The sequence below is a fragment of the Mustela putorius genome, unplaced genomic scaffold (genome assembly GCF_011764305.1).
Source record: "Mustela putorius furo isolate JIRA1106 unplaced genomic scaffold, ASM1176430v1.1 tig00000281_pilon_pilon_pilon, whole genome shotgun sequence".
Classification (NCBI taxonomy): Eukaryota; Metazoa; Chordata; class Mammalia; order Carnivora; family Mustelidae; genus Mustela; species Mustela putorius.
Genome location: NW_025421343.1, coordinates 28,088,913 through 28,365,780, shown reverse-complemented (window position 1 = coordinate 28,365,780; position 276,868 = coordinate 28,088,913). Strand labels below are relative to the sequence as shown.

The window sequence follows — 276,868 nt, the reverse complement described above, 5'->3', positions numbered from 1 at the left end:
GCTGGACCCCGAGACGTAATTCTCCAGCTTTAGATCCGTGTCAAGTACAGAGCTGCTGCTGAGAGCAGAGACAGGCAGAACGATGAAATCACTGCCTTCGAGAGATCAGTTCATGCCCAGACGATATCTCTTTCTCTTTTCCACACTTAGACTCTTATTGTAAACACCCATCTCTATTCCCCTAAAAGACTTACTTTCTTCAGTACTGGGCAAAGAGGCTCTGACCGCCCCGGAGGTGATGAAACACTGCCCCCTGGCGGTCACAGTGGTGCTGCAGCGCGGAAGCATCCACCTTCCAAAGGCTCTTTCTTTCCCACCAGCCAGCCCGGCTGGAGCAGGGCTCACCTGAGTGAGCTGCCACCTCTGTGACACTGTCCCATCGTCCGTCCGGCTCCATCGTTGTCTGAATCCCGGTCTCCTTTAGGCCTGTTTTGCATCAGGAGTAGATGATGTTGGCAAACAGTCTGAACCAAGGGGAAGGAAACAGAACCCCGGCTGGGACATCCTGCTTTGGTCACTGACATGCCAGGTCATCTTACCTCTTTAAGGGTCTCCAATTCTGTTCAGCCACAAGAAGGGAGTAAGAAAGAGAGAGAGAGAGAAGGAAAGAAAGAAAAGGAAGGAGGGAAAGAGGAAGGAAGGATGGATGGAAGAAAGAGAAAACAGCATCTAGTAAGTGCTCAGTAAATGCTAAAGAGAGTGAGCCTATGTAGAGACAGGGAGCATGGTGGAGGGGACAAGGACTCCAGAATGTAAGACTACCTGTCCGGCCTCCAGCCAGCTGTGTGTGTGTGTGCGTGTGCATGTGTGTGCTTCAAAGAACAGCCTTCTCTTTCTGGGCCCCCTTCTCTAAAATGAAGGGGCTGAAGCTGGAGGTCTCTAAGGCCCCTTCCACACCACAGACTCGAGGAGCCAGTTCCTAAGGATTTCCAATCCACAATCCTCATTCAGGGGCAGCACGTAACCAGGAGAAGGCCCCGGCAGCAGCAGCTCTTCCTGAGATCCACTCTCTGGAGAAATAAACCCAACAGTGCTCTCCTCCGTCAGCCTGAGAGTCGCTGCTCCTCTAACAACTTTGTGAGCGTGGACATTCCAAAGCCCCTTCATTCGCCCTGCATTGGCCATTGGCCTTGGTATCGCCCGGGAGGAGGGCGGTGGGATGGTGACACCTAGTGGCCATCTCCAGGAATCAGCCCTGGTCTGCGTTCTGCACATGCCAAGTCTTCTACTCCCCACCTCTAAATGGGCAGTAGTGACCCCCAGCGTGAGTAGAGCAGTGTTCTGGAACTGTCTCTCCATCTGACTTCAGTCAGGAGTTTGGCCTTTACAACCTTCTTCCAAGTGCTTCGTCCTCTGAGATCCCGAGACCCTGTGGTTTATGGCTTCTAGGCAGGGATCCCAGGCTCTCCTGCAAAGGGCAGGATATCCCCATTGGGAGGGCACAGCCCAGAGTTCACCACTGGAACCGGGGGGCTCCACCCATGTGGTCATGCCCAGTCCTGCCACACACCCACCTCCACCCAGCCATGAGACAGGATGGCACAACCAGGCTGCAGAAGCTGAGGACAGCTCCCTCCTGACGGCCAGCTGCCGAGGTGGGGGAAAGTAACAGAACCAGCCAGAAGGGAAGCTTTGTTGAGCTAACTTTCTGTTGGGGGTTGGGGACAGTTCATCTGGCTTTGCCCACTTTGGGTGCCAAAATCTGGCCCTATTGGTGGGGTCTGTAGGTAGGGGTCATGTGTCCCCAAAGAATGATACAAATGGGTTCTTTTTAACACCTTCCTCCCTACACTTAGTCCACAAACCACAAATAGTGGGAAGCAGGTTGTGTGCAGAGACACCCCACAGGTCATACCATTGGGGCATGATTGTGTCACCCCATTGGGGCATGGCTGAGGACAACGACACTGAGCTCGTTGGGTCCTTCCTGAGTCCCACAACATTTTGGTGCTGGAAGAGATAGGTTCCCTGCCTCCTGAGTCATGGCCTTTATCATCAACTTTTGGTCCTTGGCTTATTCGTTTTTCTCAAAGTATAATCTTCGAGTGGTGCATGATTTCCATGGAAGACTGGTTTTTCTTCTGCTATGCAAACCGCAAAAAAAGCTAGACGATGCTGACCCTTTATTCCTCGTAGCTTCCCCCATGCCGTCCCCAGGAAGTATAACGTGGTAGCACTCTGCCGTCCTTAGAAGAAGGATGTCTTTAGTTCATGTGGGCGATGCAATTTCTTGGGTTGTCACGGCTTCTGGTGGTGTGTGGTAATTTTCCCTTGTCCCGTGAAAATGCTTTGTTGGAGATGGAGAGTTGGCGAACGTCAGTGTACAACACCTACCACTGGACTAGCCAGGGTCCCATCAGGAGACAAGAATCACACCAGCTGTTTGAACAAAGACAACTTAATACAGAGAATTAGTAGCTAGTAGTTAACCACTACTAACAGGGACCACAGAGGACTCTAAGGAAGACAGGTGCCCCCTAAAAGGGCACAGGGACAGTACCTAAAGAAGCAACGAAACAATTGGATGAGATTCAGACCACATCGGAGAGAGTGCAGCCCACTGGGTGGTGGAAAAGTTCACTGGGGCACCAGCAGGGGCAATGTGGAGCGCAGGGGTCCCCCTGCTGGGTGCCGGGAAAGCTCCATGGAGAGTTTTGAGCAAGACTCAGCCCCTCCTGGATCTGTGAGCCCAGATGCCACCTGCAGTCACCCTGGAGGGAGAGGGGTCAGTAGGGGGAGCTCTTGCTCTGTATGCCTTGCAGTGTGCCTCTACCACCCTCTTCTGGCCACACCTGGCATTGCACCAGCTGATCTAGGAGACACCTTTACAGAATCCAGTTACCAAGCAGGGCCAAGATAAGGAGTTCAGCACCTGCTCTGTGCCAGGCCCTCGGGAGTTTCATAGACTCTCAAGCATAGTTCCTTGAAATAGATATTAGCTCTCCTATATTAATGTTGAGAAGGCACTAAGAGCTAGGAGTTATCTGAGAAGGCTAAGCCACTAGCCTCGGGTGGGAGCTGGGGTTTAACCTGATGTGTCGGAGGAGGGTGTGGGGGGGTGCTCTGGAGTCTGTTTCTCCCACACAAACATGGCCTCTTCCTGTAAGGGATAACGGACCGTAAGGTCCTGTTCTCCTCCTCCATGAGCTCACACCACAGCCATTGCTTCTTGGGCTGTCTCCCTAGCGAGGCAGGTGCCCAGTGGACACTCCAAAGCAGAGAACCCCAGACTAGAGACACGGGGAGGGCTGGTGAGGACAGAGCCTCCCGGACCTACCTCTGCACTTTCCAATGTAATAGACTGGGGGACGCCGGACTCTACATCCAACAAACTCCCCGGAGGTCGGATGCGGTCCGAGAGAGGAGCACCGTCTCCACCAGGCGAGACGGGGCAAGGAGGAGTCTCCTGGCCTCTGATGGGGGAGGGGGCCTTCGTTCCAACAAGCTCCTCGCAGCCCCCACACCCCGGGGAGAGGTCACTATTGATACCTGGTTTCTGAAATGAAAATCAAATAGGGCGCCCGAATCTGTGGCCTGGGTGACGCAGTTGTCAACGCTGTAACCCAGACGGAGCGGATTCGTTTGTCAGGTGGATGAATGAAGGCTGGGCTCCGGTCCCCTTTGTCCCCTTTGTCTAGATGGGAGGTGTTTCAGGCCAGAGGTAATCCCCTCTGGCTCAGGAATAGGACCATCCTCTTGGGAGCACCTGTCCCATGCCAGACCCTCTGCACGTCCTTATGCCTGGCCGGGAGGAGTGGTCCTCCAGCTGTCGGCTGAGAAACCGGGGGTCCCGCCCAAGCCCATGTGGACACAAGAGGCAGAGCTGAGAGTCAGCCCCCAGGGTGTCACTCCAGAACCGTGCTCTTTCCCCGGGCCCATGTGGTCTCGGGAGAGGAGGCAGTTCTGGGTCCGGGTGCTGCAGGGGATTGGGGAGCCAGGCCAGTCCTGGAGGGGGGTGAGTGTTTGCTGCCCAGGAGGGCTGGTTCAGCGTCACCTGCAGGAGGCCAGGAAGCGCCCCAGTGGAGAGAAGGGGGTGTACCCAGACATCCTGGTGGTGAGAGATGTGGAGAGGAAGCTGGGACGAGGTTCCTTAGGGAACAGTAACTCAGTTCGGCAGAAGGTGGGGCCCATGGCTGTTACAACATCTGGTCGGTCCTCCCCAGTCACTGTAGAAATGCTCACCTGTCGACTCATCTCCAGGAAGGGGAACAATTCAGACCCATCTCAGGTGCCAGACTGTTGAATCCACAAAAGGGTGAAAACAGCTTAAACGCTTCCACGTCATGCTGCCCCACCAGCGGGATGCAGGGAAGTGGCTATGCACTGACTGAGGCCTGGGACTGCAACTTTGGTGCCTCTGGGGTGCCCCCTCCCCTCTCCCCGTCCTCTCCCCCTCCCCTCTTTTACCCCTTCCCCACCCGCTCAGCCTGCTCAGAAGCTCCCCCTCCCCAGCTGCAGCCCTCGGCAGGAAGCCCTGTGGCCCCGTATGGACCGGACAGCACAGGCCCAGACTCCTGCCACCTCTTGTCTGTGCGGCCGGACCCTCGCTCTCCGGACCCAGCCGCCCTCCTCTGGGAACAGGCACTCACAAGCACCACCTCTGGTCCAAACCCAGAATGTCGGACACAGAGGGGGAACCCTCGAATCAGCCGTGCACCCTGAGAGAGGACAACACGTCAGTGTAGGTTTGTCCACGGAGGGTGGGCTTGCCTGGGGGCAGCGGTGTGTGGGAAGGGAACACTCTGTCCTTTCCCTTCAGTTTTCCTGTGAACCTAAACCTGCTTAAAAAGCTAAAGTCTGTTTGAAGGGGGGTGGGGGGAACTTCCCCTTAAGGCCGTGGTAAGAATGAAGTAAGACAGTGCCGTCGGAGAGCAAGGCCCGCGGGGCCCACAGTGAGGCCCACAGTAGCTGGGTGGGGGGCGGGGGGGCGGCGCCTGAAGCCTGTGCAGGCCAGGCGGACCCTCAGACTCACTTACGTCACCCTCTCATCTCCCTCGGGAGACCTCTGGGGCCTGGGGACGGGTGTAGGAATTGAGACCCAGACTGGGCCAAGTGACCTTGTTAATAAATCAGGAAACAGGACAGCAAGGGCAGCCCAGGGCTAAACATAATAATAGGCCTGGGTCTAGGATTTGTAAGATCAGTTAGTTCCTCCCTCCCTCTCGCCAGAAAAAAAGGTTTTTCATGGCCAAAGGAAAGAACAGGAAAGGACCTGGCAACTTGGTAAAGGCATAGTTCTGGCTGGCAACACCCTTGCTCTAAAGTCTTCACTTGCTCCCTAGTGCCTTTGCCTGGCACACTGGTCTCCCCTCCACCTGCTTGACCCTGTGGCCACTCGGGGTACCATTCGGGGGTGGAAAGAGAACAGGCAGGTGTGGGGAGACCCAAGTCTGAGACCCAGCTCTGGTAGCTCTGTGACCTTGGGAACATCTGTCGTCCTCTCTGTGCCTCAGTTTCCCTGGATTCTTTCCTTCTTTCTTTCAAGGAACACACTACTGAGTGCCGACTCTCATTCAGACAACCTCCAAGGTCTTTTCTTGTGATGTTATTTTCCATACGATGCAGTTCAGATGCTCTGCGAGAGATACCGCACACAGAGAGACAAAGCATAAATGGGAAAATTAAAAGGTTTCCTTAATCACGGTTCGCAGAGATGTGCATTTCCTCCCAGGCTGTGCCTTTGAATCTACATTTCTGTGCCCACCTTTTGTACATGGGACACTTGCTTGGGAAATGCACGGCTGACTTTGAAGATTGTAGGGCTGTGTGACCTCGTGCTCAGTATCTCTCCAGGGCTGATCGAGGACAAAAGGAGATGCTTCCCGACCACAGCTCTTGATCCCCCTGAGTCTCTCTCAGATCCCTACCAGAGCACATAGGGCCCAAACAAACCATGAAACAAACAAACATGAATGGTGCCAGTCCTAGCGCTGCCATTTCCTTGCTGTGTGACCTTGGAAAGTTACTTAACATCTCTGAAAATCACTGCCTTCTCTTTGGTAGAGACACTAAATCTTCACCCGTCAGGATTGTAGTAAGGATTAAGTAAAAGAACATGAGTGATGTCCACAAACAGCAGCGACACTTTATTCGATGTGAGACGTTAGGTGTCTTGTCCTCAGAGGAGATGCTCGTGGAAAGCGTTATAGGACAGTGTGCAGGGGAGAGCCCCACGTCCCACAGCCATCCGCTGCCTCACCCTTTCATCCTCCTGGATCATTGTCATTTCCTTCCCTGTGACCACCAGGGGGCAGCATGGGGTCGTGGAACCTTGGGCTGTCGCTTCTCCGAGTGTGCCGGAGTGTGCCGGGGCAGGCATCCTTGGCACCGGTCACCACAGGGCTGTTGATTGACCTCTTACATGCTGGGTGCATGGAGAGCAGTAGGGACACGTGGGGGGCCATGGCTGTCTGCCTCATGCATAGAAGGGACAGTGGGTGCAGATGGAAGGGTCTGCAGTGGGGGCCGAGCTGGGGGCAAACCCAGTCTCCCCAGCAGCTGCCCGGCCACTGTCCTCTGTGCCAGGGGCCTGCCGGTGTTCCGGGAGCCCACGTGGCAGACTGTGAGAGAGGGAAGGGTGGAGAAGCCGGGGCCCTGACCCCAGAAGCTGCCCTGTGCGCAGAGCTCAGCTTCCTCTCCGTCAAGACCCCCACAGCCCCGAGGCCCAGCCTGGACGCTGTGAGGGATGCTGAGAACCCCGGGAAAGCAGTGTCCTCTCGTCTCTGCCTCATCCAACAGGGCCTCTTCCTATCCCCAAGTAATCTTGGCCCCCGGCCGCCACGAGGGTTTGTGGGAAACTTCCTCCCAATCCTCAGCTAATCCTCCTTTGACTGAAGTCCTTTAGCAATTACATTTGGGCCGAGTGGCCTCTAATCCCTTCATCCCCAAATGTCCCCGGGAAGGCACATGTGCGGACGTGTGTCCCGCTGGGGCCTGGTGGCCAGTGGGTCCGGGCCAGAGCTTGCCTGGGACCACCAGCGTGTCCCCCCCCCCCACGGAGTCTACCTTCTTTCCTCCCTCCTGGGGCCCAGTGAGAGCAGGCCGAGGAGAAGCCCCAGGCATGTACCTGTGGTGTCTGGACAGGCGGCGGGCCAGCTGCCCAGAAGCCGGGCCCCGCCTCCGTGCTGAGCGACCGTCAGAGAGATGCTCTTGTTTGAAGTTAGGCCCTCGGTGTCCTCCTCTCGGGCATGGGACTGGAAATAGTCCTGCCTCTTAGGGATACTTATGAGGATTTACTAAGGTCATTTATGCAATGAGCTTAAAGCAGAGCCTGGAGCCCAACAGACAATCAGAACCAGTTAGCTCCGCTTAACCTGGAGTGCCCGCCTGTCACCCCAAGTCAACACGTGCTTTTAGTACCGTTCCAGGAAGGCCCCCCTGCAAAACTGTGACTAGAGATGGACGAGCTAATGCTAACACTTCTACGGACATGCAGAAGAACTTGCCTAGCCAAACCAGTTTTGAACAAGAAAAGCAAAGTCAGAGAAAACGCACTATCGGTTTCAAGGCTTCCTAGACTTAACCACGAAGCTACGGCGCTGGGAAACAGGATATCCTGTTGAATGCACGGGGAGAAAACAATTGAATATCCATATACGGGGGAAAAAGAGCAAACCTCCAGCCGTATCTCCCCCCCCCCCCGCCACCGTATGCAAAAATCACCTCAAAATGGATCAGAGACCTAAGCATAAAACAGAACTCTAAGACTTCTAGAAGGCACGTACAAGAAAACCTTGTGACTTTGCTCTTGGGAGACAGCACCCGGGACCCATCTGCAGTGTAGCTGCCGCAGCCAGAGCCATGTGTGCGGGCTCCTACCTCCCTGATTAGTTCCTGGCTGTCGGTTATTTGAATTTAAAAGTGAAGGTGTCACCCTGGTACCTGGGCCCCGTTGTGTTTCTCCAGTTTGCCGGGCCATCCTGGTTCCTCCTGAAATTCTCTCCCCCCAGTGCTCGGCTTTGGGTCAGCTGCAAGCGTGGGACTGAAGCCAGAGGGCGAACTGCTCCCTGGGACCTGAATGATCCCACCGGTCCCCAGCCGGGCAGGTGGCTCTCAGGGCCTTCTCTCCTGCCCTTGGCCCATTTCCCACATACTGAGTGAGTGTGCAGTCAAGTTGGAAGAAAAAAATAAATAAAATGAGCAAACCCACAATTTTTTCCACACTTTTCTCTCCATTCCCTCTCTCTACCTTTCTACCTGTCTCTGTCACGCTAGAGACGCATGAGTCGACCACAGAGAGTCCTGGGATAGTAGCTATTAAACCAAGGGTCTGCGTGTCTGTGCACACGTGTGTGTGTGTCTGCGGGTGTGGGTGCACACGTATCTGTGTGTGTTTATACAGAAGAGGTGTGCAAGAAGCAGAGGCAGAGAGAGACGAATGGGAATGAGAAGTTTCTTTTCAAGGGAAAGAGGCAGAAATTATATCCGTTCAAAAATACCCTGCCCCTCTCACCGATAAATATAGCGACGTAAGTAGATGTGTCACCAAATGCAACTTTCAAAACGATCCAGAACGAGCCACTCAAAGAGACTGTCCCTGCTGGCTCTGTCCCCTGGCTCTCCCGGCCCCCGGGCCTTGGGCCCCCGTCCACCCAGGGCTTCCTGGGGGGAGGGACACCTGTGCTTGGCCTCACCGCAGCCTTCTGGCCAAGGGGAGTAGAGGAGCAGTGTGCCCCTTTCCAAAGGGCTGCTGGCCACAGGGGCCGGGCTGTCAGAGGTCTCCCCCACGACAAAGCTCTTGAGAGGCTACTTCTTTCTGTTGCAGGGGAACGGAGGCTCAGAGCAGGGAAGAAGCCCCCAGCGGCCTGGGCACCAGGTTCCGTGACTAGAGCAGGTAATTGGAGCTAAGATCATGTGACTTGGACCCCCGGGTGCCGTCAAGATCATTGGGCCTCCGGTGAAACAGAGGCACCTGTGAGCAAGACGGACTCCCGCACTTGACAAAGGGGAGGTACAAGGCCCACGGAACTGCACCCCAGTGGAGACTCGGCGCCCCTGAGACCCACATGCAAAAGACCCTTCCAGCAGCCCTGGGGTAGGTATTGTCTTCCTGTTTTTCCAATGGGGAAACTGAGAACAGGAGCCACGGAGTGATTTACCCCAGGTCCTGTGGTCGGCCATAGTAGCTGGGCTTTGCTCCTCTGAGGGGGTCAGGGAGGGCCTCCATGCTTTGTGGCTGTCCCACGTGAAAGAAGTCAGAAGCCGGGCTTGTTTCCCTCCAGCCGGCACCTGGGTCTTAATCCCTGTGGCAACACAGAGTCTGGAGTCCTCTAGGAGAAAGGCACTGGAAGCTGTGAGCGTCTCTGGTCTAACCGCGTCTCACCTCCCGGCTTAGCCTGGAGCCCCCTCCAGGGCCCAAACCTCCCTCCTGCCCACCTGGCTATACGCCCTGGCACCTCCCTGACCTAGCCCAGCAAGGGCCCCTGTGGATCCTGGGCTCCAGGCTCCTAGTGAGCATTTCTTAGCGTCTTTGGAACCCCGGGAGACAGACCTGGGTTCAAACGCCACCTCCGCCCCTTCCAGCTCTGTGGCTGGGGACAAGCAGTAAAAAACAAGATTTGTTTTTTACTGCTCCTGAAATGACCACACACTTCGTGCCTTCAATGACACAAGTGGATCACCTTACAGTTCTAGAGGAAAGGTGTCAACATCAGTCTCACTGGGCTAAGATCGGGGTGTCTGCAGGGCTGTGTCCCTCTGGGTCTAGGGGACGGTCCATTTCCGTGTCTTCTCCAGCTTCTAGAGGCTGCCCATGTTCCCTGGTGGCCGGGCACCACTGGGACCTCTGCTTCCCTCCCTGGGCCTCTTCCCCTGACTCTGGCTTCCTGCCTTCCTCTTGTAAAGTTGCTGGGGAGGCCATGGGGTCCATCTGTATAATCCGGGATAATCTGCCCATCCCGAAATCCTTCATCTCGGATGCAAAGCACCTTTTGCTAAGTATGGGAAACCGTTTGCAGGTTTCATGGATTCGGACCTGGACCTCTTTGGTGGGGAGGGAGCATTATTTCATCTTCCGCACCTGTTTCTTCATTTGCAAAACAGGGTGATGATCTGTACCTCGCAGGTCTGCTGAAGGGCCAAAAGTGTTGCCAAGTGGAAAATGAGGCCACAAAAGCGTGGCCTCTGCCCTTCTCGCTGCCTGTGTCTTTCTGTGGGACTTCCAGTGCCTATCCCCAGGCCTGGCTCTCAGTGGGGGCTCAGAGAATCCCTGTTGCAATGAACCAGCCGTCTCGAGGGACGGCTCCAACCTCCCTGGCGCTGGGCAGGGCACCTTGCGGAGGGAAAGGCTTCGGGCAGCCGGAGGAGGAACATGGAACGCGATGTTCAGGGACACCAATTCCAAGTGGTTTCTGTGGGAAGCGGAACTGGAAACCATTCCATCTGCTCTCACGGCGACTGCTGTCCCAGGTTGGCTCGGCTGAGACCCCTTCCGGTCCCCAAGCACCTCTCTCTGGGGGCCGAGTGAGGCTCTCCTTGAGGGAGTGGGCTAGCCCAAGGGCTCTGTCCCCACTCACTGCGCGGGCCCGGGCGGACAATGGCTCCGGGTGACACAGGGTTGCAGACCTTAGAGTGGGGAGGTGTGGCCGGAAGTGGACATAAGGCACCAGACTGAGCCTCGCTCCGGAGGCTGGGGGGAGTTAAGAGAAAGGTCATTTACTCTTTACTCCCAGGTCTCAGGGCAGGGTCTGGAGGAGCGTGGAGAGGGCCAGAGAGATGGCCGGGAGGAGCCTGCCAGGGCAGTTCCAATAAGCAGCTGACTCCGTGTCTCAAGGAGTCACTGAGAGCAGAATTTCAGACATCTGCAGGTGGCCCCAAATGGATGGCTCGAGAAGGAGGTCTTGTGTGAGAGCAATCTGGAGTCAGGGTCAGCATGATCTGCAGGAGGGAGGGGCCCATGCTGGACACCTCTGAACTCTAAAGCACCCCCCTCGGGGTGAGGGGGAGTCACCTTGGGATTCAGCATTTCAGGCTCTGGCTGTGGGTGGCGATGGGACAAGGAGGGAGACCCTCCAGCACCAGCCCCAGAAGAACAGTTGTTCCAGCACGGCCCTGGCGCCTGAGGCAGGGAGAGCTGCCGGCTGGAGATCTCTGGTCCCTTCACTGAGAGGCTCGGGGGCGGGGTGGGGGGGTGCAGAGGGCAGGAGCTATTGCACACCTGAGGGTTCTCGAAGCCCTCATGAGTGGGAGCCACTGGAGGATCAGGCCAGGCCAAGCCAGAGGAGACAGGGTGATTTCTGCCAGTGCTGGCTCTGCCCAAGACGCCCAGGGACCCAGCTTCCAATATCTTCTCTGGTCACCACGGAGCGAGCAGCCCTCTGGGATTCCTTCCAGCTCTGCCATTCTTGACGCCAGCTTCTCCAGGCCCTGCCCGAGCCACAGCCTATCAGAGGGTGGGCCACCCTCCAGGGGGTCCAGCACCCCCATGGGTGTTCCCAGAAGCTGCTAAAAACCTGCAGCTTCCTTCCTGAGAAGTAGGGGAGGCGGGCCAAGCCCTGTTCCCCTACCTCACCAGCCATGGCCCTGGGAAGGAAGCACCACACCGCCCTCCACTCCTGTGGCCTCCATGGCCGGCCTGTGAATGAGTATGAAAAGAAAGAATCAGAGGGAGAGAAAAGCCTGTCAACCCAAAACAGCCCTCTGAAACTCCACCAGCTGTCTAACCCCACACCCCTGCAGCGGGGATGTTCTGGTATTTTGACAGAGCAGAGAGAGCCACCTGATGGCTCCTTCTGGAATCTCCCTCCTGGGGAGAGAGCTTGCATTGTGTGCATGAGGACACAAGGACAGGAGCGAATGTCCTCAGACAGATGGACTGAACACTGCGGACCTCCCAACGCTGTGTTCCCTGGGGAGAGACGGATTAAGGGACAGGCTCAGGGCCTGATCAAGGCGTGAGGATCAGAATCCAGCGAGAAGTTGGAGAAATGCTCCCCCATGCTGGTCACCAGGGTTTCCAGCCCAGCATTAAGCACTACAGGCCCAGCTGGGCCGGAAGAAAATACCAACCTCCCTCCCCACCCTCGTGGGGCCCGTGGGCAGAATTCAAGGATTCGGGGAACTTGGATGGGAAAGGTTTTTGCATCTTTATGTTCACGAGCTCAGCCTCCCTGCTCTTGCGAGGGTTCGCCAGGGACCTCGGGTGTTTTCGCAGGGTCTCTAATTTGTCCACGGTGGAAATCACGGAGGCAGCACGCTTGCTGGAGGTCGCTGAAGGGGCTGTCTCAGCTCCTCCCCTCTCCAGAGTGACCGTGGTTTTTGGACCTGTCACTAGAGCTTGCCGATGTAAGACAAATCTGAGGTTTTTAAAAAATATTTTGATAATTGCATTTCAGTGTAATTGGTTTCCTTTGTAATCTGATGTGTTCTCTTCCATGCATTTAAACATCTGACTCTGGAGATCAATTCATCAACTTCACCAGACCGCCTCAAGAAAGAACGGAAGGACCCACTTCCCCCCGGGGAACCTGGCATAAGCCTCCCACCCAACCAGCCAGTGTGCAGGGCTGGTAGGATGCACATGGGCGTGGGAGTGTTTTGAGGGTGCAGAGCCCTCTGTTCAGACAGGGGAAGCCCAGGCCATCCCTCGAGGGCGGAGCCAGCTGCGCAGGTCGAATTTGGGAGGGAGGTTAGAGAGCTGCCCGAACCTCCCATCCACACCTCCCCAGTCAGGTGCCCTTCCTTTCCTTTCGCCCTTCTAGAAAGCTCCTTGGATGTCCTGAGTTTCCACAGAGCACACCTGCAAACTACTGACCTCATGCAGCCTTTCTCTGGGGGCCAGAAGAACATGATCGAGGTGTCGTCTTGTGGGGGGCGAGCCGACCTCACACTGGCCGGCCCGAGGGAGGTCCTGACTAAAGGCAGGTCTGGACTGCAGTCAGGGGATGTCATTTACGCAAACTCGAGGTGAGGCCTCTGCGTGTGTGTGTGTGTGTGTGTGTGTGTAAGAAACAGGAGAGAGAGGGGATCCTACCACAGGGCGCTCTGTCACTTATAGGTTGTGGGGTTGCAGTTTTCACATGGTAATCAATAAAAATAATCCCACTTTGTTCTTTAAAAAGATTGTATTTATTTATTTATTTGAGAGAGAGAGAGAGAGAGAGCAGGAGCAGGAGAGAGGGAGGAACTCGGCAGGGAGCCCGATGAAGAACTCAAGCCCACAACACTGGGATCATGACTTGAGCCAAAGGCAGACCCTTAACTGCCTGAGCCAGTCAGGTGCCCCGATAACCCCCAGTTTAAAAGGTGGTTTGGGAAATTAAAGGAAGCAATGCATGCTGAGTTGAGCTGGCTCCATAAATTCCCACTGTTATGCTTTCTCTGGGGAAGAGGTCTGTACCTGCCCTGGCCTCCTCCAGCCACGCCACAGCCATGGCCTCCCTCCCGTCCTCTGCCTTTGAGGCAGCTTCCTGACAGCGAGGAGCTTGGAGCTGGTTTTTACCAATCAGACCTGAAACCCTTCATTCTTCCCCTCCTTGCAAGCCTGTCTCTTGGCCTTCCTGGGTGTTTTGGCAGTGGCCAGCCTCAGCCAGACAGCACACACTGGAGTCACTCTCTTATCATCTAATAATTAGCCTGACATGTAGAACAGTCCCCCGGGCTCTGGGATTACGGTGCCTGTTTTCATATGCAAAGATGCTATAATTTTGCATTTGCGCCTGGCAAGGTGCAAACAGAGAGGAAAAGTGACAGAGGCTGTGTGTGCCCTGTGCTCAGCATGTTACGCAGGGGGCAGGTTATTGGGGAGATAACGAAGCATCATCTTCAGGGCCCCTCCATCGCAGTCCCTTGTTTTCCGCGAAATTTGCAAGAGTAGCGCATGCGTGCATGTCCTTCATAAAGACGCGCTTCAAAATTGTATACATGTCAGGCTCCACAAAACCTAACCCACCCCTGGGTGGTCTCCTGGGTCTGCCCTGCCTGGAAGTGGACCCCCTCCTATTGTTGCCCGTTTGGGACAGGCAAATAGATTTGGGGGTGCAAGTCCCAGGCGGCATTGCGCTTTGGGCTAAGGAATCTGATGGTTCATTGAGCGGAAGGGCACGGCCTCCTCAGGGAAGCAGAGCTCCTCCCTCGCTCTGCCTGCTGCGGGCCAGGAGGCTTGGTGCCGCCCCAGAAGCTCCAAGCCTAGGAGTCAGGCTCTGTAGAAGGCAGCTAAGAAGCCTGCCCTGCCCACAGCGGGCGAGATGGGTAGAAAGAGCAACATGTACCTGTTATCTCTCAGTGGGCGGAGGTGTCCATGTCCTTGATGATTGCAGAAACACACAAGACATTGATTGAAGGATGGAAAGGCCAGAGATAAATCCCTCCTCAGTCCCTGACAAATCATGGAACAGGTGCATAGCCTGTGCGTGCCTCACTTGACTAAGAAATAAAATGGGGAAATGTGTCATAGGTCCCTCGCCGTTACTAGCAGTGATCTCCTGTTTCTGCAGCCTCAGACCTCCTGGAGTAGCGCCTGGAACAGATGACCGGGGAAGAGCATGTGGGCTCAGGTAAGGACATGGAGGTGAGAGGTAAGAAGGGAACGACAGCTCCTGCAGCCACAAGGCTGGGCTCTGTCAGTACTTCTGTCCGCAGCCCAACATCCCATCTGGGCTCAGACCCCACAGCCCCCTGACACCTTCCCTTCTTTGTTTCCTTTTGTTCTCCACACCTAATCAGCTGTCAAAATCTAAATTCCCTACCCTCGATCTGCGCTGTGTGGTCCCCTTCTCGCTAATCCTACAGGCCACCATTCATGTTTTATCTGGACAAGAGCTCTAAGGATCTAATGCAGGGCTTCCATACAAACGGGCCATGGGTGTGCTGAGAGTTCCATCTCCTCAGCCCTCGGGGTGCCCGACCATGCTGGGGGAGACCAGACCCTCCAGACCAGTACTTTGTAGCCGTGGGAAATCTCACTTGTTAATCTCACCGTGCAATTCGAATGTCGTCATTTTTTTGTATGTTGCTTCCATGGGGGAAGCGTCCATCTCCCAGGGGCTCCCTTCTGCCTACTCAGACCCATGGTAGGCCCTGTGGTCAGAGTCAATGCCATGGGGTCCCACTTCAACAGCGCAGCTTGCCTTCAGCACGGCCAACAAGATTGTGAACCATATGAAAGTGACTGAAAGCTACAGGGCGGGCAAGAAGACCCAAGCCCAGCTTGAAGAGATCAGTGGAGAAAGGCAACCTGGAAGGACTTCCGGAAAGGTCACACCAGCTCACACCAGCTCCTTCAGCTGGGACAGTGGTTCTCAGACTCCACAGCACACTGTGTCTGAGAAAAATGCAGATTGCAAGGCCTCCCCTGCCCCACGAGAATTTTCATTCTTCTATTTGCAACCAGCCCCAGCAGTCTGCATTTTCAGGAAGCACGCTGACTGCGCACACAGGTGTCCCACAGACCTTACTGTGAGCAATGGTGCCCGATGGTCTCTGTAACTGCCCCACTTAACCCCGTCAGCTCCTATATGAGATAGTACCATGGCATGTGCTCAGGAATTTGTAGTAAAAAGCTGGGTTTCAGCCTCAAACCCCAAATCAAATGTATCACTTTGAAAAAAAAAAAAAATATATATATATATATGAAGACGGGATCATTAAAATATGGAAAGCAGTTGAAAGAAAGACCATCTGGGCAAAAACCAAAGTTACTCATCCCTGAGAACATTATCTCAGAAAGGCAAACTGCCTGGAAAGGATTAAATGTAATCCCAAAGAAAAAGAAAGTCTTGCAGTTCTGGAAAGAAATGATTTATCATCTATAACTCAGGCAGCCCATTGGGTAGATGACACTGCAAAGTGCTCTCTGAAATGTGCCAGGACCCGAAGACGAGGAGTATGTGTGTGGCTGAATGCTGGCCAGGGCAACATGCACACGTTCCTTTAGGTTTCCAGAACGGAGAGAACGTTCTTCATGGCATCATTAGCTTCAGCATGGGGGAAGATTATCTTCATTATCTCAGTCAGCTCGGGAACCTGTCCCCTTTACTCCGCTAGATGGTTCTAGAGAGCGTCATGACTTTGTCTGATTCCCAGGTGGAGGCATCTGGGAACTTCTAAGGGCTTTATAAGCCTGCCAGGAACTCATTGGGCAAATGGTCCCGAGTGTTTGAAATCCAGACTGACTTGAAAACCTAGATTGCCTATTCACCATAATTTTGGAGAAAGGTTTGGATTTCCATTCCCGCTTCCTCCTCTGCCTCCTTGGCACACCTCTAAACCCATTTTCTGCCTAGAGCGTGGAGTGGAGTGGAAGACTCGGGAACTAGTCTGGGCTGCTGATAGGCGATGGGGACATGAAGACCCAGGAGCGACTGCCGGCTTCCTTCAACCGGAACAAGAGGTGTGGTCCTTCCTCTTTGCTGGAGGAAGACAAGGAGGTGGTTCTGGAAGGGGCAGCAGGCTGCATAGACGTGACTGGGCCTGCTTCAACAGCACTGGACAGGCACCTGCGACACTTTCCGCAGAGGAAGCGTGGGGTTTCTTGGCTTGCCTCTCCCCTAGATCTTCGTGAATTAGGGATGAGGATTCAGGAGGAGGCTGAGAACCAGCGTGAGAAAGCGCTCAGAGAAGACGCCGGTTTTCAGCTCTTGTGTGAAGAGCTAAATTTAACTGGGATAAAATATCTGTCAAGGAAAGAAACACAAAGGCTCAATTACATCCTCTCCAAGGTGCCCTGCATCTTCATCTGGGCCAAATGCGGAATAGCCAAGTAAGAGGCATTGAGCTAGGGCCAAATGTTGCCATCATTTGGGCTGTGGGCTGCAATCATAAATAGGAAACTTTATTTTACATGTGCAATTAGCGTTGTCCTTTTGTTACAAAATGTTTAATGTTCGGATTTCTCGTTGGGCTCTAGAGGGCAGGAACAGCAAGTGCGGCTGCGCCGTCTGCTGCGCCATGACTCTGACCTTCACGCTGTGATGCACGCTTACGAGCCTCACCGGGCACACTCGGCACACTCGTCGGAGCTCCCTTTGCCTGCCCAGGCTGCTTGCCGTGAGCCTGCAGCCAGCCTTTTCCCTCACCTGTAACTGGAGAAAGGCTTCCTCTTCCAACTCCTGGAGGTAAAGAAGTCTCAACCAGGACTTCTTGAAAAATTCACGGGACGCAAGAAATTAAATATTAAAAATTTAATTAATGTAGCTTTTACAGGCTAATTTGTGTATTATTACCAGTGCTTCTATCAAAGAATTCTATCAGGATTAGCATTATAATCTAATCTGGTATTCTGCCTTGTGTTGTTACTATAATTGCTCAAAGGGCTCTACAGGTGATCGCAATCAGATCCGAAGGTCAAGATCGTTTTACCACGTGGGAGCTTGGGGAGGGGCAGAGGGTGAGGCATTGGGGGTCAGTCCTGCGTGGGCTTAGAGCGCAGAGCCCAGCCTCGGGCTGAGTGGGCCATCGGCACACGTTTGCTGAATGGCTCACTGGCTGAGTGAACGGCTAAGTTAAGGAATGAGAAGAGGTATGAACAGAAGCCAAGCAAAGAGGGGCCTGCACCTGAAGGCTATATGTGCTCTAGGTAAGGTGAGGTCAAGGGGCAGACCTAGAGCCAGCAGCAGGACAAGGTCAATGCTATTGGGAAGCCAGGGTGCATTCAGAGAAGACGGGACAGGAAGGAGGCTGTGACAGGGCAGCGTGGCCACCGGTGGGGGGTGAGTGAGTGTCCTGGCAGGCACATCAGTAGGTGTCCCCGAGAGCAGGAGACATGTCAAGGTCATACAGGGGATGCGGGGCCTCAGGAGCAGAACTCCAGACCCTGGCTAGGATGAGTTGTAGAAGGAACAGAACTCGGGCCAGCTGTCAAAGTTCAGAGCACCCAGATGGTACCTAGACCAGGAACAGGAGGCAGGCCTTAGCCAAAGCAAGACAGCCTGTTTTGGGCCTGACACCCAGGCCAGCAAAGGAGCCTAGCCAGGCGGGCTCCAGGGCCAATCCCCCGAGCCACTCAGCTTTCATTTCTCCCCTCCTTAGGAAAAAAATCCACCCAGAGACCACCGCAGGGATGGGCCCCCATGAAGGTGATCCAGTGGTCCTGGGGAAGGAGTCTGCGAGGCTAGGAAAACACAGAACCCAACAGCTCCCTGCAGAGAAGGTAAGCCAAATTTCCACATGTTATTTTAGGCTTTGATTTGAACATGTGACCAGCTGTCCTGAGCCCTGAGTGCTTTAACTGATAATCAACCGGCCAGCAATGTTTTGGTGAGACCGGCAAGGTAGCTAGCTTTGTGCTTCCCCAGTTAGGGGATTGGAGACGTGGAACAGTCATGGACAGATGAGTGTTCCTAAGTATGCGTGCTGTGCTACCATACACAGAGAAGGAAATAAGGCTGCGAGAGGGAAACCGCCAGAAAGTGCTACACATGAGCTTGCTTGGGGAGGACTTTCTGGAGGAGGTGCTTGGGCCTTGGGTCTGCACTGGCTGAATTCCATTGCACAGGTGAAAACCCTGAGGCACAACAAGGTCAGGGCTAGGAGGTCCACTGAGCCAGGGCAGGCCAGTCCAGGAGGCCCCAGGATCTTTCCTAACAGAAAAGAGCTGCATTCCTTTCTCCTGCTAAATAGAGAGCTGACTTTGGCTTTAGGGTGACGGTTTTAGTTAATTGGGTTTGTTTGGGCTTTTTCTTTGTTTTGTTTTGTTTTGTTTTGTACAGAAGGAAGGAAAAGGGAGGAGATGAATTTTCTTCCTCTAGCAGTCAAATGGGTTCTGTGCTTAGGTGAGAAGACCCGGCCTGGGACCATGCCAGGGAGCAGCGGGGCGAGGTAGCCTCTGGCTGTGCCTCTCCCCACAGGCCACCCCTGCGTGATGGTGGCACCAGTTCCCTGGGGCTCTAGCATGTTGCCACAACGTCAGTGACTGAAATTGACTCAGAGCTATGGTCTTAAGAGTTCTAGGTCAGAAGACTGACTGGGTGTCGACAGGCCTGTGTTCCTTTCTGGAGGCTCGCAGGGAGAATCTGTTTTCTTGTATTCTTCAGCTTCTAAGGGCCACCAACGTCCCCAGGCCAACAGGGGCCCCGTCAGGTGTTTCTCATGTGGCACCAATCTGCCCTGCTGTTCTGAGGACCCTGGGACCCCACGGGGCCCACAAAGATCATCTCTCTTACAGTCTCCTTGTCCTAAAGTCAGCTCGTGAGCATCCTGAACTCTGTCCACAAGGGTAATGCAAAATAGCGTGCCCCCCCGGTTTCTGGGATTCAGACGTGGGCATCTCTGGAGGGCCACTGCCAAGGTTACAGGAGATCAATGTCTTTTATTTAACGATCTGCTGGTTGGGCTTATAATTGTCAGCATCTGGAGATCTGGTGTGGAGGTTTCCGTTCCATGCTCTTCTCCGGGCCTCCAATGCTAGGGCTGCTCCGGGGGGAGCAGGGGCTGCCTGAGGTCTTCAGGGCGAGGGACGGAGGGGAGCACTGAGTACGGGCCCCTGGCTAGCAGCTACCCCCTGGACACAACATCCAAGGCTCCCCCCAGGCTGTGGGTCTCCAGGGAAATGCGTCACCTTCCTCATCTTACCTCTGACTCCCTACAGTGCTCTCCTTACAAGAGCATTCCTCCCAGCACAGCTCCATCTCCAGCTCTTTCTGCCTTTTACATAAAAAGGCTAGAAGCAAGGGAAGCAACCTCATGAGCAGGGCTCCTGGAGTAGATCCATCAAAGGACACGAAGCCCGTAAGGAGACCGACCGGAGCCCCTGCTTACATCATCCTGCCACCCAGCGCTCGGCAACGGAGGGATCCACCCCCGTTTCCATGGAGATGTCATCTCCTCGCCATTCTCCAGGCCCCCAGAGAAGTGCATCCAGGAGGAATGACTACACCAGGCTGTGCCAGAGAAGGACAAACTCTCGTAGCACAACCCTCTCAAGGTGAAAGGCTGACGCGTGAGAGAGCTCTGGAATAAGAAGAGGAAGGATGGGCACCAGGGGCTTCCTGGAATCAGCCCTCTCCTGACCCACCCCAGTAGCAGCCTAGAGAGGCCCCAGACTCCTGTCCAAAGCCTGCACAAGGGTTCAGACGCTGAGCTGGGGCCAGAACCCCAGCCCCCACCAACCCATCCCCAACAGGACTCCTCCCCCCTGAAGGAAGGCACTAGGGAGAGGGAATACCATTTGTCCTGTTGGCTCAGACAAGCAGAGATGGTCCTGCCTCCTTGCCTCCACGTCTAGCTCTGGCCTGCCTAGACCCGTGGCTTCCAGGGACATGTGTGTCGGGGCAGGCTTCGCGCTGGTTCTGGGGAGCGGGGGCGGGGCGGGAGGGAATGGATCTCCACTAACGCCCGGATGCTGCCCATGGAGTGTGAGAGCCGTCAGGTGGCTTATTCAATGCAATGAGAAGGCCAAAGCTAAGGGTCAAAGCCACTAAGGATCCCATGTTCTTGGGTCAGAAGTCCCCCTGCAGTGGTGCCAACCCCTCCCTCGGACTCAGGAAGAGAACTGTGTCCCACCAAACACCATGCGGTCTGCCCAGTCCAACCTGCCAGGGTTCCAGACAGTGTAGGAAGAAGCCTGGGGGAGGGCGGGGGAGGCAAGGCTTCTGTGGGTGGGTGGAGCTAATGATAAGAGGTTCATCCCCTGCTCCCTGGTTAGGAGATTGTCAGAGATTCCCTGGATCCTTGAGTTTCTGCATCAGGTCAAGGATGCTGGCCTGTTCCAAGGCTGGGATGATGTTGGCTAAGCAGCAGATCCAAAGCTATCTCTGACTGCTGCTGGAGCCATGCAAGGAAATGAGTCTTGGGGTGTGTTCTGGGAGCATGTGTCCCACTGATGTGATCCTCTCCTACTGTGGGGGAGCAGGAGGGTACATGGCTGGTCCCCACCCCCGCCAGGATTAGGGCCTACATCTGTAGAGATTTCCAAAGCCGGAGTCCTCGTAACTTTCAAAGTTTCCCCATTCTAGTTTGTAATTCCTCCTTCTTGCCTTTCCTAATCCCTATCTCTAAGAAAGTTTCCCCATTGGTCTGTTTTTTAATCACTATAGGTTGGTTTGTGCTTTCTAGAATTTGTTGTAAATGTCATCATAGATCATGTACTTGATATGGGTTAGCTTCTTTCATTCCATGTGATTATTTTGAGATTGACTCATGTCCATTCCTTTTCCTTGCCGAGTAGTAGTCCCTCTTGTGGATATACTTTCTTTATCCATTCACTTGTTGATGGGCATTTATTACAAATAATGCTGCTGTACATATCTGTATACAAGTCTTTGTTGTAGATGTGTGTTTGAATTTTTCTTGGTAAGCACCTGAAAGTTAAATGGTTGAATCACATGGTAACTGTAGGTTTAACATCTTAAGAAATTGTCACTGTTTTCCAAAGTAGTTGTACTATCTTATATTCCTGCTACTAGTATCCCAGTTTCTTCATATTTTCACCAAAACTTGATAGGATCAGTCTTTTTCATTTCAGCCATTTGAACAGATGGCTAGTAGTTTCTTGGTATAGTGGTTTTCATTTCCATTTTAATGTAGTTGTTTTAATTTGCATATACCTAAGAGCTTATGGTGTTGGACATGTTTTCATGTGTTTGCCATCCATGTGTCTTCTTTGTTGAAGTGTCCAAGTCTCTTGCCCATTTTAAAATTAGGTTGTTTTCTTATTACTGGTTTTGAGGGTTCTTTTTCTATTCTGTATAGAAGTCCTTTATCAGATTTATGCTTTGCAAATGTTTTCTCCCAGTCTTTCGTTTGCCTTTTTAGTCTCTTAACAGTATTTGATTTTGATGCACACAAACATGTCAATTCATGGGTTATATTTTTAGTGTCCTATTTAAAAATTTTTTTCCCAAACCCAAATTTACAAAGATTTCCTTCTGTTTTCCTCTAGAAACATAACAGTTTTAGGTTTTACATTTAGTTCTGTGATCTATTTTGAGTTAATTTTCACGTATGGATTGGATTTTGTTTTTTGCATGTGGATATCTGATTATTCCAACACCATTGAAAAGTAGAGTCTTTATTCTGTATTTAATTTTGAATACTTTCTGTTGAATAAGTCTTGAAGTACTCCCATGCTCTTTACCATGACCCTCCACTGGCTGCTTTCAGAAAGATTGGGGAAAGGCAGAGGACCTTAGATCAGTAGTAATAGGCATGAAACCTAGGTAATCTGCCGCCCTTCACAGAACCCCATGCTTATCCTGGACTCTTTTGATAAGAAAAGAGCCTTATTCCAGAGGAAGGACAGGAAACTAAATATCTAGACACACACACACACACACACACACACACATCCATGACCTTTGGAAGAAGATCAAAACAAAAGCATTTGACATTGAAGAAAGGGTAGGAAACCTGTCTGTTCCTTGTCTAGTGCTGGTAAATGGCAAGAAAGCACTCAGTTCCAGGACCATGGGGTAAGGGGTAAGGGGTGGGTTGACATAAGAAACCCTTTCCCACCCAGGATGTCCCACAAATGTAGGCAAGGCTTGGTTTCCACAAATGAGAGATGCAGCAATAATGAGGGCCAAATGCTCACAGTGTCAAGGACAAAGGCATGATCAGAATCTGGGAACCCCATCTACTCCAACATGAGCCTCACACCCAACATTGAACAGTTACAGCATATAGCTGGGGAAGAATATAGAGTCTCCCTCTATGATTCAGGCATGCAGGACCCCCTGAAATCTGGGCTGGCAGGAACACTGAAAAAAAGTTCACAGCACACAGACACCCTACTAAATGCAAGGGAGCAGGCAGTCCGCCACTGGAGGAATTTGAAATCTGTGTTGCAATGAGGTAAACTATAACAATTACAAAGCTAAAGCTCAGCACAACTGCTGATTATACTTGGTTCAACCCCCGACACTGACAGCCGGACAGAAAAAGAAGGGCACCTACTTCCTTCATAAATTCTATTTACCTCAGTCTTTACTGTTATTCGAGACACAGTGTTTGAAATATATTTAAAAATTATAAATGCACACACATAATTATGAGACACATTAAAAAGCCAGAAAAAAAAAAATACCAGCCTATCATCAAGAGATAAAACAATTCACAGAACCAGACTCCAAGATGACACAAAAGTTGGGACTATCAGAGGCTTTAAAGTAATTATGATTATTTTTGGGGAAAGGATCTAGTAGAAAGGGTGGACAACATATGTGAACAAAGGGAGGGAGAATTCCAGGAGAAAAATATAAATTATAAATAGAGTCAAATGGAAATACTAAAATAAAAAAAAATAGATAAAGAATTCCTCTGGTAGCTTATAATCAGACTCTATATGGTGAAAGAAATAAACAGTGAACTTAAAGATAGCTCAATCAATAGATATTTTCCAAACTGAAACACAAATTGGCTAAATAATGGAAACAACAAATGAGGAAAGCATCCAATAGCTGTGGGCAATGTCACTATCTATGATCCAAAATCAGTGTTTCAGAAGAGAGAGAAAATGGGACAGAACAAGTATTTGAATATATAATGTCCAATCATTTTCCTAAGTTGGTTAAAAGCAGCAAACTATAGTTCATAGTTCTGTGAAACTCAGAGAATAATATGGGTAAATTTAAAAACAAAGTGAACAACAACAACAACAAAAAACAAGGCCCATCACAGTCACACTGCTGAAATCCAAAGATAAAATGGTGTAGGCAAACACAGGGGAGAGAGATGATATATACAGGAGGGAAATATTTGAATTACAGCAAACTTGTCTTCATAAATTCTGGAAAACCAGAAGCTGGTAAAACATCTTTGAAGCAGAGGGTCGGGAAGAGTGGGGCACCTGAGTGGCTCAGAAGGTTGAGCATCCAGCTCTTGGTTTCAGCTCAGGTCATGATCTCCGGGTCCAGGGACTGAGCTCCATGTCAGGCTGTATGCTGGACAGAGCGTGGTTAAGATTCTCCCCCTTCCTCTCCCTCTGCCCCTTCCCCCTCAAAAAAGAAAAAATAATAAAAATAAAATACTGAGTGGAAAAAAGAAACTGTCAACTCATAGTTTCATAGCAGGGAAAATATCTTTTGAAAACTAAGGCAAAATCGAGACTCTGAGACAAACTTCAGCAAGTTCATTATCAGCAGATCTACACTATGAAAATGTTTACAGAAGTTTTACAGATCAAAGGAATATGATATTAGATGGAAGTTTATATCTCAATAAATAAAGGAAGATTCCTAGAAATGGTAAAGGGTAAATATAAGACTTTTTGTACTTATTTTTAATACCTTCACAACAAGTAACATGCACGACAATAGCTCGAGAATGGGAAGGGGGAAGGAACGTTTTCTGTGACCCTCTTACACTCTCTGTGTAATGGTATATTACTTGACAGCTGTTTATGATAAACCCTAAAGCAATAGCTATTTCAAATAATTTGAGATTTGAGCCAAAAAACAGAATTAAGTAATATATATCCTGACAATATACAGCTGATACAGTTATTTTAAGGAAAGGGGAAGGGTTCAAAAGACTGAAAAGGGAGTAAGTTTGCTCATTGCCTCCTCTGTCGCCTGTGGTTATGAAAAGCTAATAAATGTAGCAGTAGAAGTCTGTGCCTATTTAATGTGGCAAAGATAAGTTTTAAAAGATACTTCTAAAACTCATGCCAGTCAACAGCAAAAAAATAATAATCAATTTGAGAATGGACAAAGGACTGAATAGACCTCTTTACAAAGAAGATGTACAAATGGCCAACAGGTATATGAGAAGGTGCTCAACATGACTCACCATTAGGGAAATGCAAATTAAAGCCACAATGAGCTGTCACCTCACACCTCCTAGAATGGCCATCATCAAAGTGACCAGAGACAACTAATGCCAGCAATGATGTGCAGAAAAGGGAACCCTTGTGCATTGTTGGTGAGACTATAAATTGCACAGCCACCATGGAAAAGTATGGAGGTTCCTCAGATTACAGATAGAACTGTCCTATGATCTTGGAATTCCATTCCTGGGGATATACCCAACAGAAACAAAAACACCAACTTAAAGAGAAATCGGCACCCCCATGTTCACAGCAGCATTATTTACAAGAGCCAAGAGATGGGAACAACCTAAGTGTCCAATGATGGATGAATGGATAAAGAAGTTGTGGTATATAAATACAATGAGGAGAGCCTGGATGGCTCAGTCAGTTAAGCATCTGTCTTTGGCTCAGGTCATGATCCCAGGGTTCTGGGATCAAGCCCCACCTTGGGCTCCCTGCTCAGCAGGGAGTCTGCTTCTCCTTCTCCCTCTGCCCCTTCCCCCACTCATGCTCGCTCTCACTCTCTTTCTCACTCTCAAATAAATAAATAGAATCTTAAAAAAAAAGAAATGCAATTAAATATTATTCAGACATTAAAAAACAAGGACATCCTACCCTTTGCAGCAACACGATGGACCTTGAAGGTGTTATGCTAAGTGAAATAAGTCAAACAGAAAAAGACAAATATCATACAATCTCCATTATATATGGAACCTAATTTTAAAAAGACCAGATTTATGAGTACTGGAGATGGAGGGTAGGAAAAGAAGGAACTGGAGGAAGGTGGTCCAAAGGCTTACACTTCCAGTTATAAGATGACCGAGCACCAGGGCTAAGATAGAGCACACAGTGAACATAGCTAGCTCCACTGTGGGACAGACAGCGGTGCTGTTAAGAGACTAGATCTTAAGAGTTCTCATCACAAGGAGAACTTTCTTTTTTTATCCTTCTCTTGCATCTATATGAGATGATGGATATTAACTAAACCCACTGTGGTGTCATTTCATAATATATGCAAATTAAACCATCGCTGTATGCCTCGTACAGGGATATGTATCAGTTCTCAATAAAACGGGGGAGGGGATGCTCTTTTTTAAAAAAAGATTTTATTTGTCAGAGAGCAAGAAAGCCACAAGCAGAAGAGAGCTGCAGGCAGAGGGAGAAGCAGCCTCCCCACTGAGCAGGGGAGCCCGATGAGAGATTTAGTCCCAGGACTGGGGAGGATCATGACCTGAGCTGAAGGCAGATGCATAACCCACAGAGCCACCCAGGCACCCCGAGGGGATGCTTTTCTTAATCAATGCAGTGTGGCAGAGGAAAGGGAAGAAGGCAAGGAGGAGGAAGCACGCAGGTTTTGTTCCTGTTTATAGAAGGAGATTAATATATTCTGTCTAAAGAAAGCTAAGGATGCTATATGAAGTTTTAATTATAAACACTAGAGAAATAAACAAATGACCTTTCTTACATAAGAAGAACCAGACCGAAAACAAACAAACAAACAAACAAGACCAAGAAGAGAAAGGATAAGAAAAGGAAGCCAGTGTGTGAAAGACCAGAAGATGAATAAATAAAAGGAAAAAGGAAAAATTAGAAATGTGACATAAAATTGCATGACAAAACTTGGAGCAAGTATACTGTCATGTCCGTAAGTGCAAACCCACTAAACTCACCTCTTAAAAATATTTTCAGATGGGCGCACCAAACAAAATCCGACTCTGTGCCGCATACAGAAGGCACACTGGAAACAAAGTGGTTCAGGAAGGCTAAAAATAAAAAAAAAAATGGCTGATGTTATGCCAGGCACACACCAGTAAGAAATCAAGGGTCCTGAAACTGAAACAGGACAGGAAGGCTTCAGGTCAAAGAGAGCTAGTGTGTAATGCCAAAGTTGTAATTCACTCAGATTAGTCATATTTATGTACCCGTCCACAAACCAGAAAATTTCATACAACAAAAATTATAGGGAATAGGAGAAATGGACAACAACACAGGAGGGTATTTTTATCTCAGTCCTGGGAAGATCAAGAAAAGAACTGAAAAGAAATAGATCCATTTATGGTCAACCCTAGTTAGACAACAGGGTAAACTCTGTACCCTGATCACAGAGAACACACCTTCTTTCCGATACCCAAGTCAGTGTGAACACGCATGAAAATCTTACGTAAAGCCACAGACATCAGTATGTAGAATGGGTAATATTCTCTAATCCCAGTGTAATAAAACTATGAATTTAGAGGAATATCAGGGAAAAAAATCCTTTTCTTCTGGAAATTCATGAACTCCTTATAAAACTACTCAGAGGCTAAAGGTGAAATTGCAAATAGAATTTCTAAACAAGGCAATGAAAAAGCACATGTATTAAATCCAGTGGAATCACAAATAGAGCAGATCTCAGGGGAAAATGAATAATCTATGATCGATCTATCAGTTAAAAATAATTAAAGTAGGTGAATTAAGAGCCCACTCAGAAAGATAGAAAAAGAAAAAGCAGAAGAAAGGAAAATCTAAACACAGAAAGTAATTTGATGGCAAAGAAACATAGAACTCATCCGTGAATCCACAGGTTGGTATCTTAAGAAGAACAAATGTAATACATAAGATATTAGCGAACCTAACTGCAAAATTCAAATGAAGGCACAAAAAAACCCCACAAAAAATAAGGTAATAAATATGGAAGAGAACATTCAAAAATCATGTGAAACTGCTTTGCACAACTCTTAAGTAAATATGTCTTAAAACTGTGTAAAACAGACGTCAGTTCTGGCTGGGAGGGATTGCATGGGTAGCTGGTTGAGCGAAAACCATACCCCAGCCTTGTGACTCCCAAGGCAAGGCTTTGCTAACACATCTACCACCTCCTGCCTCCTACTTGGAACCTCCTTGGCCAGGTGCTGTCCAGCCTCTGCAGGAGGGACAATTGGCAGGAAGGTGGCAGGTATGGGGGGTTCTGGATTTGTAGAGCCAGTGAAATAAAATCATCCATTTCTTGTCCCAGGGGACCCAAAGACCCAGCCAGGCAGGGTCCCTCTTCTTTATGGCAGCCGCAGCCCTGTCCACTAGGATCAGCCAGCACCCTGACAGTAGAAGACTCCGCAGGTCATAGTGTACCCCATATGACAAGCTGACTATGTCCTCCAACTGTCCGGGGTCCTCCCTCAGACACAGCCCTCACTCTGCTACATCCTCTGTTCTCCCCCTTTGGGGGTTAGGCCCCAGCTGGCTGCCAGGCAGACCTCTGTCTCCCCAAGAATCTAACACAATACCCAAGAGGTGAAGGGTGCCACCAGCTTTCCCAAATCCAGTGTGGAGTCCGCCCGCCAGACAGCAGGCTCCAAGAGAGCTCGGATCAAGACGGTGTGGATAGACACCAAACATGGTCCCCATGTGTTCCTCCGTGGAACAGAACGCCGGAACAGTGTGACTAATATGATGCACTTTGTAAACTTTTCTCCCGCTCCTTGTAAAAGCAAGATGGAGAGAGAGACAGGGACGGAAGGAGGGAGAGAATTAGAAGTATAAAGTGAGATGAATTTTCTTATCACCCCAGGTAATTCTCCCCAGCCCGTGTGCCCAGGAAGCAGGCTCTTGTACTAATGTCGCATGTGTCCTCATTTTTCCAAAGATAGCCCATACATAAAACAACATACACGTGCATATCAACAGGTTTACACACACGCAAACATGTTCTATTAACGGTTAACACCAAGTAGAGCCATTCCTTCTCTCCTTCGTTGGTTCCTTCGTCTCTTCATCCATTTCAAACAGACGAGATGCTAAGGATGCAGCGCGTACAAAACCAGCCCAGCCCCCGCTGTACAGCGCCCGGCCACTAAGGCCCACGATCCCCAAATAACCACGCAAGTAAAGGCGTGATTAGGAACCGAGACCCAGTGAGGAAACACACGTGACGACTGAACTGAGAGGCCCGGCTGGTGATGCCACGGCTGTCATTGGTTAAGGGACGGCCACCAGCAAGCTGGGCACCCGGCCCTGGCCGCAGGCGCATTCTCTCTGGGGCTTTAATACGTTCCGATTAAGAAGAGAGCTGTGAGTCGTGGCCCTCAGCCATCTGCTGGGCAGGACTCACATGGCTCACGTCCCCACCCCACCCTGGCCCCCAGGAGTGCTGCAGAGGAACGAGAGACAAAATTATTCCGTGTGCCTCGGGCAGAGAAAGGCTGGCCTGGCTCCCGCCCACTACAACCTCCCTGCCTGGGGGAAAAAAATAAACAAACCCTGGTGGTGGGCATTGCTCTGCGTGGACCTCCCAGGGACATATCAAACTTCAGACAGCCCAGCAGAGCCCACTGGCCTCTCCTCTGCCCCCTGACTTACTTGCCCTTCTGTCCTGGATCCCGCACGGGCCTCCTCACTCCCGGTCCGCCCTTCCTCCCATTCTCCAGCTCCTGCCCTCGTGCATGTCCTGCCCTTCACACGGACCCCTCCAGGAACCCCCTCATTGACTCCAGGCTACAGACCTCTCCTCTCTGGCCTCAACATACTTCCCTAACATTCTTGGTGGCGATTCCCCATCCTCCACTGGCATCTCCTTCCCTGGAGGTCCGGCAGGTGACAGGGGAGGGCAAGTTGACAAAGGGCCATGGTAGGGAGTGGCAAGGATTCAGGCCACCTGGAGAATGCTTGTCCCCGTGAGGGGCAGCCACCCCCCAGCCACAGGTAAGTGTAGTGGCAAGATGAGCCAAGGCTTCAAGTTACCAGACCTCCTGGGCTTTTAGGAGAACAGGATTTGCTTATGAAATCCCTGGATTTATTCAAGTTGGTCCCTAATTCACATTTGAAACACTCGGAGTGATTTGTTCATTCCTGTACTTCAGACTTTCCTCTGTCTGGGTCCCACCTCCTCTTCCAGAACCGTCTCCCACGGTGGCTGTCCTTCCTGCTCATGGCACGACCATACCGTGCTCCAAGACGTGCCTTGTACGTCACACCGACGCTGTTCCTCATGTTGTCCTCCGCTTCCCCTCTGATGTCCGTCCACATCCACCCTCATGAAGACCACCTCGCCGTCACCACTTAGCCCCGAGTCTGATGACTCTGTCCCTCTCTGCCTTGGTGCCTCTCCTGCGTGTTGTAGCTCTGTCCTTGCACGACGCACAGTCTGAACCGGGTGACCAGCTGTGTGTACGCCCCTGTCCTCGCTGGAGGGGAGACTCTGCGATACAGACACGGTCCTAGTCATAGACCCGGGATGTGTCCGATGCGGAGACACATTTCAGGAACTGTGACAGTCGGAAGTGAAAAACAGCACCGTGTGGGGCTGGGCATTTGGGATTCGGCGTCCCAGACCCACGGCACACGCAGGGTCTGCTTCCAGGACACACACCCAGTTTCTCCGGGGCCTCCAGCCCTCAGCCCCAGCCCAGCCACAGGACATGCTGCATCCCCATCTGCACGGCGGCCCTCACACGCTGCCCAGGCCTCGTCATTAGTAACCCGGCGCACATCTTGCTTTGTTGTTCCCCCCAGTTTATGGCCAAAAACATCTGTGTGAGAATGGGCCTTGCTGGAGTGTTTGGCCCTGCTCCCCGCCCCTCCTCCTGCTCCTGGAGTCTGGGTCCCCTCAGGGCTGTTTATGACTGATTGCCGTGGTCCAGGAGGGAGCAGGTGCAGGGCAATGGGAGCGCACATGAGTTCATGCAAGTCAATGAGCCTGCTTCTCCGTTCTGACCCGGAGGACAGAGGACGAGCAGAGCATGTGGGCCGGGGCAGCCAAGGCAGGACGTGGAACACGATAAAATGTGGCCTGGTTTTCCCGGAGGTGTGAGCCGGATGAGAAATGGTCCCCAGATATGGGTCTGAGAGGTCCCCTGACATCTGCGGCATGGCGGTCAGCGGTCTCCCTCTATGGAACCAGAGAGCCCTCAAGAAGCAGCAGCTTTGTCTCTTTGCACACGGGCCCAGTGTCATACTTTCCGCCGTTGTGTGAACTGCGGGGCCCTGGGTCCTGGCCGTTTGCACCGGCCTTGGTCTTCGAGACACTGGCATCTAGAAGGACACAGAGCCGTCCCTCCCCCACCCCCCCTTCCCACCCCCGCCGTCAGCTCCCCTGCAGGGGTCCCTTTCACCCCTGGGTTTGGTTCACATTGAAATGAGAGAAAAGACAGTGCTGGTGCCAAGCGAAAGGCTTGATGGGCGCCGGGGGCCACCATTTCTTCTTGGTGGTGGTCTCTGGGTCCAGGAGCTACCAGCAGATGCTCTTATGCTAAGCAGTGTTCAGACCTTCCACTCAACAGGCTCTTTTCAAGTTCTTCCTGTGTGTTGAGCCCGGTACTAAACTCCGCAGGAGACAAAGGTGCCAGCCAAGGGTCCTCATCGCCGGTGCCTATAGTCCATTAGGGGAGAGAAACCGTAGGCATCCCTTCAAGTGCTCCAGGTCTTAGGAGAAGAACTCAGGATGGGGAGGAGAGCATCTACAAGGACAGCAGACGCGGAGTTGGAGGCTCGTGTGTAGGTGCTGGCAGGGGTGCGGGCAAGCTGACTGCCTGATGGCAGGGAATGGGATGAGGGCAGAGTTTAAGCACATGAAAAATGCCCTGAGAAGTCTGCCTTGTCAAGCCCAGCCGGCCAGTGGCTTTGTGTCCTTGGGAACTGAGGGGACTTCTGCTTTGTGGGGTTCCCTGAATAGTCACACAAGCTTGTGGTCAGTGGAGTTGGCTGCTGAAAATGGGGGTCTCCTCCTTTTGGGCCAAGAGGCTATTTCGTTGTTACCATGAAATCACAACCCAGTCATGGGCAGATGAAGGATGCCAGTCCTTCCAGGAGTATCTGCTTTGGGACTCCAACGCTCTCAGTCCCTGGGACCGGGATGCTGAGGTCAAGGCAAGGCCCTGCAGCTTCCTCCTTAAGGAGACGGTCAGCTGCCCGGCTCTAGCTTCCATGACTTAGGCCTTGACACTACCAGTTCTTTCTGCTTTAAGAGGAAGTTTTTCCCTCCCAGCAAACAATCCCCTGGTCTCCATAGTGAGAAGCTCTGTAACTTCACAGAGTCATACCCTTCCTATATGGGAGCTATGCACCTGCCTAGATGGTTTCAAGGCCAAGGCTCTAGTCACACAGTAAGAACTTTGCCAACTTCTTGTTGGAAGTTAGAAGTCATTAGCTCAAACAAGGGGAGACTCTTGTCTTTAGCCATGCCCCACTCCCTACACCCTCACACCCTCATGGTAAGTTCCTTGTCTTTTCTGAGCTAGTCTTTTTCCAGATGTTGAGGGGCTAACTTCTGGTAGGGGTAGGTGGGGATTCCTAATCATGACATTAGAGGGCTTGATTACTGTTTCAAAGATTCCTTACATGAGTTCCCACAAGACCTAGGAGATTATGGAGATCTGCTCTCCCTCCAATGCCCAGTTCTCACCACATGCCAAAGTCCTTGGGGAGGTTGGCAGATCAGGCGTGACTTGGACCCCAGGCCATGTGTCTAAGGAGTAGCTTCGTGATCCAAACAGCATTTGTGTTCCTTGGCTTAATGTCTCCCAGCCGGGCTAATAAAAAATCTACCCAAAGAGGAGCCTCATGGGTCCTGAACTAACTCACCCAGGACAACAGCTGTCAGGTCAGAGGAAGCTGATAGTCTATGCAGATTTCTTACTTCAAGCTAAGAATGTTCTAGATCTTGATTAGTTGCTTTTGTTATTTGTCGACTGCATACTTCTGCCCAAGCCCTCGGTGGGAGTGACTGACTGCACGGAGCATTCACATCAGAGGGAGGCAGGTGTGTTTTCAGAACAACCCCTCCTATCCTCAGGGAGGCGAGTGATGTTAGCTTAGGGTCTGTTCCTCTCATAGAGCTGTGAGTGGCCGAGACTCTGGGAGAGTCAGCATGCTGCCCTCATAGCATAAGCCAGAGGAGTCATGGACATCATCAGCCACCCCTCTCCACCTTCTTGCCATTTACTTTATTCTTCGCCAGGTGCCCTTTCTCATCTGAGCGGCACTCCAATTCTGTTAAAATAGGACCATAGATTAAAAGAACCACAGGCCTGGGTTGGACCTTTCTTTGGAAGGAAAGGAAGGGATGATTGTCGAACCATGTGGGGCCTCAAATAAAAGGAGCTGTTCCTCATTTCTTTTCATAAAGAGCCAAAGTTTGTTTTCTGAGAGCACTCAGAGTTGGAGCCTGGTTGACCAGATGGTCTAATGGGCTCCATAATCTTACTTCCCTGACCTGGAAAAGAGCCTTTGATGTTCTCTCGCTCTTATTTTCCAGGCTCTCCTGGAAAGCAAGTTTACTCCCACCCTATCCAACCATACCTTTCATGACCTTGTGTGCACTTTAACCATCTTCCCCCTGGTCCTTCATCTTCTTGTCCCCAAGGCCCTAACTTCTCGAGCTCAGGAGATACTAGCAGGAAATGTTGAGCATATACTGCCAGCTTCACTACCGAGGCATGCCGAGCTCAAAGAGGCTAGGTTAGGAAGCATCTCTGCGGCCTGAAGCAATGGATGCCTTCCTGTCACCGAGGCCTAATTGATTCCTCCTAGGTTTCTGGAAGTCCAGCTCCAAGGTGACATTGGCTGCTGCCTTCAGGGTCTGTGTCTTGTCCCTTCCTGGAGGATGATGCCAGGACCTGGGGTCCCCAGTTCACAGCAGCCTGACCTCGGGGAAGCAAGATGGAGGTGGCCTAGGCCGTGACTCTTAGGGAATCCATGTGAGCCCAGTCAGCTTCCCTTCGGGTGCCTGGCTTCCGTCCTCCAGCCTCTCTTCCACCCTGGCTTCAGGAAGTTCATTGCCCTGCTGCTCCAGGGGCCTTTGCAACAGGCCTTCAGCATAGAAGGGTTCTCCTCTGCTGCGGAGGTGGGGCTGAAGGCCCTGGGGCTTTGGGTCAGTATGAAACCAAAGTTTCTTCCAGAGGTGATCCCATGCCACCATCTAAAATATAATGATCACAACATGCACCTTTGAGTTTCCCCTGTGGTGGTGGTTAATGAGGAACCTTAACTCCTCTGTGGTGTCTGAGCCTCACAGAAGCCCTTCAAGTGCTGTTCATGTCTCTGCTGACTTGCTCTGTCCTTTCCCTGAATCCTCTCTCCACCCCTTCATTCCCCCTCCTCCACTCCACCCCTCTATCTGGAAAACCCCTCTGTACCTTTCAAGACCCAGCTGGAATGTGTGGCCACATCTTCTGTCTCCAGAACTACTGTAGGCATGAGCAGGGACCACCCCTTCTGTGGCCCCTCAGGGCTCTGCGCCCATGCTCTCCATAGGCCTTTACCATGCGCTGTTCCATGTGTGTGGCAGCTGGGCTCCAAAGATGGCTGCCAACAATCCTGCCTCTTCCTGTACACACTTACCCCTGCCCCCGCCAACAACTAGGGCCTATGTCCTCTGTCCTGGAATTTTGGCTAGGCCCATGGCCACATTGAGGAAATGACCCATCCCAGGAAGGGCACCTTCCACTCCTTCTCTCTTGATACACTCTCTCTCTGTCAGGGAACTCTCTGGGATCCAGCCACCATGCCTCGAGAAGCCCCGGCTATGGAGTGGGTCACATGTAGACCCTCAAGTTGACCATTGCTGTTCCACTCTCTGCTGCCAGCAAAGTAAACCAGTCATCGTGGACGCCCCCAGTCTGGCGACCCAACCAATATCACACGGAGCAAACGAGGGACAGGACTGAGCCCAGGCGACCCACACAATCATGGGAGATAATAGAACAATTGTTCATAGCCGCTACGTTTGGGGTGAGCCATGGATAAGTGACATGCATGACTGAGACATTGTTTCTCTATCATCTATGAGATTGTAAACCCCGTGTGGGCAGGAGCTGGGGTCTTGGTCATGTGTGTATATCCCACACCCAAAACAGTGGTCTGGCTGAACGGTTAGAAGCTCAGAATCGATGGTCAAGGGGCCTGGGGTTGGATCCGTCTCCAGCCCTCACTGGTTATGAGGCTGTTATCAGTCAGGGTTCAAGTGGGGCCGCAGAGCCACAAAAATGATTATAGGACAAAGGGACTTATTATAGAGATTCAGCCTGAAACAAACATGAGCTGGTGAGAAGGATGTCTGGAAGGGGAGTCAGAAGATCAGAGTCACTGCCCCGTCCTGGCTAAGGAGCCAGCCTGGACTTCCCAGAAAATCGAGCCGCCCCACACACCCGGCCCCTACTCTGATGGACAGGGCACACAGGCGGAGAGGTCTGTTGAAACTGCCACCTCTGTCTACCTACCAACTCTGGCTGAGAGTGTGGGGCCTCTCTTGGTCCTGGGGATCCGAAGCTGTGTGACAAGCCTGACAGGAAGTCGAGGAGAACGAGAATGAGCTGGGACCTGCTAGAACCTTTGCTGTGGTCCAACACCACAGGCATCATGGCAGCCTTTTGAGATCAGTGGCCACTGCTGCCCTTCCGTCTTCCAAATCTCATACAGGCTGCTCTTCTGGTCAACTCGCTATGGCCCTCTAAGCTAGAGTCATACAAGGAACGGAATTCAGCCTTCAGCAAATGGCTTTCCTCGAAGCCTTGGTTCCTTGTCAATAGAAGAGGGAAATGAATACTAACCAAATTCAGATTGCTGGAGAGATTAAATGAGAATTAGATGTATGGTTCATTGTGTTCTAGATTCTCAATGCGTGCTCGTTGTGCTGCTTGCCATAGGAGAGCGCGTTCCTGCTCATGCTTGTTTGTCGGAGGAATGGATCTGAACTCTCTGGAGAGCCATGCTGGGGGGCAGGAAATACAGCATGGCCCAGAACTTCAAGGCCAAGCTGGAGCAGTCTAGACCTCTCCCAGGAAGCTTCCCTTTCAGTCTTTAGTGGCTCGAGGAAGGAGAAGGGGTAAGAAAGCAGGACCGAGGCAGCTTTCTGGTCCTCCTGGGGCTGCCCTGCAGGCTTTGCTCTCTCTACAATGGGACGTAGAGATGCGTCCTCCCTTGTACTGCCCCAAGCCTGCCCAGAGTTTCCGACATCCTGGCTACGGCGTGTTCGCAGCCCCTCCTCCCCGGGCATCTACCAGCAACGGAGGAGGTGGAGAACAGCTGTGGGTATGAAGGCAGACCATCCGCCTTCACCTGGGTCTGCACAAAGCTGGTGTTTGCCACACAGCAGGGAGTTATCTGGGTGGCTGGGAGATTGCGCAGAGTCACCAGGCCACAGAATACCTAAGGGAGAGAGCTCAGAGTGCCTTGGGCCGAGGATGGGGGGACGTGGGGTGCTGGTGTTCCTTTTTATAGGGAAAAGAGAGGCCTCAGCTCAGTGGCCTCCCCTGGGTGGATCAGCTCCTCAGTTCCACTCTTAAACCCCTAGAGCCCACCCTTCATACAGGGCCAGTGCAATCTTTATTTAAAACATGAACCAGACCACGTTACTCCCCACGCCACTCTCCAGGGCATACAGGATAGGTCAGGTGCATCTTACGCTGTGGCCTGCAAAGCCCGTGTGAAGCGGCCTTACCTCCCACTCCCCCCACCCCCTACCTCCTACTACGCTGCACAGTTTTGTGCACAGTTTCTGGCCCCTGAGCTCCCCGGCCCCCAGCCCAGAGCAGATTTAGCAAATGCAGGGCGATGTGGAAATGAGCGCATAGGCCTGAGCTGCTGGCTGTGTCCTGTCTGCACCCCCCCTCTTTCTTTTTCCTCCGGCTCTATTGGAATGTTTGATTGTACGATGAAAATACAACACATGTAGGATGAAGGTGTATAACATAGGATTAGACACGCGTGCATATCACAGGATGATGACCACAGGAGGTGAGTTAACACTTTTCTCCCTTCACACGACTGATTCTGCGTGACGTGGATTTACCATCTCCTCTCTCAACAACTCTGAACTAGAGTACGTGGCATTGTTCATTATTATCACCATGCTGCCCATCAGAGCCCCAGAAGTTATTTATCTTATGGCCAGGAGTTTGTACCTTTTGAACCAACGTCCCCCTAGGTCCCCCGCCGCCAGCCCCTGGCAACCACCATTCGAGTCTCGATTTCTAGCAGTTCAGCTTTTCAGATTCTGCATATAAGTGCGATCATACTGTATTTGTCTGTCTCTGTCTGACTTACTTCACAGTGTGATGGTCTTCAGTTTCATCCATGTTGAAAATGGCAGGATTTGTTTCTTCCTTATGTCTGGGTAAATTCCACTGTAGACACACCACGTGTCCTGCACCCGTCCATCCACCGATCGTGGCCTGTACCCAGTCACTCATCGACGGACACTTGAACGGCTCTCACCTCTTGGCGAGTGTAAATAATGCTGCTGTGAAGAGTAGAAACCATCCTTCCAGGAGCGAGTGTGGGTATCTATTCGAGACGGGGTTTCTATTTCCTTTGGATATAGATCTAGAAATGAGAATGCAAATTCAAACGGTACTTCAATTTTAAATTTTTTGAAGACCCCCCCCATACTGTTTCATGCGGCGGCTGTGCCAACCCACACGCCCAGCAAGGGGTCCCTTTCCTGCACAGCCTCACCAGTACTCGTCGGCTCTTGTCTTCATGGCGACAGCCGCTCTGACAGGTGTGAGGGGGGAGCTCACTGTGGTTTTCATTTGCATTTTCCTGACGAGGAGTGAGATCTAGCAGTTCTTCATTACCTGTCAGCCATCTGTATGTCTTCTGTGGAAGATCTATTCAGGTTCTCCGCTCATTTTTAGTCAGATTGGTGTGGGGTTCATTTTGCTGTTCGCTTTGCATAAGTTCCTTCTATATTTTGCTGATCTAACCCCTTGTCAGGTAGATAGTTTATTTTCTCCCATTTAGGAGGTTGCCTTTTTCTTTTGCTGATTTCCTTTGGCAGAAGCCCCTTAATTGTTTCCAACCCCTTCCTTCTGAGCGAAGGGACCTGACCTTGGGGACGTCCGGTTCTCCACTATTCTCTGACTAGGTTTGACCAAACTCCCACTCACGCTTCCCAGTATCTAGAAGTTCTTAGAGGGGCTCATCCTGCCCATTCTCATTCATGATGCAGTGAGCGTTTGAGCGCTAGAGCCAGAAAGTGAGTCGGTCAGCATGAGGGAGAGGCAAAGCTGCCCTTGGCCTTGGCTGCCGCCAGGAGGGCCTCTCCCCAAGCCGCCTCCTGGGCTGTGGGGCCTGGGCTGCAAGATCTGGGGAGCAGCTGCTCGTCCTCCCCGGGCCCCCTCCCAGGCCGGGACCCCGCATGGGCCGCAGTGTGACCTCCGCATGGCCTGATTGCTGCCAAGACTGCCTCTTGGCTGACCCTGAACCCTGCTGCCACCAGGGGCCTCTGGAAACATCTCGAGTCAGCCCCAAGGAGGGCGGCCTTACTGTTCCAGGAGCAACAGGGGAGCAGGAAGGAAGCTGAGGAGGATGCTAGAGAGGGAAGGGCGGCTGAGCAACCTGTGCGGCGGCAGGGGGTGGGGGTAGATAGTGGTTCTGGGGAGCAGTTCAGAGCCAACAGGAGAGAGGGTGCTGGGGGGAGGTGAGGAAAGGGGACACAGCCACCGAATGGAAGCTTCAGGAAGCAGCACTGTCCACACCCCACCAGTCCAGGCAGGAGGGCTCAACCAGGGGCCAAGGCTTCCAACCCCAGCGAGTCACTCAGGGACCTTGGCCAACTCACTTAGCCCATCTGAACTCCCATCCTCCCCTGGCAATGGCACCTACACTGGAAAGCCAGCACAGCACAGGTAACTGAGGCTGTGGGAGATCATCTGGGGAGCTGTGCTTTCTTTGCCCCTGGGGACATCCCCTTCCAGGCTGACTCCGGGGCGGCTCCGTGAGGAGCTCTGTCCAAAGGGACTGCCCCCGGGGTGGTGCAGATGGAGGTCTGCTGAGCTCGTCCCCCTGGAACATTCTCCTTAGTACCCAACCACCGTGCCAGGAGCAAGTGTAGGCAGGTGTGCAGAGAGGCCCATGTGAAAGAGAGTCAAGATCCTGACCAACAACCATCCCCCCGGGCTCCCAGCCAGCAGCCAGCGGCACGCACCACCTGCCAGCCATGCGACCGAGCCCCCGTGAACACCATGTGAGGCCGAAGAAATGCCTAGGCAACCCACGGAGTCAGGAGAGAAGATATACGTGTCATGTCTAGGGCTGGGGAGGTTCGTTACAGAGCAAACACCCAAACGTCGTCTCGTGGAATTGCAGCGAGACCAGCAAGTAGACAGCAGGCGCTCCATAAATGTCGCTGTTCTCGGTACCGGAGTCTGATCCTAACAAGCCATGAAGTGTGAACCCTTGCTGCTCTCCACACACAGACGCCAACAAGCAGCGGGCCTGAGAGTTGGAGGTTTGCAAAGCACTTGGAGTCTCAGACTCGACACACATCACGAGGACACGAGCACCAATGGGATGACGGGCCAGGCCCAGTATGACCGAGCTCCTGCAGGGCCGAAACTCAGTCTCGCCGTTCCAAGCACAGCGCCATTTAACACAAGAACTTCCTCACAAGCGGCAACAACAGGTTTTGGAAAGAGAGACAACAGCACAGAGGTTTAGCAGTTCCCTAGAGAAAGCAGACCTGGGACCGCCTCCTCACCGTGTGGCCTGAAGCAAAATACTGAAGGGCAGCTTGGGTCCCACCTCTGGGAAACGGAGGTAATGCCCATGGCCTGGCCTTCCTCCACTGAGGAATGCCGTGAGAATCCAATCAAAGAACAGGTGAGAAGGGGTGATGGTTTTTCCGCAGTTTCTGTAGAATTCTTTGACGGATTCTGGTTCCTTCTCATCATTACAGCGGTCATGCATCTCTCACAGGACAATGTGGGGTGTACACTAGGCCTATATGCCATGCCCTCTGAGTGCTTAGACTCTGGAAACTTCCGACCTCTGCTTGTGGCTGGAGAAGGGTGCTGTTGGCCTCAGTCACCGACTGGGCCCGGTTCTGGCCCTGGGTCCTGAGCAGGAGGAGCGGTGGGAGGAGCGGTGGGAGGAGCGGTGGGAGGAGCGGTGGGAGGAGCGGTCCTTTGTTCCTCCTGATAACACCCCATTTGGACAGGTGCAGGCCATACCCCAGACTACTAACCCTTGACCTTGTTTTCTTCTGGTCAAGGAAGAGGATGCACTGGCCCCGCCTCTCCCACCCTCGCTATTTTCTTTCCCCGTCGCAGTGGGAAGATTGCGGGGTTGTGTCCTGAAAAGCGAATGGGGCGCTCCTGGCCTGGTTGAAGGGCATTCTCCCACAGTGAAAACCCAAGGACATCTCCAGCCTCAGCATGTCTGCGTCAAGACCAAAGGGCACAAATGGATAGGCCTCGTGGCTATCTGGGGAAGGTGGCAGGAACCACAGAAAGAACCACGCCTCCTGCAGCATCCCCTCTACTTACCCTCTCCCAACACCAGAGCGCAGTCATCCAACTCAAACTCAAGAACCGGACTCGGCTGCGAAGTCATGAACAGGTTCACAGAACACATTCGGAATCGGCCGGGATCTGAGTCACGATCCCACCTTGCGTTCCGTTCTCTCTAGTTCCCCAGTCTGTAGCCACTTTTGCGATCTTGTCTCTTGTGACCTTGACAGTGGCCAGTGAGTTCGTAAAAATGTCTCTGACCCCGAGGCTGTCTCCAGTTTGCTCGTGATTAGACTAAGGTTGTGCATTTGAGGCAAACACGAGACGGTACTTTTCTCGGGGGGGGGCGGGGGGGGGCGCATGAGATCAGTCCGTCTCAGGCCGGGTGATGGGAACCTAAGTCCCCTGGCTAAGGTGTCTGCTACAAAGCCACCACTTTCCCTCTGTAATTACTGTCGTATGGGGAGAGACCGTGAGGATCTACAGATTGTCTGTTTCTCATCATGGACGTTCTACGCACTGATACCCATCAGGGAGCCTTACCTGTAGCAATGACTATAGCGTTTGCCAGATGGTGATTTGTTCTTCCCAACATTTCTTCCACATTTACTCATTGGAATGCTACCGTAAGGACGCAATGCCTGCTCTCCTATGCACGCGTTCGATTATTTCTTTATCCCAAGATGAACTTGAGGGTGTAACTTGACTCTGCGGGTTATCACCCTTTCCTCTCGGTTTCTCTGTTGCTCGAATCGCTCAGGCTTTGATGTCTGGGCGCTCCGAGGGTTGGCCCCCACTGTGCTTTCACCTGCCACATGGGAGCGTGTGGCAGACGTCCTGGTGTCATTGCTTGGGGGTGGGACCTGGCTTTCCGATGTTCTCGCTGCTCTCCAGGCGGTCCTACCGTGCCGCCTGGGTTGAGACCCGCTGATGGAGGGCGACCTCATCCACCGAGGAGGAAGCTACGGCTCCGAGCAGGGAGAGCACTTGCTCAGAGTTAAGCCGTTGAGTCGGGGGGCCCTGGGGACCACAGGCCTGGATTTCCCCACTCCTCCCTGGCAGCCAAATCCCATGCCAGAGCTATCAGACGTTCTGGACGATGGTGCTTATAGCCAGGGACCCCATCTGTCCTTTCAGAGAGTCCATGGGGTCACAGCAGTTACTCCCTGTCGGCCCTCCCCGCTCCCCCACCCGGTTGGGTGCCATCTCGGAGCAGCTCTAAGATGCTCTTCACCTCTCTCGCTCCCCCTCTTGCCCACACACGCAAGTGTGCCACAGGGCTTCCCAGAGACTACACGACAGGGGCTATTCAACAAGCTGACTACAGCCGCAGATGGGTCAGTCTTCTGTGAGGCCGGGCATGAAAGAGATTTGAACAAAACAAAACAAAAAAATTCGAACAATAAAACAACACTGCACTTCTCATTAATTTCTGTTTTGGAAACTATAGCTATCTGTCATAAGAAATGCACTATATGGGTTTATCGCGTTAACGAATGAATACGGAAACATCTTAAGTATCTGTCACAGTAACTATTGATAGAGCTCATACAAAGGACTTTGGGCTTATCAGTAATTTTTGAGTATAAAGAGGCCCCAGAACCAAAATGGTGTTTGAGAGTATTCTAGAAATGGTTTTCTACTTTTCTAGAATATTCCAGTCCCATGGGATATAACATTAAGGAAAAAAAAAAAAAAAGGCCTACCCTCTACCACCGTCAAATTCTCTAAGGACTGGTGGGTTATCAAAGCGCTCTCTCATCCCCTGCCTCACCACGGTGTCAGCGACAAGGGCCCTTCTCTGTGACTTCCACAGCTTACCAGAACACCCACAAGCAAAGGGCAGCACACCTTACATGTTGTGAAAATGATGGAGATTTCAAAAGTAAAGGACAATTTTATGTTTATGAAAAATAGTAGATAACTAAAATACCTGCTAACGAGTTAGTCTTTGTGATGCAGATGGAATTCTTGCGTTGTGGCTGGACCACCGGGAGAACGGAGACATCCGGCTAGAAGCCAGAGCGAGTCCTCCTTTATCGCCCGTCCTCTAGCAGGTGGAAGCATCGGGCACTGGGGAGCATGTGGTGTCTTAGCCCCAAGTTTTCAAGAGGCAGTGATCCCAGTGTAGACCACACGGGGGTTCTTAGTGGATTTGGGGAGGAAGTGGTGTTGGAGCACCGGGTGTGTGTTGGTGCAGAGATCCAGCCCCTGCCTTCAGGCACATGTGGTGTCCAGGGAGACGGAAGGGGTGAGGTTCTCAGAGCAGCAGGGCTGCAGAGACCCTCCGTGAGGGAAGGCGCTCACGTCTCAGCTGGGACTTTCTGCAGGGCCTCAGGCCTGGGAGAGCAGGCCTTCTGGGTCTCCTGGCTGTGCATGAAAACCACCCAGGGAAGCTTAACCCAGCACTGATGCCCATGCCAGGCCCATGCTGGAGAGGACTGGCTGCCTGTAGTTTTTTAAAAAGCATTGGGGGCGCCTGGGTGGCTCAGTGAGTTAAAGCCTCTGCCTTTGGCTCAGGTCATGATCCCAGGTTCCTGGGATCGAGCCCCGCATTGGGTTCTCTGCTTGGCAGGGAGCCTGTTTCCTCCTCTCTCTCTGCCTGCCTCTCTGCCTACTTGTGATCTCTTTCTGTCAAATAAATAAATAAAAATCTTTAAAAAAAAAAAATGCATCTGGTGCTTTCTATGTGCAGCCAGGCCCAAGGACCATGATTCGGATTTTCCTGGGTTTGCTTATGGCCTCCAGCAAGGACTGGCTGCAGCATTCACAGGGCCCAGTGCAAACGGAAAATGTGAGGCCCCTTGTTCAGAAAACTATGAAGAGCTTCCAGATGGTGACAGCAGAGCAGCAAACCAAGTTTGGGACCCTCCCGAGACCAGGAGGCCCTGCAGATTCCCTGGGCGTACGCCTACAAAGCCACACCTGTCTCTGCCTGTTACTGCCCTAACCACTTCCTCAGAGGGACCCAGAGCTGACTTGCCCTCCTTGGTGACAGTCCCTGAGAAGAATCCAGGGCTGGCTCTCCAAGGCAGCTGGTCCTCCAGTCCCGTGTAGCCTCAGAACAAATGAAGTCATCTCCGAAGCCGGAGGCAGGCAGAGGAGCGCGGGCTCTGTGTTCGCCCACTCTCCTTCTCAGAATGACCTCAGTCTTCCTCCAAGCCCCATGTGTGCCGGCATCTGGCTGCAGGCCCAGCCACGCAGCTGTCACTGTGCACTCACACCCTCTGAGCAGTCCGGCCCCGTCCTCGGCCCCCTCCCTGGACCCGCTCCCTGGAACCGAGTCTGCTGCGGATTTCCCGGCAAGGGCCGGCCACCGATGGCTATGTCCCAGAGTGCAGAGACAGAGAGGAGATGGGCTCTTTTTCTAGCAGGATGGAGAATTCCCAGTGTGGGCCGTGGCTGTCATTTCACCCCAGTTTCTGGAAATGGAACCACCGGCTGCCGTGGGAATCCGCTCCTTAGCCCCAGGAGGTGGACGGAGCGCTCACCGCGCTGGAGCTTTCCGTTGGCCGGCTGTGCTCAGGGAGCCTCTGGTCCTGTCTGTGCCCAAACTCTGGCACCAGGGACAGGGCCAGGCCTGGGATAGGGATGCCTTCTCTTATTTACCCTCTTCATTTTTATCTGGTTGGCTTCACACCTGGAAGGCGGTGCTTCATAAACAGTGGTTTTGGGAAAGGAAAGAAAGCAAACCTGCATGTGGTCAGGAAGGCAAAGAAGAAAGCTTATTTATCTTGGCTCCCTCCCCAGTCCTAAGCCTGGGCTCTACATCCAGTAAGTAGTTAATAAATATTGACTGAATTAAATCACCTCATAAATCATCCCAGATTTCCGGAACATCTAAGACCAAATGCTCATTGTTTGGAGGAGGGCACTGGGGCCTCGAGGGTGGACGCAAGCTGAACAGTCTGAGCTCGAAGAAGGCGGATGCGCTCATTTCAGGCACCTGGGGAGCTTTGGCATCTCCTAATTTTCAGTCTGCACACCTGATTAAATCCCGTTTCGGGGGCGGGGCCCAGCTACAGGTATTAAAGCTGCAGGGACCATCCAGGTAATCTGGTTGGAGATCCCTGGTGGCAGAGGCAGAGGCTATGCCTGGGGACCCCACCAGAGGGAGCACTGTCTGTGCACCGGCATGCCCCAGGGAGCAGGGGTGCCTGGGAGGCCCCTGCAGGGGGATTTCCAGGGAACGTTATCAGGTGGACATCTTGAGGCAGAAGAGCAGGTATACTAGTGCACGTTCATCTCGTGTCTACCTGGCGTTTTGCTGGAAAGCCCAGGACAGGCTGAGGGGCAGCAACTTGCCCTGGGACCAGCCCTGACCCTTAGAGTAGGGGATCTGCTGAGAACCCCACTGCTGTGAAGAGGCTTGTACTACATCGGGCCCCTGCATGACTCGTGCTGCCTTCCTCCAGCCAGTCAGGGGAGCTGAGACATGGATGGATTTCTTGAGGTGGCTTGTCTAGCAGCCATTTCTTTTAATAGCCTATTATTCAAAGTGGACATAATTTAGAGAGACCAGAATGATGTACCCTCATGCACTCATGCACCCATCACGAGATCGATGACCATCCTCTCGGGGCTCTGCTGATCCATTCATCATTAACTCATTCCTATTTTCAGTTCAAATTGACAATGATGGGGATTTTAGTTCAATTTAAAATTTTTAAAAAAGACTTTATTTATTTATTTGACAGACAGAGATCACAAGTAGGCAGAGAGGCAGGCAGAGAGAGAGAGAGAGAGAGAGAGGAGGAAGCCGACTCCCTGCTGGGCAGAGAGCCCAGTTTGAGGCTTGATCCCAGGATCCTGAGATCATGACCTGAGCCACCCAGACACCCCTAAAATTTTTATATTTATATATGTTTTTTCTTTTACAATGAAAACCTTGGTTCCTAACAACATCATAATTATTTGTACGATTTATTTTACAATAAATGCAATAACTTCAGGAAATAGGTATCATTACTACCAATACGACAACAAAAACAATCTGAGATTTTTTTTTATAATTCTTTTTGTCCTTCAGATATATGCCATTAAGGATATACCCTATTACCTGAACTAATTCCTCTCTGCAAAATGAATCCACAAACTCAATATGCTATATTCATTTGCTTCATGTTCCTTTTGACTTCTAGAAATTGCTTTCTTATTTTTTTATTTAATTTTATAATTATGTAAGACATCAACTTGGTTCCCAAGTCAAGCATACCGTATAAAATAAGATTTAGTCGAAGAAGTCTAGGGTCTACCGTAGTCCTATGCATCGTGTTCCTGCTCTCCTGTACATTGCCATTTTACTTCCATGATTTATATTTTAAAATTATTTAGTAACTTGTTTTTAATGTCAGCATACGTGTATGTATCTGTGTGGCCTCACCTTCTTCGATTAAAATCAGCATAACTGTATGCATTGATCTCTACCTTTCTTTTTTCACTTAACATACCGTTCTAGAGCAAAGTCCCCTGCCAGTGTCTGTTGATGTTCATCATGGTGTCCTATAGCTCCTAAGAACTCAGTCATGTCATCGCATTCGACTCAGTCATTCCCTACTGTGGGCATCTAGGTTGTTTCCAGTATTTTATTCTTACAAGGGAGCCGCCATGAAGAGTTTTGTGCGTGCATCTTACCATTCCTCTTGGCCAGTATTTTGGGGATCAATTTCTCAAAGTGGGATTGTGGGACAAGGGTAAGTGTGTGATCATTATGTTAGACATTGGGAAAGTTTCCTCCACAGGTGTAGTTGGAAGAAGATAAGAGCAACTGAACATCTTCCTGATGATGTTATAAGTTTCTCCTTGGAAGAGTTAACATGCTAAGCTATTTTGGTAAATCATATCCTCAATCAAAATGATTTGACTCTTGCTAAAAAAAAAAAAAAAAAAAAAAGGAGGTGGACAGGTTTGCATTTCAATTTTTTTGTTGTTATTTTAAGTTTGTAAATTTGTGCACCCAGCTTTAGTTTAGAACAGGATCCTTTCGGAATGACTTCCGAGGAATCACCAGTCAGAATTTATTGTGCAAGAAGAATGGTTAAGGTGATGGGCTAAAGCTGTTTGGGATAAGAGAAATGTGAAGCATCCTTATCTTGGCTTTCCAGAAGCTTACACTCCTGCTGAGGTGATCAGGCTGAAAAATAACGTAACATAAGATAGGCTGTAATGTAGTCAAGCGTGAGTTGCTGAGAAATGTCTCTGTGGCGGGAGGACATGTCAAGCTAGACTGATTGGGGAACACTGCAGAGAAGTGGGATCTGACTAGTCGTGGGCTGGGGACAGAAGCCCCTCTCCCATGAGAGGGCTCTGTGCAAAGCTGGGAGGGGGTGAGGCGCCCGTGACATGTGGGCAACCTGGTTCATTCTTGTGAAAAGGTTGACACCTGAGGACCTGCTGGCTGGGTTGGGAGGAATTGGGAGAGGCTGTTTGGCATTCTGCTGGAAGCCACTGGGGGCTGTGAGGAGCAGGTTCTGTGGTCAAACGGGCTTGGGTGCTCTGAGGGGGACGTGAGGAGAACTTGGAACAGGGAGAGTGGGTAGCAGGTCCCCAGACTTGCCCGATCTAATGCACCAGGAAGGAAGGGCATGCATGGAGGCAGGTGTGGGAGGGGTGAGTCACTGCAGGTGAGGGGCAGAGCAGGGAGACAGAGGGATGGCAGAGCTGCAGGCGGATACTTCAGCGGATCTTGATGGAAGGAAAACGTCAACACTGTCTTGCTTGCGTCTGGATACTCTGAGTGGAAGTAGTGACTGGAGAATTCAGTTGGACCCGCTGTTGATGAGATGGTCTATGCACCGCTATGGAGAACACAGGGTTCCCAAATACCCCCTAGGGTTGATGGAGAAGGGTCCCACAGGGCAGGGCTTGGAGCCCTGTCTGGAAACTATGTGGGAGCTTTCACAGTTGAGGTGCACATCCCACCGTCCAGCATCATTTCATCCTATTCTCTGTAACAGTCCTCTTCAAATCTGTCCCTTCTCGACACAGGTCCTGGGGACCAGGGACCAAATTCCATCCCTGCTCCAGGAGGCGGCCAACAACCCACATTAAAAAAAAAAAAAAAAAGAAAAGAAAAAGAAAAAGAAAAAAGAATTTCCACCAGCCTCTTGGTCTGGTTTTTGAAGCCAGCCCTCATGGCCTGGGTGCCTCAGGCCTTATGTGCCCCTTTTCCAGAAAATGACATTGTGGGCTCCCCCCAGAGTGAATCTTTCTAGCAAAGTGCTTGTAGATTCTGAAGACAGAGTGGGGAGCATGGGATAGGTTCTGCAGGGGAGGAAAGATAATTTCCCTCTACTCTTCTGAGTTCTTGGTTGAGATTCTGGTAATAAAAGATTAACAAGAGGAAGACAATCAGAAATGTATTAACATATATCTGCCACGTATACGTAGAGATACAGCCAAGGAAAAATGAGTAACTTCCAGAGGTGGCTCGGAATTCAGGACTAGAGAACACCTTCTCTGGGAAGGTGGAGGCGGTGGGAGGACTCTTAGGGGAGAGTAAATGACTTCGAGGAAAGATGAACTGGCCCTTGGAAGAATGGCTGGGAAGCATAATGCTTTGTGAGCACCTTTATCTGGGGGTGGTGGTCATTTTTGTCCTCTCTCCTATGACAGGAGTCTATCCTTGCTGGTTGATTCAACTCCCAGGGAAGGGATTTATGGCCACTGAGTCCTTTTCTTTCTTTTTTTTTTTTTTTTAATTTTTTAAAAATTTGAAGTCAATTAATTAAAATATAATGTATTACTGGTTTCAGAGGTACAGGTCTGTGATTCATCAGTCTTCTGTAACACCCAGTGCTCCTTAAATCACATGCCCTCCTTACTGTCCATCACCCAGTTACCCCAGCCCTCCACCTCTCTCCCCTCCAGGAACCCCTCAGTTTGTTTACTATGATTAAGAGTCTCTTATGCTTTGTCTCCCTCTCTGGTTTCGCCTTGTTTTTTCTCTTCTCCCACTATGATCCTCTGCTTTGTTTCTTAAATTCCACATATCAGTGAGATCGTATGCTAATTGTCTTTCTCTGATTGGTTTATTTTGCTCAGCATAATATGACCAGTGAGTCTTTTTGGAGAACTGGTCATCAGGCAGATGAGGACAGTTCACAGAAAGCCTTTCCCTCCAACTGCTGCTTTTCAAGTGCCTACAGTTCAAAGCCATCAATATACCAAAGTGGCCTATTTGGGGTGGCACGTGCTTAACTAGTCATATTTTGGAGAGGCATATTCTGCTACCCTTCAGTTCCATGACTTTCAAGTGCATGTGTGTGGGTTTGCTAAGCACATTTTCATGCATTTGTCAAGCTTTGTTACAAGATTTGCTTTCACGGTTACATACTCCCTGACAGTGATGGGGGATGCACAGTCCCATTTACCTCTTGCAGCTGGTGGTGCTGGTATTGGGCATTACAACCCCACACGTGTGAGACCAAATTGCCCTCAGGGTTTAATTGACAGAAATGGAAGAAAACCAAGTTCTGATGAATTCACTGAGTCCTGAATTCAACTGTGGACCTGACTTTTCCAGTTCAGGAAGCAGTGTATTCCCTTTTTGTGGGGGCATTTGTCTTTTTTTTTTTTTTTTTTAAACATCTGTGAGAGATTCCTAACTGATGAGCTCTTCCTTGATGCTACATACCGTAAGGCTGGAACAAGGTGGGAAAACACAGTAGTACTCAGTCATTCCGGCAGAACCAGAAACAGGATACATGGGCAAACTTGATCTGATTCATTCCACTTTATTCTGGATGTAAATTACAGGTAACACAACTCGTAAACATACTAGTGGACATTGAAAACTAAGGCCATTCTGTGAGTTATTTTTAAAACTTGTTTTGTACATAATCTTTTAAAAAATAAATTACCCAAACCAAGATTCTCTTCTGAAATAAAAGCTTAAGGTTGGTACGAGACAACTTCTGGGCCATCTCCAATCTGAAGCTCATTGCGTGACAACACCGTGTTTGTTTGCTACATCATAAATAATAGCTCTAAGGCAAAGGCTACCTCAGCATCAAGCTCTCCTCTCCAGATGTCCCCAACAAAATAGTGTTTACCACAGTGACCAGTGTTTACAAACTATTTTCCTCCCAGTGAGTAGCAAAAAGAGACTATTACCTAAGAAACACATTGTAGAATTCTCAGAACAAGAAAAAGAACGGGACCTAAAACTAAGGCACTGAAAGCACGTTATTTATATAAAGAAATGTAAACAATTTAATACCAACAGGCTCCCTCCATTAGAGTCTCTATTACAAAAGTGCACAGGGGCATCGCAGTCAGGCCGAGAGCCTGCAGGCCGGGTGCAATGGGCATGTCACCCCTTCTGCAGAATTCGCAGATTTCTGGCCACCAAAGTCCAGCTCCCAGTGTGGTGCTGAGAAGTAACTAATGTTAAAGTGACACAAGCGGAAGCTGGTATTTCTCCCTAATCTGTGTGTTAGTGTTACAAACAAGGAAGGGTTTTACCAGGAGTTTGAAATTATGGGCTGTTTTAATATTTTCTTCTGGTCTTTTACCACATTCGTCTACTGGTTTGTATAGTGACTTTGGCCTCTTATCAGAGCTTTCTGGTGGTAAAACCTGGGACCTCTTCAGCACCCTTCCTCATAGTTTACTATTTTAAGTATAATGGTTCATGTTCCATACAAAGCACATTTGCTTTGTTTAAAACGTTCAGAATGGTAAAGAGCGAACAGTTGGACAGACAGTACTGTAAACGTTTCATAGCCCACTACTAAGTTGATCTTCAAAGGACGGAAAGAGCTTTCAGTGGGAAGAGGGCGGCTAGACTGAGTCCAGAGTGATGAGGTGGGAAGGGGCGGAGGGCTCCTTCCTGAGGCCGATCACAACACTGAAGTTAAATTAATTTTTACTTGACATTTTTTAACCAATTTACAAAGCTCTAAGTTCCAAATCATTCACTATTTCTTTAAATTCTTTCTCTTAAAAAAGCCAAACATGTAGGAACAAAGAATTACAACTTTATAAGAAGCCTTACTGCGAAAACACAAGACCCCAAAAAACAAAACCAGAAAACAAAACAGAAAGAAGCAACTTCTTTCTCTTTGAAGTTCTCGTTTCTGATTCAGAGAGCAGGCACGATGTCTGTACTCCCCAGTTTGGGTGCGTATGAATTTTGGGTAGTAAAACAAAGTTTGCATTATCTTAAACAGGTCTTTTATGATCCAAAGAAAACATTTTCTTAAAGAGGAAAGGAAAGAGCTTTCCTCTTGTCCAGGTTTCACTCCATCCTCTAAAGGTTACACCACCAACAAGGAGCCGGGGAGCTGGAGGGCGCGCTGCTGGGTGGGCTACGGTACAAACATGCGTGGGGCAGAAGACAAGCTCTTCTCTTGCCCAGGACAAATGCAGGGCTAACTGTAAAACTGTGTTTCCAAATATAATCAAGAGGAGGTCTAAGAGAAAACTAAATTAGAAACCTCTTTTATTAGAGCCAAAAAAAAAAAAAAAAAAAAAAAAAAAAGGTTAAAAAAGAAAAACACCTTAAAAACCACGGGATTAAACAGCTGGGTCTGGAGCAGATGTGCACAGTAAGTAATTAGCCGCTCCAGGCAGGAAGGAAAAGGGCCTGGGGGGTGTGGTTAAATATAGGCTGGTGCGTGCATGCACTCCTCGGTCCCCCTGCAGTAAAAGTGATGTCAGCGGTGTTCTGCAAGCAACCCGGCCCTTCTTCTCGGTAAGTTCGGCTCACAAAGTGCTTGCATGTTTCCATTGTTGGGTACAAGTCTCTGCTGAGCCAACACGGGCTGTGGTTAAGGAGAAGGCATGCGTGCCAAAAGGGTACCTAAAGCAGTAGCGTTTGAGGCCCGTGGGAGGCAGGAGGAAAGCCGGCAGGTCTGCGAGCAGCTCGGTTTCTCACCGCCTCACGTTTGCTGCTGCTCTGACCAGCGTCCCTATCCTATGACAAAAACAGTCGGGCCAGCCCCAGCAGGGTGGAGACAGGGACCACGCATCCCTTCTGCCTCAGGAGACTGGTGCTGTTGGTTTGCTGGAATTCCCATGGACTCCAAGCGCCAGCAGTATTTAGGCAAACGACTGGTCAAAAGTGGATTTAAATTGTAGTACTCAAACAGGCAGCTTGGGACTAAAAAATGAGAGCGAGAGCCCTCATTATCCTTAAAAAGGGCTTCATTTTCCTGTTATCAAAAATCCATCAGGGCTGCGAGGGAGGAACTGAGGCTGAGCCCTGACCGCCCGGGCTGCAGATGCCAGATACCCGTGCACGTACAGAAAATACAGTATCCTTTCTTTCTGGGGCTGGTTTAAAGAACTATTTCAACAGACACAACTTCAAGAGTTTCTGACCCCAGTGACAGACCCTTCCATGCATTCCTTTAGAAAGGTAAGTGACTCGATGTCACGCAGAAAAAGCTACCCCTGCCGATGAGCGTCAAGGAAACCAGCTCGGAGCACGCAGGAGTAAGAAGAACGGAACAACTGAACGGTCTTCGTTCCTATCTGTACAAATCCAAACTAAGGTTTCCAAGCGGAGAGCCTGTGGTTGCTCCCTGAGAAATGTCCAGGTCTTACTATCCATGGGAAGAAAGGGCACAGGCGGTCTTCTGATGTCTAGGTAAGTGCGAGGCTAAATGTCAAGGTTTTATGAATAATGAAGGGCTTCCCAGCAAAATGGATGGTTGGTTGAAGGATGTGGGGTTTCTGTTTTCTGGCCTTAGGAAAGGATGCAGTGGTTTGACTGGCACAGAAATGAGCCGGGGGGACAGTGCTGGGGGAGGGAACCCAGAGGAAGGGCTCTCACCTCCAGTGTCAAGTGCCAGCCCTTGTTCTGAGCCCCGCATCTGCCTCTTGTCTCTGGAATTTGTTAGGAAATACGACTGGGCCTGTAGGAAAATCTTGTGTGTCCCTTGTCTCTTAACAGCCTCGTGGCTGCTCTAGGGACACTCTGGCCCAAGTTATTTTATAGCAATCGCTCCCTGCTAGGTGTATTGAAATTACATTCAGAGAGTTAAAAAAAAAAAAGTGTGTAGCAACATTTTCCCTCAAAACTAAGTGCAAAGTATCTTTAACAAATAAGGATGGTAGTAGAAATATTTGACATAGTCATGCAAAAACGCATCTCTGTGTAGAAAGGCTTGACACATTTCCAAAATATCCCCTTGGTCATTAACACTGTGAACCTTATGATCTCACTCCTGTTTCTTTACATTTAAATGTGGCTGTTTGTGGAAAAACCGGTAACATGCAAGTTCAACCATCTCCAGTCCGCCAAATAGTCTCTCTAGCAGCACAAAGAGAACCATGGTGATGATAAAATACCACCGAACAGGACTGTACAGATATATGAGGAGGCACATTGCAGGGCTGAACAGGGTCCAGTAAAGTATGGAGAGCAATTTGAGCACAAGGACCCTGAGCTCAGACTTGCAAGGTGGAATTACAGTCTGTCCCGTAAACTGAAAATTCTTCTGCCCTTGATAGAAGGCACGAAGCCTCTCTTCCTTTTCCTCCCAGCGCCGGTGGCACCAGAGCTGCAGGTCCTCCCTGGACACGGGGAGGGCATCTACCGGGTAGCGGTGCACATGGAAGTGAATCTCCTTGGGGAAGTCCCCGAGGACGAGATGCTTCTCGGTCTGAGGAATGTTGTGAGGGTACGCCACCGTGATGTCGTGGACCGCGTCGAGGTTCTTACCTAGGTTTTGGAAAAGATAAAAAATACAGACTGAGTAACGATCAATGCGGGGCAGTAAGGCGGATTCAAACGACAAGGCAGAACCAAAACCAGGGGAAAAAATCACAACACACAACAGAGTGAGCCACGGTGAACAAGCAAGGGCTATACAGACCGGTGGTCCTAGACTTTTGGGTCAGATTTACCAGTCATTTTTAGTTTTTTTATTTGCTGCTAATCACCACAAAGACCTTCAGAAAGAAATTATCTTCACTCATGGAGACAGTAACCTGTAAACAGTAAACAGGTTTGAGATAGAAATAATTTTTTTTCATTTACATTCACTTTCATCAACATGGTTTCAGAGGTAGAGTTTAGATTTGTCAGTCGCATGCAACACCCGGTGCTCTTTCCACCAAGTGCCCTCCTTAATGCCCATCACCCTCCTCCCTGCCAGCAACCCTCAGTATGTTCCCTAGAGTCAAGAGTCTCTTATGGTTCGCCTCCCTCTCTGTTTCTATTTTTTCTCTCCCATTCTTCATTCCATATATTAACAGAATCATATGATATTGGTCTTTCTCTGACTTATTTCACTTAGCATAACACCCTCTAGTTCCAGCCACGTTGTTGCAAAAGGCAAGATTTCGTTCTTTTTGATGGCAGAGTAATATTTCATTGTATGTATATACCACATCTTCTTTATCCATTCATCTGTCGATGGGCATCTGGGTTCATTCCATAGTTTGGCTGCTGTGGACACTGCTGCTATAAACACTGGAGTATATGTGCTTCTTCGAATCACTATGCATCCTTTAGATAAGTCCCTAGTAGTGCATCTGCTGGGGCGCAGGGTAGTTCTATTTTTAACTTTCTGGGGAACCTCCAAACTGTTTTCCAGAGTAACTGTAACAGTTTGCATATCCACCAAAAGCACAAGAGGGTTCCCCTTTCTCTGCATCCTCGCCAATGTCTGTTGTTTCCTTAGTTAATTTTAGCTATTCCGACTGGCGTGAGGTGGCATCTCATTGTGGTTTTGATTTGTATTTCCCTGATGCTGAGTGATGTTGAACATTTTTTTTTTTTTAATGTGTCTGGTGGTCATTTGTATGTCTTCTTTGGAGAAATGTCTGTTCATGCCTTCTGCCTATTTCTTGCTGGATATTTTTTGGTTTTGGGTGTTGAGTTTGGTAAGTTCTTTAAAGATTTTGAATGTTAACCTTTTATCTGATAAGACATTTGCAAATATCTTCTCTCATTCTGTTGGTTGTCTCTTAGTTTTGTCGACTATTTCCTTTGCTGTACAAAAGCTTTTTATCTTGATGAAGTCCCAATAGTTCATTTTTGCTTTTGTTTTCCTTGTCTTTGAAGATGTGTCTACTAAGAGGTTGCTGTGGTTGAAGTTGTCACAGAGATTGCTGCCTGTGTTTTTCCCTACGATTCTGATGGATTTCTGTCTCACATTTAGGTCTTTCACCCACTTTGGGTTTATTTTGGTGTGTGGTGTAAGGAAAGGGTCTGGTTTCATTGTTCTGCATGTGGCTGTCCAATTTTCCCAACACCATTTGTTGAAGAGACTGTCTTTTTTTCCATCGGACATTCTTTCCTGCTTTGTCGAAGATTAGTTGACCATAGAGTTAAGGGTCCATTTCTGGAGACTCTTTTCAGTCCCACTGATCTATCTGTCTGTTTTTGTACCAGTACCATGCTGTCCTGATGATTACAGCTTTGGCATAGAGCTTGAAGCCCAGAATTGTGATGCCACCAGCTTTGGTTTTCTTTTTCAACGTTCCTTTGGCTTTTCTGGTTCCATGCAAATTTTAGGACTATTTGTTCTTGCTCTATGAAAAAGGTTGATGGTATTTTGATAGTGATTACATCAAATGTGTAGATTGCTCTGAGTAGCATAGACATTTTCACAATATTTGTTTTTCCAATCCATGAGCATGAAATATTTTTCCATTTCTTTGTGTCTTCCTCAATTTCTTTCATGAGTGTTCTACCGTTTTCAGAGTACAGATCCTCTGCCTCTTTGGTTAGGTGGGTTGTGTTCCTTTTTTAATGTTCTTTAAGTCTTCTGTAAATATCCACTGTCTGTCTCCTTTACTCTGTGATTTACTTCAGTCCAAGTTTCAATTTGGTTTCATAACTATCTTACAAATATAATCAGCCCTTGGCAAGGACTGTAGTCTGAGAAATGAAAATACCTGTGTCAACAAGGCTAAGATTCAGAATTGAAGGGGCAGTCTCATTGGGAAGCTGAGCATTGTATATGAGAGTGGAAGTGGATGAAAGGTCCGTGAGGGACGGCCGTGGTGAAGGTAGATCTAAAGGTCTTGAAGAAAGGCAAGGCTAGACCTCTTTGATTCCAGCAGGGAATCCACTTTGTTTCACAGCGGAGGAAATGTCACTTCCTGTCACTTGTCATGCCTCTTTACCTCTTAGAACTGAGTGCTCGTTCCACTTACTTGTAAAACTCTCCTGCAAGCAACATTTTCGCTTCATGTTCTGCACAGACCCCTCTGAAAGGACTGTTCTCATCAGACTGGTCCACAGCCTGGGATCAAGCCCTTCCTCAGGCAGCTTTCATCACCCTCCTCCTTGGTCACCTCAGCAGCTGCTCGTGTGAGCTAGCCTTCTTCCATAGGTGCTGCTCAGTGCTCACCAACTGCTATCAAAAAGGGTAGAGCTGGGGCACCTGGGTGGCTCAGTGGGTTAAGCCGCTGCCTTCGGCTCAGGTCATGAGCTCAGGGTCCTGGAATCGAGTCCTGCATCAGGCTCTCTGCTTGGCAGGAAGCCTGCTTCCTCCTCTCTCTCTCTGCCTGACTCTCTGCCTACTTGTGATCCCACTCTGTCAAATAAATGAACAGAATCTTTAAAAAAAAAAAAAAAAGGCTAGAGCTATACTAGTAACTAACTAAACTTTCACTTTCTACTTTCTTCTGGACAACCCATAAGGAAGGGTCTATGTGCAAACACATGTCTGTTGAGGCTATAAATGGCAATGTTTGAGACCATGTCCATACCACTTACAGAAATGTTCCTAAGTGAAAAATTCCAGAAACACTGCTGTGTGGAGCATGGAGGGCTGTGGAAGCAGAATGTCCAAATTCAAATCCTAGGTCCTGGGGCACCTGGGTGGCTCAGTGGGTTAAAGTATCTGCCTTCAGCTTAGGTCATGTGTCCTGGGATCGAGGCTCTATGCTCGGCAGGGAGTCTGCTTCCTTCTCTCTCTCTGCCTACTTGTGATCTCTGTCAAAAAAATAAAATCTTAAAAGAAAAAAAAATCCTAGGTCCTGCCTCTTACTGACTGACTGGTCTCTGTCACTTGCTTGGTTCCTGTATCTATAAACTACCTCACAAAGGTGTTGGGACATTAAATGAGAAAATACACATAAAAACACGTAAAATAGGGTCTGAGATGTAGTAAGTACTCAATAAATGTTGGCTGCTAACATAGCTTACTGAATTGTACTACCAGCATTTTTGGGTTCTAACCTGTCCCTCTGACTTTAGCTCCTGTGAGCCCGCCAGTGCCAGCACAGTGTGGGGACTGTACTCACATTCCCTCTCTATGCTACCGTCCAGGGTATTATTAGCCTGAGCCCCCATGATGTCAATGAGGGACCTCATGCCTTCTACACAAGACAACCACTCAAATTGCTATTTCACAAAATTGCCAACAATATTCTCTTTGTCTCAAATATACAGCCTGTTTCCCTGAAATTTTTTCTCTCCACTCTCTTCAAAGTCTATCTCCAGAGTCAAGGAGACTGCATTCTAAGAAGAGCTTTCTTCAAGTATCCAGGCCCAGAGTGGTCTTGCCCCCTGACCTGCTCAGGACATATGTTCTGTGTGCTTGTTTGGGTTCTCCTCTGCCATCCTGTCCTCAGTTACTGGAAGCTCATGGAAACCCAGTCTATCTGGTTTAGATCTTTAGTATCTAGCACAATGCCCTGCGCTTAAAACAGGTTCCAGAAATGCTTGCTTGACCAAAATTTTTACGGTCTGATATCCTGTCACATAAAAATACAGGAGGGAATTATAATGCCTTCTACATGAGGTTGTCATAACAACGCAGTGAACTAATATACATAAAGTCCTTTGCATAGTGCTGGGCAAAAAGAAAGTTCTTAATGTTAGCATGACTACAACTTCTATATACTGTTAGTAAGACCTAACTACTACATGGGAATTTTTTTTTTATTTTTATTTTTATAAACATATATTTTTATCCCCAGGGGTACAGGTCTGTGAATCACCAGGTTTACACACTTCACAGCACTCACCAAATCACATACCCTCCCCAATGTCCATAATCCCACCCCCTTCTCCCAAACCCCCTCCCCCCAGCAACCCTCAGTTTGTTTTGTGAGATTAAGAGTCACTTATGGTTTGTCTCCCTCCCAATCCCATCTTGTTTCATTTATTCTTCTACCCACTTAAGCCTCCATGTTGCATCACCACTTCCTCATATCAGGGAGATCATATGATAGTTGTCTTTCTCTGCTTGACTTATTTCGCTAAGCATGATACGCTCTAGTTCCATCCATGTTGTTGCAAATGGCAAGATTTCATTTCTTTTGATGGCTGCATAGTATTCCATTGTGTATATATACCACATCTTCTTGATCCATTCATCTGTTGATGGACATCTAGGTTCTTTCCATAGTTTGGCTATTGTGGACATTGCTGCTATAAACATTCGGGTGCATGTGTCCCTTTGGATCACTACATTTGTATCTTTAGGGTAAATACCCAATAGTGCAATTGCTGGGTCATAGGGCAGTTCTATTTTCAACATTTTGAGGAACCTCCATGCTGTTTTCCAGAGTGGCTGCACCAGCTTGCATTTCCACCAACAGTGTAGGAGGGTTCCCCTTTCTCCGCATCCTCGCCAGCATCTGTCATTTCCTGACTTGTTGATTTTAGCCATTCTGACTGGTGTGAGGTGATATCTCATTGTGGTTTTGATTTGTATTTCCCTGATGCCGAGTGATATGGAGCACTTTTTCATGTGTCTGTTCGCCATCTGGATGTCTTCTTTGCAGAAATGTCTGTTCATGTCTTCTGCCCATTTCTTGATTGGATTATTTGTTCTTTGGGTGTTGAGTTTGCTAAGTTCTTTATAGATTCTGGACACTAGTCCTTTATCTGATATGTCGTTTGCAAATATCTTCTCCCATTCTGTCAGTTGTCTTTTGATTTTGTTAACTGTTTCCTTTGCTGTGCAAAAGCTTTTGATCTTGATGAAATCCCAGTAGTTCATTTTTTCCCTTGCTTCCCTTGCCTTTTGCGTTGTTCCTAAGAGGATGTTGCTGCGGCAGAGGTCGAAGAGGTTGCTGCCCGTGTTCTCAAGGATTTTGATGGATTCCTTTCGTACATTGAGGTCCTTCATCCATTTTGAGTCTATTTTTGTGTGTGGTGTAAGGAAATGGTCCAATTTCATTTTTCTGCATGTGGCTGTCCAATTTTCCCAGCACCATTTATTGAAAAGGCTGTCTTTTTTCCATTGGACATTCTTTCCTGCTTTGTCGAAGATTAGTTGACCATAGATTTGAGGGTCTATTTCTGGGCTCTCTATTCTGTTCCATTGATCTATGTGTCTGTTTTTGTGCCAGTACCATGCTGTCTTGATGATGACAGCTTTGTAATAGAGCTTGAAGTCCGGAATTGTGATGCCACCAACGTTGGCTTTCTTTTTCAATATCCCTTTAGCTATTCGAGGTCTTTTCTGGTTCCATATAAATTTTAGCATTATTTGTTCCATTTCTTTGAAAAAGATGGATGGTACTTTGATAGGAATTGCATTAAATGTGTAGATTGCTTTAGGTAGCATAGACATTTTCACAATATTTATTCTTCCAATCCAGGAGCATGGAACATTTTTCCATTTCTTTGTGTCTTCCTCAATTTCTTTCATGAGTACTTTATAGTTTTCTGAGTATAGATTCTGTGTCTCTTTGGTTAGGTTTATTCCTAGGTATCTTATGGTTTTGGATGCAATTGTAAATGGGATTGACTCCTTAATATCTCTTTCTTCTGTCTTGCTGTTGGTGTAGAGAAATGCAACTGATTTCTGTGCATTGATTTTATATCCTGACACTTTACTGAATTCCTGTATAAGTTCTAGCAGTTTTGGAGTGCATTCTTTTGGGTTTTCCACATATAGTATCGTATCATCTGCGAAGAGTGATAATTTGACTTCTTCTTTGCCGATTTGGATGCCTTTAATTTCCTTTTGTTGTCTGATTGCTGAGGCTAGGACCTCTAGTACAATGTTGAATAGCAGTGATGATAATGGACATCCCTGCCGTGTTCCTGACCTTAGCGGAAAAGCTTTCAGTTTTTCTCCTTTGAGAATGATATTTGCGGTGGGTTTTTCATAGATGGCTTTGATGATATTGAGGTATGTGCCCTCTATCCCTACACTTTGAAGAGTTTTGATCAGGAAGGGATGTTGTACTTTGTCAAATGCTTTTTCAGCATCTATTGAGAGTATCATATGGTTCTTGTTCTTTCTTTTATTGATGTGTTGTATCACATTGACTGATTTGCGGATGTTGAACCAACCTTGCAGCCCTGGAATAAATCCCACTTGGTCGTGGTGAATAATCTTTTTAATGTACTGTTGAATCCTATTGGCTAGTATTTTGTTGAGTATTTTCGCATCTGTGTTCATCAAGGATATCGGTCTATAGCTCTCTTTTTTGGTGGGATCCTTGTCTGGTTTTGGGATCAAGGTGATGCTGGCCTCATAAAATGAGTTTGGAAGTTTTCCTTCCATTTCTATTTTTTGGAACAGTTTCAGGAGAATAGGAAGTAGTTCTTCTTTAAATGTTTGGTAGAATTCCCCCGGGAAGCCGTCTGGCCCTGGGCTTTTGTTTGTTTGGAGATTTTTAATGACTGTTTCAATCTCCTTACTGGTTATGGGTCTGTTCAGTCTTTCTATTTCTTCCTGGCTCAGTTGTGGTAGTTTATATGTTTCTAGGAATGCATCCATTTCTTCCAGATTGTCAAATTTATTGCCGTAGAGTTGCTCATAGTATGTTCTTATAATAGTTTGTATTTCTTTGGTGTTAGTTGTGATCTCTCCTCTTTCATTCATGATTTTATTTATTTGGGTCCTTTCTCTTTTCTTTTTGATAAGTCGGGCCAGGGGTTTATCAATTTTATTAATTCTTTCAAAGAACCAGCTCCTAGTTTCGTTGATTTGTTCTATTGTTTTTTTGTTTTCTATTTCATTGATTTCTGCTCTGATCTTTATGATTTCTCTTCTCCTGCTGGGCTTAGGGTTTCTTTCTTGTTCTTTCTCCAGCTCCTTTAGGTGTAGGGTTAGGTTGTGTACCTGAGACCTTTCTTGTTTCTTGAGAAAGGCTTGTACCGCTATTTATTTTCCTCTCAGGACTGCCTTTGTTGTGTCCCACAGATTTTGAACCGTTGTGTTTTCATTATCATTTGTTTCCATGATTTTTTTCAATTCTTCTTTAATTTCCCGGTTGACCCATTCATTCTTTAGAAGGATACTGTTTAGTCTCCATGTATTTGGGTTCTTTCCAAACTTCCTTTTGTGGTTGAGTTCTAGCTTTAGAGCATTGTGGTCTGAAAATATGCAGGGAATGATCCCAATCTTTTGATACCGGTTGAGTCCTGATTTAGGACCGAGGATGTGATCTATTCTGGAGAATGTTCCATGTGCACTAGAGAAGAATGTGTATTCTGTTGCTTTGGGATGAAATATTCTGAATATATCTGTGATGTCCATCTGGTCCAGTGTGTCATTTAAGGCCTTTATATCCTTGCTGATCTTTTGCTTGGATGACCTGTCCATTTCAGTGAGGGGAGTGTTAAAGTCCCCTACTATCATTGTATTATTGTTGATGTGTTTTTCTTTGATTTTGTTATTAATTGGTTTATATAGTTGGCTGCTCCCACATTGGGGGCATAGATATTTAAAATTGTTAAATCTTCTTGTTGGACAGACCCTTTGAGTATGATATAGTGTCCTTCCTCATCTCTTATTATAGTCTTTGGCTTAAAATCTAATTGATCTGATATAAGGATTGCCACTCCTGCTTTCTTCTGATGTCCATTAGCATGGTAAATTCTTTTCCACCCCCTCACTTTAAATCTGGAGGTGTCTTCGGGCTTAAAATGTGTTTCTTGGAGGCAACATATAGATGGGTTTTGTTTTTTTATCCATTCTGATACCCTGTGTCTTTTGACAGGGGCATTTAGCCCATTCACATTCAGGGTAACTATTGAGAGATATGAATTTAGTGCCATTGTATTGCCTGTAAGGTGACTGTTACTGTATATGGTCTCTGTTCCTTTCTGATCTACCACTTGTAGGCTCTCTCTTTGCTTAGAGGACCCCTTTCAAGATTTCCTGTAGAGCTGGTTTGGTATTTGCAAATTCTTTCAGTTGTTGTTTGTCCTGGAAGCTTTTAATCTCTCCTTCTATTTTCAATGATAGCCTAGCTGGATATAGTATTCTTGGCTGCATGTTTTTCTCGTTTAGTGCTCTGAAAATATCATGCCAGCTCTTTCTGGCCTGCCAGGTCTCTGTGGATAAGTCAGCTGCCAATCTAATATTTTTACCATTGTATGTTACAGACTTCTTTTCCCGGGCTGCTTTCAGGATTTTCTCTTTGTCATTGAGACTTGTAAATTTTACTATTAGGTGACGAGGTGTGGGCCTATTCTTATTGATTTTGAGGGGCATTCTCTGAACCTCCTGAATTTTGATGCTCGTTCCCTTTGCCATATTGGGGAAATTCTCCCCAATAATTCTCTCCAGTATACCTTCTGCTCCCCTCTCACTTTCTTCTTCTTCTGGAATCCCAATTATTCTAATGTTGTTTCATCTTATGGTGTCACTTATCTCTCGAATTCTCCCCTCGTGGTCCAGTAGCTGTTTGTCCCTCTTTTGATCAGCTTCTTTATTCTCTGTCATTTGGTCTTCTATATCACTAATTCTTTCTTCTGCCTCATTTATCCTAGCAGTGAGAGCCTCCATTTTTGATTGCACCTCATTAATAGCTTTTTTGATTTCAACTTGGTTAGATTTTAGTTCTTTTATTTCTCCAGAAAGGGCTTTTATATCTCTCGAGAGGGTTTCTCTAATATCTTCCATGCCTTTTTCGAGCCCGGCTAGAACCTTGAGAATTGTCATTCTGAACTCTAGATCTGACATATTACCGATGTCTGTATTGATTAGGTCCCTAGCCTTCGGTACTGCCTCTTGTTCTTTTTTTTGTGTTGAATTTTTCCGTCTTGTCATTTTGTCCAGATAAGAGTAAATGAAGGGGCAAGTAAAATACTAAAAGGGTGGCAACAACCCCAGGAAAATATGCTTTAACCAAATTAGAAGAGATCCAAAATCGTGAGTGGGGAGAAAGGGGATAAAAAGAGGTTCAAAAAGGAAGAGAGAAAAAAGAAAAAAAAAAAAAAAAAGAAAAGAAAAGAAAAGAAAAGAATTTTAAAAAAGAAAACACCTAAGAAAAATGTAAAAAATATATATATATATATATTAGATAAACTAGTAAAAAATCGTTAAAAAAGAAAAAGGTAACAGTTAAAAAAAAAAAAATTTTACCCGAAGGCGGAAAAAAAAAAAGAAATGAAAAAGAAAAAATTAAATTAACTGCAAGACTAAAAAAAATCACAGGAAAAAAGCCATGAGTTCCGTGCTTGGCTTTCTCCTCCTCTGGAATTCTGCTGCTCTCCTTGGTATTGAAACCGCACTCCTTGGTAGGTGAACTTGGTCTCGGCTGGATTTCTTGTTGTTCTTCTGGGGGAGGGGCCTGTTGTAGTGATTCTCAAGTGTCTTTGCCCCAGGCGGAATTACACCGCCCTTACCCGGGGCCGGGGTGAGTAATCCGCTCGGGTTTGCTTTCAGGAGCTTTTGTTCCCTGAGCGCTTTCCGTAGAGTTCCGGAGGACGGGAATACAAATGGCGGCCTCCTGGTCTCCGGCCCGGAGGAGCCGAGAGCCCAGGGCCCCACTCCTCAGTGCGCCCTCAGAGAACAGCGCCCAGTTACTCCCGTCTGCCTGACCTCCGGCCGCGCTCCGAGCTCACCGAGCCTGCGACCGGTTCAAGGTAACACGGAGCTGCGAGATTACTGTCGGCTCTGTCTCTGTAGCCGGCTTTCCCGTTCCAATACCCGCAAGCTCTGCGACACTCAGACACCCCCGATCCTTCGTGACCCTGCGGGACCTGAGGCCACGCTGACCCCGCGTGGGCTTCGCCCCGGTTTAGCCTCTGGAGCGATGTCCCTCAGCGGAACAGACTTTTAAAAGTCCTGATTTTGTGCGCGGTTGCTCCGCCGCTTGCCGGGAGCCGGCCCCTCCCCCCGGGGTCTATCTTCCCGTCGCTTTGGATTCACTTCTCCGCCGGTCCTACCTTTCAGAAAGTGGCTGATTTTCTGTTTCCAGAATTGCTGTTCTTCTTCTCTTCGATCTGCCGATGGATTTTCAGGTGTTTGCAATCTTTAGATAAGCTATCTAGCTGATCTCCGGCTAGCTGAAGCAGTCTCAGCTTGCTACTTCTCCGCCATCTTGACTCCTCCCCGAATTTTTTTTTTTTTTTTTTTAAACTTGTGTGCTACAGATTCTTGGTTCTGAAAGAATTACAACAGTCTTGGGTAATGGGGTGTCACCTTAAAAAAGGCAATATTCCAAAAGATTTCCAACAAATTGCTTTTCTGGAATTTAGAACTTTGGAATGACAGAACTCAGCAGAACTAAAATACTACTTCTATTACAAATAAGAGCAACAGTATAATGTGAGAAACTAAAGGAATGGAGTGAGAAAGGAAGAACTGGGGAGAGGGAAGGAGAGACCGCTTGTTGCTCACTGCCCTGCGCTGGGCTGGATCCTTAAGAATCAGAGGGACTAAGAAATGCATTCAGGCCAGAGCAAGAGAGGAGGAAAGGGACAAAGGCTTCTATGCCCTGACGTATCATGATACTTGTAAATTTTATATTAAGTTTCTTGTCTCCAGACAACCCAAAGCCACACAGGACTCTTTATTGCTAATAAAGGAGCTCATTTTTCACATCATCCTCTGAAGACCTCTTGGCCCCATGGCCTCTAGCCTAGAGGAGCCGTTCCTACCAGAATGTCAGTTTGGTCTCAGAAGGTAAGAGGTAAAGGTGGGCAGGGCTTGCTTCGTTCCCAAGTGACAGAACTGAAATGGATACTCAGAAGTTGAAATGTGCCTTTACTTCATTAACCAGCTTGTAAGAGGGCTAAAATAATGTAATAACAGAATAAGAAAAGAGAAGTTCCTTCAAGGACACAGGAGTTATAGCCTTGACATCTTTCGGTATGAAAACATCCTTTTAAATATGCAAATTAAGATGGCTGCCATCATGAAAAGCCTTTTTTTAAAAAAAAAAAAAAAAAAAAAGATCTCCTTTTTACACAGTTGAGATTACAAATCTTGATGTTCTCTAGCCACCTGTCATCTGCCTCTATGGTGCTTAGAAAATGATCTGCTCCTGATTCTCTGTCTTCTGGAAAGTTTCAAACTTTATTATTATGTTAAACTACCACTATGTTAGAACCACCACACTCATGTGGGCCCACAAAGATTTCTCTTCTCCCCCTGGAAGAACAGGACAAACACTCACTTCACATCTTAATTTTTAATTTAAGACTGAGAGTAGGGGAATTTTTAATGTCAGGTTTAAGTAACGAATAGAGGCTTTAAAAGATATGACTGGAATTTACAAATCTAATATGCAGAAGGGAGGGTCTCCAAGCACATCAGGTTGAGCCCATGACTATTACAAGAGTCTGATTTCAATATGAAAAGCGCACTGGGAGTGGGAGAGAACCAATTCTTGACACATCTGTATGTTTCAAAGGAAAGAACTGGGTGAAGAAATCCTGGTTTGCCCACAGCTGCTAAAGAGCACACATCCAATTATATAGTTCAGTGTCAAAATAACCAAAAACTTTTTCTTTTTCATCCACAGTAGTCTTAAATTTCCATTTTCAACTCTATTTTCTTTCTCCATTCTACAATAAAATATACATGAAATGCACAAAAATATAACTTATTTTGGGATTTCAATTTTAATACCTTAAAAAATTAAAAATACACATAGGCCTATTTTCTATTAGTCAGATCTAAATCCATCAGTCTAACTACATATACTGGAGGGTTTTAAATAAAGTAGTTTGTCATCTAAGATGCATTTTTGTTAAAATGCTGAGGCTGCTGGATTTGTGTACTGTTTTTCAGATTAAAAAAAAAAAATTACACCAACATGCTAAAAGTTGGATTTAGTAACTCAACAGTCACTCACTGTGTCATTTGAACACTGACCTATACTAGAATCTGGCTAATACTAAGCACGACAAATTGGCACTGGTCAGTATACTTTGAAGAATGGTTCAGAAAGGACAGATAGAGGTATTTTTTTCCCTAAATATATCTAAAAGAAAGACATCTTTCTGCTTCAAAATAAAAGGGCATGCATGAATCACTTAAAATCGGCTGGTATTAGGACTCAGAACCATTTTCATAGGGAAAGAAACTGCTTCCTACTGAGAATATTATTCATCTGTCTTTGCCTGTAAGTTGAATATGTACTTAAGAAATGGAAAGTAGAGACAGACCGCTGCTGGTTCTGCCCCGCATCAGCTCTCTGACCTTAACGTTTTCACCACAAGCCTCATCTATATATGCAGACAGTAACACTACCTTCCCTCCCAGGGTTTTGTGGGGATCAACTAGGGGAAGGGCAGTAAAATGCTCAGAGAAGTGCCTGGTGTATGGTGTGTGCTTTGATTCTCGCTCTTACTTCTCCAGGCGGGGGATCCCCTACAGTGCCTGTAGGGAGTTGAGGTTTACGCTGCTACTCTTGACCTTCCTTCTGTCTCTGGACTTCCTCTTTCTCTAGGGGACACTGTCTGCTGTGGCACACCTTGTGGTGTATTCTCTGACTGCACTCACGCCTCTCCCATAGCATGGAAGCAAAGGGTTGAGGAGACGGGCCTTGCCTCTAGGGGTAGGCCCTAATTCATGACTCGATACGCATTTTTCTCTCCACCCCTACCAACTTATCCTTAGACATTTTCAGCTAAGTGTAGCTATTAATCCTTGGATGGCATTCAGAATTGGAAGGTGATGTCTGTGCTCTAGGGCTGCTGGTCTCCTGCCCCATCTTGCTTTTATTTTTTTAAAAAGTTAGAATTAGTACTTCCACTTTTTCTAAGAAGGAACCATCCTGCGCTTAAAACTCAACTTTTGGTTTGTGAAGTCTAGCTTATCCACCCTGAATCTGGTTCTTACAGGTAATTTCAGGGACCTATATTTTCACATTCCTATCGTAAATCTGTTGAACTTTTGGTGTTTTGTATGAATGCAGATATCTTTTCAGTTCTGAAAATCTCTCTTCTGAGGGGCACTGATTCTCTGAGTCTTCAAAATAAGCTTCTAGATAAAAAAGAAAACATGTTCACATTTTCTGCAATTTGTAGTATGGGTGTATTAATAGATCAAAGGCAAGATCAGAATAGTATATACTTGTTGAGGCCACATATACGTGTATGTATACACACACACATATATAAAACATGTCTTGAAAAAGAGATCCATAAACTTTTAACAAATTGGACCATGTTATACGTACTCTTTTATAACTTGTGTTTTCAGGCGTCTTTCCATAAATGCCATTAAAGATTTTCTAAAATGTCACTTTATGGATGCATGTTTGCTTATATAGAACTCTTAAAAATTCCTTTGTTATTTATGTTGTTTCCACACAAACAACATTTAAATTGATCTATTTGTAACTAATGATAGTGACTTTTCTAGGATAAATTCCAATAAACTGAATTGCTGGATCTGAAGATATGAACACTGTAACAGACTTTTGGCTACACAAAGGAAACTGCCCCCTGGGATGAAATTTAAGCACAAAAAATGTATGACACGGCTTTCTTTTCAGACTTACTAATGCTTGGTCTTGTAATTTTTTATATCGTTGCCAAAGCATACCATTTTGGTTTTAATCTGTAGGACTTTGATTAGCTAAGTAAGCCTACTGGAAGTATATATTGGTTAGATTGTCTATTCTCTTTTTGAAAATTCAGTTTTTTCATCTTACGGCTGGTAAGAACTCTACCCTCTGCCATATGTTCTGTATCTTCCGCGGTGCTTTTATCTGCTGGTCACTAGTGTTTCCCTGGCCACAGGGAACAGATTTTGTTGGATCCGCTGCTCTGTGAAAGCAGCTTCCTTTCTTCTATCCAGTCCCCATCTGCAGTTCTTCTCTTTTTAGTCAGTTTGCGAAGCTCCTTTATCATGAATTCTTAATCCTTTATATTTTTTGTCGTAAACATTCACAAATCCATGACCTATTGCCTTTATTTATGGCATCTTGTCCAACACTTGCGTGCGTGTCTATACAAGTTCATTTCTTTTGCTATTATAGCCTTTGGATGCCTATTTTAATCTCCCCCTACCTCTAGATTATATTTTTTATTTTTCTGCAAGATGGAGAACATCTTCCCATTTAATTTTATAAGTTAATTTTCTTTTGGTAAATGTCAGTTTTTCTAGCATCTTTTATTACACGACTCCCTTTTTCTCCACAGTTCTGAAATACCAGCTCGGTCATACATTAAGTTCTCAAATACAGAAACATCCAGTTTCCCTTCTCCCTTCTGCTCCACTGAACCTGTGTTGATTCCTGCTCCAAGGCCATAGTGATGTCCTAAATGACATCATTTACCTCGTAAAGCAAATCTGTTTCCTTTTTCATACTATACTTGACTCCTGCTGGCAACGATGTTTTCAAGACAAACTTAAGAGCATTAATTCAATTCTAAAATAACCATCCTCCAATTTATTCTGAAATTGCATTTGCATTATATTTACGTTATAACTTTGAAAGATCGGAAAGATTACGTTATAACTTTGAAAGTTCTGTTGTCTTTTCCTCTAAGAAAAAAGTATGCTTTTCCATTTGCTCAAACCTTATTTTATGTCTTGCAATAAGATTTCAGTTTTCTTCACACAGCTTCTGTGACTTCTTTTTAAAATTTATTCCTAGGGGCGCCTGGGTGGCTCAGTTGGTTACGCCACTGCCTTCGGCTCTGGTCATGATCCCAGAGTCCCAGGATCGAGTCCCACATCAGGCTCCCAGCTCCACAGGGAGTCTGTTTCTCCCTCTGACCTTCTCCCCTCTCACGCTCTCTCTCACAAATACATAAATAAAATATAAAAAAAAAATTATTCCTAAATAATTTAAGAATTTTTGCCATTATTGTGAATGGAACATTTATTCCTCCTTCTGCTTTTAAGCAATCACTGCTTCAGTAGAGAGAAATCTATTTGCTGAATATTTTTGTATGTAGTCATCTAAACACACTTTCTTACCTAAATTTGGTTGTTTCTTTTTTACTACATTCTCTATGACTTTTTAGATTTTCTATCAGCAGCAAAAAAATTTTATGTTCAACTTTCTCCTCTTTAAGGTAGTCTTTTCTTAGTGCTTTCACTAGCATTTACTTTTACGAAAAAGGACAATGGCTTTAGGTCTTGAGTAGGAGAACTTTCCTGTTGAGTTTTGGTAAGACAGTAGTCTCTTTTATTAATTTCTATTAGGAATGGCTCAGTTTATCAAATATCTTTTCAGCATCTACAGATAAGATCAAACAAAAATTTGTTAAAGCGAAAACTGGTCAAACATCTTCTTGAGCCAAAGTCATAAATGTAAAAGGAAAAACAGAAATGCAAAGAGAATTAAAAAAAATTATAGTGTAGGCTTTTGTGCCTTTCATAATAGGTCACCAGTAATAATCAATTATGTAAAAGAATTGAATAACTACTCATAAATGTGATTTTAAAAGGTTATATAGATCTATAAGTCTTTCAAAAATACTTCAGATGGGGTAGTATCCATGGAACACTGATAAATACTTGATTATTGGTGACAATATTTAGACACATTTTGTAAAAGTTGAGATATTATAGTCTACATTCTCACGTCAAAATCCCATATACATGTATCTCCCACTTTAGCAGAACACTTTTAGATAACCCTTGATGAAAGGTGAAATCAATAAGAAAATTATGAACTACTTTTAAAAGAATGAAAAATGGAATCAGTGGGACAGAGCGAAGGCTATACTCAAATAATAAATGCTTCCTTACGAAAGAGGAAAAACAAAAAAGAAAAAGAAATTACTAATCTTGAAAATGGCGAGGGGTGGGGAGAATCCAAAGGGAAATAGAGGGGAGAAAATACAGATAAAAGGCAATAATTAATGGAACAAAACTAAGAAATGGTGAAAATAAGTAAGTGCAGTTATTTGATGAGATCAATAAAATACTAATCTCTACGAATGTGATTAAGGGAAAAAGAGCATGTGTATTTAAGATGACAGCAAAGGAAACAATCAAATATAGAAGAGATTAAAAGAATGATGTGAATCAACACATGATAAAACTACATAGATTTGCATACTATATACACACAAACTAGAGTATGCATGTGCAAATGTACTATACTTGATAATATAATACAGTGTTTGATAAAATTTTGTGTTCAATTCAAAAATCATCATATAGCATTATCAAGTCAACTTTCACCAGAAATGCAAACTATAACGTCATTACTGTGTAAGTGGGACAAAGGACACAGGTGCTAGTTTTATAGGCAGGCCAACCTAGCAGCTGGCCTCACGTGCCATGCCTCCTTAATCACAGGGATTTTAGTGCAGAGATTACAAAGCAAAAACAGACAGCAAGGAACAAAACAAAACAATGTGCTATGAAATAAAGTGACAAGAATCCTAGTTACAAATTCATTCCAGGACCTATTAAGCATGACTGTCACTTATACTTGCGCATCTGTAGATTGTGTTATTGATGACATGAACTTATTTTGCCTAATCTTTGAAAAATCCATACTCTGTTCATTATTCTTCAAAAGAAAAACATGTGCTAAAATGATGAGAGAAGACATTCAAAATGCAATGGGAAAAACAAGGGCAATAACAAAATACAACTTGTCACTGCTGAACTCAACCAATTTGTTTAGATGTTCCAAAACCGCGGGACATGAATCAGTAACAGATTAAAAGATCCAAGGTGTCAGCACATGCACATCTACTAATTTGCTGGTCTTCAAATTAAATGAGACCAGAGATCTCACATTATTAGTCTCTACGCTCTGATACTAGGATTGAAGAGGATTGAAAATGCACTTGGATGTTACTGTTTACTGAGTGCCTACTAAGTGCCAGCCATGTTTAATTCAACGAGTTCTCTTTTGAGCACATACTCTCTATACCAGACACAGCTGTAGGCTTTGGGGTTACAATAGTGGACGAAAAGATCTCTGCCCTGGTAGAGCTTATCAGGATACAGTCACTTTACTATGATCTTTACAACCCTTGTGATATTATCCCTCTTTTATAAAGAGCTGTGGAGACTGAGGCACAGAGAAGTTAAGTCACTTGCTGAAGATCACAGTTAATCAGCAATCAGTTGTGTTTAATTCAAAGCCTTTCCGCTACCCTACTCTACCTTCTAAGGACTGCATATTAAAAACGGAACTACAGAGTCAGCCTGACCTGGTTTTATACATAGGCACAGCGACTTATTAACCAAATCCCTTAACCTTCGTGGGCCTCAGGTTCCTTAGCTTCAGTCTGGGAATAAGGCTTACCTTGGAAAGTTAGCAGAAACAGGAGGAGATGTGTTGGTCAGAGGTTTATGAAGGGAGTCTACTGTACTCAGTAATGAAAGCAATACTAAGCAAATGAAAGATCTTCAAGTTTTTATTCAAGTTTCTTTGAGTATTGCACTACTTTTAAGCACACCCTACACATGTTCTGATTAAGAGTTTTGTTATGGTTTTATTCAAAGTATAAACGACTAGATCTTTGTGAAATTGTTATGCACTCCTGATGGTCCTACTCACAAGCCAGGCCCTACCAGCCGCTCTGCGGCAGCTCTCGTAACTACAACAGAGTATCTAAATGACAATCCTGTAACTCTTTAAAAATTATGCAAATGACAATACAGCTCAACTTGGGAGAAAAAAACAAAGATGCCTACAAAGCCAAGGACAGTGTTACTCTTCTCCATCTTTTTTGTGTAGGTAACTTTGCCCAGAACAGAGTCTTCTCTGCACTTTCATCCTTTTCTCCTCTGAGAGACAAAGTCTGGCAGAGGACAGGGTACTGTCAACGGGGTGAGGGCAAGCTGCTGTGTGCAAGAGCGAGACAAACTGCAGAAGGTGACAGTCTCTGGCTGCAGCGGAGTTCTGTCCTTTCCCCGCCCTGGGCTCTGCGTCGGGAGCCACCCGGGCCCGTCAGAAGCGGCTGCGAAGCCACCTTAGGCTCGTGCCACTCTCCTCAGGTGATCCAAGAACGAAATTACCTCGTTTTTAACCCCTTAGGAATCCAAATTCCCATTCAGTGAGCCTGACTTCAGTCTAAGGTTTAGGGATCGGAGTAAAACAAGGCTTCCCGGATCAACCAGGAGTGATCCAACTGCAGCTGTACGCACACCACGGCAGGGGCTTATTAAACTGCAAGACCTCCCCGGGGCATGGATGGCATTTCTGAGCACAGGGCTATGCCTGTGCCCACTTCATTCTACCATCTGCTCCTACTGTGTCCTCCCTAATTACCCGATTAAGTATTCCACTAAGGAATATACTTTAGGGCCCCATGCTTTTTAGTACAAATAATCATAATGTGTTCTTTTTTGTCCTTGTAATTTAACAAGTCCTGTATGCTAAAGTATAAAGCGGGGCGGTGGTGCCGGTGCTGGTGGTGAAGAAAACCAATCTATATGGAGAACACTTGGGGTGTCTGGGTGGCTTAATTGGTGAACCATCCAACTCTGGGTTTCAGCTCAGGTCATAAACACAGGGTAGTGAGATCAAGCCCTGTGTCGGGCTCTGTGCTGGGCGTGGAGCCTGCTTATGATTCTCAATCTTTCTCTCTGCCCCTCCCTCCCCTCAAAAAAATATGAGATATACTCAAAATTTCAAAAGATGAATTCTCAAACACAGGCCTTCTGTATGCCCAGTTCCTCACTTGTGCAGGCTGCCACTACTGGGATGTAGGGATTAGCTTACAGGACTGCAAACCAAGAGGATAAAGCATCCAGCTGTGTGTAGCTCAACCAAAGAACAGAAGTCTCCGGTTCTTCCAAGATGGCAAAAGAACAGTAGGCTCTATTCTTATACAGTATATGGAGTATCTTCTGAGGTTTAAAAGAAAATAGCAAAAAGTAAATAGATTTTATGTAGTTCAGAAGGCTGTCTTTCAAAGAAGGCTGAACTATTGATAACACTGTCTACCATTTTGATACTTCTGGCCGAAAGAAGTAAAATTTTTTTTTTCCTTTTGGCACACGTTGTCTTCCTTTTTGTACTTTCTTTTTTAATTGTATGTGGATAAAGCTCAAAGACAGATGGTAACATTACGCAGAACGGACACTAACCCAAGTACTCTATGCCTTTATAAATGATCAGAATACCCCATCAGTGGCATCTACATCTGTAGACTTACATCCTTGATCTTGAGTAACTGCGGCCTGCTGCGTGCTCTGCCAGGCAGAAAACTCATTTGCTTGCATCCTACGGAGTCTACTAGAATCAAGTACTGATTGGGGAAGGGAATATTCCATGTAACAATGTTCTTTCTCTGTATTTTATGCCTTAGATGAGAGAGATCAAAGATTCTTCTAAATATTCTCCAAATTTCAACCAGAACTTCCTTAGTGATGACCAAATTCTCAAAACCATACTCTACTCTCCAAAGCATCAATGAGTACTGGGGGCAGGGAAGAGATAATAAGAAATCTTAAGATATGAAGCAGTGAATTTATTTGCTAGTAAGCTTTGTGGAGCTTTCTCTGAAAGCAGAGGTCAGGGAAGATAATCAAGTCCAGTTGTCTAGTAAATAACTACCACATTTGAGCAGCAAGGGGGTGGAATCAGGACTGGGCACCAATAAGGTAAATCCAATATTAAGCAGATGCTTTCTTTGGAAACAGTCATCAGGAGACAGGAAGTAGAGGGAAGGAGAAAATGGTTTCCACCTAGGGATCAATTCCTATGAATCAGCACAAAAACAGTCACTGGAACTATAACTGGACTTCCTGTTTACAAACTGGACTTCCTGTGTTTACAAACACACTCATCACCAGGGAAATGCAAGTCAAAACTACAACACAGGTGGAATGCAAGTCAAAACTCACACAGGTAGAAATGGCTAAAATAAAAAACAGAATCAACAAGTACTAGCAAAGATGTAGAAATAAAGGAACTCTTACACTCTGATGGTGGGAACATAAATTGGTGCAGCCACTGTGGAAAACAGTATGAAGGCTCCTCAAAAAATCAAAAATAGAAACACCATATGATCCAGTAATTCCACTAACTGGATATTTACCCAGAGAAAGTGAAAACACTAATTTAGAATGTAATATTCACCTCTGTTTATTTCAGTATTATATACAAGGGCCAAGATATGGGAGCAACCAAAGTGTCCATCAATAGATGAATGAGTAAAGATGTAGTGTATTTATATACACAAGGGGATATTATTCAGCCATAAAAATGAGATCTTGCCATTAACAATAACATGGATGGACTCGGAGTGTATTATGTTAAGTGAAATAAAGAAAAACATATAACTTCACTTTTATGTGGACTCTAAAAAAACAAAAACAAATGAATAAAGAAACAAACAAAAAAAAGAAACATACCCATAAACACAGAACTATTGATTACAAGAGGGGACAGGAGTAGAGAATGGCAAAATGGGTGAAGGCAATTGGACGACAGACTTCCAGGTATGAAAGGAATCAAGTCATGGGAATAAAAGGTGCCGCCCGGGGAATATCGTCAGTGGTACCATAAGAGAATTGTAGGGTGACAGGCACAGCATAAGGCAGAGCTGTCAGATCACTGCTTGTACACCTGAAACTGACCAGGTGTCGACTATACTTCAATAAAAATAAAGTTTATAAGGAGAGTCAACATCTGGATAAACATCTACCAATTCTGAAATTTAAACTGGGAGAATAAACAATATATGAGGGAAGCAAATAAATATATGTAGTGGGATGGACAGTGCCGTCCTGAAAACTCAAGATCCAGCAGAACTCCAAGCATACCCTCACTTAGAAATAGGGTCATGGCATCTTGGCAGACGTAATTAAGGACTGAGATGAGATCATACTGGATTCAGACGAGACTTAAGCCCAGTGGGAATGCCCTTAGTGACAGAAAAGGAGATATGGAGAAGATTTTCATGCGAAGATGGAGGCAGAGATGGAATTATGTAACCAAGGAGCACCAAGGCCAAGGAGCACCAGGCGGCCAAAGAAAGATTTCTCCTGCAGAGCTCTGGGTGAGGAGTGGCCCTGGCAGCACTTGATTCCGGGTTTCAGGCTTCCAGAACTGTGAGAGAATAAGTTTCAGGTTTATTTAAGCCATGGCGTTTGTGTGATTTTATTAATGGCAGCCTAGGAAACTAATATATAGTATACATTAAGAAATATCAAATGTCAAGGATTACTTTTTCTCTTAAAGTTTTACTTTTATTTAAAGTAATCTCTATACCCAATGACCCCCAGATCAAGAGTCACATGCTCCTCTGACTGAGCCAGGTGCCCTTGTTTTTTTTTTTTTTTTTTAAGTCTTCATTTTGGGGAAGAAAAAACTTTTCTCTGAAGTTCCATTCAAGTTCTGAGTTATGAAGTAGCATTTCGAGAACAAAAAGCAAAGTCACCTGTTAGAAACAGCTTCATGGAAAAGGAAGACTTGATTTTCTAAGTTTGTCTGAATAGGTTGACTGCAGGCTCCGAATAGAGCGCGCAGAGTTAAAATTGTAAGGCACTTCCCTTACAAACTGCAGAGACGCATTCCTTAGTCAAGGAAGAGAGGCTTTGGCAGTGGTTCTCCGCCTCTAGTGGTCTTAGAATCACGTGGGGAGCCGGGTGAAAATGAAGAGTCCTAGGCTTCATTCCCAAAGATCGTCATTTTGCGTGTATGGGTGAGATCAAGAAATCCACATTTTAACAGGCACCCCAGGAGAGTCTGATCTGATGGAGAGGCTTGGAGGACCACACTCAGGAAAACACAGGGTTATAGGGATGATTCTAAGCAGAGGAGGCCATGGGAATTGTGTTTAAGACCCAGGTTCTAGAATCAGGTAAGACGGTGGGTTCTTTGTCTAATTACACTGCTTGTTAAACGTGTGGTCTTGGAAACATACACTACCTCTGGGAGAATTATTTGAGGTCATCTTTAGTTAAGTGATTAGTGAATGCTGTCTATTACAGTTGTTTTTAAATTAAGGTGAAATAGTTTGCTCTAATTCACATTACACAGTGACTTACTTATAATAGTAACTGCCTTGTGTCCCTATAGAAGGAGATTCGATTAGGGTATTGAAAAGAGTTTATTCCTCCCTTTGGGGTACTGAAGAAAGATCTTGCTGGATGATTTCAGATAATTAGTGGACAGCGAGAGGGCACAAAACAACTGGGATTGGGCAGAAAAAATTTTAAAGCAAAGGAAGAGAGGAAGAAAGCAAAGACCAGCTCTGCCAACACTGCAACTTTGCCTGAAAATTCTGGTGGCTCTTAAGTTTACCAAAGAAAATCCTTTCTCAATGCATCCGACCCAATGAGGCTGGCGGGACTGAAGAGAGTGGCCTGCCTGATGTCTAATTCAGCCTGGTTTCTTGTTAGTCCCAATACCTTTACATACCGGGGGGGGGGGGGGATTTTTTAAAAGCTACTCACACATCTTTGGTTATTAGGGTAATACAAACTAAAACCACAGTAAAATACCACAGCACATTTAATAGAATGGCCAGAATTAAAAAGGCTTTTTTGGCAAGGTTTTGGTGAGGGAGCCAAACAACGAGCTCTCCGGTACTACTGACGGGAATGGAGCAGAGTGTGGCCACTTGGGAAGAGAGTCTGGCGGGGCCCTAACCTTATCACGCTCCTTCTAACCAGGGAAACCTAAGCTCACACAATTTTTTTTTTTTTAAGATTTTTTTTTTTTTTTTTTTAAATTTGACAGAGAGATAGAGATACTGAAAGAGAGTGGGGGAGAGAAAGCATGTACACAAGCAGGGAGAGCTGCTGAGAGAGGGAGAAGGAGAAGCAGGTGCCTTACTGAGCAGGAAGCCCAATGCAGGGCTCAATTCCAGGACCTCAGGATTGTGACCTGAGCCAAAGGCAGACGCTTAAATGACTGAGCCACCCAGGTGCCCCCGCCCACACAAATTCTTATACACAAATATTCATAGCAATTTTATACATAAATTCTAAAATTGGGGAAAAAACCCAAATGTCTGTCAGCCCATGATTGGATAAAACAAACTGTGGTATAGTCCATACAGCAGAATACCACTCAGCCGTAAAAAGGGATAAATTGATAAATACCAAGTGAAAGAAGCCAGACACAGGAGACTACGTACTACTTAATTCCACTTACATAAAAATCTAGAAAAGGCAAAACCAGTGACAGAAATCAGATAAGCAGTTTCCAGCAACTAGGGTTCAGGGAAGATGTCTGACTGTAAAGGGGGGAGGGCATATGAGAGAATTTGGGGGGTATTGGAATGTTCTACCATTTGACTACAATGGTAGTTATATAACTGCATTTATCTAATGCATCTATTTTTACGCTTAAAGTGTGCTTGCATTTTACAGCAAGTAAACTGTACCTCTAAAAGCTGTAATTTTTTAAAGCTTCTCAAATATATGCCCTAAAAAATACTTAAAAATGATAATGTCATAAATTTGTAATATCTGCTAAAGTCTAAATGGAGCTTTATTTAGGCTAGTTGGATTCTAACCAAAGTGTTAGAAAACAAAGTATTTAAAGTTTGAAACACATCCAAAATTTATTCTTATGCACTAATTTTTAATTTTTTTTTTTTTGGTATTAGCATTTTGTTGGAAGAAGGACATTTTCCTATTCATTCAAATGAACATTAACATATCCATATGCTTTGCATTATTGTTTTGTACCACTCTTTCCTTTCCTGGCTAATACAAAATATAATTTCTTAATGAAAAGATTACTTTAAGTGCAACCTGACATTTTAAAATTCCTGCCACCCTAATTTCTTTCAGGTCCACAAATAATACCTAATGTGTTTTCTTGCTGCTATCCAGAAAGGAAAAAGATCAAATCAACATGCCTCTGAAAAAAATCACAAATAATTCAATTACGATTGACAAAGAAAAAAATAAAGACGAATGGAAGACAATGTGTCTTGAGAGCAATATTTTAGAAGCAGGTATCTCTAATTCATTAGATTAGCACAACAACAAGCTTACCAGATGACACACACACACACACACACACACACACACACACACACACCCCATCCTTGTAACTTTCAATATTATAGTAACAGTATAGCATCTAATCTGCTTAATAGCTCAGATTTTGGAGGATATACTTCTGCTTTTAACACTATGACACAAACTTATAAAACACTTGGGAACTAGTTTAACATGATCCCCTGTAACCTCCCCCTCCCCAAATACTCCCTTCTCCACCATCCAAAACAACAGTCCCTTCAATCCCACAGCAGCTCAATAGCAGTGTTCTTTCTTGGCTGTGCACATGGTGTGACACTTGTGTCAAAATGACCTTGCGTAGCTTCGAGAACTCTCGAAGACAGTGGCTATGAATGAGGCCGGGCCTGGGTGGGCTGCGAAGAAGGTTCCTACTCTGTAACTAGGGCCCTTGTCTCCTCCAGGACACAGGGAAGGTCTCTGTTCAGTCCTTTAGACAATGATCAATGACTGATTACATTTTGTTATGAGTAGATTTCAAATCTTAACCATTCAATGAGTCTTCAGACCTAGCCAGAAAGCAATCTGATTTTGTCCCCCTGATATTTAATTCACTACTCTTTCACTGGTAAATATTCTCCATTGTATCACTCCAAAGCAAAAAATGAAACGGAACTGGGATGCTGTTTCTAAAGTTTTATCTCCTTTCACTTCACCCATTTCTGTAACCCCTCTGGCTGCCGAAGGTTTTTGAGTTTGCTGTCTCCTGCTTCACCCAGAAATTCACTTGAGCCTATTAGCTCCATGTTTTGGTGGGCTCATTTGATTTGATTTTTGGCTGGGAACAGAGACTAGTGGAAGTCTTTGGTAGATGACTGATTATTGGCCAGAACTGGGCCCCCAATACTGCTTGGCAATCCCATGTGTTTCCATAGACCACTCTGTGTTCTACCTGCCCAGATTTGAGTATTTAATGCCTCTGCTTTTCTCTCAAACTTCCATTACTTCCTCACCATCTCTCATTCTCATCCTATTTCTCTGAAAACAAGTAAGAAACTTCCACAGCCTCTTACCACTCTATCTACCCACCTACTTGCACATAAGCCCATGTACTTACTTTGCCTTCTTCGGTTTGTAGAGATGATGACACTTGTGTTTAGGGCCAGTCCCTTCCCCTATAAGCTTGATCTTACCCTCTCTTGTCTACTCGATGATACTGCTCTGGCAAACTCCCCTCTCTTCTACATCAGTTTCTCCTTCACTCAGTCATTCCTTTCTTACTTATTAGGAAACTCCGTTTCTCCCACCCTTCACTCCATGCACATCTCCCAGCTACCGCTTGTTTCTCTGCTCGCCTCCACAGCTAGGTTTCTTTTTGTCTCTACTCACTGTCTTCAACCCCCTTTCTCATTCCTCTCTTAAACCCAAGCCAGTTCAGCTTCTGCTCTCACCACTCCACCAAAACCGTTCTCATCAAGGTCACTGGTGGCCTTCACAGAACCAAATCCAATGACTTCCTCCCTCCTTGAAAGACCTCTTTACTTGGCTTCCTGCCCAAATTACTCTCGGCGCCTTTCCAGCCTCACTGGCCACTCTCTAGTCTCCTGTGCAGGCTGATCTCTAAATACAGGAGTGCCTCAGGGCTTGGGTTTTACTTTTTTCTCCACACTCCTTCCCTAGGTGACTTACAGCTTTAAATTCCTAATGTGTATGATGCCTCCCGAATCTGTGTCTCTGGCCTGTCTCCCTCTCTTGCACTCACATCTTTGACTACTAACTTCACATCTCTTCTTGAGTATCTAATTAATATCTCAAATCTATTGGGCCCTAAACCGAACTTCTTCCTGGTTTTTCCCCCAAACCTGTGCCTCCCAAAGTCTTTGCCTCAAGGGTAAAGCTGTTCCTCCAGTTGAGGCCAACAACTCTGCAGTCATCCTTGTTTCCTCCCTGAAGCTCCAGACCCAATGCTTCAGAAAGTCCTGTTGGTTCTACCTTAAAGTATACCCAGGACCCACCCAAATCCTATCACCTTACCAACTTTACCTCAAGCCACCACCTCCCACACTTGTGGCTTACTGCAATAACCCTTCTAATTGGTTTCTGTTTGCCTACGCTCCCTCCTACAGACTTTTTCAACATAATGGTAGAAAACAGAGTAATCCTTTTATGTTAGTCCCTGCATTCTAACCCCCTTCGTCCCCTTGCCCCAAAGGCTGACCACCTCACCCAGAGAGAACCATCCAAGTCCTTACCATGCTCCATGCTCCACAAAGCTGTACACTCCCTGGTCACCTGTTACTTTTCTGGCCCTCCTTCTCTATGGCAATGTACCGGCCTCCCTCTGCTCCAGCCACACTGAGTTTTGTGTCCCTCTTTGAACACACCAGGCACACTCCCATCTCAAGACCTATGCTGTTCTTGTACCTGAGATATTCTTCTGTTAAATTCACCTTTTTTCGGGGAGAACCACATACCCCACTGAAAATGGCAGTTTTCCAGGGCGACCGGGTGGCTCAGTTGGTTAAGTGGCCAAATCTTGATTTTGGCTCAGGTCATGGTCTCAGGGTTCTCGAATGGAGCCCTGCATTGGGCTCCATGCTCTGTGGGGAGTCTGCTTAAAATTTTCTCTCCCTCTCTGGCGGATTCTGCTTCGAAGAGGCCTGAGATTAGAACCTTTGCTCACAAGTAGAGGAGAGGGGCCACGGCTGGAGAGTATTGTGACATGGTCCTGCAGACCCCAGGCGAGCAGGCATACGGGAATCTGCTTCTGTTCTTCTGCAAATGCCAGACATTGTTAGGCTTCAGACACTTTGTGTTCCAGCCATCCTCTACCTCTGTGCAACCACTGCTATCCTATCGTTAAAGCACTGATGTTCCTGAGTTCATCATGAGTTATTGGGTAGATCTCATTATCATGAGATAATGGAAGGTTTCAAGAGATATATTGGGAAGTCAAGGTCATGAGTGTGGTACCAATAGGTCATGGGAGAAAAGTGACCAACAGCAGGACTCGTACAAGGTGCCACAAGGATAGGAACCTAGGGAGTCTATCCAGTGTGGACAGGTGCCGAATGCACGTTTGAAGAGCTGAGGGAGTTTGATACACTCCCTCTCTCACTATCTTCAAAGCCCCAGATAAATGTTTTCTAGCTGATGGCATATTTGACCATGTTAAATACATACTGTTTTTAAACTGAAATTCTTTCCTGAAATTTGGAATGCAGTATTGAGTGCTTTCTGTATCATTTCTCTCTTATAACAAAAGACCCTTCGTTAAGCATGCTGGAATGCCGACTCTCCATTAAATGAGGTATTATGGTAGAAGCATTTGTTTCCTAGTCAATTCTCAAAATAGGTCAATAGAAGCACCAATCTCCTCAAAGCCATGTAATTCTCAACTATCATTCTTCTTTCTGTCCGTGAGAAACATGGGGTTCCCACGAGCTGGAGTACTCCGAGAGCCGGCAATTCCCTCGGTGCTGATGTTCTCCTGAACGAGTACTTGCTGCCTTATACTTAGAGGGTGCTCTGTTTCTATTTTGACCGTCTCCGGGGGTGGGGTGGGGTGGGGTGGTGTACTTTGCAAATGACCAGAGTATTTCAGCAGTTACCATTTATCATTCCATTGGTTCACGTGGTCTGCTGAACGGTGCATCAACCGCCTCCCTCCGCTGACTCAGATAAGCAGACCTCTTTGTGGCTGCCGAGCAGCTCACAGCTGTTTAAACCATGCCCAGACCCTGTGAAGATTCTTAGCCAGACTTGGTATGAGACCCTGTAGCTTCCAGTCCTGACTCCAAAACACCTCCCATCATCCTTCTCCCTACTGACTTGGGTTCCTCCTTGCCACTATTTATAAATGGGGGACGAACTCAGTGGGGCAGAGTGAGGGGAGGGGGTGGGGAGGAATCAGCCACTCTGTCAGGATACTGAGGGCTGAAGGGACAGGTTGGAAATGGGACCTCAGAAAGCTCAGGGTGTGGAATGTCTGTCTTTCCTCTCATGGCACTCCCTCTCCCCCTCCAATGACACTGGGTATGGTACACATACATTCTCTTTCATTCTCTGCTACCCCAGCCCAGGATTTCCAAAAACTGGAATGAAATTGTGATCAGAACAAATCATTTAGTTTGGGGGCACCTGGGTGGCTCAGTGGTTAAGCGTCTGCCTTTGGCTCAGGGTAGTGATCCCTGGGTCCTGGGATAAAGTCCTACATCAGGCTCCCTGCTGAGTTGGGAGCCTGCTTTTCCCTCTCCCACTCCCCCTGCTTGTGTTCCCTCTCTCACTTTGTCTCTGTCAAATAAAATAAAATAAAATAAAATCTTAAAAAAGAAAACACTTGGTTTGCCTCATAATGGACTTTCTTGATAACATCAAGAGAGACCATATTTTCAGGATTTTTTTTTTTTTTTTTTTTTTGATGGCAATGAATTAGATTCTATGCTTTGGCTCCCTCTGATTAGTTCCTGTAATCCTATTCACATGCAGACAACAGTGTAGACTTTTTCCTGCTCACATAGCAGGGAAGGAGGAAGAAGTAAAATAACACAAATAAAGGTAAGTTAGACAAAGGGATCAGAAGAAAAAGGTTAAAAGTGTGAGTGGTGAGGTTAGACTTGAATAAAGTATGGGGGAATGTTGGAGGAAAATCGTTAAGAAGAACAACCCCAAACAAAACTAAATTCAAAATTATTATCTATTAAATATCCTTCATTGAAAACTACAGGAAAAGCTTAAGAAAGGTAAAAGGTGAGGAAGCAGTAAGAAGTCCAAGCAGATAAAACAAGTTGCATTCAAGGCCATGTCCACCTTCATTAAGGGTACATATCAATAGTCTGCCTGTTTCTAATTAGTTACCCTGAAATTCTGGTAAAACAGAAAAGGTACATTTGATATGCTGAACCAACTACTTGGCATGAAAATTGATTTCCAAACCTAAGTAACACAACAGTGTTCTAAGTCTAAGCTCAATATTTTAATGCAAAATAGAATCAGTGTACTATTTTCAGTGGTCGCCCATTACCGCACTTGTGACACACAAACATTTATTAGCAGGGACATCAGACCTAGGCGGACAGAACAAATCACACAGCAAGGCCTTAAATACTTTGAAAGATCTGTGAACATCAAGATGATCTTAATATTCCTAATCCTCCCGTGTTAAAAACAATTTCCACCAGACCCCGATACACAAGTGGATAAATCACATTAAATGAAATCATTCTGTACTTGGGAAGCTATCTTAATCAGAAAGAGATTTAATGAAAAGCCTTAGCTTAGATGAATACTCTAATTATTACAGGCTAATATTTGCCCACAAAGAAGAATTTGTTTCAGGATTAGTCAGAGACCAGGAGAAGCCAGAGACACCAATTCAATAATGGAATGCCTAATTCAATGATAATGGAATCCTAATTATAATGTATTGTTTTCTCTTGCACATGATTTATTTACCACAACTGCTTTTTGCTTGGTTCATTAAGGAAAACTAAATAAAATGCAATTACTAAAAATAAAGGGGAAGAAAAAAGAATTGGTAAATTAAAACTTTTTTAATATGGAGAAACTGAGATGTAATAAAAAGTATAATGGTGGAAAAACCCTGCCGCAGAAGATATGGCTATATTCAGTCAGTACGTGTTGACAATGTATATTTGTGCTCTGTCCTTCGTCAGTCAGTCCCTGCCTATATATGCTTATGGTTCTTTTTTTTTTTTTTAAGATTTTATTTATTTATTTGACAAATCACAAGTAGGCAGAGATACAGACAGAGAGAGAGGAAGGGAAGCAGGCTCCCTGCTGAGCAGAGAGCCTGATGTGGGGCTCGATCCCAGGACCCTGGGATCATGACCTGAACTGAAGGCAGAGGCTTTAACCCACTGAGCCACCCAGGCGCCCCGCATATGGGTTCTTTTAAGGAGACACACACCCATCAAATCAAAAGTACAGATTATATGCTAGCTACAACTATGAAAGGAGACGCAAAGATGTGTAAGCTATCCTTGCCTTTTGCAAGTTTATAATCTAGATGGAATATGTCAAAGCATGTGAAAAGTTAAGTAACAACACAGGAAATAAAAGTTAATACAAGGGGGTGTAAGGGTGGGTCAGTCAGTTAAGTGGCTGCCTTTGACCCAGGTCATGATCTTGGGGTCCTGGGATCAAAACCACCTTTGGCTCCCTGCTTGGCGGGAGTCTGCTTCTGTCTCCCCACCACCCCCACCACCTGCTCATGCAAGCTCTCTCTCCCCAAAATAACATTTTTTATATTAAAATAAAAGTTGGGGCACCTGGGTGGCTCAGTGGGTTAAAGCCTCTGCCTTTGGCTCAGGTCATGATCCCAGGGTCCTGGGATCAAGCCCCACATCAGGCTCTCTGCTCAGCAGGGAGCCTGCTTCCCCCTCTCTCTCTGCCTGCCTCTCTGCCTACTTGTGATCTGTCTGTCAAATAAATAAATAATATCTTAAAAAAAAAGTTAATGTAAAGTTTTAACAGAAGTGAAGTGAGGGTAACAGAAAAGGAGCACTGCCTGTTCAGAGGACAAGATCACTGTGGGCTGAAGTGACTAAACAGTGAAAGCAAGGAGGTTATTCTGGTTTAATATACGCATAAACTAGTTCCTTGAGAAGAAACAGGGTCTTTAATATGGAAAATACTTTCTAAAATAATCAATTAGTTAGGAAAAAACAAACACCAGATATCACTTTAAAAAGGACAAACTTCTACAACAGAATAGAGTTCAAAGCCACTCTGACGGATGTGTGGGATCTTACAGCCAAAGGTAACATCACAAAGCAATGGGGGAAAGACCCACTGCTTAATGCATGGTGCTGGAGAAAAACAGAACTGGGTCCTCACCACCACCAATGGAAGTTTCAAGGTGGATGAAAACTAAATGTAAAAGGTAGTTCCATAATGAACAGAACAGAGCCTGTTTTTATCAGAAATATAAAAGGTAGTTTTATAATTAATAGACTAGAGACTGTTTTCCTGATAAGTAGTGATGAAGGCTTTCTTAAACTTCAAGAGCATACTTATAAGGTAAAAAATTATGATTTTGATTACATTAAGAATTTCTGTCCAATGAATATGTAACTGGAGAACATATTTGCAGTGTCTTAACTGAACACGGGATTAATATCTAGAACATAAGAATTAGGTACAAATCAGTAAATCACTATGGAAATCTAAAAACAGGAGTTATAAACCTAGAAGAGGAAACCCAGAAACATAATAGGCACAGGAAAATCCTCGGTAATCCAATAAAAGTAAATCAAACAACAGGATACCCGCTTTACACATATTCGACTGTCAAAAAAGAGAAAGCTGAGTAAAACCAAATGTCTGCAGGACTGAGAGCAGACGGGCATACTCACAGAGATGGCCAGCGGGAGTTCAGAGGGCAGGAACCCATCAAGTTGGAGAGCAATCTGCAGCTAGCTGAATTAAAGTCTCAAAGTCCTAGGACTCAGCCAATTCCACTCCTAGGCATCTGTTCCTAAAGAAATCCCCACAGGGGCATCTAAGAAAGCCTTTGTAAGATACTGCAGTGCTCTTGTATGGTGAGAACCAGGGGCTCCCTGGGGGTTCGTCTTGGGATTCTCGTAAATGAGATGTGCAAAGGGCATGTCATGGAGGCGGTGGTCAAGGATTAGACATACACATAGCAACATGCATGTGTTTTAAAAGCAAAATGCTAAGTGAAAAAAATAAGAAACAGAATGAAATTTAGAAGTATCCTTAAAAATGTAGGAACCCAAAACAAAGTTACAGGAACATTTAGAAGCAAAAGGTACAAATTAAATATACCGGGATGATTGCCTATGGAGTGAATGAAGAAGAAATGGGAGTAGGGTACAGGGATAAAGTGGAATAAATTACAACAAAAGAGAAGCTTTGCCCAAGACCAATATTATACTCATAAACTGAGTATGAGTCATCTGAACCTGAGGTCTTCATTAAGTAATACAAATCTTAAACAGTTAACAAATACTAGAAAATACAAATCTGGCCCTTTAAAATAACACCACCCCCACATCTTTAAACTAGCTACCCTATCCAATTAAATAATAGCAAAACATTTTTGAAGTAGAATTTAAAAGGTCAAGCCTCACTGCCATGGAATGCTCTAATTTTAATACACATCATGGGATAGAGGGGAGGGAATGGTTTGTCTTGGCCAGTAAAACCTGTTCTGAACTGAATACTACAAATTCTGAGAACAAGATTATTCAGATCTCTTTGGTTTTTATGTGTATCATTTTATTTTCTGGTTGTGGGTCAAATGAAACCTGTCAAAAAAAATTTTTTAATTTAGGAACAGTTTTGCTGTGACTGCTCAGCTTCTCTTAATCCTCCTGTATAAATCTAAAACAGATCTTTACTTGAGCTATGCGAATCTGCAAAGGATTTATACTACAAGGGTCCATTATCTTTTTTTTTTTTTTAATTTTGAAGTAATTTCAAGCTTATAAAAGATATTGTGAAACACTAAAAAGACTTCCGATGAACCTGACCTTATATACCTTCTATATGTTAACATCTTCTACAACCATAATACAGTTAAGCAAAATTTTGAGACTTTACCATTAGGTAATCTAGAGGTCAAATTTTATTCAAGTTTTGCTCACTGTTCCACTATTGTCCTTCTTCTGCCTGAGAATCCAATCCAGGAACCAATGTTGGCAGTTATTCTGTGGACTATGGCTCAGTTTGGTTTGTCTGATATTTCCTTGCGACTAAATTGAAGGTATGCTTTTCAGCACGAATACTTCAGAAGTGATGATGTGCTCTTCTCAGTGAATCACGTCAGGATCCATTATCTTTTCAATAAAACCGTTAACTCAGGATAAGCAACATCCACCTCTCACACACTGCCATGGTCTGTGTTAATAATCACAACATTCAAAGACACTGCTTCATTTCCCCACAGTCCTCTCATCTCTGGGATTTCATGATATTGTATATATTATATTGTCCTCCTTCTCTAAACCCCACAGCTCTTTCTTTATGAGGCCTTCTCTCACAGCCACTTAGCATTCTTCTAGTTTATACTAAGGGTTTATTCAAAGCCAGAGGTCTTAGATCAGGCAATCTACTCCATATGGTCAGGCTGAATGTCTTTCTCATCTTTGTATTCTCCACGCTGCTTTGAACGTACTCTTAATTCAAATACCTGTGAGAAAAACGGTTCCTCTGTATTACAAAGACTTTAAAAAAAAAAACCAAAAAACAAAAACCCTAGTGAATGCCAAGTGGTATGCTGGGCACTTTCCCGTATTATTCAACAGTCATAACGCCATGAAGTGGGTCTTGAGACTCAGGTTACCCGAGTAATTTGTCCAAGGTTACAAAGCCAGTAAGGAACAAGATGATGGTTCTAACCTAGGTCAGTCTGATTCTAAAGCCCTGGGGTTGGGGTTAAGAGTCTAATATTGGGAGACAGCTGAGAATTTCTCATTGTCAGTTTGGTAAACAGAAGATGTGAGAGATTAAGTAAACTTTCAAATAGGCTTAGAGTTGGCTGATCAAAGAACTACATTTAGGGGTGCCTGGGTGGCTCAGTCGGATAAGCATCTGCTTTCAGCTCAGGTCCTGATACCAGGGTTGTGGGACTGAGTTCTGTGCTGGGCTCCCTGCTCAGAGGGAAATCTGCTTCTCCCTCTTCCTCTGCCCCCACCCCCACTCATGTTCTCGCTTGATGTCTCTCTCAAATAAACAAAAAACTTAAAAAATTACATTTAGAAGCTGGGTTTCCTGCCTCCCAGCTGTAATTAGAGCTTTCCACTGCATAAAAGGACCAGAGTAAAGGCCCCCAAATTGTATTTTGGTATTCTCAATAAGCACAGGTTTTAAAGTCTGAAGGAATACAATTGGTCTTTACATTATCTTTTAAAAAGTCTCTTAAAATGTTAAGTTTGGCAGCAAAAGTCCTTTAAACAAACTTAAATATCTTAATTTTATTACATAGCAAATATAACTGAAATTCTTTCCATTTCTGAAACCTATTACAAACAAAACATCAATTAAGCAACATTTACCCACAGCAGAAAAAACACACTGTTCTAATTGAGAATGTGTCTAATGGAAAAGGACAGGGCTATGGTAATGCTTTCTTGCATGCGGTACTGAACTGGCCAAGTTTTCCATTACTCTTCTAGGTATGATTATGAATACCTAATTCAACTTGAAAGAATAATGGGCTCACATTTAAGTTTTTAAATGCTTCCTTCACGGACCTGTAATAAAGTGAGAAATGGTATGGTCTATCACATTCCTCGGGTGAACAAGAGTTAGCTTTTATTTCAGTGAATTTACTTTGCTTGGAGTAAATTTGTTACTTATTTTACTAAAAGGAGGTTTATTCATATTATCTTTTCCCTCCAGCCTGACAAAGAAAACTACAAGTTTATAAGTGAGGAGGGTGACTATATAAATGAATATTCTCTTGTGGTTCATTTTCCCAGTCTACAGTTTTATCTTTATGGTGCTATTACCATCCATCCTTCTCATGAAAATCCGTGACTCTTGGGCCAACATTTCCTTTTCTCTCTGCAGACCTAGCAACAGCACTACTTTCCTGTAGTTCTGTGACAGCTGGCTCAGCTAGCGTCACAGTAGGACTTCAGGTCTCTCTGACCTGACTCACTCCAAGACCCTCCCAGATGTAGCCTCCACACCTTTCTACACCTTTCAGATATGTAGGCACAAAACTGTTGCCCACCCTGAGAAAGTTAGGCAAACCAAATGGAGAGCAGAAGTACAGTCAGTAAGAGTCGCTCAGAAGCACTAGCTTGCACATTTAAAATGAAGGCTAAACTTGGGCTCTGGTATATCTGTCAGTCATGAAAAACAGTTCAGTCATTATAAGGCTATTTGCCTCATACATTGCTGTGGGTGCAGCTTTTAGAGGCTCACCATGTGTGTGTGGGGAGGGGGTCCTGCCCTAAGTTGTAAGGTCAAAGTTCATTTCAAAGTCAAACTAAGCTGTCCCTGTTCTAAGGTGGGGAGGGGCTAAGAAAACATCATTCCTGATGCTATTAGTGTTTAGAATGGCTTAAGGGCGCCTGGGTGGCTCAGTAGGTTAAGCCTCTGCCTTCAGCTTGGGTTGTGACCTCAAGGTCCTGCGATCGAGTCCCGAGTCCCGAGTCCCGTATGGGGCTCTCTGCTCAGCAGGGAGCCTACTTCCTCCCCTCTCTCTCTCTCTGCCTGCCTCTCTGCCTACTTGTGATCTCTGTCAAATAAATAAATAAAATCTTAAAAAAAAAAAAAAGTAGCCCTTCAATAGATGACTGGCTAAAGAAATGTGGTATATATACACAATGGATTATTACTCAGCCATCAGAAGGGATGTTAATTTGCATTAACAACTGGAGGGGATTATGCTAGGGGAAATAAGTCAAGCAGAAAAAGACAATTATCGTATGGTTTCACTCATATGTGCAACATAAGGAATCGTGCAGAGAACCAGAGGGGAAGGGAGCAAAAACTGACTGGGAAGAAATCAGGGAGGGAGACAAACCATGAGAGACTCTGGACTTGGAACCAAACTGAGGGTTGGAGAAGCAAGGGAGGTGAAGGGGTGGGGTGACCAGGTGATGGGTATTAAGGGCACATGTGGTGATGAGCCTTGGTTGTTATACATAACTAATGAATCGTTGAACACTGCATCAAAATGACTGGTGTACTACTATATGCTGGCTAACTGAACAATATAAAAATAAATGCCAAAGTGCCAAATGGCATATATATGTAAAAAAACTGAAAAATTAAAATCTTAGGGAAAAAAAAAAGGTAGCCCTCCAATCAGCTCTCCACCACTATAAATACACCTAAGTGAGAAACACAGGAGACTTCCAAAATTGTCACAGAGCACAGGAATTCATCACTGGGTCATATAGAAGCAGGAAACATTTAATCTCATAGTTTTTTTTTTTTTTTTTTAACTTAGCAACTACTCAGAAATTCCTCAAGAGTAATATCTGCATATTTGAATGCCTTTAGATGTCAGATATCACAGTGCAATGTTATCTCATTACAGACATTCAATAAATATTTGCTGAATGAGTGGATAACTGTTATAATTGGCTTAAAATATTGTCTCAGTCTTAACTTCATTTTCACTGAAGTATAAAATGAAAAAAGTTGAATTTATATCTTAAAATAGTGGCTTTAAATTCATGACCTGGATGTCCCCGTCATCTGGGACAATCACTGATAATGACAGCAGATGGACCAAAAAACTGAGTATACTCACTTTCCTACTGCATCTGAATTATAAACCCAGATGTATTTGATCCTTAGTCATGTACCTGAGAAAAGAGTTGCATGAGCCACTCATCCAAGAAACACAGAGGGGAATGTCACTTGCTAAACTCCTATTTTAAAAAGTAACTAGGGGAGATCTGTTTATAGCCAGTAAGTAGCCAACAGCTTTGGACTGATGACTGGGTCACCCTTCATCCTACAATGCTTGAGGACAGTGTGATTTCAGGACCCTCCAGGAATTTGGGACATTTTAAGTAAAACTTGAAGTAATTTGGAAACTCTTGATCAAAATAAATCCCTATCCTCCATGCCTAATAGCAAGCACCATGTCTGCATGGTGGCCATGGAAGAAGTTAAGGACACCTGAGGGCTAACTATAATCTCACTGGGTCATTATTAATGGAACAGATGATCATAGGTATGGTTGGGCTAAGAAGGACTTAATTCCATTCAACAGGCCTTCAACAAGACACATTTTTGGCATTCATCAAAAGGAGAAGATGAACTAGTCTTTGGTTTTCTACATTAAATCTTTGTGGGACACCTCCTAGAACACTTCTAGCTTGAGAGGCTATAAGAATGGTGGCACTGCTGACAGAAATGAAGAAGAGGGGATGAAAGTAAGGAGTTTGGCATTAGATGAAGTTGAGGTGGTAGCGACATATCTAAATAAAAATTATCCAATCCACTTACTGGAGACACAGGGAAGTCAGACCCAGGAGACTGTTTAGCCAGAGGTGTAAATTTGGAAATAGTTAGCAAACAGATAATGGTGGCAGTCACAAGCATGGAGGTATATTCTATGGGAGATACTAAAATGAGGGAAGAGCTGAAGCAGACATAACTTCAATGGATGGTTTTTCCACTGGAGACCAGAAAAGGAAAAGAAAATAGCAAAAGAGGCCTAAAAGGATAAAACTGTTAGGAGGAAAATCAGCAAGATGTAAAGGTATTGGCAGGTAGGTGAAAGAAAGGTCCAACATACTCTGAAGGTCTAGGCTGTAACTGGTTTAGGGGCACTGATTGGGAGATCCGTAGTTTGTGTCAGGGCAGCAGTGGATTCTAGGTTTTCTTTCTTTTTTTTTTTCCTTAAGATTTTCTAAAAAATTTATTCATTCGAGAGAGCGAGAGCGAGTGCACAAATGAAGAGGAGGGAGAGGCAAAAAAAGAGGGAGAAGCAGACAGTTTTCTGAGCAGGGAGCCTGATGAGGGGCTCAATCCCAGGACCCCGGAATCACAACCTGACCTGAAGGCAGACACCCAGCTGACTGAGGCAGCCCGGTGCCCCTTAGGTTATCTCCTTTGACTAATCTCCTTTGGTATGAAATCATTTAGAATTCAAGATTCTGACCAAATGTGAACATGGTATTTAAACTGGCACTTTCAAAACATAAAAAATAATTTAGAGGACTTCACATAACATAAAAGATTTTGTTCATCAATTTCAGAAACTATCTAGATTCATTCTCATCATTCACTAAAACCACTACTGTACTAAAACCTAAAACCACTACTGTACCTTTTCTCTCTAAAGGTGAAGCTTGGGGCCACCTAAATCGTAGTCTGTAAACCAAGTGGCTTCTGGTTTTGGCTCAGGTTGTCAACTTGGGTCAGGCTCTGTGCTCAGCGCGGAGTCTGTTTGGGACTCTCTCTCCCTCTCCCTCTGCTCCTCCTCCACCCCAAATAAATAAATCTTTTAAAAAAGTAAAGGTGGAGCTTCAAAACTATCAGGGAAAAAAGGGATGTATATTTCACTCATAAAAGTAGGAATTATGTCACTGATAAAACAGCTTTCAGAATTATTTTAAAATAAATTTTGCTAGGCTGAAATGGTCTCAAACATCTAATTATTGTAGATATTTGAACACTTTTTAGAAGCCAAAGCAATTCCTAAGAATAGCAATACACTGAGAAATCTGGAGAAATAAATATACTAAAATGCGACATGTAAATTGGTCTACTTTAGAATAAATCTGCATATAGAGTCCTGCAGTGGTACATTTTACAAAGGGAATTAAAGCCATGAAATTAACATTTTAATGAAGCAGACAGACTATTGACGTCAAGACTACTCACTGATTGCAGCTTCCAGGTGGTCTAATGAGATGAAAATGAAGTTTATACCTTCCGCTAGTCTAGGCTAGAGCTGTTTGGAGATTATGATTGAATTTAAATTAGAAAATACTGCTGTGTGCAAACATGTTTAGGCTAGCAAGTAGTCTCTGCAAACCTTGGCACCACAAGTGCTTAATTTAAAATATTTAAGAACACACACACATACACACACACACACACAGAGAGACATAACTTTTTCTAAGAACTGTCCTCAAACCCATGGGAAGTGACTATACTTTGGAAAACATTAGAACAGTTTTATCAGAATGATTCCTCCAAATTGTGTTATGAGGCTACAAAATGCAAGGATGAAAAGGGAGCTGAGCAGTCCTCTAATGCAACCTCCACCTCTGTATGAACATTTCAAGCACAGAGACATCCCGAGGCAGGCTTTTTCACTGCAGGCAGCTCTAATTTGTAGAAATGCTCTCATTATGCAGGGAAATTTGAGGCTGAAACTGATGCCCCTGGGACTCCCACTCTTTAGTTTTGGTTTTGTCCTATGAAAAACAACAGTTGTGATACTTTTAGACTTCGTGCATAATAATCTTTTGAATATTTAAAGTGGGCCAGCCAATTCCACCTGTTTGTGTAGCCTGTAGGCTAGTAAGAATGGTTTTCCCCATTTTTAAATGGCTGGAAAAAACCCCAATATATTTTATGGCACATGAAAGCTATATGAAATTCAAATTTCAGTGTCCATAAATAAAAGTTTTACTGAAACATACACCCAACTTCTTCATTTGCACTGCAATGAATTCATATTTACTATCTGGCCCTCTATGGAAAAGTCTGCCAAATCTTCTCTTAGTCTTCTCTAAGAAGTCATAGTTATAAAAAAACATAGGAAAGATTTCCAGACTACTGGATATATTCCAGTCTGTCCCACCAGGTTGCTGGGGCCTGGGAAGAAGGAGCTGAAAGGTCATGCTGTCACAGTGCTCTGTCTAGGCCAGGGCTGGTCATATAGCCCTGATAGCCATAGGGTTCTCAGACATCTATATGCTTCCATTTACCCAAGAAGAGAGAAGACCGCACTGATGAGTATTAGTTATGTCTGCTATGGCTTTTAATTAACACAGGAAGCAATCACCTGCCTGATGCCTCTAATATGTAATGTCACTCTCCAAAGATAGGCATTTCCAACATTTTAAGCTTTTCTTCCTCAGGTTTACCTTCATATGACTAAATGCCTACAATGACATTTTTTCTTTCAGTCTTCCTGTTATCAACTTCTTACTAGGAAAATAGGCATTTTGCTATCATAGCATTTTTTCCTCATAACTCCCTCCATGGCCCCAATATAGTTAATCATCATTTTTGGTAAGGTTAGTATTTAGTCTTTATATAATGAGACAGAGATTCAGTGTAGTTGTTAGTGGCTATTACGTTTCTTTTTTGCACTACTAATCATTTTCCCTGGAGTTTAATAATGTCTTCATTTTTCTCTTTGCTGACGCTTCTAGAAACCTGCCACTAGTTTATTCCCAAACTCAGCTAGAAGCACAAATCTCCTTCCAGAACATTCATACGCATCAGACTATCTAGCAGTTTCATCTTACTGGAGATGTTCTTCCTGGTACCTTCCATGTGGACCCTGCTCTGATCAGGAGTACAGCTCACAAGGCCTGTTGCACAGCCTTCATCCAAGAGAATCCCTTCATATACTATTTGCCTGGTCTCCCGAACCCACTATCTTCATCTTTTTTTCTTTACTTGTTGGAACACCTCCTTCAGCAGACCCCTAAAAAAGGTGCATGAGAGGTTAATTTTGAGATCTTGAATGTTCAAAATGATCCTTCTGTTTTCACACTTGGTTGAGGATTTAGATATATCAGAATTCTTAGCTGGAAACCATTTTTCTTCAATAAAAAATTGAAGGACTTCCTCCACTTTTTCCACCAGTGTTGCTTTGGACAACGTGATGCCATTCTGATTTCTGATCTTTTGAAAGTCATTTCTCTCCTTTGGAAGCTTATAGGATCTTTGTTTTATTCCAAGTGTTCTGAAATTTAATACTATGATTATGTTTTGTGGTAGGTCTTCTTTTCATTGTATTGTGTACTCACTGGGCTTTCTCCATCTAGACCGTCACGTTTAAAAAATTCGGGATCAATTCTCAAATAATTTCTTTGATAGTTTCCTGTGGCAAACACTGCAACATTCAGGAAACAATTTTTGGAGTAATTATTCTGTGCCAAGTACCATTTCTTACGCACTTTGTTTCTTCTGTATTTTGCATGATATATTAACGTTAAGCTTCTTAAATATATTTTATTTTATTGAGGCAGCACAGTCAATGTTAGGTAAAGCTTTATTATCCTCATTTACCAATGAAATGTTAAGTAAATCACCAGAGTCACACGGCTAGGAAGATATGAAATTGCAATTCTCACCCAATTCTTTCCTTACTGAAATGCTCTCAATTATTATGTCTGAGTGTCTCTGAAAGAAAGAAGGACAGTCTCTATTTCTAGAAACCTCATCTTTCTCTAAATTTTGTGATCAATATAAAGACAAGAGATGGGAAACCAGGGCTGACCTTATGTTGAGCGAGTTCGGCCAGAAGAGCACCACTCAAGGATCAACAGGTGTCAAAGCTCCCGAGTCAACAGCCATGATGGTTAAACTTTGCACCACTCTTTTATTTCAAAGCATTAAAATAAAAGAGCCCTCTGTTACTGAAAGTGTATAATAATACATAGGACCAAAAAGACAGGCTTTTAGAAGAAATAGGTGATTAGAGGAACTTTCTGAAAAAACTTTTGAAGAGACAGAACTGATTCTTTTGGACAAGTCCAGAGGGCAGAACGATCCACGGTGCATGTGCCCAGGTAGAAGCCTCAGATGGCCAAAGGGATGGCAGGATCTCCGTCAAGGATGTGGAGTACAGAAACAGTAGGCGATGCCCTCTGAGACAAATCTCAGCTCTTTATTTTACCAAAGGCTGGCTTTATGACATAACTTCTCAAGGCTTTCTTTAACTGTCGGAATTTAAATGTTTCGAGCCTGGCTGCCTGAAGAAGGAGTGAACTCTAAACTCTTCTGAAGGGAATTTTCCAAGCTGCTGGTAAGGTCCAGTAAGATCTATGTTACCAGAAAGTGTCCGGGGTCTCACAGGCTCAGCAGTCTGCTCTGCTGCACTAGTAACACAGCTGTAAGGATGATCTCTCTCGAACACAGGTATCAGCCCATTACTTCCTGGCCAAAGCCCTACAGGTCATCCACTTATCTATTTGATGAACTCTAACTATCACAGCCTAGCACTGGAAATCCTTTTGAGAAAGAAGCTGGGTGGATGACAACCAACCAGTCCCCTTGACCTAAAGAGAGGCCTGCCAGGTGCCTCCTGTCCCCATCACTTCTAGTCACCATAACAGGCCACTGCTGGTGTAGGCCCAAATTTGTCTTGTTCTCAGCTTCATGCTATTACTTTCTCCCGCATTTAAAAAAATTTATATAGTTAAATGATCGCTTTAAACATCAACTGAATCGTACTATTTACAAAGCACTTATTTGTAACATTTGTAACATGTTGTTGGTATGTCTCTGCCACTGCATTAAAAAAAAAAAAGCACCCAAATAACAAATGCTTCATTAAAATGTATTATATATATAAAATTCTATTTATATAAAATATAAAAATTCTGCATCTGCTAACTTTGGGATATGCTTGCACCACTGATCATCATTAATAGGTCTGTGCTAGACTAGTCCTGCTCATGTGAATACTGAAACGTATTTGCTTGCGGGAATTAACTAGCCTACATGGGATTAAACCCGCAATCTTGGTCTTATTGGTCTTTAACCCAAAGAAATAATATACTGAAGCAAAGCTGGTGTTCCTCTTTGCTTGTTTTACCACTTCAACAATTATCTTCACTCACAGAACAATCAAGTGTTGAAAAGTCACTCAGAAACATTATAACATCTCTTGGCACATAGTAAAAATATTTGAAAAGTGATAGCATACCATATTCAAACTCGGAATCCGAAAATTCAGGTTCTCTTCTGGAAAATTATGCAGACCTATGTGAAATCTTTGGTATAACTATCACTTTGATATAAATAAATGAGCCTTTCTAACATATTATTTTTAAATGTACCTCTTAAGGTCAGCGAAAGCTCAAACTAGCTAGGTCCTCATGGATGCTGATGAAGAATGAAATGGGGTAGATGGTATCAGAATGGCACTGCAAACAAGGGCAAATGTTCTGGGTGGGAAAGGACACAGCATGTTCAGGACACACTGAGAATCCATGCTGAGCAGAGCAGGGAGATAGGGTGGTGGCATCTTTGTGGCTCAAGACAGTCCTGGTACATAATTACTCAATATATTTGTGATTTGAAGGAATGGCTGAAGCTTGAGAGAAGAAACCTTCTGGGTCAATTATAAAAACCAGAAATAAGGTAGGCCTGAGAGAAGAAAAGGAATGGGAAAGCTGACAAGAAGGGGAAAGGTCAGAGGGCTGTTATACGCCAGTAGTAAAGTATCACACAGAACTGTGTCTAGAAAGGAAATAAGTAAAAGATGGAAGAAATACTGGGATAACAAATGGGTGTATACCAGACAACACAAAGAAAACTGATTCTCTTTAAGTTTCGGAGAATAAAAGGAACATAGTAAACCTCTTATTTTTTAAAAAAGGCAATGAACAAAACTGAAGAAACATAAAAAAGGACAAAAGATCAAAGGCAAACCAATAAAATCTATAGGCAGTCAATTCTGAAAACTAGCATAATCAAGATGACAGCCTTTAGGTTCATGATTTATAGAGGAAATATAGATTATATGATGTTTCTTTTATTCTTGATTAAAATATTTGAGGATTATATAACGAGATTCCTACATAGTATATACTTTGTAGGCAAGTTTTAAAATATCCAGTAAAATCTGCTTCATTGCTTTTTTCCCCCAAGGGAAGCATTAATTATATACTGTTTCATTTCAATTAAAATAAAATTCCTGAGACAAGAGTAGAAAGAAAAGGAGAGATTACAGTTTTATATACTGTGCTGAGAAGCAAGAGACCTTCCCACATGATGGTTGATCCAGGAGAAATAATTGGCCACTTTGGTGGGAACTCTGGTGAATGTATGCATTCACCCACACATACACACACGATCAAAGGAAATTAGTAAATAAGGCTAAATGAAACAGCAATACAGCCTGATCAAATCAAGAAAAAAGGTAAGCCAAAAAAAAGGAATTCATAAAAGAGCACTGATCAGCGATTACACTCAACTAACCAAGTGTCTATAAGATTATCTAACACATGTGATCAAACAGAGGGAGATGTTTGGGGTAGCGTCTTGATGACACCATATGGATGTTCGCTATAAACTTTTCTGGAATTGTGCACGTTTGAAATCCATCATCATAAAATGTTGGAGCAAAACCAACTAGGTGAATCTGCAGGACTATCTGAATACAGAAGGGAAAAAAGTGTATTCTGGCAAGAACAAGTTTATAGAAGTCTTGATTATTTTCCCTTAATGTTTATTAGAATAACACATATACATAGATTAAAATATCACATGCTTATAACGAAAAGCATTAAGCCTCTACTGTACTCCTGAATTCCAAGTCCTAAAGACACCAGTGTGAAACTATAAAAATTTCATCAAAATATAAAACCTGTATTACATTTCTTACAAAAGTTGTTTTGAAAAGGAGTATGTGCGGTGAATAAAATGGAGAGTCACAGAATTATAAAAACTTTAGAATTAAAATTTTACACATTCTGATGAAACTCACGGGAAGTTGTCTTCTAAAATGTCAGAGAAATGTCTTCAGCATATAACTTGGAGGGAGTGAAAAAATCACAGGGAACCTACTATGGCAGGAGTTTCTTAGTGGGGCTTATTCCTTAGGCAAGAGAAAGAAGAAAACTAAGTTGATTAAGAAGCCATAGAATGACTTCAAAATTGAGACCTGAACATTTAAATCATTGCCCAGCCGACTGATTAAAAGCCCAGCCTGAATGAAATACTACATGAGAGGAATGGACTGGTATATTTCCTTGAAATTAGATTCAAGCAAAATTTCCCACTCTCTAACTAGATAGATGCCAGGATCAATCCCAGGTAAATATAAGGTCGATACACCATTTTGCCAGATTTTGAAAAAATTTTCACATGGACTCTGCAGACTTAATACTAAGATTTAAGTAGAATGCCCAAGTCCTTATTAGCTAGTTGGGGTCACTCTTTTTAAAAAGTGAGGTTAAGTTCCAATTCATTTATTCTGCCAATAATTAAAATGAACAATTTACCAAGCACAGAAGAAATATTTTCTTGAATGTGACTAATTCACTGAAGTTTCAGTATAATATTCTCTTGATAGTTTTTAAGCTTTAGACTTACTGCATTTTGCTTAAATAATTTAAAACAACTGGAAATAGCAATGGATCTCTTGGCTATTATAGGAGCTGAAAGAGTTCAAGAAGATAGCAAAGTGGATGGGCAGGCGGAGAGACTAATATGCAGTTAAATAACATCAACAGAAGCCCAGGAGATCCAAAATAGATTCCAGCTTTATTGATTTTTTTCTTAGTCTATCCAACTCTGCCATATAAAAACACACCTCATTTTAGTATTAAGTGTCAAAGAACCCTAATTTTCAAACAGCAAATAGAGCCAACCAGGAAAAATTTCCTAGAAACTTGAACATTACCTTAAAATATTTTGGCAACGTAGAATCATAGAAAGGGCAACATTAAAACAAAAATGAGCGTTAAGTAGTAAATGTAATTCTTGCTGCTTAAAGGAATGGTAGGGTTAGCTTATCATCTAGTTGCATCTCCCCAAAAGTGGATTTTCAAGTGTTGAGAATGATTTTTGAATAGTAACAGTTTAATAATATATATCTACTAAAATCCTTATAGATTAAGCATTCACTGGTGGTTAATTTCATTGTAAATACTGAATATTGAAGGAATATATAGAATTAATGATCCATATGTCAGAATATACGGATCTACTGTATTTGGCTTTAAATTATGGAAGTCCTTCAACTAAGCATTTATTCTATAACCACTCAACACCAAGGATAAGGAGTTCAAAATCTCTTTATTTTGGATTAACTGGGAAGATAAGGAACTACTTTCTGGTTCAGACTTCTTCAAAAATGGCATTTTTTGTTGATTCAAGTGTATTTTGTTAACGGAAACTGCAAGTATCAGGCTGGCATATGATAGTTTCTATTGGATGTACTTAAACAAAGAGGTTAAGTTCTAATTCTTTTATTATTATTGTAATCAATGCAGTAACTGAATATAATCAAATGAGTACTATTAAAATGTCTGAAATGGATTAAACAATCATCCAGCAGTTTTATTCACACTGTTCTCTGCTTGGCAACCTCCTCCATCATACATAAAATAAGTGATTTATTTCAGACCTGTTCTATAAACAACATAATTCATTCTGAATTGAGAAAGTCACATTAATAGGGCTTCACCATACAACTATTAAGCTAGGAAAGAAAAATGTTCTTATCAATCAACTTCCTTATTTAATTTTCCTTTCTACTAATGGGTTTTGGTTCATTTTTTTGACGTTCCATCAAGGTGCATGGTGGAATATGGGAGAGGCACTGGAAGAGGGGAAGAAGAGTAGACCGTATCCATTCATCCACATTTATGGAGTGCTTGATAGATGCTAAGCGTTGTGCTAGGAGCTGGGATCACGGAGATAAATGATAACTCTCATGATAATAGTCCAGTAAAAGAAATAGGCATGGAAATAAACAAATTACCATCCTACTGATTTAAGAACATATGACCTACAGAGACATTCGGAGAAAGGAATGAGTAACTATGGTGGAGGGAGTATAGCAGGGAAATTTCTAAGAAGGGCAGCAGCCAAGCCCCATTTTCATGGTGTATAGGTATTAACCTCTAGACTACAGGGAGTATTTCAGACCAAAAAAAGGTGAAATGGTATACAGTATTATTAATCGCTCACGTTTGTTTCCCTCAATAGCCTGTGGGCTTTAAGCTATTAGGGAAAACAAGTCTACGTTTTACTATTATAGTTTCAGGGCCTGGTTATAGCAGGTGCTTCATGAAATTTTTGTAGGATGATTTCTTCTATCAGTTACCATAACATTCCAAGCAAAACACATGAATTATAAAACATTTGTTTTCAACATTTTTAGACAATGATAACCTAACTTTAAAAACTGAAGAAATATATTATTTAACTTCATGAGGTAAAAATAGTTCCAAAAGGACTTCCCTTTGTTGACCTTAGAGGATGCAACACAAATATTCTACTTCTTAACTTCAATGCTAAACTCAAAGCTCAGCAGCTGAAATTTGTACTTGAACGGGTAATTAGTAATAATTATGATGATGTATTTATGGAACACCAAGCATGGTCCAGGTACTGAGAGAAGCTTTTCACATAGATTATGACATTTATTCCTGATAATAAGCCCAAAAGGCAGGTATCCTTATTTTACAGATGTGATGGAGAAGTTTGGCCAATTGATCATCACACTCTAGTTTGGAAAGTACATGTTTTTCTCCTGTGGTTGTAATCAATACATTTCAGTTATACAAACTGTTTTTACAATGCCCTAAATTCTCAGTAGCATGCTTTCGTGTGCTGATTGACAAATGCCAAGTAAACTGTGTATCAACTATCCAATTTTACCTCTAAGTTAAAGGACTGAAGAGGGCAAAATTTTAGCACATTAAACCTCTAACATCACAGCATGCTTTGATGTTACAAATCATACTGTGTATTCCACTGCTGATGGCTAGACAAGTAATGGATAGCACATTAATTAGCCTTGGGGAGGCATATCCTTGCTGGTTTATTAGTACTATATTTTTTTCTTGTTTCAATATATTATTTGGCATCTTCGAATCTTGTTTTATTTGTGTAAAAATAAATTGACCTGGCCCTTTTGCATCCTTGAGTATTTGAGTTTTCTATGTATATTTATTTCCATGTCACTACCTGCTGCTATATAATTAGTTCCCGGAACTCTTACTGAATACCAAATAGTAAAACCCAAGATGATCTGTGTTAATGTCAAGTTTCCATTGCAAAGAAAATTTGTAATTTGCCTATTAATTTCCCTCCTCTGTGTAGGAGTCATGCCTTATCACTCCCAGAATATAAATGAGGCCCACCCTGACATAAGAGTAGGTAAAAAAAACCAAAAACCAAAAAAATAAAAAACCCACAACAGAAAACCAGGTTTATTGCCTCTTGATAGGGCAAATCAAATCTCTCCTTCTTTCTAATGCATTCTTCACTTCTTTTTAGAGACCAAGTGATTTCCTTGCCACCTATAAAGTTGCTTCATCTAAACTAAGCAACTATCTTTTTTCCTCTTTGAAAAGCAATCTTTCAAAAGCCCTCATTATAGTATTATAAAGTCAATAATGGAGTTTAAAGAGCTAGCAAAAAGCTATTTTTAAGTGATATTTTAAGGCACATCTGCACCTCCAAAAGTTCTAGAATCTCTAGGAGTTATATGGATTTAGGCCTTCCTTACACAGAAGGATCCAGAATTCTTTTTTTTTTTTTTAAATATTTTATTTATTCATTGGACAGACAGAGATCACAAGTAGGCAGAGAAGCAGGCAGAGAGAGGAGGAAGCAGGCTCCCTGCTGAGCAGAGAGCCCGATGCGGGGCTTGATCCCAGGACGCTGGGATCATGACCTGAGCTGAAGGCAGAGGCTTAACCCACTGAGCCACCCAGGTGCCCCAGGATCCAGAATTCTTACAGACACAGCAGGTTCCAAAAATCTTCTCTAAAGTCTAAGAGTAGAACAATTATGTAAGTGAAATCAAATGCACCAGAAGGGCAGCACTGAAGGCAGATGTCTTTGAACTCTTGCTCATGAGGAAACATAATTATCACCTCTGTTTCAAAACAAACAATTCAATAAAATAAAATTGAAAACACCATACAGAAGGTAGAAAACTTAGTTTGAACATCTCGGATGCTGAGTTTTATTACAAGGGACCCTTTTCAAACGCTGAATGAACACAAGAATCCTGGCCCTACTAAATATTTGCCAAAGATAACAAAAGGGACATAAAAGCTTGGAAGAGCAGCAGCAGACCCAAAGGGAACTACAAAATTACTGGGTGAAAGGTCATCCCTCACCATTAGATGCTTTAATAAGGTTGCAATTAAAAAAAAAGAAACAAAACCAAAAAACAAACCCCACAAACATGTGTAGATATATATCTATCTAAAATAGCTTTTTGTTTACAGTTGTATCTACATATGAATAAACATAGTTGTGTTCTGTTTTATCGCTTTGTGGGGTCTTTTGGGGGGGGCAGTGTTAATATACAAATTTGATTTGCTCTAATACTAGCTTAAAGAATAGACATCGGTAGTTACATAATTTAGGAATTAGGTGAACAGGAGAAAAAAACATTCTTACTCAATTGTAGGCCAAATTTAAATCTTTAGTAGATGGTAACACACTGTGCCTTGTCTCTACTTTTTCTCCTTCACCTGGTACCCCTCCTTTACACTTCAAACTCAGGATGAACACATATTCCAACTATCACCCTTTTCTCAGTTTGACCAATTAAAATAAGTGAAAACGAGCCTAGCATCCAGTTGTGCTGCAGAGTAGCCTAACTCCGTACCCTGGAAGAACTACTATAACTGGGTTGCAAACACTGATTATAAACCCCAGAGAGATGACAACATTTTGTTCTCAATAAAACTAAATGTAGAACAACATTTCAATTGGAAGACATTGCATACTATTTAAAAAGGGTTCTGAAGTCCATGGCCATGAAAGACATATGGCAGTAGGAAGTCCCAAGTGAACTTGAGATTAATATCTGATGCACTGCAAAGCAGGCCACTTTGTTAAGGATCAATTTGCCAAATAACCAACCTGCAGTATTTACAAAACGTACTGTTCACCAAAATCTTGTTTAACTACCAAGTGTGTAGTAACTCATACTGGAAAGGAAAGATTATTCGACTAGACTGCTTTGGGTGTTGCATTAATTTGCTACAGCTGGACAAAATAGGGATTGGGGGATTAAAAGGTTAGGGGAGAGTCTGAAGTCTCAGAACCCTGAGTTGTCAGATTCCCAGGAGCTCTAGCAAAGTCTCCAAGAGGACTTGCCCTCCACTCCCCTGCCCCTTGCACCTCCGTTTATGAGCATGGCAGTGCCAAGAGGACTCTGCAGGGATGCTTGGGGCCCAGCCTCAGGGGTACAAACTGCTAAAGATGGTGCAGAAAGGGAGGGCAAGGTGTCTTCCCCCAAGGATTAGGTACAAGTCCTACAGGGAGAGAAGATGCTAACTAAAAGCTGAGGGAACTCTTTCCAGGAGGGCCTTCAGTCAGATCTGAGGGACAGGAGGCCTTTGCCGAGCGTCAGGTTCGGGAGCTCTAGGCACAGAAGCTGCATCCATGGCCCTTGTCAGCCATGAGATGACCTGGTCAAGCAATTTCCAGACTTCCAGAAGAAATATTTGGAATTATTGTTAAGAAACACCTGGAGAGAAATGCTGGGGTTCAGCAGCCGGTGGGAGGGGCTACAGGACAGGATGTTGGTATTTAGTAATAGGCTCTCAATTGCATCCTTAGGGTAAAAAGACTCTGACATATTTAGAAGGACTACAATGCCATACAGATTAGCCAGTTATCTTTTAAGCCCTGCTCTTGGGTAAAAATCAAATTGCTCCATTTCTAATAGAGTCCAATGGTTTGTCTGAAGGGAGAGTGGTTGAAAAAAAAAAGTTTACCACAAACAATGCAGTTCTTCATACTATGTTCTTAGGAAGAGAGGAAATTCTAAACTATTCAAGTTTTGCTGAACTCTTTTATCACACTTAGTTTCCATTTTCTCTTACATTGTCATATGATCCTCTTTGAAAAATTAAATTAGGCTATAAACTTATTTTCATAGATATAAAAACCTTATAATATTACAAGAGGACTTTTCGGACTTCAGAACTTCAAAAGATAACTTAATACATCAAAGTCTCTATCTTCAGATCTTAGAATTTTAAAATTCAGTTCAGTTAGCTTCTATTTATAGTTTCTCTAGTGTGCTTTCCATTTCTGAGAAACTACAACAAATACAGTTACTAAAAATAATCTCTTTGAAATTACAGTAACCGCAGGAGAGGGATGTTGCAATCTGTAGGCTCTACTTTTTTTTTTTTTTTTGAACACTACCATGTTTAAATAACTATAAACTAACTAGAAGTTCTATAAACAAAGAGAACTGAAGACTCCTAAACTCTCAGAAGTCATCAAATCTTAGAATTGGAAGAGATCTCGGAAGTCTTGTAGTTGTAGCTATGAATGGGGGAAGAAAATAACGGCATTAAGTGAAAGGGGATCTTACTGAGAACAGCTATGGGGGCAGAAACTTACAGATGGTTGTCATATAACAATTGTGGCCAGAAAAGGAAGTGGGGTTTTAAAATTTTTTAATTTAAATTCAATTTAGCTAAAATATGGTATATTATTAGTTTCAGGCGTAGAATTAACACCCAGTACTTATTCCATCAAGTGCCCTCCTTAATGGCCATCACCCAGATATCTCCACCCAACACCCCTCCCCTCCAGCAACCCTCAGTTTGTTTCCTGTAGTTGAGTGTGTCTTACGGTTTGCCTCCCTATTTTCATCTTATTTTTTCCTTCCCTTCCCCTATGTTCATGTTTTGTTTCTTAAATTCCACATGGGTAAAATCATATATTTGTCTTTCTCTGACTGACTTATTGTGCTTAGCATAATACCCGCTAGTTCCATCCACATCACTGCAAATGGCAAGATTTCATTCTTTTTGATGGCTGAGTAATATTCCTCTGTGTAGGTGTGTGTGTGTGTGTGTGTGTGTCTGTCTGTCTGTCTACCACACCTTCTTTATCCATTCAACTGTGGTTGGACATCTGGGCTCTTTCCATAGACTGGCTATTGTGGAAATTGGGCTATAAACACTGGGGTGCAGGTGCCCCTTCTAATCACTATGTTTGTATTCTCCGGATAAATACCCACTAGTACAACTGCTGGGTCATAGGGTAGTTCTACTTTTAACTTTTGAGGAAACTCCATACTGTTTTGTAGAGTGGTTGCACCAGTTTTCACTCCCACCAACAGTGTAGGAGGGTTCCCCTTTCTCTGTGTCCTCACCAACATCTGTTGTTTTCTCAGAAAATGAGGTGTGTAGTGTTTCACAGATGGAGCAGCTCCAAAAGAGAAAACCCAAAGTATGAACTACTGTGGATAACGGGGAGATTAGGAAACTGAGCTCAATGTGCCCATGTGGGTGGGGAGGCCACTGGAGAGGGAGGCTGGTCCAGAGGTGGGAAGGAAGGCTGAGCCAGGTGTTAAGTCTCTTCCCTCCAGTGAAGTGAGGCCCGAGGCCAGGGATGGAAGGGCAGAAGTCTGACTAATATCTGAGAAGAGTAAAATTGCTATGTTCAAAATAGAATTTTTTAAAAACTCCAAGATGCACAAGTCAGAGGTGAAGAAAAACATCCTAAGGGAGACAAGGAACAGCTTTTACTTGAGAGGGCTCCAGGACAGCACATGAGATCAGGAGATGGCTGTGTTTTAATGAAGGCAGTAAGGCAGACAGAATGAGGAACACAAAGACAGTTTTCCAAAATATGGTCCAACCCCCTGATGACTGAGATTCTTATTTACCCCGTATTTCTTTTACAGAGGTTGTAACTTGATGATTAGGAAGTCATTCTGATGTCTGAAACTTTACTGTTATTCCTGTCCAGTCAGGAAGCCTAGAGATTCCGAAATACAGCAATGTTAGCTCCTTAACTGGGCAGCAGTTGGTTCTGCCCTTCCCAATCCCTAGTTCATGGACACCAAATAAGAACCAAAGGATATCAATGAAGTCTCAAGGGTTTTTTTTTGTTTTGTTTTGTTTTTTTGTTTGTTTTTTTAAGATGTATTTATCTTAGAGAGAGTGCTCAGGAGTGGGTGGGAAGGGTCAAGAACCTCAAGCAGAGCCCTGGCTGAGCGGAGAGCCTGACACAGGACTTGATCCCACAACCATGAGATCATGACCGGAGCCAAAATCAAGAGTTAGATGTTTAAATGACTGAGCCACTCAGGGGACCCCTGAGATCGATCTTTCTTTCTTTCTTTCTTTCTTTCTTTTTGTAAAGATTTTATTTATTTGAGAGAAACATGAGCAGAGGGGAGAGGGAGCAGCAGGGAGCCTTAGCCCAACATGGGGCTTGATCTCAGGACTCTGGGATCATGACCTGAGCTGAAGACAGATGCTTAACCAACTGAATCACTCAGGTGCCCCCCACAAAAATCTTTCTCTTATAGTCTAGTAAAACAGAAAAAAAAAATCTGACTAATTGTCATGCAAAGGTTTTTTTTTTATTTTAAGATTTTGTTTTATTTATTTGAGAGAGCAAGAGAGAGCATAAGTGGGGTAAGGGGTAGAGAGAGAAGCAGACTCCCACTGAGCAGGAAGCCCAATGTGGGGCTTGATCCCAGGACTCCAGGATCCTACCAGAGATGAAGGCAGACACTTAACCAACTGAGCCACCAAGGTGCACCAGAAAGGTTTCTTCCTAAGCTGCATCACCAACCACTGCTACTTGGGAAAAGAACACTGTCCAAATAAAGACAATGAACTAGAAAATTAAAACGAATCCAAAGAACCTTCCAGAATACTGTCAGTATGGCCATATGCCACCCATCTCTATATTATACTGTACAAAGTAATGATCTCCTGTGGCATCTGTACCTACAAAAGATCTTATCCTCATTCTAGATATGAATTGGCTAACCAGAATAATTAACAACAGAACAACACGGCTATTGTTGGCTATATGAATTGAAGGCTAGAGAAAAGGAAGCAAGCTCAGGGTGACTGCTGGGCTAGTAGCACAGAAAAGAGAGGTTTATGTATACAAGTATGTTATAAACTCAAGTGTCTTAACAGAAGTAGAGTTAAAATGCTATAGGAACTGAGGAAAGGTAAAAAGCTATTTCCAGGGTGCCTGGGTGCCTCAGTGGGTTAGGGCCTCTGCTTTTGGCTCGGGTCGTGATCCCAGGGTCCTGGGATCAAGCCCCATATCAGGTTCTCTATTCAGCAGGGAGCCTGCCCCCCCCCACATCTGTCAGCCTCTCTATTTGTGATCTCTGTCTGTCAAATAAATAAATAAAATCTTCAAAAAGAAACCTATTTCCAGCTGACAGTGTTGGGAAGTTTCATGGAAGAGGTGGCCATGGCTTAGTAATGACCCCTTTCCTTTCATCTTCAGATATCCCTATAGAAGAATTCCAGCAGGAAGAAAACCAAAACTAAAATCCTGAGCAATTTCCCAAACAAAGCACTACGAATGATCTATATTTATATACCAGTATATAGCAGCCTGAAAAATATGATGAGTGGAAATTTAACAGTATAGGCAGAAACTGCCACAAAAATGATGGCACTTAGCTTGGCAAGACTTCTTTTCCTCCTTTTTCTGTATTTTCTTCTCTTCACATGATGACACATTGGCCCACCCTGGACAATTCCAGCTGACAGATGCAGAACTGGAGGGTTTTATCTGTTTTGGCCACCCTCCTCTGAGGTAAGACTATAATGTTTTAGCAGTATCTTGCCAGAGGCCGAACAGGAGGTTGAGATGGATATAAGTGGGTGGACCAGGATCATAAAATAAGGAAAAATTCAAGTGCATGCTTTCCTGGCCTTGGGGAGGGGCAAGAGCAGTCAGAGGAAGATGCTGCTGATTGTACTGGTGATGTCCAATACTGCTGTCATTCCACCTCAATTAAACAATGAAGCCCACAATCTTAGAATTTACAGAAACGAAATCTGAGCTATGACTGCTATCTGAAACTCAAAATCCCAAATGGCAAAAGAGGCATTAGAAGTATCTGAGAAGCTTTTGTTGGCTTCACTCCTCAAATAAATAATGCCAAATATAGCTCTGTAATGCAAATTAAGATCTAAATACAGTGGACTCTTGAACAAAGCATGTTTGAACTGACCTAGTCCATTTATGCATGGATTTTTTTTTTTTTTGGATACAGTACTATAAATGTATTTTCTGTATGGTTTTCTTAAACATTTGCTTTTCCCTAGCTTACTTTATTCTAAGAATATAGTATATATGTGACATACAAAACACATTAATTGACTGTGTATGTTATTAGTAAGGCTTCCAGTGACAATCAGATAGTTAAGTTTTTCAGAAGTCAAAGTTATATATGAATTTTTTTTTTCTTTTTTAGTATGAAAGGGGAGTGAGGGCAGGGTGGGGGGACAGTGGCACCTTAACCCCTGTGCTGTTCAAGGGTCAACTATACTGAGCTTTATTCTAACAGGCCACAATAATGTCCTTCTAGTTAATAAGCAAAAATTGTGAATTATATCCGTTGACTAACTTAGTTATATCTTAAATTTGTATGGGCTGACACTTTAGATAAAAACACCAAATAGTTAATAAAAGCATAAAATAAAATGAACTGGGTTATAGGGCAGGAAAAATGGTTAGCAGAATACAAAGAACTGAATTATTAAAATTGCTGCAGTAATATAAAAGAGGATGACCTTTATGTGATAATAACAATGTGCTTCAATTTATGAAAATGTTATGAGTGCCCACCACTGGGAACCAAGGCTTAATAAATGCAGGAATTCTCAGACATGCTCCATCATCCTTTGCTCTAACGTTGCCATTTTCTGTAATTGCTGCCCCTTTATTGTTTTTAGGGTGACTGTCCCTCTCCTAGCCAAACCCTGTAAAATGCTCAAGTTGGTACACCAAGTTCCTTCAGCATAGTACAGTAAATCACTGAGTGAGAAACTAAAAAGGAATTTAAAAAGGAAGCCTAATCTTTGGATGGATGGTATATTATGGCATTAGCATCATTACCAATAGAAAAGGCAAGGTAAAAGCTACATAATGATCAGTGGTGGACACATTAGAGATAATACAGGAGAATAAAAATAATCTAAACACTAAATAACTCAAGTCACCACGTTAGAAGGATCACCTACAAATACAACACACTTCGCTGTTAGTGTGAAAGGGATATTAACTATCTCAAGAAATTAGCGTTCTCCAAGTTGATTAGCCTGGTAAAGAATTCTGACAAACTACCTTTCTATAGAACACCACCATTCTCTTATACAATTTGGCTGTAGTGGATCTGCCTTAATTTAGTCATTGGGTATTTACTGAACAGTACAGTAGCACTGGAAGGGAGAGAGAGAAAGGGTGACAGAGACGGGGAGGGAAGGAGGCGCACATGGCAGGCTGACAAACCCATGATTCTTATTCCAAAGAACCTAAGACCTAAGACATATTTGCAAATTATGTGATTCTTTTTTTTTTTTTTAAATTATGTGATTCTTAAGAGTGGTTCAAATGTTGTAGAAGCCTGGAGGGATTGGTCTTCCAGCTGAAGAGATCCAGAAATGATCTGTCTGGGCTGGATTTAACAGGTAGATCTGATCAGAGGCAGAAGAGACAGAAGTGTTGCAGGCAGTAGGGAGGTGTGAGGCCAGGACAGACAATGTGAGTCATGGCTTCAGATGGAGCTTAAGGGAAGGCGGATGGGGCCTGTAGCCTGAGGTCAGAGAGCTCAGCACCGCTTTCAGTTGTTTTTATCAGCTTCCTTTTCTCATTTTCCACAGCAACTATTCCAGACTCTCATCAATCACCTCTGTGTCCTACATACCCAAACATCCCCCTCAAATTCCATAAACTCTCATCTGTCAAGAGCGTGACTCCCTGTCTTGCCACCTATTCCCTAAACCAAAATAAGCCTCTCCTGCCTTAGCAGATGAGGAATCCCCTTTCCTTTGCTTGTACTGGTGATGTCCAGTGCTACGGTCTTGTGATTTCCAATACTACTGTCACTACTACTTGTGATTTCTGAGAAAATCTGCTCCATGATGAATCCATTTTACATTCCGCTTTTCCTCTACTGAATTTTCCCCACCTCTGAAAATATTTTCCTGGCATCCTTGATGCAGCTTTCCCCTTCTTGTGACGACTCCTGCTCTGCCCTTTCCTTTAGCAGTGAACTCCTGGTAGGAGTCACCTATCTACTGGAAACTTGCTGTCTTTACTTATATCCACCTTCACTCCACTCAAATCTGGCTTCTGGAACCCTCATTACTGAGAAACTACTCTCACTAAAGTCAACACACACCACCTAGTTGTTGCACCCAAAGGTTCTTCACAGAGTCTGCAAATAAAGAGTCTATCGGCACCTCAAATTTCAGAGAAGTTGCAGATGTCTCAGAGAATGACTCAAAGTCCATGAGCATCTGACCTTGCTAAAAAGGCCAATTACTGCTGAAAAAGACTTATTTAGGTAAATCAATATTTGCAAATATAAAATTATGTCCATTTACCACTACAGACAGAAAGGCCGAGATGTTTTTTAAAGTCTCAAAACCATTTGTAAAGACAAAAATAAGACATTTGTCCAATGATTCCTAGGAAACAGCTTTGTAATTAGGATGAGTCATACTTTTTTCCTACTATATGCCATCATACCGCCTGTAAATACCTCACTCATGGATCAAAAGAGATGGGGAAAAAAAAAAAAGAACATGAGATGCAATTACTTTTACTGAGTCTTCCTTTAAACTGCACATAATTAATGCAGAAAGCTCAAAATAGGACTCTTTGGGATGACTATGACGATGACAATGCCATCAGATCTTACTTTACTGAGAATAAGTAACAAACTGCTTTCCAAGATAATCAATTCTTTTAGAATACTGAGAAGAGAACCATTTACTCTCCAGCTCCCAAGTATTTATAAAGTCATAAATACTACTTTGAAACTCCCACTAGTTCTGATTCCCTTTAGTTTCTATTCTGTTAAAAGTGAGGCTTCATGACAACTAAGACAACCTTTCTAACATCAGATCTTACCACTTAGATGAACTCTCGTCTCCAGTCAGACCAGTCTCCACTGCTGGATCTCCAACATTGACTGTTCTTCACCAAATCAAATCCTACTATTCCTCAAGATCTAATTCAAAACTCTCCCCCTTATTCTGCCAGCTCACTACAACCCTTCTCTACTCTATGCTCATACATTGTTTCTGTGGTACTTGTACACTGACTTTCCAAATGGGAGCATAGGGATATGCTCATAATTTTTTACTCCTACCTATGCTATCACCAGCATGCATTGATCACATACTATTAAATATAAAACACAGGCCTTACCTAAGATTCAGGTTACATACACTTAACAAAAAAGGACACTTTGTTTAGAATATTTAAATACAAACACTTTTAATTACAATTTTAATAACAGTACATTACAGGACAAACTTTTTATGTTTCTCTTTGCTTGAACTCTATTAGTCTGTCAAGTCTAAACAAAAACCAGTCCATTCCTAATCTCTTAAAATAGAAGCCTTTGTCATGACTGATTCAGTAACATAAGTGGTGGCTACAGTCTACCTGAATTACTAGGGAAACTAATCTTGAGATCAATATATTAATTACATTTTTACTGATAAGAAAGTTTATTAATAATTTCTTTAACAAAAATTAATTGGTAAACTATTTGGAAACCTCATCTGGTTCTATGATGAACACAGTGTACTTATTAAAATTATGTCCTTGAGGAAAGCAAGTATGTCTTAGGACACAGAAAATAACGTGCAAAATAACTTCCAGGTACTCCCATAAACACTGTGAAGTTCCGCTCCTGAGAAGAAGCACAGTATGGCCAAGTCGTAGACCTTCTATAATAATGACATCTAAGAGCAGTCTGCAAAAATAGGGTAGCTGGTTGTCCAGCTTTGAGAAGTGCTCTTTATCTGGTTGAGGAACTCGGATCTGCTGCCCAGGAGCAATGATAACTATGGCTAAAACAGGCACTGTCTAACACTTCTACTACAAATTAATTCATGACCATTGTAAATCAGCACGAACTTCACCCACAATGAGTAAGGTGTGGGGAGGCCTCTTGTGCCTTGACCTCTAAGAAGGTCACTGCTAAAGTTCATGTTTGGCTAGAGCACACTTTCTGTTTGGGTAATAACATGCCTTCCCTTCAAGGCCTATGCACACATATCCCCTAATACCTGCCGTTGGCAGTGGAGGCTGTGTTTTACTTATCTGATCTTCTGTTAAAGGCCATTTTCAAGCTGTGAGGAAATGGGAAATACAAACCATAAACTATGAATACAGGATTTCAAAAAAAAATTTCCCACTTGAAACCCCAAACTACTTTCAGACTACATTTATATAGTGCAGAATTAATCCAAAGAATGAACAGTTTTGGGTGATATATCTATCACTTCAAAGAAAGCAGCTATTAACCCACAAATAAAACAACCCTCAACACAAATGTCTCACGTTATTATCTGAGAAACTGTAAACACCCTCACAGTATCAAAGGTGAGTTATTTAGAATAAATAAGGACTCAGAGACAGATGTTTACTTAACAGTACTGAAATATGTGCTGGAGAAGCATTTTAGTCCCTACAACAGGCCTTTAACACGAATGAGAGAACAATGATGACAAAAAAATGCACTAACAGGACGCTTGCTGTCCAAAGATTTAAGACAGCTATTTTAAAATATTAGCATGAAAAGAATCTAGCATATCATGGATTACGGCTAGTTTATTACATTCAGATAAGACTGTAATTGGAAGAGCTACTTTATTTTAAAAAAAAGAGAGAGAGAAATAAATGTTAAGTCAGTGGATACTCTAGTTTCTCTTTCAATTATCATTTCCTATGAAAAAGATGACTAAGCCATGATGGAAAGTATTTGCATGAAGTTATTATCATAAAATAAGTACACTAAAATGGGCACGTGGAGTGTAGGTGCATGCTCTAACAGATTCTCTATGACAATAATCTTACCAAGTAGGAGAATACTTGGAATTTCCATTATGTGGTCACGTGTCTTATGCAGAGGGAATGAAAGCCATTGAGGACACACATGCTTTCCTCTCCTACATAACTGTGTTAGGAGAAAGCAACTTAATTTTAGAAAGTTCCTAACGTACTTTCATCTACCCCTTCCTGCGGTGCAGAAGAGCAATCTCATGATAACTGCACCAGGAGGGAGCACCTGGGTGGCTCCATGGGTCCAGCATCTGCCTTTGGTTCAGGTCATGACCCCACTGTCCTGGGAGGGAGCCAGGTAGTAGCATCAGCCCCCTGCTCAGGGGAGGAGCCTGCTTCTCCTTCTCCTCCCTGCTTGTGCACTCTGTTGCTATCTCTGTGTACCACTCTCAAATAAAGAGAGAAAATCTTAAAAAAAAAAAATTTTTTTTTAACTACACCAGGACTTGTTTTGCTCAGTCCAGATTTTATGGCAAAGTGAATTTGGGTGTTTGGAGCAAATGGATGATAAGTACAGGGTGTCTATATTATGAAATATATACAATGATGTTATACATAAGTAAAATTTATATCACATATAAAAATATTGTATGCAGATGAGGGGGAGAAAATGATTCATTCAGAAGGCTGTCCAGATATTTTTCAATATTACTACATAAACAATTGCTGTATTTAGGTTCCATGTTCCTATGGGGCTGATTTTTTATCAGAATCTATTTTTTAAAGATGATGATGCATGAACTTGGTCTGCAACTGCACAGCACACACACACACTGTTGTTTTAACAATACCTTTGTGTTTCTCTAAATCAATCAGAGAAAGACAACTATCATATGATCTCCCTGATATGAGGAAGTGGAGATGCAACGTGGGGGCTTTGAGGGATAGGAAAAGAGTAAATGAAACAAGATGGGGTCGGGAGGGAGACAAAGCATAAGAGACTCTTAATCTCACAAAACAAACTGAAGGTTGCTGGGGGTAAGGGGGTCGGGAGAGGGTGGTGGGGTTATGGACATTGGGGAGGGTATGTACTATGGTGAGTGCTGTGAAGTGTGTAAACCTGGTGATTCACAGACCTGTACCCCTGGGGCTAATAATACATTATATGTTTATAAAAAATTTAAAAAAAATTAAAAATAGAGCTTCCCTATGACCCTGCTATTGCACTACTGGGTATTTACCCCAAAGATACAGATGTAGTGAAAAGAAGGGCCATCTGTACCCCGATGTTCATAGCAGCAATGGCCCCGGTCGCCAAACTATGAAAAGAACCAAGATGCCCTTCAAAGGACGAATGGATAAGGAAGATGTGGTCCATATACACTATGGAGTATTATGCCTCCATCAGAAAGGATGAATACCCAACTTTTATATCAACATTGACGGGACTGGAAGAGATTATGCTGAGTGAAATAAGTCAAGCAGAGAGAGTCAATTATCATATGGTTTCACTTATTGTGGAGCATAAGAGATAACACGGAGGATATGGGGAGATGGAGAGGAGAAGAGAGTTGGGGGAAATTGGAGGGGGAGATGAACCATGAGAGACTATTCTGAAAAATAATCTGAGGGTTTTGAAGGGGCGGGGGGGGGGTAGGAGGCTGGGTGAGCCTGGTGGTAGGTATGATGGAGCACTGGGTGTGGTACATAAACAATAAATTCTGGTACACTGAAAATAATTTAAAAAATTTAAAAAAAAACAATACCTTTGCATTTCTCAAACATCAAAGTATTTTTTAAAAAATAAGAAAAGGTCCTAGCAAATGGAAAAAGCCACAGAAAATATATATATTTTTAAGATTTTATTCATTTATTTGACAGAAACACAGAGAGAGGGAACACAAGCAGGGGGAGCGGGAGAGGGAGAAGCAGACTTCCAGCCAAGCAGGGAGGCCAATGTGGGGCTCAGTCCCAGGACCCCCAGATCATAACCTGAGCCGAAGGCAGATGCTTAAAGAATGAGCCACCCAGGCACCCCAGAAAATACTTTCAATAAGGAAGAAAAAAATCTATAAAGCTAAAAGAGAAAAGGTACAACCTTTTATAAATAATGCAATGGACACATGCCCAGAATAAAGGAGAAACAAGGTAAAGCTTTTTTGGACCAAACCCAAAAAGAAAGATAACACATCCACAAAGAAATTACATACCACATAAAACCAAAAGGCAGTCGTAAGTGCCTGTTGAAATGAATTTCTGGATTCAAGGATCCAGAGTGTTTAGATTCAGGCTGACAACTGAACTTCTAGGAGAATAAATCTGATTTTCACACGAACAGGAAACTAAAGCATATTGTTACATACATATTGCATTTGCACCACAATTCTTCTGACTTGTTTTAGTTCAACATGATAAGGACATGACAATGTAGTGTGTAATGCCACCTGGTGATGGACAGAACTACTACTGTGTCCTCTAAGGTTGCTCTGTGTCTCTCACTTCTGCCTTCAGAGGGAAAATCGACAGAACGTCTTAATGTATGTAACAATATTCTTTGCAATCAGGGTACAGTATGCAGAAAGTTCTCACTCAAAGGCAAGTCCACAAATTTTACTTACACGGCATCTTCCACCATGGTGAATTTTAAAATAAAAATATTTTGTAAGTGTCACCGTTATCAGCATTTTTCGGCATGTTACTCTTAAGAAAACAATATAAACATTGTAACAGAGCATCAATACTTAGGTAAAGACAAACCTTTCGAATGAGTAAAATACACAATATATATCATTTTCACTCACCTAAGAAAATGATAATCTAACCAATACTGGAGTATGTATTTCAAGAATATTAATGGTGCCATTAGACATGCTCTCATTACCACCCTGGCCTACCTTCACTAGCACGAATTCATCAGAGCTGACTGGTGTTAGAGAAACAGCAGATAGTCCCAAAGCAAGATTTTCCTCCTACTTAAACGTGAAGCAGTACAGAAGGCCCTAGGCTGCAGTGACTGTCTCCTTAGCACCATCTCAGAATCTGAAACTCACGGAGGAGAGAAATACTAACAAACTAGGGAAAACCCTCCTTAAGAATCCAATTCCATACTGATTCTTACACGATCAAATGCCAAGACCTTGTTCAGTTAAAAATAACATGTTCCTGTTATGCCCCTTATAAAAGCATAGATTATCTAAAAAGAACAATAACAATTAATAACCAAGAAATCAGCCTTACTTTTGTTCTTTGGTAATTAAAAAAAGAAAACCATCTTAAGACAGCATTTATTATCGACTGTACACCTGCCTGCACACCCTCAAGCACTGTCATGAATCTCTCCTTTGCAATGAAAGGGTCCGTGTGACTCAGGATCTGCTGAGTGATCACTAGACTGAAGGTGGGAGGGGCATTACTAATCAGATGTGCACAGATAAGCATATGCAATGCACAGCATGTGTAAGAGGCTGAAAACAGGTCATCTACAAAAATTTGTACAAACCATAAATTTACGGAGTACCTGTAATATTCATGACTGCAAAGTAGGGGCTCAAACAGAAAAATAAATGAGACTGCTATCTACCCTAAAGGAGCTCAGTGTCCAATGGAGAGAAATACTGACAAAACACCTGATTATAGAAGAGAATGAAAGAAGTGATTAAGACAAATGTATAAATGAGAGTAAGAAGAGGGAACCTCAAGAACCTGGAGAAGTCAGGGGACTGTGAAGCTGACAAGTCATCTGAACCATTTTGAAGGATCAGCAGGAGATACCCAGGTGACTGGGACAGTTTAGGAAAAGAACAGCATGAAGAAAGTATACTCCACATGGCAGGACAGAAGAGAGGGCAAGGAGTCACACAGCAAGAAACAAGTCCAGAAAGGCCAGACAGGCAGGGACTGAGCTTTGGGCAATAGTTTTTGTTTCACAAAAATCCTAACTGTCTTGTAAGAAACACACTGGCCCGCCTCAGTTCACAGGTGAGGTTGCCTTCACTTCTCATGGGAGGCGTCACTCAATAAGTTCCTCAGTGTCCCTAAGAGAATCCTACTAGTCAAAGTCCCTGGCCCCACACGTCAACTTGAACTACAAGGTACCTGTAGAACAGAGGCTTTAGGAAGAGCTCTCAAACCCCGTGTGAACTAACTCTCCCCTGAATGTCAGTGAGTGAAATCCCGTTAATGGAGTATTGGTAGGAGACATGCAGTCTCTCCCAACATTTAGCGCTGAGACACTCTAAATCCTACGCAGCCTGATGCTCTGGCCTCTTCCGAGACTGCCTTCTCTGAAGTGCTCTTTCTCATTCTCCTCTCAGCCAATGTGGATGGATGCCCTGAGGCTACGTGGGACACTTAGCATAAAGATGCTGTAAGGGCACTGGTCACAACGGGGCACAATGTCCTCTGTGAGGAACCCCAGGAGATTCCTTCACCCAAGTCCTTCGGAAATGGTCATACTTTTTATGAGCAGGTGATCTGCTCTAATCTTATGGATCTTGTCAATGATACCGTTCAGTTTCCCTCTAGAGAAGATGCCAGAAAGCTCAGAGCCAATTTATGGACCCTTATTCGATAGGAACATAGAATCTTGTGTATTTTGTAGATTAACCTTAGGACACTATATTTTGTATACCAACCTCACATCACACCCTTATTTACCCTTTAGTTCTCTAATACTGTGGTGCTGCTGTCATTGTAGCATACATACTTACATTGTGCACTTTCAGTCTTCATGGGAACATAGCAGGGTATAAAAGTACATCAGCCAGTTAGCTAATGCGTTCAAAAAACTTAAAGAGGATTATATGCTAGGCCTATGCTGAAGCCTGGGGATCAAAATGGCGAATGAGACAGACTGGATTCTAAAGGTCAGGAAACTGAAAGTTAACAGATGAAGGAGACAAACAAGAGTAAGACAGTAGTAAAAACTTTTATGCAGGGCACATACTCATCTGGAGGAACACAAATGTCTAAGACAGCTGGAAAGGCTTCCTGAATGAACTGCTAACCTATGCTGAGACCTACAGGCTAGTAGGAAGGGCTGTGCCCGCATAGGGAAGGTTTTGGAGCACTGCGCACTCCGGGAGTGGGAAGCAGTTCAGGAAAGCAAGGACAAAAAGGAGGACAAAGGAGATAAGAGAGAGGCCAGAAGGGGTAAGCATGGGTCAGGTCATGAAGGTCTGGTAGACCCCGTTAAAAGAAAGTAAGTTTAACCCTGCAGCATTGTTAAACCCCAGACAAGTTTCAGCCAGAAGCTGACACAATGAGATCTGCACTATAACATTTACTGAGTGCTTCCTCTTTTCTGGGTACTATGCTAAGTGCTTTATACACTGCACTGAATCCTTGTAAGAGTCCTATAAAGTAAGCACTGTTGTTGTTCCATTTTACAGAGGATGAAACTAAGGGTCACTGAGGGACACACTGCTCATTCGGGTGATGCCAGGATTCTAAGCAGGTCTTTGGACTCCAGAGCCAGAACACCTCACTTAGCGTGCTGCCTCCCTCACTCAGAAAAAGGCCTGAAGTTCCAGTTCAATGTGGAAAAAGGCCTGGTTAAGGCAAGCCCAGAACTAGGAAGCCCTGCTGAGCCACTGTATGAGAATTCAGGGGAGATATGATGGCAGTGAGAAGGAAAAGAGTGAACTTGAGAGACAAAGAAGAGACAGAACCCAAAGGCACTGGTTGGGATTTCACTGTCTGCGAGAAAAGGGGGCTGGTCCAAGAATGACCCCCAGACTGTAACTGGAGTAAGTGAGTCAATGATGCGTACTGGTGAAGGCAAAGGCTCCCCAGCTCTGCCATTTCACAGGTGGAAACCCTGGACTGTTACTGAACTTCTCTTATCTGGGCTTCCTTATGCATGAAACGAAGATGATAATAAAACCTCCTCTAAGAATTAAATGACTGAGTTCACGTGAAGCACTCAGAACACTCCTGGTATGTAAGTACTCCATCTTAGCCATTATTACTATTATCTTCATAACACCACCAGCATTATGTGCTGTGGGGCGTACAGGAGGAAAAGCTGTTTAGGGGAAAATGACAAGTTCAATTTTCAACACTGAAGATGAAGTGCCTGTAGCACCTCCAAAGTGACAAAGGTCACACGTATGGCTCTGCACAAAGGAAGGGCTTTATGAACAGAAAACTCAGGAGCCATGAGCCTATGTTTAATCATTTAAGCCACCAACCTGAGTGACATGGCCTGGGAGAATGTGTGCAATGAGAGAACAAAGGAACCCAAGAGAGCCTTATGAAGAACACAGATACTGAATGGACACAGAAGTAGGAGGAACCTGCAGGAGAGTCTTGAGAAGTGGCCAGAGATGCAGGAGAAAAAAATGAGAAGCCCAGAGGGGAAGAGTATTTCAACAAGAACAACAGTATCAGCGGTCACTAAGAGGGGTCGCAAGATAGAGACAGAAAGGTATTCGGTGGATTTAGAAATAAAATATTTGCCCTAATGGTCTAGGTGTCATGACCACTGCTGTCCTTTTAACAAATTAAGAAGTAAAATGTATTAGAGCAGATATTAGTAAAAGGTCCTTTCTGTTGAGCCCTATTAGAGAGGAAAAAGAAAGATACTCAGTTCAGACTGACTGCCAACTAGGGAAAATAGGAATGGACTCTGAGAAGAAAATCGTTAAAGGAAGAACAGTATTCAGCAGTTAAAGAAAAGAGCAAAAGCACTACAGATTTTAACCTGGACAGACTTAACCAAAGACAAAATTCAGAAGGCATTAAGGCACAGTCAAGAATAGTCAATTAATTCAAATAGGCTGGCTCACATGGCATGAAGGGGGTTCTGAGTGGTAAAATTTTGAAAGTAGATTGGAACCATATTATAGAAAGTTCTGATCAAGGAATATGGAAGTGCTGCAAATGTTTAAATGACTTTCCTCCCTGGAAAATGCCAATTATTCTTTAATTCTCAGTTCATATGCCACCTCTTCAGTGTCCCTTTAGGTAAAGACAAACTAACCTTTCTATATGTCCTCAAGATGCTTTGTATTCATATCTCTTATGACACTGCATTATGATTCTTTTCTAAACCTTAAACAGGAAAGGGCTGTGTCTTCGTATCTCAGCAGGCCAAACAACATATGTCCCCAAAAAACCATTTACCGAATAATTAAACACATACACAGTTTCGTTAGAGTGGTACATTATGAACACTGACTGAGAGCTGAATGCAGTATAGCTTAGCAAAGAAGAAACCAGAGGCCGACCAGTCAGAAAGCCAGGAAGTAAAAAGGAGAAGTAGTGGGAGCCCATCCATTCAGGCCACCGTGAAAACACAGGAAGGGGGGGATGTCTCTCTAATGACCACTGCCGTGTCTCTCTAATGACCAACATTAATAGAATTTGGTGGCCAAATAAAATAGGACAGAATAAGAATAAAATTTTTAAAACCTTAAAAAAATATATATACTCTTTGACTCAGTCATTAGACTTGGAAATATATCCCAAGGGAAGAATTACAGAGATTTATGCATACTTTGGTATTATTTATACGGGTGGTAAATTAGAAGCAGTTTTAACTTTGAACAACAGAGGACTAGTTTAATAAATAGTGGTCCTTCTATCTGATAACATGAATATATTAACATAAAAATTATTCAAGGATAATGAGAAAACATTAACATAAGTTAAAAAAATTTCTAAAACAAAATATATGATGATTTAATTTTGTTTACTATATATGAATACATGTGGAAAAACACAAGAAGAGTTTATCAAAAAGTATGCACCAGTATTTCTGAGAAGTAACTGACCAGACTATGGGTACCTTTTTCTGCTTTATAATTAATTTCCTAATCTTTAATTAAAAATATATTGTTTTTATGATAAATATCCCATTTTTATAGGATGAGAAAAATCAGGTCATTTGGCTATTTTTTTTTTTTTTTTGGAGACTTGGTGGCAAGAAAGAAAAAAACAGAACCACAATTTTAAAGGACAGACAGTATGAGTGTTATGTTTCTTTGTTTTGCTTTAAGGACTACAGAAATGGAGGGGGGGCCAGTAAATATAGGAGCCAGAAAAATAAAGGTCGTGCTTTACTTTAAAAAGGAAACCCTTGATATATTTTTCTGTTTAAACAAAATGCACAGTATAAGCCAAGGATACCAGGGAGAAGTCTTGGAAAGGGAAAAGAAAAAGAAAAAAAAAACCAAAAGATTACATTTTTGAAGCACTTGGCATAGAAAAACTGTTAACTTACTACACAGTGGGAAGAACATGGGCTTTGGCATCAAAGAGAGCGGAGCTGAAACCATGCAGCACTCAGCAGCCACGTGACCCTGGGCAAGTTGCTAAAATATGTCTGTCTCCTCAGGGCTGGCATGGGGCAAAGCATTGCCTAGTGCAGTCATAAAAATGAAGGGGTCTGTAGGACAGTGACTAGTGGGGTGGCTAAGAGCTCAGGACCCTACTTTCAAACTGTGATTCATGCAGCAGGTCTCAGCCCAGACCTAAGCATCTGTGTTCTAATCAGCTCCCTGGGTGTTAGCACTGCATGGGCAGGGTAGAGAAGCACGTGAATGACACAGCGTCTGGCATGTGATAGGTACTGGTTAGATGGTGGTTTTTATGTACAGAGCATAGGGCTTCCATCACTTCTTATTAAAGCTACCAAGACTTTTTTTCATTAACACAATGCCAAGATCTATCCTAAATGAGCAGCTTGGATTTTTTTGCTATGAAAGAATTAAAATGAATAAAGAAAACCAAAGAAATGCAATTAAAGATCTAAAGGCATATCACGACATTCAGAGATTTGACCTGAGAGGTTCCAAAGGTCTTTGACATGAAGTCAGATATAATTTTGCTGAGACAAACTTAAATCCTTTCTGCTTCGTGATGTGTGGGACCAAGTCCCTTAGTTGATCCGTGTGCTTTCCTACTGATCAGTATAATTTAGGTTTGTTGTGTTCTATTCATCACTGTAAATAGATAAAAGCTTTGTTCTCTGTAAAACAATCTCAAAAGAGGGTCAACTGCTCTGCTACAGAGATATTTGCAAATTTGGGGAAACAGAAAAGGTTTCAGAAAACATTCTAGCAAATGTCAGAGAGCTACTTTATAATTACATTTTTTTTTAACGTAAGGGAAAGGTCTTATCCTTTTTCATAGTTTTCAGCAATAAAAAGTCACATGAAAAAGTCAGAGTGCATGGCATTTAATGCACCCAATATTTCAATAGTCTGTCTGTCTGCCTTTCTTCCTGGCCTCCTAAAATACGCCAGTTGTTAGGAAGGTCACTGAAATGCAGTCCTGGGGGAGGCTCATCAACGAGGATGAAGGCAGTGTCAGCCACGGGGAGGGGCGGCTTGCGCTGGCCCTCTTTGGTCCCTCACTAGAACATTTCCTACGGGCAAGTCATGCTTACTCATGCACTAAGCCAAAAGTCAAAGAAATTAAAATTGTCCGAAAACACTGAAGACTGAGCTATCTACGGTATACTGCTTTTACTGTCTAGGCAATGGCCAACTTTTTTGGAGCAAATGAGAACTACTGTAGACCAAAATGAGAGAGCCGAACACAGGACTACCAGATACTATAGGTAATCCAGGGGTCCAGTGAACAATTCTCTCTCCCTGAATACAGACTGAAGAGTTTGGTCAGATACGCTGATCAAAACTACCTAGTGGGAGTTTATTTTGTCCTTAGGGACTAGCCCTGTATCCCCTAGATTAGTAGAAAGAAAGCATCTTTTATATTCAGACTTTGGGCATATGAGCTAAACACAGATTAAAATATGGATTATTTTAGGGGTGCCTAGGTGGCTCAGTCAGTTAAGCGTCTGCTTTTGGCTCAGGTCATGATCTCAGGGTTCTGGAATCAAGCCCCACAGCGGGATCCCTATTCAGCAGGGAGTCTGCTTCTCTCTCTCCCCTGCCCCTCCCCCCACTCATGTTTTCTCTCTCTCTCTAATAAGTAAGTAAAATATTTTAAAAAGAAGTTAACATATGGATTATTTTACTTGGAATTAAAAATCCCAAAACTTAAGTTTATCGATATGATGTTTCAGAGCCTTAACATATGAGATGATTTGCCTGAAATGATATCAGCTAGAAATGTATGATTAAAGAGATGATTATTTGGGGGTAGAAGGTAAGTTTTTCAACAATGGCTCCAAAGAGCCTTCTTAATTATTGTCTGTTATTCTACAGTACACGTCTTCAGCTCGATCGCATTCATTGTGCCTGTTTACTGCTCAGCCTCCTACTGCCCCAAAGTTCATGCCCTCTCTTGTACTCTTCCTACCCTGCCCTCAGCCATCATTGTTTCTGCTTATCCAAATCACACATAGTCTTCAACATCCAAGGGAGATGGAGCTTCTTAAAGAAGTGAAGTGTTTCAACACTGCCTGATATCTCTTTAGTGAATCCTCCTATAATTATTCAGTAAAACATTTATATATAAAATTTAGCATGTCATTGTATTGTACAGTCCCATTTTGTTTTGGATTTTTCCATGTGTATTCTTATCTACCCATGAAGACTATAAACTTCTTGTAGGCAAGCTCATATTTTAAACAAGACATACCCTCAAACAAATATGAGGTGTTTTATTCTCACCCCTAACCACTTCAACCTAACTTCGTTGTTTCAAATGTACACATCTGTGCTGCCTAATGATGAAAGTAATTATTGCATGGTTACAGCTCAGTGATTGCTTATAAAACATTTAACAATATCAAGCAATGGTGGAACCAAATCTTTATTTAAAATCAAAGAAGAGTAAAGCTATCATTTAAAATGATGAAGAACCAGAGATGATGATGACATAACTAATTTTTGGTGAGAATGAATTACAAAAGTTTAAAATTATGTGATAAATTTATTATAGCTGTCAATTAAAAAAAAAACTTTCATATAAAAGCCTTTTTTCCTCTAAGTTAGAAAATTCCTTTTGTGAGGCACCTGGGTGGCTCAGTGGTTAAGCATCTGCTCAGGTCATGATGCCAGGGTCCTGGGATCGAGCCCTATACCGGGATTCCAGCTCAGCAAGGAGTCTGCTTCTTCCCTCTGCGTCTCCCCCTGCCTTGTGTTGTCTCTCTCACTCACTCTGTCACTCAAATAAATAAAATCTTTAATTAAAAAAAAAAAAAAAAAAAAAAGGAAAAGAAATTCCTTTTGGGTTTGGCTAATCTAGTACTGAAAAACCTTACATAATCATACTGAAAAGTTAGAAGCACCTGAAATCATCTGTGACCTTGATCTATCAGTGTAATATACGCTAAGGGGAACATGCTAGGACACTATGCTTGTCTTATTTTTTCAAATAAAAGAAAATATTTAATTCAACTCATACTGATTGGGTCACTATGTGCAGAACATTCCATACCCTTACGAAGGTTATGATCTAATATAAGTATAAAGCAAGTACATTAATGGTGAAATTTAAGGTACTCGGGATAAATTTCTTGCAGTTACTACCACAGAAATGACACATCTGTATAATGTTATATAATGGGTGCACTGTTTCAGGAAAAGTGTGGGTTTTCTAAATGTTCTTAATCTCAGGGAAATATATTCTGAACAGAGGCACAGAAGCTACTTTCATTTTGCATTTTCATTTACTGGGTCCTTCCTGGTAAGACTTCATCCTTAGCTTCTTGATGTCTTAAACTTCTCATGAGCCCATTAGTGCTGACTGGCAAACAGATGTCAGAAACACTGACTTGAGTCGTATGCGTGAGCAGTGAAGATGTTACTTTATGATAAATCATTTCAATATATGGTCTTTAGGATTCCACTGGAATAATTTATTTACAAGGGTCATTTGTTTTAACAGCTTCTTTTTCCTATAACTTGAGTATCTAAAGCAGATCTCAGGGACCTAAAGGTCAGAAAGTTGGGTTTGGTCCTTTCTGAGGCTTCAGTTTCTTTTCTAGGAATGGTACTCTGGACGCAATAGTTTCTAAGGTCCTCTTCACCTCTGACCCTTGATGAGACTTTATATGTTCACTTGACACCAGCCCCCGCTCCCAGGGAGTGGAGCTGACCTTGACTCTCCACCTGATGCCTCCTTAGGTGTGCCTGATACCCTAATCTTGGGCAGAACCATAACCTCCTCCTTTGGGACCACCATCCCTCCACGATCTGGCCACTTAGCTCCTTTTTTTCCCCCCCTTTTTAAAGCTCTTTTTTGAGGAAAACCAACCAGTTTACTATTGTTACAAAAATGCTTTATGATTTGGAGATTGTTAACTAAAATCATACTACAAATACAAGAGGCACCAAGTTAGAGTAGAAAGAGCACGGGATATTCAATCAGATGAACCAGATTCCAGTAACTCTGACAAGCTTCCTCACCTCAGTTTCTGCTTCAGTTTTACCCTACAAGTTCATTATTAGTAACAATAACTACCATGCATGGTTCTTGTCAGGATTAATTGACCTTATGCATATAAAATACTTAGCACAATGCCTGGTATTTAGTAAAGGCTCAATAAATGTTAGCTGTTACTACTATTATAATCATAATAATCCTATTTCTTTATTATAGTGTATAATATATTCTACTTTTCTAACTGAAGTAAATAGAATCATCTAACTGTGGTTCTCTTTTTTTACTGATATGGGGGGGTGTGGAATCAGTGGGGTGGGGGTGGGGGTGGAAAGAGCTGCCAGCTCTAGCAGGAAAAATTACACACTGTGGTTGTTGACTATTTTGAGTGATGATGACTAAGTAACACACATTCCCCGAAGTTATAAATCAACTTGCTTCTAAAATATCTTCCAGATTTTAGAACAGAGAGGTCTATAGATACATCCTTATCCACGATAAGATAATCCAGTATCCTGCCTACATTTAGGAAGATCTTTATTAGTAAAAGATGTGTTCCAATAGCATGCTTGTGTTTACAGAGAAATCTAGTAGATGAATGTGTTCCATGATGTCAGAAATACCTTTAAAGAAATCATTAAATACTATAAGCTATCAGATTAGTGAGAAAATATAAAACATATTGTTGAACAAGAAGGGTGAGCCTAAGCTGGATGCCACAGTTAAGTGGTACCACATTAAAAAACAACAACAACAACAAAATACACCCCTTCAATGTCTCAGTGCCTCCCTGACCCATCCCACAGGCAAGAAGAACTATGTTCTTCAGGGGCTTCACTGGATAGATGGACACTCAGTATTCACAGGCAATAAGACCATCAAGCCCACATGTCCATTTCATACTGGTTATGACCACAGAATTTCAAGAGCAAGCCACACTAATAGGGGTAACGTTTTCCGTTTACTCTAGCAATGCAATTTTGGATTGACTATATATTTTTTGTAAATCATGGGTACTTAGTTGTAAAGGTGTTTCAGCCTGGCCCAGTTCATTGAGGTTGTACTTTGTATCTTAAAGTATATTAAACCCTAAAGGAACAACACTAATGCTACTTAGAGAAAGACCCAAGAACTTTACAGCTTTTCTTACGTAAGGAAGTGCAACTTTTTTTTATGACAATGTAGCAGTTATCAGAGGAGGGTGACAATTTGTCATAAATGTCATCAGCATACAGTATAGTATAGCTTGGTAGAAATCAGAGTGGAGAGCACAAACACGTAAAAAAAAAAAAAGATTTTTCTTGCACTAGGTGACTCTGGGCTTTAAATCGTTCTTACAAAATCAGTAACACTTCAGCATGTTTCTGGATAGTTCCTTTTCCATATATATTCATATATGTTTTTTGTCTCAACGTATGTATGAAGCAATATATAAACATACAAATAAGATGTATACTTTTACCTAAAAAATATGAAAATGTACAGGTTTAAATGGATGTGATACCATCAATAGCACCACCTCATCCTGACATGCCTGTCAACAGACACTGCTCTTGAGGAAGTGTGTGTAGCAGTATGAGCTACAAACTGGGAGCGGAAGAATGCCGTTCTGTCCCTCATCTACAGAAATTTACTAACCTCCCTGGATGCCAGCTCTGCTTAACTAGAAAACAGAGGTAGTATTTGCCTTCCTACTAACCAGAATCATTTGTTGGAGTAAGTGGAATAAAAATTCAAAAATACTTTTTAAGCTATACAGAACAACAGCATAGTATTAAGATACTTTCGAGAAAGTTTTGGTGCTTTGAGAAAAATTTAAAAATGGAATGATAGTCTATCTCTGTCTATTCTGAGAGGAGAAAAATATTTTAAGGCTATCTCTGACATTTCTAAAGAATACATAATAAGACATTTTAGCTCATGGGGTCAACTTCGTATAAGAACAAAGTATCTTCTATCTTGAGAAAAAAGCCATACTTTTTAAAATTTTGAAGGGCTACATACAAAGTTTAACAATTATTGCCACTTAACATAAAAACATAGCCTTCTGAGACAGGTGCTTACCTTCTCTTAGACGTTCTACCACAAAAGTAAAGCCTGTAGTTCTTGGGTGTAAGACGTACTCATATTTCGGAAGTCCATTCTTTTCAGCAAACTCATTACTTCGAGCCTTGCTGTTTTCTAAACAAAACAAAAGACTATGAGAAGCCATAAAATAAGGGAATGTGAGATAAGAAAATAGTGGAAAATTTTTTTGATAAAATGGCAGTTAATTCATCTGTAATTATTGAATATAGCATATATGAGTTGACTGAGAAGATATAAACACTTTGGTTCCTAACAAAGATCACAGAGTTTTTGGAATTTTGACATTTTTATAATAAAGTATTAATGGGACTTTTTATAACTGTTTCCTGAAATTCATATTGAAATTTTTAAAATTATTTAAGAGATTTCATAGTCAATGTACAACAAAAACTGAAATACAAATCAAATGTGAATAAGCTAAAATTTTCATAAAGTAGTCTTCACGTAATGAAAAGTGAAATACTAAAAGATGCTAATAAAACTAAGATACTAATAAAATGTAAGGACCAGGACAACCAGAAAAAATAAGTAGCCAATATATCAAATATATCAACTCAACAATTTTTTTTTAACCCAGTAATTTAGGGCTTCAATGCAAAGTGAAATGTCTGCCTTGCTCAGGCATACAGCATGCTAATATTACTAACCAAAACCACTCCCCAACAGAATGGGCACATGATTAGCACATCATGTACAAACATCTGAACATGGTTTGGCTGAATATAGTTACAGAGTCAAGTATATGTTCCAATTGCTGGCAAAAACTTCTTTTTCCATTCCATGAGGTAACTTTATAAGTTCCAAGAAGAACCAAACCCATTATTCAGCAAATATATTTGGAAAAAGTAGTGTTCAGAAATTTGGCCTCAACTGCTGGGAGAGATCATGAAATACCTTCTGATGACAGCAGATGTTAGAATCTGCAACTCTCAGCTGCATCCTGAAATTTACAGCCTATTCCAAGTCACAAGAAAAAAAACTTTCTCTATATAAACCCAACCTTCTTAGGAATAAATTTAAGATCACGGAGTCCTCAAACCTCAAAAAACCATATATGGATGCCACAACACTAAAATATTCAAAGAATATGCCTCTAAAAGGTGTCATACTATTTTTTAATTGAAAAACTGAGAATTCAAGAACTAAATATTCATAGTCCCCAGCAAAAGTACAGGCTGTAAACATGAAAAAAGGAACAGCTCCTCTCATGTTCACTTGAGGAGAATATCCTGGACATGGGACTCCAAAACAGTATTTGATAGATAGCTAGAAGGCCCTTCCACGGAATGGGGAATCCTAGGGATATGACAAAGATAAGCAGTTAACTACTCTTCAGTTTCCTCTTCCAGTTCATCACAGCCTTTAGGGATCTGAAGACAAAACTGAACGCTGCTGTAGAATGGGCGGGCACACAAGTACTAAAAACATACAGTCACAATGTGGGGAGGTAGAGATAATAATGAGAAACACAGAGATACAGAGTTTTCCTCCTATCCCCACTTCATCCACCCATCCCCAGACTCTGATTATTAGACTGCACTAGCCTCCCTCTTTCTGACCACAGCCTCCTGCCCTGTCAGCTCACTACTGGTAACAACACTCCAGTGCCAGCACGCCATCTGCTCTGAAGACAGTACTGGCCATTCTGTGTTCTCCAATCAGCTAGGCATGTTTTCACTTTAGGGTCTGTGCAGATGTTCTTTCCCCTACCCAGAATGCCTTGTACCCAGACACCTGCAACATTTTCTGCTTTGTTCAATTAGTCTCTACTTACACAGAAATTTAAGGGGCTTCTTTTAACCACCTTATATAAAAGAGTACTCTGTGCTCTATCTACTCCTCTCCCTGTCCTTTTCTTGCTTTATTTCTCTGCACAGCATTTATGAATATTTGACCCATTTTTGTTAACTAACGGGTGTTGTTACTCTCTTTTCTCATAGAATATAAGCTTCATGAAAGTAGGGGCTTTGTTTTATATATAAAGCTTCAGAGCATTCATTTATTACATTTATTAAATGAAGTTTTATATACAAGAGTGTTTAATTACATGTATTATTACAATTCTTAAAACCCAGAAAAGCTTTCCTTTCCCAATCACAGAAACAGAACTCAAAATTATAGTATACCGATGGTTACGATCAAGTGCATGTATCAAACTAGCATAGCCAGAGTACCCAGATAGTTGGCTCAAACATTAGTCTAGATGTTCTGTGAAGGTATTTTTCAATGAGATTATTTAAATCAGAAGACTTTATATAAACAAATTACTCTCCATAATGCGAGTGAGCCACATCTGATCACCTGAAGGCTTAAACAGAAAAAGACTAAGCTCCTCCAGCAAGAAAGAATTCTGTACCAGACCGCCTCCTGACTCAAACTGTTACTCTTCCCTGGGTCCCCAGCCTGCTAACTTAACCTGCAGATTTTTGACTTGCCATGCCTCCACAATCATGTGAACCAACTCCTTAAAATAAATCCTCAACTCCCATCTCAATTTCTCTCACTCTCAAACTCTCCACACACACAAGTACATACACATACATATATGCACACACATCCCGTTGGTTCTGTTTTTGCTAGACAACCCTACCTAATAAACCAATATAATCTAGAACTGCCCACCCTTCGAAACACATGTTTTATAAGAATAAATAGTGGTAGGAAAGATAAGATAACACTAAGTGCAAAGAAATGTATAATTCTTTTTTATAACTATTTAAAACTGTATGTGTGTGCTTATGCACATGTGGTGTGCACGCCTGCATGCATCTGTGATCAAATGATCAAAAAGCAATGGGCCAAATTTTTAATAGTGTCTGTTTATGGGCAGTGGAATTACAGCAACTTTTGTGCTCTTTTCTATGTTTCTAAAATTCCCAAGTTCACATATATGACTTCCATAGCTCCCCCCCAAAATTAAGCCAACAATAGCATATAAAGATAAAATATATGTAAAGTCATATTTAAACACACTACTTTGAAAATATGCAAGCAAGTTGGACTCAGAATTTAAAAGAGGGTTACAGAACATTCCCCTTGGGCTTAAAAATCCCAAGTTTCAAGTTAACTGTGGTAAAACTAAAACACCCTTGAATTAATAAAGCTAATCATTTATTCCAGATTAAAACTACCTGTATAATCCTGTTTAAAACAAAAACAAAAACAAAAACGAAACCTTTTGAAAGCTTCAGGATCTGTTTTCTCTATTTGGCAAGCAATCTAGCTTTTGAAAGTTGGCTTTAAAATGTAAATACCATTTTAACTTAAAAAATATGCAACTACATCATGTAATGGTGAGTATTCTGGACCCTGAAAATATGCCACTAGAGGTTAAGTTCATCATGTAAAAAAGACACTTGAGAAAAAAAGTAGACTGAAAAAAGTTTTAAATATAAATTTTAGAGGCTTAGAAGAGCTAATATATAAACATTTTAACACTCATATACCAAAAAGTAGCATTAATCCAGAGCTTTTTTTCCATTAGCTATTAATTACTAAATAACATCCAAAGGTGTCATTCTTTAGTGTCTGCTTTGGCATTCACAAATATCAATCCATCTATCATCTCAGTCAATTACTTTCTATAATACAGCTGGTATTTCAGCAGCCAAATTTAAGTATTATATATTCTTTAGTGATAAAACATTTAATACAGCTGTATGTCCATCAGAACTTAGTAGTGATAGTTGAGCTCTAGGAATCAATTAATTTACAACCTATATTTTCAAGCTTAAACAATATGCAGCCAATATTATCCTCAGTATTATCCTCTGTGATCCAACTACTTTTAGAATCCTCACTATAAAAATCAAACCTATAGAGTAAGCATATATTTTAGTACATCATAGTATTCAATAAAAATTGCCATGATTCATTTAGTTCAGTTCCATGTGTAACGGTTAATTCAAAGAGTTCTACCTTGTATCAATGGTAAATGTAAGGGCCTATTCAGCCAGAGCGGCTCCACCTCTGTTGAACAGCCATTTTGTTGTTTATGCAGTAAAACTTAAACTGACCCTACCCCCCAACCCCCAGGGGGCTTACTTAAAAGCAAGTCCGGGAAACCAGGGAAACCAGTAAAATCTGGTCAACCAGTCCCTGATAACAGAGCCCAAATACAAGGGCAGGTCAGGTCAGGTGGAGATAACAGCCCTAATGCAGGGATGAGTCGCGCCCGGTGGAGACATCCAATCAGTGGGGCGCGCATACTGTCTCCCAAGCTACCAAGGAGTGTGGGCCCCACCTTTTAGGCACCTTTTGGGTGCCATTTCTGACCAAGGTGATAGGCTAGTTCAAACAGCTACTATGGGGTGAATTGTAATTCAATTGGACACTCGTGTGGAACCTAGCCTATGCAGCTTTCTCTGTGTGTTACAATCTCATTGGCCACCTATGTGTGGCCAGGCTCAACCACATGGCCTTTGCTCTATAAAAGTTAGTCTGTAAGGCAGGGAGGGGTCGCCTTCTCTGTAAGAGGCGGCCCCAAACGGTCGGCAGTTTGACTCTCAGTGCCTGGCGAGAAATAAAGCTTTGCTTCACCTTCGCTTTGTATCAGTCTCATTCCTTTGACCGCGGACCTAATAGTAAATGTTTCCCAAAATACCTCAATTTTCCTCAGTTGCAGAGTATGGCTTAGTTACCAATTCACTTAAATAGTTGTGTAGTTTGTATTTTTCATCTTGAACTCTTTGTAGGTACTGGGTTCCATAAATTATTATGTACACACAGTGAACTGGTATGTTCTCCCCTCTGAAGCTCTAAGGGTTGTCCTTCTCAGTAGCTCTCAGTTGCCTCCATCTGGTATCGAGGATTTGGAAGACAGGTTCATGTACTAGCCTTCCATACTATTGTGATTTTTTTTTTTTAAGATTTTATTTTATTTTATTTTTTGACAGAAAGAGACATAGCGGGGGAGGGAACAAAGCAATGTGAGTGGGAGGCAGAGAACAGGCCAAGCAGAGAGCCTAGTGGGGGTGCTTAATCCCAGGATCCTGAGCTAAAGGCAGTTAACTGCTTAATGATTGAGCCACCCAGGCACCCCTATTTGCAATTTTTAGATGTTAGTTCTACCCTCCTTCAGTCTGTCTTCTCTTGTACAGCAGACCTTTATCTACCAGATCCTTCTCAAATTCTGCTGTATCTTTCTTGAAGTAAGCAGGGAATTAACAGTTTTAGAATTTTGATCTTTTGAGTTGGATTCCACAGAACTGCTTCCTGTCCAAGCTTATTCCACCCTGCCAATATTCAACCACAACACTTCTTCAATCTGTCTTAAATTCCAGACTGCAATAGGCAGTTTCATCCGCAAAAATGACCCGTGTTTTTTTAAAAAAAGTGTGAGAACCACTGATTAAGGATAAAAGACTGTATTTCCTTTTTAATTTTTAAAGAATTCCTTGAGATACAGTGGCATCTTGGCATATATATATATATATATATAGTTTAATATCTAGGAAGGTAGAAAAGTCTTAAATATGTCCTCTTGTGTCCTCTCCACAATTCAGTGGAGGCTGAATTTTCTTGAGGACAGGACAAAGCCTTTCCTGCTTAATTAGAGATAAGGCTTTAAAATACCCAGAGAAGGGCAACATAATAACTTAAAACAACAATAAATGAAACTGGTTACTATTATACCCTTTTCTTTTCTTTTTAAGATTTTATTTATTTATTTGACAGAGAGATCACAAGTAGGCAGAGAGGCAAGCAAAGAGAAGGGGAAGCAGGCTCCCCGCTGAGCAGAGAGCCCAATGAAGGGCTCAATTCCAGGACCCTGAGATCATGACCTGAGCCGAAGGCAAAGGCTTAACCCACTGAGCCACCCAGGTGCCCCTATTATACCCTTTTCCTATGAAAAAGAAGTTGAGAAAAAAGGGTCTAATGGATATATTTGTATCCTAAAAGAGGACAGAGAATATACGGAACAGGAAGGGGATTTTTTTTTTTTTAATTTATTTGACAGAGAGATCACAAGTAGGCAGAGAGTCAGGCAGACAGAGAGGGAGAGGCAGGCTCCCAGCAGAGCAGAGAGCCCCACGCGGACCTCTATCCCAGGACCCTGAGATCATGACCTGAGCTGAAGGCAGAGGCTTAACCCACTGAGCCACCCAGGTGCCCAGGAAGGGCATTTTAAAATGACGCTTTGTTTTTCGTAAGATTTCACTAGCTATTTGGGGGTTTAATTTTGTGGTTCCATAAAAATTATAAGAAATTATATAAAAGTAAAAGGCTGACACTTATATAATGTGACTTAAAATATAAAGCTCTAGGATGGCAAGTGTGAATAATAATGACCTCTTGGAGTTGCCCATCATAAAGTCTATGGTCTGGAAACCAGGAATTCTAGGTTCTGGTGTGCTACTGATTCAGAGTGAATGACTTAGTGGTGGACCATTAAGACCATTAATCTTACTGGTTTCACTGATTTCATCTGAAGAACAGAAGTTTAGATCAAGTGATTTCTAAGTTCCTTCATGTTTTAAAATTCTGTGATTCGATCCCAGGCTACCTACCTGTGAAATCAGTCCCTTCTGGGAATAGGAGGAGTTGCAGTGGTTCACGGATATCACAAAAATAATCAATTATGTCTTCAAAATGGCTCTGGTCATCCTTCCATTTCCTATGAATGAAGATATAGGCAGCAGCCTGCATGGCCCAACCTAGAATCAATTTAACAAGCATTTACATATAATTTTATTGTTAATATCCACATATTATTTAATTTTTCAATTTTTTATCATGAATTATCTATTATCCTAATAAGGATCTCATGATATACCTTAAATTCAGCACTGATCTTTGGTTAAGTAACACATACACCAGAAAATATTCTTGTTAAATTCATGGGTTTGTAAAATTCTCAAAACCTCTTTTCAAGTCAAACCCAGCTATTAAAATAGCCAGGAAAAAAACTTCCCCAATATTTGTCAGTAACTCCTCCAGTTTTAATGATCCTAACCAGACATTTTAAACAAGATATCTACAAGAGATATACAACATGTTATCAGGCTTACAAAACAGTAAGCAAGAGACTGTTCTAATGTCAAGTATTTCCCCTGCTATACTACTTAACCTATAAATTCAATTGCTATTTTCAAAGTTAGCCCCTTCTTTAGATTTTATTTAAAAGGGAAAAGGTGTAATGGGTACTAAACACTAAACACACTAAAATGTGATCACATTTCCTTTATATTTAGGGCAAATCAACCTTGTTACTGAACACTGAAGGAGGTCGTTTTAGATGAGCCATGTTTCACCGAACCAGTCATCCCTCCCTGGCCAAAATGACTAGAACTACTGGTAAAGTTGACTCAGCCAACCTATTGTCTGTTCTGTAGTCTATAAAGCATGAGACAGTTGGCCCAAACACATTAACTACGATGGCCAATCAAATGATCTGTCAGAAATTTTACCTGGGACCATGGAGAAAATATACTGGCAATATGAAAGTAAACAGACGGACAAGACGGCAGATAATATGCCAGCAGCAGCTGAGGGAACATAAAATCAGCACATTGCAGGAAAGATCTAAAATCTTGCTGCTGAGATGCCTATAGCTGATTTTAATCTGGAACAGAAGACATTTTTAGTCTCCACAAAGGCTGGCCGGTCTATGGATTCATCTCTTGGATATCCACAGGAGTCCGTCTCCCTTACGGTCATGTGTATCTTTACAATATACTTTCACTGTTTCAACTAGAGGGAGTAAGTGATAGCTCCTTGCAAACAAAGAACACAACTAAAACAGTAACTGTCATCATTTGGTAAATACAATGACACCCTGGGAATATAGAAAATGATCATTAAACCATTGGTTAATCACTTAAAAAATTGTAAGATGATTTGGTTTGAGTAAGTCCAAACTAGAATCCTGTAGTCTACAAATATAAATGAAGGTACACTCGACAATCCACTTTAGTATAGGTCTTGCGCTTATACAACCAATTACTACTCACGCACTGTACTGTCAGTCTTATCCATCATTGTTAGACTTGATCCCACACTTGGCCTTCCTACTCGTCTCTCTCGCTTTACCTGAGGACACCTAGGCCCACGGTGTTTGTAAGCAGCATAGCTCTGGAGTAAGACTGCCTGGGTTAGAATCCTAGCTCTGCCACAAAACAGCTGTTCAGTCTTTGTCCCTCACTGACCCCAAATGTAAAAATTAGCACAATGCGGTGATAGTATTTTCCTGATAGGGACTTTTGTAAAAAGTAAGACTACTTAGCACAAAGTGTCAGTAAATAATAACTTTTACCGTTATTGAGATTAAGAAGTTATAATAATACTAGTACATCAGGGAACATAAATATGTAACCAAAAAGTTCCCAGGCACAATAGCAAAACAAAAAGGTACAAAAATAAAAATAACCTCTAGGCATTACATGAAGACTACTACAGAACTGGGAGGAAATGGTGAGAAACACAATGTTTCTGAACTTTGACCCACATACCAATCATCTCCAAATTTTTAATTTATTAGTTTCATATAATTACAATCAAAATTCCAATGGCATGAGGGTATATGAGAATTTGGCTATTTAAGTCTAAAAATTATCTATAATAAGAAGTGAAAATATCCAAGATAACTTTGAAACAGAAGAATGAGTAGGAGAGACTCACACCATTAACTATTAAATGTATTATAAAGCAACCATGAGTAAGCCAGAACAATGCATCTACAGAAACAGACAAATGGAAAATAATGCAGACCTAGGAAAAAAAGCCCCTGAGTATGTTAAAAATTTGGCATAGGATAAGGACACAATTTCATAACAGAAGGTAAAACCTGAGTTGGGGTTTTCTTTTTTAAATTGTTTTTTAAAAGATTTATGTGAGAGAGAGAAGGAGAGAGAATCCCAAGCAGACTACCCACTGACTGTGAAGCTTGGTGTGGAGCTCAGTTCCACAACCCTGAGATCATGACCCTGAGCCAAAATCAAGACTTGGACGCTTAACCGACTGAGCCACCCACATGCCCCCTTTTTAAACATTTTTTACTGAGGTATAAGCTAAAGTGTGCAGATATTAAGTATGTAGGTGTAAAGCTTAATAACATGTGGCCACCATCCAGATTAAGGTGCTGAACATTTCCAGCATCCCAGAATATTCCCATTTGCCCCCCCTGCCAGTGAGTTACTGCCTCTGTCCCCCGCTTCCCAAGGAAACCATTATTTTGACTTTTTTCCTCATAAAGCATATAAATGAATTCACACGGTAGGTTTTTTTTCATCTTTGGCTCCTTTTGCTCAAATTTCAGTCAATGAGATTCATCCATGTAATTATAGGTAGCAGTATATTCTATGCATTGCTGTGTAACAGTCAATTAGATGAATATACACCAACTTATTTGTACTGCTGATGGTGAGACTTCTTGGTTATTAGGAATAAAGTTAGCATGGTTATTCTTGTATCTTTTGTTGAGCATAAGCACCTACTTTTCTTAAGTGAATACTCAGGAGTGAAGCAGCTACAGCACAGGATTTATATACGCCCAGACTTAGTACACAGTTTTTTTTTTTTCTCTCAAAATGATTATATCAACTGACACACCCACCACCAACAGGTGAGTTTCTAACTGATCTATGCCTTGCCAACACTAGATCTTATGGGGCCTTTTAATTTTAGCTATTCTTTTTTTTTTTTTTTTTAAGATTTTACTTATTCATTTGACAGAGAGAGCATAAGCAGGGGGAGCAGCAGGCAGACCCAGGAGGAGAAGCAGGTTCTCTGCTGAATAGGGAGCCTGATTTGGGGCTCAATCCTGGGACCCTGGGATCACAACCTATGCTTAAGGCAGATACTTAACTGGATGAGCCACCCAGGCACCCCAATTTTAGCCATTCTAATCCATGGATAATAGTGTGAGTTTGCATTTCTCTTATGATTAATCATGTTGACTGAGAGCCTTTTCATATGCACAACAGGCACTGATGTTTTTTGTGAAGTGCCTCTCCAAACTTTCTGCACACACATACACAGAAAATATATACATAATTCTAGGTTTCAAAGATATAATATGCCAAAGATCATCTCTCAGTCTGAGGCTTAATGGTGTCTTGTTATGAACTTACATCTAATACTAATGAAGCCCAATTTACAAGTTGTGACCTTGTGGCTCATGCTTTTTGTGTCTTAAGAAATTTTTGCCTAGGGAATCCCTGGGTGGTTCAAGATGGGTTAAGTGTCTACCTTTGCTCAGGTCATGATCCTGGAGTCCTGGAATAGGTCCACATCAGGCTCCCAGCTCGTTGGGGAACCTGCTTCTTTCTCTGCCTGCACTCGATCTCTCTGACAAATCTTTTTTTTTTTTTTTTAAGAAGAAAGAAATTTTTGCCTACTCCAATTTCTGAAGACATTATTCCATGCATTCTTCTAGAAGCTTTAGTGCTTTAACTTTCACATTTTGTTCTATAATCCATCTAAAAATAATTTTTGTATATCATGTGAGGCAGAGGCTAAGATCCTTGTTTTCTATATGGATATTCAATTGCCAAGTATTGAAAGGACCATGAGATCGTCCATTTAAATAATCAAATGTTTAAGAAACATTATACAATAAATGAAAACATACAGCTTTAAAAAAAAAGTTAAAAAAAAATGTCAAACAATATAAAACTATGTAGATTCAAACAAGAAAATACTCCATGTCCTTCAAGCCCCCAGGTCCAACAATCATCACTTCTCTTTAGTTGAACCACAGTTAACAGTTTGATATGAATTATTCTGCATTTTAAAAAACTCATTACATATACAATTGGTGCTTTAAAAAAAACCACTTAAAATCGTATCTTATATACTGGTCCGTGATTTGTTTTCATTTATCACATATACATATGGATCTACCTCATTTTTTGATGCCGACATTGTATTCTCTACTATTGCTGCTCAAAGCAGTTTTAATCTCTAAACCATTATTGACTAACAGTTTTGTGAAATGCAATAAAATGAATTACTAGAACAATGATCACACACTTGGAAGTTGTTAACAATGTCACAACACTATAAAAGTTTCCAAGTACTCTTCTCTCCTGCTCCCTTCTCTCAAGGTGGTTGGGTCACAGTTTGCTAACTGGCACTGTTATGCGAATGATACTTCAGTTAGCCCTGTTCTGTTATACTATGACCTATTATCATGTAGAATGTACCCAATCTGAGAATCTGTCTTTAATGGAAAAGTTTATTCCATTCACATTATTGGGGAACTGCTGCTTCTTTTACTGACATCATTTATGTTTCATGTTTGCTAGACTTCGTGATTTCTGCCCATCGTTTTCCCCTTTTCTGTCTTTAGCTGAAATTATTTTTTCTCCACCCCCTTCTTTGTTCTCCAATGCAGAGGTCCACGAACTATGGACCAAACCCAGCCCACTGTCTCTGAATAGACCACGAGTCAAGAATAGTACTTTGTAATCTATGAAAATTATATGAAATTCAAATTTTATGTTTATAAACAAAGTTTGATTGGAGCTCGGCCACACCTACATGTTACGGAGACTGTCTATGGCTGTTTCTGAGCCACAGCCACGGAGCGGCACAGGTGTGGCAGAGAGACGGTATTGCCCACAAAGCCTGAAGTATTTAGTACCTAGCCCTTTATGGAGCAGTTTGCTACCTCCTACTCCAGTGGTTTGGAAACTATACACCCTGTTTTGTTCTTTTAATGGACATCCTTGAAATTTTTTCCAACTTTTCATTTTTGACAAACATTTAAACTTCTATCAACATTGAGTTAAACAATAATCTTCTCCCCAAAAACCTATGCTTTCCTCTTGTGCTTTTCCAAATTTGCATAAATCATCCAATAGTTCCCCCAAAGTTGCTATTATTATTACTAACGCATTCCTTATGCTTCACAGAAATAATTTTAATTGCCTGGACTTGACTGGCTTCCTTATCACTGTTTCTTTTATCTTATGGTCTTCTGTTAGTCCTCCTGAAGGAATTCCTTTCAAAACATGTTTAAATCTTTGCATTCCTAAAATGTATTTATTTGTTCTCGAGTTTTTGGAGGCCAGTTTGGCTAAAAACAAAACTTGAAATTCCAAATCATTTTCCCTTGAGAATTTCAAAGCTATTTTTCCACGGTCTTCCATCATCTGGTAGGGCTGCTAAGACATCTGACATCAATCTGATCTGTGTAGATAACCTAATCTTTTCCCCCCTCTGGAAGCTTGCATGGTTTTCTCTTTACTCTTGGTTTCATGGAATGTTCCCCGTGTGAGTCTAGGTATGGGATTTTTTCATTAATTCTGCTCAGCAGGGGTGCTTGGGTGGCTCAGTGGGTTAAGCCTCTGCCTTCGGCTCAGGTCATGTCCCAAGGTCCTGGGATCAAGCCCCACATCAGGCTCTCTGCTCTGAAGGCAGAGGCTTTGACCCACTGAGCCACCCAGGCACCCCAAAGAGTTAACAATTTAAATAAAAATGCTTATTGAAAATACTTTATATGTTTATAAAAAAATTTAAAAATTTTTTTAAAAATGCTTATTGAATGGTTGCTATGTGCCTGATACTATTCAAAGCATTTTTCATTAATTCAATGAATTCTCAAGACAACCTTATGAATTAGGTAAACTGTCCTATTTTATGGATGAGGAAACTGAGGCACACTGCAACTCAAAGAGCAAATAAGTGATAAAGCCCAGTTTCAGACACAAGCAGTTTGGCTCCAAAGTTATGTTTTTAACCAGTCACCAAACAGACTCTCATCAATGGGTATTTGAATCTCTCTAAAATTAGTAGGTAAACATAGTTTAAGTTCTCCTAGGGGAATTATGTATTCCTTGGAGCTTAAACTTCCCATTTTTTGATATTAGACTCCCCTTAAAATGGTACATTTTCCACAAATGTTAAGTCTAGATTGTCTTCCTATGTATAAAGAATGTTCTAGACTGAGCAATACTGAGAGGTAGAAGGTATTTGTCCATTCCAAGTGAGACCATCTGTTGCTTCCCTAAGGGAAGCAAGCTACAGTAGCAAGACCTCTGGGGTTATGCCATGATACTTTTCTGAACAGTCTGTGTGTTTCAGAAATCACAGAAAGGGAAGTAAAATGGCTGCATTAGTCTAGCTCTTGGATCTCTCCTCTGAAGATGATTCTTCCCCTCTGTGCCTCTGTCTTCTCATATCCATTTATACATCACTTACGCTTTTGAATCTTTCCTACTCCCTTGAGCTTAAACATTTTTCTCCCTTTCATAAAAATCATAAGAACAAATTCAGAGTGAACTTCTTTTTCCACGCCATTGCCATCAATGCATACTTTGTGTTTAAAGCAACACCCAGAGTTTTCTTAACATTGTGGAGATCTTCAAACATGTATTTTTTGGTATTTATTTCATACATCTATGGCTGGATAAATAACTGGGCAACTGATCCTGTCCTCTGAAACTCATCTGTATTACTTGGTGTTTTGTTTTGGTTTTTTTCCCCCAAACTTTTCCATTGGAAGACAGTCCATCTATCACCTGAATTCCTCAGACAAGGGCTGGGAGTCTGGCAGGTTTATAAAGAGATATTCTGTGGATGCTGGCATGACTCTGTTACCACTGTTTTCTTTCTAAAACCTCACTGAAGTTATCAACATTGCCTTCTCTTCAAAGCAGACAGGAGTAATACCTGAACATACTCTATTGCTGAAAACTATTGCCTAACTTTAGAACCCGGTTTTCCCTGGCTTAAATTATCTTTTATCAAGTTTTTGAGTTCTTAAAAACAACAACAACAACAAAACCTGAGTATTTTTGACATTATGCATTCTTTCTAATTAAAAAAAGTAAGCTCTAGGGTGCCGAGGTGGCTCAGGTGCATAACTGTCTGCCTTCGGCTCAGGTCATGATTCCAGGGCCCTGGGATTGAGCCCCATGCTACTCCTTTACCCACTGCCACTCTCCCTGCTTATGCTTCCTTGCTCTGCCAAATAAATAAATAAAATCATTTTGTAAAAAAGTAAGCTTTTGGGGCTCCTGGTGGTGTCGTCACTTAAGCGTCTGACTCTTGGTTTAGGCTCAGGTCTGCTCTCCGGGTTGTGAGATCAAGCCCTGTGGTGGACTCTGTGTTCAGCAAGGAGTCTACCTGGGTTTCTGTCTCCCTCTCCTTCTGCCTCCTCCCCCCAACAAATAAGTAAAATCTTTAAAAATAAATAAATAAATAAGCTCTTCATACATTTTTTTTCTTTTTTCAGTTTAGCATAGATGAATATAGTTAAAGGAATCATAAAAATATTTGCACTACTCACCTACTGCTCTAAAAACTGGACTTAAAGATAATTTGATCTGATGTCTCCCTGTTGTCCATGTAGTCATTAATTCATATGGTATCTACTACGGCACTATACATGTGACACCAGAAACCAAATGCAACGTGGAACAGAAAAACTGTCCTCTTTACTTTATTTTCAATGCTGAATAGAGGGTATGAATGCAATCAAGGAAATGCTATCCGTAGGCCTCCATTAAATGAGAATGAGTGATATAAACAGATGCACATTTTTGTATAAACTTAAATCACAGCAATCACGAACAAATACTGTATTTACTGAGGGTGTAGTTATGCATAACAATAATTTACATATAAATCCAGAACAAGTAGGTATTCCTTAAAATTTCAACCTAGGTCAGGGTGCTAAACACTACACAAAAGTCAGGGAAACCCTAAGCCCTACCTTCTTTGGATTCAACATTTTATATTTTATATTATATTATGCTGTCTATATCCCTCTTCTAAGCTGATTAACTTCCAAGATAAAAACAACCCTCACTGCAAATATCACAGACTCCACAAATAGATTATCATACCTACCTGCAGAGAGTACAAAGTCTTGCTTGGCACTGAAGAAACACCTAGTTACTGACAGCTTTTGTTGGCAAGATAAGACTCCTTGGTTATAATTTTTGAGTTCATCCTATTGTGGGACTAAAACCTATCTTTCATGCTGTAAAAGATTTGCCATTTATTCAATTTTCTAGATGAACCTCCATCTAAGAAATCCATCCCTATGGAAAATGAATTCCTCAGCAAGTACATTACTAGCTCTGCACACTGACAGGGCCGGTAACAGCTAGCATGTGGTGGGCAGAGTAACAACCCCCACAAAGACGTCTACATCCTAATTCCCAAAACTGTGAGTATGTGACATGGCAAAAAAGAATTAGATGAATTTAAGACAGAAGATTATCCTAGATTAGTCTACGGGGCCCAGTGTAATCATAGCGGTCCTTAAAAGAGGAAAAGGGAAGCAGGAAAAGACTCATGTTAAAGAGAGAGGGACTCAACCGGTCCTTGCTCGCTTTAAAGGTGGAGAAAGGAGGTCAAAAGCCAAGGACTGAGCATCCAACTGAAGTCAGAAAAGTCAAGAAAAGATTCTATACAGAATCTACAGAAAGAAGCCAGTCCTGCCAGTGCCTTGATTTTAATCCAGTGGCCACAACTCAGATTTGTGGCCTCCAGAACTGCAAATGATAAATGTGTACTTTTTTGGTTAAGATTTTATTTATTTGACAGAGAGAGAGATCACAAGTAGGCAGAGAGGCAGGCAGAGAGAGGGGGAAGCAGGCTCCCTGCTGCGCAGAGCGCCCGATGCAGGGCTCGATCCCAGGACCCTGAGATCATGACTTGAGCCGAAGGCAGAGGCTTAACCCACTGACCCACCCAGGCGCCCCAGATAAATGTGTACTGTTTAAGCCACGTCATTCATGGTACAAGCACTAATAGGAAACTACTACAGAGCACCATCAGTGCCGAAATCTTAGTTTCTAATAGTATTCTTGAAAAAATGGAACTAGGATTCCTTAGAGAAATGCTGAGTCCAGAGCTGTGGTAGGGGAAATACAAGAATCGTATACTGCTAGAAAGTTAAAAGGAAAAAAAAAAAAAAAGATGGAAGCCCAAAAGGACACAAGAACCAACCTGCAAGGTACCCTACTGGCCAAAGTCACACAATGTCAACAACAAAAATAAATAATACTGAATAACCCAAAGGAAAAAAGTATCAACAAGTTCATACTGGCATAATTAAGTGAGTAAATAAATGAGAAGGGACAAATCTTCTTTACAGAATTATAAATAAATTATGTATATCTCACTCTAGGAAGTAAAGCTTAGTGCCCCCTCCCAAGCCATTGTATGTAGGCTGTTGTTAGTGAATAAAAAATAGATAAAAAGGAAAAACAGCAACTTTATAGTGGAGAAACGTGGCAGGAACCACCTTAAACCAAATGATTACAGGTAGCATCATTGGTGATAAGCCATGTTGATATCATGGACCTCCCTGATGAGAAGATAACTTTGTTTCTGTGGTGCTTTTCCCTAAAACCCATAATCCCCATCAAACCACGAGAAAATATACAAACTCAAATTGAAGAACAATCTATGAAATATCCAACCAGTACTCTTCAAAAACATCAAAATAAGGAGACTTTCACAGAATGAAGAATAAGGAAACATGGTAACTAAAAGAAATGACAGGATCCTCAACTGGAACCAAAACAGAAAAAGGGCATCTGAAATCTGAGAGAGGTCTGTGGTCAATAGTACTGTACCCATGTTAATCTCTTACTTTGACACATGTCCCACGGAAACTGGGTGAAGAAAATAAAAAAATGTTTGTACTATCTTTGCAAAATTTTCTATAAATCTAAAATTATTCCATATATAAAGGTATTTAAGAATCAACTATTTGTTGATCCAATCTTTTGCTTCATTTAAAATACATACAAACACAAACACAATAATGACCACTTTGCATTCTAAATTCAAAGACATTAATATTCTTATCTGAGATTCACTTACTATACCATAAATAGTTAAAGATTATCAGCAACAACATTTCTAAGATACAGTTTTGGCATTATTTTTATTGTGGAAGAACATTTCTAATTCTTGGCTACATCATATGTCCGTGCCTGGTGTTCATTACACAATAGTATAACAACTCAGAAATATCTGACTTCAAGCACAAGGAAAATATTTTCTATATGACTTATGATAAGGAATAAACAAGAGAAAAAAGTTTTTTTAACTCCCTTAATGATGACATATATAATAAATCTAATAGCCAATTCATTTTTTCCTCAGCACAGCAGTGTTGCCGTTGTCTGTTAAAAAAAAAAAAAAAAAAGACAAACATTTTCAGTTGAGGGACACCTCATTTAGCCACAAGTGAAAGGACAACCGAAAGCACTGGCGACAAACTACCTACTGACATTAAGTTTACAAAACAAACTACGAAGTACACTGGGTCCATCTCTCCTATCTTTTTACCATTATTATAAAGTGCCCTTTACAAAGTTGGCTCAAACTGATCACTGAAAGATTTATTTTGTTTGTGCTTCTCCACTAAATGCAAAACAGACACAAAACCTAAAGCTCTCCCCAAATTCTTTTCCTGCTCTCTCCTAAAAAATCACTGTCATAAAAGCATTCTTTTTAGATAATTTTTGAAGCCTAAGCAAAGGAATTCCTCATTTTCAGTAGACGCAGGGGGTACTAAAAGGTCTAGAATCAAAATATGCTTCATAGCTTACATCTGGGATGCCAAGCATCCTGAAGCAATGCAAATCTGACTAGAGTGTTAGAGACAGTGCACATCAATGGGACATGCAATTTAGGTAACCGCTTGGATTACAACTTCAATAGGTGATTCACTGAATGACCTTAAAGCCCAGAGTAATTTCTCCCATCCAAAGAAACTGTAAACTTCAAGACAGAACAGGGCTTAAATTTTGCTAAGAAGTCAGCTAACAAATTTGAAACAAAAGCTTCATTTAAATTACTTGGGTCTCAAGGCAATCCTAAAAAATACTTAGTTCTCAGTGTAATCCTAGAAAGAAGTACAATCCTAGTATACTGCCTGGCACATGATTTAACTGAATTGAACCTTTGTTCCCAATAGGTTTCTCTCCCTCCCCAACAACAAAAAAAGCATCAAAACTCATCTCGGCTGATCAAGTTTGGCAACTGAAACTATAAAATCAACAATTACAAGAACTTACTTTGCAAACTAGCAAAACTGCTAAGATGAAACTGATCTTCGCTTTGCATCTGAAAATACACAGATATGAATGCGATATCTAACCACAGAACTAAAATACGTTTAACATACTCTGTTTCATTTGATGGTTTTCATAAAGATCTTGATTCATGATAAGCATTTAATAAAATTTACCGAATGAGTACATCAATCATTGGATACTTTTCTTTAAGAGCTTGGTGAAATGAAGAAAGCAAGTTTTCAGCTATAAATAACAGAATACTAATCTGGAAGCCATATAAACAATCTGGATTTATGTTTCTCACATAAAATAAAGGTGGCCTCAAGGCTGGTTCAGAGTCCAGGCTCTCACAGTCTATTCCGCCATCCTCTTGGACACAAGACAGTTGCAGCAGCTCCAAGTATGATGTGCTCGAACAGTAGCGTCCCAAGCAGGAAAGGGGCAGTTCCATCCTCCCTTCATCAAATCTTGCCCTTTGGTGGAAGGAGGTAATTTTTCCCAGAGCCTCCTGACAGACTCTTTCCCTTTGGTCTCGAGACTGGTTATTAGGAGGCAGAGAAAGCTGGTATCAGGTACTTTTATCCTGTCACGGGATGTGTAGATAAATGATTCACTGTCAAAATTAGTGAAACATCATCTCTGGCCTTTAGGTGTTTAGTAATAAATGCAACCACACCAGGAAGAAGGTTACTGCTGTGAAATCTTTTATCATTTAGATACAACAGGAAGCCAGCACTGATCAATTTCTTGTGGCTAAGCCACAAGAAAGTTTGCTGTGAGAGTAACAGCTACAGTATAGTGATTAAGTAGTTAGGAATCCTTGACTAGAAGCTCCCTTTGAAGAAAGGATCACAGAGGGAGCTTCAGATATGCTCCTTGAAGAGATTTGTTCCAGGAAGGGTCAACAAGTTGTTAGCTTGAATGATGAGCGCACTTACCAGATATAGGTAATAAAACTGATGACTTGGTTTACCAAAGAAACTAGTGGGACTGGAGTGTTAGGGACACCAAGTCCTGTGAGAGACTTCTCCAATTAGAAATTTATTCCCCTTCTGAGTCATGAAGCAACATTAATAATTTCGTTAAGTACAGCTGACATACATTGTTACAGGAGTTTCACAGTGATTTGACAATTCTCTATATTATGCTGTGCTCACACAACTATAGCTACCGTCTGTCACCACACAGTGCTATTACAACGCAACTATTTGACCTATATGCTGTACTCTTCATCCCATTCCGTAACTAGAAACCTACACCCCCAGTCCTTTTACCTGTTTTACCCAACTTCCACCCTTCTCATCTCTGGCAACCACCAGTTCTATTTATGGGTCTGTTTGTGCTTGGTCCATTTGTTTTTTTAGATTCCACATACAAATACAATCATCTGGTGTTTGTCTTTCTCTGTCTGATCTATTTCACTTAGCAATATACCCTCTAAATCCATCCACGTTGTCATGAATGGCAAGATTCCATTTTTATTGGGTGAGTAATATTCCACTGCATATGGGCAAGTGGCTTGCCTTCCTATCTTGGCTGATGTAAATAATGCTTCCATGAACACAGGGTTGCATATATTGTTTCAAATTAGTGGTTTTGGTTTCATTGGGTTAATACCCAGTACTGCAATTACTGGATCACACTTTTTTTTAATTTGGGGGGGAAGCCCCATATTGTTTTCCCCAGTGGCTACACCAATTTGTATTCCCACCAAGAGGGTATGAGGGTTCTTTTTTTCCCATGTCCTTGCCAACACTTGCCATTTCTTATCTCTTTGATAGTAGCCATCCTGACTAATAGAAGGTGGTATCTGTGGTTTTGATTTGTATTTCCCTCATGATAGTGACCTTGAGCATCTTTTCATGTGTCTGTTGACCATCTGTATGTCTTCTTTGGAAAATGTCTGTTCATGCCTTCTGCCCAATTTTTAACTAGTTTGTTTGTTTGTTCAGTTACATAAGCTCTTTATATATTTTGGATATGAACCTCTTATCAGTTAAATCACTTACAAGTATCTTCTGCCGTTCCTTAGTTTGCTTTTTTATTTCGTTGATAGTTTCCTTCACCATACAAGAGCTTTTTATTTTGGTATAGTCCTAACAGTTTCTTTTGCTTTTGTTTACCTTGCCTGAAGAGACATATGTAGAAAAGCGTTACAAAGGCCATGTCAAAGAGAGTCCTATCTGTGGTTTTTTTTCTAGGAGTTTCATGGTTTCAGGTCTCACAATTATCTATTTTGAGTTTATGTTTTGTGTAAACATATACTTCTTATGGTGTAAGAAGGTGATCTTGTTTTCCCAGCACATTTATCTGTCTTTTCCCTATTGTATACTCTTGCCTCCTCTGTCATAGATTAGCTGACTATACACCTGGGTTTATTTCCGGGCTCACTTATCTGTTCCATTAATCTATGTGACTGTTTTTGTGTCAGTACCATACTGTTTTACTATAGCTGAGTAACATATCTTGAAATCTGGGATTATGATACCTCCAGCTTTGTTTTTCTTCAGTTGTTCTTTTTGGGTTTTTTTGTTTTTGTTGTCTTTTGTTTTGCTTTTTGTTTTTTGTTTTTGTTTGTTTTTCGGCTATTTGGAATCTTTTTGTGGTTCCATACAAATTTTAGGATTTTTTTTTTCTAGGTCTGTGAAGAATGCTGTTGGTATTTTGAAAAGACTGCATAATCTGTGATTTACTTTGGCTAGCATGGGCATTTTAACAACATAAATTCTTCCACTCCATGAGCGTAAAAAATGCATGTTAAAAAAAACATGTCTGCATGTTTGTTATTAACCTTAGTTTCTTCTTCAATGTTTTATGGTTTTGAGAGTACAGGTCTTTACCTCCTTGGCTAAGTTTATTCCAGGTATTTTATTCTTTTGGTGTAATTTGAAATGGAATTTTTTTCTTAATTCCTCTCTGCTACTCTGTTATTATTGTATAGAAATGCAACAGATTTCTGCATATTTTTAATTTTGTATCCTGTGACTTTTCTGAATTCATTTATCAGTTCTTTTAGCTTTTTGGTGGACTCTTTAGGGTTTTCTATAAATAATATCACGTCATCTGCAAGTAGCAGCAGTTTTACTTCTTCCTTACCAATCTAGATGCTTTTTATTTTTTTCCCTTATCTGATTGTTGTGGCTAGGATTTGTTGAATGAAGATGGTAAGACATCCTTGTCTCATCCCTGATCTTACAGGAAAAGCTCTGTTTTTCACCATTCAGTATGATGTAAGCTATGGGTTTTTCATATATGGTCTTTATTATGTTGACCCCTAAACCCACATCGTTTTATAGAGTTTTTATCATGAATGGATGTTTACTTTTGTCAAGTGCTTTTTCTTCATCTATTGAGATGACTGCATGATTTTTATGCCTCATTTTGTTAATGTAGTGTATCATAGTGATTGGTTTGTAGATACTGAACCGTCCTTGTATCTCACTTGATCATGACGAACAATACTTTTAATATATAGTATGAAATAAAAACAAGGGTCCACCAAACTGGATGAAGTTAAAGACTTTCATGGCTTAAAAATTATTTTAGTTTTAGTGAATGTCAAATTAAAATAGGAGGAAGCTGGGTAAGAGAGGAATTTTCCCTCTCATAGGAGATAAAGTCCAGTATTAATAAGCTATAAATGTAAAGTTTAATATTAATAAACTATAAATGTCTCAATAGGAAAATATCCATTCTTTGTGCTTAATATAGAATAGTTATAAAAGGTAAGGTGACATAAATTTAGTAATTCTTAAAACTGCAGGAGCAGCATCATCTTTATTTCAACAAAGTATACTTTACTAAACCTTAAAACACATTAATGAGAAATAGTTAAAATGAAAAGTTTGTAGTAAATGAAAATAGTATAAGTTTGTAGTAAATGAAAATAGTAAAATGAAAAGTTTGGCCACATAAAATGATTACCTTTGTATCAATACAACCCCGTGTTGCAGCCCTTCCATGTTTACTAATAAGGTCCGCTATAATTACTGTTGCTATAGTGCACTGGCAAGGGGTAAAACAGATTTTAACCGACTATTTTTATTCAGGATCTTTAAAAACAGAAATGCTTATATAACACCAAAGACATTTAAAATAAAACTGCAGTAAAAAAATAAAAAATAAAATTACAAAAATTAAATTGCAGTTATTTCTGTAAATCAAATTGAGCAAAAAATATTTAATACTTTGGCAATAGATTAATACTCTGGGAGAACAAACTTCTGAGTACCCTCCTACCCAGTTTCAATTATTCTGCTAAAGCAGACCACCACAGGAGCTTCTGGATATACACTCAGAGTCTCTGCCAGCCTTTAACAAACAATGCAGAGAAGCAGACATCAGAGGCCAACTTGTTACTTCCACGTCTCCCTGATCTCATTCTGAACAATCATTATTTCACAATTTCACATATTTCCTATAAGTTTATGTCACAATTTGTGATTTTCCTAGTTTTCACCATTCTATTCTGTAATTTTATCATTACCGAATTACATGACAATTTCCTATGAAACACATGTCAGGAGATTTTATTTTTTTTTAAAGACTATTTATTTATTTGACAGACAGAGATCACAAGCAGGCAGAGAGGCAGGCAGGGGGGGGGGGAAGCAGGCTCCCTGCTGAGCAGATTGCCTGATACGGGGCTCAATCCCAGGACCCTGGGATCATGACTTGAGCCAAAGGCAGAGGCTTTAACCCACTGAGCCACCCAGGTGCCCCAAGTTAGAAGATTTTAAACTTAATACACAACATGGCCACTTTTTAAATCAAAGTCTCTTTAATATTTATTCCTTTTTGTACTTTGGAAAAACCTCAAACTCTTCTGCCACTCAAGTATAATTAATAACCCAGGAAAATCAAGCAGCCATGAGTTGTGTGGGCACAAATGGAACAGAAAGTCCATTTGCCTGGTAATTCTGTACCAGGCAAAGGACTTTTTATGGCATCTTCTGGTTAATATTTCATTAATTGTTACTAAGTAGTTACAAAGTTGGCTAAAAATAAAAATCTATGTGTATACCACCATTAGAAACAGCTAAAATCTGACTATAGGACTTTTTTTTTTTTTAATTTAATTTCTTCACAAACTCTAAACTCTTTAACTTTACCAAAATTCTTTATAACCTGATCTGGAATTTAAACACTGTTACTGATTTCTTTCCTAGCAAGTTACATTAGTCTATTACTTTTATACTTTAAGAAAAGAGCTTCCAAATTCCAAACTTTGATTCGTTCTCCAACCTGGCACTACAGATATAAAATATCATTTTTTCTTTAGTCATCTGCAAATGAATAAAATAGACCAGAAAACTCCATTCTAAACATCTGGTAAGCAAACATTTATTTTAGAAATAATTATAAAGAGCAATATTAAATACTCCCTGAAGTCATGTGCAACTGTTAACAAGCTAAGTCTAGCATATAGCATAGTCTGAAGCAAGAGATGGATGACCACTAAGATGTTTCCATTCTTTTCCCTTTCATTTCCTCCTGCAAACTCCAGCTTTAATGGAGCTTTAATGCAAACTCTCATCTGCAAACTGCTCTGCTGGGGGTTTGGTTTGTTTTGTGTTTTGGTTTGGTTTCTTGCTGCCTACATTTTTACCTTATTTAATTTTCTTTGCATTTCTTTACAGGTTCTAAAATCTTTTTCTCTAATCCAAAATCAGTTCTCATTAAATTTTGCATTTTCATGAAATCTTACCAAATCTACAAATTTTTAAGACATATCAATGTGGAAGACCCTCTCTGTAAGGAGCTTGTAACTCATGCACAGGGAAAATGTACAAATGGAAAAGCTAAGAATGAAATACTTCAATAGGAACTCATGACAAGAGAAAAGAAAGTTTTGTGGTGATAAAAATGACTATACCATTGTATAGAAGGAGGAGTAAAGATTAGGTGGAGAGATTAAAAGTTCAGGTCTCTGAGACCCTGGAAAAATGAGAAGTCTAATATGGACCTTTATAAGGCAAGAGGTGGAAGGGCAGATGTTCTCACTGGAACTAGAGATGTAACAAACAGCAGCAAATAACACTTTACTGGAACTTAATCCTCACAACTACCCAATAAAGCAGTATTACTTTTTAAAAGTGAAATGTAACTGATAGATAATATTAGTTTCAGGTATAAAACAGACTGATTCCATATGATACATATAGGGAAAGGATCACTACAATATGTCTAGTTAATCATTACAAAGATAAAAATGTTTTTCTGATGAGAACTTTAAGTATCTACTGTCTCAGCAACTCTTATATGTCCAATACTATAATATTAATTATCGTCACCATGCTGTACATTTCATCCCCATAACTTATTTACTGTATGACTAGAAGTTTGTGCCTTCTGACCACCTTCATGTTATTTTGCTCAATCTCCAAACCCCAGGCTCTGCCAACCACCAATGTCGTCTCTGTATCTGAGGTTCAGTTTTGCCTAGTTTGTTGTTGTTGTTTTATTTTGTTTTTAGATTCCACATATAACTGAGATCATCTGGTATTTATCTTCCTCTGATTTATTTCACTTAGCATTAACACCCTCAAGGTCCAATCATGTTGTCTCAAAGGCAAGGTTTACTTCATTTATGACTAAATAATACTCCTGTGTGTGTGTGGGTGTGTGTGTGTAATTCATACCATTTGTTTTTGTTTTATTTTTGCTTTCTTTTAAATCCACTGTTACACAAAGTATTATCTTCATTTCAGGTATACAATATAGTGATTCAACAGTTTCATATATTACTCAGTGCTCATCATGGTTAAGTGTACTCTTAATCCCCTTCACCTGTTTCACCTGTCCCCACACACCTCCCCTCTGGTAACCATCTGTTCTCTATAGTTACAAGTCTGTTCCTTGGTTTGTCTCCCCCCCCCCGCTTTGTTCATTTGGGGTTTTTTTTGTTTAGTAAATTCAACGTATGAGTGAAGTCATATGGTATCTGTCTTTCTCAGACTGACTTATTTCACTTAACATTGTACTCTAGAATCCATCCATATTTGTTGCAAATGGCAAGATTTCATTTTTTTATGGTTGAATATTTCATGATATACTATGCATACATACACACACACACACACACACACACACACCCCATGGATTACTCAGCCATTAAAAAGTAATATATGGAATCGAACAGACTGATTTTGTATCATGTGACTTTACTGAGTTCATTTATCAATTCTAGTTTTTTGGTGGAATCTTTTGGGCTTCTTATATACAGAATAAATAAAAGTGGTGAGAGTGGACATACCTGTCTTGTTCCTGACTGTAGTGGGAAAGCTCTCAGTTTTTCCCAGTCTACACATTTTCATACTATTTCCTTAGAGTCCTTTGTATTTTTTCTTAAGATTTTATTTTTTTGACAGACAGAGATCACAAGGAGGCAGAGAAGCAGGCAGGAGCCCCAGTCCTTTGTATTTTTGTGATGTTGGTTGTTATTTCTCCACTTGCATGTCTGATTTTATTTGAATCCTCTCTTTTTTATTTATTTCTTTTTTTTGATGGTCTGGCTAAAGATTAACCAGTTTTGTTGATCTTCTCAAAGAACCAACTCCTGGCATCATTGTTTTGTTCTATTGTTCATTTCTACTCTAATCTTTTATTATTTTTTTATTTTATTTTTATTTTCTTTGCTTCTACTGGTGTTAGGCTTTGTTCTTTTTCTAGTTCCTTTAGGTGTCAGGATTTATAGGGTTTTTTTCTTTTTTTCCAGATTTTTCTTGCTTCTTGAGGGGATCGAGAAATATTTGTCATGCCAGTGGCTATGAAAAGAAAGTTGGGGTAGCAATACTTAAATCAGACAAAATGTATGACATGAGGTAGGCCCATACCGCTGTAAATTTCCCTCTTAGAGCCACTTTTTCCCACTTAGAGCCACTATGTCCCAAAGATTTTGGACTGCTGTGTTTTCCTTTTCATTTGTCTCCATGTATTCTTTGATTTCTTGGTTGACCCATTCATTATTCAGATATTTTCTTGTGGCTGATTTCTAGTTTCACAGTATTGTGGTCAGAAAAGATGCATGGTATGATTTCAATTTTTTTTAAATTTGTTGGGATTTGGTTTGTGGTCTAATATGTGATCTGTTCTGGAGAGTGCTCCATGTGCACTTGAAAAGAATGTGCCGGAGTATCTGGGGACCTCAGTCAGTTAAGCATCTGCCTTCAGCTCTAATCATCCCAGGGTCCTGGGATCAAGCCCTGCATTTGGGCTCTCTGCTCAGCAGAGAGCCTGCATCTCTCTCTCCCTCTGCTGTTCTACCTGCTTGTTTCCTAGCTTGCTCTCACACTTTCTCTCCCTCTCTGTCGAATAAATAAAATCTTTTAAAAAAAAAAGGATGTGGTCATGATCTCAGGGTCATGGGATCGAGCCCCACATCGGGCTCTCTGCTCAGCAGGGAGCCTGCTTCCTCCTCTCTCTCTCTCTGCCTACCTCTCTGCCTACTTGTGATCTCTCTCTGTCAAATAAATAAATAAAATCTTAAAAAAAAAAAAAAAAAAAAAAGGATGTGAAGTCCACTGTTTTTGGAATGGAATGTTCTGAATACGTATGTTAAATTACCTGGTCCAAGGTATCATTCAAAGCCACTATTTCCTTCTTGATATTCTGTTTGGATGATCTGTCCATTGATGTAAGTGGGGTTTTAAAGTCCCCTACTATCATTGTATTACTATCAATTAGGCTCCTTTCTGTACTGTTTCATGTATTTGGGTGTTCCCATGTTGGATACACAAATATTTACAACTGTTGTATCTTCCTGGATTGTCCTCTTGATGATTTTATAGTATCTTTGTCCTTTGCCTATTGTTAACACTCTTTGTTTTAAAGTCCCTTTTGTATGATGTAAGTATTGTTACCCCAACTTTCTTTTCATAGCTACTGGCATGACAAATGTTTCTCGATCCCCTCACTTTCAATCTGTATGTCTTTAGGTCTGAAATGAGTTTCTTGCAGGCAGCATATAGATGGGTCTTGTGTCTTTTGACTGGAGCATTAAGTCCATTTACATTCAAAACAATTAATAAGTATTATATCATTCTGTTATTTGTTTTATGGTTATTTCTTTATAGTTCTTCTCTGGTCCTTTCCTCCCTTCCTCTTTTCTCTCATAAGTTGGCTTTTTTGGTGATACACGTGGATTCCTTTCTCTTTATTTTTTGTATATTGATTACTGGTTTTTGATTTGTGATTACCACAATTTGTAGATAACATCTTCTGCATATAGCAGTCTATGTTAATAGACCCTTAAATCTGAACCTATTCTCGGGGCGCCTGGGTGGCTCAGTGGGTTAAGCCGCTGCCTTCGGCTCAGGTCATGATCCCAGGGTCCTGGGATCGAGTCCTGCATCGGGCTCTCTGCTCAGCAAGGAGCCTGCTTCCCTTCCTCTCCCTCTGCCTGTCTCTCTGCCTACTTGTGATCTCTGTCTTTCAAATAAATAAATAAAATCTTTAAAAAAAAAAAAAATCTGAACCTATTCTTTACCCCTCTCCACCCTACATTTTAGGTATATAGTGTCATACTTTACCTTTTTTATTTTGTGAGTCACTTGACTGATTTTTTTCAGGTATACATATTTTTACTGCCTTTGTGCTTTCTACTTTTATTACTCTTATTTATGGTCTTTATTTTCTACTCTGAGAGTCCTGTATAACAATTCTGGTATGGCTGGTTTAGTGGTGATGAATTCATTTAGTTTTTGTTTGTATGGAAAACTCTCTCTCTCTCCTTGTATTCTGAATGATAGTCTGGCTGGACAGAGTATTCACAGTTGCATATTTTTTTCCTTTCAGCACCATAAATATATTATGCCACTTCCTTCTAACCTGCAAAGTTTCTGCTGAAAAATCCACCGATAGCCTTGACGTTTCCCTTGTATATAACTGTTTTCTTTTTTCTTGCTGCTTTTAAAATTCTTTCTTTATCACAGCTTTTTGCCATTTTAATTTCCGTGTCTTGGTGTGGACTTCCTTGGGTTGACTCTGCTGGGGGATCTCTGTACCTCCTGCATCTGAATTTCTGTTTCCTACCCCAGATTCAGTAAGTTTTCAGCTGTTATTTCTTCAAATAAATTTTCTGCCCCCTTTTCTCTTCTCCTTCTGTGATCCCTATCATGCAAATGTTACGACACTTGATGGAGTGAACGAGTTCCCTAGGTCTACCCTCTATTTGTATAAATGTTTTTCGTTCACCTGTTCATCTTGATTACTTTCCATTACTGCCCTCCAGGTCACAGATTCATCTGTTTCCTCCAACATGCTATTTATTCCATCTAATGTATTTTTAATTTCATTTACTGTGTTCTTCACCTCTGTTAACTTTTTTTTTCTTTAATCTTTGCTACAGGTCTCACAGATGTCTTCCACTCTTCTCTCAAGTCCAGTAAATATCTTTATGACTATTACTTTAAATTCTATCAGGTATATTACTTATCTCCATTCCACTTAGGTCTCTTGCTGTGGTTTTATCCTGCCCTTTCATGGACATATTCCTCTATCTTCTCATTTTGTTACCTCTCTGTGTCTGTTTCTATGTGTTAGAAAAGTCAGCTATGTCTCGTGCTCTTGAAAGTAGTGGCCTTATGAAGAAGAGGTCCTACAGTGTCCTACAGTACAGTGTCCCTATTCACTAGAAACTGGTGGCTCAAGGGTGGGTCCTCTATGCAGTATGTGTGTTTTGGATGAGCTGCTTTTTCCTTTGGTTCAGTCATCTGCAATGGCTCTCTGCCTGCTTGGTCCCTATGGTGTTGGTGGGCCAGTGTGAGGCCTCCTTGGGCTTGAGTTGAGTCAGACTAGGTGTTTATCAGAGATGCAGTGGCACCAAACAACAAGGTGCTAAACCCATGTTGTCCCAAGAAGCTTTTGTCAGTGGGTAGAACCAGCAATCACACCAGCTGTCAGCCCCCAACTCACTGCTGGGGCCGCAATCTAAGTGGTGTCAGGGAGAGCAAGAGTCACTTTGGACCAGTAGTGGCCCCTGTTGTGGCTGCTTGCACACTGCCAGGCTTGTGGCCCTGGTATGAATGGGCTCCAGCCAGGAGTGTACTGGATAGGGCAGATCTGTAATATGCTGGGGGTGGGGCATGCAGTTTTAACAAGGTTTACACAATGGTCCTCCATGAGAGGGAACCTACTTCTGCTGTGGGTACCAAGGCCCTACAAACTCTGGGACCAGGAGATGAGGTATTGGCAAGGTTTGTGCTGTGTTCTCAGGGAAGGAACCAGCAGCAGACCTGGGTCTGAGACAAGTCTGGCTGGATGGGGGGGGGGGGGTCTGCTAAGCAGAGCTAAGCAAGGTGGATAGTAAATTTCTGCACTGCAGGTGGTCATGTGTTTATACTGGGACACAGTGAAGGGAAAGAACTCCTGTCCACTACTTTGTTTCTGGAGGAGTCTCCCAGTGATCTCTGTCCTGAATAATTCTCCATCCCATACACCTAAGGCATTTTTCAAACTGTGGCTGCTATGCTATCTCTTCCCAGGCTGTTTGTTATGCTGTCACTTTAAGGGGATGGACTCTATTTTCTCTCACCTTCTGCCCTCCAAGTTTTCCAAGAGCTGACCCACTGATTTTTAAAATTCCAGGCTTTAAGCCATGCTGGTTTTAAGAACTCACAAAATTAGGCCCCTCTGGTTTTCAAAGCCAAGTGTTATGGGAATTCATCTTCCCTGTGAGGGCTTCCTGGTGTGACAGTCTGTTTCTCTCCCCTCTCTGTGCCCACAGGTCCCTCCCTCTCTCAGACAGTCCTGTGGTTTCCCTCCCCACTGTGTCTCTGCCCTTCCTACCCTCTTCAATGTAACCTCTTCTCCACATTTAGTTATGGAGTTTATTCTGTCAGTCTTTGGGTAATTTTCTGGGTTATTTACCCTGATGTGAGTGTTATCCAGTTGTATTAGTGGAACAAAGTAAGCTTAGGGTCCTTCTACTCCCCCATTTTCCCAGCGATCTCCTATCTCACATCTTTATCCATTCATCCACTGATGGGGATGGTAGGTTGTTTCCTATCTTGGCTATTGTAAATGATACTGCAATGAACATAGGGGTGGCAAATATTTTTTCAAGTTAGTGTTTTCCTTTCCTTCAGAATACTGTTTTTAACTTTTTGAGGACTCTCCATATGGCTTTGCATAGTGGCTGAACAAATTTTAATTTCCCTTTCTTCCACAGTCTCACCAACACTATTTTTCATCCTTTTGACAGTATTTATTCTAACAGGTGTGTAATTATATTGATGTGTCATTATGGTTTTGATTTACATTTCCCTGATGATTAGTGATGTTGACCACCTTTTCACGTACCAGTCAGCCATCTGTATGTCTTCTTTCAAAAAATATCTACTCAGATCCTCCATCCATTTTTAAAAATTAGATTTGCTGGGGGGTTTTGGTGTGTTTTTTGTTTGTTTTTATTTTGCTATTGAGTTATAGGAGTTCTTCACATATTTTATATAATAACCCACTGTCAGATATATGATTTACAAATATTTTCTCCCATTTGGTAGACTAGCTTTTCATTTTTTGATGGCTTCCATCATCTGTACAGAAGATTTTCAGTTTAATGTCATCCCTCTTTTTGCTTTTGTTGGCAAATCCATAAAATCATCACCAAGACCAATGTTTAGGAACTTACCACCTATGTTTTCTTCTAGAAGTTGTATGGTATCAGGTCATATATTCGTCTTTAATCCATTTTTGAGTTATCTTTGTGAATGCTGTAAGATAGTGATCCAGCTTCATTCTTTTGCATATGGCTGTCCAGCTTTCCCAACACCATTTATTCTTCAGTAATGTGTATTTTGTGTATTTTGTGTATATTGTGTATTTTGTGTATTGTATATTTTGTGTATTTTGTGTATATTCTGGGCTCCTCTGTCATAAATTAATTGCCGATATTTGCATAGATTTAGTTCTAGGTTCTCCATTCTGTTCCACTTATCTGTGTTTGTTTTTATGCCAAGTCTGGTAACTACAGACTTGTAATATACTTTGAAAGCAGGAAGTGTAATGCATCCAGGTTTGTTCCTTCTTTTGCTTTGGCTATTTGGGATCCCTTTTTGGCTCCATTCAAATTTTAGGACTATTTATTTCTGTGAGAAATACCATTGAAATTGTGATAGAGATTGCACTTAATCTGTACATTGCTTTGGGTAGTATGGACATTTTAACAATATTAGTTATTCCAATCCATGAGGACCAATTATCTTCCCATTTGTTTCTTTTCAATTTCTTTCACTAGTATCTTACAGTTTTCAGTGTACAGGCTATCTCACTCCCTTAAATTTATCCCAAAGTGTTTTATTCTCTTTAATATAGTTATGAATGAGATTGTTTTCTTAATATCTGATAGTTTATTATATAGAAATGCAACAGATATTTATATATTGATTTTGTACCCTATACTTTTACTAAATTCAAGGTTTTGTATGTATAACATCATGTAATCAGCAAATAGTGACAGTTCTCTTCTTCCTCTAATTTGGATGCCACCCATGCATCCAACCATCCTATATCTAGGACTTCCAATAGTACATTGAATAAAGGTGGTAAAAGGTGGTAAAAGTGTCTTATTTCTGATTTTAGAGGAAAAGTCTCGAGCTTCCAGCTTTTAGTATGTTGTGAGGTATGGGCTTATCATATACAGCCTTTATGATATTGAGATACATTTCCTCAATACCCACTTTGCCGAGAATTTTTATCATAAATGGATGCTGAATTCTGTCAAATGCCTTTTGGCATCTATTGAGATGACCTTATGATCTGTATCCCTCATTTTGTTAATGTGGTATATCACACTGGTTGATTTGCAGGTGATATACCATCCCTGCATCCCCCAGAATAAATCCTACTTGATCACGGTGTATAAGTTCTTTAATTTTTTTTTTTTTTTTTAAAATTCTCAGACTGTGGCATTTATTGAGAACAAAACTCTCATCCAAAGGTAAAATGATAACCAAAGGAATCTCTTTTATAAGCATGACTCTTAATGAAAGTCTAGCGAATACTGAAGAGAAGAATAGTTTGCTTTGAGAAACAGCAGTGCATTAAAGCAGCCTGAGGGTAAATGCTACTTCCTTCGTGTCATGTATTCTTTTAATTTATTCTTAAGTTCAGTTTGCTCATATTTTGTTTAGAATTTTTCACATCTGTGTTCATCAGGTATACTGGCATGTCGTTTTATTGAGGCATCTTTAACTGGTTTGGTATAAGCATAAGGCTGGCCTTGTAAAATGACTTTGGAACTGTTTCCTCCCATTCCATTGTTTGGAAGAGACTGAAAGAATTGGTATTAATTCTTTAAATGTTTGGTAGAATTCCCCAGGGAAGTCACCTATTCTTGAACTTTTGTTTATTGGGAGGTTTTGGATTACCAATGAAATCTTACTAGTCTGTTCAGATTTTCTATTTCTTCATGACTCAGTCTTGCTAGGTTTTACACTTCTAGGAATTTACCTATTTCTTCTAAGTTGTCCAATTTGTTGACATATAAATATTCATAGCAGTCTTAGATGATCCTTTTTATGTCTGTGGTACCAGTTTTTAAATCTTTTCTTTCATTTCTAATTCTATTTGTGATTTCTTTTTCTTGGGTGATTCTAGCTAAAGGTTTGTCGGGTTTGATTACATCTTCCAAAATTTGATTGTTTCCAAATTGTCTTTTTACTCAGTTTTATTATTTGCACCTGATCCTTGTTATTTTCTTCCTGTACTAACTTTGGGCTTCATTTGTTCCTCTTTTTCTGGTTCCTTGAAGTGTAAAGTTATTTGACATCTTTCTTGTTTCTTGATGTAGACCTTTATCACTATGAATTTCCCCCTCTTAGAACTGCTCTTGCCACAGAGCCCAGAAGTTTTTTGGTTTTTGGTATGTTGTATTTCCATTCGCCTCAAGGTATTTTTCTTTTGATTTCTTCTTTAAACAACATACTCCTGAGAAACCAGTTTGTCAATGTCCACAAATTGATGAGTTCTCCAGATTTCTTCTTATAATGGCTTTTAGTTTCGTATTACTGGGATCAGAAAAGATGCTTAATATTATGTCAATCTTCTTAAATTTATTGAGACGCAAACCAAACAAGACTCTGAACTATAGAGAACAAACTGGTTACCAGGCAGAATGCAGGTTGAGGGGATGGGTAAAATAAGAGATGGGGATTAAGGAGTGCACTTGTGTTGAGCACCGGGTATTGTAGGGAAGTGCTGAATCACTATAAAACTAATATTACACTGTGTTAACTACCCAGAATTTAAAAAAAGAAAAAAGACTTGTTTTCTGGCCTAACAGCTGACATATACCCTGCAGAATGTTTCCATGTGTTACCTGAAAAGAATATGTATTCTGTTGAATTTGGATGAAATGTTCTGTTATATGTCTGCAAAGTTCATCTGGTCTAACATGTCATTTCAGGCCAATGTTTCCTTATTGATTTTTCTGGATGGATGATCTATCCATTGCTAAAAGTGGGTTTTAAAGTCCTGCACTACAGGGCGCCTGGGTGGCTCAGTTGGTTAAGCAACTGCCTTTGGCTCAGGTCATGAGCCTGGAGTCCCCGAATCAAGTCCAAATCAGGCTTCCTGCTCAGTGGGGAGTCTGCTTCTCCCCCGACCCTCTCCCCTCTCATGCTCTCTATCTCACACTCTCTCTCTCAAGTAAATACATTAAAAAAAAAAAAAAAAAAAAAACTTGTAAAAAAGATAATAAAGTCCTGCACTATTACTGTACTGCTATCTTATTAGATTGACCTCTTTATCATTATATAATGACCTTGTCTCTTAATTAGTCTATCTAGCTTTCTTTAGGTTTCCCTGTGCATGGATTCTCTTTTCCATCCCTTCACTTTTAGTCTGTGTGTATTCTTACATCTGAGGTGAGTTTCTTTAGGCAGCATATAGATGGGTCACGTCAGCCACAATGTCTTTTAATTGGAGAACTGAGTCCATGCACATCTAAAGTAAATATTGATAAGCATGCACTTACTGCCATTGTGTTCATTGTTTTCTAGCTATTTTACAGGTCTTTGGTTCTCTCTTCTTCTCTGGTTCCCTTCCTTTATGATTTGATGATTTTCTGCACTGGTATGCTCGAATTCCTTTCTCTCTTTTGTTTTTCTAACTACAACGTTTTGCTTTGTAATTACCAAGAGACTTACATAGACTGTTACAAATATAAGTAGTCTTAAGTTAGTAGCAACTTAAGTTAGAACACATTCTAAAGCTCTACATTTTTACTCTTCCCCTCTTTGCTGTAGCATGACCCACACATGCTCATCATGTTCATTTTTTATTTATATAGTTTAATGTATGTTCTTAAACAAATTAAACATGGACCAGCCAATCAAGCAGCCAATCAAGTTAAAATAGTATATATGACATTAAGAGAAAATTTAATGGTTCCTAAAGCCTGCCTAAACATGTTTGGCTCAAATGTTAATTTCATAGCAAGAGATAAAATATTCTGTACTTAGGTTCGAGTCAAAGTAATACCTAACTGGAGAATGGAGGTTTTAAATATATTACTTATTATATTAAACAGAAATAAAACTTTGGCATTAAATGATAATGCAACTGCTTTTCTTGTACTTCAAATTCATTGTTCCTTCATATGCAGATATAAAATTTTTATTTTACCAGCAACTTCTAGCTTAATTTGCTTTCTTGAAAACCAAGCCTAGTCACTGTATAATCAATATGAAGTTATTCGAGTGAAGACAGTAAGGACTTGTGGAAGAAAGCCATCTAATGAGAAGCCAGAGAGGGAAGGAGGCATGTTTTTTCGATTGTACCAGTCTGGAGTGGAGTTTCTGTCTGACTGACAGTGGAAGGAAAAGAAAACGTGTTGTTTCAAATACCACAGATTCTCATTGTTCTTAACAAATCTTGGTAACTTTCTTGAATAAATGTTCATTTGCTGTATGACCTTGGGACCATCTCGAGAGACTTCATTGTTTTAGAAATTTTCACCATCTCACTAGGCAGTGGGGTCTGTGGAGCTACTCATGCTGTCATCCTGGAAGCCCCTCTCATGTCATTTATGCCCAGAATGTTTTCTTGGGTTATACTTTTGAGTGTCTTTTTTAAGGGCTCTAATTACATACATCCTTTGACTTCCTTCCATTTCAACTACTTTTTGACAATTTTTTCCCCTCATTTTTCATTCTCTTTGTTTTCCTATACATTTCTGATAGGACTTTGCCTTCTTGTCTTTTTTTTTTTTTTTTTTTAACTTCAATCGATTCCCCTTACATTTTTCTTGTTTTCTTGACTATTATTGTTCTTCGTATTTCTCAAAGTGGTCTTTTTCCCCCCATACTCTTAAATGTTTATTTGATGACATTTCATTCAGTTGATAGTATTGTGTTATAGTGTAGCTTTTGGATTTTTCAGTTCCACCCTCCACCTAAGAGATTTCTTTTATAGATTAAAAAATTATTTTATGGCAGTTTTTTATAGGTGTATTGGGGGAGGGGGTGAAGAAAGGCTATTATTTTTTGCAAGCTTTTTTATTCCTGCATAATCTTTAATTTCCTCATTTTCCTCACTGCCACACCTCTGTGGGGAGCTAACTCTTCTCTTTGTATCTGACTGACTCTTCTTCAAAAACAATGGTTCTCTGAGGCTGCCTCTTCACATCCCACTGTCTTTCTAATCATTTCCCTATATCATGTGCTGAGAACCATTATGTCCTGACCTGTGTTCAGTATTCTGGAACTTAGTACTAGACTTTTCCTTTTTGAGGATGCCTTAGCTTGTGCTTTTTCTTACTTGTCTGTGCCCCTCTACTCTTAAGCCTTTAGAATTTATTTATCTATAAGACAACTAGAAGGTTATGATATTCTTTATTTCCTAGTCATTCTGAAGAGATGGGTGATCCACGTTTTTATTTCCTGTTTATTTGATCACTTTTTTTAACTCTGAGAAAAATCAGACTGCTGCCATTGTCCTCTAAAAACCTTTGTAAGCAAAAAATAAATAAAAAAATAAATAAAAACCTTTGTAAGAAGACTTTTAATTATGGATTTAATCTCTTTATTAGATATAAAACTGCTTCAATTTTTCTTCACTGTTCAGACAGAATTATCAGTTGCATTTTTTTTCTGTACCTAATTTCCTGATTTCATATAAATTTTCAAACTTATTTGCATAAGTTTTTAATATTCTGTTACTCTATTTTATGTAGAATCAGGAACAATAAACAAGACATCCTCATTCTTGCTACTGGTAACATGTGCCTTCTTTCTTTCTTGATCAGTCCTTTCAGGAAAGTAGCAGCTTTAGAAATACTGGTAAGTTCTTTGACATTTCTGTCATCAAGAACTGAGGTCTGTGGGCACCTGGGTAGCTTAGTTGGTTAAGAACCTGCCTTTGGCTCAGGTCATGATTCTGGAGTCCCAGGGTCGAGTCTGGCATCGGGCTCCCTGCTCAGCTTCTGCTTCTCCCTCTGACTGCCCCCCCACCAATGTTGTTTCTTTCCATTCTCTCTCTCTCAAATAAATAAGTAAAATCTTTATAAAAAAAAAAAAAAACTGAGGTCTGTCCTCTCCCCCTAGATCTCTGAAGATAGTGACTGCTTCCATCAATAATATACCATGGATGTGACACTATATGAATTCTGAGGTCATAAAATGCCTTGTAGTTTCATGCTAGTTTTATGATATTAACTCTAAAGGAAGTTAGTTGCCATGTAAGAAATCGGACTGTCCTGAGAGTACAAACCTCTTTACTAGTCCATTCTGAGGCCAACACCTACCTTTTTGCCCTCACAAACCCTCAACCATTTCAGTACACTGACAAGGGCATAGTTTGGAAGGCAAAGAATTCAAATAATCAATGTTCCATTGTGTAAACCACAGAAAAAGAGATATAAGAGATAAAGCTGTCAGGGAGTTTTCCTATACCCCTATGTGAACAGCTGGTTTGAATACAAATTTAGTCTGCTCCCTACCCCATTTCATATTAAATGGAAGAAGGAGATTAAGGTGTAACATGCCATGCTGCAATACCCCTACTTCTCTACCATACAACATGCTGTACTGCTAGGAATTTTAATATCGTATAAAACCAGCAAAATGAAAACTTAAAAACAAAAACAAAAGAAGCTATGGACTGGGAAAGTTCAGAAAATCCCAGCAACTAGTATACTGCTAAGAACCAATCGGTAAGCAATTAATATTTGTTAGATGAATTTGAATGAGTCAGTTCATTTTTTTCTGGCCTAAATTACCACAAGCATTACATACAATAAAAAGTTACTTAACTATTAATTGGTATCCTTCCAAGTGCTGGTCTCTCTGGGACCATATCTACCTCCTTGAAAGGAGCTTCTTTTCTCAACATTAAATATTTCAAAAAAGAGATTAAAACAGTCAGTTGTGCTTGATGTTTTTAGGCTAGTAAGAAAAAATGGGAATAATTTTAATACTTAAGTGGAGTTTAACAAGTTATTCTGTAATTTTAGGGCAGGGGTCAGGAAGTAACATATTAAACGAATGACCAACTTAAAATAATTTGTGATAACCTACCAAATCCAGGAACACTTTTGAGACTAGCTTTGAGGCAAATTTTCTCCAATCTGAGGTAGCTATATCTCATCAGACAGTTCCACAGGAATAGCCAGTCCATTCTTGTCCGATGATTCATGATAATGACACTTCTTTCCCCAGGAACAAATGCATCACCTGTTATAATCACCTTCACACCAAACATGGTCTCCAACAATGCCTAAGGAATAAATAATATAGACATGTAACAATTTAAAGTTATGCTTTCCCATAGATAAATTATATCATGTACTGTAAATAAACCTGATTTCTAATAAGTCAAAGGCATAGTGTTTCTCAAGATTATTGCTTCTAGGGGCACCTGGGTGGCTCACTGGGTTAAGCCTCTGCCTTCATCTCAGGTCATGGTCTCAGGGTCCTGGGATCGAGCCCCACATTGGGCTCTCTGCTCAGCAGGGAGCCTGCTCCCACCTCTCTCTCTGCCGGACTCCCTGCCTACTTGTGATCTCTCTCTCTGTCAAATAAAACTTTTTTTAAAAAAGATTATTGCTTCTATAATAATCTGAAAAAAGAAGTTAATCTCAAAGAATGAGAATACAAAGGCACTGTTTATATTTTTAGTGTTATTAATTTAGGTTTCTGACAGTTTCTTAATTAAAGAAATGCTAACTTTCACTGAAATCTTCAGGATATAATTTTACCTTAAAAATAAAAAAGTGTAAAAAAAGAAAGAAAAAAGTGTAAAAGACATGAAAGAAGATTTCACTGTGTAATTTCTTAAGGCTATAGATACATTATTACTTTCTAGAAAGGAAAATCAGGAAATTTAACACCGAGTATAGGGCTGAGGGACAGAAAGTCAAAATTTTCATTTTATACCTTTCTGTATTACGATCTTTTTAAACACATACACATATCTGTTTAGCAATATAAAGGATAAAATAACTATATGTTTATAAACTTCTGCAGCCCCAGTACCCAGTACCTAGAAGATGCTCAAGTATTTACTGAATTTGGAACTTTTCTGATAAGCAGGCACATAAATATTTAGAAGAAAATATATTACATACTGGTTTTGTGGAGGGGGAAAAAAAACAGAAAATAAGAAAACCTGATTATTAATTTCAATCTCTTATTTAAATTTTCTAGTAATTTTTAAGTAAAAAATTTACTAGATAAAATATGACTTCACTATTAATGGAAAAAAGGGATTGAAAACCTTTGTGGAAGTACTGAGCACATAAACTGCAGTACAGCATATAACAGAATATGGAGCAATAATGCAAGTAAACGAACTACAGGTATCTACAACAACAGAGATGGCTCACTAGCATAACAGCTGAGAGAAGCAAAACAAACAAAAAGTGCCATATATAAAACTTCCTAAAACAGACCGCAACTAAGATATTTTAGGAGTAAATATATAGCCAATAAAATTATAAAGAACAGCAAGGGAACGACTATCTTATAGCTCAGGTTAGTGCCTGCTTCTATTAAGGAGGAGATGATTGTTACTTCTCAGCCCTCTGGCAAACCACCTACCTTCCAATACTCTAGTTCTTGAACTGGTTGATAGCTACACTCTACTAGATTATTTTAAAGTGTGCATTTATGTTTTACAAACATTGGCTATATTTGTTGCATTTCACAAAAACAGGACTTCAAAATAAACACAGGACCAAGAAAAAAAAGGCTAAAAGGAATATTAGCTAAGGAAAAGTCAGAAATGTTTTATGTCCAAAGAATTATGCAATCAGAGTGTTAATATCTTAACAGAGTAAAACGATATCCCACAGATCCCATCAAGTTACTTTCCCAGAGCTGAGATTCACTTTAGGGCATGGGTGTTTAAGCTGACATCAAGTCCTAGAAGTATGGCCTTCAGGGAGTAAATAAAAACGAACACCTCCGGAAAATGTATACAGAGGTATTCTGCTCAATGCCTGTAGTTTTCATCTGATTTTCAAAAGGGTCACTCAAATAATTATAACCCCCACTCCAAAGTCTTGGAAAGTCAAGTCCTAGGTAGACTTCTTGATAGAGAGCCACGGCAGAGTCCTCTAGGCTTGGACCCGCAGCAGAAACTGTCTCTCTCTTTCTAAGTACACAGGACCATCAACTCCCAAAATGAATCACTGAATTACATGTCTCAGCCCAGAGGACATGTGTGAAGACACCATCTATGGCTTATTAATTGGGTCCGGCTCCACTTCATTTTCCAAAGGATACTTTACAGTTTTTATAAAAAACTAAAATGCAGGATGCCCTTCCCTTAACTGGTAGAAAGATGAAGTTGACTGTTAATTGTGTGTTGTGCCACATAAAAGAGTCAAAAAATCTTAAAGCCTATAAATCCCAAACCTCAACCCTCACCTTTTAAGTGCAATTTTTAATACATGTATCCCGTGGATCCCAAATGTCAAAATAAATCCAGACTATTTGTCCAGGAGCATATCATACAGCATTCTCTCCCTTGCCATCCAGCACTTCATCAGAATATGCCTGAAAGTTATATATAACCTTTTGGACAGCCTAGATCTCAAACTCACATTAATCATTTGTAATACCAGACAAGACCTATCTAGTCAAGTTATTTACAGCTCCTGCAAAGGCAGAACTACAAATATTTACTACAGAGAGATAAGGTTATAACATGGCTAAACTGCAGAATTCAAATAATTGGATTAAAACTGATTAATCAGATTAAGAACTATTCTAGAAAAAAATGTGAGAATACTGTCTTTTTTCCTAGTCTAGAATAGAAACTAGTATAGAAGAAAAACTAATCTTATAAAATGTAATAATGGTTTATGGAAGCAATTTCTGATGATCTTTTATAGACCACTAATCACTACCTCAAAGTGTTCTACCGTGTCTGAAAACACAAAGATGAGAGGTTCCCCTTCATGATCACAGAGAATCAGTTTTGCCATCATGGCCCAAGCTCTCATTTATCCTTCCGATGAATCTTTATTTAGTCTGAGGTAAAAACAACTCTGTGGCGCTCCCCTTCTTCTAGTCTGCCTGGGCTTTTCAGACTTCACTTAGGCCCAGCTCTTCAAATCCTTAGCTATTTAAAGTCTTGCAATCCCAAGCCATTCATCACAGTATCCCTTCTCTTAGTGGCAGTCTAGGTAGAAACTATACCCTGTATCTGTTGAACACCTGTTTTATTCTAGGACTGGACTGTAATCAGCAGGCTGTGGAAGAGACTTGCCTCCTACGTGGGGAGTTATCAAATGATCTCTAACTTCCTAAGTCATGACTAGGGTGAGAGGACAGAACCCCAAATAATTCAGCTACGATTAGACCACTGGAAAGACTCCCAACTTTGAGAAGCAAAAAGTGTTCTGGGCGCATGCAAAGTCTGATCTTGACAACAGTGATTATGCTGAACGAACTGTCTGAAAATGAAATGAATTAAGACCTACACTCCCCGCTGTAGGGATGTACCAAGAGAGAATGGTCACTCTGCAGACTGTTCTGGAAGGAATTCTTACACAGATAGGTTAGACGAGGTGACCTCTAAGTCTCACCTAACTCTAAGATTCTAGAAGATTTTACTGGGGGACCTCATTTAAAATGCAAAATCCTCCCATGATCTCCCTGATATGAGGAAGTGGTGATGCAACATGGAGGCTTAAGTGGGTAGAAGAATAAATGAAACAAGATGGGATTGGGAGGGAGACAAACCATAAGTGACTCTTAATCTCACAAAACAAACTGAGGGTTGCCGGGGGGAGGGGGTTTGGGAGAAGGGGGTGGGATTATGGACATTGGGGAGGGTATGTGATTTGGTGAGTGCTGTGAAGTGTGTAAACCTGGTGATTCACAGACCTGTACCCCTGGGGATAAAAATATATGTTTATAAAAATAAAAAATGAAAAAAAAAAATGCAAAATCCTCCTTAAAAATGGTAAGAGAAGAAAAATCTTGTCAATGAAATCATTTTAATGCATAAGAGATGCTTACAAAAAAGATCGCCTTATGATTATTTCAGTGAAGCAGTAATTTGTTTAAATCCATTTACCTAATCTATTATTAGTGAACATTTTTTTTTAATTGTTTGGAATTGCTTAAAGTAAAGTACATGTATAGCTGAGAAAAGACTAAATTCCCTCTGAGTAAAAAAAATATATATGTATTTGTTTCGAAATAAAAACTTCTTTAGCACCTTGTAAAAGTATGAAATAAAAGATCATAAAAGACACTGACAATTTTTTGTGACTTAGCTGTAAGGCATTCAACTATAAATTTCTTAGCTGAAATACTCTGCTTGATATGCCCTTAATCATAAGCAAGGCAGTGAGTTAAACAGGTAATAGAAATTTTTTCAAATATATACTAATTTAATACTACAGTGATGGTTGTTGAATTCTGCGTGTTAAGTTCTCAAAGCAAAAGTCAGGAATAGCTGAAACTGACCACTGAAAATCTCACAGAAATGTACCTCACAGGAGACCAGTACATATCAATAAATCCAGCTCAGTTTTTTTCTAAAGAATGCTAGAACAGCTTTTTCTACCTGACCATCAGATGACGTGATTGGTCTACATGCTATTTAAAACACAAGAATGACACTCAATATAGCACCACTCACATTTCCTCTCACTTTCAACAGGGGTAAGGGTAACCCTAGATTAAAAAAAAAAGAAACACACACACATATTATCTTTCCACTCTTCGCTCATCCACCATGCAGTAGGCATGCACCTGGAATTGTATGAAGACTTGTACCATAGTGTATGGTGTAATGCTGTGTGACAGTACCAGAACTAAGAGTGACAGCAGAAGCAGCTATGGCAGAATTTGTTTAGTGAAGTCCAGCATTTCTTCCAGAGTAACAGATTTTAGTTATGTACCTAGCTGCCCAGAGGAAAGATGGTATTTCCCGGATGTTATTATAGCCGTCAGCCATTCCCTCCAACGGCATGAGCAAGAGAAACAGGTGCTCTTTGTAATTCACTGATTTAAAGGAAAGCCCTTGCTCTGGATTTCCTCCCAGACCCACTTCCTGCAGAGTGGGGCAAAAAAGTGGTAGTGACCAGTCCCAACCATATTATTATGCCAGGCTGGATGGAAGGAATCTGAGTCCCTGAATGACATGGGAGCAGAGCTACCCTGCCCACGTGGTCCTGAGGATGAATAAAGTTCTACCTTAATCAAACCACTGTATTCTGAAAAAGCTATATTCACTACCTCATTCGCTCATCAGAATAACAGCCTGAGGGAAGTAGGCAGTATTAGAACCCCTGTTTTTCAAATGAAAAGAGAAGTTTAGGGAGGCTAAGTAGTTCCGCCAAGTTCAAATGACTAGAAAGTGGTAAGGTCAGTACTGAAATCAAATGTTTGTACCAATAAGCACTCCACTTATATTGGCTCTTCGAGGAAATAGACTGATTGGACACTAGAGCATGGCAACTGCAAAGATTCCTACCAACGTAGTAACTACAAGAAAATTTTCAAAACCCTTTAGATTTTGGTAGAAGGGTGTAGTCAAAAATGTGATTCATATTCAAAAGATTATACACTGGAAAAATTAAGACTTTAAATAAAATGTAAAACAATGTATGATCATTATCAAAAAATCATTTACCTCTAAACGTTTTAGAATCAGATACACAGTGCTGAATCAGCAATGGCTCTCAAAAGATCATCTACTCCAGTTTCTTTATTTTACAGATGATAAAATAAAAATCTTTAAAAAGTTATATATTAACTTGAAAAAAGCTGAAAGTTTTCAAAATGAAATGTCTCTGGTTTATAGTGACATAAATGAAATTAGTTAACATTCAGGTAGCTTGTAGAGGACTTCTTAGAAATATGTACTTATGACAGTTAAGCTTATGTGAGCTGGGCATTATGTGCTTATTTTACTTAATATAAATATGATATTTGATGGAGAAATACTCATTTTGTAAATAAGTACTACTAGTGGGTAAGCAGCACCACAAAAACGAGTATTCCGTATTAAATGGTCTGTTTGAAAGCCACAATGAAACAATGGACATCATTTTAAAGCTAATTTAAAAATCTACCTCTAAAAAATTCATGGCCTGAGAAGTCACCTTCTGTCATCTAGCAAAGGAGGCAGTCTCTCAGGCAAATGAAAGACAAACTAGTCAAGCTGTGTGTATCTACAACCAGGCAAGATGGCTTAGATAGAACACTATTACCTTCACGAGGTCAGAGGTCCTATCTGTCCAGCTTATCATCACCTTCTAGCAATAGGCTTGGCACATGGTGGACACTTAATAAATATTTGCTGGATGAAATGTCCAGGATCCTGCTGATTACTTTTGACATAAACAACAGTTAACAAAACTTACCAAAAAAGTCTTTCCTTCTATTATGAAGGGGAAAAGAATTTTTACATAAATGTATAAGGAGTATCCATACTGATAATATGTAAGAATATTACAAATATTTGATGCAATGTACTTCCTACAGGAGAAAAAAAAAATAGGGAAGGTGGCTGTCGCTTCCTGCCCTGAAAACTCACCACTCAGCTAAGTTACAGGAAAATAAGTTTATGATGAATTAACAGATGAGAAAGCTCAGAATGTAATGAAACCAACAAAGATCCCGATATAAATTCTAGAACTTGAAAGTATGGTATTTTAAATAGAGGCAGCAGAAGAGAGGGTCAATGAACCTGGTGACTTGTACAGCAACGTAAGCATCTACCACACCCGCATCTGCAGTCCCAGAAGTAGAGGGGAGACGAAATGAAGCAGAGAAAAAAAAAAAAAGAAAAAGAAAAAGAAAATATGAGGGAATATAAGCCCCAAACATTCCAAAGTGGAAAAAGCAAAGCTACAGATCTAAGAAGCCCAATGAAACACAGCAAAATAAACAAAGAAAACTAGACCTAGCATATCATCACCAAACTGCTGAAAACAAGCAAAGAAAAAACAACACAACAACAGGGAAAGAAATCTTGAAAGCAGCCAGAAAGGGCTGCAAATACAGGGTAGCTAACTTTTCATCAACAACAGGGAGACCACAAGACAGTAGAACTTTAAAGTACGGAAAGAAGAAAAACTGTCATCCCATAAAGTTCACAGCCAGCAAACAGAATTTCAAAAACAAAGGCAAAATAAAGAAATTTTCAACTAAAAGAAAACAGAATTAATCCACAGGAGCCCTCACTGCAAGACAAGCTAAAGGAAGTTCTTCAGGCTGAAAGGAAATGATACCAGACAGAAACTCTAATAAAGGATAAAGAATACTATAAATGGAAAATACTTAGATAAATATAAGACTATATTCTCTCATACTATTTCTTTGAAAGACACGGGACTAGTAAAAGGGAAAAGCTTTAACACTCACCCTAGAGTTTATTGTGCAAGTGGATGTACCAGGCCAGCAGCAGCAGCACCGAGGAGGCGAGCATGAAAGCCCTACCTGATCCCGACTCTTCCATTTGACGCAAGGTGGTAAATATGAACTTTGGGTGGACTGTGACCGGCTAAGGGTACATTATGTGGTCCCTAGGTTGTAACTCAATTGTGTTCACAACACACACATATCTCACCATATACATAAACATTGACATACATACATACATGTCATTTTCTTTCAAAACAGATGAGGAGAGAATATTGCACAACTCATTTCACATCCTTGTTCCAGGTACTTCAGCAACCTCCGTCTTTGGCTTCTCGAAGGCTTTGTAGGACTATTCCTTACCAACCTTCCTCTTTCACTGCGAGAAATCATGCCACTGAGACTGATTTTATGAGTAGTTAACAGTTTCTCAAAATTTTTTCCCTTGAGGCATGCCCTGGCTTGAAAGAACTCGAAACTTTCTTCTTTTGAAACAGTCAGGAGGTCCCAGTGAACTTCTTACCACTGGAAGGTCAAGTACCATGTGACCCTGACCAATCCTTCAAGGTTTTCCTATCACCTAAGGCTCTAATGGCAGCAAACTGGATTTAATCTCAGCTCTGCTTATGCATGTGACCTTCAGCAAATCATTTAATTTTGCAAAGCTTCTACCTCTTCTGTAAACTTGGGATAATAGTGGTGCCTGGAATGAAGGCGTCCTCAAGTATTTATTAATAGCACCGTATCTGCCACAGAAGTGCTTAACAGCTATGACCATCATTACCCTTCAACACAATCTTGCAATTCTCCTCCTTAATCTGGATTAAATATGCAACCATACCAGTTATAGTTATTTACCATCTACCAGTTATGCTACGGTCCTTTCTTTGTGTTTATAGATTAAGTGCAAATACAGAAAAGGAAGGGGGAAGAGGAGACGAGGGAGGGACAGGGAGAGATAGGGGACACTACTTTTAGTCGAACGCTATCACATTTCATAAAACACATACCTAAATAATTTTTTTAAAAATTAACCCCTGACAAAGGACAAATTCAATTCTTAAAACTAGTCACCACAGGAATCCTTTTGAAAATATGAAAAGGGTGCACTGTAAACAGCCCCTCATCAAACTCCACCTGAGGAGTCCACAGCTTTAGTGGACATTCCCCTCCACAGATGTGACAAGGGCAGGCTGCCTGAGGGGAAACGTGCAACACAGTTCAAAAGACAAGGATGGAAAAAGATCCTTCAGCAACTGAAAGCAGAGGAGTCCCTCTTGGTATATCCTCATCACCCCCACCATGGCTGTCCATAAACCCAGTAACATTAAGTTCTAGCTGTTGCTCAGGAAAAAAAAGGAGCAGAACAGCCTCAGGAAATAGAGCCTATTCAAGATAAAGGCAATGTATGGTGTCACTCCACTTTTGGAGAAGGCACTACTGACTAGCAGCCACAGGGAAGGGCCGAAGCAGCTTCAATCCAGACGAGGGAGGAGGATGGACTGGAACCCTACAGGGCGTTGCCAAGCTCAGAATCACAGAGCTGCGCTCAGAGCTCTATGCACTGACCTTGCAGAGAATACCTGTCTATTCCAAGAATCTATTATACATTTTGTGCGTTCTTTTACCTTACAGATGTTGTTACTCTAGCCCTCAGATGGGAAACCACTTTATTATTAAATTCTGTTTTAACTGAGAAGAATTAAATCAATCACATCAATATCAAAAGTTCAAAAAAAGTGTATCTAATGTTAATTTTTGCTATTATTTTGTAAAATAAATGGAAATACAAAACTAATTATGTAATCATTTTCGATGAAGGAAAATAAACTTCATGAGGAATATAAAAGAAGCTTTTAATTTTGGATATGATTCTTAGATATTTTACTTCAAGGACATGAATTATATTTAATTCTCTCTAGTTCCTGTATTTCCTCCAGAAAGGATTTATGTTTATTTTAACATCTGACTAAATCCACCTCTAACAAAATAAAAACTGGTCAGCTGGGCTACTTTGGTCCCGTCTCCTTATCTGACATGTGACTTACCACGGGCAGCGTGAGCCAGGTTGCCACAAGGCGGTTGTTGATCCAACGATACCAAGATGGGCTTACAAGCATCAAAGGTAAAAAGGGGCCCAGCATGAAAATGCTTCCAAAAAAGCTTCCGCAAAACAGAATGAGTATAAAGTAAATCCCTTTCCATGACACCATGATTCTGAAAGATACAAAAAAAAAAAAAAAAAAAAATGTATTTTGTTATTATACATGTAACTGCTCAAATTGAAAAACATAAAATAATCTTTGAATACAGGGCTAAAGAAAAGGCTCGAATAAAAAATATAAGAGCTCCAATACCATAAAGGTGACCCTCATACATGTCCTACAGATCTAACAAACTTCCAGGACACTAGAAATCAATATAATCAATATTATCAGAATAAACGTCTAACCTTTAAAACAAAAAAAAGGCTGTCAAATATACAAATATACAATAAACAAATATATTTGTTTTTTTAACTGGTTATTAGTATTAACAAAAAACTGTAGAAGTTGACTCATTACAAACTTTAAAATATTCCAAAATTTTTTATATCCTACTATAAAAAGTAGACTTAATGGACCAAGAATTACAGAACATCTTCCTAAGACTGACTTTGCCTAAAAGGGTTGGCAATTTTATAGTACACTAAATTTTTTTAAAAACCTAGAAATATTAATCCTTCACATTAGAACCTAAAAGTAGTATCTTTAGGCAACTCATCTTAAACTGGTTTTTTTGTTTGTTTTTTTATAAGCTGAAAGATAAAGCAGAAGTCAGACTCCTCGCTTTCCTAAACTATTTGCCAAAAGATTACTTTCAGTGTCTTCATAACCAGAAACACTTAGAATTGACATTTTAAAATAAACTGTTGGAAACACAGTTTAAAATAAATAATCACACATTTGATTTTATAACCTAAACTACAATAGAGCAAAAATATAGTTTGCCTCGGTATAATAAAACTGTTAGAATCATTAAAATTATGAAAACAATAATGGCTTTAAAATTTTTATATTACAAAAGGTATTCCAGTGGTCAAAACCTGTGATTCCTTTTAAATATTCAGAACAGGCAACAAATAAAATTTCAAATGTCAAAGTGCTTTCATAAATGTCAGACAAATAATAAAACAGGTTGAATCCCTTAACACAGACTCAAGTTTATCCGGGCATGGAGTAGTTTTTTTAAACCTCTACCAGCACTTGACAGTATGCGTACAACATCCTTCCAAGTACAAAGAGAATGAATATCTGAGAACTGGATTTCTGCTAAACTCTCGATCTAAACTTCTGAGGGTGGAAAGAAAGACCGCTGAAGAGCAGGGGCCCAACACTTGACTCGCCCAGGGCCCAGGACGGTGTTTGCTACTCCGCACCCTCAGCCTCGCTTTCTGAGGCCCTTTGCACGGAAAGAAGACACTTGGGCAGCTTGTCCCCAGTCTTTATGGGAAAGCTTTTTTAAAACCAGAGGGAAAAAAAAAAAAAAAAAAGACAATCCACAGTGCTGCTCCTTTACCTGAAACCCTCTAAGAACCTCTGTTGCTCTGTTTGTCTCTGCCCACAAGCCCTTCACTAGCTGTCTGGACACTTACCCCTAATCTCCCTGAAAAGCTGGGCTCACACCCCCTCTGTTCATATCCAACAAAGCCTCAGACATGCTTTTTCCTTGCTTATTAAACTATTTGTCATCTGATGTGATTAAGCTCCTTTAACTATGTATATTGTAGTTCCTTTAGATACTGATATCATCTAATAAAATCTTTTCATTTTATAGCGATAAAGGGGAGAACGAGAATCACGATGACTTGCTTTCCTAAGTCCCCCTAACCAGCTGATAGATCAAGTCTTTACTGCCTTCCACTCTCTACCAAGATACGACGTCACCTCCCTCCCACTGAGGGGCTGGGAATCAGAAACCTGAGTCAGCTTCTAAACACATATGTAAACACAGGCGCAGATAATAAAAAGACGTGTCCCATGAACATACTGGGGTTACTCAGGCCAAGTCTAACCTAAAATTACTTTTCCATCCAGTTCCTGGTTTCCCTAGAGAGGTTTCCCTAACCTCTGGATCATTTGTTCAATGACTCAATAAACACACAAAGATTCCTACTGTGGGCACAAGGCCCTGTGCTCGTCAGTTGGGGACAACACTGTGGGTATGACATGCCAAGCTCTCATAAACCTCGCAGTCTCTCAATCGCCTTCTCAGGAACCCTTCCCTGGCTCTGTATTTAAATCCAACTCCATTCTGCCTACTTCCAACTCTCACAGGTATCACAGATAACCACGGTTAACAATTAGGACGGCTACACACTTACTCAGAATTGCTAAAATTGAAAAAGACAAAACAAAATAGAAAAGTTGGCGATACCAAGTGCTAACGAGGATGCTGCAGAGTAAGAGTTCGCACAGACTGAGGGCGGCAGGCAACGTCCCATGCGCGCTCATAATACAACCCAGCAACCCCACTACTGAGTGTCCAGGACAGATGAAAATTTACGGCAACATGAAAACCTGTATACCACTGTTCACAGCAGCTTATTCATTTCATAACCACCAAAAACTGGAAGCACCCCAAACGGGGAGCAAGGTGGGGGTGAGAAGATGGGTTAACAAACCCACAGCCCAGACACCTATAGTTTCTTACTCAGGAAGGAAACTTCCTTTCCTTCATAAAATGTCCTTATGTAATCACCTCACAGCTGAAACAGTAACTAGCCTTGCTCCCAGAGTCTAACAGGTAGATTAAGAAACAGCTGCCATTCCACCGGCTGCACACCACAACAGAGGATAGAGCAGGGCATGCCGGGTGTGGTAAGACTAGAGCAAAGGAAGGCCAGAGGAACTCTGTTAAAAGGGATTTTAAAAATGCATTGGATTCTTGGAGGATGTGAGGTTGGGGAAGGTAAAGATTATTCCAGGTAGTAAAACAAAACATGCAGAGTCACGGAAATTTGAAACAGCACCACTTAAGCAGGGGATTATAACTCATCAGATATTCAAGAGATACAATGTACACAGTGGGGAGCTCCAAGAGTCACCACAGCACAGGTCCTAGGGACAAAGTACACACCCAGGCCTGGAGAGCCAACAACACCACCTCTGACATGTCTCCAAGAAAAAACCTAAGGCCTAGGACTCCTATTTGGGGATAAGAGCTAATGGTGCATATAGGCATCGATGCAAGGAGTGAATGGATTGGTTTTGTTAAAAACTTAAAGCAAAGAGCTTCTTTTCCCTTTAAAACTGGCGGTACATGGAATTTGTTGGCAAAAACCTAGCATTGACAGATGCTGGTAGCAGAGTGGTCTGTGAGCCAAGACCATCTGACCCAGCTCCCACAAAGCAAGAGTTTGATGATCACGACCACATCACTTAATCTGGATGCTTACAGATGGGGAGGCTGGAGAAAATTCTTGAAGGCCTACCTTTTGAGCATCTAATATTTGCCAGGCACTTTACAGAAGGCTCTTGGCAGTGACATATTCAATGCCTGCAGATTCAATCATTCATGAGCAACTAAAAGGTCCTTAACATGTAAATACTCCAAAATTTTCCTGAAACTCAAAATTTGATTACTCTAAGACTGGGTTAAAAAAAAAAAATCATTTAGGTAGTAATAATATCTGGTCAACGGTCCAATATCCGAACCTCAGTGGCCCTTTATTCTATTTTTACTTACCTCATAAGCACAAGGTGGGGCAAATTAGATGCACAGTGGAGTCAAAAAAGTAAGGTATCAACAATATCAGTGGTATTTACAGCTAAAGAGTAAGGGACTTGGTTCCCTAAAACTGTCCATACTGACAGAGGAGAGGTAAGGAACCTCTAACCAGGGGCGCTCCCAGAAAATGCAGTGGACGAATGGGTACCAGAAAGATTTAAAGGCCAAAAAGTAAATGAGTGATGAAAGTGACAAAGAGTTATTAAGCATACTGTTTAGGCCTTATCTTCTCTGAAGAAAGTAAAACTAGCCTTCTGGACTAGGGGATACACAGTGGGATTAAGTGACCACACACATAGAGAATCCTGAACCTGAGACCCAGCCTTTCCTCACTGGGCTTTCCAGGGGCTGGGAACAAGATTTCAGTCCTACTCCAGCACTCTCCCATAAAATTTCCTGCAGTGATGGAAATGTTCAGTAGCTTTGCTGTCCAGTATGACAGTCACGCTCTGTGTGGCTAATTCAGCCGAAGAACCACTCATTCAACATGGTGAGTGGCCACTGGACCAAACAGCACAACTCTAGGCAGACTACTGGAACGCACTTCTCTGCAGAGCTGATAGAACTGCGAAGAAAGATGAAATACAGAAGCACTGAGGGCTCCTGAATAAATAGTCCACCTAAATCACCCTCCAGTGAGGCCCAGAGTTCATGGAAGCTTCACCTACATACAAACTCCTAATTGGCTTAAGTCCCCTATTTTTTATTGTGAGCAGATAATGAGCCATCAGAGAAAGGCCTTAACCATGACATTAAAGACTAAGAAGAAAGTATACTTGAGGGAAAAAAACTATTCAAAAAGAAGAAAACTATCTTTAACATTTCAGAAAGACATATACTGCTTCTAGTAAACAAAAACATGTTCTTCGTTAAATAAAGAAAGGAAACATTCAGAAAACAAAGGAGCTGCTGGAAGTTAACAACATAGCGATGTTTAGGAAAAATTAAACACTCAAGAGTTGGAAAATAAAGCTGAGGAAATCCCCCCAAAAGTCAAGACAATAAAGAGCTGAGAAGTAAAGACAGTATTAGAGGACCAAGACAAGACAGGAGGTCCCATATGCAAATCATGAGTGCTAAAAAGAGAGAAGCGAGGAACTGAAGAAATCAGCAATAAAATAATTCAAAAACTTCTCTCAAACTGGTGAATGTGACATTCCACATTATCAGGGCCTGCTCACCAAAGGACAGCACTGTCACTTTCAGGACAGGGAGACAAAAGGACACTCTACAAAACATCTACACAGGATATAAACAGGTACAAAGGATCAAAACTTAGATTGGCTTTGGACTTCTCAGTAGAGATAGATCTCAACAGCAATACCAGAAGCAGGATGAAAACAGAACAATGCCTACAAAATTCTCAAGAAAATTATTCCATCTAGCCAAATGTAGGGCTAATAGAACAGTATCATCATACATGCAGAATCTCAAAATAACCTCCCATACAATCTTTTTTCAAGAAACTATTTGATGATGAGTTTCCTAAAGGAGTAAACAAAGAGATGAAACATGGGAAATAAGAGATCTCACAAAGGTGAGAGATCAAGAGAACCTCCAAGATGAAGGAAGACCCTAAGATGATAATCAAGCATAAGACAGAGAAGGTATCCAGTCCAAATAAAAGACCCTCTGAAAGCTGTTATCACCAAATTCCTTGCTCCTAAGCAGACTATCTTTTTGAACCAAGGACAGAATACCCGTATGAACATTGACACAGATTCTAATCTACACTTGGCTTCTTAAACACATTCTGATAAAATTCCGACAGGCCAGCTGATGACACTCATTTTATCTACTGTAAGTACTCTGCTTTGACCTACTCCTGAGAGACAGAGGGAGGGCATGGAGAATTAGGAGCAGAAAATATATTCCTACCCGAGAGCCAGAACCTGCAGAGTTTAGCCAGATGCCATGACTGTGGTGAGCCATGGACTGTGGTTTTTTAGGACTCATTTATGCATGAATTTGCCCACGACCTTCCCCAGAAATGGATCTGGTCAATGCTCTGGGACACTCAGATCAGGCTACTACCTAGAGATTCTGTACCTCTAGAAGCCTTCATCTAATGACAGATTATGCTTACTTCAAATGCATACACACACACACACATTGAAGAATATACACACAGGCGATGAAATTTTAAAGAAAAATAATGACTAACATAAAAGGATAATAGTTGTCATAGGGGGAGCACAGGAGACTTCTAATACTGGCAATATTCTATTTCTTAAGCATCGTGCTTACTTATATGTTCACCAATAATGACACTTAGAATAATGTTCTTTATCCACTACTCTTGCAAGCTAGATGAATACTTCACACCCAGACACAATCACACTGATTTAGTTCTTTCATAAACATAAGTGGAAATATGTTTGAGCTGATTAATTTCTTTTAAATCCAGCAAAATTTTTAAATCCCTAGATGCCTATTAATTTGCATGACCTGATTCGGATGAACATTTCTGCGTTTTTCAGAATTTAGTAACATACACACATCTGTCTTGCTTGATGAAATGGTTTGCTGCTTAATTCCCCAATGAGAACTGTATTTGTTCTCTTTTCGAGTCTCAAAAGAAACTCATGGCTAAATTTAACATTCAATTCCAGAAGCAAAGATCTGTGTTATTATTATTTCTTTCTCCTCTTATAATCTTTTTATTCTCACTGGTATTATCATATATGTCTTTTATCCTTTTAGGCAGCAGACTACTAAAAAAAAAAATAAATTTAAAAGACTGTCACCATTGGTAACCTTATTCGCCTTTACTTATTTTACTTAAAAAGACTGGTGTTTACTATAGTGTTAAGAAAGCACTAGATATCTTAAGAATTTATGTTCAAGATAAGCTGAAGATAAAAAGGTATACTTTTATTTTTTTTTTAAGATTTTTCTTTATTTATTCGACAGAGATCACAAGCAGGCAGAGAGGCAGGCAGAGAGAGAGGGGGAAGCAGGCTCCCCGCAGTACAGAGAGCCCGACACGGGACTCGATCCCAGGACCCTGAGATCATGACCCGAGCTGAAGGCAGAGGCTTAACCCCCTGAGCCACCCAGGCACCCCGAAAAAGGTATACTCTTTTAATAAGCAAATTACTAAAAGGCACAAATTAACAAAAATAAGCCGAAGAGAGAGAACATATAACACCTTTCCATATCATCTCAGCATTCATGAGGCAGGCAGAGGAAGCTGAAAGGATAACATACAAAGTTTGCTCTGGTACATTTACCTGTTTGGGAAAAGGACACAGATGATAACAGGAAAGAGAAAAACTACAGTTTCACTCTTCCTAAAGCAGCTCAAAACAACTGATACTCTCCCAGATACTAGAAGAAGGTGCAAGGTAAGTAAGCATTCTGGTTAAGATCATCTAGTTAGATGAAATAAAACCACAGTTTACCTATTCTAATAAACACAAGAGACAGTTCGAGAAAAGATGGGGTCAAACCTCAGTTAGATCTACTCAAAATGAAGCAAGAATAACTTTCAACAATCAACTGGATTTCAGTAAACAAGTCTGCTAACTCCCTTTGGTGGGGAGAGGGTCCACTGAGAGTTCTCAGCACCACACAAGGACATCTAGTTAAAATAATACAATTTTCTCTTGTTAAAGTTTAGTGAGAAGATGGGGTGCTTGGGTGGCTCAGTGGGTTAAGCCCTTGCCTTTGGCTCAGGTCATGATCCCAGGGTCCTGGGATCGAGTCCCACATCGGGCTCTCTGCTCAGCAGGGGGCCTGCATCCCTCTCTCTCTGCCTCTCTGCCTACTTGTGATCTCTCTCTCTCTGTCAAATAAATAAATAAAATCTTTAAAAAAAAAAAAAAAGTTTAGTGAGAAGAAATTATCTGTGTAAATACTCAAATACTCAAACATAATTCTCTAAATCCTGATGCAATTCACTTACTTAAAATGTATTTAAAAGTTAACACCTAGAAAGAAGCAGAGAGTACATACTGTATGATTCTATTTATCTAAAGTTCAAAAACAGAAAAAATAGACTATAAGATTAGAAGTAACATTAATGGTTATCTGGGAGGTACAGAGCAGTAGTGACTGGAAGGGGCACCAGAGGGCTTCAGGAATTTTAGTTATACTCTGTTTCTTGATTTGGGTGCTGGTTACATGTGATGTATTCACTTTATTAAATTCAGTGAGCTATACATTTGTAATGTATGTACTTTTCTGTATGTATATTTTAATAATATTTACGAAGAAATATTTACCAAAAACTGTCATATATGCAGTAATTTAGATACCTTATAGGTAATTGTTTATATGTATGCAGTCCTCAGGAAGAAAATACAAATAGTCAATACACATAAAGAAATGCTCCGGGCCCCTGGGGGGCTTAGTCAGTTGCATGTCCAACTCTGGTTTCAGCTGGGATTGGGATCTCAGGGTTGTGGGATCAAGTCCACGTGGGGCTCTGTGCTCAGAAGGGAGTCTGCTTGAGATTCTCTCTCTCTTCCCCTCCCCCAGCTTGTACATGCACACATGGGATTGCGCTCTCTCTCTCTCTAATATAAATAAATTTTAAAAAAAGAAATGCTCAACCTAGTCTCAAGAAAATGCAAATTAAAACAAAATAACCATTTTTTTTCTCACTAGATTGGCAAAAATGTCTGTTTTGCCTTTGATATTCTAAAAATCATTTGTTGGTCTTTCCTCTTATCACTAGAAGTATAAATTTCAGAGGACAAACTGATGAGTTATAGTAACACATATAAGCTATAATAATTTTGAATATATCTGCCATCATGAATTCCTTCTCAGTATTTACCCCAGAGAAATACTAAACTGCATGTACAAAGATGCTTCACCACAGCATTGTCTGTAAGCAAAATAACAGAAACAGAAATGTCCACTGATGGGGGAAGGGTTAAACAGTGGTGCAGCCAACATTAGGAAACACCAGGCAGCAGGTAGAAAGAATGAGATCAAGCTGTCTTTTCTAAATTGAACAATTCTCCAAGATGTATTGCTAAGGAAAAAGACTATGATACCATTTCTGAAAGGGAGGAGCCACACCCCTAGAAGAAAAAAACTCTAGGCTATATGATTTATATAAATGAATGTAAATACACATAAGTATGTCTGTAAGGACACACGTTTCCATGGCCATCTCCATGAAGATGGTAGAGGCTGTGACTAAGGATGGTAGTTAAGGAGAAACAGACCTTTCTGTAATGTTTTAAAAAGAGACATTTCCATTTGATACTCACATACAAAAAAGAAAGAAGGGGGAAAGGGAAACAGAAGAGGAGGAAGGAAAAAGGCAGCAATGTCAACGTCAGGGTAGCCAAAGTCAGTCACCTTGTCAGTCATGTCAGTAATGCCTGGTGCTCCATGGTCCCGTAATCAAAGTTAAAATGATTAAATGCTGAGGTAGAAAAACCTCTTAGCATTACTGCTTGTCATACTTCAGACTCAAAGTTTCACAAATTAAAAGCCACAATTAAAGACATACATTGAGATAGGAATGATAAAGTACTCCGGGTAAATCAGAAAGGCACAGAGACCCCCAAAAGTCACTCAAAACCACCATCTATTTATTTTATAGCATTTATCTTTGTTAACTTGAAGTTTAAGCTCCTCTTCTGTTGTTCTCTTCATGAGACAGAGAGCTAACCAGTAAAATGTGCAAAGAACTAAGCGATAGAAGTCCACAGCTGTCAGAAAGCAAGCAAGGAGTTTCCTGAAACTCTTCATATACACAAAATACGAGCCCATGAATATATGTGTATAAAAATCTCATGAGGATGAAGTTCTAGCAGAAAGCAGCTATTTTAAAAGTTTCTAAAAACAGAATGTTCACTTCTGACTCTCCCCATGGCTACTTTAATCAAAAGCATACTCTTAAAAAGACAGAAAAAGGAAGAAATTAAAATAGCTGTCTAAATATACCAAGTTATTTTGATCATTTAATTCTGATCATTTAAACAGGAATAAGTACCAATTAGAGTCATTCCAGTCATTAAAAACTCATATAAAATAATATATGCGCTATTAAACACTAACCATCTTCAGGCAAGGTAGTACAAAGAATAGTGCCTTTACCCTCCTCGGCCCTATCATCTAGGTTGAAAGAGAGTATACATTTGAAAAGACGGGAGGGAAGCAATACAAGAAAGTATATACTAAATGCCAAATTCATGAAAAATCAGTAAATTCAACAACCAGTTTGTAAAATCTTGTAAGTCTAGAGCTAGACTTAAGATCACTGAGCTTTAAACATCTTTCAATTTCACAGATGATCCTCTTGCTATACCAATGAATAAAGTGGGGAGCAGAAAGGCCTGACCCCCTCTTATAGTGGGCACAGCAGGTGGTGCTGAAGCTAGGCTAAGACCTCCGAACTCCAGTCACCAGCTAGCTCAGTGTTCTTTCCATTAGACAAGAATCATAGATGGCTAAGGCAACCAACTAAAACATGAAGAAGGAATTAGGTGCAAGCGAGGGCTGGGCTTAGAAGAAGGATACCAGTCAGTCAAGCTAGGACAAAAAGAAAGGCAAACAGGCTACCTCTCAACAAAAATCTTCATGGTGCACACCGTGCAGTGACTGGGTTAGTCGTGAGAATGTTTTTGAAAGTCTCAGGATTTCTGTTGGGTTTTGTTTCTTCCAAATTGTTTCAAACAAAATGAATTATTAACAGCAAGCATTTTTTTAAATGAAAATGCCACTAATTTTTTTTCTGTGTAAATGGCAAGCCCACTTATATTTGAACAGTTTCCTGTTGTTATATGAGCTTTCCTTGTAAGATATAAAGTTAAAACCATGTACACCCACGCTAAGTGGAACACTACTATATGAAACCCTTTCAGAAAGACTGGTTAGTACAACTCTCTTATACCTCCTACCTGATATTCAGGAGACTATCTCTGGGTCAAATTACTTATTATAGTCCTCAGAATGTTACAGTAGCACAAAAAGCAGCAACTCCACTCCCAGATATATATACACCTACCTGCAATGAAAATACATGGCCACATAAAAACAGATGCAGTGCCATTCGTAAGTCAAAAGTGGAAACAGCCCAAATGGGTCCTTCATTTGATAAAGGGATAAACAAAAGGGGTTTGGCCATCAACAGAAAAGAAATGAAGCACTGGATACATGCTACATCACAGACAACTTTGAAAATCTTAATGCTCAGTGAAAGAAGCCAGTCACAAAAGTCCACATATAGTATGACTTCATCTACATGAAATGTCCAGAAGAGGCAAATCTATTGAGATAAAAAGTAGATTAGTGGTCCCTAGGGCTGGAGGCAGGTAGAACGGGAATGACTGCTAATGAGTATGAAGTTTGTCTGGGGAGTGGGGGGTAGAAGAAATTCCGAAATTAGACAGTGGTGATGGCTGCACAACTGAACATTCTAAAACCACGGCCTTGGGGTGCCTGGGTGGCTCAGTTGTTAGCCTTCTGCCTTGGCCCAGGTCATGATCTCAGGGTCGTAGGATGGAGCCCCACATGGGGCTCCCTGCTCGGGGGGAGACCTGCTTCTCCCTCTCCCACTCCCAATCCCGCTGCTTGTGTTCTTTCTCTCGCTGTGTCTGTCAAATAAATAAATAAAGTCTTTTTAAAATAAAAAAGAAATAAAACCACTACCTTGCATGCTACCCTTGAAATGGGAGAACTGTACAGTGTGTGGATTATTTAAAAAAAAATAAAAAGTTATTAGCTGGGAGATTACCAAGATACGAGTAACTCTAACCATTTTATCCTAGCAGCCATGAATGCTGAAGGAAAAGAAAAATTATAAGAATAATTACCACCTCAGAAATTAGAAAAAAGAGCATATACAAGCAAAGCCAGAGTACAACAGGCAACCAAAATCTAGACAGACGGCACGCAATCACTGAACAGAAAAAAGCCTCGCAGACACAAGACAAAATGTTACCAGTGACTATCCTTGCATACTGACACTGTGATTTTTCTTCTTAATTGTGCACAGACTTATTTTCACAGTATAAAAAAAAAAAAAAAAATCCCAGTTACGTTTATTTCAAAAGGAAAAACGAGCCAAGGTTTCTTATACTAAGGGACTGGAGAGGTCCCATTAATAATAAACCACTGAAGATAGAGTCAGCCACTAAGAAGCAGCATCAAATGGGGATTTCATAATATTGAAACACTGGCCCAGTGCTTTTCATATGTAAAAGATGCTGACATTCTGACCTCAGTAACTTGTCTTTTCTAATGTAAATTACTGGTATTCACTAGAAGGTATAAAATACTACTGTTCCAGGGCAGCATCTACCAAGTGTTTTGACTGGACAAGGAATAAGATGTATTCCTTCCTGTTTCACACATTACAGTTCCTCAAAAAAACGCAAACCAATCACATTATTTTTAAAATATGTAGTTAATTATCATCTTTAATAAAAGATGTTTTACAAATTAATATAAACTGAATAAAAATACACTACCATTTTGTCAAATAAAGTCAACTATCATTCACAGTAATTTTCTTTTGATACAAGCAAAATGAAAAAGAAGAAAATTTAATGTTTCCTTTCTTCAATTTACTCTTCACAAAACAAAGGGCAGTTTACCCAAAGATGGTTCATGGGATGTATTCAAAGGTTCATAAATCCCCTAAAATCGTATGCTAATTTACGTAAGTGTGTTTTTCTAAAGAGACACTCCCTAATTTGTATCAGAGGGGTTTGAAATTCAAAGAAAGTTAAGACACTACTGGTTTAGAAAAACAACTGAATAGCAGCCTAAAATGATCTTCTGTTGTAAAGGAATTCTGGAGACATTCTTAACTCTCCAGAAACTATACTGTGTAATTGTCATTTATGAAAACACATTTATCAAGTATCTAGGCAATGAGGCAGAACCAAGGATAAATCATATTAACACTATTACTTTAGAAAAAACTAAGTTGTTTAGTCAAAAAATCCATAAAATACTGTAAGGAAAGGCAAAAATATTACATATTATAATATTATTTTATTTGTACTTATTTATACCAGGCTTTATTTTTAAAATATTTGAGATATCTTTTTCTTTAATACTTTAATATGAATGGAATCAAATAATCTTGATTGAAGGTATTTCAGACTGAATTTCATAAACATGGCTGTTATTCTTATGTCAGGGAATTCTGAGTGAATGTTACAAACGTATAATACATTTTTTTCTAACTTCTTCTGAAAGAAAATGAGATTTGGTTCATGTGTAAAAGTCTATTTTTTATAAATAACAACAGGGTTAATATCTGGAACATCTGTTTTGTTATTAAAACATTACTTCTGTGACCTTTTTTTCCCTAGACTTGCAAAAATCAAAATAAATAACAGATGGAGAATGATCCTTGAAATCTCTCCATGTATTTTACAGTGTTTCATGTAGCATGTTCTTGCCATTAATAAAAACACAGGTGGAGAAATTAATATGAATGCCAATAAAAATATTTGATAACAGAAGCTCATGAAGACTTAAGATCAGAAATTAATATTTATAGGATTTTTTAAACTGTTGGTAGAACTACTCTATCTGATGAACAAGGAGTAGTTTTCAGAACATTATAATGCATAAAATAATATTGAAAGACATCTCTGAAAACCACACCGCCTATAAAATCACCTATCATGGAAAAGCACAGTTATGAGAGGCTTTAGAGACTGGTTTAGAAACCTTTTTGGTTTCATTCAAAAATCTCACCAAAAAGTCTCATATAAAACAGCAGAACAGCCATGGTTCAGGGTTGTCCTCACCCCCAAACCCACCCCTCACCTTCACCTGGACCTCTCTATTCTAAAAGATATTAAAGAACATCATTTGGAACCAGTGGCCCAGGCAAACCTTTATCTTAGATGAGGCAACAGAGATCAGATCACTTTTCCTTAGTGCTAAGAGAACCTCCCATCTATACTGCCTAGTGATTTGTTTTCTCTTCAGATGACCTTCAGTCAATCACAAACTCACATGATCTTTGAGACAGAAGGGCCCTTGGGGCAGGCCAGGACTCCTGACACCCAGCTGGCCTCTCCTCTATTCCATTCTGCCTCTTTTTTCAGAGACTGTTGAAAGACACAAGGAGAGAAATACTCTATCGAATGCTTTATATACAATATTCCTAATCTCACAATTCTGAAAAGTAGGTAAAAGTATACCCTTTTCACAGATGAAGAAAGTGAATCAGAAATATTCACACATGCCCAAATTTAACTGGCAGGTAGCAGAGCTAGGATTTCAACATGCATCCATTTAACCCTAAAGTGTGTGCTCTTTCCAATTAACCATTTTACATTTGTACAAGACAAATGCCAGACTGAAAACAAAGGAAAAAATCAATGGTCCAGGCAGAGAAAAACACGTATATCGTCTCCAAAACAGTATCAAGGTAATAGATATCCACTAACATGAGCACCCTAAATTAGCAGCACTGAAGTGGGGTTGTGAAGAATATGGTCAACAAGGCTTTTAAGAAAAAGGAAAAACAAAATAAGCATAAGAGCAACAAAACAAAGCCAGATTTAGATTAATGAGGCATAGCTGCTGAGTGTAAAGAAAGATTCAAGAACACATATTCAGGAAATCAACAATAAAAAATGAAATTGTTGCACTTAAGCACAAGCATGGAGTCCAAAAAATAAAAAGAAAAAAATTACAAAGTCAGAAGGCTGCCAGAAAAGAATAAGTTACACTCTACTTAAAATAAAAATATGCACAGAAGAGTAATATGCCTTTCAGATGCTTAATAAAACTCTGCTGAAGTATTAGTTCTTAACGCAAAGCCTAACATGAAATAAACAAAATCTCAGTTTTTCCTCTGTAACATAATTACCCGTGATTACCCGGAATCTTGATGAAAAAAGAACTCAGTGTACAGTGTAAAGTCAAAAGCAGCAGTTGAGTTACTACAGAATCCACATAAAACTTCAGAAGCAACACTCCAGAAGTTACAGGGGACACTGCTCCCTCAAGAAACAGGGGCACCTGGATGGTGCTGCTGGTTAAGCATCAAGAGCATCCAACTCTTGATTTCTGTTCAGGAGATCCAGTCCCCGGCTCAGCAGGGATTCTGCCTGAGATTCTCCGTCTCACCCTCTCTCTCTGTCCCTACACCACTCCCCCGCCCCATGCTCTCTCTCTAAAATAAATAAATAAAATCTAAAGGAAGTAAGGGAGGGAGTTAGGGAGGAAATGAAATGCAACTAGTTGGTGCTGGGACTGCTCCCCATTGTGTTCTACTGCAAGGCCCTCTAGAAACAACAGATGATTTTAGAGAGGGTTGAGACTGGAGGATAAAGACAACACAGCTTCCCTTAGTGTCAATTTGACTATATTTTGGAAATATCACTTTTACCTACAACACAAGCATACAGGGTAGAATACAAAATTCTCATGGAACCCACAATCCAGCATGGGAATCAATACTCAAAAAAGTAAGCAGTGATACTGTAATAAAGGTTTTGAAAACTTTGGTTTTGGCCGTGTGTGTGTGTGTGTGTGTGTGTGTATACACACCAGGGGACGGTCAGGTAGAGACGGGAGCTGGGGAGGGAACATGTGTGGCATCCCAGGTCTCACGGGCAGGGAGGTGTTTGTTGGGTTCGAGAACTGAAATAAGATTCAGATCAGAGTACTTATTATGATAATATACCAATAGAAGAGTATGAAAAAAGGACCATATTCTCTATAATCTTGGAGGGGGAGGATGCAAGGCTTTTAGTTAGCATGGACCCACTGTATCTGCTATACAGTTTACCACCTCCCTTGACACCTCTTCATTTGGCCCTGTGACAACCTGTGAGAAAGAAAAGGTAGGAATTTTACAGATGAAAAAACAGGTTTGTGCCTCAGGCCAAAAAGCAAGAAAATGGGAGCTCTGGCAGTATCTCTGAAACTATAGGATGTCCTCCCGGTATTAGACACAAGTCAACATGTCCATTACCTACATATTGTCCAGAAGAAAGACCCAGAGAAGCTTCATGAAGGAGAAGCTGCTCCGTGCAGGGGCGGAGCCGGAGGTTAAAAGCACAGTGCACTGTCACTCCACCACAGGGCTTCCCTTAGCCAACCGCTTAGTACCTCCACAGCAAGCAACAAGTCAAGAATAAAATGCAGTTAACTACCTCACTTAAAAATGAAAAATGTTTTCAAATATTTAGAAAAACCATAAAGCAAAGTTTTTACCTAATAACTGTATCACTGGGCTCCCTGTCCTCTTAGAAGTCAGGAGCAACAAAAGAGCAGCATAGAAACTCACAAAACCTGGGATTCCTGTTCAAGCTCTGCGGGTAATCCCACTCTGCCATTCTGCAAAAGCGACACCAAGCTCAGGCCAATACTGCCCTCTGCCCCTTCATTCCGCCCCCATCTTCTTCACCAGGGAATAAAAAAAGACCAGAGTCTGGATGGTGGTTCTCCCTGGGGCAGTGCATAACCTTAAGGCCATTTTAGAAACCTGTTCAGCTTTTTTCTGTAGTGTGTTCTGTTTTTGTCTTGTGAAATAATCATACCTCATATTATATTTTAAATTATTTTCCTTTATATTACAGTTAGGGAATTAAATTGATTTATTTTAATTTTCATTTACTATTCATTTTATCTCAGGACAATAAAGAGAGTATTACAAAATGTTTATTATGAAAAAGCGGGCTTTGGGTTAGATAGAATTAGGAATTAATTGTCTAGAAGATCTCAAAGGTTCCTTCCAGTTCTATAATTTACTGATTTTATTAATATTTTGAACACTAATAAGGAGACAAAGAATAATGACAAAGACAGCATACATGAGAATTTGTAGGCAAGAACAGAAACTTCTAAATCTGCTTCTGCACTTGATTAAATAATTAAATTTGTAGAAAAGCAATTATACCCTACTGCCTAGGATGTTATATATCAGAATACTATGTACTTCACTTTTAAGAGAAAGATTAAAACGTCTCCAGAAATCACTATTACATCAGGGGCTTAGAAATATGAGCTCTAAAGGAAGTACTGGGGTTAGCGAAGATTCAGTCCATATGTCCCAATCGTCAATTTCAAAAATCATATTCTACGAAATGGGTATAATGTGAAAGGAGCCCTGAAATATTATGATAAAGTTAAAAAGATTTGGGTACTTCTCCCTCCAAACCAAAACAGAGAAACTGCTGACACATTTCCAAAAAACTTACCAGAACTTAACTAAAACACAAAGATAATTCTTTGAGAATCAACCTTCCCACTCTAAAAGCTTTGGCTGAGGGGGTAGGAAGAATATCTAGATATCAAAAAGACACAATATTTCATTACCAAACTATTCTAAAAGTAACTGTGAACTATAGTATTTATAAAACATAATCTTAAAATATTGACAGAGAAACCTACTATGGGCCAAGCCACAGACACACATGCGTATCCATGTATTTACATGCAAATATATCATCACATTTTATTATTTTAACAACTCTTCAAGGTAGGTAATTATCCACTTTTTATCCAAGGAACAGGAGGTTAAAAGACATTAAAACAGAGATTTCCAGCAATCAGGATGCTATGGAACAAAGCCTAAAAGCCTAGTTTAGCAAAGAGGAAAAAAAAGCTATTAAAGATTACACAAGGTTGACTCGATAGAAGACACCAGTTAAGGCTCACCTGTTGACCTAATATTATGTATAAAGCGATTTTTTTTTATTAAGTACCTGATGCCTCTATCTGCCAAGCACTTTCACATACACTATCTTACTTGAGTTTTCTCATATTTAATCTTAGTTGATATCATATTTGATAAGATATTTATCATGTGATAGCCTCCACTAATCCATTCATTAAGGAAGAAATGTTAAAGAGAGCAGCGGTTGCCACCAGTGAGGGAAAGGATGTGACTATAAAGGGGTAGCACAATGGAGTTTTTTGGAGTGATGGAACTCTTCTGTTTTCCTGATTGTGATGGGGGTCACACAAATCCAGACATATATTAACACCCATATACGTATACCAAAAGAAAAAAAGCCAACTTAAAGGGGTGCCTGGGTGGCTCAATGGGTTGGGCCACTGCCTTTGGCTCGGGTCATGGTCGAGCCCCGCATCAGGCTCTCTGCTCAGCGGGAAGCCTGCTTCCCCCTCTGCCTCTGTCTCCTTGTGATCTCTGTCAAATAAATAAATAAAATCTCTAAAAAAAAAAAATGCTACTTAAAAGAAGTTTAACTGCATTTCTTTAACAGCATGATGCAGAAAATAGCTATGATAAAGAATATTTCTCCTGACCTGCATTTCCTTTTTTTTTTTTTTTTTTTTTAAAGTAGGTTCCACGCCCAGTGGGAGCCCAATGTTGGCCTTAGAACTCATGACCCTGAGATCAAGACCTGGGCCGAGATTAGGAGTCAGACACTTAACTGACTGAGGGACCCAGCTGCACCCTTTTCTTTTCTTTTTTTTTTTTTGTTTTTGGGGTTTTTGTGTTTTTTTAATTCAAATTCTGATTACTTAACATACAGTGTACAATGCAGTGATTCCACACTTCCGTACAACACCTAGTGCTACTCACAGCAAGTGACTTCTGAATCCCCATCATCTACTTCACCCAACCCTCCACCCATCACCCCCCTGGTGACCATAAGTGGTTCTCCATAGCTGAGAGTCAGCTTCTTGGTTTCTTGGTTTGTGTCTCTCTCTTTTCCCTTAACTCATCTATCTGGTTTCTTAAATTGCCATTATGATTCACTCATATGTGGAATTTAAGATGCATTTCCTTTCAATGCCAAAGAGTATGCTTTTAGTTCATAAAATAACATTGTAGAAACCCCTTAGTCCTTTGATAGTTCAGGGTTTTATGGAGATTCTAACTAAACAACTACAAATTTACCTTTAATAAAACATCAGTAAGTTCTCCTGGTATACCAACATTTGAAAAATTCAAGTTATTATAACAAATAAAGTCAGATTTTAAAAAAGTAAATGCCTTCCAGATTCTTTGAGTCCTGCTACACAAGTCTATATTTAAAGCATATACAATAAGAAGTCTCTAGTCACAACCATTTCAAAATCGGGAAGGAGGGAGAGAAAATTTACTAAGTACATACATCCAATATGTCCAAACATTACTGCATTCTCTTTAAACTCTCTTATCTCACTGAACAACCTCTCCATCCCTGAGAGACAGAGATCTTCCCAATTTTACAAAAAAGGAACATGGAGTCAGCAACCCGCAGTTGCTGGGCTAATGAAATAATGGAGCCAAGATAAGCCTGAGCTTTAAAATAAAAGCACATTTTAGTGTGCCTGTAAATAATGGTATAAATTCACAGCATGTGGAAATTATACAAAATACTGATTTGTCATCTATAAAAAACAGACAACTGTAAAGTATTTGCTTTGTGAAACATAATTCTTCCAACCAAGAAGTCTGAGATGATGCTAACAAGCCAATTTTATACAATGGATTTGACTAGTAACCAAGAAAGCAAGCTCTTCATTATTTCTCGGTACCAACAACTAAAAACATCTAGCATGTTAAGTCAAGAATGTAACATTAGGGATGTCTATCACATAAGCAGTAACTTAAATGATCACATAGCCGAAGCTTTCTGTCTCCCCTCCAAGTCTGAACTCCTTTTTTTTAAAGATTTTATTTATTTATTGGACAGAGAGAGAGATCACAAGTAGGCAGGGAGGCAGGCAGAGGGGAGAGGGAAGCAGACTCCCTGCTGAGCAGAGAGCCCAACCCGGGGTGGGGGGGGCGGCGGGCTCCATCCCAGGACCCTGAGATCATGACCTGAGCTGAAGGCAGAGGCTTAACCCACTGACCACCCAGGCACCCCAAAGTCTGAACTTAAGAAATTCAAACTCTTACACCTATAATTCAAGGTTTTTTCAAACAGTCCCAAATTAACTTTTCAAAATCTGAGTATTCAGCTTCCTAAACACTTTACTTTAGCCATGGCTGAACTCTTCCTGTTCCCCCAAGCCCAGTATGTGCCGCCTCGTGTCCAAATCACACCCTCTTCACTCCACGTAAGGAAATGCAACTCACCCTACAAGATCAGCTCGATTCTCTCTCTCATCCTCCATCAACCCACTAGTTCAAAACAGTCTCTACCTTTCCTCGGAACTCCTATAAAACTTCTTTATCCATTCATGACATACCTAGTGTTATTTTGTTTGTTGTTTTTTTAAGATTTTATTTATTTGCTTGAGAGACAGAGTGAGTGAGTACTGAGGGGAGGGACAGAGGGAGATGGGAAGAAAGAAACAGACTCCCCACTGAGCAGGGCGCCAGCCACATGTGAGGCTTGATTCCAAGGACTCTGGGATCATGACCTAAGCCCTAAGCTACCCAGATGCCCCTGTGGTGTTATTTTATTGCACTGGATTTACCTCTTTTTTGCACATGTGTCTTATTTCCACAGGACAGACTTGTGCCTTCAATGCAGTTATCATCCACCACATCTCACTCCTAGTTGATAGCCAGAAAGAAATATTTTTTTTTTATTTTAGGTTACAAGCTAACTTAGGATGATACTTAAATGTATTTATGTGATATACATGATATAAATATCTAATGTATGTTTGGCCTGGAAACAGCATTACACGTTTCCCTTGAGAATAAAAACTTTTAAAACATGTTCTCTTTCCTGGGGCTAACATCTCAATGATAGTTTCTAAGCAGAGAAAACCCAAATTCCTGTATCTCCTTTTGCTACCAATTTAAATTATTAAAAGCTTATTTTTTATTTTTAGGTTTTTTATTTATTTACTTCACAGAGAGGGAGCACAAGCAGGGGGAGTGGCAGCCAGAGGGAGAGCGAGAAACAGGCCCCCTACTGAGCAGGGAGCCCAATGTGGGACTTAATCCCAGGACCCTGGGATCATGACCTGAGCCAAAGGCAGATGCTTAACTGACTGAGCCGCCCAGGCATCCAAAAGCTATGTTTCTCCCCTGAAAGTCTAGACAGATCTTTCATAATATATAAAATTTATGGAGCACTACCACAAATGCAATTAAGAGGCTAAAATTAAGGTACAAACCAACCAACCTTGAAGTGGAAAATGTAAACAAAAATTATTCATTTTTAGGAAATTAAAAAACAAATCTACAAAATATAAATACAAGCTGACACTAAGGCCACCTGTTGAGATGGAAAAAAAATTCCAGTGGGGGGCGCCTGGGTGGCTCAGAGGGTTAAGCCTCTGCCTTCGGCTCAGGTCATGATCTCAGGGTCCTGGGATCGAGTCCCGCATCGGGCTCTCTGCTCAGCGGGGAGACTGCTTCTTCCTCTCTCTCTCTCTGCCTGCCTCTCTGCCTACTTGTGATCTCTGTCTGTCAAATAAATAAATAAAATCTTTAAAAAAAAAAAAAAAAAAATTCCAGTGGGTTATCCATGCACACACTACCACACTAAAGCATAAGATTCAAAAATACAGCAAATCATAAAGCCTTATAGCTTAAAGAGGCAATACCTCCCATACCTGAAAGTACAACTCTCCTAGGAAACCTTTCATAAGCCAAAATGGCATAAAGCAAAGAAGTAATCACCATTACTTCATTATGAAAAAATGTTTGAGCATTCCCACAGCCAAAAAATAACCTCTCTAAGGCTCTTCTGATACCTCAAGACACAAAGTAAATCCAGAAAAAGTACAGATTTTCACAGACACACTTCCAAGCTCTGGCAGGGGGCAGCTGAAATGCTGAGTGTAGTTTCCCAGGACGGAGCTTGGGGGCGCCACACTCACTGCCTGGGGGTGCACGCCCTTTCTGTAGGGGTGCGCTGCCAAACAAATGCTGAACGCTAATTCCACTCTCTCCACTTCTCTTTTGATTTCTTTCAGCTAGCAAAACACAGGTACTAGTGTAGGTCTTTGGTAAAAGTAAGGTGATATGACACGAACTTTCAAAAAGCAAGGGACCCCGTTGCAGCACAGGGGTTAAGAGCAATCTCTGAAGTCAAACTGTATGGTCTAGCACTAACTCCTTAATCACTACAGCATGTGGCCTTAAACAGGTAGCTTAACCTCAGGGTGCCTCGAATCAGTAACAATAGTGCCCATAGTGTAACGTAGACGTACAGTGCTTAGAGGAGTGAATGATATGCTTAAAAGCTCAATGGATATGCCTATATTATGCATGGTACAAACTATCTGTTCTTTCCATTCATTTACTTTATCAAACATGTTTAAGTTATTACAAGAAATATATATTCATCATCCATAGCTCAGTGGGAAACAATATACTTACCCAAGCACTTAGGTTTACCATATAGGCATTAGCACTCCCGTCTACCTCACTAAATTAGTTTCCTACCCACAGTGACCAGATGTTCTTTCTCTCATTTAGGACTCTATACAACAGTATCACCTAATAGAAAAATAATGTGAGCCATGTATATAATTTGAAATTTTCTGGCAGCCACACTTAAAATGTAAAGAAAAAGACAAAATTAATTTTAAAAGATTTAAATCTTTTAAGTTTTTATGTAAATCTTTTTACATAAGTTATCATTTCAATGTGATCTAAAGTAAAATTATTAAGATACACAACAATCATTTTTTCACACGAAGTTTTGAAATCTGCTGTGTATCTTAAAACCTACAGCACATCTCCGTTCACGCTCTGACACAAGTGTTCAACACCATAGGTGCTGAGGGTACAGTGCAACTTAGTACACTGCGACGCGCAGGAGTATGTGTAGCATACTGACGACTACAAGGTAAGATCCAACCTGTAATGAAATTTTCTTGCTGTATTAACATAATGTTTATGTACTATACTTTGTGAGTTCAAAATCTTAAGACTTGTCCAACAGGTAGCACTTCAAAGACCTCGTTTCTTGAAACTCTTCATTTCACACATGTAGAAACCTAGGCCAAGTGAAGTAACTTGGTGTTATCAGTAGGGGCTCCCTGAAAAAGCCCCTTTTTGAGTCCTAGGTCTCGTACAATAAAACTTACTCCTCTTCTGTATCAGGCTTGCCCCTAAGTTAACCCAAGCCTGTGGTAAGACAGGCTTTGGGTTTAAACCCCAGCTTTGCCACTTAATAATTGTGAAACTTTTAACCTGTCACTTCCACAATTGTAAAAATAGGGGTAACAGCAGTACCCACAGGTCAAAGGGATGTTGTTTAAAATAAGGTGAGTTACCACATGTAAAGTGCTTGCAGCAGCAACCCTGCACAACACATACTTAGTAAATACTGGTTATTACCTTTGTTTACTCAAAGCTGAGTGATGGTAGCCAGATTCGGATGCATCCGTATGAATTTAGATACAAATGCTTCATCTGAAAGGTAAGTGTATTACCACCTTTTTGTAATGTTTTATGAGCAACAGTGGGTTTCCCTGTGTATTAAGCAGCCAGAGTCTTGAATGGCTCTCTTCAGACCAGGCTTACTTTATAGAGCACTCCCCACCCCTATTTACACAAACCTGCGGGGCAGAACGCAATTGGGTTCTTTCCCCACTGCACCCTGCTGTGTGGTAAAAGCTGTGGCGCTCTCTCCTTTCCCTTCCTCCCTTTCAACGCACTGGATCCAGGGAGGTGAATCACACATTTCATTTGTTTTCTTTCATTTTATTCACACCTTGTGAGTTCTATTCTCCATATAAAATCCGTTCATTTGGCAGGGGTGGGGGGTATGGGGATGGGAAGTCCAGCTTACCAAATCTACCTCTGAAGTACGAATTTTGTCTTTGGTCAGATTAAGCTACTTGCCAAGGTCACAGAGCGAGTGAGTGGTAGAGCCTGGCCTAGAACTACAGGGCAGGTCAACTGTTCTCAACTTGACAGCAAAGTGATTGGATAACTGAATCAGAACAAGGGAGAACTGGTCCTCTGGCAAATAATAATTATAAACTGAGAAAAATTATTTGATGATTTATTTAATAAGATACAAAGTTTAAGTCAATAATTTTAAACACTGTAACAGAATCTAAAGAATCTCCTTAGGGTCAAGACGAAGCTGCTTTATGAGCATTATTTGTTAATTCCTCATGGAAATAGAGTCATGGTATTGGAAAAAGACCTCAAGGACAAAATTAAGGACTGGTAAGAATCTAATAAAGCTCTGCACTGACTATACTGTAACTCTGAACTTTCTAGCTCTAAGAGTCTAAGTATTAAGAGGAAAGATCTAAATCCAAGCTGCCTAGGTAGGCAGAATCTATGCAAACTTGTGATATAAAGGAAACAATATGCTAAGAATTATTTCCAGAGAAAAAAAATGAAAGATAGTATCTAAGAGCCAGGATCTGGAAAAGTAAGATCCAGGGAGACAGCCGACTATAGTCAGGCTGTTCTGAATATAAACCATCAAAAGCAGACATAAGGCAAGCATCATTCTAAAGGCAGAACTCTCAGGCAACTGCCCTGCGGAGTCAGCACAGTCTCCATCCCAAATCAGTCATTACGGAGCACAAAGCCAACATTACATTTCTGCCCAAGATATTATTAAAGGGACTATTACTTTAGCAGCAAAACATAAAACTGCACATACATGACCAGTTTTAGTGTTTGGATTTTTTTAAACTTACAGCCAAAGTCCCCTGATACAAATTTACTAATATTCATAATGATTATTGTGCTTCACACAGCATCTGGGTCTGACCGAAACGTAATATGTGTGATTTACTATAGTAACTACTACTCTACAACCAAGCATTTCTAAAGAGAGCAGTAGGAGAAGGGTTCCCCCTGGGTTGCTGCTCAAGACCTCTCAAGCTCTGATGTTTTCTTTTTAACACTGTACTGAGATGTAACCGACATACACAACATTCACGCATAGGGTGGTGCAACATCACACGGTCAATTTTAGAACAGTTTCTTCACTCTCACCCCAGGCTGAAGAGAACTATGGTCTCTTCACTCGCTCTTTTTCCAGTTAGTCACATCACTTCTATTCACCTGGTTCAGTTAACTCAAAGGTCACTTTCCCAGAAAGGTCTTCCCTGACACCCCACTGAACATGCTAACACCACGCACATGCAGCCCACACTTGGAGCATCGAGCATCATCTCACTTGCTGCCCGCATCCTCAGCCCCACCCCCGCTTTTTTTTTTCTCCAGATACTGATCACATTTAGCATTCCAAACATTTACTGTTTATTGTCTGTAAACTCCAAGGGGGAAATGAATTTTGTCTTACTGCTCTACCCGCAGGGCCTAGAACTTGACCCTGCTGTAAAAGTTTAACAGATCATAGAGGGGAAAGGGGAGGGAGAGGAGAGCAAAGGAATTAGCTTCACTACTACAAATTTCACTAACTTGTAAGATCTTTGTCCTAATTTATTAAATTATAGGTTCTCTGTAACATTTTTCTCCTTTAAAATGAAAGTCTAGGGACGCCTGGGTGGCTCAGTTGGTTAAGCAGCTGCCTTCGGCTCAGGTCATGATCCCAGCGTCCTGGGATCAAGTCCCGCATTGGGCTCCTTGCTCCGCAGGGAGCCTGCTTCTCCCTCTGACTCTGCCTTCCACTCTATCTGCCTGTGCTCGCTCTCGCTCTCTCTCTGACAAATAAATAAATAAAATCTTTAAAATGAAAGTCTAACTAGAGAAAACTAAAATAAATGAAGTTAACTAAATTTAACACCACTGCAGATGCCAATATCTATGCCACACTGAAAGATCTGTTCTCAAGTTTTCATTCCTTGAGGTCTTTACTTAATGCCTAAACTGGGTACCATGGAGAATACCATAGAAATATATGACAGCCATTTTCTTCTAAAAGTCTACAGTATGTGTGAGCTATTCGTGTGTAAATTAAATACACGGTGCCTTTGTTTTTCTGCTTTTGCTTCTCATTAAAAAAAATATATATATGTGAATAGCAAACACCTTCCAAGCACCATAGAATGTGGGGAGAAAAAGCAATAGTCTGTGTGACCTGGAATAGTCAGAACTGCCTGCCGGGGAAGTAGTGTTATCACAGTCAGTGAAACCAAGGTAACAACAAACCAACATGCAATGGCTTCCCACACTAGTTTATTTCTTGCATATACAGCAGTAGTAAGGTAAGGAGGAAGGTTCAGGTTGGCAGACAACTCTCTTCCAAACAGTCTTTCAGGGATCCAGGTTGCTTCCACTGTGGCTCGGCATCCCCTTGGTTCCACATTGTGGTATACATCCAGCCAGCAGAAGAAGCAAAGCACCAAGAACTGCAACATATCATTTCTACTCACATTCTAGGGGCAAAAACTCAGTCATATGGGAACCAAGAGCTAGCTCTGGGCTTAAGAAGAGGAAAAGAACAAATTTTGGTGGCCAGCCAGGAGTCTCTACCACAAGGAGGATTTGAAATGAACCATGAAGGATAAGTGGCATGAAACCAGAAACAAAGGAACCGCATGAACAAAAACAAGTCAAAACTAAGCAATAGTCAGGGCAGAAGAGCAAGAGGGCAAGGCTGGCTAGTTCTGAAGAGCAGTGAGAGAAGATGAGGTTGGTGAGATCAATGGCTCCCAAATGTAAACTGAAGACAAATCCCAATATATGTCAAAGTTTCTACCAGCCTACAGTGAAGTGAAAAAAACAAGTACAAGGAGATAACCTGTTAATAATGCTAAATTAATTAGAGTGTGTTTCTAATACAATTTTCTATGACTTACATAAAATGTGGTATCAAAATTTCATGGTTTAATTTTTGTATTAAAAATGTTTTAAAAAATGACCATTAAGGCTATCAACAGTTCTTTCTAAGATAATGCCCTTTCCTGCCTATAACAAAGTCAGTCTCTGCCTTGTAGGCAATGGGGATTTACTTGCACTTTCCAGTTCATTATATAATTTTAATGCCTGATATCTTCTAACAAACCTTTATTGCTTTGCTAATTAGAAGAAACTTATTACTCCTAAATAACCATAAGAGTTTAAATATAAAAAAACAACAGTTACCTGAGAGTATGGAGAAAGTCTTACATATATAAAATGTACTGAAATCACATGACCCAAAGATTGAAAAAAAAAAAAATAGTTGACTCTTCTGGACCTAATTTCAAATGCCTACATTAACATATAATATATATGACAAATATTAAACTCAAAAATGGGGGCTTAAGAAAGCAATAGACTGGCAAACTAAAAAACAATCTACTATAGAATTAACAAAGAATTTCCTTTTCTAAAATAACTACTTTTAATCTAAAAATGATATAATACACTATTCTAATTATTTACCATAGGCCGGGGGGGGAATATTAGTTACTATTAAAAATAGCAATAAAGGATGTAAAATGCTCTCTGCTAGAGAAATTCAAATGTCATCATTCAACTACAAGATAAAAATAAGAACTATATTTGAAATAAAAGAGTGTTCAATACTAAAGAAAGCAAACACTTAGAACTACTTATGACCAATGGGAATATGTGCTTATTAAAGACAGAAAGCTAATTCTTAGCCTCTAACAAAACCAAATTCTATTTTTAAAAAATTACTTTTTCTACCTTATCCCCTATACATCATGAGTAGCAAGGTTTGAAAAAGACACTGCACATCATGCCTCCTTAAAAACAAAGAGGGGAAAAAAACCTATCAGAGAAATATAAAAGGTGCAAAGTCCATTTACTGGAAACCCAGTATATGTCTCAGTAAGTTCCAAACATTTGTGCAAACGTTTGCCATGCATCTTTCTGGTCATTTTAGAATTATTAAGCTGAGGAATGACCAAACTAAATGAAATCAACCATGCAAGGAAAACATCTGCTGATAATTTCTAAAGTTAATGGTTTCCAACAGTCATATATATCTCTTATCACAATGCTTTCCATGGAAAATACTTAAGTATTCACTGAAGAAAGAACTTAAGTCAAATTATTGTCAAAAAATACTTCTACTACATAGCAGTCTGTTAGTTTGGAAAATTTAATTAGTCAGGTTCTAAAGAACTTTCTGCTTAACTGAGAGCTACTGCTTTTTAAAAATTTAACACACATGTACCATTACTGTGGCAAAATTATTTCTACAAATAGAATTTCAGTTTGCTAAAATTTAATTCACCACACATTTCGAAAAATGTAATAGTATTTGGTAAATACTTCAGTTTAATTTCTTAAAAATGAAATCACTTTTTTAAAAATCTCTGGCAAATATGTTACTAACTCATATATACTTAGGACATGTACATACTTACACATGCTGATCATACCAGTTTTAGTCATATTAAAATCTGATGGCTGAGATTCATTAAATGTATGGGTCGGGTAAAGCTTTCCCCTAAGCTTGTGGACAAAAAAACAGAAACTAGATCTGACTAGGGATTTTATACTGCACAACACAGCTCCTGCCTAACATACTCTTCTAGTCCTACTATCTTGAAGTTATAATAAAAAATATTGGTTAATAGAAAACCTCAGAGTTATATGACATCGAGTAAACACTGAAAATTTAAAATAGGAGTCTCAAATCTAGGGTCATAGAGTACAGTGAAAGTCCCATAAAGTAAATCAACTTAAAAGGAAATATGAGAAGTCATATATTTCCAAATGAGGACTGTATGCTCCAAAGAAGATGAACTTAGGAGGCTATAATACTTATTCCAACAATGCTATAGTTAAAATATTTTTCCAGCTCCTTTTTGGGAAATCCCTACAGAACCCCTAGAATATTCTAGTGATTATCCTCAACAAATGGCAACAAGTCTTCAAACTTGGAAAGAGGGTTTGAAGTTTTGAAGCAATTACGGACTCACGTGGGGCCTGCTGTAGAGAATGATGAATCATCAATAAAAGTAATACACAGTATTATACAGTAATATACAGCTAATTGAAAACGAGACGTAAATACAAGGCAACAACAATTTTCCTGTGAGGCACCCTGGAAGGGTAAATCCTCCCAAAGAGCTCTGAGTGTACTTCTCAACTGGATGTCAATGTAAGCTAACCTCACAGCTATGCATCATTTAGTCCAACTCATTTTACCAATGAGAAAACTAAAGTTCTAAAGGTGAAAGAAACTGCCCCAAACCTAACTATTTGAAGCCAGAGTTGGAACTAAAAGTGAGGTCTAATTCCTTGTTCAATATTATTTCCCGTGTCTATGGTCTTCAAGGTCTGAGAAAAGGAAAACAGAATTGCCTTTAAAATCCATTAAGGGTTTTGGTTTTAAATTCAAACTAAAGCAACTGGGAATCTCCAAAATTCTGTAAGAATATGCAATTAGATTTTAAAACACATACACATTTAGTGATGCCAATTCCAGCTACTACATGGAGGAGGCAGGCACAAACTGCAGGAAAAATCAACTAAGAATGGCCGATAAAGTAGTTCAGGTTCAACGTGGTTAGATCTTAAATTAATTCTAATTTGGCAAAGCCAAACTTCTTCCAACCACCAAATGTATGAAATGTTTTTCTTATGCATTTAAAAATGTTTTAAATGAGCTGTCATTATTCATTACTGTTTAATAGCATTTGTTGAGCATTTCCCATGCCAGGCACTTGCATTACCTCATTTAAACCACACAGCAGCCCTATGGAGGCAAGTACTATTAAACCCATTTTAAAGATAAGGAAATGGAGATCCACCAGGGTCATAAAAGACTTTCCAACAATGTCTATAAAAATATTTCCTATCCCACATGTTTTTTTAATAAACTTTTTGCTCTACAAGTTTTAAATTTTCATAATTATACTGATATATGTATAGAACTCCTATATACCCCATAGTTTCCCCCATTATTAATATACAATGTTGGTATGGTACATTTACCACAATTAATGAACCAACAAATTAATTTTTATTAACTAAAACCTAGAATTTATTTAGATTTCCTTAGTATTCATCTAATGTCTTTCTTCTGTTTCAGGATCCTATCAGGAAACCATATTAAATCTAGTCATCATGACTCCCTAGGCTCCTTCTGGCTGTGACAGTTTTTCAGATTTCCTTATTTTTGATAACCCAGAAATTAAAAAACTCAGACCCTGGATGTATATTACTCCAGAGAAGATGCTTCTTAACAACTCTCGTTTTTGTTTTTTTTTTAGATTTTATTTATTTATTTGACAGAGATCACAAGCAGGCAGAGAGAGAGGGTGAAGCCGACCCCCGAGCAGAAAGTCGGATGTAGGGCTCAATCCCAGGACCCTGAGATCATGACCTGAGCCGAAGGCAGAGGCTTTAACCCACTGAGCCAAGCAGGCGCCCTCTTAACAACTCTCTTGAACAATAATCCAAACTACCTGTACTTAGAATTTAAGAAAGTCTGTGTGTTGGTCAGTGCAGTGGGCCTGAATTGGCAGGACAATCACATTTGCAAAGTAGATCCTACCACAATACTTTTCTTCCAGGTAACTGCATTAATGAATGATAAAACCAAGAGAATTTATGAATGAGCTCTCATGGTATATAAGACCATGTGACTACAAAATATAAGTTACATCATTCCCAGTGACAGGACCAAGCAGGCAATGCATTAACTTCTTTTTAAGTAACCATACTAGCTTTCCACACTGTTATTGGGGGGGGGGGGGAGGTTAAATATTCAAATAATTTCTAATTGTTTTCATTTAATGGAAGGAGTACTTATAAAATATCATCAAATTTCTCATACACATTTTAGGATTAAGTTGTAGCCAGTGCTAATTATAATGGACTTGGAAAAAAATTCAACCTTCATGGATTAAAATTCTATTTATAAAAGAAAAGTCTAAACTGCAGAAACACTGCTTAGTTTAGAACAAGAACATGTACATAACTGCCAAATGCAATCCCTGTTTAGATTTCTCTTTCTGAAACACTGTAATTACAAAAAACCAAAATGAATTTCTAAGTGTTTCAAGATGAAATAGCCCTTGCATAATTTCTAAGACTTATAATTACTTTCCTGAAAAGGTAAATACTCCAAAGGTTTTAATTTAATACTAACTCGACAAGTTAACACAGATTAAACATTTGATTTTACTCTAAAATGGAAGCCACCTATGAAATTCAGAAGCTTTTTAAAAATGAACAATCAAATGTTAACCAAAGGAAAATTACTGGGAGGCTAAACGCCAATGCTAACTTCCTACAGCCATTTACAGGGAAAGCAAACCCCAAAGTTTACTGAATGGTTTTTAGGATTCCTCATATACATTTAGTGACTACCCAACAGAGAAATACATCATTACAACACACAGACTCTCACTTCCCATTCCCTCTTCAGTCCAGCTTTTTGCCTCTACCACTCCACTAAAACCACTTCAGGAAAAAAGTCCACTTTCATGTTGCCAAATCCAATGGCCACTTCTCTGTCCTCATTTCACTCGACCTCTTGGCAGCATTCCACATGAATGGCCGCCACCTCCTTGAAATGCTAGCCTCTTCTGGCTTTTGTGACATCATCCTCCTGGTTTGCCTCTGACTTCACTGATCTGTCTCTCCTGGTCTCCTCAAATGGCTCCTACTCCTCTTCTGGACCTCAAAATGCTGGGCCTTCCTTGCACTCAGACACTGGTTGTCTTCTCACCATCCTTTTGCTCTTCCTTCCTTCCTCTCCATCATTCTCCTGCTGACCTTTCCAAAAGATATTTCCAACACAACCCTCCCTTCTGGGCTCTGGACTTTCAGATCAGCTGATGACTTGGGTGTTTCAAAGTCCTATCAAATTGAACACATGCAGAATAAATGTCATCATTTCCATGGCCTTTCTCCACATCCATTCAGCCCTCAGTTTTCTCCAGCTCCATGAAAACATCAGCTTCCACCCCAATTCTCTACCGAGAAATCCAGGAGTCATCTTTCATTCTTTCCTTTCCCTCATGCTCCCCAAATCCAATAAAATAAGCAAGAGGTCTATCAACTCCATCTCTAACACCCATCCTAAATCTAACATGCTGCACCAAATGCCACTGCCACCACCTTACCCCACACCATCATCATCTTGTGCTTGAATCATCGCGGACTTCCTCTCTTTCACTCGGCCAAACAGTACCCCCACCACAGGCAGTCCTTTCCCCTTACTGTAAAAAAAAAAAAAAAAAAAAAAAAAAAAAAAAAAAGAAGAAAGAAAGAAAGAAAAAGGAAAGAAAAAAAGAAAGTAAAATGCCAACCTGATTATCATTTCCCTGGATTTAAGACTCCAAAAATCAAATTCTCACCTAAAATCTCCAAGTCCTTTATGAGTTGGCACCTACCTTTCCTCTTTCCAAGTATATCACTTTCCACTCCCCTTTACCCACATTCCAACCACTATCTTCTATCAGGTTCTCCTAGAGGCTACTTCCTGCCTCACTGCTTTGTGCAAATTGTTATGATGCCTAAAATGGTCCTCCCAAACTTGCTGCTTACTACCTTCCTTTCTTCCTTTTAGGTGTTGTTTAGTGCTGTCCCCTTAGAGAAGCTTTCACTAAGACTGACCACTACACTTAGAGCAAGTTCCCCTTAGTAAATACTCTCCCCTGTCAATCCTGACTGCTTTCTTTATGGCTCTCATTACAACCTGCAGTTATTCTGTTCCATTGTCTGTTTTCCTGTTTCCAGCCCATCACTCCTTCCAGAATTTCAGTTTTACAGTTCTATGGTTGTAAGAACCATGTTGGTATTGTTCACTATTATAGCCTCAGCATAAAATCCAGCACACTTGGAAAGAACTCCATTACTACTTGCTGAATGGCTTAGTATAAAAAATGAAGAAAGTCAGATGAATTGCTACTACTATTTTATGTTTTTTAGGAATTCAAAAGCAGGCAGAAACAAATATGTTTCAGTTGATCACAGTATCTTTCAATTCTTGGTCCTTTTACTACTTCTGAATTTATATGGGGTCCTTTCTACTTAAGAGAATAATAATACAACAAACACAAAAGTGTAACAGAAAAATAATGTCATCCAGAGGGCATTTTCTAGTCTCTGATGTGTTTTCAAATGTTTATTACCTCAACTGAAATAAAGAAAGCAGGTATTATTTCCATCTTATAGAATCATTAAGACTCAGGGAGGTCAGGGCACCTGGGTGGCTCAGTGGGTTAAGCCTCTGCCTTTGGCTTGGGTCATAGTCTCAGGGTCCTGGGATGGAGCCGCGCATGGCATTGGGCTATCTGCTCTGCGGGGGGCCTGCTTCCCCTGCCTCTGTGCCTACTTGTGATCTCTCTCTCTCTCTCTGTGTCTCTGTGTCAAATAAATAGATAAATAAATCTTTAAAAAAAAAAAAAAGACTCAAGGAGGTCCATGAATTGCCTAAGATAACAATTCTTTAGTGGTAGAGATGAGATTTTGAACCCTGTTCAAACCCTGTTTCTTCTACTTTCTTCTTTTTTGTGTTTTGTTTTAGTGCAGCTTCAACCTTTTTTTAAACTGAAGCTTACAGTAAAGCAGACAGTGAAATGTACAAATCCTAAGTATATAATATCATGAATTTTTACAAAGTGAATATACCCAGATCAAGAAAGAACATCACCTGCAACCCAAAAGCCTCCTTCATAAATACTCCCTCTCAATCATTCACTACTCCTAATTGGACTGTAACCACTATTTGACTCCTAGCACCATAGTTAGTTAGTGTTACCTGTTTTCTAACTTTACCAAAATGGAATCAACATGTATATATTCTTCTGTATTAGGTTTCTTTAACTCAAAACTATGTCTGCAAGATTTATCCATATTAATAACTACTGTGGGGTGGTCCGTTCTTTTCTGTTACTGTACAATATTTAACTATAAAAATATACCAAAATTTATCTATCCTGTTAGAGTATTTTCCAGGTTTTAGCTATTATGAATAATGCTATTAATGAAATTCTTATTTTGTAGATGAAGAAGCTAAGACCCAGAAGGGGAAAATGACTTATCAAAAAAACAAAACAATGGGGCAATCCAACTAGTCCCCAGAAGGCTTATTTCCCCTCCCCTACATGACACACTCAGCACTCAGAAGCCATCTGAATCCTCAGAGATTTTTTTTAATGCTTGCATAATATAAAACCAAATCTCAAGTTACAAATAACTATGCCAAACATTATTGTAGCTTCTGGTTACCAAAGCAACTTCAGTAAAAACTTTTTAAACAAATGTCATCTTCTCTAACTTGTGGCATTCAATTAAGATTATGATGTTTGGGGGTAGAAGTCATTTGTTTTTACACATATCATTATTCCACAGGGGTTTATCTAATTTGCAGTCAAATTAAATTTTGGTTTCCAGATTAGAAATGTCTCAAGTTGGGAGTTCTATCAAAATATGGACAAATACAACAGTGCCAAATTATGAACAGGTAGCATTTCAAAACTCTGCATTCAAGTCAGCGGTTTAGAATTCAGAATGCACTTTCTCACAAAAATTGTATAATACACCGTGATCAAGCCTTCAGATCAGTATGCAAAAGCCAACCGGACCTAAACATACATAAAACAGCACTAATAATAAGTCTTTAACTGCTATGAACACACACCTAACTAGGAATAATAATCTATAGAATTGTATCTTAATACCCAGAATCTCTTATGTTAATCCTCATAAACCATGAGAGACCCCACGCCTATTCTTTTCAGATGCCTCTATGACCAGTTTATGTCTATCTTTTTAATCCCTCACCAATACTCTTCATGCTCCCAGATCCTGAGCCACAGAATTCAAACCACAACTTATCCCATAATTTCTATTCCTTAAATAACCCCTTGAGATTTTCAATGCTATAAAAACCTTTGGGAGGAGAAAGACAGAAATAGAGGGGGAAAAGGGGGAAGTCATAAAATCTCAAGAAATTCTAAAAAGTAGGGGTGCCTGGGTGGTTCAATTAGTTATGTATCTGCCTTCAGTTCAGGCCATGATCCCAGTGTCCTGAATTTGAGCTCCACTGCCTGGCCCCCTGCTCATCAAGGAGCTCGCTTCTCCCTCTGCCCTTCCCCAGTCCACCACTGGCTCACGCTTTGGCTCTCATTCTCTCTCTCGCTCTCAAATAAATAAACAAAACCTTAAAAAAAAAAAAAAAAGAAAAGAAAAAAAATAAATCCTAAAAAGTAGTTCTTCTATCTTCACCGAAAGGCACATGGAATTTTTCTACATTCCTACATTCACTGAAATATTCTTTACTAGACCTGTACTCAAGCCTTCTAAACTTCTTAAAATCCTAGGCTGGGCACTTCTGAGCATCGCCCCTTGCATTAGGAAAGCTTCCTGTTTCATTACCTCTCACATTCTCTCTCATTTCTCACTTAGACTCTAAATGGAAAGATACAGAGGCATGTTGATAAATATCAAGTCTTTAGGTCACATAAAACTAAAATAAAGGAGAGATGGTACTCCAGGAGTAGTAAGGCCATTAAGGTCACCATTAATCTATAACATGTTTTTGTTGTTGTTGTTTTGCTTTTGTTTTCTGGGGTTTTTTTGTTTTGTTTTGTTTTTTGTTTTTAATAACATGTTATATACAAGTTAGGAGCTATATATAAAAGCTTTGGAGCAAAGAAGTAATTTTCATGAATGGACAACAAAGTTTCCAGAAGTGAGAAAAATCTATCTTATACATCACAATATAACATTCCTTTGTTCTTGTGGCTCGCCTTTATTTCCAATAATTACAGTGAAGATGTATGCCATACTGTCTCAGTACAACTAACACTGACCCCAGTATACCACAAATAGGTAGAATCCAAGGTAACAAAAAATCAGGTCCCAACCTGATCAAATTATTTACCAACAAATGCAGAATAAGTCAATTTCTATTTACTCTAGGTGATGAAAACCAAAGGACAAGAGCTATATTAGCCTTAAAATCCAATGAAGAAGATGGTAAATGACTCCAAAGGCCAAAAGAAATTTTAAAAATCAAAAATGTCCTCAGGGATGCCTGGGTGGCTCAGTTGGTTAAGCCGCTGCCTTTGGCTCAGGTCATGATCCCAGCGTCCTGGGATCGAGTCCCACATCGGGCTCCTTGCTCCGCAGGGAGCCTGCTTCTCCCTCTGACTCTGCCTGCCACTCTGTCTGCCTGTGCTCGCTCTGGCTCTCTCTCTAACAAATAAATAAATAAATAATCTTTTAAAAAAAAAATGTCCTCAGAGTTCCTAAGCACAAGAATGAGTAGAGGAGTCTCTAAACTTTGAATTATAGATATTTTACAGAAAGTAAACTAGGAAGATAAGACTGTATTATTCCATCAAATAAGTCTTTAAAATAAATATATTATGGGCCAAAAATCTTAAATGGACTTAAAACTTTAAGTACAAACTATAAAACTACCACTGAAGTTAACAAGAAGCCACACACAGAAGTGTAGCAATATAGATACTATACCCAAAAGTAATCTGAGCTAGCTTGTTACAGACAACTAAATCACCCATCAGAGAGCTGTCAACCTATAAACAATAAAAATTTACCTTTACCTACCCACTATTATTTTATATAAGCTGGTCTTGGTTCCACCACTTACTGTATGACTTTAGGCAAATTATTTAACTTCTCTGAGTCTCAATTTCTGCACTAGTAAAATAGAACTAAAAATGCTACCTACCTCATGATTATTAAGAGAATTAAATACCATGAAGTGAATGGTGACTAGCTCCGGGACAAAGCAAATATTCCATAGTGGTTAACTACTACTGTTTTCTCCAAACTGATATGTTCAAAAGTTACTTGAAGTCACATCCACGACTTAAGTTACTTGAAGTCAGATCCACGACTACCTCTCAAAACTTCACAACCCTCAGGATAGTGCTAAACACTATGCAGATGTTCAATATTTACTGACTGAAGACTAATAACACACATGGAATCTAGAACCTTGAAGCTGAAGTAGGTTTTACATGTCATCTGGAACAGTTTCACTTAATTCAATAATAAGAGTCATTGGAAATTATTAAATCTTTGTTGGAAAATTTCCAGAGTCAGAAACCTGCCATATCAAAAAGGCATAGAGTAACAATTCTAATTACCAGAATATAAGATTTCACTGTACTGATTACTTTCATAAACTTATCTGAAAGGCTGAATTCACTAGAGGGCATCACAATATTAGGAGAAATCAACTATCAGAAAGAATCAGTCAATATTTATTCTGAGAAACACTGCACCCAGTTGTATAACATATATATGCTAATTTTTAAATTATTTGTTTAAATATACATTAACATACATGTACAGAAAGAATTTTTTTAAAAGGTTATAAAATCATTACTTACAAGTCCCTGTGAATAGGGTAATTCAGGTTATCATAAAGCCTGGGTTCTTTCTGATCCCATAATAAGGCCTCCTAACAATTTTAAGCAATTTTAATAATTATAGGCTTATAAAGGAAAAGCTTGCAAAACCAGACATTTATTATTGTTCCTTGCAGCCATATTCCAAGCAACCACCAGCTTTCCATAAAAGGACCCAGCGCCAAAGAGAAATTTATCAATTTCTCTTTAAGAAATCCAAACCTGGACCTGTGTAAAACCAATTATTTAAAGGATCTAAAACTAAAATGTTCACGTTCATTACCAAAATAATGGTACAACTCTGAAAGTTCATCAGGCTTGGTCCAAGAGAAATGTCTTCAAAAATCCTCTAACTCCCACTCATAATTCATAGCACCTGCTCACTGTGTAATATGCAGAAAGGAAAACAAGGAATTATCTATAGCACACTCTTCCACCTTATCACATTCCAATTGTATGTGAAATTTTACAGCTCACATGCAGATTCTATCAAAATTCCAATGGCCTTTTTTTTGCAGAAGTAAAAAGCTGATCCTCAAACTCACACAGAATTGCAAAGTGTCTCAAGTAGGCAAGCAGTACTGAAAAAGAAGAACAAAGCTGAAGGATCACACTTGCCAACTTCAAATCTTACTACAAAGCTTACAATAATGAAAACACTGTGATACTGGCATAAGGAGAGACATGCGGACCAAAGGAAAAGAATCCAGAAATAGACCCATGCATCTATGGCCAACTGATTTTGAACAAGGGTCCCAAGACCATTCAATACAGAAAGAATAGTCTGCAACAAATGGTACAAAGTAGACACGCACAGGCAAAAGAAAGAAGTTGACCTCTATACCATACATAAAGTGGATTAACAACTTGAATGCAAGAGCTAAAACTGTAAAACTTTAGAAAAAAACATGCAGGTAAATCCTCATGACTTCAGATTTGACAACAGATTCTTAACTATGAAACTAAAAGCCCTAGCAACAGAAGAAAAAATAGGTAAGTTGGACTTAATCAAAATTTAAAACTTTTATATAGGGGTACCTGGGTGGCTCAGTGGGTTAAGCTGCTGCCTTCAGCTCGGGTCATGATCTCAGGGTCCTGGGATCAAGCCCCACATCAGGCTCTTTGCTCAGCGGGGAGCCTGCTTCCTCCTCTCTCTCTCTGCCTGCCTCTCTGCCTGCCTCTGCCTGCTTGTGATCTCTCTCTGTCAAATAAATAAATAAAATCTAAAAAAAAAAAAAAAAAAAAACTTTTATATATCAAAGGACACTATCAACAAAGTAAAAAACACCCCACAGAAGAAAATTTTTGCAAATCAAGGGTCTAGTATCCAGAATGTAAGGAAACTCACAACTCAACCACAAAAAGACAAACAACTTTTTTAAATGGGCAAAGAATGGGGTGTTTGGGTGGTTTAGCTGGTTGAGCATCTTGACTCTTGATTTTAGCTCTGGTCATGATCTCAGGGTTGTGAGACTGCGCCTCACATCCAGCTCCACACTCAGCACGGAGTCAGCTTGAGAGTCTCTCTCCCTCTCCATCCCTCCTGCTTCGGCTCATGCTCCCACCTTAAATAAATAATCTTTGAAAATGGGCTAACAATGTAAATAGACATTTCTCCAAAGACAAAATACAAATGGTCACTAAGCACATGAAAAGATGCTCACAGTCACTGTCACTAGGGAAATGCTAATCGTAACCATGGTGAGATAGCACTATATACCCAACAAGGATGGCCAAATTTTAAAAATGGAAAATAACAAGTAATGGTGAAGTCATGGAAAACGTGGAACCCTTAAACATTGCTGGTGAGAATATGAAACACAGCTTCTGTGGAAAACAGGTTGGCAGTTCCTCAAAAAGTTAAATATAGAATGACTAAATCACCCAGCAATTCCACTCCTAGGTATCTACCAAGAAGGACTGCAGAAACAGGTACTCAGATACTTGTCCACAAATGTTTACAAAAGCAGCATTATTCACCATAGCCAAAACATAGAAACAACTCAAATGTCCATCAATGGATGAATGGCAAAACCCAGTGTGGTATCTACACAGGAAATACTACTCATCCTTAAACATGAATCAAGTACTGATATATACTACAATGTGGATAAACCTTAAAAACATTATGCTATGTGAAAAAAAAAAAAAAAAGCAAGACTCAAAAGATCACATATTATATGATTCTATTTATGTGAAATATCCAGAATGGGCAAATCCAGAGACAGAAAGCAGACTGGTGGTTGCTGAGAGCTGAGGAAAAAAAGAGAAGTAACTGCTTAAAGGTACAGAGTTCCCTTCTGAGTTAAATTAAGTGTTTTGGAACTAGACAGAGAGGTGGTGGTGGCACAACACTGTGAATGTACTAAATGCCACTGATTTGCTCACTTTAAAATGGTTAATTCTAGGATATGTGAATTTTATCTCAATTAGAAAAAAAAAAATCAATAGAGAGATACCAAAGGTCACAGCCTTTTTTCCAAGTATCCAGAGTGGAGGTCATTCATAAAAACTGATTGTTAAGCCATAATGGAAATCTCAATTTTATAGGACACATTTTCTAATTATTATACAATAAAACTAAGAATTTATAATAAATTCAAAACAAAGAACCCTAATGATTTAGAATATTTAAACTTAAAAAATTAAGGATAAACAAAACTTACAGGTTCAAACGACTTTGGTTTGTATCCAAACGACCTGGGGAGCTTGTTTAAAATTAAGAAGTTCTACATACACATGTATATATAGTTTCCCACAGCTGCTATAACAAATTACTTGGTAGCTTAAAACACCAAAAATGTATTCTTTCACAGTTCTAGAAGCTAGAAGTATGAAATCAGTGTTAGTAGGCCAAAATCAAGGTGTCAATGAGTCCACTCCCTCCAAAGGCTCTAGGGGAAAATCCATTCCTTGCCTCCTTCAGCTGCTGGTGGCTGCCAGAATTCCCTGCCTTGTGGCCCCATCATTCCAATCTGTCTCCTTGGTCACCACATCGCCTCCTACTCTCCTGTGCTTGTGTATAATCTTTTTCTGCCTTCCTCTTATAAGGACATATGTGCTTGTCTTTGGGACCCACCCAGATAATCCAGAATAACTTCCCACTTCAAGATCCTCAACTTAATCATATCTGCAAAGACCCTTTTTGGCCATGTAAGATAACATTCACACATACCAGGGATCAGAACTTAGATTTCTTTTTGGAGTCCACCGAAGTTCATCTCCTTAAAAACTATGTCAAATCTTTTGATCAGGAATTAGATAATCTTATTAGTCTCTAGATTTTATAATGCAACACCACCTTCTGACCCTCAGAACTACAAACACTATCTGAAATTAACTCAGGAATCTATCACAAGGTGTGCAGAGACTATCACAGCAGCACCCATTTGTCTCTTGCAAATGTCTTTTTTTTTTTAAGATTTTATTTATTTATTTGACAGGGAGAGAGATCACAAGTAGGCAGAGAGGCAGGCAGAGAGAGAAGGGGGAGCAGGCTCCCAGCTGAGCAGAGAGCCTGATGCAGGGCTCGATCCCAGGACCCTGAGATCATGACCTGAGCTGAAGGCAGAGGCTTAATCCAACTGAGCCACCCAGGTACCCCGGGAATATAAGTCCTACATGTTTACTTTACTGTAAATACAAATGAATTATTCTCAAATTTTGTACTCTCTCCAGAACAATCTACATGCATGCATCTGGCATGCATACTCAACAATAAATTGAGTTTTCTTTCACTTCTACATTGGTAAGGAGGGGTCTTTTTGTTGGCAGGACTTTCCTTATTTCTCAACTCGTGTTACAGAGTTGGGTAATAATGAACTACATTTTTTAAATTAATTTGAAATGAACTACTTTCCAAAAACAGCAAAATTTTTCCAGACACATGATTTCAAGGCCTACTAGCCCATGAATCTCCTCTAGAATTAAGTAGTTTTCATTTCATAGAATCAAAATAAACTCCAGATGAATTAAAGAGGTTTTTGTAAAATATGAAAGCATTAAGAATTAGAAAATATAACAGAAAAAAATGAGCAAAGAATCAAAACAGTCACATACATAAAGGAACTAAAAAAAAAAAAAAAGAAGAAAGACAAATATCAAATCAAAGCAGTGTGATGCCACATCTCCCACTACTACCTTTTCATGTAGGACAGTGGTAAGATCTAGCAAAAGTGAAGGCCTAGAGAAACAGGTACCCTTAATACATACAAATACCATGAGTAAAACTGACAGAGCTCTTTTGAAAAGGCAAATACATTTTTACCTAATAATTCTACTTCTAATCCTCTATCCTACATAAGTACTCATACAAGTAATATATATACATATATACATACACGTATAAAAATGCTCACTGAAGCACAATTCATGGGTAAAATAGTCAAAATAATATAAATGTCCATCAATGGAAAAATGCCTACATGAGGGTTTATGCCTACAATGGAATGTAGGCAGCCAGTGAAAAGAATGATGTATACCATTCGAAGCTCTCCTTTAGAAAGTTAGCCATGGGGGACCTGGGTGGCTCAGGTCACAATTTCCGGGGTCCTGGGATCAAGCCCCATATCAGGCTCCCTGCTCACTGAGTCTGCTTCTCCCTTTCCCTCTCCCTGCGCTACCCCTGCTCGTGCTCTCTGCAAATAAATATTAAAAAAGAAAGAAAGAAGAGAGAAAAAAGAAAGCTAGACATGACACATCAAGTGAAAAAAAGTACTTAAAAGTGGGAACTAAATTACTGTAGTTTTATTTAAGGAAAAAAACAAAACTAACGAGCATAAGTAATATGACTACATATTAAAAGAAGCTATATTTTCAAAAAAAACTTATCACATGGGAAAATCCTCTTAACGTTCGGTGTAGACTACAAAATTGTATAAGCCGCTACATAAGCAAAAGTAGTGCAAAAGGGTTTTGAGCTGTAGTTATGCATTTCTTGCTTTCAAAAATGCATAAATGTTACTTATATAATTGAAACAAAAATCAATTAACATTTTTCTATTTTACATGGGTACCCAGATGACCAATAAATCATTAATGGTCAGGAACCAACAGGACCAATTCGAACTCTACAGAATACAAGAAATTGATATAAAATGATGTAGTGAGTTCATGTACAAAGAAGAGTTTTAAAAACATAGTCACCTAGTCTTAACATAAAAAATGCTATTTCCTTCAGACTGGTTACTTTGAATATATTTCTTCTGATGTTGCACTACTAAATATACTTTCAGACTTGTATAGTTTGAAATTTCCTTTGGTCAGTTCAGGTGACAGATAAAAAGGTATTATTCTCCATTGTATTTACACCTTATTTTTTTTTTTAAGATTTTATTTATTTATTTGACAGACAGAGATCACAAGTATGCAGAGAGGCAGACAGAGAGAGGAGGAAGCAGGCTCCCTGCCGAGCAGAAAGCCCGATGCGGGGCTAGATCCCAGGGCCCTGGGATCATGACCTGAGCTGAAGGCAGAGGCTTAACCCACTGAGCCACCCAGGCGCCCCTACACCTTATTTTTAACTAAAATTGGTATTAACCAACATGATCACCTGTCCTGATCTTCTAGGTTGGTCCAAGGATGACTAATTTCAAACAACTTTAGCTTCAAAGACCAGTGTTAGCACAAGTTCAGTTAGTTAAGTCAATATGCTGAAGCTTTTGAGGAAGTATTTTAAGACAGCAGATACTGGCTTCAGAAAACAAACTTCAGATGAACTGAAGTGTTCACTGCCATCAACACCACCTTTCAGTATGTGTCCATCAACCTCCTCCTTTCCTTTTCATTCGTGGGCATCGTGCCCGGAAGGATCCTCTTCCCCAGCCAATTATCAAAATCCTACCATCTCTTCAAGACCATACTCAAAATACATCTGCTCCATGAATTGCTCTTTTGAATTCTAGAAGCATTTCATTATCTGTACTGCTCATTTGGTCATCATGTGCTATTTTTATACTGACATTCTTTTAATATATTCTGACTTCTCAATTATAGTTTATAAGGAACTGGAAGATATATTCTCTATTTCCAATGCAATACACTGGACCTACACACTGAGTGGCCAATCCAGGAAACACAAGAGGTGTTTGTTTTCTTTTGTTCTATATAAAGACTGGGACAGTGTTACTAGTTTAGAACTGATGAACTATAGTGAATCTTGAACAGCTAGCCGCCTAAGGAGTGTGGGTTCCATCCTACCATAATGGAGAATTTCAAGTGCCTAAGCTCAAAAGTGATGTAGAAAAAGCAGTCCTCAGTCCACAGCTCAAAGACTGGCGGAGTTGTTAAGGTTCTAACCCTCCAATCAAGAGGGTTAGAAAAGGTTAAGGGTTTACTTTAAGGGTTACATAAAGGGTAAAGTAAGGACTTTAGAATCAGAAAGCACTGGGCTTGCCACATCTAGCTCTATTACTCTGAGCAAGTTATATGACTTTTTAAAAATTTCACTTTCTTGGGGCACCTGGGTGGTCAGTGGGTTAAAGCCTTTGCCTTCAGCTCAGGTCATGATCCCAGGGTCCTAGGATCGAGCCCCGCATCAGGCTCTCTGCTCAGCAGGGAGACTGCTTCCTCCTCTCTCTCTCTCTCTCTGCCTGCCTCTGCCTACTTGTGGTCTCTCTCTCTGTGAAATAAATAAAATCTTTAAAAAAAAAGAAAAACTTCACTTTCTTTATCTATAAAACAAGGAGATAAAACCAGAACCTACCTAGCTATAGTTAGTATTACATAAAATAACACATATCACAATGATTGACAAAGAACAAATACTGAATTCTGACACCAATTTTCTTGATACCACCAATTCCAGCACACTACCTGGAGCTAGCATCAGATCCCACAGTTAAACGGCAAGATACTCAATAAGACTGCCCTTGCATCACATGTCCCCAAGCTATCAGAACTTCTGTCTAACCTTGCTACAAATTCAAGTGCTCCCACAACCCTCCTTCAAGTGCAATAATTTGCTAGAATGACTCACAGAACTTGTTGAAAACACTATATTTAAACAATTAACAGTTTTATTATAAAGTACGTAATGTCGGAAAAGCCCAGTAGAAGACACGCATAGGACAAGGTCTAGGGGAAGAGAATGGAGGAATTCAGAACTTCCAGACCTTCTCTTGGAGAAATTCAGGCGTCACCCTTACAGCACATCCATGTGTTCACCAGCCTGGAAACTCCAGTGGTCCCAGAGTTTATATAAGGGGTTTCATTACGTAGGCATGGTTGATTAAATCACTTATGCATGAATGAACTCAAGCTCCAGTCTGTCTCCTCACCCCAGAGATCAAGAGGTGGTAAAGTTCCAACCCTCTAATTGATAGCTAAATCTTTCCCAGCCCCTCCCTTGAAACTATCTAAAGGCCCATCCTAAGCCATATAATTAGTATAAACTCAGGTAAGGTTATAGGGGGCTCATTATGAATAATACAAGATACGCCTACCACTCAGGAAATGCCAAGTGTTATTGAAGCTCTATGTCTGGAACCAGGGACAAGAACTAGACAGTCTTTATTGTATCACATGCACAATAAATGGAAGCTATTATTTTAGAAACCTAGTAGTAGGCTATTAAAATAATGCAAGCATAAAGATGAGAAGGGGGAAAACATCAAAAGCAGCAATAGAAAAAGGGGGGTAGGGGGCTTGGGTCAAATTGAGTATAATGATTCAAACCTGGACGACTCAATGGAGAAAAACACACATCCAGGGGAACTGAGGATGGGATTGAGGATGAACTTAGTGTTAGCCAAGTTGGGAAGGAAGGCAACAACCAGTGATTTTGAATGGACACAGACAGATGAATGTGCGCCTAGAGACAGAGGAGGACATAGCAGAATCAGTTCTCAAAGTTATCCTCATAGATAAGATTCCCTACTCACCCCCCAAGGAAGCCCTCACTACTCAAGGGGGGATACTTGTTAGTGGTGTCACATAATCATCTACAGGAATTAAATAAAACCAAATTACTGCACTCAGCAGAAAAGTTAACGGCTGAAATCTAGAACATATTCATGGTGGCTCATTCAGTTAAGCGTCTGCCCTTGGCTCAGGTCCTGATCCAAGGGTCCTGGGATGAGAGCTGCATAGGGCTCCTTGCTCAGTGGGGAGCCTGCTTCTCCCTCTGCCTGCAGCTCTCCCTGCTTGTGACTGCTAACACGCGTGCACTCTCTCTCTCTCTCTGTGACAAACAAATAAAATCTTTTATAAAGAAATATTTTGGACTCAAATGGTACTTCATTTTTAACATAAAGATTTAAAAAGAATCACATTACCAAATAGCAAACTGAAATGCTGGTCTTGTTCTTCAACAAAAAAGGACCATTTTTTTACCTAACAACAGGAAATTTATAATGCATCTCACAGAAGTGTTTATTTTTTCAAGGAAAAGTTTATGGAACAACCATAGAACATTTCAACAACACAACATAAACAGAACAACTATCATCAATTCAGAAAAGCTTCATACTCAGATACATGAAGCAAGATAAATACTTCAGGCACAGATACCATTACACAGACTTACTCAAAGCTTTTACAGCCGGTCCAGCTTTTAGAAAGTACACTCAATACCTAGAAACTGCCACGTTAATGACCCATGGTTCATAAGGATCACAATTTATTCTTCCATACAATGTACATATTATAGAGGCTGTTTTTAGGCAGTTAGGCTTGAACAATGGAAACGTGATCAAGGCAGAAGGGCCCCCGGTTAAATACAGACGGGCCCATAATGGACCCACCTCAGAATATCCATAGGCCCTAACTGAGGGCTACTTACAATCAGACAGTTACCAAAAAATTTCTGTAAGTCCCCATACCTCCTCACCCCCTTGAGAAACAGCCACCCCCTGCCCAACCACCAGCACCTAGTGGCAGACAGCCTCTCAGTAAACTTGTCTTCTTCATTCTGTCTTGGGTGAATCCTTTCACTGCTTGTGCCACCAGCCCCCACCCAATCATTGCGGCACATCTGGAGACCCCCCCATCCAATCTAGAGAGACCCCATACATATCATCTTGTCCTCTTGTTGCTAGAATCCTGAAAGAGTGTCCCAATTGTCTTTCAACCAGTGAGGGTGCCAAATGGGAGAAGAAAGGGAAAGCAGAGTTTGGGAGTTTGGTAACAACATACCGGGCTAGTCCGATGGTTCATGGTATCAAAAAGCTATAATGGGCCTATGGAACGGAGATATTCCGTACTGACTAGATTAATGAGCAGGTTTACTGACTCAGGAATCCGGGAGGACTGTGCTGGGTACAGTACTAAGTAAGGATGGGAATGACAGAAGGGTGCAGTAAGAGCCCAATGTGTCCCATGTCCCCAAGTTCCAGACTGAAAGCTAGGCAGCAATGTTACAATCCTCCAGGTCCTCAGAACTTTTGGGTTTTTCCCAGAAAGCAACAGCCCCAGCCAGAATATGGACAGTGAGGACAAAATCTAAGCCTAGTTCCCAACGTCCACAAGGAATGGGATAAGGGGCAGCTCCCCCTCCCCATACTCCGTAATACTGGGTGTATTCAAGTTCCAAAGATGGCTGAAACCTTCCTAAAACCTTCCTAAATAAAGCAGGCATGACACAGTCTCCCCACTTCCTGGACTCTAAAGCCAAACTACAAAGACCATTTTATTTTGCATGAAACTTTAAAATATATTTGCATTAGGCAGACTTCTACTTGTGTTTAGAGTAGTACTTAATTCCATTATAATATATAAACCAATTATAAACTCCCCGTTCGGGACGCCTGGGTGGCTCAGTTGGTTAAGCAGCTGCCTTCGGCTCAGGTCATGATCCCAGCGTCCTGGGATCGAGTCCCACATCGGGCTCCTTGCTCAGCAGGGAGCCTGCTTCTCCTCTGCCTGCCATTCTGTCTGCCTGTGCTCACTCTCTCCCCCCCTCTCTCTCTCTGATAAATAAATAAAAAAAAAATTTTTTTTTTTTAAATAATAAAAAAAAAAAATAAACTCCCCGTTCACATGTGAGGCATTTTGCATTGAGACTTATTTCCATTAGCTAAGTGTAGCTGAGGACGCTCTTGGCTTGAACCATCCCCCAATTTGCTCCAATTACATAACCTACAAAAAAACAAGTTCTCCCCAAATCACTGTTAAATTTCTGAGGGGCTTAAATTCTCTCAGCCTCTGAAGAACCCCTCTTCTAACTCAACCAATTCACCAAGTCTACCCTGCTCCCAACACCTGAACCCCCCCAAGCTCCAAAAAATTCTCAAGTAAAACATTTGTTAAATACTGATGGTCAGAGGAAACAGTCAATTTAAACAACAGATATCTTTGAGCCACCTTTCCAGCTCCTCCCTCTTCAAATATCCAGTGTCCGTACTTACCCAAAAATTACCTCTGAAACGCCAACAGTTATCCCTAGGTTAAGCAAAATTCAGCCCTTCCACCTCTATTCACTGGTGAGCACGCCCACAGCCATCAAGGTGCTGAGTTCTGAATTTAGCCTTCCATCTATCAGAATCCACCCTCCACATTTTTTAAGGCCAAAGGGTAATATTTCTGTTACCTTGTTAAGCCACATATCCAGCCCTAATGCTTCTTCTCAGTACAAAGGAAGGCAGAACAGGGTCTCCTCAATCAATGTTTACTGAACTGAATCACCAGGCCACTGTTCTGAGTAATTGCTCACCAGATCAAACTGTGCATTTCCCTCTCTCAGCAGAAAGGTCACTTGCACATTAAAAGTACCCTCACTTCCAAAAGCAACTATTACCAGTTGCTTTGCTGCATTCTTTCCAACTATTGCCAGTGAAACCCATGACCTAACAACCAAGTAAAAAGTCCCCTCATTTTCTGTTGTTGTTGTTGTTACAAATTAAGAAATTAAGTTTCAGGGGTACCCCGGTGGCTTAATCAGTTGGGCATCCAACTCGGGTCATTATCTGGGGGTCCTGGGATCCAGCCCTGTGTTGGGCTCTGCGCTAGGTAAGGGGTAGGCTTGGGGGTCTTTCTCCCTCCCTCTCTGCTCCCCTCCTTGCTCATTCTCACAAGTCTCTCTCTAATAAATAAAACATTAAAAAAAAAAAAAAGAAATCAAGTCTCAGGGAAGTAAAATTAGTTATCCATAGCCTTCTGATAACAAAAAGCAGAGTTCTGAAGATGTGGGAGGTACTATAAGAAATGTTACTTGCGACATCTCTTTTAATTTTCATACCTCACAACTGCCATAGGAGAAAACAGCACCATGACCCCTCATTGCAGTGGGTAAACAAGTTAAAAAATAAAATCCCCTGTTCCAAGTCTCTATGACAGTAAGTGCTACCATGGGATTCAAGCCCAACAGGCTAAATTCAGAGTTCATGCTGTTAATGGATAATTTAAACAAACAAAAAGATAACATTGAGCCTTCCCTACAAATAAAAATTAACATCTATGATTTTATTTAACTCATTAATTACAGAACAAATAAAATGCTTTATTTGGGGGCATCTGGGTGGCTCAGTGGGTTAAGCCACTGCCTTTGGCTCAGGTCATGATCTCAGAGTCCTGCATCCGGCTCTCTGCTCAGCGGGAAACCTGCTTCCCTCTCTCTCTCTCTCTCTCTGCCTGCCTCTCTACTTTTGATCTGTCAAATAAATAAATGAAATCTTTAAAAATAAATAAATAAAATAAAATGCCTTATTTGGTTCAAAAGTGACTCCAAAGAGCACAAACATATAGGCAATCAGAAATAGTGAAACAAATCTGCTTCACAGATCCAAAACTGGCTTCTTTCAGCAAAGAGGAAAAGAAATCAATTGTATCTCTAACCAAAAAAAAATTCACTTGCATGTCTAAGGACAAGAATAACTTGTGTCGCTGTCAGGTACTCACAATTCTCAAAGTTGTAAAATAAATGAAAAAAAAAAAAAAACAATAAAAGCTGAAGACCCCATAGATCTACAGGAAAAGTGCTCTAGATATCACCTAATTTCTAAAGAAGGCCCCCACTAATCCTTTTGGTTACTCAAAAGATTTTCACAGATTTTTCTTACATAGCTCTCAACCACTATCCATAACGCCTATTTCTTCTCTTAGAAAAGAATCCACAGCTTCAATATCTCTGACAACCTCCAGAAAAACTGAGGCTTTTCCAGAAACCTAATTTTTCAATAAGATACATTTTCCTCTATCACACACTAGTCAGAAATTTAGACTCACTATGAATGTATATATAAATGTATGTATGTGTGTGTATATATATACACACACATACATATATACACATATATGTGTATACACACACACATATATATACACACACACACACATGCTTATATATAAATACAGAAATAATCTGTTGGATTGCCAAACTTTTAAAAGATCTAGAACTACTGGAAGTTTGGTTTTACTGAACAATGAGACACAAAATTATTCTCTGGAGAAATAAAGACCCAGTTAAACTATCACTTTCAAGTAACTGACCTCAAATTAACTTCTTAAGTATCTTACTGGTCAATTTATGTTTCTTAATTTCCACCCTACATTTTCTTCAAAAAAAAAAAAAAAAAATCCCAGTCCAACTTCTGCCTCTGGTAAAATCAATAAGATATACAACCTCTCCTATTCCAGCTAAGTGTAACTAAAAACTCTGGACATCATATAGAAGACAACCAAAAGAGGACTCTGAAGATGGAGAGAGGAAGGCATGCCAGCTGGGGACCTGGGACCCATGGAACAACAGGGTGCTGAGTTCCCTGGGTTTTCCTTTTGCATCATATGAACGTGGAGGTAAAGAAGCCCATTATCCCGAAATGCCAAGGGGGTTAGACAAAAAAATCTCTGCTCTTTCAAAGGACCAAGAAAAGAGCAATACAGCAAGACAGAAAACTTTTAGACAATAACTACTGCACTCTAGCCAAAAAATCACAGACAAAACTGGCCCATCCCTACCCATGACAGCACAGGCCAGGTAGGGAGCCTAAACTTTCCCTCTCACCAGGCTGTAATGTCATGCCTCGACATGACCTCTTTCCCTTAAACAACCCCTGGCCCCTTCAGGGATCATATCAAAGGCTGGACTTTCTTCCCTGCCAGGTGGGTTTAAAGACCCCCTTCCCTAGCCACACAATGTCTATAGAGAGCATCTGGAGAGCCTGGACATATATTCCCATGACAGCAACAAGGCACTCCTTCCCATCCCCATGGAGGTGGTAGATGAAAGGCCGGATAGAGAGGCAGGACTTTCACCACCTCCAGGTTAGGAAGGTCATCCCCTCCCAGCAGTGTCCAGAGACCCATGGAAGTGGGGAGGAGAGTCAGTTAAGGATACAGAGTAGTATTCAGAGGTGCCCCTGAAGGGAGCTGAAAGGCCCACCTCCGCCAGCAGCAATAAGGAATCCCACTTTGTGTGTCAATGGACCAATTCCTGGAAAGCATACAATTCACCCAAAATGAAATAAATCATTTATAGCCCTGTAACTGTTAAGGAAATTGAACTCATAATTAAAACCTCCAGAAAAAGAAATCTCTTGGCCCAGATTGTTCCATCAGAGAATTATACCAAATTTTTAAAGAGGAATTATCACTTCCAGAAAACACAAGAACAGGGAGTATTTTCCAATTCCATTTACAAAGCTAGTATTACCTTGACACAAAAACCAGAAAAAGATAGTAAAAAAAAAATAAAACTACAGACCATTACATGAATATAAACATAAAATCCTTAACAATGTATTAGCAAACAGAATTCAACAGTACATAAAAAGCTGAATTTAGGGCGCCTGGGTGGCTCAATTGGTTGAGCGATCTCAGAGTCCTGGGATCGAGTCCCACATGGGGCTCCCAGCTCCACTGGAAGTCTGCTTCTCCCTCTGATCTTCTCCCTTATCATGCTCTCTCACTGTCTCTCTCTCAAATAAATAAATAAAATTTTTTTTTAAAAAGCTGAATTTAATCAAAGATACATGGTTAGTTCAATATTCAAGAATCAATCAATGTAATCCACAATATTAACTGAAAAAAAAAAATCCACAAGGCCATACTAATTAATCTATACTGAAAAATCAACAGATAAAACTCAATACCTGTTCATAAGAGAAACTCTCAGAAAAAAATGGAATGAAAGAGAACTTCCTCAACTGGGTAATCAGCATCCACAAAAAACCTCCAGTAAACATTACTACACCTGATGATAGAAGACAAACTGCATAATCCCTATTACTGGGAACATGGCAGTGATATCCACACTCACCACGCTAATCCACCACAGTACTGGAAGTCTAGTCAATGCAAGGAGCAGGAAAAGGAAATAAAAGCCACAGAGAAAGAAGAAGTAAAACTCCTATTTGAAGATGACATGAGTTTTCCAAAGAAAATCCCAAGAAAACTACTTTTAAAGTCTCCCAGAACTAATAAATGAGTTCACCAAAGCTGTACATACAAGATAAACTTTTTTTTTTTAAGATTTTATTTATTTATTTGACAGAGAGAGAGATCACAAGTACACATAGAGGCAGGCGGGGGGGAGGGGGGGAGGAGGAGCAGGCTCCCTGCTGAGTAGAGAGCCCGAGATGCAGGGCTCAATCCCAGGACCCTGAGATCATGACCTGAGCCAAAGGCAGTGGCCCAACCCACTGAGCCACCCAGGTGCCCCAAGATAAACTTTTTTTCTTTTTTAAGATTTTATTTATTTATTTGACAGACAGAGATCACAAGTAGGCAGAGAGGCAGGCAGAGAGAGAGGGGAGGAACCAGGCTCCCCACTAAGCAGAGAGCCCAATGCAGGGCTCGATCCCAGGACCTTGGGATCATGACCCGAGCCGAAAGCAGAGGCTTAACCCACTGAGCCACCCAGGCGCCCCCACCAAGATAAACATTTTAAAAAGCAACTGCATTTCAAGTGAAAAGGCAACCTACACAAAAAAATTTTAGTCATTTATCATATATAATATATGTGTGTGTGTGTGTGTGTGTGTGTGTACACATACACATATAAAGGGCCTGGATCTAGAACATAAAGAACTTTACAACTCAGTAGTGAAAAGGCAAATAACCTAATTTAATATTTTATTCATTTACTTGACAGAGATCACAAGTAGGCAGAGAGGCAGACTGAGAGAGAGGGAAGCAGGATCCCCGCTGAGCAGAGAGCTTGATGCGGGGCTTAATCCCAGGACCCTGAGATCATGACCTGAGCTGAAGGCAGAGGCTTAACCCACTGAGCCACCCAGGTGCCCCGGCAAATAACCTAATTTAAAAAATAGGCAAAGGATCTGAATAAACATTTCTCCAAGGAAAATATACAAAGTGACTAACAAGCACATGGAAAGATGTCTGATGACATTTGCCATCAGGGACATGCAAATCAAAACCACAATGATATCACCTCACACCCACTAGGATATTATAATACAGCTTCCCTAGTATGTCCCTATAATCAAAAAGACAGATAATAATAAGTGTTGGTGAGGCTGTAGAGAAATGGGAGCACTCACACACTGCTGATGGGATTGTAAAATGGTACAGCCTGGAAGAGTCTAGCAGTCTCTCAAAAGAATAGAGTAATATGAAAACAGAGAGGGAGGCAAACCAAAGAGACTCTTAACTATAGGGAACAAACTGAAGGTTGCAGGAGGGGTGGTGGGTGAGGGGATGGGCTAACTGGGAATGGACACTGAGGAGGGCACTTGAAGTAACGAGCACTGGGTGTTACATGCAACTGATGAAAAACTAAATTCTGCCTCTGAAACTAGTAATACACTATGTTAACTAAATTGGATTTAAATAAATTTTTTAAAAGGATTAAACATGTTTACCATATGACCCAGAAATTTAACTCCTAAGTATATACCAAAGAAAAATTAAAACATATACCTATACAAAAACTTGTACTTGAATGACCATAACAGCATTACTCATAACAGCCAAAAAGTGATCATCAACTGATCGATGGATAAATAAAATGGGGCCTATCCATAAAATGGAATATCTATCAGCCATACAGATGACGCACTGATTCATGCTACAACAGGGATGAACCTTGAAAACATGTTGAGTGAAAGAAGATAATCACAAAAGACCACATACTGTATGATTCTACTTAAGTGAAATGTCCAGAATAGGCAAATACATAGACAGAAAGTAGATTAGATCTTATTTAGGGCCAAGGCTGGGAGAAAGGGGAGTGTTACTGCTAATGAACAGAGGACTTCTTTTTGAGGTGATGAAAATGTTCTAAAGTTAATTGTAGTGATGGTTATACAACTCAATGAATATATTAAAAATCACTAGCAAATCCACAGCGGGAAATCTTTGTAGAAATTAACAAGGTGATGCTAAAATTCATATGGATATGCTTGGGAACCTAGATTAATCAACACAAACTTGAAAAAGAAGAACAAAGTAGGAGGACTCATACTTCCTGATTTCAAAACTTACCACAAAGCAACTGTAATTAGGACAGTGTGGCACTTGCATAAGGAGAGACATATATAAATCAATGCTATAGAACTGAGAGTTGAGAAATACACTTATTTGTCTATATAACCACAATATAACCCAGCAACTACACTCCTGGGCATTTATCCCAGTGAAATGAAAACTTAAGTTCACACAAAAACCTGTATATGAATGTTCTTAACAGTTTTTATTTAACAGCCATTCACTAGAAATCACCCAACATGTCCTTCAATGGGTAGATCCACACCAAATACTAAGGCTCATGAGGAATACCACGCAGGAAAAAAGAACAAACTATTGATACATGCAACAACCTGAATGAACCTCCAGGGAATTATGCTATGTGGAAAACGACAATCCCCAAAGGTTAAATACTGTCTAATTCCACTTACATAACATTTTTGCAATGGAAGAATTCTAGAAATGACGAACACATTAGTGGTTGTCTGAGAAGGGGGTGTATGGCTATCGAAGGACCACATAAGGAACCTATATGCCAAAACTATTCTGGATCTTGGCTCTATCAATGTCAATATTCTGGCTGTAATACTGTACTATAGTTTTGCAAGATGTTGCCATTGGGGAAAACTGGGTAAGAGGTACATGGGTTCCTTTTGTACTATTTCTTACAACTACAGGTAGCTCTACAATTACCTCAAAATAAACTGTCTTAAAAAGAAGGCAAAGAAGGGGCACCTGGGTGGGCATCTGCCTTTGGCTCAGGTCATGATCCCAGGGTCCAGGGATCCAGCCCCAAGTCAGACTCCCTGCTCGGCGGACAGCCTGCTTCTCCCTCTCCCACTCCCCCTGCTTGAATTTGCTCTCTCGCTGTCTCTGTCAAATAAATAAATAAAATCTTTAAAAAAAAAAAAAAAAAGGAAGGAGGAGGAGGTGGAGGAAGACTGGACCACAGAAGAGGAAAAGGCAATGTGGCCACAGACGGAAGTAGTGGAGTGCTGTGATCACACCAAGAAATGAAGGCAGTCACCAGAAGCCAGAAGAGGCAAGAACATACTCTCCCTGGAGCCTCTGGAGGCGGCACGGTCCTCCCACACTTGGACCTCAGCCACTGATTCTGATCTAACTAAGACTTCTGGCCTCCAGAACTGTGAAAACGTAAACTGCTGCTATAGTAAGTCACCAAGTTTGTGGTATTTGTTACAGCAGCCACAAGAAACAAATATAAATACTCATCTCCTAGAAATGTAAAGAATTAACAAATGGGTTTGGAAAAGGCCCTTGAGAAGTCTGAATTGCAACTGCAAAAGAAAACCAGATACAATTTTAGAGTTCTTAATTCAAAATAAGAATAGTAACACTCCTAATTTTTGAAAGTTAAAGAAATCTGAGATAAAGAGAAATAAATACAGCTTTAGGAATATCTCTGTCCAATGCAGACTGAATTCCCTGAAGATTAGCCCACTCAGTATACAAGAACTATTTATAACAGTAGCTGTAGGAAAGATTCAATCTTGATTAACTCTGACTTCCAAGGTATTTCTTCTCAGAAGGAAAGAAAAGGTAAATTGAGCTGGTTTCATTACAACCATAAATAAACTAAGCAAAATAAGGTTACTCCAGCACCCCCTAGACTACTCTAGATTATTTCAGTCCTGCTTCTACACTTCTCTTCCATTCTTACAGAGAACAAAGCAAACATAATTCTCCCTTTAATTTAATCAACTGGTCCTAATTAGCAGCCATGCTGAAAAAACAATTTAAGTTTAAATTTGTAGTTATTCACATGAAAAGTATGTTACTCCCATAATTTGCAAACTCTCCAATTTGAATACAACATAAATCATTATGTGTATGTTTATAACACAAACAATAAAACCAGAAATACGTTTTTACTGAATTTCAGATGATATAATGACACATGTAAGAGTATTAAGAGAGCCAAAACAATCACAACACAGGAAAGGAGAAAAGCACAAAAGGATCTCTCATTTGAAACTCCACATAGGGTGCCTGGGTGGCTCAGTTGGTAAAGCGACTGCCTTCAGCGCAGGTCATGATCCTGGAGTCCCCAGATAAGAGTCCGGCATCATGCTCCCTGCTTATTAGCAGGGAGGCTCTCCCTGACCCTCCCCCATCTCACGCTCTCTCTCCCTCTTTCACCCGCTCTCTCTAAAATAAATATATAAAATCTTCAAAAAGACAAAAAAAAAACTTCCACATCATAGGGGTATCTGGATGGCTGTCAGTTAAATGCCTGACTCTTGATTTCTGCTCAGGTCATGATCTCAGGGGCGTGACACTGAACCCCACATTGGGCTCCCTGATGGGCATGAAGCCCAGAGAGAGATTCTCTCTACCCCTCCTACCCCATTTCCCCCCCTCTAAAAAAGAAAAAAACTCCCACATTATAGAATCATCCTAAGCAGCTACAGCAAACTATGTTCAACATGGATATTCAGAAACTTTGAGCATAACTTGTAATATAAAGCACATCTTATTCAAAAAATAAGCTTACACTTAAAACCACATAAATAGAGTATATTTTAAATTTAAAGTGAATTAAAACAGGCATTACAGCAGACCCTGGAACTAGACTGCTTAAATTCAAACACATGTTACTTCACCTTTCCGGCCCCAGTTTCCTCAAAGGTAAAATGAAGATTATAATAGTATTCACCTCATAGAAGAATTAAAGGAACTGCAAACGTAATGCACTTGGAACTTAAACCAGTATGCAGTAAGCACTCAACAAATATTAACTGTATATAATGATTATTAATAACTACTAGAAGAAACTGTCACCATGACTGCCTATGGACCTCATGTTTCACAGCTGTCATGCTTACCTTTCATCACAGAAAATCTAGAGGTCACAAGAGATGACTCTCAGTGATCTGGAGATCACTGGAGAGAAGGCACTAATTCATCCCCCCTCTAGAGAGTAAACTCAAGGATAGGAATCATGTCTTACATGACTCTGTCCCCACCACCAAGTTCATGGTGTCCAAAAATATTCAAGGTAAATAAATAAAAATGTTGGAGTTCAAGCAGCTCCTAGTTACCATCATTGTCTTCTGTAAACCCACATAGGCATTTTTTTATTTACTTAAAGGCTACACAATAAAAAGAAAACATAATTCTAAGAAACCATCTGTATGACAACAACAGGATGGCAGAAATAATAAGAGCCACAGACAAAGCTGGCTTCCCCAAGGTACCTGAACACTCCTGTGGGAAGAGCCTGTCTGAGCTAAAAATCACCTTTTTCCCTCCATACTCCCTCCATACTACATAGGGTCACACAGAACTCTACGAATGGCTGCCACCACTCTCTTCTCTTCCTCATTCTCTTATTCCTAATTTCTATCAGCTCACCAACACTCAAAATTCCTGCTTCTCCCAAGGGGATTAACTATATACTTAAAACATAAAGTGGAGGCGAGCTCTTATTTGAGTTGGAAAACAATGGGTAGCTTCAGTCTTCCCTTTACTGTCCCCAGAGCAGCAATCTACTTCCTGGGAGGAAGTGAACAATTTCATTTTTCAGAAACCTCAACTGTGAAAGACTGCTGATAAAGTGGTTAATCCCCCCAGGTCAGCCTTCACTGATGGTGCCCCTCAGATACCCCTTCATTTGCCTCCAGGGTAATCACAGTAGGATCGTCATGTTCCCACTGCCAGGAGAGAGGACTAGGTAAAGATGCAATGAACACTGTCAAATCAAGCTGAAGTTCACCACGGCCTTTTGTGAGCTTCACCCCATGACTACAGGAACTCAACCACAGGCTTTCCTCAGCTTCACTCTTACATCCAAAACCTTGCAGCCAAAGGGATCACAGTGGTCCTCATTATCCAAGAGCAATTAGCATGAAATGGAAAAAAACCACACAGTGATTTCTCTTAAACAGGGGCATTATACAATGATGAGAAAAGAGTGGGTTTGGGCACCTGGGTGGCTCAGTGGGTTAAGCCTCTGCCTTCAGCTCAGGTCATGATATCAGAGTCCTGAGATCAAGCCTCACATCAGGCTCTCAGCTCAACCCGGAGACTGCTTCCCCTACTCTCTCTGTCTGCCTCTCTGCCTACTTTGATCTCTATCTCTCTCTGTTAAATAAACAAATAAATAAAATCCTTAAAAAAGAGAAAGAGAGACTAGGTTAGAATTTCCCCCTCAAAAATGAAACACAATATAAATCAATTTATTTTCATAATATATCTGATATTAATGAAAACTTAGGTTACACTTGCAAGTATACACCAATTCTTAGGACAAGGAATTAACAAGGAATTGGGACGTAACTTTGTAGCCAAATTGTAAAACTGCATGATATGAGAACCTTGATTTCTCATTTGCCTTTTACAAGACAACTAAACAAAAGAAAAATTCTAGGTTTCATCATTAATTCCCATGAAGCCTCTCGTGCTTTTTTCAATTCTTAGCATTTTTTCCATCATTCCTGCTGGGTTTCCTCATCAAAATTGGCTTAACACTGCCAAATTCTCACTAGAATCCCTTTAAAGTATAACAGAAAGTGCAGAAATATTAGGTGTGCAACTTGGAATTTTACATATACATGCACCCACATAACATCCGCTCAATATATGGGACATTTCCAACACTCAAGAAGGTTCCTGAATGAACCGCTATTCTGACTTCTATCACTAGGAAATAGCTGTACCTTATTTCTGGACTTCATTTAAATGGAGTCATAAGGTATGCAATTTTTTGTCTACAAAACCCATCCATGTGGCTGTATCAGTAGTTCATTCATTAACTGCTTTTGTAATGTCCTCTTTTATAAATATACCACAATTTACTCATCCATTCTGCTGCTAATGTATCTTAGGTTTTATCTGATTTTTAGTTGTTATGAATAAAGGTTGTATGAACATTTTTTTACTTTTTTTTTTGGTAGACCTATATATCCCTTCCTCTTGAGTATGTATCTAGGAATAGAACTGATGTTTTAATAGGTAAGATTAGACACAGCCACAGTTTTCCAAAATGATTGTACATTCCCACCAACATATACAAGATTCAGTTGCTCTACAATACTGGCATTAATAATTTTTTAATTTTAGCCATTCTGGAAGGCGTGTAGCAGCAGGTCACTCTGGGTAGGAGTCCTTGGGCAGATATATGAACTCCAAATTTCTTTTTCCAGTCTGTATTTTGCCATTCATTCTCCTAATGGTATCTTAGGTGGAGAGATGTTCTCGATTTTAATGAAGACTGACATCAAATTTTATCAATCATTGTTACAGTCATTGCTTTCAGAGTCCTTTTTTAAAGAAATTTAGTCTAAGAGTACTAGAGTACTAGTTCTCTGACTCGTGCTTACAGTTTGAACAGTTCTCAACCTTGCTCTGAACGCATGAAATCCTTCATCTCTGCAAGGTTTCCAGCTTCACCTTGCAGTCCATTTAAAAATGTATTCATTCATGTTATGTTGTCAGATGCTAGACAACTCTACTGTTCTGAATGTTTGATCAGTTTTACAACTAGAGGATTCATTTGTGATTATTTCCATATTATAATGGGACTTCTGTATAAGTATATTAAAAACCTAACATAAAAATAAATGAAAAAAAAATTCTCTAATACCTATTATTCTAACATTTTACCCCAACATACATTAGATGATTCTTCCCTCTCTTTTTGAGTGGCTTTGCTCCAGTGGAGCCAACTTTTTCACTGAACCATGTTGACTTTTATGAAATAATTGAGTTTTCTGTAGTCTATGAAACCAGAAGCCTACAGGAAGTTATAAGCCTGGTTCTATTAAATCTTATTGACCCCAAAACCTCAAGGAGTTTACAATCCTCCCAAAACCCAGTAACAAAGAATTTTCTGCTCTATCCTTTTCTTGAATTAATGAACAATATCTCCAATCTGCACCCATATTATTCCAAAAAAAAAAAAAACCAAAACAAAACAAAACAAAAACAAAATACCTGACTCTTTACTTGCTTTGCAAGCGTTCCCCTCTCCCATCCTATAATTCTTCACACCCAATCAATCTTCCCTTCTGCTTTCAAAATGTGTGTGGTGGACTCTGAACTCTACTCTGGCAGTGGATGCCCCATGCACTCCCTCGCCACCTCTTGCTTGGAGTACGGAAACTGTCCTTAGCTAATCTCCTTACATTCTTTCACTCTGTCACCACCAGCCATCTCTCCAAAACATGTATCAGATTGTATTACTCATTTGATTAAGATTTTTCTATAGGTCCCACTGCCCATGTGATAAAGTCCCTCTCTCAGCTGAGAATTCACTATCTTTCCTGTGTTCTTTCTCAGCAACTTCTGCAAAACTCTGGTCTGACCCATGGACACCCATGACTCTCTCACCCTGACTCTCCCCTGCTAACTCCTTTGGCTGAAAGCACTTTCTCCTTTACCCTGCAGTCAGCTCCCTGCCTCACTTGGTCAGGGCCCCCACAACAAAACCAACTGTTCTCTTGTATGTGTTCCCACAGCTCTCTATACCCACCACAACTACATTTGAGTCCTTCTCAGATTACCTTAGTTAATTATTTGTTTGTCTCATTCACCAGTCTACAAACTTCTGGACCTGGACTTCTCCCTGGACTTCCTGGATGATAAGGTCAGGAATTAATCTTCACACGCCAAAGACTTGGCAGGACAATTCCATAAAGGTTCAAAGAATGAATAAATGTCCGAGCCACTTTTATTCATATCCTTTTATTTTTCTTCTATAGAGGTGACAACTATATACAAACACGTCAAAGCAATGAACCTAACGTAAGTTTTCTTTCAAAAGTAACCCAACAAGTTATTGACAGTTTAATAAAAACTAAAATTTTCCTTAATTATTGATTATTGCTTCCTGTTAGAAATTAATCAACTCTTTGTTCTGAAATGCTTTTTAAAATAAAGGGCATTAAATAAATAGATAGATAGATAGATGGCAGCAAAAGTAGGTTGAATACATCACTTAACCAAAGTTACTGTAATCATCACCATATAAATCACTATTGGTTACCAATGAAATGAATGAAACACGGTTATTACTTATACAACACAACCAAAGGATCACAAACAAAATACTTCATTGAAAAATGTGTTCCTATGTATCCCCTTAACACATAACAAACCTGAATGATACAGAAAGATGGTATGCACAGTGGTTGAGAACACAGTTGTTTAATTTGTGCCTCAGTTTCCTCATCAGTAAAAACAAAGATGGGAAAGTAAGCACTTCGCAAAGTTGCTAGGTGACTGAGTCTGCACAGACAACATCCTTGGCTGAGTAACCGTAGGGTAAGAATTGTCAACTGTTACCCCTGTATTTTTCACTTTTGTAAGCCCTTTCACATATATCATCTTGGTTTTCCTCACAAAAGTACAATGAGAGGAGGGCCTGGGTGGCTCAGATAGTTAAGTGTCTGCCTTCGGCTCAGGTCATGATCTTAGGGTCCTAGGATTGAGTCCCACATCAGGCTCCCTGCTCAATGGAAAACCTGCTTCTCTCTTTCCCTCTGCTTCTCCCTCTCCCTCCTCCGCTCCCTCTGCTTGTGCAAACTAGCTCTGTCAAATAAACAAATAAAATCTAAAAATTAAAAAGAAAATACAATGAGATTGTCTGGACAAGTAATTCTTTGCCCATTTCAGAGGTAAGATACTGACAAAGAGGTTATATGATTTCCCTAACATATTTTAAGTGGCAGAGTAGGAACTAGAAACCACTCCTACCGAAGCCCCAGGCCAAACTGACCAAATCACCAAGTAGCAGTGTAGAAGAAAGTATTTTGGGTTCTCCCCCCATTATTTCCTTCTGGTGGCAAGCAGCAGCCAGCCTAAATAACTGGTGGGGGCATATGAACTAACCCACTTGCTCGGATTAAAAGGTAGAAGCCTCACTTTCACAATGCCTGACACACAGTGAGCACTCCAAAGACAGGAACTACTGATGACTGAAACACAAAGTGCTACTGTGCTTTCTCAATGACAGAACAAAGCACTCCACAAAATCATGCCTGCTATCAAATAAAAAGTCACTTGATAGTATGCTTATCTGTCACATCAAAGTACAATGTGGCAACAAGAACTTTTTAAAAAAACTTATAAAATAATTTTCTTTTACTCTCAAAAATCAACGGAGTTGCAAAAAGGACTTCCATTAAGACACTTTTGGAAAACTAATTATATTTTATGATATATCTTTGCCCAAAAAGCAACATGAGTAGACAATATTTCATCCCTGAAAGGCCTTCACCATACTTTCCATTACTTCCCTAGGCTTAATCGGAATCCTAAACCTCAGCCTTATCTACAGCCACGTGCACATGAATGCAGTCAATGAGCTTCGAAGGCAGAGGCAATATTCCAAGGAACCCATCTAAGCAGGAAACTGTACAAGGAAAGATAACGTCTCTAAGACACTCAAGTGCCCTTTTTATTTCGCCTCTTCAGTGAGACGGTCGAAGCTAAGATACACCTTAACAATCAGATTTGACATCAGTTCCTGGCTGGGGCCTAACTTTCCTTTGGTGGCACTGCCACACTGGCACCTATGGGCAGGCATCTGGCGCCTGAAAATACACAGATGAGGGCTCGACAACCCACGCTCAAGCCTCACACGTGGCGGAAACTTTGGGGCGTTTGCACATGTGATTCAACAATGGCAGAAACAGAGCTCCGTTTGGGGCGAGGCAGCTCCCGGACCCGTCCAGGTCTGGAGCAGGAAGGTCTTGAAATTAACCGGGAACAGGGATGGCGCTCCTGGCCCAACTAGCCCCGCAGTCGCCTAGCTCTCACCGAGCCCGCCCGCGCGGCCCCGCAGCGCTCTCACGCCTCCGCTTGCCTCTGGGAATCGCTTCCCAGCCTCCCCTCACCTGAGCCGCCGACGCCGCCACCTGCGTCGGGACCCCAACTCCTGGTCAAGCGACCGTTATCCGGGTCGCAGCCCGGGGACGCCCGCAGCTCAGGGGGAAGAGTCCGTGGGGTTACTCCCCCTCCGCCACCTCGGGGATTCCCCCGGCCGCCGCCGCCATTTTACCGGCGCGTAACACCTCCCCACCACCACCTGACAGTTCCAGCCTCCCACCTGTGACCAGCAGAGGACGTCGCGCTTCGCCTTGGGGGTCGCGTGGACGAGCTGGAGAATCGTGGGGGTCACAACCGCAAGCAGAACCCGCCGCTAATTCATCCCGAAGCGGGGAGGCGTCGGGCCGTCGCCCTAGTAATGCGTCCAGGCAGGCTCCACCCTGATTGGCTGCGAGCGCCGTGACGCGACGGCGTCCCCGGCTGCGTGGGAAGCCCGGGTGTCCGGCGCCCCGCCCCTGCTCTCCAGCCGGGGGCACCCCGGGCGCTGGCCCCGTAGTGGAGGGCTCCCTTAAAGAGGCCGCGCTCACTTCGTCCTCTGGACTGGGGGTCATGCAGGGGCGAGGAGTAATAACAATAAGAAGCTGCGGAGGGCCTTGTCCCAGGGAACCTAATCGTCCAACCGACCCTTAGAATTTCAGAGTGGAAAACAGAAATCTGAGGAATTTAATTTACAAGACTAATTTATGGCCCAAGGTCCCTGGGCAAATCAGTAGAACCAGTTCTAGAACTCAGGTTCCCGATGGACATACCAAGTGCTTCCCTGCAGACACACTATTTCCCCACTGCCAAAGAAACTCCCCCCTCTGAGCGCCCACATCCCTTACATCACAGATGAAGTTTTGGAATATAGGTGAGGTTTTCACTGGGTGGGAGCCCAGAGCTGAGGACCAAGAAAGAATTCTTGAGACAGCTTTGGTGCAAAATGGTGGTTTATTAAAGTACGCTGCTGCCCTGGGGTTGTGAGGGGGTGGCAGGTTTATACAATGGGGGTGGGAGAAAGAAAAAGGAGATTTCAGTAGAACTTAGTATGCTAAAGAGGACCTACAAGATACCAGAGGCCTTACCATTGCCAAGGTCTTTTTGCCCTTTTTAGCAAGCTGTTCACATTAAGATAGTTGGGAGATTCCTAGAGAACTTCACATAGGTCCCACCCAAGAGGGGTGTGGAGGAAGGTTGGAGGGTGTCAGCTTTTGCTTTGTCCTCAGCCAGCCTTCCGCTCCTTCATCAACACCGCTTGTAAAAGTTGTTCATTGATGGAGGAAGACCTTAGGGTTTGAAGCCTACTGCCAAGAAAGAATTCTTGGGATGTCTTTAGTACAAAAAGGTAATTTTATTAAAATATGGGGACAGGACATGGGCAGAAAGAGCTACAGTATGGTCATGAGGGGTGGTGATTATATACCTACAAGTTGGAAGGGGGTTAGGGATAGTGTAATTCTCTAAGGAAGTTTGGAAATAAGTTCTCCAAGAGGGAAACTTGAGGGGACTAGCTATTGTTAGTAAAAGGTCATTTATTACCATCGAATAAAACCTTAGTCATGAGACCCTTCAGATATATATGGGTGGGCCATACACTTGAGAGATGATTACCAGCAGGTATCTTAGGGGGATTAGAGATAAAGGAAATTTCTAAAGGCGTTTTTATATATTAAAGTAGACTTACAGGATGTGGGGGTCCTTTTCACTCTTAGCAAAGTATTAGTAGTTGAATAGTTGAGTCCCTACTCTGCCTGTTTTAAGGACTTGCTAATAGACTGTAGATAGTAAAGAAATTTAATATTTTTCATCTGCCTTTGTTTCCCACACTATTCATCACTTTCTACTGTAGTATATCTGCCCCCCAACCTACTATACTCTAAAGCTCCTTAATGGTGGGGACTGTGGTTAAACCTCTTTTCATTTCCTACACTATGCCTTCCTCCTGCTCGCCTGCAACAAAGATTTATAGAATTTAAAAAATCTTAAAAATAATAAACATAGCCACTTACCACACACATACCACTCCAAAGTCATTCACGCATGTTTATGTATTTTTTTCGTTTATTCAACAAGGTGGGGGGTGGCTTTTTTTTAAGAAATTTCCTGTCCTCAAAAAATTAAAATGTAATAATAATGGACATCTAGATTTGGGGTGCATGGCTTCAATACAGCTAAATTATCCCCCCAGTTTCTTTGTGAATCAAAAGTTCCTGACCTTCTTTCCTAAATCAGCTTCACAAATTCTCCAGTTTTGTTCAGAAATATTGAAATACTTAAGATGTGCTAAAATTGCAGCAGAAATGATGATAAACAGCAGAGGGAAACACCAATACAAAAGCCAGCCCTGCCAATTATCTCTATAATCTCAGGCCTTATTTTTTCTTTAAAAAAATAAGATTGCTTGGGGCGCCTGGGTAGCTCAGTGGGTTAAAGCCTCTGCCTTTGGCTCAGGTCATGATCCCACAATCCTGGGATCAAGCCCCTCATTTGGCTCTCTGCTTGGCAGGGAGCCTGCTTCCCCCTATCTCTCTGCCTGTCTCTCTGCCTACTTGTGATCTCTGTCAAATAAATAAAATCTTTTTAAAAAAAATAAGATTGCTAGAATAAAAGCTCTCGTTTTTTTTTCCCCACTCCTACAAGTTTTTAAGTTTCTTGGTGTCAGAGATCAGGGGAAAAACCCCAAGACACTGGAACTGGGTTTTGAAAGCAGAGACTATGTAAATAGCTTATCTTCATATCTCTCTTAACTCCTAGAACTGAAGAACAGAACTCTGTATTTGCATACAGCAGATGTTGAATAAAGATTAACGAACTTCAGTGAATCATCTGGGTTTGTTTTTTGGGGGTTTTTTTGTTCACTCTTTCACCTTCTAGCCTTTGGCCTTTCTTGGAGGTGAAGGTCGGACTTCAAGGAAAGGATAGAAACTGTGGAATCTGAGGGTGTTCACTGTTTTACCCAAAATACTTCTGACACACACCACATTTGTGAGTTTTCCACACCAAGCAACTATCCCATGCTCTGTGGACACCAACAGGCTGTCCTCTAGTATAACTCCATTCAATACTAACTCCTCGGAGTTAGTACAGACCCCACAGGTTAAGGGTTCAGTCCCACAAGACTGCTCCCCACTTCAGACACCAGTCAAAAGTTGGGGGCCTCCACTGCCTCTGACCACTCAACTATTAGCTAGGGGGTCCCACAACCCTCCTGCTCTGGTTCTTTTACTTTTTTTTTTTTTTTTTTAACAATTATTTATTTATTTGACAGGGAGAAAGATCACCAGTAGGCAGAGGCTGGCAGAGAGAGGGGAGGAAGCAGGCTCCCTGCTGAGCAGAGAGCCAGATGTGGGACTTAATCCCAAGATCCTGAGGCCATGACCTGAGCTGAAGGCAGAGGCTTAACCCACTGAGCCACCCAGGAGCCCTCCTGCTCTAGTTCTAAGTTGCTAGAACAGCTCACAGGACAAGGGGAAATACTGTACTTATATTTCCTGGTATATTGTATAAGAGACAAACTCAGAAAGAGCCTAATGGAAGAGATAGATAGGGCTAGGTACAGGTAGTGGACATCAACCCAGAAGCTCTCAGAATCCCATTGTTAAGGGTTTCTTAATGGAGATCTCATTACATAGATAGGATTGATTAAGTCTTTGGATATTCATGATTAGCTCAACTTCCAGCTGGTCTCCCAACCCTGGAGTTAGATTCCAGCCCCCAAATCCTCTAATCACATGATTGGTTCTTCCAGCAGCCAGCACACACCCTTTAGGAGTCAATCATTAACATAAACTCCTGTAGAAAGGGGCTTGTTGGGGTGCCTGGGGGCACTCAGTCAGTTGGGCATCTGCCTTCAGCTGAGGTCTTGATCCTGGGTTCCTGAGCTCGAGCCCCACATCCTGCTTCCTGCTCAGGGTAGAGCCTGCTTCTCCCTCTGACATCACCCTCTTCCCCACCCCGTTTGTGTTCTCTGGCTCTATCTCCCTGTCAAATAAATAAAATCTTTGAAAAAAAGACCCCCCCCCCTATTTCCAATCAGTCAACAAAGTACTAGGGTATTAGAAGCTCTGTGCTAGGAAAGGGGACAAAAACCAACTATATAGTTATACCACAATATTACAGAGGATACAAGGAAAAAGATTGAAGGACAAATCCAAGGAATACGACATTAAAGCACCCTGGCTCAATCACACTGAGGACATTAAAAGACTTGAGCCCAAACCATTTCCTTGCAACTTTGGTAAATTTGTGCTGCCATCATCCAGGAAATTAGCACCCCCTCCCCTTCCAATAAGTGAACTCCCACAGCATACAGTGACCTTCAGGATATTTCTTGGAGTGTTTATCTGCCAGAACTTTCCACACTGACCATTCTTGAACTGTGTGCTCAACTCACTGCTTAAAATACATGAACTTATTTTTTTAAAGATTTTATTTATTTATTTGACAGAGAGAGAGATCACAAGTAGGCAGAGAGGAAGGCAGAGAGAGAGGGAAGCAGGTTCCCTGCTGAGTAGAGAACCCAGTGTGGGGCTCGATCCCAGGACCCTGAGATCATGACCTAAGCCGAAGGCAGAAGCTTAACACACTGAGCCACCCAGGTGCCCCATATAAACTTTTAATACAGTCGGGCATCACTGATCATAAATTTTACAATTTAGGTAAACACCAAGGAAGAAGAGAGTTCAAATTGTATAGGGGGCACTTCTGTTCTACTTTAGGCTGTCGTCCTATTAATAACTTATTACTCTTGGTAACAAAGGTCTTTTGCACTAGGAAGGAGGCCCACTAGGCTAAAACCATTCTTGACCCCCAAGCCCTACTGGAATTACAGTTTTCTAAGATCCTCCCCATAGAGTTTTCCTAAAATAAATTTCATCCCCAATCCTGCCTCGGTAAAAGAACATGTTAGGTAGTACAGAGAAGCTCAAATACCAGCTTCTTCCCTTTGCTAGTTAGGTGGCCTTAATTGGGTCATGCAATCTGTCTGACCACAGGTGCATTCATCTGTAAAATAGGGAGAATAATTTTTCACTTTAGAATTGTAAAGGAGGGGCGCCTGGGTGGCTCAGTGGGTTAAGCCGCTGCCTTCGACTCAGGTCATGATCTCGGGGTCCTAGGATCGAGTCCCGCATCGGGCTCCCTCTCTCTCTCTCTCTGCCTGCCTCTCCATCTACTTGGATTTCTCTTTGTCAAATAAAATAAATAGAATCTTGAAAAAAAAAAAAAAAGAATTGTAAAGGAAAGAATTCATCCAAAAGCAAGCTCTTGTCTTGTATCTCACTTCTAAGTCAATTCCTCCAGCCCAGAGTAATATTAAAGCCACCTATGAGCTTGGAAGCCAAAGAAATCTTCATTTTTCTTCATTTTTTTAAACATTTTATTTATTTGTAAGAGAGAGAGGGCACAAGTGGTGAGAGCAGCAGGCAGAGGGCAAAACAGTCTCTCTGCTGAGCAAGGAGCCCGATGTAGGACTCGATCCCAGGACCCTGGAATCATGACCGGAGTTGAAGGCAGACCCTTAAACAACTGAGCCACCCAGGTGCCCCTGGAGATCCTGGAGGGTTAATCAGATTAAAGCAGCACCCCCCACAAGCCCATAAAAACCCTTAGATCTAACCACCAGATCAGCAACCCTCTCGGGTTCCCTCCCTCTTTGGGGGTCTTTTTACTATCCCTCAATAAACTTTACTTTACCATCATTCAATGAACCTTGCTTTGCAGCTCACCACTCTGTCTGTATATGTGCTGCCGAAGCGAGCAGGTCTACCTCTTCATTCCTCGAAGAGGTGTGACCCAGAATCATAGGCACTGAAGAAAAGGGAATCCTATAACAAAAACATCCTTTTGATGAGTGGGGATAATGAAACCCAGGATGAGTAAGCCCCTTGCCCAGGGGCTCATAGCTAGTGGGGGTAGAGTTGAGGATTTGAGTACAGGTCACTCTGCTACTGATGGCCCTTGTTCCCAACTCCTCTGGCCAGCTGTACCGAACATTCTTTGGGGATAATTAGCATATGATTCAAAGGTCCTCACAATTTGCACTGACTCCCTGAGAAGAAAGACCCCAGTCTTTCAAGCTTGCCCCTGTCCAGCCAGCTAAGCTGTTTGCTACTGCATTTGTCCCTCTACATCCTCCTCTTGAGCCCGCTCTCCCCCCAACAACATAAATGGCTGGGAACACAGGCCTCACCTGTGCCCACTGGGAAGATTGCTGTCACCCTGAGTAGGTCTGCAGTGAAGTAGCAGTCCCTTTTCCTCTTGCATCCACAGACCAAGCCTATCAACCTTCAATCACTTGAGGTTTTCCTCCTCTTGTCATCTGGTCAAGGGAACTTCCCACGGATGAAGGAAGAGTCATGGGTGCCACAGCAGCAGGAGAAATGTGGAACCAGGCCATCTGTTCATGCAGCTTATGTGTGTCCTCTGGGCCTACCATACTCAGTTCTGGAGGTACCGCTTCCAATTTCAAAGAGCCGGTGGATCTGATATTGCCCGATTCATGATGGGCAGTAAGAGTTGCATAGTCATTGGCCCCATGGTCAGATGCTCAGAAAGCCAGGGCTCAGCAGCCGGGAGATGCTTTCTAAGTACACGCGGCTCTCCGGGTGCCTGGGCTCAATGGGTGAAGCGCCCACCTTCAGCTCAGGTCCTGATCTCAGGGTCTGGGATCGAGTCCCACATCCTGCTCCCTGCTCAGCGGGGAGTCTGCTTCTCCCTCTCCCTCTGCCTCTTCCCACTGCTCAGGCTCTCTCTCTCTCGCTCACCTGCTCTATCTCAAATAAATAAAATCTTTTTAAAAAATAAAATAATAAATAAACAAATATGTGTGGCTCTCTCCTGCGGTTGGCTTGACCACCCTCTAGAACCCTTAAGGGGCTGCCCCGTGATTCTGGTTTTGGACTTGCCAGAGGCTCCACATGCTCTTAGCTCTGCAACAGATGCCTCTAGCTCCACGACATGTGTCAGGCGGTACAGCCTAGGGATGGGGCCGCTGGTACCCGGGATGGACATCCTGCTGTGTCTTTTCTTGATCTGAGCCCTACTTAAAATAAGCCACCTTCCATAATCTGAGGAGATCTAACAAGTGTTATGCTGCTTTCCTAGAGGCAGAAGGTACAAGGTGCAGCAAATTGTCCTTGACTTTGGAGGAAATGTTCTGACGTGCCCCAGACCAGTGGACCACTTCACTACCCAGATAAGGTCTATACTTTAGATAATAGATAGCATTGAGTCAAAGTTATTTTCTTTGTTTTTATATATGTTCTACACTGATACAAGGTATTAACGTGAGGACAAGCTGGGTTAAGGGCATAGAGAAGTATTAGTTCTCCCTTTGCATCTCTCCTGTAAGTCTAAAGCTATGTCAAAAACCTTTTTTTAATAATAACTGTTATTTAAATTTATAGAGGACTTCTGGATTTTTCTGGGGTTTATCCACTCACTGGAATGTATGTACCTCATCAAGGCATCCAAAATATTTGCATTTCTGCTCATCAAATTTGGCAAGCACGGTATTTCAGTGATAGACCAATGCGGTCATGTGTAGAATGGCCAGATCCTCCAGGTCTCTTCAGAATATAATATGAAAGAAAACAGGAAAATGAACAGAGCCCTAGAGTAAGATTATAAAAGTTTAATACTAGGGGTGCCTGGGGGGCTCAGTCGGTTGAGCGTCTGGCTTTGGCTCAGGTCATGATCCTGGGATGGAGCCCAGTGCCAGGTTCCTTGCTCAGTGGGGAATCTGCTTCTCCCTCTCCCTCAGCCCCCCACAAATAAATAAAATCTCTTTTAAAAGAGAGTAATATTGTCTGTCCCATATGAGTGTCATTTTCCCCTGGGTGTGATATCGGTTTTATTGTCTTTGTTCTGGGAGAGAAAGAAGTACCAGGGGATTTGTTTGGCTTTTCCTGGGACAATAGCTCCTACTCATTGGGTTGAGGGTCTGTTAACTGCTGAGTATGTCCATTCCAATTATATATCCAGAAATAAGGGAAATGATCACCAGATTGGTTAGTGGACCCAGTGGACCCACGGTGAGATAGACCTGAGTGGAGACTTCATTTATTATCTGATTCCAATATTTCCCAACTTTAACAGGGGACCCATGCTTGTGCTTTGAACCCCTGCATATACCTGTCAACTTGACCCTGAATCCAATATCTCTCAAAAGTTCAGGGTATCTCTCTTTCCCCAGTCAATGGTTATCCAGGGAATAAGCATAAATCACTTTAGAAGAGGACTGAAGAAATGGGAATATACTTGCTGTGCTGTTCCAGGTCCTTCCTTGTGGACACCCAGCCTCTCCTTCAGTCCTTGTGCTCTAGGTCTGAGAACAGACTTAGTTCTTAAAACCAGGCAAGAGATCATGACTTATTGCAGCAACATTGGCCCCAGCCATCCACTCATGCTTTCTTAATCTTTCCTGATTATATATTGAGCAGTACCATTTCTTGCTGCTCACCTACTTCTCGTCCTTAGAAATACTGTGTTCTCAGGGCACCTGGATGGCTCAGCAGTTAAGCATTTGCCTTAGGCTCAGGTCATGAATCCAGTGTCCTGGGATTGAGCCCTGCATTGGGCTCCCTGCTCAGCAGAAAGCCTGCTGCTCCCCCTGCTTGTGGTCTCTCTCTCTTTCTCTGTCAAGTAAATAAATAAAATATTTAAAAAGCAACAACAACAACAACGGGAAATACGGTGTTCTCTTATTCATCTCCATAGATCAGCTCAGTCTCCCAGGCTGCCGCAGGGGTCTCTGCTATTCTAGGATCCCAGTATCTCCATTGTTCTAGGGGCTTCTGTTCCATAACAGCATCTTCCACCCTCAGCCCTGGTCTACAGAATCAAACACCACTGCACTTCTCAATGATGCTGGTGCCCCCTCTAGAGCATTTGCTATTTGACCTCAAGCATAAGCATTTGACCTTAATAGCCATCCAGGCTCTCTTGAAGAATATAGTCAGCTGAAGGTTTTCTGGTCTTACTTGATGGACGTATTTTAGCATACTTCCTTCTCGAAGCTTTTTGATTCCAATTTCTGCCCTCTATCATGAGAGTTCTGGCATCCGTACTTTATTTAATGTGGTTATTACTTTCTCCAGTTTACAAGAATCAGCTCAGCAGTGTATTAGAACTGGTTCCAAGAGCTCTTGCTACGGTATGAAATACTGTCATGGGAATGTGCTTCTTATTAGCAAATTCCCCTAAACCAGCCCTATATTCCACCCCCCCCTTAATCCAATACACCCATGATCCCACACCTAGACATAAATGCTCCTACTGTAAGTTGGGTCCTGCAAGCCCTGTGCATATAATCTTTTCTCTCCTTTATAGCCCCAGAACCTCCCCCAATCAGATCAGGATGAGATTCGACCCATTTTAAGAGAGGGTGGTTTCTACGTTCCAAAAGTCAGAGAGGCCCACTTCCGGGCGGTTCCGGGAATCTGAGGGTTCAAGGTTCTCCAGGGCATCTACTCAGATATCCCAACCCTAAGTCTCCTCTTTTCCCTGGTTTCACTGAGATAAAATTGACACATAATGTTGTGTAAATTTAGGATGTACATGATACACATATATCATGAAATGCTTACCACAGTAAGGTTAGTAGACACATCTATCACCTCAGATAGTTACCTGTTTGTATGTGTGTGTGGTTCTTACACCACAAGGTTATTCAACCTTGAGACAAGGGGCCCAGCCACTTGCATTCCTGTATCAATCAGTGGTTGACTGCAGGCTGCCTGAGAGTGTGGGAGGGGGTGCATAACCAGCTGGACAAGGCAGCTCTTATTTGGCTGAGGGGAATCCTTGTGGAAATGGGGAAGCTGTGAGCCATTGGGAATCAATGCTCACAACAGCAGGGACATGGCTGACCCATCTGGGATGGGCACCAACAGCATTCACTATAGACACAACATAAAAGCTAAGTCAGTGTTAGCCCGTTCTTCTCTTCTCTTCTTTATCTTCTCTTTTATATACGCTCCAAGCCCAATGTGGAGCCCAATGCAGGGCTTGAACTCACAACTCTGAGATCAAGACCCGAACTGAGATCAAGAGTCAATACTCAACTGCCTGAGTCCCCCTGGCTCCCTAATGTTAGTTTTTTAAAAGAATATGTATATGATCATGAATGTCTAGAATACTGGGGAACCCACTGCAGTAGTTGCCTCTGGGAAGAAGAACTGAACACCCTTGAACCAACACATCAATGCATTGCCCTTCGTACTGTCTGAATTCTAACCAGATGCATGAATTACCATTTTAATTTGGGAAGGGAAAAATTAAAAGCCCCTTTAGGACACGCTATGAAGCTGCTCTACTGCCCAAAAGGCTAGTTTTCCCCAGGTTTCAGAATCCTTCCAGCAGCCTACACCAGAGTATCACAGCTGATGAATTGTTCAAGCTCATGAGCCATTGATTTGATAGTCATATATAATAGAGCACTCTCGACAATGCTCAGGGAAACACGACGACACAGAGGAAATCCCAAGTCCTCGTTCGGACTGCACTTTTGTTATTTGGGGGCTACTCTATGCCCATGTAATTGCTTCCACTTCAAAATGGGACAGTAATGAAGTTGAATATGTATGTATTAATAGATATCAAAAAGAGGCAAGGAAACCGCTGCCAGTGAAACTGGAATAACTCTCAGTGGTAACAAGTGGAAGGAACACACAGCCCAGTGCTGGCAGAGACCCCTGAGAGCTATGCATTTCTTACAGCTCAGACTCCCTGTTTGCAAAAATCCCCCTGACCGATACTTGGCATAATCTCAGTCACCCGGCAATGTTCTGATGTTCAAAAGGTATGTGAAAGCAAAGGTTCTGAGGTCCTGAGAAGGCACTGTGTCTTCTGTAGTTCAGGAGTCTCAGTACTGGAATGAATGGCTCGGAAGATGCAATTCATGCATCGTAACAGAAAACGGTGGTGGCATCTAATTCCGATAGTTCTCTTTTTGCTCCTCTAGCTCTAAAAGGTGTGTGTGTATCCCCCTACAGCACACACGTATACTTTTTGCTGATTCGTCCGGCTTGTCTCTCCTGGCTCCCTGGTCTGTGTCTCTGGCAGGGTTCAGCTAATGGCAGGCACTGACCGGTGTCTGCACAATGGACTGAGAAAGAGATCAAGGCATTGGTTCCCTGGGCTCCCGCTCTGTGGGGCTGTGGCCTGACAATGGCTTTATACTCCACATAAGGCCGTAGCTCCTCCCCTACAGCCCAGCTCTCCCTGAGTCCTGGGACCCATTCCCTTCCACTATCCCTTCACAATGTGTGGACTTCCTAATTTATCAAAGCTAGCCCTGGGGTGCTTCATCCTCTATTAATCTCCCTTAATTCCACCTTTATAGTAATCCCTTCTGGACATTCTATTTGTTTCTTGCCAAAACCTTACCTGATACATCAGTGGACCAAAATTTCACTTAGGCTAAAAAGGTTAAAATGCCAGAAAGTAAATTTAGAACTCTGGTTATAAATCACTCAACCAGCACAAACATAAACATTTGTCCTCCTGCTTTTTAACACAAACCCTCTGGTATCAGTAAGAAATGCTTTCAGCTATAAGTAACAGCCAACTCAATTTACAATGGCTTAAACAAAAGGGTATTTATTATTAATTACTGAAGGGATAGATGTAGGCAGTCTCAGAATTGGTTTTTATAACTCAAGGAGGACAGCAAGGACCCTGGTTCTTACCATCCTTCTGCTTTGCCTTCCTTAGCATATTGGTTTTAAATGTTCATGCTTGTTGCCTCATAACCACAAAATGGTTGCCACAACTCCAGGCATCAAAGGCAGGAAATAGTAACCAGAGAAAAAGTTGTTCTCCTTATGAGGCTTTATCTTTTTATCCAGGAAGAAAATCCTCTCCAGAACCTTTCCCGCAAATGTCCTTGATTATCCCATTGGCCAGAACTTAGTTACATGGCCACCTCTATCTGTAAGGAGTATGGGAAAGCAAGTATCTGACTTTCCAGAATCTACAGGGGGAGGTGACAAAAGAAAGGGGGGGGTTGGGAGTTGAAATTGAGTAATCAACTAACACCGTTTATCACATCCTATGTTGCCAGTGAACCCCTCATTCCAACTGTCCCTCTCTGAGAAGTTACTTATGCTGTCTCGTAATAAGAAGTGTCTGTTACCTCTTCCCTACTGTTTCCCAAAATGGTAATGAACTTTAAGGCCCAACTCCAATTCCTTTGGCATCTATTTATAACCTCCATTGAATCACCCTGACATCTACATCATCTGAGATAGCCATCCAGAAAACTGTACTAACTCTATTTTCTTATTTATGTATTCTTGCTGCACTGGCATCTGGGACCTCATTCCTAGAGAGGGCAAGCAACTTGCTTTTCATATGTACACTAACCAATCCAGAACACAGCCCCCATCCCACTCCCACCTCCCCCTACACCTCTCTTCTCTGGCTCTTCTACGCCAAGCTAATTTCCCTGCCCTAATCTCCCCAAGGCCCAGTACCAGACGACTTGGGACATCCCCTCTGCCCCAGAGCCTGCTCAAATTACTCAAACTAACCAGTCCTAAGCCTGCTTACTCTGCCGGTCCCTTCCCATGGAACCCACAGTAAAGGCTTTGCCAATGTTTTCTCCCCACTGCTTCACCTCCTGACTGAACCTGGTGCTTTCCCATATGGCCTCTGGCCTAAGCAGTGTCTCCTCCTCTCGGGAACTATGAATAACAGTTTTTTCTATGGCAGTCTTGTCTGTTGACCTCACTTTACCTGAATAATAATAAAAGATATATTTTTAATGAAGTTTTAAGATTATATTTATTCATTTCATTGAGAGAAACAATACTCTTCTCAATAATCTACTCCCCTTGGTGGTTCCTACCTATTACTCTTTCTATCCAGGGACCAGCTCTGTAGGGTTATTGTTCCTGGACTACAATTGGTCACATCTTACTGTCCTTCCCTAGACTAGGCACACATTCCTCATGGTCTTCCCACCAGAGCTCCTATAGGACAGACCCATCTTCCCCTGCTAAGGTTGCCACTGCTGGGAAGTATAATTTAAGGTAGGTCAAGGACCACATGCTTTCAGCATTGAGGAGAAAGACACAAGGGGCATTATAGAAAAAGAATGCCATCTGCTACACACTAAATTATTTAATTTTATTATACCCCCAGAAATACTAAATTGTTTTCATTTTACAGCTGTAAAAATGAGACTCGGTGTATAAGTTTCCTACCACTGCTGTAACAAATTACCACATGTGGTAGCTTAATATAGCATGGATTTATTCTCTTATGGGTGTAGAGGTCAGAAATCCAAAATCAGTTTCAAATGGGCTAATGTTAAGGTGTTGCCTGTGCCAGTCCCTCCCAGAGGTTCTGAAGGGAGAACCCACTTCCCTGCCTGTTTCAGCTCAAGTGGCCATCCTCATTATGGGTGTGTGATCTTTTCTTCCATCTTCAAACATATCAGTCACTAATGTGATGTGTCTGCTCTCCACATCTTGTCACCTTCTCCTATTACTATAGAAACAGTAAAATGTCCTTCTGCTCCCCTTTTAATTTTCTTCTTTTTAAAAAAGATTTTATTTATTTATTTGACAGAGAGAACACAAGTAGGTTGAGAGGCAGGCAGAGAGAGAGGAAGCAGACTTCCTGCCAAGCAGAGAGCCCAATATGGGCTCAATCCCAGGACCCTGAGATCATGACCTGAGCCGAAGGCAGAGACTTAACACACTGAGCCACCCAGGTGCCCCTAATTTTCTTCCTTTTGTTTGAAGTGTAGTTGACACACAGTGTTACATTAGTCCGTTACACCGTAGTGATTCCACAAGTCTATACTTCATGCTGTGCTCCCCACAAGCGTGGCTGACATCTGTCACCATATAATGTTATTACAGTATCATTGACTATATTCCCTGTGCTGTACCTCTCATTCCTGTGACCTATGCATTCCAAAACTGGAAGTTTGTACCTCCCACTCCCCTTCACCCCTGCCTCTCTCTTTTAAGGGCACTTGGGATTCCATTGAAGGCTCACCCAAATAATCCTGGATAATCTTTTCCTGTCAAAATTTGTAATTGAATTGTAATCGCAAAATCTCTTTTGCCCTCTAAGGTCATATTCATGGTTTCTAGAAATTAGGACTGCATAGTTTTGAGGGCGATTATTCGGCCTATCACACTGGATTTCACTGAGCTGAAATCGTAGTGTCAGCGTTCCTCTATGCAGCCAGGACTGCACCCTTCTGGAAAGACTAAGGAAGAATCCATCCCCTTGCCTTTTCCAGCTTCTAAGGGTCACTTGCACTCCTTGGCTTGTGGGTGCTTCCTCCTTCTTCAAAGCCACAGTGAAGCGTTTTCAAATGTCTCACTGACTGCAAGCCCGCCTCCTTCAGCACTTTCCCTTCTTTGACTTGACTCTCCTCCCTCCCTCCCTCTTGCCCTTATAAGGACCTTGTGATGACACTGAGCCCAAGAAGACCTTACATGCAAAGTCCCTTCACCATATAAGGTAACATATTCATACTTTGGAGTTTAGGACCTGGGTATGTTTGTCTCTGATAGGGCCATTATTTCTGCCTCCCCCACTCAGGCAGAAAGCAATGCAGTGGTTGTCAGGGACGGGCCTGGAGAGGAACAGAAGGGAGGGCCTACAAAGGAGCAGGAGAAAACTTTTGGGCATGATATTTGTGACCATCATGATTGGGTGATGGTTGCACCGATATACACATTTGTCAAAACTTATCAAATTGTATGCTTTTAAAAATATGTTCAGTATGCTTTACATCAGTTATCCCTTAATAAAGCTATTTAAAAATTAAATGTGAAAAAAAAGCAAACCTTAGAGTCTTTGGCCAAGTGTAGGAGCTAGATAGTCATGAAGCCAGGATGCACCCCCAGTCCTTCTGATGTCAAACCCCATGCCTACAATATAGAGCATCACTTCCTTTATCCTCTCTTCTGTATGTTTGGGACGATCATGTTTGCCCTTTAGGGTTATGAGTACATGGTACTTGCTCGATAGATGGTCACTTCCTTTCCTTTCTCCATTTAGGCTTACTAACTGGCCAGAGTTTCTGAGTATTCTGGCCCATGTTCTAGGTCAAAGAACCTGAAAGTGGACGTTTTCTTTATGAGAGAAAGAATGGCATCTGAGGAAGAAAATGCCAAACGGTGCCAACAGGATGGCAAATAGGCTTATCTTCAGGGATTCTCAATGCCCCAGACTCACACACACACACACACACACACACACACACACCGATGCCAAGGATCAGATGTCGTGTGTTATTTGGGTCTCTCAGAAATGCAGGCTGGTTCTCTCTGTTGGCCGGTGGTGAGAGATAATTCCCATGAACAAGGACAGGGCAGCAAACACACACAGAAGGCACCCGAATGACAAACAAACAATGGCATGAAGAATGCTTGCTGTCCCAAGGTCACAAAGCCCTCCGCACTTGATCCGTGGGGGTGAAACACAACAGTCAAGATACCCAAACCCACTTCCAGGGTTTCCACAAAAGAGGAAACATCAGTTACGTATTTATGTGTTTAGGACTCACAGGATCCTCAATTCCTAGGTAAATGAAACTGTTTTGAAAAAAGGGCCCACATTTCCATCTTCCCTTGGAATTCTTCATGGGACACTATGTACCGCGGGCCACCCCACCCTTGATGGCCCCTGTCATGGGCTTCAGATTCAGGTTGTAGATTTCACCTTGGTTCCATTTCCTGAATCTCTGTATCTACCATTTCCACCCGAGGCCGTGTGTGTCCGATGATCATATTCACTTTATGTGGGTCATAGTCATCAAAGTAGGGAAATAGGAATAAATAAATGAAAAGAGTGATGGGGAGACGGGAGACAATGGAGATCCACAGTCCTCAATTTACCACTGCAAAGCACCGTCCACAGACCAGCAGGCAAGCTACTACAGACAACGAATGTAAGATGGATAGTTCTGGTTTCAAAATTAGTAAATATAGGGGAGCCTGGATGGCTCAGTGGGTTAAAGCCTCTGCCTTCGGCTCAGGTCATGATCCCACGGTTCTGGGATCGAGCCCCACATCGGGCTCTCTGCTCGGTGGGGAGCCTACTTCTTCCTCTTTCTCTGCCAGCCTCTCTGCCTGCTTGTGATCTCTGTCTGTCAAATAAATAAATAAAAATCTTTAAAAAAAAATTAGTAAATATAGTAAACAGCCAGACACGTGATTGAATTCTGCTGCCACTTGTCAACCCTATGATTTGAGGCAAATTAGTTTAACTTCTTGGAGCCTCAGTTTCCCCATCTGTAATAAGTAATAAGTAGTTTCTGGCTGTGGAGCTGCTGCAAGAAGATGCTTAACAGATAGAAGTTGCTTTCTCTTCCCTTCTTTTTCTTCTATCTGCCTTTATCTAATTTAGCTTATGAATTTGTTCCAGCTACATGCCTCCGGGGAGACCAAAATGTGAATGTCAATCAACCCAGAACGAAAGTGCTAGTACACTGCGACCCACGGCGAACCATTACTCCTCAAAAGCACTGAGAGTAGGCAGTTCTGGCCGGCAGCCATGCTTTGGCACTGAATCATGTCCTGTTTTGCATTGTGCTCTAATTGTTTCAAGTCATTTCCCCACTCTTGGAGTCCATTTCCTAGCCAGTTGAATCCTGAGCCTGAATAAGATCTTCTGTAAGCCCCGTCTAGTTCTTTTCTCTTCCCCCTCCTACCCATCTACCTCTGCTTGCATCATAAAAATGCTGCAGATAGTAATGGTGACAGATAGCTAAGAAGAGCTCCCCCCCAACCTTTTTAAAAAATTTATTTATTCACTTGAGACAGAGAGATCCAGAGAGAGCATGAGCAAGAGGAGAGGTAGAGAGAGAGAGAGAAAGAGACTCTATGCTGAGCAGGAAGCACAATGTGGGACTCAATCCCAGGTCCTGGAGAGGATGACCTGAGCAGAAGGCAGATGCTTAACCATCTGAGCCACCTAGACGCCCCTAACTCAGAGTCAGTTCTCTGCAGTATAAGGCTGAGACCGTCCTCCGGGCCTCTGGTTGCTGCCCAGAATGCCAGCTATCCTGGGCCATCCTAGATGAGTCATGACCCGCTACGCTCAACTCAATGTCCACCCCTCCCAGAGGATCCGATGACAAAAGAGGAACCTCTGAGCTCAGGTAGTTCAAGACCAGCGTTCGGAAGGGTCTTGTTAGAATTGGGTGGTTGGCAAGTATTTGCAGCTTCTGTTGTTTCCCCCAAGCTAGCTGAGACGGTCACACTTTGTGCTCACGCTCAAGAAGCATGGTTCTCAACTTTGGCTATACATTAGAACTCCCAGGGGGAGCTTTTAAAATTTTTTTATAAAGATTTTATTTATCTATTTGACAGAGAGAGAGAGATATCACAGTAGGTACATACAGGCAGAGGGGGCTGGGGGAGAAGGATCCCCACTGAGCAGAGAGCCCAATGCAGAGCTCCATCCCAGGACCCTGAGACCATGACCTGAGCCGAAGGCAGAGGCTTAACCCACTGAGCCACCCAGGCACTCCCTCCACCCAGGGGGAGCTTTTAAAATAGCAGAGATTATAAATTGTATTGGTTTGTTGGGGTCTGGGCCTTGGTATTACCCCCGAGGCAATTCTAAATGCATTCAAGGTTGAGAATCATGGATCTAGGTCAGAGACTGGAGTGTAATTATGGGGGTCCATACCTGATTTTCTGAATACATCTGTGACAGCCTAGTGATGAGCCAATTGAAAGAGTGAATGATTTTGTGTCTGAATTCCCAATACTTAGTATGGGGCCTTCTGCACAGTAGGTGTTTAGTAAGAGTTTGTTGGGCAAATAAATGGGTTGAAAGACAAACAAGTTTGAGACAGTATAATGGAAAGAGTATTGGACTACAGGCCAGAAATGCATGTTCCCTGCTGTGATTTTGTGGTTCATAATAAGAAATATATATTCAGTCTTCCTCCCTGTTCCTGGTACAGAGTTCCTAAAACCCTTGGAATTTCCTAAGCAATGATAGCAATCTTTTGTAATGTTAGTGAAGTGATTTCTGGAAACCTCCTAGGTCACTTTTGGCAGGGGCTGGTTGCCAGGGTAACAAACCACAGTGTCAAAGGGCTGGAATTTTCATTCTTAGCCGTCCCTCCTGCCCTACCTCTGGAGAGGAGCTGGAGATTGAGTTCTATTACCACTGGACAATGATTTAATCAATTATGCCTGTGTAATGAAACCTCTGTAAAATCCCCAAAGGATGGGGTTTGGAGAGCTTCCAGACTGATAAACACGGGGACATATGGGGAGCATGGCATACTTTGAGATTATGGAAGTCCTGAGCCCCTTCCCATACACCTTGCCTTCTGCTTCTCCTCCCACTTCCTGTTCCAGAGTTCTGTCTTGCCACAGAGCTGTTCCTCTGGTCCCCTGTCTGATCCTGGCATGACGGCTCTTCTTAGGGATCTGGAAGCCACGAGGACTGACCCACATCTCAGCCCTGCCAGCAAGCCTGGTATAGCAGGTCCTTGCCTGCATCCTCCCCGGTTGCCCTTGCCCCTGACTCACTGATTCTCAGCACAGCACTGGCCCGAGGTGGGTGCTCAATGGGTCAAGGAACCAGGGCGCCTGCGTTTCTGCCTCTGAGTGCAGCTTTAACACATGCCTCGGTCTCTTTCATCAGCTCTCTAAGCACCCATCTGATGGCTGTGGACTTGGTTTCTTGAAAGAGGTGTGAATGTGCCGGTTCCTCAGTTTGAACGTCCCCAGCTGCCACCTGGGACAAGCATCTGCCACCCACAGCTCTGTGAGCCCCCCACCAGCCAAGCCAGCTCTTGGCCCTTCTTGGAGGGTATTTGGAATTCAGACAAAACACATGGTGTCTGCCCAGGATCTTGCTGTTTTTATTTATGTTTTTAAATAACTTGTTTTTCTTATTATTACAAAATAACACATGTTCGTTTGAAAAAAAAAAAAAATGGAAAAACCAGGCAAGCAAAAATTAAGAAAGTACAAATCTTTCATAAATCGCTCAGTCTCGGAGAATCACTGTTAGATGTTCCTATCTGTGTATGCATGCACACACACACGTGCCTACATGCTTACCTATTTAGAACAATGGGTTCATCCTGTCCTTACTTCGTGATTTGTAACCTTCTTTTCACTTACCAAGGTCTCAATGCTTTCAATTGTCACCTTGCACTATTTATACCCCCCCCCCAAGTGTCTCCTCCTGCTTTTGTTAGTTGCTTATGGTCTTTTACAAAATGGCACCCTAAATCAACACAACCCAGATCAGTTGGCAATACAGAGGACTTTTCCAGCTACCCAACTGAGGCAGTGGTAATCTGCGCTTTGACCAGTGTGTCTACTCAGAGGGAAACCTTACATCCTATAAAAAGTTTCATCCAGATCTCGGGGGCTCAGGCTTTAACAGAAACAAAGAGTTTACTGAGCAGCCTTAACCTTAAAATTGCTACAGTTTCTATGAAACTGGAAAATTCCATTGCCACAGCCAATGTCAACAGCACAGGCAAGAAAGGAATGTAGGAATTCAAAGGAAGGGAAGAATTTGATTAACAGCGACTACAGGTAACTGGCAAAAACTGTATGAAAATGACCAGAAGGCGCCGGCTTCAGCATAGGAGTCCAGAAATTAGATTATAAGCACTGACCCTCCCTGAGGTGGCAGGCATGGAACACGCGTTTGTATAAAGAATGAACTTAGGCTGCATTTCAGGTTCTGGCAGATGAGCAACTAGTGCCCAGCATCCCAGAAAGTTCCTCCTCCAGGGGGACTACAGGTCCGGTCACCTTGTGACTCCCACCAACCCGGTGCCTTGCAGTGGACAGCCTGATGGCTGGCAGGGAGGCGGGGGCGGGGGGTGGTGGTGAGAGCACTAGGACGCAGACTGGAAGAGAAGTAAGGGGGTATAACTCCTATCCCACATCAGACAAGAAAAGCTTAAATTGCCCTAGCTTCCAGGTTGGTCCTTCCCACCGACAGTATTGCAGAGGTCTCCAAACTGGGCTCCCTTCTTCTCCGACGCCGTTCCTACACGACCCACTCACCAACATGCCTCCCAGAGTAATTTCCATAGTCTAACTCTACAGTTTCTTGTCTTAAATGTTCTCTGTTCTCTTTTTCTCAGTTACCAAACATTTTTCCAAGGAGGACGTTAAAGATGTACTCTATCCTCTTTCAAATACACAATTCAGTATTATCAGCCAGCTGTATATGACATGCACTCTCCTAATATTTATGAAAAGCAAGGAATGTTTGCGCACTGTTTACAAATCCAACAGAACCAAAAAGCCCATGGTGGAAAACATTAGTCACTTGCTTCCTCTCCCTACCAGTGCCTTGCCGCCTTGCCCCAATCGTGGCTACTCTGTTAGAGCTGTGTTTCTCTTATTTATCTTCAAATATTTTTGTAATGTAGTTATATCAATAGGCAGCATTTTCTAATTTACCTTGTGCCAAGAACTGTGGATTATTTAAAGTTTTATCTTTTTAATTTATTTTAGAGACAGAGACAGAAAGAGTGCACATAATGCATGTGAGTGGGGAAGGGGCAGAGGGAGAGCATCCCTAAGCAGACTCCCCTCTCTGCTGAGCATGGAGCCTAATGCTGGGCTCGCTGGGCTCAATTTTACAAACCTGAGATCATGACCTGAGCAGAAATCAAGAGTCTGTTGCCTAGCCAACTGAGCCACCCAGGAGCCAAGAACAGTGGATTACTTAATTCATATCTTACAAAACCTTACCAAGTAGGTACTTCTATTATTCCCATTTCACAGATAAGGAAACAGAATCAGAGAGGTTGAGTGACTTGCTCCATGTGGCACAGCTAGTATATGGTGGATCCAGCATCACTTTATATTGCTTTTATAATTGTAAGACTGGACTCTATGTGTATTCTCCATATCTAATCACTCCAAGGTAAGCTTTATTAGGGCAGAATCTCACTAACTGCACCCATCCTGCCAGTTAGCACCAGCGTTCCTTAGATGAGATAACGAATGGAAAAAAAATTCAAGAAACTGAGGAAAGATTCACTTTAAAAGAAACTCGAGGGGCGTCTGGGTGGCTCAGTCGGTTAAATGGCTGCTTCAGTTTAGGTCACAACACCAGGGTCCTTGGATCGAGCCCCACGTCGGGCTCCCTGCTCAGGGAGGAGCTTGCTTCTCCCTCTCCCGCTCCCCCTGCTTGTGCTCGCGCGCGCTCTCTCTCTGTGTCAAATAAATAAATAAAAATCTTTAACAAAGATAGAAAGAAAGAAACTGGAGATCAGCCCCTATGCCTGGTTTGCCTGTAGAGAGGGCCCCCTTGACTTGGTGGGGGTACTGTAGCATGAAAAGGTGGTTTCTTTTCTTTTTCTCTCTCTTTTCTTACTCAGGGATTTATGTTTTTAGATATGTGTGTATGTATTTAATGCTTCGGAGATGGCAAAATTAGTAAGACTATTTTTGATTTGGGGGAATAAAAGAGAAGCTACAGAGCAAAACTCTTCCCTTGCTGACGAGGCCCCCGTGGTAGCTGTTACCTCTGAGGTTTTTAGAACACCTAACCCTGGAAATGGCTTCCGGATGTCATTTCATTTCCATGAATCCCTCTGCATTCCAGGGTCACTCCCCACAAACAAGACAAGGAGACTAAGAGAGGAAATTGACCTCCAGGGAGTCCTGGAAGCAGAAACTCCTCGCATGGAGAGTGCGTTCTTTACAGAGTCCGGTCGGACACGCAAGCACCAGCCTGCTCCTGAGTTACTGGTACGCAGGAAATGCACCCTGCCTTGCCCCAGCACCCTGAGATTCAGGAAGGAGGGAGCGCGTTTGGGGGCTGCTGAAATTTACCATGACTTCTATCTGATTTAGACAAGCAGAAAGTTCTAGTCTGTGTCAGAACATCCTCATGGGGACAGGAAGATAGAACTGGAACTTTGTGTTCTGACAGGATATAGTTACTTTGCAGATACTGTCTGGTATTCTGCTCTTAAGACCCAAGTGCTGGCTTCCGATTGAAAGGAGTACAGAGAAAAAAAGCAGGTTGGGACCCCTTGGAGATTTCAGGTATAAAAAACAAAAGCATCGTGCGTTGCTTCCGAAAATCAAATCAGAAAGGAGCGTGAGTGAAAGCAAAGCTCTGGAATTTCTCCATCATTGTTTCTCATCATCCCCATTGATAGGTAAATAGCCAGACAGTTCTTTCCTGGTTCATCAGACTTTGAAGCGTACAAAAACAAAACTCCAAAAATCCTATCAGAGAGAATCTGAACATGAACAGGGCACTGAGCGTAAACCAAAGCAGTTCTACAAGGAATGAAGATGGAAGCCTCAGATAGCATGTGCAGGCTCCCTCATCAGGCAGACAGCTCTGCGTTGAGATAAAGGAGACAGGGTGGTTGTGCCTGGGCTCGGGCATCAAGATAAAGGTTGGCGGGGACACCGGGAAATTGCAAGCAAGATATTGAACCTCGCTGAGGGTCTCTGCTGGAAAGCAGGCAGGAGCTCGAGCGAAGTAATAATCTAGTGACTCACATAGACAGACCCGAGATGACAATGGCCTCTAAGGTTGGGTCTGAGGACCAAGAGAAAAACTGGCACCAGTAGAACAGGGACTGGCCCAATGGCAGGAAACAAAGGGGAGCAAAAACACCAAATGTTTCAAGGTAGGAAGAGATCACTGGTGATGAATCGGGGAAAGAGATCTGTGAGAGCAACATTTTATTACTTTTGGATACCCACAGCCGATGTATCATATCCAGGTTTCCTGATGGTAGAATAACAACAAAGGCAAAGCAGTAGTAAAGGACAAGGCAATCAAATTAAAAAAAAAAAAAAAAGATTTATTTTACATAGTCACTAGGGTTGGCAAAATCAGATGGAGTACAATGCAAACGAAAGGCGGAAACCAGTGTCCCTGGAGAGAAGGCAGAAGCATGTGAGCCACATTGGAAATCCAGTTACTTGAAGCGGAATGACAAAAGACAAGAGGTTAGAATGGGCAATCTGGGAAAGGAATAAGAAAATATTTTTGAGACATTGGAAAATTGGAGGCATTCAGAGATCTTGGTCCTTTTCCAGAAAAGAACCCTATTGTTCTGTATTGCTATGTCTGTGAACACATGTGGGACTCCCAGAGCCAAGGATGAATGACCCACAGGCTCCAATGACAGCCGTGCCAGATACCACAGAGGACCAAACCTTTACAGTTCCTGTGCAAGGACACAGAGGAACTGCTTGATCAACCTCAGCAGGGCGGAATTAAAGTTGGACCTTTTTTTTTTTTTTTTAAAGATTTTATTTATTTATTTGACAGACAGAGATCACAAGTAGGCAGAGGGGCAGGCAGAGAGAGAGAGGGAAACAGGCTCCCTGCTGAGCAGAGAGCCCGACTCAGGACTCAATCCCAGGACCCTGAGATCATGGCCTGAGCCGAAGGCAAAGGCTTTAACCCACTGAGCCACCCAGGTGCCCCAAAGTTGGACTTTTTAAATCCCTGGATATTGGACATAGGAGACTTCACACGGACTTGAACTCTGTATATATCTGACTTGGTGTCTCTTTATTTTCTGACCGTCTCCTCCTTTTCATCTAGGTCACTGGTGGGCCCCTGGCTGGACACTGGGGATGGGCTCCCCACACAGGACCTGGACTCCATGCTTCTAATCCTGCCTTCAGACTCCACTCTCCCTGGACCCACTCATGACCCATCCCAGGGTCATCACTTCAGCATCTCCATCACCATTGAGTACTCACTGGGTGACCACAAGGTCCAAGACCTTACTGTTTGTACTCTGAGCTAGAAGGAAAATGACCTAAGGTTAGGAAAAGAATGTATTTGCAAACAGATACTTCTCCCCGTGTTCCACAGAAAATCAAGGACTTCCTCCTCTTACCGTCATCAATGTCGTCATCGTTGTCATCATCCACATTCTGAGCACTTATGGCTCAACTGGGCTAAGAGCTTTATCTTTAATATCTCATGCGATCTTTATCTCACCTCTATGAAGAAAGAAAGCACTGTTATCAGTCCCATTGTTCAGATGAGGCAAGTGAGGTTTAGTTCGCCCAACTAAGTATCTGGGGGCTGGCAGATCTGGTGATTATATCAAGAAGCTGCACCATATCCATCAGCTAACATTCCTGCTCATAACCTCCTAATTCCCTGTATCATCTTTTTTTTTTCTGAGTGAAAAAATGTCCTGAATTCCCCTACAGATTTGACCTAGGTATATAGTAGGTGCTCGATAAATGTTCAGTGTAATTAAAACCCATGAGCCCTGAGCTCATAGTACTCAACAGTTGCATTATGAACCCACTGGTCCCATGGACCTTGCTTTTGAGGGTTTTATCTTGATTACTCCACTCATTAGCTCATGCTCTGTGGTCGGCCAGCCAACCTTCTGTTGCATGAAGTAACACTTTTCAAGCCTCAGGCCCTGGACCACTGTGGGTCCGGTGAGGGCAGAGGCACAGGGTAAATTTTTGTTATGGCAGTCCAGTATTTTATCCAAAGTGGGAGGGGAATGCTAAGGCACATATGCTGGGAGACAGCCAGCTTGACTCTGTGTCTTGGCACTGTTAGCAATGGTCGTGGAAAAGCTGAATCCAGAATGAACATCTGCCCAGGCTAGTCAGAAAGGAAACAGCTTTTGGTTAGCTAATTAATAGCTTTTTGTCTGCATCAGATGATTCCATTTGAGCATAGTGGCTTGAACAAAAGGGTCTGGGAGCCTGGATTCATTCTTTTTATATTTCCTAGGTAGTGCTAGTAGGTCATTGTGCCTCCCAGCCCACTTCCCATTCTGTCTGGCCACGGGCTTTAGAAGAGGACCTTGCATGGGTCTGGGTTGAATCCAGGGCTGACTTACTCTTCCATAAAGGCGTGGGCATCCAACCTGGAGGCTTTTCTAAGAAGCCTACAGGTTTGGGGATTAGGGCCCGTATGTACCTCTCACTAGAACCAGATGATTTCACCAGGCACACACCAGGCACACATCACACAGTACATGGCACAATGCAGATGCTCATTGCTCTTCGGGGGCTTTCAACCCAGTTTGGTGTGTGTGCACGTACGTGTGTGTGTGTGTGTGTGTGTGTGTGTGTGCATATGTGTGTGCATGTGGTTGGGGGTAAGGCATGGTGGATAAATTAATGTATATGAAACTGTGTACCATCAAGGGCTAAATTGTTCTACTGTTCTGCTACACATTCAGAAATAGGAGAATTCAGTTTGGACCGAAAAGTCCTTGAAAGATGAAGGAAATTGGGAGAAGCCAAGAGGATCTTCCTGGAGGGACAACGAGCACAAAGGGATGGCGGTAGCAGAGACAATCATGGGTGCAAAGAAGGTTCACCTCTACGGTACAGTCCAGGTGGTTGGAAGACTGGCTGTAGTGGAGCCTGGGGTTCATATCAGGGGATCTGGTTTCCTTCCTCCCAGCATCCCTCCAGAGCCCCTGAGGTATTACTGAGCAGCACGCCCATGTACCCTGCACATAGTTCTCTCAAGCTACTTCTGACACCTCGTTACTTTTCTCTTTGTACCTGTGTTCCCATTTCTAGACAGCGATCTCTTCAAAGCTAGAGACTGAGGCTACTCTGAAGTGTCCTTGTGTCGCACCTAGATATGCTTGATAAATTTGTGTCAAATAAAAGAATGAATGAAGACATCATTGAAGGTGAGCTTGAGTAAGTGGGTTTGTTCTAAATGAAATGGGCTATTGGTGCCCTGCATTCTAGCGGATGCTGCCTTCAAAGGACTAGGCATGGTGACAGGGGCTTACATTAATTTACGCACTCATTTATTTATTCAAATACTATTTATTGAAAGCTTTCTATGTTCCAGGTGCCACACAGCCACTTAGGCTACAAGAGTGATTCACACAAACAAAATCCAGCTTGGGCAGAGCTTACCTTTCAGTGTGGGAAACAGACAGTTGGATCTGGCGACATTGTTTGTAGGACATTGTTGTGGAAATGTGGGGCCTCTCCTCCAAAGAGTAAGGAAAAGGTGCCTTCAGAGGCTCTCAAATATAAAGTTTTTTCTTTTATTTCTACATTCTCCCTCTCTACTTGTCATGGCATTTTTAATTATCTTTTGAAGAAAAATGATCGCTTTAAAATGATCAGCAAGAATTTCACCATTGCTGTCTATCTTGTGCTCTGCCAAACTGAAATCCCAGAGCGCTGAACTCACGTGTGTACTCATGAAATTGTGTACTGTGTATTTCATAGCTCACACTTGCACATCTACTTCTTCCAGAACAGGGGAAATGGGGCATAACTCTAATGCAATTGTTTTTATTTTGTTTCTTTTTTTTTTTTAAGATTTTTAAATATTTATTTGACAGACAGAGATCACTAGTAGGCAGAGAGGCAGGCAGAGGGGGGTGGGGAGCAGGATCCTTGCTGAGCAGAGAGCCTGATGCGGGGCTCGATCCCAGGACCCTGGGATCATGACCCGAGCTGAAGGCAGAGGCTTGAACCCACTGAGCCACCCAGGCGCCCCTTTATTTTGTTTCTTGACACGTGACATTTTGCTAACATGCTCTCCCTTCAGCTTCCTGGTGAGTAAGGAAGGACTCTAAAGAGAAAGGACTATAGTTTTCCCTAAGTGACCTTTTGTCAACCTGTATGTTATAGGAGGGGGAGAAGGGGCTCTGACAGTCCCTAGAGGCCACACCAGAACGGGCTTTGAATGCAGAAATAGGCAATGGTGTGCTAACCAACACAAAAGGCCAAGAAACCCTATCATATCCTTTCCTACTCCTGTTATTTTCCCATATTAGGGAAGTAGCTGTATAAGGATTGGGTTGGAATGTGCTTTTCTAGAAGTGGTGTATACTGAAAAAGAACCACAAAACCTTTGACCTTTTTTCCACTTTGTCTTTTCCATTATGCTTTCTCATAAAAGAGAGCTCTGTAAAGCTCATGACAGACTTGTAGATATGCACCAGAAAAGCTTAGACCCAGAATATCTGCTCACTCCCATGGCTCAGTGGTGCAGGAACTGCAGAATTCTTGATTAAAATGTTTGTTTGCCTTTGCGGCGACATCACTGGGGTGACGCTGGAGGATATGCAGTGATATGTGCGTGGTGAGCGTGTGATGTGTCTGTAAGGTTTAGACAGGGTGGTCGACGTGTGTGTGTGTGTGTGTGTATGCGGTCTTTGTGGCACATGTTTTGTGTGTCTGTGTGATTTGCATGTAGGGTTTGTGGCATGTTTGTGTATGTAGGCAATGTGAAATGAATATTAGTTTAAGTGTTCTCAGCAAACTTCTCTGGGCTCGAGTGCACATATCTTTTGCTTTCCCCCCGAAACACCAGTCTGTTCTCATGTTCTTCTAAAGTAAAATAACATGCAGCTTTTTGACATTCACAAACAAAACCCAGTGGTTTTTATCTGAGTCAAGTGCTCCCTGGGGCTTTTTTTTTTTTTTTCCCCTCCTCCTTCCTGTAAATCCATTTTATGCGTTGGAGTCAGAAGATGACATCTTGTTACATCATGTTAGACAGCACCATAATTTTTTCCAGCAGACCATTTCCAATCTGGCGAAGCAGACAGAACTGAACAAAGACAGACAACCCAGCATAAAAAAAGGATCGGTTCATGGCTCTGCAGGATGGACCCAGAGGAGCCTTGTCCCTGAATCCGAGGCCGTCTTGCCATTTTAAGTTTTAACTCCTTACACGGGAATGGAGAAATGGTTCGGGCTCGCTGCTCTTCCAGGGAAACTGTGAGGTCCCCCTGCTGGAATGAGGTTGCCTGTGGGGGAGGGGCACTCCACAGCGGGAGGGAGCAACAGGGCGACTGATGCTTTGCCTGAGGTCCTCTTTAGACTACTCACAGGTCAGGCCTGACTTTCGCTTTCCAGCTGCAGCAGCTAGTCTTAGTCCCTTCCCGTTTGCTATTCTGCCCGTGACCTGTGGTCAGCTCAAGGCCCGTGTTTCAACAGAGCTGTTCTATGCTTCAGTTCCAGTGCACCCTTCTGACTCTCCTTCAGCAGTCTACCATCCAAAACTCAAGGATGAGGGCTCCCTGGGTCCTCCCTACCTCCGGGTATGTCACGTATCAGACTGGGTGTCTGGTTTCCTTCAGCCCTGCCCCATACCTATATCCACAGCGCGTGCTGTGGTCGGAACTAGTTCTGGGCAGGGAATGGTGATCTCTTAGATCTTAGTGGGGGTAATCTGCCAGAATGTTCTTTCTAAGCAACATGTCACTGTCAGCTTTTGGCCAGAAAATACTGACTGGCTCACAAGCTGGACTGCCTAGGTAACTATGGCACATAGCCCTAGGATCTCTAAAATCAGGCGGTTGTAAGAACACTGGACTTAGAACAGGATGATTCAGGTTTGAGTTACAATCCCATGCTGTGTGACCTGGGGAAGTGGACGAAACTCTCTGAGCTTCCTCTTCCTACATGGAAAAAGAATGATGTATGTTGCGAGAACCAAAATGTGATCCTGCCTGTGAAGCTGGTCTGGAAACTTGCCTGCTCTCGTATTCTGTTATTTCACCTTTTCACACTTCTCAAAAGAATGTGGCAAGAAATGAAGGTGGGAAGGAATTGAGATGCTCTGGAGAGAGTCGAGAAAAAGACTCTGTGGTGTCATTCAAGTCGTTCAGCAAAGAGAGGTAAAAATTGATTTTTCTCTAATTAAAAAAAATACTCTGTATTGAAATTTGGGATGGTGTTAGTATATAATATGAATTCAATACACAAAAAGATTAATTGAACATATACTACATGCCAGTCAATATAGTTGGCACTGGAGATACTAAGAAAAACAAATAATCACAAGAGTGATTTTTATCATTAAATAGAGAAAAGAGATAATTCAGAAAAAAAGAGAAACCAGCACTCAGTCTCACTTTATAAATGTGATATGTGACAAATAAGAGAGTAGAAAGAGCTCCCCAGTAACTACTGTGGGTATCACTGATGATCAATTTGGAAAATGTTTTATTTAGATTAATACTTTATATCATATTGAGACATAAAGGAAACTCCAGCTGGGCTAGGAATTATTAAAAACTAGACAATTTATAGGGCAAAGCTACACACAAAAAATCAGCATAGACCCTTTGCTGAAACAGTGGAGAAATAGCTTTCTCAATTTTGAAGCAATAAAGGGAATCATTGAGATACAAATAAATATTTTGGGAGTTTTAAAATAATGAAAAATGGTAACTCTAATATAAAATGCCATGAGAAGGCTGGGGAAATATTTTTAGCAATCCTGGCCAAGAGTATATACTTAATAAGTATGTGATATTTTATAAATAATTCATTAAAATTTTAAAACAAAACATTGAGATTTCCATAGGTGAAGAGAATCAGATGAACAATTAATTTATAAAAGAGAAACTATAGATTGCCTAGAAACTGAAGGAAAACGGTTTATCTTTATAATTAAGTAAGTGTAGATTAAAGCAACATTGAATCAGCGATTTACATTGTTAAACTGAGGGAAGTTAAAATGTGACATCCAATGCTGGTCAGGCTGTGAGTGACACTGGCAATTTGTACATTACTGGTGGCAGCCTAAACTGTTACAACCTATTTGGAAAATACTTTGACAACCCATATCAAAACCTCTGGAAATATTCATACCCTATAAGCTAGATATCGCTCTCTTAGCAGTTTATCCTAAAGAAAGAAATCAATAACAAAGAAGCTATATGATTGATGTTACAGTTTTGTGCAGTAATCAAAATTGATAATAAAATGATGACCATGAAACCTTAAGGATACTATGCAGGTATTAAAAGAATGAAATTAAAAGGTTGATGTATGGAAATGTTTGTGATAAAATGACAAAAATGAGAATATAAAATTTAATATCATAGCAATAGAATAATTGAATTCAGATAGTGAATTATATATTTTAGCAAGATGGAGAAAATATACAGAAGTTTGTGTTTTAAAGTGTTAAGATTTTGACTTTTTTAAAAAAATTAAAATAGTGTTTTCGGCTTTGCTATATTGATTTTTGATTCAGCAAAAAAGAATATTAAAAAGAAGGGAAAAACTTTCCCCATGCTGATTGGAACTCCAGGTAGATTCTGAGTTTAGTACTTGCTCCTTCTACTTTGACCTGCTGCTTGTGGTCAGAGCCCCCACTGCCCATCCCCTACTCCCCCCAAACCCCCCCCCCCCGCTCCCACCACACCATCACCCATCTATTACAGGGCAAGATCCAAACACCTGGCTGTCTATTGGCTTTCTGATCTTGCTTTTTTTGTGGGTTGTGTGTGTGTATGTGTGTGTGTTGCCACTTCTCTGGCAGGAAACAAGGAAGGAAATGTTTTCTATCAATCCCAGCCCAGACTGCCCAGTTCTATTCTAGAGCAGCAGCCCCCTTGCCCTGACAGCCTCCGCTGACACACATGCATCTACTCCTTGTAATGCACCCAGCTGTCTCGCTATAGTGAGAGTAAAGCTCTGGCTAGCTGATCACAAGCACAGTCGTAGCATATACAGTTAGCTTGGAACAGGTTGAAAGAGAATACCAGAGTGAATTAAGTGCTTCCCTTCATTCCTCTGCCCTTCTACTATGTAGATCCTTTCTTAAGGCCAAGCCCTCCGTCACTGTTCGTTTCTGTAGGCTGACTCCACATTCCTTGCAATTCAGTCTGGCAGTCTTTCAATGTCACAACACAGCTCCCAGGCCATGGCTTACAAAGACGAGGGAGACAGGGCTCCGGGTCCCAAGGAGCTTGCTATCCAGTGCAGAAACACACAAATGTACCCTATACTAATGTGTTAAGTCCCAACTCTGACATCTGGTAGCATTCTCTGGGGAACATTAAGAGGGTGCTAGTCCAATCTGGAAATTCAGAGATGGCACGGATGGGTTAGGTGGACAAGGTGATCCAGCAGGGTAGGGTGAGATGAGGAAGAGGATCCTTGAGCCGGAGGACACAGCGTTAGCCACGCCTGGCCGGAAAGACAGCAAAGCACAGCTGGCTGAAGGAGAGTTACCTTTCAGCTTCCTGGTGTTTTTAAAGATTTTGTTTATTTGAGTGAGAGAGAGGAGAGAGAGGGCATAAGCAAAGGGGAGAGGTGGAGGGAGAAGCAACATCCCCTCTGAGCAGGGAGCCGGATGCAGGACTTGGTCCCAGGACCCCAGGATCATGACCTGAGCAGAAAGCAGATGCTTACCTGACTGAGGCCCCCAGGTGCCCCTTCCTGGTGCTTTTTAAAAAGCAAGTTATTTCAGTGTCCAACATCTACCTTTCTAAATCATCAAGGACACTAGAGAAGCCCTTCTTTCAAACATCACAACTGGGAAGCCTTCAGTTCTTGGTCTGCTTTTTCACTCTTGTTTTCCTTCTTATGACTTCTGTCATCACTCTTCTCTCCTCTCCCAAGGTGTACTTGCCTTTGCTACACCTTCATCTCGAGCCCCATGTCCCACAGCTCCCCCAGCCTCCCAACCCCGAGATGTACCTTCTCACTCTCTTTGGTTTATACTCTCAGTCTAAAAGTCCAAGTGATTCCCACTTGTGAAAATGTGCAGACTTGGATATTGCCAACTTTTCCTGGAGTGGATTCTGAATGTATAGGGGGAAGACAGGTCGATGTGATTGCTGTATTTAAAAAAAAAAAAAAAAAGTCTTGACATTATCAAGTTTTTCAAATCCTAGGACTGAACCAATGACCTTATTTCAAGTGATGATTTTAAGGAAATAACAGTGTACAATATGAATGAAAAACTGATTCCAACAGGAGTGTAAAAACCACTCAACTGGGAAAGAACAGTCTTTTCAACAAATGGTGCTGGGACTAGATATCCACATGCAACAGAATAAATTTGGACCCATACTTTACACTATACACAAAAATAAATCAAAGACCTCAATACAAGACCTAAAATTACAAAATGTAGAGATTTTTTAAAAGATTTTATTTATTTACTTCACATCCAGAGAGATATCACAAGTAGACAGAGAGGCAGGCAGAGAAAGAGGGGGAAGCAGGCTTCCCTCAGAGCAGAAAGCCCAACGCAGGACTTGATCCCAGGACCCTGAGATCATGACCTGAACCAAAGGCAGAGGCTTAACCCACTGAGCCACCCAGGTGCTCCTAAAATTACAAAACTCTTAGAAGGAAATATAGGTATAAACTTTAGGACCTGGGATGAAGCAATGGTTTCTTAGATATGGCAACAAAGGAAAAAAATAGATGAAAAGGACTTCATCAAAATTAAAACTTGTGCATCAAAGGCCACTACCAAGAAGGTGCAAAGAAAACCCATGGAATAAGAGAAAATATATTCTGGACATATGCCTGATAAGAATCTAATGTCCCAGATTAAAAAAAAAAAAAACTCCTAGAATTAAATAGCAAAAAGACAAATAACCCAATTTAAAAATGGGCAAAGGACTTGAATAGACATTTTGCTAAAGAAGATCTACGAATGGCCAATAAGCATGTGAAAAGATGTTCAACATCATTAGTCAGTAGAGAAAATGCAATTCAAAGTCACAGTGAGATACCCACTTCATACCCATGGGGATGGCTATAACAAAAAACAAAAATAAAACAACAACAAAAGAGAATAACAAGTATTGGCAAGGACAAGAAGAAATTGGAGCCCTGTGGCTGGTGGAAATGCAGAATGATGAAGTTCCTTTGGAAAAATTTGGTGCTTCTTCAGAATGTTAAATATAGGGTTAACATATGACCTACCAGTTCCACTTGTAAATGTACATACCCTGGAGAATTGAAAACATATGTCCACCCAAAGACATGTAAACAAATATTCACGGCAGCATTATTTAGAATAACTAAAAGGTAGAAACAACTCAAATGTCCCTCAACTGATGAATGGCTAGATCAGATGTAGTGTATCCATACAGTGACAGAGTGCAAACACATGCCACAATGTGGATGAACCCCGAAAACATTATGTTATAAAAGAAGCCAGTCATAAGAGGACACATATTGTATGATCCCACTTCTATGAGATGTCCTGAGTAGGCAAATTCATGGAGACAGAAGGTAGACTAGTAGTTCTCTGGAATCCAGGAAGGGGATAATAGGAAATGATTATCGAGTGGGTATGAGGTTGCTTTTTGGAATGACAAAAATTTGCAATGAGTGCCAATGGTCACACGACGCTGGGAACCACTGATCGCTACATGTTCAAATGATTTAAATGATGAATTGAATATTTGCAAGACATATACCTGATAACAATCTAATGTCCAGAATAAAGAACACTTGGAATTAAATAACAAAATGACAAATAACCCAATTTAAAAATGGGCAAAGGATTTGAAGAGACATTTTGCCAAAGAAGATCTACGATCATGGCCAATAAGCACTCTCAACACCATTAGTCAGTAGAGGAAATGGCCGCTGGTCTGAATAAAGCCTGGGCTCTGTCCTCGGGGGGCTCACCCTCTGCTGGAGGACACAGACACATGCTTCACTAACTAGAACACGAACCAGAAGATAGAATACATCACCACAGAGAGAGATGGTTCTGCTGGAGTACGAGGGACGGAAGGGATCCTGGACAACCTTACAGAAGAGGCAACATTTGGGCAGGATTTTTAAGGATGAGTAGGAGTTTGACAAGTGGACTAGCTGGTTCATTTCAGGCAGAAGAAGAGCTTGAACAAAAGCCTGGAGTTGTACAAAACATTCAAAGATATGCCAGATGGCATGATTTGAGTTATGGTTTCTCCTTCTAGTATTTTGCTACTGCTTTTTAAACTACATATCACCACCATTTCCCCTTTGAACCTTGGTTCTTGCCTCATAGAACATAAGCCTTCACTCTAAAAGTGAAGACACAGAAAGGTGGGTGGTAAGCCCTGGTGGGGTTTTTCAGGGCCCCTCAGTTCTCCCGCTCTGCCCACATCCTACCTGGAGTGTATTTTGCATGTGGCTCTGCTCCCACGCTCTGTTTCTCCCAAGTGGGGGCCCCTCTCTGCGTCAACAGCGAGCTTCACCCATCTCCAGATGCACGGGCCCTCATTCCCCATTAAAAGGTTCTTGCTTGATGATGGCTTCTTCACTCCAGCCCTGCCTTCCCTCTGGTGCATCTAGAGGAGGAAGCCAGGGAGGAGGAAATGAGAGGCCCATCCCATTCCTCTGGGAAGTGTCTTCCTGTCTGGTTTCTTCGGTAGCTGGCACCACTTGGCTTCTATTTGTGTTGTGGACCCATTGCCTGGAGGGGAGGTGGAAAAACCAGTGCTCAAAACAAGGGCCCTGTGGGAGGAGTTCGGTGCTTAATGAATTATTCACCGAGGAGTGCAAGCACGGAGCATTCTGGAAGAAAAAGATGTTTTGCATAGGAAGCCCCCTAGACCCTGGGTGCCTCCCAGATGGAAAGCTAAACACATCTCAAGTGTGTTTGACTGATATTTGCTCCCCGATTCACTAAGCATAAGCCTGGTTTATTGTGTTGACAATTTCGTATCTTCAGAGCATAACGGATTCGTGGCAAACAGGAGCGCCCTGGACAGGGGAGACGTCGCTGAATGGGCTTTTCCTTAAATCCAGGAATAATCCCCTGTGCAAGAGATCCAGTTTGATGAACTAGTCAGTGTTCCCAAACCTCTGGGCTTGGGGGAGATCAGGATAGGGAGACATCTGGCCGTAGGCAGCTCAGCTCAAGATGGAATATTGTCCCTCCCAGCAGTGGATTGAGTGTAACCTGTGAGGCCTGTGGGGCTGCCTGAGACTGAGCCTCCTGCCCTGGGATGGGTACTGAGGGCCAGACAGCATTGGAAATATGCTCCCCCCAAACTCCAGATACAAAGAAACATTGATTTAACACTGATTTCTCCTTGAACCAGTTGCCTTCTTTTTTTTTAACCAACTTGTAGTCCGTTGTCTGTGGTCCTTCCAGGCAGGAGAGCACTGACGCTGCAGACAAGGACCAGCTGTGCGGTGGGAGGGTCAGCCTGGGGGGGGAGGGGGGCGTTGTGGTGGAGAGAGAGGAGGGGAAGCAGGCCTGAATGTCCTTACTTGGAGGGGTCAGGGGGTCAGTGACAGTGGCAAGGAACAGATTTTTCCAGCCGCTTTCAGGCCGAGATTTGCACTGCATAATCTGAATGCTTTTATCTGTTTCTGAAAATAGACAGGAATTTTTTCCACAGGCTGCTCCAATCTGGCTGTGGAGACACAAGGGAGGATCATGGGGAGAGAGTTGTCCCGAGTCCAGTAAGTGCGTTGTGTGACCCCTGACCTGCAGCTAGCCCTTCTCTGTATTGGCTCTGTGGAGTCACACTGTCTTAAGGCCCCTTGAAGTAGGGAGTCGAAGATGCTGGAAATACTTTCCATCCTGAATTTTATATAGCTTCTGATATACAGGACCAAAGAACCCCACGGTTAGTATAAAAGGCCTCTGTGAAGTGATACGTACCTATCCGGAGAGAATGGTTCATTGAGTCTGTCCAGGATGACACGTGGGAAATGTGGGAACGTAAACAGGACAGAAAGAAGAAAACGGTTTGGCCAGAAACTATAGTTTATGGTGGTTACCCATTCTGCACATCATATTCTCCACCTTTGTCCTGGATTTAGACTACAAAGAAGCACCACAAATTATCTACAAAGAGCTTCTGCGAGGTTAACTCTGGATTAAATCAGACTCCGTCTCTCAGCAGCTGGTCCCTCTCATCTCAGATCAAAAGGATCTTGAACCTTCTCAGTGAACTGCTGTCAAGCAAACAGCAGGGGAATCTCTAATATTATTTATATAACATTTTCTCTTTTCCAGTCATGTATTGGTTTCTTCTTGGTACAAGCCTATCTTATAAATATGGAAACCAAGGCACAGAAAAAGAAAACAAGGTTTAGGGTCACACAGAGAGTCAGAGGTGGAACTGGGGAGAAGATAAGAGCCTTTGAACTTCAGATCAGTGTATCTAGGAACCACCTCTGCTTATTTCAACAAAACTTTATCATCACTATCCTCCCACCTACCAAGCACACAAAGTTATTTGTGTTGAGCATCCAGGAAAGCCTGCCAACTTTACTGGTTTCTCAACCTGGAGAATTTCTTGGGACCAGAGGTAACTGGGACGTCTTTGAGGCTGGTAAGGTTTTGGGGAGCTCCTCTGCAAGATTCCTCTGAAGTAAGTCTTGTTGGGAATGGAAGCAAGAGAAGAATGCCAGTTGGTTCTGAGATGCTGCCCATGTCTTGCGTCTCTGGGACCCCTCTGTTGTCCTCATGACCAAAGAACCTCATGGTTAACTCAGGTCACCAGTGAAGAGGAAAGAGAAAGAGCAGAAACGTGAACTCTCCCTGTCCCCTACTGCAGGCTGAGATCCCCTCTTGGACCCTCTTCTGTTGAAGGTCATGCCTGGGAACTGGAGTTGATGAATCATGTTCTGAGACCACATTGAGCATCAAGGGAAGCATCTCCTTTGCCAGCTCCCAGGAACCTCACCCTGGGTACTGCTGTTGTCAGGCAGGATTGCTGCCGTCACGGGAAGGCAACTGCAGTTGGGTACAACCTTGTGTGTCTGCCCAGTGGTTAGCTCCGGGTCACCAAGGAGAACAAGAGCGGGAGGAAGGATAGGGATGAGGTCCAAGAGATGTGGGAGAGTGATTGGAAAACAGAAACGCTGAATAGAACATCATTGGGAAGGGGCGTTGCTAAAAGGCTTTGAAAGTCACAGGAAATGCCAAAGATCAAAGGAGAAAAGGGGCAGCAGAGAGAACCGAGGTACACCCGTGCCTCTGCCAGCTGGAACCACAGAGCTTGTGACGGACCTGGACAAACTGCCCAACCCTCTTGGACTCTGAAGCACCACCACGCACTGGGCTTCAAAAGAAAGAAAAGCAGGAAGTTGGTGGTTTCAGGTCCTTGGAAAAGAAGTGGGCTGGCGGCTGACTCAGCCTCCTGTGCCCCAAGAACCCAGCACAACGCACAAGCTTTCCCATGCGGTCACTTGACCACCACTTGTAAACCACTCTGATTTGGTGGCGTATGGGGCCTGGTGCTTTATCAACACGATTCCTGACTTTCCCCAGTGCAGCTTCTGCGGAAGCTGTGGGCAGCACCTCTGTTGTTTTATAAGACTTTTATGGAGTACAGGGAAGGGCCAGACTTTTTTAAGAAGATACTCAAAATAGAAAAAGGAACAAACAGTAATGATTCCCCTTGATCCACCGAGAGGCGTGTGTATGGTGTGATGAAATACGTGGGCTTTGGTATCAGAAGGATGCAGGCTGGGATCCTACCTTTGCCAGTTTGTGACCTTGGGGAATTGGTTTAACATTCTTGATCTTTGGTTTTATCATCTACACACTGAGAGAATAACACATATTTTGCTGGGTTCTTGTAAAGTTTGGTGGTAAGATGGGCGCAGGACCTGGTATTTAGAGGATCAATAACTGTTAGCCATTGGTACTCTACTCTGCTCGCTCCCACCACTGGCATGAGGACTAACTTCTCCAAGGAGCATTTTTCCAGAAGCCCCACCTCCCCAGTTATATATGTTTTTGTGCTACTTTGGAAAGGAACGATGATCATTTTATCTAAGCTATTCCTTTTTTTGTCCAAAGAGGTGACGGCTTGATTCAAGATCACAATGGATGCAAACTAGTGGCCAAAATGGGATTTGGGCACCTGGCTGCTTCCTCCTTACCTGCTGGCCTGTGTCTACAGGAGATCCTGATAGTCCTTGAACATGACCAAGTGCATTTATTTCCTGCTAAGTTACCGACTGGATGGTACTTCTTTGTGATGACTCTTCAGAGGAGAAGACACAGGTGAAAAGAAATGAACATGCTGTCTCCTCCAAGTACCAATTTCTTCCCCATTCCTTTACCATCCAGGCTATGGCGCAAAGCAGATAAAGCCTCCATCTCTTGGGTGCTGCCAAGGGGCAGTGGGGAGACTCCTGCTTACAGTGTGCGGGCGCCTCCCTCAAGACTTCACACGAGCCTCCCCTGCTTTCCGGGGAGGAGTAGCGGTAGGCACTTCCCACCATGGGATGCTTTGTCTGGCAGCCTTGGCTTGTGGGAAGCCATCCATGGCTGTGCAGGAAGTCATCTAAACTCTCTCTGCCGGTAAGAAGGTCCCAAACTGCCCAGAACCTTAGGAACAGCTGAGGCCCATGGAGTATAAACTACATTTACATAGTTCCATAGTCCAGAGAACTTTGGGGAAAAAAGGAAGAGGTAGCCTCATCCTTGGCTATTGTTGTCAATTCTCATCCAATGGAAAGTTTTGGGTTTTATTTATTTATTTATTTTTGGGTTTCTTTTCATGTGTGTATGTGTGTTATGTTAGTCATCGTACAGTACATCATTAGTTTTTGATGTAATGTTCCGTGATTCATTGTTTGCGTATAACACCCAGTGCTCCGTGCAATGTGTCCTCCTTATTCCCATCACTGTGCTAGCCCATTCCCCCCAACCCCCCTCCTTTCTAAAACCCTCCATTTGTTTCCCGGGGTCCACAGTCTATCATGGGACAAAGGGGCAACCCACAGAATGGGAGAAGATATTTGCAAGTGACACTACAGACAAAGGGCTGATATCCAAGATCTATAAAGAACGTCTCAAGCTCAACACCCAGACAACAGATAATCAAGTCAAAAAATGGGCAGAAGACATGAGCAGATGCTTCTCCAAAGAAGACATACAAATGGCTAACAGGCACATGAAAAAATGTTTATCATCATTAACCATCAGGGAGATTCAAACCAAAACTACCTTACACCAGTCAGAATGGTAAAGAGGCAGAAAACAACAAATGTTGGAGAGGATGTGGACAAAGGGGAACCCTCTTACATTGTTGGTGGGAATGCAAAGTGGTGCAGCCACTTTGGAAAACAGTGTGGAGGTTCCTCAAAAAATCAAATATAGAGCTACCCTGTGACCCAGCAATTACACTACTGGGTATTTACCCCAAAGATACAGATGTAGTGAAAAGAAGGGCCACATGCACCTCAATGTTCATAGCAGCAATGGCCACAATAACCAAAATACACAAAGAGCCAAGATGCCCTCCAACAGATGAATGAATAAAGAAGATATGGTCCATATACACAATGGAATATTACTCAGCCACCAGAAAGGATGAATACCTAACTTTTGCATCAACTTGGATGGGACTGGAGGAGCTTATGCTAAGTGTAATAAGTCAAACAGAGATAGTCAATTATTACATGGTTTCACTTACTTGTGGAGCATAGGAGATAGCATGGAGGACATTAGGAGAAGAGAAATATGAAGGGGGACGATGGATAGTTTATGCATCTTTTTCAGGGCTGAGAGATCTGCAGAGGTGGAAGTTGGGAGGACATCCCTTCTAAGATGGAAGGAGAGAAGACTTGTGATGGAGAGGGAGCACTGCCTGGAGCCACACCCTGGTCTAGTCTTGCCTCAGGGCTGAGTTCAATGCAGAAAGAGAGCCAGTGATGGGTAAAAATGAGGGGTAACCTCTTCTCTGTCTCTTGCAAAAAGGGTGTGTGTGAGGGGGGCTAGGTGGGTGCCTATTTCCATGGTCGGGAAAGTTTTGTCTTTTAGGAAAATGGGTGCTTACGTGCTGAGTGGAGCAGAATCTATTTCCCAGAGGCCAGTGCACCTGGGCACGGAGACCTTCGAGCAGCCAGATGTTTGCAAGGCTATGATAGCAAAGCCAAGGGCACCTGCAGCTGGCCAACATCCCCCAGGGTCTAGGACTCAGGCAGCTTTGCCCTCCATCTGGGAGGAGGGTCTGTGCACACGTGAAGGGGAGGTCAGGCCACCGTGGGGATGGGAGTGGTACTTCCAGAGCTGAGGCCCCACTTGAGTCCCATGCCCTTTCCTCTCTCTCACCCATCCCCCCACGACTCTCTCCACACTGCCTCCCACCTGCGCACAAAGGAAGCCTGGCTTGTCTCAACGCTTGCAGTTCTGGCAGGACAGGGCTAGCCCATCCCTCCTCCTTTCCCTACGGGCACACATACGCACATGCACGGATGCACACAGCACACACTCATACTGTGCACATGCACACATACCACGCACATGCACGCTGCATATACCAGGTACCCCGAGCACAAGCACACACACCAGGCTCATACACACATACAGCATGCGCACACCACGTACACCGTGCACGAGCGTACACACGCACATCACCCGTGCACACATACATCACACACATGCAAGAACACTCACACACAGCATACAACCCACGCACGCCCCACACGCACACACCTGCATGATCTCCACGCCTGACTGGCTCAGTCACCTGACCTTGGTGCCTTCCATGGCGGGGCCCCCAGAGCCAGGAGCCCCGAGCCCAGCCCTGGGCTGGCGTGGGCTCTAAAAATAGCTGTGTCCGACGTGATGAATGGGAAGGCATTGGCTCTCCTTTTCCTGCCTCAGCTTCAGGGCCTGAATCATGTTGGGAAATGACATTCTGTTAACACAAGCACTTTTGTTTCCTCCCGCGCTCTCTCATCATCCGGTGGGGCCCCCGCCAGGACTGGGTTTAAATGTTTAAATCCTCCCCGGGGGTTCATCAACACCCCCAAACACTGACATTAAGAAAAGCCATAGGTACAAACAGAGAGAAGCATCCTGGGGTAAGGGGAGGGACTGCTGGGGCCCTGATACATTGCCACCCCAACACCACCAAGTACCCCCAGAACCCAGACACCAGGGCCAGCAAGGCCTCTGGGGCAGGGGTTCAGAAGCAGCCTGGGCTCACTCCGTACCGAGCTCAGGGGATCACTCAGTTAGAGTCAAGTGGATGGCACCCAGACGGATGACTTCGCCATGCTTCCACAACGGGGGCTCTGGTGCCACAGGCAATCAGACCTGCTGGCGAGCCGACTTCTCAGCAGTGCAGGGAAAGAATTTGAGAAAACTTTTTTAAAACTTCCCAGACTTTTGCAGTTCAACTTTTCATGACCCTTGTTCTAAGTTCTGTGAGGCCAAGGGCCCTGCTCTGCTGAATTTTGCATCCCCGTAAGCCCCAGTCTGGGTGCTTGGCTCTGAACAGGTGTTTGCTAAGTTCTTTCTTTGGGTTGGAAAAAAACAGCACCTAGAGGGGTTCAGCAGGAGAACTAGAGTCATACACCTTTTAAAGAGTAAAAGGTGGGACCTCTAATATCTGGAGATTCTGGCAAAACCTGACACTTGACCTTGAGAAAGATCATTTCCTACAGCCTCGTCCAGCCTTGTTTCTATCCCAGCTCAGGGCTCCTTGGGAGCCTGTGGCTTTCCTAAGCGAAGGATCTGACAGCTCATTCCCGCTCAGACAGAAACCAGTTCCTCCTGTGAAGCCTCTTTTCTGGTCCCTACGTCTTGTTTCTATTTTTCTGCTTGGATGTATACAGGGTCTGGGGCTAATGGAACCTGCTTTAGAGGGCTTTTTGGAAACATCCTCTTAACCTTTTAACCAGTTCTCAAGCAAAGCGACAAAAGCTTTGGGCTTAAGCAGTAAACCTGTAATTAGAGGCCTTGGAAATTCACGTTTCTCAGTTCTGAGAGTCTCACTGTTCACTGTTTAGACTAGGGCAGAATGTCACCAGCATTCAGACATGTGTAACCCGTAGGTCCGCCTGTGATCCTCTCTCCCATCTGTGTTTGGAAATGTGCAGGGACAGCGGTCTTAGTGGCCGCTCACCTCCTTCCCCGCTCCCTCTACGTCTGCACCCCACCCCACCCCTCCAAATCACACACATGCCTGTCCTGAGTGGAGATGGAAAACTTGTGCACCAGGAGC

The 276,868-nt window shown here is 41.9% G+C and overlaps 1 protein-coding gene across 2 annotated transcripts; it reads right to left on the bottom strand.

The window, feature by feature from the left end:
- Nucleotides 1–48,601: 48,601 nt before the first annotated feature.
- On the bottom strand, nucleotides 48,602–235,615 carry LCLAT1 (lysocardiolipin acyltransferase 1). Of its 2 annotated transcripts, none has more exons than XM_004777892.3 (6): nucleotides 235,448–235,615; nucleotides 173,253–173,421; nucleotides 163,897–164,095; nucleotides 132,902–133,048; nucleotides 126,369–126,485; nucleotides 48,602–52,552 (listed from the first exon to the last, which is right to left on the bottom strand). In XM_004777892.3, exons 2-6 carry the CDS (start codon nucleotides 173,415–173,417, stop codon nucleotides 52,050–52,052), a joined length of 1,131 nt encoding a protein of 376 aa, XP_004777949.1. In that variant the 5' UTR covers nucleotides 173,418–173,421; nucleotides 235,448–235,615; the 3' UTR covers nucleotides 48,602–52,049. The 2 variants fall into 2 exon arrangements, with proteins under 2 accessions (XP_004777949.1, XP_004777950.1); XM_004777893.3 differs by lacking the exon at nucleotides 235,448–235,615 and adding an exon at nucleotides 235,236–235,417.
- Nucleotides 235,616–276,868: the final 41,253 nt, after the last annotated feature.

Excerpts from the sequence above, each read along its gene's own strand:
- LCLAT1 (XM_004777892.3), bottom strand. The coding sequence starts at position 173,417 with ATGGTGTCATGGAAAGGGATTTACTTTATACTCATTCTGTTTTGCGGA. Across the intron at positions 164,096-173,252 it reads CCTGGCTCACGCTGCCCGTG|GCATTGTTGGAGACCATGTT; the intron begins GTAAGTCACATG and ends TTTATTCCTTAG. Across the intron at positions 52,553-126,368 it reads GGTAGAACGTCTAAGAGAAG|GTAAGAACCTCGACGCGGTC; the intron begins GTAAGCACCTGT and ends TCCAAAACCTAG.